Raw genomic sequence first — 253913 nt, forward strand, 5'->3', positions numbered from 1 at the left:
CCCAAAAACCCTTGGTGATTTTTTCGAGTAAGGTGTTGGCAACACTGCGAGAAAATGAGGCTCATGCCTTACGAGAGAAATCCATTAAGGCGAGCCTCACCGAGCCTCATTTTCGGTTGGCCAACCGGGTTGATTACTCTACTATTTATCGAAATTTACCGTAACCTATGTAGTGCAAAATAAGAATTTTCACATTCTTCACTTTATTTATAAAGCTTTTTTTACTTTATTTTCCATAAAGCAATTTCAGTTTGTGTTTCATTTCTGTTGCGCAAGTTATGATCAAATATTTTTGGGCAATTAAGAGAAAATACACTGAGAAGATTACATCAGTTGCACAGTACATATCAATACTTAGTTTATGTATAATTATTACAAGGAAATAATGTGTATAACCAAGCGCGTATTTAAGGTGGGTTCAACGGGTCCACCCCCTTTGGTTCAGTAAAATTACCAGTTACCTGTTCATCCGCTTGTTCATAAAAATTTCTTCGGACTTATTTTATTCTCTTATATTAGAGACGTGGGACGGGATACGCATGGGTAGGAAATTACGTAATTCCACACACCAGAAGGGACTGCAGACCAAATGTCTGCAATTTCCTAATAGTTTCGTAATTTCTGTGTTAAGAAACTGCATTGAGACTGTCAAATCAGTTATTTTCCCCCCATTCGAGTCATCTTAAAGATATTTGGTTTTTAAGAACGCAGGGACACAAGATGAACAGAAAAGTATCAATACTAGCGTGACTTTGTGACTACATACACACAACTTTGTAGGATCCAGCACCCCCTTCTCCCCAACAAGGTTCCGACCAGCAGTGTCCTGGATTTTCACTTACGATATAAAGCAACCCTAATCATACCAAAAGTTTGATCCATCCCCCTCCCCCCACGTGAACTATATACGTCGATGTGTATAACAATATCCCATACTGAAATGGTACGATATATTTTGTACTGCGAAAAAAGCCGCTTCATCTCGTTACCCGAACGCATTAATTCACCACTAAGGATCCTATCGAGACGAGACATGGCAGCCTTGGTCTCGTTCTCGTTGAGACTTGTAAATGTCTGTCTCGTGTTTATTTGTAAATGTCTCATTGACAGTCTCGTCTCGATTTATAAACATCCGTCTCGTTTTGGGAGGGCAATTCTCGTTCTCGTCTCAAGTCTCGAAAAATATAGAATTAACAAAGTATGCAAAGACTTATCATTATAAATAATAACAATAAATAAACTTTCTTAATGTTTTTTTTTACTCCTCGTTTCGACGGTACGAGCCCTCGCAAACTGAATATTATCCTGCTTACATATGCAAACCAAACCGCAGATTCAGAATTACCAGGAATGAACTGGCGTTGTAATTGTTATACACAAAATTCATGATTTATCTGAGGAAGTCGCATGTTCCAGGTTTGACTGTCGACCTGGGCATGACTGTTTCCTTGTAAGTGACATTTCATTGAACTGAAAATTGTTACATGGGAGGATGTTTGCTCGAGACTTTGGGGACAGCTAGGGGGATGCTTCTATTGTGAATGTTAGTGTTGCTTACGAGACGAGACATTTTCAGTCTCGTCTCATAAAAGGAGATGGGACAAGTGAATGTTTTCGAAATGAGAAGGGCAGGTTGGGTGATACTTAGATTGTGCTTGTTGGTGCTGGTGGAAGTGTGTGTGTGGGGGGGGGGGTGTCCTTCTGCACCCCGACTTCGAATACTGCTTGTAGTCATTCATCTTCATTGTAACGATTAGCCAAAAGTGGGAAGAAATTTGATGTTAGAGAAGATACATACTAAATTAACCATGCGTTCTCATCGTTGAGGTTAAGCAAAGTGACAGAAAAGCGACGTAAAAGTAGGCTAAATACAAAAATTTGCAATATATATTAATTGAAGAAAACTGTCATTTACTGCAGGAAATTTGAAAACTCCCTGTACCATTTTATACCGTATCACCTCTTATACTGCAGAAATTGCCGTGTAAATCAGAGTGTTGTAAACGTATTATCTTAAAATTTGCGATGAAAATATTATGACGAAAATAATTGTAATTCCAGAAAAGGCATTCCTATAACATTAAGTTCTTGCCAGTCAGAACCAACCTATGTATTCGCAATGAACAATGCTGTTCACGTGTTCAGCCATTGACTGTTACAAGTTTTGCTTTGTCACCCTAATGGGAAAACCCTCTACTGAGTGGCTGAATTATAGTAAATACTGCTATACTGCTAAGGCATAATTCATCTCCAAGAAATGGAGCACAGATTTTTGCACTGGAAGTTACAAGATACTTGTTTTTCACAGTAACAAGTGACTTTGCTGTTGCTTCCGCGGCTCATGCTAAGTTGACGGGACGAGCAGAAGTCCTGCCTGCACGCATTTCTAAGTGATGACGTCAGTAGACCTCCTGTCTGTGGAGAGGACGTCTTCAAATCCGTGACGTAGGAGGTGAATTTCAGCGGTGTTTGAAGTCGTGTTTCTCGAGAACCAAAACAAATATAGCCGAGATATTTTGCACATCTCATGTTTGTGTCATTATCTGTAAAATGAATGGATTTAAGACGTTTTTCATGTCAAAGTGGAAATGTCCATTGGAGTTTTCTATATAATTTCACGACACTCAGATCCACAACACTTAATCTATCTCAGTAATATTTTAAAATTCTTCAAACAACCAACTTAGAGCTGTTTTCTACTTCAACTTAATGCAATTTTTAATATTCTTTGTACAACAAACCAGCACCTCAAATTGGATTTTTTAAAAAGTGCATACATTCACGTATCCCTCCGATTAGACAGGCTTTGCAGAATATCACAGAAATTGAATGTTTTAGTTAGAAGATTTTTAAAGAAAGGAAAGCCATTTTCAACTGTCGAGACAAAGGTTCAGCCGACTCTTAATCCTAAGCCTTGTTTATAAAGAAAAATTAAACAAAAATTAAACTGTCCTTTAAACATTTCGCTGTGGTACCAGTATCAGGGTTGGCATGTTTAAAACACTTTGTTTTAAACGTTTAAAACACTTTGTTTTAAACGTTTAAAACACACGGCTTTGTTTTTTTTACAAATGTTTTAAACATGTTTTTTTTAGAAGTGTTTAAAACACATTTCGGTACTTGATATGTTATAGTCTGTGATATTTTTTTTGTTTGGCAACCCTGCCTTTTCATTGAATCAGTGTCAATTAATCCGTGCTTTACGGGTTTTGTTTATGGCACAATACGTGAGCACCTTATGTTCTGACGTCAAAGGAGAAGGCTTTTTAATTTTAGGCTAAGTGCCTACGTTGTTAGGCTAGGCAGGCTAGCTGTGTATGCACAAGGTAGCAAAACTGTCGTGCGACAAGATAGACCCGTGCTTTACTGTAGAATTCGAAACTTCTTAGTTCCTTGTTTCATACCGTCCTATAAAGCCCCTATCACACGGAACTGGATTTCTAGTTAGTTGGACTAACTTTCTGGGTAGTAATCATGGCCGCCTGGCTGACTGCTTGACTGGTTTTGAGGAATAGGACATGTTCTAATTGCTACTAACTTCTTCGACTAGATTCTGTGGAACAGCCAATCAGAGCAAAGTTTGGCCATGTGAAGATATTCTGTGAGTTTGTAAAGTAGCCTTTTTTTGTCTGTGGCTTCCGAGTGCATACAACACGAAAGGCATGTGTACAATTGAAAAAGCTAAAATATTCTTCCATACGTGTATAGTAAACGTTGTAAAGTACGTATTTTATCAGCGCCGTTCTTCTATACCTAAAACCATTTAATGCGATGCGATATTCCTCTCGGTTGGATAGTTATCGTATTTTAAAAGTGTGAAGTGATACGTTGTTTACATCTCGCGCGGCCGCCATTATGGAAACGAAAGACTATCGACAAGTACGGTATAACAAGTACCGTGTGAGGCGAAAACTAGCAAATGGGTAGCCAGTCCAGCGTCAACTAGAGCATTCCAAATAGAAATCCAGTTCCGTGTGATAGGGGCTTAAATTTGAGACTGGTGGAAGCTAGTAGCTAATATCTAAATACACAATGCATGATTTTGATCATGACGTGAATTTTTTTCTCTTGCGATACAATTCATTGGTTTGTATAACTGAATGAAGAGCAGATGCTTACTTTTGGTAACATAATTTTGTACTTGGAAACAGTGGCGGCCGGCGGCAACTATGATGGGTAGTGCCAACGTGATCAACAAATCGAAAAAAAAAACCCTCTGCAATGCCACCCCCTCCCCTTGCGGTTTCGCCACTGTCCAAGATGTTTATTCTCGTTTGGTAACGTGGAAAACAACGTGCGTTTAAGTAATAACGCACTAATCCGATTCATCTTCACTCACTAACCTATCTTTAAACACTACAGGACACTTCCCTAAAAATATAACAATTACAAGAGGAATGGAAAAACAAATCCTATCACCTTCTGCTCCTCCATACACACGTATTCTAACTGGATGTCGAAAATATCTTTGTTATGAAAAGAAATTGTCGAAATGCCAAAGGAAACTCGCATCATCATTGGATTTTTCACATTCATATTTTTAAGAAAGTCTGAATGGCCTTCTTGGTGCATCTATCAACAATATTATTAAAAATGTTCATTTAGCTTTGGAAAAGTACTAGGTTCATTTCTCCAAAATTAGGCAGAAATTGCTTCCCTTCCCCAACGGGTCTTACAAATTAGGTCGTATTTAGCGACTTGTCTCTGAAGGTGGCAACTGTGTCAACACTGCGAAAGTCCCCCCGCCTTGCCAGGCCAAGACGGGCCCGGTTTCTTATGGCTAACCCTGCCCCCTGCCACTTTGTTCTCAACTCATGGTGGAAATGTTCCTCGGTGAGACATTTTCAACCCTCTGCACGTGTGTCAACGTGGTTAGGCCAGCTCTTGGGCGGCACGGACTGTTGCCTCGCAAGGGTACGAACGAAACAGCTGGCGATGCAGTGAGGAGGTTTAGGCGGTCGTCACGTCAGCTTGCCCGATTGCAAGATTCGAATCCCCTTGTCTGTAATCTATCAATGTATTCATTTAACAATACTTGGCGAGGTATACGTTTCTTCTGAGGGTAGTGTCATGGCACGGCGGCTCTACCCCTGCCACTGCGTTGGAAAGATAAATTGATCTGGAGAATCTATTATGACACTGCAGGTTGTTTTCTGCTATATAAACTGTTCAGGCGGCAGAAAATATTTCACCCTGATTTTTCCAGGACGAGGATAGTAATTCTATAATATTTAGTTTCTTGAAACTTAGATGAATATGAATCCTAACCTAGTTCAGCAGTGGTGGAAAAAGGGCGGCTATTACCCCCAACTTTTGTCCCTGCAGTAGAGGTGTGCGGGATCTCGAAAAGTCGGGACCGGGATCGGGAAAGAAAATTTCCGTCCCGATCCCGACTTCGGGAAAGACTTCCCGACTTTTCGGGATCCCAAGCAGTAAGAAAATGCTGAATGGTCATTTTAAAAAGTCGTCAACTCTCGATGTTTTCTGCATTGTAAATGTCTGGAACTTTTCGGAAATTGTTAGTATTTGTACTAGAAGTGCAAAAATAAGCACTTAAGATGGAAAGTACGTGTAGAATTCGAGATTTCAAGAGCTTTGGGAAATTTCGAACATATCCCGTCCAGAAAATTTCCCGACTTTGTCGTGAAATTGAGAATTTTCCCCGTCCCGAATGTCGGGATTTAAAGAATTTCCCGTCCCGACCCAAAAAATTCTGTCCTGCATACCCCTACCCTGCAGTATGGTAAACCTTATCTCCAAAGGGAAATAAACTGTCCTTGCTGCCACTGTACTCATAAAAATGAGTATTTTTTTCTTCAACGACTTTAACTATTTTACTGGGAAAAGGTTGACTTTCTTTTGTTTAAAACATGTTTTTTTAACTCATGTTTAAAACTGTGTTTAAAACAAAAAAACATGTTTTAAACAAAAAAAAACAGTTTGCTTTGTTCTTTTTTAAAAAAAACATAAATTTTGCCAACCCTGGCCAGTATTCACTCCACTGCCCCACCTGTTAACGATGCCCGACCACACAACTTATGTATGGCGTGTGGGTGCATGATTTGTAGTTTATCCTTGGTATTACCAGGTATTATCCTCCCCTAAAAAAAACAGAAACACATTGTATTGTTGTTTTTATCTAAAATGTATTTAGAACGATGATTTTTTTAAATGGGGATAATGTGTCGCATGTGAAAGAAGTTTATGCAGTTAGCAACTTGGTAACACTGACTCATGAAGGGGCGGTGTGATATGAAAGTAGATGTCAATTTGTGCGTTACGTTAGAATTGTATTTTTGAAACTAACGTGAGGGTGTGCCCTTTTTATAGTTCTGAGTGCTTGCTAAGTAATATATTTGGTTTAACTTCATGAAATGGATCCTTTTACGCAGGTACCAGTTATAAATATAAAGAGTTAAATTCGTATGATCAGTTATGGTTATTTCAGAATGTAATGAAATTCATTCCCTTTTACAACAATTGCTGATGAAATTGTACTTGGTTATTATAATTTTACGTTGAGGGAATTCGTGGTAGTTATTCATATAGCTATAGTTTAGGATTGCATATGTGAATAAAGCTCTTTGAGAGCACTTTTTTTATTTAAAAAGTGGGTATGACTTGAGATGACCGGACCCCTCTCCGATTTTCTTCATATTTGACATACTCACTAATTGAGGCCTCCTAATCACGAATCTGAAGTTAAAAATTGTCGGTCACGTCTAGAAATTGCGAACCATTGGCGCGTGGTAGTATCAGGAATATATATATTTGGTTGTGAAACAAAAAATTTCACGAAAATCGACAGTTTCCATTCCGAAAACTAACGCCTTATTTTCGCTTATTTTGCAATTTCTAGACGTTTCCGACAAATTTTAACTTCAGATTCGTGATTGGGAGGCCTCAATTAGTGAATATGCCAAATATGAAGAAAATCGGAGAGGGGTCCTGTCATCTCAAGTCGTTCCGTGTTTTTTCCCATCGCTTAATTTTTTTCGCTGGTAAATCGTGTATTTTTGAAGATTAATGTCTGTCCAATGCACGAAAGCTGTTGCCTCCACTACGTGAACCAAATGTTGCATCCGTTTGATGATGTAACCCCCGGTCAGTGTTTCCAACCACACCGTTGTTTTCCAAGAACATGACAATTTTAACTGTTTACCTAACCTTGCCGTGCATGGTTCGTGGGGTTTTCGAACCTGGAAGAACATACAAAATCAGTAACACGAAAGTAGGTATTTTTCGGTGAAGAAGGTTGGAAACACTGCACACCTGCTGATCATAGACAATGCTAGTCAAGATTTGCCCGCCATATTGTGTGTAACTCAACCAAAAATACGAACGAACAATAATTACTCGATATGTGGAAAATTGAAATTATTTTTGTGAAAAAACGAAATCCCACCTTCAAGAATCCTTAGCAATGCAGAATACGTAAGTACCAATGTGAAAAAGAAGAAAATAAAGGAATTTCAGATGTTTCGCGGATACTAAAATTTTAATCACTATTTTTAAAATGCACATGTAATATTAAGTGGAGGGATACATTTGTAACAATCTCCTTTAATATTTTATTTTAATCAAAATCAAAAAAGAACATTGTAAGACAGTTACTGCAAGGAAAAACTTAATTGATTTAATTCTACGTAATATAACTTCGTAATAAGAAATGGAGACGTGCTAAATAAATAGTTCGGTAAAAAATTACAGTAGAGCATCGATTATCCGAACGTCGGTCAACCGAACGACCGCTTAACCGAACTGTGTACTCGCTCGCACCTGTTACTCTCCCACCCTACCGTCCATCATCCCCCTCACTCCCAAACCAAGTTTCCCACAGTAGTCGCCGCACTGAGCCACCGCTGGCGGAACATTGCTTCTAATGGGGCCTTCATAAGGCGCTGCTGACCGGCCAAGCCGCCAGTCGCTGTGTTTCAACAATCAGCACACTTCTGTCGGTTTGGCACTGGCTGTAGAAGTAGCGGCAGTATCAAAGCTGTTCACAGCAACAGCTGCGCCAGCTTAGAGTTGAGGCGTGCCGCTCCACGCAGTTTGAAGGATTGCGTGCCCCCAAGAAGAGCTTCTCACGGTGCAAACATGTACAGTTCGATTATCCGAACAAACCAGTTTTCCGAACACCCATGTCCCCCAATTACTTCGGATAATCGACGCTCTACTGTACTATCCTTCGGACACCTATAACTTCTTCATTTTGTCAATTTTTGACTCGTACTTACCTATGTGCTTTGCGGAACATTCCTTAAGGTGTATTGACGTTCTTTTGATCAAAGTAATTGCAATTTTTCACATTCTTTCTCGTAGTCTTATTTTGACTTGCCTGAGACACAATATGGCGCGTACACCTTCCTACATAATCGCGCGTCGTGCTTGTGTTTTGTGTTCGTTATGCAGTGTTTCAACCTTTGGAACCCAAGAAATACCCGTGAACAACGCTCATCTGATCATTTTTTTTAAAACTTTTTCGCATTGTTTTACGAAGAAAATTGAAATGTTTCGTGGCTCTATCTGTGAATGGTTTTTGGGGCTATCCATCCTGGAATCTGTGGGAAATTTAAACTAAAAAATTATTTTCGTTTGAAATTTTTGGGTCCAAATTTCCCACAGATTCCGGGCTCTGTCCCTGGGTTATTTGACCTACCGCTACTGTGGCTCCGCTCCGGCTCCCTGGCTTTCTCTATAGAATCCCTGTTAAAGGCATGTTAGAAATTGGCCGGAGCCACCTGCCCCCAAATGAGCCCCAAACTTTTAAATTTGAAGAAATCCCTTTTCAGGATAGGGAAAACTTACCTGATTTTCACCACGCATCCACGACACGTCATATTAGGCATATACCCACAGCCCATTCCTTCGAGTAGCTTACATTCACTGCCACATTTTCGACATTTCTTTCCTACCTTCACGATCCCGTGTTCAATTAAATTAAAAAATCCACTGGATCTTCCACACCCGGTACGAATTTCGCCATGCATCCATGACACGTCATGTTTCTAACTTTCGTTGCAAACACAGACAGTTCGAAACACTGGATACCCAATGAACATGAACAAAACACAATCACGACGCGTGATGATGTGAACGTGCCAAAGGCTATTGTCCATCGTAGAATTAATTTACAACAAAACATGAATTTCCCCTATCATACATTCCCACATCACACAAAACACCTTCCCAATGTTAGACAATGCTACAGGAATTATTACGGTAAGTAGTTTCTTCTGTAAAAATGAAGAAATCTGTCTGATCAATAGTAAACAGTACCCTATCCTCATCAATGACACTTTCTTTGGCGCAAGTTCCTTTTGTTTTATTACGATTTCGTCATGCTATGCATGCATTTTTAGCTTGGTTTGATTTCGAGGTACTTATACGGACTACCTCATTTGTCTACATTAAATTACGTTTCCCTCGCAAACATGAGTCATTCAGTTAGGTTAGATTCCATAAGCGGGAATACGATTTGGAGGTAGCCCTTGTAATACTAAAGTACCGATTTCAATTTACTTCTGTTAACACATACTGTGGAGTTTTAGCGATTATTTAAGATTTTCTTCAATATATCGTATCAATCCCTAAGATTATATGTTTATTTTATTAAGTCTCTGAATGCTTCACGTTGACCAGGGCATTCACCAGGGCTATGCAAACCACCTGAGCTTTCAGGAAAACAGGTAGTTCCTTCTGTTTATAGAGTCAGCGGTTTGCATACTGGCAAATAATAACACGATTCGGCATGGAGGAAGAGCTCGATGGCCTAGTGATATAGAGGTGAGACAAGCTGAGAGGGTACTGACTTTTGGATTGGAGTTGAGAAGGGAGAAGTGGTTAGGAGAGCAGTAGGTCAGAAGTGAGACGACGCTCTGGTCGACAAATTGAGAAGCCAACAGAGGACTTCGTATATTCTATTCAGCCTAATTCATCAGATAGACAGGTAATTATCCTAACACCCAGCCATGATTCAGGTTCAACGGTTCACAAAACCCAACGAGTGACCATTGTCTTTTCTGCAGTTTAGTTCCTCAGTTTGATTTTGTACCTTTCGCATTGCCAAGCGTTAACTCGTCAAGCCAATGACAAGTGCTCTCATCAGAGGATGAATGATGAGTAACATACATCACCCATTGATTAATTGGTTAACATTCTAGGTACTCGTAAGATGCCACGAACTTTACGGTTCGTTACGTGGTGGAGGTGCAGGCCAGGTTTGGTTTTCTTAGCATTAAAATTACAGTTCCTAAATGCATTCTACTAAGGTTCAGATTTACTTTCCACTAGTCTGCGATGCTTAGTCACTTGTCAACAGAAAATATATTGTCTATGGGAAGTGCGCATGCTTGCGTAAGGTAATTTTTAAGTTGCAGGGTTCCCACACACCTGGGAAAACCTGGAAATCTCAGGGAATTTGAAAGAGGTAAAATTCTCAGGGAAAATCACCTACTTGATCAATGAGTCACATTGAAGTACATCTGAAAGGCTAGAATATGCTCCAACCTGTTGATTTTCTTCACACAAACTGCTTTGAAGACATAGGCTTGTAACATATGTATATTTTCCATTACAGATTGATTGATAGTATGTCCATTTGTAAATTTCTGTTTCTCAAAAGTGTGAAAATATTTGTTCTATATGTGGTATGTTTGGAATGTTATTTTGTGCACTGCAATACAGTTCGAAATGACGTTAACTTGGACAAATATCTGTACCTATAGTCCTTAATTATATGTGCATGGGGATTCTTCATTTAGTTTGATTTCAGAAAGTGATCTGATATGTAAGTATTTCCCAGTACTGATATAAAATTTACTGATTCCGATAACTGACCCAATGCAAAATTGCAAATGATTCTTCCAAAACATTTATTCACCTTCTCAATTAATGTATGTAACCAAGTGATTCAATATGATTTACTTTAATAATGAACTGCTTGTTTAGACATTTAAATCACAAAAACATGACATACAAATTGTATTTTTTTATTCATAAAAGTAATTCAAAATGGCTAAAATTATCAGTAATATTACTGATACACAGATATGCCCATACCAATAAAGTAACAATTAGTTTGCTTCTGCTGGGTCCCCAGTCATGTAGGCATCAAGGGGAACGATGGAGCTGATGCTACCTCTAAGTCTGCTGATGCAGATGGCGACCTTCTCGTCCACCTTGTTCTAGTTTTCTATCTCGCCGAGTATAAGTCGTCTTAACTCTGTTTCGAATCTGACACAACCGTCTCACACATTGCCATTTGCTGCAAGAGCTGGACCCTCTCCTCTGCCATACCTGTAACGTTGTATTAAGTGTTTGGCACATTCTTCTCGCATGTGCTGATTTTAATTTCCTCACCGCGGTGGCTCAGTCGGTAACGCGTCTGACTACCATGCTCAAGGTCCCGGGTTCGATCCCCGGCCGGTTCAAATCCGTGAACTTTTCTAACGATGGAAGCGGCCCCGGCGCCCACCCAGCGTCGAATAACATGGGTACCTGGGGGGTAAAGGCGGTCAGGGGCGTGATGCTGATCACATCACCCCCACTCACGACCGGATCAAGAAAGTGTGGGGCGTTACCCCCACACCCCCTATACGCCTTCATGGCATGGTGCTATGCACAGGGGAACACTTTACTTTACTTTACAGACAGAGTTTTTAACCTTCCCAACGGTTTATCATCTATCCATGCTGGTAGATGATGACAGTGTTTTTCCAAATGTTTTTATCTTTTTTGAGAAGAGCGGGCCTTTTACACTGTTTCTGAGGAAGTTTGTACACTATCCTTGCCTTTTTAAATTTTGCGTTTGTCCTGTGCAACCCAAACTTGCATTTTTAACCTTCCTCAAAGGTCTCTTTACACCCCATTTTTAGTTTTAAAAATGGAGATTTTTCCCATATACAGTAATCCGGCAGATATCAGACCAGAGGAATGCTGGATTAACGAAAACGCCGGAATTAGTGGAGGTTCATTTAAAGAAACCCATTTTAATAGCAAAACCTATGTTTATTGCACAAAATATGTACGTATATTAAAATTCACGCTGCCCACTTGCTCAATGCTGCACTACTGGAGGGGCCGGATTATAGAGGGACCACTGTACTTAGAAGGTTGCAATATGGCCACAAAAGCCAAAGCACCCAAATATCAATCAGCTAGTCCATCTTATCTCTAATAAGGTGGTGATGTTATGGCTATGAGGGAAAAGGGAAGCTATTGTAAAAAAAATAATAAACAATACTGCACTGTGTATTGACTACTGTGGAAAAAAATGGAAGATTCTGGAAAACTCAGGGAAAATACACTTCAACTTCATGTGGGAACAGTGAGTTGTTTTTCCAACATAAATAACTTTTTTCAAAATCCAAACAGTGCTCATTACTCTAAGGAAGGTTCAAATTTCGTGTGACAATGATCGTCAAAATTCTACGATGTTTAGTGTTCCTGCTAAGAGAATCTGAAATAAATCATAAAACAATCTGAACCGTTACCATACGAGGAAGCATTTTCAAACTTCATGATGTGTCCTTCATTGTGACCATGTAGTATCAGAGATCCTTTATATTCTGAACTGTTTTTAACCTATATATGGCTACATGAGCTTCGATCAGCTGCATTTGTTGTTCCATCAAGTTCTGAAGTATTTTAAGAGCTGAACAATTGCCTTTCCAATCTGGAAATTACACAGTACCCCAGCCTGTTAGTGCACACAGAGGAAGCAATTGTTCATATTTATCTCAAAGTTTTGATACACCACAATTTGTCAATTACTTGGCCATTAAATCTCTTCATTGTAATAATAGCAGCCGGTTTATATTTCCAATAGAAGTAAGGAAGTAACACTTAACACATTTGTATCATCACTAATTAATCTGAACATGAGTTTTTCCCTGCCAAATTTATAGCCTATAATGATTAATTAATCAAGTTTACATCTGCTTCATAGCCAAACTTGCATTCTTCCTCAATCAGAAATACTTATGTTCGTTCGTATTGGCAATAGCGTGTTATTTCTCAATGAAACCTTGGAAGCTAAAATTCCTTCATTAGTCCTTTTGCAAACTTGAGATTGTACGGAACAATCAGATTTCAAACAGAACGTATACACCTTGCTTCCTGCATGCATGGATATGGATAATATTCTGAATCAAGTTCTGAACAGAGCCATCAAATGGTAATTCCACATGTTAAAGCATAGCATTTCCATCCACAAGTTGGATATTTCTTTCTTAGACAATTAGTTTGCTTCTGCTGGGTCCCCAGTCATGTAGGCATCAAGGGGAACGATGGAGCTGATACCAATAGAGTAACTTCTTCTACCTTCATACAGTACATTTCTAATAGCTAATTACCTTCTCTCTATGATCGAATAAACAAATGAATAAAGACAACATGTATAATTAGAACATTCACCCATAAAGGGCCAGTAGCAGATTGATTGATCCCTTTTGTGTAGCTCACTCTGAAAACCCTCAACTGTAGTAACATTGCCCCTAATAATATCTGACTTATTCCACATCAAATCACCCAAAAGATTTCAAATTTTAGTGAAACTTAGTGTAGGCTATTTGTTAATACTACCAAGGTATGAACATATGCAAAATTTTTCTTCTGTAGGTGGTTGTGGTAGCCTGTGGTGGTTAAAAGAAAAAAAAAATGTGTCAGAATCAAATTGACATATTTTGATTTTTTTCTTAAGTCCATAGACATATGAGGTTTGGCTAGAGAAAACCGGATTGATGTTGCTATTGGCAAACAACGAATGCGCGAAGGTTGAGCAATGCATGATTCTATACTACCATACCCTGCCTACAGAATGACTAATTGCCCTGGGTGCAAGCCTCTCAGTTTCGCTGTGGCACTTGGACAAAGCGGAACGTGCGTCTGTGCTCCGTCGGAAAAATGCTGAGTATTAAAATGGAACAGCGTGTCAATATGAAGTTCCTTTACAAACTGGGGAAATCCGCAACAGAAGCGTACGACATGTTAAAATCTGTGTACGGGGATGAGTGTTTATCACGCACACAAGTGTTTGAGTGGTTTAAACGGTTTAAAGAAGGACAGGAAATGATCCAAGACAACCCACGTTCAGGACGACCATGCACGTCGAAAACGGAAACAAACATTCAAAAAGTGAGTGATGTGATTCGAAAAAATCGTCGATTGACCATTAGAGCAGTTGCTGAAATCACAGGAATAGACAAAGAAAGTGTTCTACAAATTTTACACGAGAATTTGAACATGAGTAAAGTGTGTTCAAAACTCGTGCCAAGGAACCTGACATTGGAACAGAAGGAAGCTCGAGTGAACATTTGTACGGACACTTTGAAGAACATTGAAACAGACCCTACATTCTTAGAGAGAGTGATAACCTGTGATGAATCGTGGTTTTTCACGTACGACCCTGCCACAAAGCGCCAATCAGTGCATTGGAAGACCCCGAGTTCGCCACGTCACAAGAAAGCTCGCATGAGCAAGTCCAAATTCAAAGCCATGATGATTGTCTTTTTCGACATTTGAGGCATTGTGTACGTTCATTGGGTACCCGAGGGTCAAATTATAAACCAACATCATTGCATTAATGTGCTGAAAACCCTTCGTGACCGAGTAAGAAGACGACAACCTGATTTGTGGCAACGGAAGTCATGGATTCTGCACTAAAACAATGCTCCTGTCCATACGGCCCTGTCAGTGAAGACATTTTTGGCTAAATATGGCATCCCAGTGTTAGAACATCCGCCGTATTCGCCGGACCTTGCTCCCTGTGACTTCTTTTTATTCCCCAGAGTGAAGTCCACCCTAAAAGGAACCAGATTTGAGACAGTAGAAGCTGTGCAAAGAAAAGCGACAGATGTAATGAACATGATCTCCGAAAATGACTGGCAACACTGCTTCCAGCAATGGAAAATTCGTATGGAGCGGTGTACAGATCGTGCAGGGGAGTACTTTGAAGGAGATAAAGTTCCTGTTGTACAAAATGCCGAATAAAAGATTTCATAGCATCAGTCCGGTTTTTTTCTAGCCAAACCTCGTATGTATGTTCCATAAAAAGGCTTGTCACTAAGATTCCTTTGCACTGTGAGTAAAAAATAAAGTATTGTATTGCATATAATGTATTTTTTGTGTCAATGTCTCATGTTTCTAAATTTGCATTATCATTATAAGGCACTGAAATTACCATGCAATTTTTTTTTTTTTAATTTGAAGCTTAAAATATGTTCTGAAAGGCTATGCAGTAAAAATTGTGGTATTTGCGCCACTACTATTAGTAAATCTTCTTTAAACAAGATTTATGTGCATGCATACAGGGTCATTCCATGCCAAATCATCACCAAGAATAATAATTCTTTAACCCCAGCATTTCAGATTTTCATGAAATTTCTTAGAGGACATGAAGTGACTTACACTAGGGATGGCCAGATCCGGATCCTAAAATTTTTCGGATCCGGATCCGCATGCCATCCCATATGAGCGCTTCTTTGGAAAGTAAGAATGTGTTTATAACATATTGTTACCTGCTAATATATATAAATGAATGGCTTATTGCAGAAAGGGACCTGAGTCACATTTTTGAGGTATCGGAGTTAATGGTACTTTTTCATCTCCACTGTCTCTAGCAGCATACTGCAGGGGGGCGCATTGAGGGTTGCAAAATTAACTATTCATTATGGTGAAAATTTGAGCCAACAACAGCAGATTTCTTTCTTACACTCTCAATATTATACGATTTTTCTTGTTTTCCTCAGAATTGTGCAAAAGTGACTCAGGTCCCTTTCTGCAATAAGCCATTCAAATATATACATACACACAAGGGGGCAAAACCCATCTCAAATGTCAAGATGAAGACAAATTGACCGGGGATCTGACCCCTGTGTGCCACTCCGATTTCCATGAAATTTGGCAGGTGTATGGAGGTGCCCAAAGGAAGAAGTACGTGTTTTTGTGTTTCAGCTAAAAAAAAACATTTTTATGGGGCAACCCACTCCCCCCTCAAATGTCAAGATGAGAAATTGAAGTGGGGATCTGACCCCGAAACCACGTAAATATGGCATAGCAAGAAACAGGGGGCATAGGGCCCCTCTATACACCTGCCAAATTTCATGGAAATCTGAGGGGGACACAGGGGTCAGATCCCCATGTCAATTTGTCCTCATCTTGACATTTGAGGCGGGTTTTGCCCCCTAAAACAGTTTTTTAGCTGAAACAAACAAACATGTAAATCTTCCTTTGGGTCCCTCTATACACCTGTGAGGTTTCATGAAAATCGGAGGGGGACACAGGGGTCAAATGCCCACTTAAATTTGTCCTCATTTTGACATTTGAGGGGGTTTGCCCCCTAAAACAGTTTTTTAGCCGAAACAAAAAAAACATTATTTCTTCCTTTGGGCCCCTCTATACACCTGTCAAATTTCATGGAAATCGGAGGGGGACACTTAGATAACCTCCCTTGTTAGTCTCACACTTTGTAACTGTAGAACAATTGTATAATTTTTGTATAACATTTCTATCTTGTTAAATGTGTTAAAGGTTTCATCCTGGAATGGAATGTCTCACGTTTATGTGTGTTTCCATTTACAATACATTCGAATGAATACATATTCGTTTCAATGGCATATACAAAATCACCTCTGACATTTTATGTTAAACAAGTAAGATTATTTTTGTGCACCAGTGTGTTAGCCGATGCGTAGCAAAGTATTTTAGGAACAACACGTGAAAAGAAATCTTGAAGGACTAACTAATGAAAAAATTATTTGTAATCGAAGATCATAATACCTTTTAAGGTGTAGTAATATTATAGTGGGATTGAGATATGAAACTCTCGGATCCAGATTCGAAATTTTTGGATCCGTTTGGCCATCCCTAACTTACACATGTAAACTTTTAGCCCTCAGTGATACATAGTATTCATTCAGCAGGATTGCCAACATAAAAAATGTAAAATTTGTGCTTACAATGTCAAGTAAAAGAACTCATAACTTTACTTCTAATTGTGATATAAATTTCATCTAGGGAAGCAAAGGGAGCATAGTTTTCATAAAAGATACTTCGCTATGAAAATCTTGTAATTTCAAAGTTACATGATGACCTTCAATATAAAAAAATTGTAGGTTCAGTTTTTGGAGGAAATAATGTATGTTATACAGTTAAATGAAATCTCAGTTTGGTTTGTTTCATTGCGGAATGGCTTTGGAAACAGAATAAAAGAAAAATTTCACAATACATACCACATTCAGTAAAACACCTTTAGCCATGGTGGTCACATTGGTAGGGCATCTGACTACCATGCTGGAGACCTGGGTTCGATTCCCGGGGTAGATGATCTAGGCAGAATTTTTCCATCTTTGTCCTCGCATTTAGCAGCTCTGGGGCTCACCCAGCCCCAAATCAATGAGTACCTGGGGGGGGGGGGGGGGTAAAGGTGGCCGGAGCATGGCGCTGATCACTTCACCTCCAAAATGGGATCGATAACCACCGCAGGCTACTCCCACATCCCCTATATGTGCCTTCATGGCATAGTTCAATATGCACGGGAACTTTATTTTTTTTTAGCTCAGTCAATGAGGGGAAAAAACATCAAATGTCAGGTCTCATTCTGTGAAATCTGAATTTTGATCAGCTGTCAGAATACTACAAGAAGTGCAAAATCCCAAAAGTTCTCGCTTCTCTGCCCAGTGCCCATGCTACATTATGCAAGTGTGAAGGATATGAATTTGAAACCTAGCAAGAGGAAGATAAAGAGAAGTTCAATATAAAATAATTTTCACAATTTTCAAAATAATTTTGGTATCAAGAACAACAATGAAGATGTGTGTTTTTCTTTTACATATTAAAACAATTTAGTATTGTATTATCTTAAATGACTCCTTTGTTTTAGAAATCAAAATGAGTTGTTTGTAAATTGTATTTCTTTTTAAAATATTATTTAAGATAACTTTATAATAATTTGAAAGTTCAGTTTGTTTAAAATTTAAATAAAATCTTTTAGCAAACATTTAATAACCTTACAGTATATAAAATACTATTGTTTGGTTCGATAATTATTAAGACTTTGAACTTGGAGTTATTCTCATAAGATGATCTACAAAATTACATTTTTTTTTTTTTTTTTTGATTCACTATGAATGTTTGCATTATCTGGAGCATTTCTGAGAAAACCAGACATTTATAGGTGCCACTATTACTGAGAAAAGGTTCTGGACAGGTTGGACACCCTTTGAGGATGATGAACACGGGTACCTTTTCCTCACAGTGCCCGATATTGTTACCAAAATTCAAAAGTTCCGTTGTGGATTGTCATCAAACCATTCATAACCTTGCTGAAGATGTGGAAATTAGTCATGCTGAATAAGAAGTGCTAAATTTGTGCTGAGGATCCTGACAGCTGATCAGAAGAAGCAGCATGATGACATCAGCAAGGAGTTTTATCAGGTTTCTTCTAATGATAGAACCGTCTTGCCCAGTATTATCACTGGTGATGGGAGGTGGGTTTATGGTTACATCCCTGAGACAAAACAACAATCCTCCCAGTGGAATAGTAATTATTATTACTTGTTTAAAATTAGTTATTTGGACAATTACTATTCATTTTGTAAAGGCCAAGAGATGGGAAACAGGTGATTAGGAAAGTCAATACAAGGGTATTGTGCATCCCAGCAAGACAAAACGACCAATTTCTCCTACCACTGAGACATTTTGCGTTGGATGCATGAAAATACATGACATTACCCATAACTTTGCCCACAAAGAATTGGCCTTTTCATCATGGGAACACAGTTTCACACTTTCTTGTTTACCAGGAACATTTTGATAAAATATAACATGACTGGTGTCCCCCACCCACCCAACTGCCTGACTTTGTCTCCTGGGACTTTTTCCTGTTCTCCTGACTGAAGATAGAGTTGATAGGCTGTTGATTTGACATGATTAAGATGATCCAAGCAGAAACGTAGGCAGTCGTGGACATCCTTGCAGGACATGACTTAAGATGCATTCAGAAAATGGTAGAATTGCTGAGAGGTGTGTACATGCAGTGAGAGTGATAGTGGCCAATAGGCCCAAGGTGAGTTTTTGAACAGGTGGTAGCACACCAGTCCCAAACCTTTTTGATTTCACATTGTAAAATATTACCTACATTGCTTTGGAGTCCATTTGCATTCATGTTAATCACAGAGACTAAAATGGTTGATCAACCTATCAAAATATTTTGCATGTGATGACTCAATCATCATTTTTTTTAAAATCATTATTTTGACATTTTGCAAGATACCCTTGCTCTGGAACTGTGCTTCTGGTAATTCATTGAGTTTGATTCTGATATTACCTTTGGTCTCACTCAGAAAACTTGTGATTTTTCAATTTGATTCTGAAGTTTTTTTTTTTTTTCAGCGAATGATACAAAGAGCCCAAGCCAGGCGGGAGCAACTGAAAGCCAACCTTGACAACATAGAGGCACCTGAACCCAAAAAGCAGTGCAGTCCTTTGAAGGAAGGAAACTCTTCAAAGAAATCTGAGAGAAGTTTGGAACCTGCTTCGGCTAATACAGGTATGTTTTTTAAATAAAAAACACATTACTCCATATGTATTCATTGTATGTATGTATGTAACCATGTATTAGTTATCAGTTTACATGTTTATAATAAAGAGGCTGAATATCTGTGGCCTAATTGACATAGAATATTCAGTGCCCCATATTTAACCCTCAAGCAATCAAATTTACATCATAAGTAGTGGAACAGTAAGATGGCATATGACAAATTTTTGGTCCAAAAATGTCATCAAATATCCAGACTTTAAATTTTCAGATTCTGGATATTTTTGGCCATGCCTAATTTCAAAGTGTCTGTTGAACATGCAAGGAGATATGGCAATGTCTGAGGATGATGCAAAAGTGGTGATGTGACTGCAGTTGTGTACAACGTGATGTAAGAAGTGGTTGTCTCATCACATAGGGAAATGAACAAATTAATGGAACAGCGGGTGTAGGCTCATTTTTGTGTGCAGCTCGGCAAGTTGGTTAATTTTGCATGAAGTTTGATTTTTTAGTCCCGATTTTTTGGTGTATTTACCTGTGTGTAATAAAATCAGAATAGAAGAGTAATGGATGAACTAAAGAGTTATTGTTTTACGTACATGTTTCCACGTTGCAGAATTGGATAGTTTTTTTTTTTTTTTTTTTTTTTTTTTTCAGATTAATTTCGAAGGCTCACTGCCTTCATTCATTAAGGGTACAGCATCTAAAGCAGAGATTGTTGCACATCACTTCTTTGTTTCCATCATGACTTATTGTTTTAACACTATGTATAGTGACATGCTCACTGTTACTCTTGTGACCATCAGACAATTTTTCACTTATGGGTCCTTTAGGCCATGTCAAGTGGCCTAAATTCAGATATGGTCCCAGCATGACCCTCTTCAATTTTGACGAAACTTCTACAGGTTGTGCATACATATCCCACATGCGGACCTGCAAAGTTTCAGATTCATAAGTAGCTTGGTTGCTATGGCTGCTTCTGTGAAGGTCACTTTTTCAATGCTGCGGCAAATACGAATATCACCATAAATTTGCCCCAAATTTTAGCAAGCTATATCTAGCGAATAAATTATTTTGAGAGGCTGACATTTCTCCATTTTATGGTCCGTAGACATGTTGTAAAGCTGTTTAAATGGTGTCCTGCCTGCTGAAATATTTATTGAGTTGTCCATTCTTAAACCTCCCCCATCAAAAGTTGAATTCATAAATTGAACATATTTTCTGAAGCCAATTAGAAGCTGACACTTCTAATTTGATCCTTGTTAACATCACTGTAGAGAGCACATCCAATTTGTCTAGAAATCTTGTTTCATTTTGGTGCTTAGCAGTCATATTGGATTCAAAATGGCAGAATTCATATTTTTATATCCCTTGTTTCTATGCTATATATCAACCGATTTCAATTTTCTTTTTTTAATTTTGAATACCCTAAATAAGATCTTCAATTGTTCTTACAATTTTTTCGCTAAAGTCAACAATACTGCTACAAATTTGAAAAATAAGAATTATGTAGTAAATTTGTAGTAATATAACCAGTTTATGCTTTATGGGAGAAATTCACCTGTAATGCAATGTTATCTGGTTACATCAGGTAAATAATATTTGTCCGACTTTATGCCAGGGGGAGGCTGTTTATGGTGCAGGTTGCCAAGAAAGTAGCATGATTTCGGATCTCTGCTTTTTTGGTGGTACTGATGCCGAAATCTGACTCTTTCGGGCACAAATGAAAAATGTGGGATTAGGACTTATACTGTATGTCAGAGCTACCCAAACTACGGCCCAAAAGGCCATATCATAATAAGCAACAGTGGGCCTGATATGGCCCTTTGGCAATTTTTTTGTGGCCAGGGCATACAGTATATGTCCTAATGCCGCATTTTAGTTTGTATTGATATATCTCTTGGCTAAGTTAAAGTACTTTTATTTCCGTTTTATTTACATGTAAGTTTGTGTAGTGTATCACCTAGAATTCCAAAGTTATTAGCATTTGAAAATGTTAATACTTCTGTGCCACCCTTTTATTCTAGTGTACCTATGCTTGGAAATGGATCTTACACACATCAAAATTAGTAAATAATTATTGTACTTTCTTTACTTACTTTTCCCACCAAAATTAGTTAATATTATACTAATAGAATATTATCAGATCAAGCATAATGTATTTTCTTATCCATTACAGAGTCGACTCATATAGTAGTAGTTTCAGTTTCTCAAAAGAAAAATAACATTGATGAAAGCGAAAAGGAAAATTTGTGTAAGAGTAACAGTTTAAAATCATCAGATGCCATGCCTTCCTCTGGCAAATCAAAAGTGAGCAAAACCATTCAAAGCAAACTTCAGAAACTTGCTGCTTTGTACACAGATTCAGATGCTGGTTCAAGTTCTGGTATGTATCTAAATTCTACATTAATTTTGTTTAATTTTCATTACTTTTGCACAGCATTGTGAAGGGAAAATGGATTTTGTGATTGTGATAGCTACATTAATATTCTTCTAATCTTATGTAATTTTTCTTGTGTGTAAGCTTATAGACAATACTAGTACCCAAATACATAATAATATCAGTGTATTATCAGGTATGAATTTATATAATATTCTTATAATAGAGATAGATTTATGAAAAATGCAACAGTGATTTAGAAATTGTTTACTGGCTGCTTTCAAAAACTTACTGTCCTGAACCTTAGTTGCTAAGTTTCCAATTATATATTTTGTAGCTGACATAGGATTTCACGATATTATTAGATCTTGAAAAAGGTGTATGTGTAATAGATAGAAATGTTGAGCCACTAAAGCGAGGAAAGTTCTTATTTGTAATATTGTTTGCTCATATGTCAACTTATGAACATTTTAAAATGAAAATCTGGTAGTTCAAATGGAGTACTTGCATACAAGGCTGATCCGATGCCGATATATCGGTATCGGTAGGGGCATGCATATTTTGTTTTTGACAAAACAACGAAATTTGAAAAAAACATTGTAGTTTTAATTTTTCATGTGTTTGAAAGGTGTGTGATGCATTTTGTGACCATGTTTTGTCACGAAATAATGTGAAATGAACTGCAAAAAACGAAATTAACTCTAAAACACGAAATTCAGGGTTTATTCACCGACGCGACACCTTCTGAGGTCTGAATTATCCTGAGAGTTATGTAATTCCCAGAAAAGTTATTAATTCTGCTGTTAATATTGGAGAAGCAAAAATGTTTCTTTACACAGAAATAAACTTATACAGTAGAGCGTCGATTATCCGAAGTAATTGGGGGACATGGGTGTTCGGAAAACTGGTTTGTTCGGATAATCGAACTGCACATGTTTATTTGCCAAAAAGAAGTACTGTACAGTAAATTTATTCATAAAAACAGGCATCTCTTTAAGTATTACAAAGTAACGTACAAAGGCAACTTTAGTAGGAATATATAGTATGTGGTACAGTTTATTAAACAAAAATATGTACATATTACATACGCATTTTGCATGAACAATACATACACCGACAGAAGTGTGCTGATTGTTGAAACACAGCGACTGGCGGCTTGGCCGGTCAGCAGCGCCTTATGAAGGCCCCATTAGAAGCAATGTTCCGCCAGCGGTGGCTCAGTGCGGCGACTACTGTGGGAAACTTGGTTTGGGAGTGAGGGGGATGATGGACGGTAGGGTGGGAGAGTAACAGGTGCGAGCGAGTACACAGTTCGGTTAAGCGGTCGTTCGGTTGACCGACGTTCGGATAATCGACGCTCTACTGTACTCTGATAACTAAATAAATGTGCTATTAGAAGTGAAATGTTAATTCTGTGGAATAAGTGTAGTTTTTAAATCAAATTAGGATTATATTCACAATTTTGAAACCAAAATGTCTTTTTATATACCACTTTTCATCCAATTTTTCACCGCTATAATACAGATATTTTATTTTATTTACCACTTTTGAACCCGAAATTGACTCCGTTTTTGTGCCGAAATTTTGCTGTTTTATTTACCAAAAATATGTGCCTCTAGGTATCGGAAAATATTGGTTAGTTTTGTTTACTGATACCAGCTGATATTTTCCTGTCATTTTAGTATTTTGTGGGGTCTGCAAAAATGCCACAGAACACTTTTGTGGAGTGTAATTAACCTGAAAATTATGCAAAATTCCAAGTTTTCATTTATTTGTCACAAATACGGGTGTTCCAGGGGGCAACTGTGTATGATCTATTTATCTACATTTATTGTACGAATAGAAATAGAAATGGAAATAGTTTGAAGGGACAGTATGATTAGTACACCACATCGAGAGAGTAAGAGAGTAGTACATAGTTCATAGCGAGTGTTCAAATATCACACAATTATTTTCCAGACATTAGATAGCTCTGTGGTTAACTGATAAGGACACTTAGGTACATAGAGTCACGGAAATGGTACACAGTCACGGAAATGTTTGCACATGGTTGTGCGATGTTACATTTCAGTTCATCAAACATAAGTGACTTCTTGGAATACACCTCATTCTTCAGAACACCCCACAGGTAAAAGTCTGGAGGCGTAAGATCGGGAGAGTGAGGGTGGTATTCAGTCACCCCTCATCTTCCAATCCAACAATCAGGGAAATGTTCATTCAGCCAATTGAGTGCTAGGATGTTGTAGTGCGGTGGTGCCTTGTTGTGTTGGAACCACACATCATTAATGTTTTCCCAATTAGCAATACATGGGAGGAAGTCTGTATCAAGCCTCTCCACATAACTTTCTCCTGTTACTGTTCCTTGAAAAAAGTAGGGTTCAACAAGTTTGCAATTTGTTTACTTCCTGTTGCTCAAATGATTTGTCAGCACACTGCAGTACTACAACAAACAACAACTTCAATGAAACATATTGCACAACACTAAAACTCAAGATCCTTATTCCAGTGTGTGCCCTTACTTCTGGGACACCTGGCACATGTGCAGAAAAAAAAATTGCCATTTCATTAGGGTATTTTAGTATTCTGATTTAATTGTTGATAATTTTGAAGGAAAAACTCTGATAAATTGGTTTGAATGGAATTCTCATCCACTAATATTAATCTGTATTTTGAACAAGTTTTGTTACAATTTTCAAGCATCCGTATTGGTATTGGTAGGAATTGTTAAGAGTATCTGTTCAAAGTGGTATCACTTCAACACTACTTGTAATAATATTTATAAATACAGTATTTTGAACAATTTTAAAGTATTCAAATACATATTGGCATTGGTTTACTATCAAAATGTGAGGGTTCTCAATACAAAAACTTATGAGTTTTATGTAAATAATATAGCAAGTAGATATGATATTATTGTCTTAACAGAAACATGGTTACATGATGGGGTCCTAAAAAAAAAAGAAGTAAAGTGCTCCCCTGTGCATAGCACCACGCCATGAAGGCGTATAGGGGGTGTGGGGGCAACGCCCCACACTTTCTTGATCCGGTCGTGAGTGGTAATGTAGAAGAGGCCATAACTTATTTTTATAATGTAATTAATAAGGTATTTGATGATACTGTTCCATATAAGAAAACTAATATGCACAGCAAATATCCACGATGGTTTACCGTAGAAATTATTAATAAATTAAAACTAAAAGAATATCATAGAAAACGAAAGAAAGATAGTGTAAATAGTAGGGATGGGACGATATGAAATTTTGGCCGATACCGATACAGTACCGATATAAAATTTACCGATACCGATAACCGATATTCTACCGATCCGATATAAAATTAGAAATGGTCCTTGAAGGCCCTGAAATTTTCATTGATCTCCGTAATAAATGTGTATTTCGAGCTGATTGCAATGCAAAAGAAGTTGGGCATGGCAATTATCCATAAAAATTACAACAAAATGGCAGAATTTTGCACTAAATTATAAGATATTTATCGATATATCGGATCGGTAAAATAATCGGCAATTTTACCGATAAACCGATATGCCTATATCGGCCGATACCGATAGAGTACCGATTAATCGATCCCATCCCTAGTAAATAGTGAGGTAGAATATAAAAAGCTTAGAAAAATAACTAAAATATTGATAGATAAAGCATACAAAATCTACATCAAAGAAATAGAACAAAATATACAAAAAGATACTAAAGAATTCTGGGAATTTGTGCAAAGTAAAAGGGGCAAGAAAACCAATTATAATCCTACAATGGTCTTTGGAAATAAATTACTTGAAACGAGTCAACATATTGTTAATGGCTTTGCGTCCTATTTTAAATCAGTGTATGTAGATAGTACTGGTGTTTATAATCCATCAGAATATTCTAAAACGGAAGTCAATTAGGACAATAACATCTAAAGAATATTTTGAAGCCATAAAAAAATTGAAACCAAAAAAATCAACTGGGCCGGATGGAATCCCTCCTTACGTATTAAAAGAATGTGCAGAAATATTAGAAAAACCTTCGTGTTCAATATTCAATTTAATAATAAAAAATCAATACTTCCCTAATCTATGGAAATTAACGCAAGTCTGCCCCATTTTAAAAACAGGAGATTCTAGAAATATAGAAAATTATAGACCCATTGCAATTTTATGTGCACCAGCAAAAGTATTTGAACATATTATATATATGCGAATATTGAATCATGTAAAGAGTTTTATAAGTGAAAGTCAACATGGATTTTTTACTGGTAGATCGACAACAATGAATCGAATTAATTTTGTCCAATATGCACACAACATACTGCATGATCGTTCAAGTATGCATGTAATTTACACTGATTTCTCCAAGGCATTTGATAAAATTAATCATGATGTCTTGTTAAAAAAACTTTCAAGCTTTGGGTTGACACATAATTTTTTATCTCTTATTGAGTCGTATTTGAATCATAGGAAACAGTATGTAACATATAAAAATGCTAAATCATATATGTATACTGCATAGCCAGGGGTACCTCAAGGATCCAACTTAGGACCATTGTTTTTCATTTTTTTCATAAATGATTTACCGTTACATGTTAAACATTCATATTGTTTAATGTATGCTGATGATGTAAAGTTATATAAACAAATTAACAGGCCCCAGGATGTTATGAAACTACAAACAGATTTAAACAGCTTATTTGAGTGGAGTGTTAAAAGTAATCTTGGACTCAATATCAAGAAATGCTGTTTTATGATAATATCAAGTACAGAACATACCACACATTATGAGTACTTCATTAATCAGGAAAAACTGAAACAAGTGAAAAGTATTAAAGATCTGGGAGTAGTAATTGATTGTAAACTAGAGTTTCATGAACATATATCTCATATAATAAATAACGCGTATAGATCTTTGAGTTTACTAATAAGAAATTGTCTCAATTTTAGCAGTACTACTTCTATTAAGCTTCTGTATAGTGCCTTAGTTAGAAGCAAACTAGAATATACATCTATTGTTTGGTCGCCACTTTACAAAACCCACATAAAACAAATAGAACAAGTGCAAAAAAAGTTTTTGAGATACCTATATTACAAGAGGTACAACATGTCTGCATACTCAAACAGAGTTTCATATGTCCTTTTACTGAAGGAATTCTCATTTTTGACACTCATCAATAGAAGAGAATTAGGACAACAGATATTTCTTTATAAAATTATAACTGGATTTTTGGATAATAGAGAGTTTCTTCACCAAATATGTTTCAATGCTAGCACATGTAATTTAAGAAAAAGAAATTTATTGCTATATAATATCCCTAAAACTGAAAAGTACAAACAATCACCATTAATTAGAATGAGTAGTATGTATAATAGAATAACATCCACAAATCCAAATATTGACTTTAATCTTAACGTTTTGGAATATAAAAATGCTATAAAAGCCACACTTAACAGATTCTTTCACAAATGGTTGATTATTTATTGTATTTATTAATTATTGTAGAATATGTTCTATATGTATCCCTATATCCACATAAATGTGTGTGTGTGTGTATATATAATCTAAATATATGTATGTAGATAAGCTTAAGGATATGTGCCCATTAATATGTGTATGTATTTATTTCATTGTTGTTTCTATCCTATTATGGTCATATTTATTCTGTACAGATCATGAGAAAGGTGATAATATTGGTTGTGGATATATGAATAATTTATGTGTGTTGTGTATATGTTTGTATGTGTGTATGTATATGTAGATGTGTATGTGTGTGTGTGTGTGTGCGCGCGCACGCGAGCATGTCATTACTCTACGTTATATAAGTGTACTTATGTTATATTTAATAACTATGTAATATGTATGCATGTTATTTAATCTCATTTATATTCATATTCACATTATTTATGTTATATTAATGCCTCTGTAATTGGAGATATCCTTTCTCTGTAGAAGGCAAATAAATAAATAAATAAATTGGTGTCAGTGTGAGAAGTAAGTTTGTCGTAGTTTATTGGCTCACCTCTAGTTGAGATATTGAAATGCCTAAAGTATGGAAGAGAGAGAAGTGAGAGGATAAGCAACATGTTTTGCCCAAGCTCCAGAAAACTGTATGTTCTGTTTTATAAATTTTTACACTTTCCGTAGCAGAGAGCCATCTGCTAGATGATGATTTTGTTCCTGCGAAACATGCCAAACTGGAAGATTTAGAGTTTGGTCCTTCCAAACCACAACCACCCGAGAGGATTGCCAAGTTCAAAGCACTTGCTTCGAGGATAAACCAATGGGAAGATTTTAGCAGCAGCCAAAAGGTAAGTATTACAATTGAAGAGTGGAAATATATAATAGACTAAGTGAAAGAACAAAATGTTGGGAAAACAAAATTTTCTTCAATGTAGGCTTAAAGAGAAACTTACCTTTCTTTGTCAGAAATTTTAAAAAGACAATTTCAGTCCCAGGAAACACCCTAATTTGTTCATAGTTTATGAGGGAAAATACTGAGCATTTCAAAATTCACAACCCAAATTTTGAAAATTCATATCATGAAAACCGTAAGAGATATTTACACTGGGTTTTTTGCATTATAAAGCCTCATTCATTGATGCATTTTTTTTTAGTGATTAACAATATCAGTATATGCCATACAGAAAATTATATTAATTAAAAACTGGCAGAAGACAGCGTTATTTTTTTTTCCAGAATGCCACTTTTCGGTGTGATAAATATACAAGAAATTAATCGAAGGGTCATAATTATACATCTGATGACTAAATGCCATGTCAACCTGCCATTTGCAACCAGTGTTGGTCATGTGCAGCATTGGATGGATTTGTGTATGGCGATTATGTATATGGGTTAAGTGAAAAGTGTCATTTTAGGGGCATACCACCTTAGCTGACAACACTAATGTGTCAAAATTTTGTCAGCAGACACAGCAACATGTGACTAAATATTGGCTATACATTTAAGTTAAAAATCATGTCATAATTTTGCATGCTAGTTTATGTGGGTTACTTTTGAAACACACTGTATAAAAATCTCAATTTCGAAATTAGTTATGTACAGGCGACACTTTGCCTGTTACATATTTTCACTCTTCAATTATTCACAACAAGAAATACCATGACTTACTTCCAAAATGCCATTTGGTTATTACATAGTGAAATCTTGATTTGTACGTTTTTTCAAGGATCCCTGGCTGCAGAACTTGTGCAGGAAATGTACAATCTTGGTTCAACTGTGTATATTTAGAAAGTCATCCTAGTCACTAGACATTTCTTTTCTGATGTATAAAATTAGACCAGTAGAATTTTCTAAAGTATTCTTAATGTAGCATATGTGTAAATTAGTAGTTTCTTGGGAGCTGCATTGTATTAAGGAAGTTGAACTAAGTTTCAGGTTGTGAAGTAATTTTTTGTTTAATCACTGTACCACAAGGTAGTTTTTAACTTTGAGAATTTACATTGAATAATACTATTAAATTGGAATAAATCCTATATATTCATCTGAATATTGAATTTATTCAAGTTTTACAGTATTCAAGTAGTAAATTTTATAAGGATGGGCCAATATTATATTTTAGCTGATAATAAAGTACTGATATAAAATTTACCCATGCTGATAACTGATATTCTACCGATCAGATATAAAGTTCCATATGCTCCTTGAAGAACCTGAATGGTTCATTGACTTCCATGTTAAATGTTGGTTTCCAGATTACTGCAGTGCAAAAGAAGTTGTATATTTAGACATTTACTTTTTCAAAAAGTAGGGCATGGAGATTATTCATAAAAATTACAACAAAATGACAGAATTTTGCACTAAATTATAAGATATATTTGGATCAGCAGAATAATCAGTAATTTTACCAATACACCATATGCCTATATCGGCCGATACTGATAGAGTACTGATTAATCTGTCCCATCCTTAAATTTTATGATGTGAGTATCATGGAGATGCCCATTGGCGCTCTTGGAGAGGAAGGAGACACACATACACGCCAAAGAAATGAATAAGTAAAATTGCTTTTATTTCTCTTAATTCACAGACAGTATCTCCTCCTACAAAAGTGCAAAATATTGGAAGTCCAGTCCGTAGTAACGCCATCAAGAACCAGAACACTACATCACCTTGGAAATCCAATGAAGTTGCTGTAAATAAGGTTGCAGCATCTTCTCAGCCTGTATCAAACAAAACTTTGACAGCATCCCCTCAAAAAACTTTCACAACAAGAAAGGATAAAATTCAATCTGAAAACCCACCTGTTTGCAGAAGTGAAGTCAAACTTGAGCTGAAAGGGGAGACAACAATAGCAGCTGGAAATGTAACCAATTCTCCTTCTAGAAATTTTCCATTAAGAAGCACGAACCAATCAAATAAATCAGTAACACATTCAGCATCATCAGCATCACCTAGAGCGCAAGATGATGCAAAGAATTCATCTCCCAGAAAAGGCAGGATTTCAAATTTGGTACCAACCAACAAAATGAAAGTTTCTCAGTCAAACTCCCAGCCAAAGAACTCACCAAAGAAAATGACAACCTCAAGTATGATTAGAGCCAGAGCATTGGAACTACTTCCTTCAACAGCAGAATTGGATTCTTCGACATGTGAAACTTCACCTTTGCCAGGGCAGGAATCTCCTTCAAAGGGTCGCCTCTATCCTTTGTTGCCTAAAGAGGAAACATCACCTACAAAAGAGCAGATATTTGCTAAGCACCAGGGGAGGAAGATATCTACAGGGACTGAAGACACTGAAAGGTAACCACTGACAATTTCTTCTTTTTTTGCTAGTTTTTGTAAGGAAAAATGTTATCGAAACAATTTCAAATGAATTTTTAAGTGCCTTTGTTTGTTAGCATTACAGATACGATGGAACCCTGAATTTTTACATTTGATTTTTACAGTCCAAATAGAAAAAATGGAATACTTTTCCCAGATTTTACATTTTCTTGCATTTTATGTTTTTTCATCTTGGTTCCCAGAAAAATGTAATCTCGACATACTACTGTATTTCTCTCTTCTGTAGAAAAATCACATCTTGCCATTGTTCAAATCCAATTGGTTCAAAGTATCAGCAGTACTGGGCATGCTCTTAACCCTTAAACGACGAAGCAAGTTTTACCGGGAAACACACGAACGACCAAGGCATTTTCAGCAGGAATTTTAAATTTCCGCATGCTTTTACATAAATTTTTATATCTCTGGAACTAAGAACACTAGAGTTACAAATTATAGCTCGTTTTATTCAGTACACATGGGGCTATAAGCCTATGACATAAAAAACAAATTTTTCGTTATCAGTTAGAAGAAGAAGAAAGAAAAATTGAAATTTTTTTTACCAAATTTGAAAATCACGGGCCCCCCATTCGGCACCACCGTGACGTAAATGTGTAAAATTGTACCTGCACATTGCCTGATATGTTTGGTATTATCGTACAAAAAATCACGTAAATATTCAAGATACTTTGAGAAAAAAAATATTTTCCAATGCAAATCACCAGTTTTTTTCAGTGGGAAATTTGAAATTCGCCACACGTACGTTAATTTTTTTAACTCTGGAAGTAAGAACACGGGAGTTACAAATTATAGCTCATTTTGTTCAGTACGCATGGGGCTACAAACCTATGACATAAAAAACAAATTTTTCTGTTATCGGTTAGAAGAAGAAGAAAGAAAATATTAATTTTTTTTACCAAATTTGAAAATCGGGGGCCCGCCATTCGGCAGCACTAGGACATAAATGTTCAAAATTGTACCTGCACATTGGCTGATATGTTTGGCATTATCGTACAAAAAATCACGCAAATAAGACACTTTCCAAGAAAAAAAATATTTTCCAATGTGAAGCAAAAAAAAATATAAGCTACAAAAAATTAATTTTCATCTTACCTTGACCCCGCCTGGCTGCCGTGTAGGGTCACTTCCAGCCCCCCCCCCCCCCCTCCTAGCGGGAATGGTATTTTCGGAAGCAGAGTGCGCAGAAGTTTACATTGCATTCTGGGCAACATAATAGTTATTTTTCTTATGTTTTTTCTCTGCACACAACCTGCACCTCTGCCTCCCAGAAGCTTCCATGGGCATGTGGAGGTAGTGGAGCAACAACACATTGGGCATTCTCCTCTGTCGTGCTTGTGAAGGTTGATCCCTCTCTCAAATCATCTTCCAGTGACTCCCAACCTTTTAAAAACTTGCATACCTCTCAAACGACCTTGCCAAAGGAGTCCTTTCAAAATGCAATTTTACATCACTTGTTTCAAAATTTGATTGTGGCTGTTTGTTCCATTTTGACAAATATGACAAGAAAAGAAAGAGTGCACATACATCGCTGCTCACTCTGAAAGAGTCCTACACAATGAAATGTTCATAGGAGGTAAAGGAAGGTTCATACTCAGTAGTTCTATCAGCAACAGAGAGATATCACACAGCAACAATTGTGCTGGGATTTTTTTAAGGCACGATTTATAGTTGCAGTTTAGCATTTTAAACAAATTGTCAGAACTGAAAATTTCTTATTTTTAATATGGAAGAGAATTACTGTACAACTACATATTGGCAAGCATCAATGGTTATATTGGTGTATTTTACATCAGTCTGTGACCACATGTAACGGCAAATGTTTATATTTTTTAAAAATGTTTATGATTATAGAGGAATTTTAAGTACCTAATCTATTAATCTAAATGATTTAACATTGTTATCTGAATATTATCTCATAAGTGATTAAATGAGAGGTCTTAAATATATTTTTCTTAAACTTAGTTTGCAGGAGATGGAGTGTGATTTTGGAGATCTCACCACAAACCAGGACGAAATGGAATGTTCTGAAAATTTGCAGGGCACTAATTCTGAAAAGAATAACCCAGTAAGTGATTTTGTTTTTTTAAACTGAAGATTTAAGATGTATGTCTTACGTAGAATTCAGAAGGTCCAAATTTATTATATATAATATAGGAAAACTCCCAAGCAAGATTTTCAATAATCCAAATCCATTAAAAAAAAAATCTTGTGAAATAATGATTCCATCGACGTTACATATTTGGCAATTGCAACAGCTGTTCAAAATATTGTATTCTCTTTTTTGTTTTTATGTTCACCTTACAGCTTTTTGACATAGCTTCAGCTTTGATGTAGTAGTAGCATGCTTTATTTTACTTCGCTTCTTGTGCCACTTTTGGCTAATTTGCGAAGATGGGGATGAATGATGACATGATGAAATAGGTGAATGGACACTAACAAACATCCATGCCCATACATGGAATTCGAACCCAAGACCCCTGGTATTGTAGCGTGATGTGCTAACCACTCTGCCACGGGGGCCAGCTAGTAGCATGTAGAACGAGATTCTTTGCACCCTCTTCAAGTAAATTAATTGAGGACATGACTGCAACAAAACTTTCATAATGAAGCAGACAACTTTCTTCTTTCTTACGCTATCCTTTTGCACGTGTTCATCAAATATAAACAGTTGGGAGAAAAAAAATAGGAACTGGTTGCCAGTCATATGTATCGAGTCAGCAGAGAATCAATCTTACATGCTGTGCCAGAAATAAGTATTATGTATTTTTCATGGTACAACCACTCTGCAAGATGATAAAAACTGAAAGCTTCAACAGTGATATTTATGATGCACTGAAGGAAATTATGAAACTTCAGTATGAATGTGGGAGTGTAAGCTACTGTTTGAAAGGTCTGCACAGATGTTGTCAACAACTAGGACAGAGATTGGTTTGCAAGTGTAAACATTCTCACAAACTGGTAAATAGAACACTATATTAAGTAAAACATTGATGCTGTATATGTATGATGATTTTGCTATATTTGTGAACAAATAGTTCAAAATAATGTAACTTAATTATCAGATTTTTTGTAACACAGTTATCAGAATTTTAAATTAATTTGCACAAATTAGCTTATATTGTATTCCCAATGCTTTGATTTCTCTATCTACATGAAACAGTGTCTAAAAATATATAGTATTAAGTTCGGTTTTGTATGAGGGATATCAGGAAATAAATTTCCCTAGACTGCCATCTGCAGAGAGTTTTATTCTGGAGAAAGAACATGACATGAGCAGAAAGATGCATTTTTTCACATAGTCCTCAGTGAGATTCAAGCACTTTTCATACTGCTTCTCAAGTTTAAAAAAAAAACTGTTCGTAAAACTGTGGGTCCTGTTTGTGGATGAAGTTGCTTACGGCAGCTTCCACTCCTGCTGTTGTGGTGAAATGCTTCCCTCTCAGTGCCTTCCTTAGAACAGGGAAAAAAATAAAAGTGAGACTAGTGGCTGTCGACGACTGCCCGGGTCTTGCAACATCCATCACACTTCCCCTGCCATTTGCTGCATCATTTGCTTTGACATTATGCAAGACTCATACACTTCCACCAGCCGGTTATGAATTTCTGTACCAGAAGTTCCATGTGTCCATTTGTAGCGGACAGCAGCTCACTTCTTCCTTTGTCCACGATTGCAACACACCTCTGTTTTCCATGCTGCCCAGGCACACACTTCTCAACTCTTCCTGTCTTCAACACAACAGTACGCTGGCGCCCTCTGCAAGGAAAAGGTCGTGCATCAGACAACAAAAAAAAAAAAAGGATGATACATGTACAACCACAATATATTACCAACCCAAAGTCTCCACACTTTCTGGAAATACATATATGGGAAACTCTTTTTCAGACTATCCCTCGTATGAGAGTTCCAAAGTATTTTTTTTTTAAGATTCCAGCTATCAGATCTATCCTTGTTACTTGTTATGACTATATCATTGTGGAATCCTTATTTTACATTGTGTTTGAAAACTCAGTTGTAAGAGTGAATAAGCCAATAGTTAACATGTTTTTCTTTGTTCTGTTTCCAGGTAATTCGTCAGCTTTCGGAGTCTGAATCTGCTGTATTTAGTGAAATAGATGATTATTTAAATGAAGCATTAAAAGATGAATCAATGTCAGATGATGGTCCCACGCCACCTAAAAGCAGAAAGGAAGACATTTCTCCTCTTAAGGTACATGTCTCTTCTTGTTTTTGCTTGCTGAATACAAGAGAAAATCAAGTTAAGTGCATGAGTGAGTTTGTCAAAAAATGGTTTTTCAGTTTTTTTAGAGGAAAATAATGTTTATGGAGCACAACTAGAGTATTTATAGAAATATTGCACCAATAAAATTATCAGTTACATTTTTGTAGTGGAAATGTGTAAAATATGATTTTGTGAGAATATTCTGTAGGAAATTTTGATTTTCTTCTTGACAACTGTGTATTTTAATATTTAAAAACATACAAAATCACAACACATAACCTGTTTTGTCATCCTGATTTTCAGATTGCCCTTTATCCTTCAAGGATGGAAGAACTTTCATTCTGTTGTAGCTGGAGGTAATGGTTGACTGTTTGTCTGACATGATTGAAAGATCGTGATTTCATACCTTTTAATCCAGCTACTGTAATCCTGTTTTATCTAGGTCTTAGCCGATACTGGTTTGTTTATGTTTGCCAAAAAATTGTATAGTTAGCATTTTGTAGGTTTGGTGCGTATTACTCACAATTCCAGAATATAAGAAACACATTAAAAAATTAACGTTAAAAACTGTTTACGTATGCGAGTATGTTGTTCCTATTTTCCTTTCTTTAGAACTACGTTTCGGGGACTAACTATCCCCTTCAGGTTCGTATAAAAAACTAGGTACTTAACATGGTACCACGTCGAAATGTACACATGTGGACAAGGGTTGAGCAGGAAAAGCCGAACCTGCAAGTTGTACATAGTGATACATACAGGTTTTTAGTCTTTTTAACGTTCTTAACATTGAAATGGGGTAATTGTGCAATATTTTAGAGAAAGAAGAGTTTTTTTAAATACGTCTAGAGGGGGGGATATAATCTTAAATGTATCCACACCAACCCTTGTCCACAATCCTTTTATTACATTTCGACGTGGTACCATGTTTACTACTTAGTTTTTTATATGAACCTGAAACTTAGTTCTAAAGAAAGGAAAATAGGAACAACATACTCGCATACGTAAGTACGGTTTTTAATGTTAATGTTTTTTAACGTCTTTTTTATATTCTAAAAAATTGTATGCATGCGTTACTGAAGATAGTTTTATTTTCACCATTACAGAAAACTTATGCATCATATACCAACAGTGAAGCTTCATCTGTAACCTCAGAGGGATATTCAAGCACTGACACACCTGTGAGATGCCCAGAAGTTCCATCGTATGGGCCAGATAATGAAATTACTTTAATGCATTCCCTTAGTACCTACCGTAGGCAGCAGAGTCAGGTAGGTAGCTTTGTACTAGAAATTGGTAAATTTGATTAATTTTCCCATTAATATGTAATTGAAAGGGGGTACATTATTTGTGTGCTATCCAAATGTTGCTGATTTAGTTTACAAGAACTGTTATGCCTAGGTATGATGCAATTCACCAAGATTTGACTGCCATTTTTTATTGAATCTTTCAATCTATCAAAGGTGGAAAATTAGTCAGATATTTGGTAACAGTCAAGTTTCCATACCGTTAAGTTTTAATTTGTTGTGAATAAACTATAGTGTAATAATGCTGAGTATTATTGGTAGTTACAGTAGAAATTGCATATTAAATACTCTAGGAAAAGGGACCGTGTTCTGAACTATACTGCCTTCATTTGATTCTGATCTATACTGCCTTCATTTGGTTATTATGCTGCTTCAATGTACGCTGCTTGCTGGCAAAACTGGATATAAGTAACACCTCTACTCAAGTGCAAATTCATCAGGCAGCTGTAATCATACAGTAAGCAGGAAAGCCTAGGAGACTATGACTATTATGCATTTCTGTGTTCTGTTTACTTCGTATGTTGTATGTCATAATTAATCAATGATTTTGATGTGTGTTTTGTTCTTCAACTCTGCCTTTGACTCCTGTACCCATACCCCATTTGGCAGTGGCATTAAGAACTACATTTGAGTAGTTTGACCCCCTATAAACATTTTTGTGTTTCAATAACTTTTAAAACTAAGGTTTAAAATTCTAATTGGAGCTCATATCTCGTGAAAATAAAATGCCAACAACGGGGTATCACCAAAATCGATGTATTCTATGATCCAAGCAAATATTTAATCTCACTCTGTTCAGTAAAGTTTAGATTCATGACACTGAATCCACGTTCACATTCAGCTGTAGATATTGATATATAATTTAATTTGAATTCACATAATATTTGAGTGAGGTGGAAATGTGTTTTGGATTTTCTCTGTAGATGTGAAAATCTTTAACTAGTGACGCACACATATTTGCGCTCACTTTAAAGTTCACCTGACATATATCCATAAAACACACGTTATTAATTATCTAAATGCCATGTGTGTGTGCATTTATTAGGCGCACATGGGAAAAGAAACCTGTCTTCAAAGTGGCTATTCATTTTGTCCACCAAAGATGTATGGTTTTTCCTCTTCTTCCCTAAACTACCATCCTACACAAAGGGGATTTCCCCCTAGGGCATCCTAGTCTAGGGGCTGCACAAAAATGACATGCTGAAAGGGTAGAAGTGACAAAGACCAGAGACTATAAAAATTCCTTATTATTGTAATAGCAAAATAAAACATGATGTGAAGACTTTTTATTTTCATAAAAGAAGGTAGAAGAAAGTAGGTTCTTGCATTTAATAACATCCTATATCATAACCCTATCTTCAGTACTGTATTTTAACCGGAGTGCACGTCTGTACAGCAGACTGCAGAGGAAGCAGCACCAGGTCACGTAACAGTGTTCGAATATAAAAAAAATATTCCTCGAAGAAACTAATATAGAATAGTGGTATGCTTGAAGCAGAAAATGTAATGTAAAACTATTTCCAAATGGTGTAAACATATGTTTAGTGTGAAATTCACATTCAGTAACTGCAAAATAAATGTTCTATACACAAAAACCTGTCTATTTGTCAACCTAAAGCAGAAGGTTTCCCAAAATTATTTGAATAATTTGTTCAGATAAAAAAACAAGAAAACCTTTAAACAAAAGCACCAATAAATCATCGTTCTGGAAGTAGAGATGTTCCAATGTATTGTACGCAAACGGAAAATTGCATTGAGGGTGGGGTAGGGGGAATTTGTAGTAAAACATAATTGCAATAGTTAAACAAGGGTAAACCAAATAAGTGTTAAACATAGTGCATGTATTTGGGCAATACATTTCCCCTTTTCCGTGAAGGTTTAGTGAGCAACAAAAATATACTGTAATATCTTTTTAGGCCTAAAAATAGTATTTTTGTTGCTCAAAAATATTTTTCTTTTATGTGGCAATTTTATTTTAATATCAAGCCACAATCGCATAATTAATTAATATCTTGATTACTATTCGTATCCTTAATTAAAATGAAAGGTGTACTTTCGTGAGCTAACAGATTACTAAGAGATGTACATTTTCATTGCTCAGAAATACTTTTTTAATGTGTGGCAATTTTATCTTGATATCATGCCAGAATCGCCACAATTAATTAAATAGATTGATTAGTAATAAATTGCTAATCTAAAATAAACTGTGTGTTTTCATGTGCTACCGATGTGTCAACATTTGAAATATAATTTAGTAATTTATAATATATGGCGATTTCCACTTGACATACATGCTTCACGGGTATCATTGATATACTGGACTCACGAATTCAACCCTTATTTTAGAGCCAACTTTCGAGCTGGGAGCTGTTTACATTGCAGGAATGCCTTTCCTGAAGGGGACAAACATGTGTTTCTCATCAGTGGTTGACCGACCACCTCTTCTCCCTCCTCCTCCTGCCTTCAGCATGGCCAGCTTAGGGTGGGGAGGGGGAGGTCTGGTGCTGGTAGCTTGCGGGAGAGAGCGAGAAAATTTAGCATTATGCTTATGGGAGATTTATTTTACTTGTTCTCTTGTGAATATCAAACTTCGGATCACACAGAAACATATACAAATGGAAGGACAGGTTGATTCTTTGACTGTCGAGTGGAGAAGTCGAAACTTCCATTTGATTAGCTGTAACTTGAACTTGAAGTTGTTGCATTTTTTTCTCCATAAAGAATGCATGGGATTCTGAAAATTGTCATTAGTCATATTTTTTACAGGTCGTATCTAGCTTAATAATCAACTTTATAAAACACTTTGACTTGCCACATGTGGAGAAATTCATACTCTCTTGCACATCGGGATTTTATTTCAGTAGCATTGCCCATTCCGACGATATTCAAATAAATGCACACACTGTAACTCCTCTCCTTAAGTACAATACTCTTCTTGTAATAAATTATCCTAACCCCAAAGAACATGAAACACCTTGTATAAAGAAAATGATGGATATGTAAGAGGAAAAGGTAATACCAAGTGACTTAAGATACTTTTGTTTAGAAGGATGATTTTAATTAATACTGTAATTAAATTGTATGAAAGTAATCCAGTAGGTACAGAAATGTACATGTGCATTGTATTTCTTGTGTTAAACAAATTATTTGAAGACTTTTGAACTTCTGCAGAATATACCAACTCCACTGAAACCTAAAATTCAGCAGTCACCATCTGAAGGGAATTCAGAGCCGAAGTCATCAGAAGATATAGCAAAGAAGATAAAGGCATATCATCAAGAGGTATGTGATGCAAGATGTTACACAGAGAATTATGTAATGAGAGTTTGAAAGGTACATTGAGTAACAATAGAGTTTTTCTTTTTAATAATGCTTAACATCGATCATTCATTGTATTTAACCCAAGTTAATAGGTAAACAGCTTCTTTATTTAGAAAATCAAGTGCACTTTCATTTCTTTTAATGTTTCATACTTAGCTGTGAAAAGATGAAAACGAAAATTCACATTGAAATATTTTGGAAAATCTGTTGTTTATATCTTTGAGTATGACATGTTCTGATATGTGTAAGAAAAAAATAATCTTAAATAAGCATATTTTAGAAAGTAGTCAGGAAATGAACTATTGAAGTAAATCAGTCTTGTTGATGATGAACACCCACGAATTTGCCCTCAAGCTGATTAATATTAACCCGTTGACTTTATAGTACCTTATGCTAACCACTTGACTCCAGGGTTGACTGAGTCCGTGTTGGCCAAGCACTTTAAAACTTTCGATGTTGCCTCTGAAGTTTCCCTTCATCAATTTAATCTAATCATCGCTCATCCTTATCATGATGAGCCAAAAGTGGCAGAGAAGGGACGTAATAAAAAAATGTTCACTTTATCTTTCCAGGTATTGGTTCAACAAACAATTATCTCTCAAACCAGCAAAGCCATTAACATCTGCTACTCATCAAATGCATGCCATGGATCAACACAAGAAGTGGAAGGAGAAAGATTGTTACTCTTGGCCAGTAAGTATCAGCTTTCTTTTTTCTTTTTTGTTGTCAGTATAATAATTTTTTGATTCTCCTATGCTCCACAGTTTTGTCATTGTAAGGTTCCTTTCTCACCTTTACCTTCATGTAACATTTATTCACTTACTAAATTTATTTATTGGTATGAAATGTCAATTAGTTTGTTTATTTTAGTAACCTATTAACTTTAAAGGACTTCTTTGGATAGTGAAGCCAAGAATTCTTTGAAATTTTGTAGGCTTATGATAGTAATGAACACTATCGAAAGTAAAAATTCCATTCCTCTGTTCTTCATTATTATATGTAAATTGTTTATTTTTTTGAGCTGAGCTAAGCAGATAACACTGTAAACTGTTCATGATTAAATGTTCGACTTTTCTTTTTCAAAATTATTCCCCACACTTATGCTTAAACATCTTTACAAATTTAAATGTTTTATGTAATACTCACCTCGGCACATCATAAGATTTGTTATCCTATATTTTGCTAAGTTCATTTGGCTTCATCAGGGATGATGTTAAGGAATAGGGGTACTTATGTACTGACGACTGCAGTGGTATTCAGTCTTCAGTATGTAAGTACACAACATTTAAGAGCCATGGTGGTCTAGCTGGTATGGCATCTGAATGCCACACAGGAGATGTAGGTTTGATTCCTGGGGTAAGGAATCTGAGATGAGAACTTTTCGTATGTCTCCATGCATAAGGAAGCTCATTCAGTCTCTAATGAAATGGATACTTGGGGGGTAGGGGTGCCCATCCCCCCCAAAGGCCCATGATACATTCCCTCCCAAAAAAAGGTAGAGCATGCCCCCCAGTTTATGCCGAATTAATTACTCAAATTATTTTTGTCAGAAAAAATTTGCGGAAAAAATACCAGAGGTGGAACCACGAATTTTGTCTGGGGGATGGGGCAAGTACCAGGATAAATGTATCAATAATAATAATAATATTAATAATGGCTTTATTATTATTATTACCACTACTACCAGTAGTAGTAGTAACAAGGATGTTATTATCCTCATAAATTACTCAAAGAGGAGGGTAGAAGTCTGTGCTAAAGCATTTGTTTGGAACAAACGATATGAAACATTTTTCAAAACTGTCAATTTCACATTAGCTAATGATGGAAAACAAGCACACAAATTGTATTTTTGAATGGCAGAAAATGAATGATAAATGTATTCCGAAGATACATGTGTAACTTTCACGCACAACATATGTTTTACACATATGCAACATGGAGCGACATAAAATAGAAAATACATATTCAACAAGCTAACACTAAACTGTGTACCTATTGAAAGCTTATTCAATACAAATATACAATACACGGTATTTAAATACATTACATTACAGAAAAGAAGCAGAATGCGAGTGAAGACCGCAAGAAATTTATAGATCCAATTTTTGCAATTGAAAACAATATTGATTTAATAGGGTGCAAATAATTCCACTGGACGCCATGGCATTCTCTTTTTACAACCTTTTTTTAGAACGCCTATGGCACTCTTGCTGCCCCTAGCTAAAGCTCTGAACTTGATGAAAACGAGAAAATCAGACAATGCAAGCGAAGCAAGCAACAAAATTTTACAAAATGTATTTTTATTTGCATAAAATTTGAAATCGAAGGGGTAATTGCTCCTTGTTGCTCCCCTGCAGGTGCCCTTGGCCATCAATGTTTGTTCCCCCTTGCTACCCTAGAGTTGACTTCAGTCGAAGGTTGGTGGGGGGGGGGGGGGGCAATGACCCCCTGTGGTTGTGTCACTGTATGATAGAGATATATTTAAGGGAGAGAGGGACAATTTCCCCTGGGTCCTTCACTCTTCGGCAGCTGTTGCCAGTTTTGCTCTTTTGGAGCACTTGTTTGGCTGTGAAATATGACACCCACCCCTGCCATCCATCACTGTCTTCAACTTACATAGACAACTTCTGTCATAAGTATATGTGACGTAATATTGTTATATTGGCTGCATCGTCCCACCCCCTCTTACATCCCCAGCTACTTTTCTTCATAGCGCCTTGGCTGACGTGAAGAGGACGTAATATTGTTATCTGGGAATACTTTATTTTCGATTTCATACGACCATCGGTGGGTTATTGAGATGGGTGATGCTGTCGGATCTAGACTGTGAAAACTAAGAAAAAATTGCCATCACTTTAAAGCTAACGGTAATAAGTGTCCCCTCACCCACACCCCCACTCATTTGACATCTAAAATTACCACAGGAGGCACTTTATACAATTTCGTAAATCGAGCTCCTTGAAAATTTTTACTCAGTTTACGGTGAAATTTAGCTCTTTTATGTGCATCAGGTTTGGCAACACTGCCAGGATGGCCGTAGGAGGCAAGGAGAAATACATTGGTGTTATGGAAGTATTCTTTTATTTGTTCTCTTGGGAATATGAAACTTTCGATGGCATAGAAAAATATATCAACGGAAAAAGGACAGACTGAAGTAGTAATTGGCAGGCGGAAATGTCGAAACTTCAATTTGATTATCCGTAACTTTAAGTTAAAGTTGATACCCCATGAGGAATACATGGGATTCCGAAAGTTCTTATTCATCATATTTTTCAAACATCGTATCTAGCTTAATAATCAACTTTAAAAAAACACTTTCACTTGCAACATGGCGAGAAATTCATACTCTATTGGACACCAGTTTTTTTTCCCCTCGGTAGTATTGCCCATTCGGACGATATGGAAATAAATGCACAACTGGTGCGAAATTGTCCCTCATCCACCCTTAAGCAATATATGTTTACTTTAGATACTTTAGGCTCACTGCCATTGTTAGTCAACCTTATTCTGCACAGTTTGTCTGCTCGACTAACCTTGTATTAATGTGAATACCATACCCCCCCCCCCCTCCATTCAAACCGATTCAAAAAGCATAAGAGGTGGTGTTTCATTTCAATCCTATCGCCGCAGGTAGGTAGAAAAACTATACATAATAACCAAAACTAAAAATCAATAACAAGCCAATCAAACGATACGATCCCCCCCTTTTTGTGTGAAGATATATAGAATTTGTATAACATTTTGTCCCCCCAAAAATTCCTATGATGCAGGCACATCATGAAACTCCCCTGTGGGCACCCCTGCTTGGGGGATAAAGATGGTCAGAGCATAGTACTGATCACATCACCTCCACAACAGCCAAGATGGGGAGGGTACCTTAATGGCAGTGATGCAACAGGGTGTCTACCAGTCAAGAAATTATGCTTGTGGTCAAGATTTTTTGCTATTTTTTTTTTACAGTATAGTCAATTTACTTTGTTACATACCTGTACTTGGATTTGATAAATCTGAATATTTTTGAAATCTTAAATTGTATTGCGTTGTGGTTAATATTTGTTCACTTTGTTTCTTAAGAATTACATTCTTGTATGTGTGAAGTTTTGTAAAAATATTAAATTAAATAATGTGGCCATTCCTCATCCAGAATGAAGTTTGAAGCATTAATTTTTGCATTCATTAATAAAATTAAAGCAAGTCTAAATCCCTTGTTAAAGTACATCTTCAGTGTTAACCAGCCTCATGGTAGGGGTTTTTCATTGAATAAAAATATATGTTTTCTTAATTTCCAATTACACCTAGGGCGATTATACAAATGTTAAGAAGAAGGGGGGAAAAGGTCAAGAAAAAGGAAAGAAAGATCATGAAAAAGTCAAGAATTTTGGATTTGTTATTTCGGTAGACACCCTGTGCAATGTGCATCATGTACCATGATTTTGTTGCAGGATATATGATTCCAGAACAAATAAAATTTCTTCAGTATTGATATTGCATATCTAATGTAAAAAAAAAAATATTTTGTTTAATGTAAGATTTAGTTCATGCCCCTGGCACTAGCAATGCAGCATGTGCTTGACATATTGTTTGATTTTTTTCACTCCGGGTGTAATCATTTAAGGTATTGAATTCTGAAACTAGAGAAAATGGAGGGGTATGTGAAAATAATGTCATCATTTTTATATCGAGACTAGCATCTTGAAAATTTCTGGATTGTTTATCTTGCAGCACTGAAGCGCAAAGCCTTACTTAGTGAGATTGAGCGATTATCATCCGAAATGACTGCAAAGAATAATGAGTCACCTGAAAACATTCCAGAAAGAGGATCATTGACAGTCAGCGAGCTTACATTGCCTTTGAAGAAAACCTACCTTGAACAAATCCACAAAGGTAAGTTGTAATTTTCGTGTATTCTATTTGGATGTGCAAGATTAGCCACTACTGTACTTCTATCAGTGTTGGCTGACAAGACATGTGTGAATCAGTATTGGTAAAATTACAGATAAGATATTTTTATAAGTAGCCTATACTTGTTATGCATGTAAGATATCCATCAAGTACTGTGGTTTTTAAAACTGAAATACTAAATGTTAACTGCTAATACAAAATACTAATTATTAGCTGTTAGGGCAACCACTAGATAGTAAATCACCCTTTGTTACACTTGTGCATGATATGCCTATTAAATAAGTGACACTGTTGTAGGAAGTTGGTCTATTTCTGTGATGGTGGTTGAAATATAAGGTAATAACAGTGGAATGCCGATTTTATGTTCGTGGATTTTATATTTTCGCATCTTATGCATTCAATCTTGATGGTCCCAACATGACAAAAATGTTATAAAATTTTCCTTGATATTACATTTTCCCGCATTTTAAGTTTTTTCAGTTTGGTCTCCTTAAAAACGTAAAATCGAGGTTTCACTGTAATTTCATTCACAAGTATGATTTTGATATGTTCCTCTTTCATCAGTGAACTGCAAAAGCAAGTAGTTTTGTACATTTTGTAACTTTGCGTATTGATAACTTGCAAAAAATAAGTACAGATGAAAATTGATTATGCCACTGACTTCCTGTGATGTTATTATTCCAATCTTACATATCACATAACCCCCTTCCCATTTAAAATATTGTACTTGAAGCCAAGATGGTGGCCATGGCCATTATGTACGACAAAGTTTCCCACCTGACCAGTGATCAGAGATAGGTGTTTTGGAGGTATACCTTCCTTCGTTACAGAATGTAAGGTGTATGTTTCCAGACTTTTGACTCACCCTGTATATATAAAGTAGGTGGAAGTTTTGACTTGACCCATTGTTATTATTCATCTTTCTCTGTATTGTTTATTCATTTGAAATTTGTATCTTGATCAAGTGAGGTATTTACAAATGAATATTAATGGTTGCTCTTCCACTTTTTTGACTTCGAAATCTATACTATTGTAATTGTGTGTGCCTGAATATCTTTAGGGTAGTAGGCATAACACTATTGCCTTTCCACCTTAGCTACAGACAACAGTATGGGGGGTATAGCTGTGAAAGCCCACCAAGTTGGCAAAGCTTGGTCAATGACCATGTCGTGACTTTTTACCTGCCACCATTCTTTTGCTCAAAACATATGCTAGTGTTTGTAGTGGTTCTAGGAGGTTTTCAGCATGCTGAATGAATTTGAAATTTGAGGCATGCAGGAGGCCTAGACCATTTCTTTCTGTAAGTTTGGTTTCGTGGACCTAATCTCTTTCATCCTTGGAATGAAAGATTTCTTATCTGTTTTACCCACTGTGAGGTCATTAGGACTTTATTGTGACTATTGCATCAGAGCTTGCTTCTGCAGCAACGTTCAAGTAACATAGCACTCATTAGCAACAAGAATACACAAGAGTTAATGCCTAATGGGTGTATTGCTTAAGTCATATAACACATGAATTGAATGAGGATAACTATCCTTGTGAACCTTGTGAAACCAGCTACCTACTTTAGGAAGATGCTATGTGAAATTATCAGTTCGTGTTTTGTTTATGAAAAGTTTCCACATGGCATCAAGCAGGAGACAATATCATCTAAACTATATTGCAGGCATTCTTACTTATTTTAATTGCATTTTAAGAACAGGCACACACACCTTGTGCATGTTAATTCATATCGCTTTCTGTTCAATTTAGAATTTATTTTCTGAAGTAACTCAGTTTGAAGCAACCATACATACACATTGTATGCAAGTGGTAAGTGATTTTCATGGGACAAACCTGCCTTAAACTCTATATGCCTTATGTCAGAAATAAATTTATGCGCTGACTGAAAATTGATTTAGGAATGCCGTAACGAACTTCACAATCTTCACGAGAGGACTTAAGGAATGACCAATTGCCGTAACTTGTTTAATGCATTAAACCTATGCAACTTTTGGAAAGTGTCAAATGCCACATTGCAACTTTGTTTAACATAGGTTGTGGAGTCCAAGTGTTTCATGATGCTCAAATGTAAATACAAACTTATAAATTAATAATACATAATTGTAATAATATGAATCACATTTAGACATACCATTATCTCAAGATAAAAATAAACTTTTTTTGTATCCAATAGGATGATGCACCCCCAAAATGAATTTGCATTTTACTTTCATATTAGTAATTTTTTTTAAGTAGAGACCTTGTGATAGAAGAGCTATATTCTTTCCAGATGAATTTGTTCACCACTTCATATTTGTTGTCACATACCAAGAACAAGTAATTGCAACACCAACGATGTGCACGGCTTACAAGATACATCAGGGAATGATCACATTTCCTGGTCAAATACAACTAAAAAATCTTTGCAGTGATTTCAAGATCAAGCTGGATGTGTACAGTTTTCAGACGAGGAAAACTGGAGGTGCATTTGATACAAAATCGAAAAAGGTATAGTATAGTGGAATTGTGGGTTTTACATTTTCCATGATTGTGAGTTTTTAATTACATGCCCCTGATAAAATTTGCAATAATACCTCTGTATGGTAAAATGAAATGAGCTGGAAGGGCTAGTAAATATCAGAAATGGACAAAAAATAGGTTAAATTCATGAGACAATATATACAAGTTGATAACTTCCATTCTAGAAACTGGAAATATGGTACAAAATGGAGTCTAATGTTTCCAGCTCTTCCCTGACCCTTTCACATACATTAAATATATTATCATGTCATTCCCTCAGGAATCTTACCGGGTTGATGTAGCTCTCTGATCATTCATCCTTGATGGTAGAGCACTCTCTGCTCATGGTGAGCTTGGTGGTAAGGTACAAGAGATAAAATTAAGCACTTTACTGAATGGCAATACACAACTCTTGAGTGTAAACCCCTGCAGATTGGATCAGCATGTTGGAAGGCAATACCTGTCTCTTTATAGCTGCTGAAGATCTGAGAGGAGAGGTTATGCCCGTGACTACAAAGAGTCTTGACTTGCAACTCGCAGGTCACGCTCTCGCCAAAAAATGTCCTCCCCCTCTCTCTGTTATTCTTGTACTCCTCGATTGACTGACTTAGAACTGATCCCTGACCTCTCTCTTCTCAGACATTTATTCCAATTCAATTTACTCAATAAGGCCGAATCAGACCTCTTCCTTGATTGTGATTGCTCTACGCCTGTTTACAATGCTGGTGATCAAGGAAGCCTGACAATGTCTGACAAGACATTCCATAGAGGGTTCTAGCAATTTCCTGAATGGGTAAATGTATGGGGTTGTAGAGTTTGTTGAACGTTATATTTAAGAGATCCTACGGATAGTTACGTTATGATGCCTCGATGGCCAAACATGTTTAATGGTCAACTTGCAATCTCACCACTGAAGGTTTCAGTTTCTAGCCCTGCCTTGGGTTGGATGTACCTTTATCAGTGTCTCTTCATCAATTTCATCTTATTATCATTGATTCTCATTGTCTATGATTAGTCTAAAGTAGAAGAAGAATATACATATGCTCAGATTCCTAACAATTTTAGTTTCAACTGTATAACTTATCATGTAAGCAATGTTCCGAATTTATTAGTCAAGTTTGTTAGTGTATTAACAGATTCATACCTAGAGTACTGGTATTGATGACTTTCTTCAGACTTTGTCATTTGTCAAGTTTATACATTAATAGAATCACCTAATTCAAATTAGCAACATGGTTACAGAGGTTTATATGTAATTTATAAGCAAGTTAGACTGGAATAAACAAATCTGAAAAATGCATATGCAGTGTATAAAGTTGTTTTGAAGGAATTTGAATTGCTAAAAAATAATCTAAAATTGAGATATTTTATTGCATACATTGCATATACATGGTATATCTTTAGATGTCTTCAATAATTACAATGAATAGATACAATATACTAGGGATGGGTCGATATGAAAGTTTGGCTGATACCAATAAAGTACTGATATAAAATTTACCGATACCCATAACCGATATTCTACCGATCCAATATAAAATTAGAAATGATCCTTGAAGAACCTGAAAGGTTCATTGACCTCCTTAATAACTGTGTGTTTCAAGGTGACTGCAGTGAAAGAGAAGTTGCATATTTAGACATTTACTTTTTAGAAAGTAGGGCATGGAGATTATCCATAAGAATTACAACATAATGGCAGAATTTTGCACTAAATTATCAGATATTTATCGATATATCAGATTGGTAAAATAATCGGTAACTTTACCGATACACCGATATGCCTATATCGGCCCATACCGATAGAGTACCGATTAATCGGTCCCATCCCTACAATATACATTAAAAATATAAATAGCTGCATAGATTATGAACATCAGTTTTTATTGCAAGTTAATAATAATTTCTGAATGTTAAATTTTAATACAATTTGTAGTCTAGTGGCCTCTTAAGACATGAATCGATGTATTGCACATACTTCAAATATTCACTGTGGTTTTGTGTGCATTTTCTTTTAATATTTTTGTGTTCTAGGATACTGTCAAGAGACATCTTACACCAAAAAGACTGTTGAAGCATGATTATGGAACCCCCGTCATTGAAAGTCCAGCTGGCCCTTCAGCAGTTCGCTCTCCAGGATTTATGTTAGGTGGTGCCATCATCCTGTCACTATCACAATTACAATTCAAACAGTGGACACTGGAGAGAGTGAGTTTGTTGATTTTTGTTTACTAACATTTGTTAGGATATTATATATACCGATGCTGAAAATTGAAATAATTTAAAAAATATTGATTAGAATTAGTAGGTGGGTATTCCACTCCAGTTATAAGTATCAATTTATTAGAGTTTTGCTTTAAAATGTTCAAAAATTACATCAGAATGTAAATGATACCTGTTGTGTAATCACAAAATATTTTTTTTCACAGAAAATTGGTACAGTCATGTTCAAAAAATCTGTCGCATGGATTTTTTCTAAGTCCAATGTCTTACGAAATTATGTTGGTAGCTCTGAAACAAGGAAGTGTTGTGAAATATACGATCCTCCAATCAGAGTGAAGTTCGATTCGGAGGAGCAGGAGGCGTGACTCACGGTCTTGTCCACAGGAAGTTCAAGCAATGCAGCATTTCCAAGTATGAGATAACGTCCCCATTGGTTAAATATTGTTTCAATAATGCGAATCGGCAGAAAGATTGCACAAAAGTTTACTTTGTCATTTTAATGCCTTTAATCGTTTCAAATTAGTATTAAATTGTCCCAATTATAGTTCATGAGCTTAATATAATGTATTCATGTATGTTTTTGACAATCATAGTCACTCATTAGAACAATTTTCACATTGTTTTCACTACGTGAGATGACATTAAATTTACATTTACGATAAAATAGTGGTTTGGGTGTAATAACAGTTTTCATTAATTAATTTAGAGATGCATTTTTATTTGTTGAGTTATTGATTAGGTTAATTCGTTATTTCTCGCGAAAAGAGGGAACCACAGCTGAAAGAAAATACACAACTTGTATTATTGAGGTCAAGAGTTCGTTTTAACATCACTTTTTGCACACATAATCTAATCACGACTCGGGATACATTTAAATTGGAATCTGAAACATTATGCGACCTGACTGGAACTCGGAAAAGGACACACCGATTACAAGACGTCGATACATTACCACTTGGTCTGGCGAACGCCAATAATAATGAGGGGTTGTGGGAGTGGGGGAGGGGTGACGGAAAGTAGAAAATAAATAGTATTTTTGGGGGTATTTAATGTTCTATTTATACACATACAAAGCTAAGAAAATATTTATTTTGATACATGTGTGTGGGGGGTGGGGAAGGGGGAAAAGAGAGGGGCAGAAAGATATTGGGAGAGATGGGACGAAGAGATGATTGTGGAAAATGTTTTATTTGACGTTCAGTAATAAAAACAATCAAATCAATGATGATTATCTTATAAATACCATATTTAAGGTAAATTTGTTTTAAAAATGGGGGCGGGGAGCTGTTTGTTTTACGTTCAGTGCAGGATAACAAGTGGAGACACATAGTGGTTCGTATCTCACTTTAAACTGTAGGTCCAGGCCCCATTAGCCTATCTGTGTATAACGTGGATTTAGAATTCAGTAGGAAATAACGTCGATCTAGTATTTTGGATTTTAGATGCGTTGAGACCACTAAAATTTCCAATTCTTATAAGAAGAAACCTGTCCTCATATTACCATTTTGAAAGAGATAGAGTTAATTGTATAATCTTTCGTTGTTAGTTTCAAAGAAAACTAATTCAAATAGTAACAACGGGAACGAATAAAGCGTACGAAAAGTTTTTGCCACCGTGCGGATTTGAACCTACGACCATAAGAGTGACAACCCAGTGCGATAGCCACTACCCCACGAGTTCGTTTCTTCTTACGGCATGATTATGAGTTAAGACCAATGCGTTCAATATGCATTAGAAATATAATCCCCACCCGCCTCTTTATAAACAACACACCCAAACGCTCCTTTGTAGCAAATGAAATAAAGGTGGTATGAATGTCACAAAACAATTAAGCAAAATCTACTATATTTACGACGCAATCGTTTTACATGGAGAGGCTACATCTTCGAGAATTGAGGTTGTGGTTTGAGTGTAATTGTAGGATACCCCATATCGATAATTCAAGGCTCTAGTGTGCACTAGATTGGTTCATTTGTAGTGACGTGCTCAGGAATTTGTAAAGAGGTATGTAAATATAAAAATGTGTTAATGCAAATTTTTTAAACAGTGAACTCATAATTTAATATCTCTTTGTCCATCTCATTATCCTACTTAGGAACTAATTAGTATTGCAGGAGTCATGTTGAAAAGAAATCTCACGTGACAATGACGAGAAATTAGATTCACGGAAGGAATAGTTTTCATATTTTAAAACCTCGAAGGGCCATGGGCTATCTCCTGACTGTCAGTCTCCCTTCCACAATCCTACCTAGAGTTATCTTCAACTGGCAACGAGGTGACGTTGGTCAGCACGTCGAACCTTCAGCCGTTATAGAAGATATCTGAAACCAGGTTACACCAGTCACTCGTAGCTCCCCAATTTCCTCACGATGGTAGGTTGCCACCGGTCCTATACAAATAACAGGCCGAGAACCCAGGACGACTCGAATCCATGCCGTCCCGCTGCAGTCGGAATCCAAATCACATAGTCTTAGACCGCACCGTTACAGAGGAGGAGAGTTTTCATATTTTGTTTCTTATAAATGTCGACAATACATTAAATATATTACGTACCAAAAATTAGTGTAAAAAAATAGCCGGTTCTATAAGAGATTCGAACCTTCGATCTTCACTCAACTAGGCCGCTATTTTTAACAATTTCCCATTTTCTCACTCAATAACCTTCGTTGAACGTTTGTCTTAAGAGTCGTTAGCAATCTTGTAAACCTTATTAACCTATCTGCTATTATTATCACAAATGTATTTTACAACCTGGAGTAGATTTTGATGTCTGCAATTTAGACCTTGACTTTCGTTGTAAGTAATTCTCTACCGTCTACTATAATAAATAAATCAAAGTCTACATATCTCATATTTTGTAAATGCGAAATGTCATTGTTAAATGTTAGAAACTATTTCTTATTCCACCGTTAGTTCCAGATTAGCCACAGCATTCTGGAAACCAGCGTGAAACGTGTTTCCTACACTTCCAAGGTCAGGTGAACCCTTATCAGTTGCATTGGATGCCTGTGAACATGTTACTTCATACGTCATGGTACTGTGGTGGATTTCTTCCCCTTCCCCTTTTACCTTGAACGGTAGTAATCCCCGACGGGGCACGACGAATCAATCACAGAAAAGCAGGCTGTCTAGTAAATCGCATGCCATGTATTATTTTGAGCTCCTAGGTTTTGGAAAGTGAAATAAAAAAAAAGTATGTAACATTAATTCATAATGGTTGACGTCTTTGGGTATTATTTCATGACTCTTTTCTACTTACTCCAATGAAACTTTTGTCTACTGTTTTCAGTAGATCAATAGGTGTTTTGAAACATCTATGTTAAGATGTTTTAAATTTGAATTACAATTTGTGTGCCTGAAAACTTAGGGTATTTTACACCCGTCACGCTATACGGGGTCCAGCCCCTTATCATGACAAAAATAAAAGCGTGTCTGAAAACTAAAATATCCTTACCTGAGTTAAAAGCTGATCCTGTAAAGCGACAGACAGTCAGCACAAACAAGGACAACACACACACAGTCCTACAAAGATTATACTAACAGTAGGTCCAGTCACCAGAGCCTCGTTAGTCTGCAAAATGGAGTTCAGGGTGTACTACATGGAAGTGAGGTTGGTTTAAATTTTAAATAGATATAAAAACAAATTGTTAGTGAGGAGGAATAAAAAGTTATATTTACAGCTAACATGCTGAGCTAAACACACTACAAGGGTGTAAGGGACAGGGACTGCTTTTGAAACCTACTTTCAGTTTCAGTTACAGTTCGGCTCGGAATGAAACATTGCGGTTCACTTTCAGTTCTTGAACTGAAACTGGAATGAAACCGGAGTATATATGTCCGAACCAGAACTGGAATGATCTGATGTTTTACGTCCAGTTCGGCACGGAATGAAACCATTCGGTTCAGTTTCAGTTCTCGAACTAAAACTGGAATGGAACCGGAATATATATGTCCGAACCGTAACTGGAATGATCTGAGGTTATAGTTTCAGTTCGGCCCGGAATAAAACCTTTCGGTTCACTTTCAGTTCTTGAACTGAAACTGGAATGAAACCAGAATATATCTATCCGAACCGTAACTGAAATGATCTGGGGTTTTAGTTTCAGTTCGGCCCAGAATGAAACCTTTCGGTTCACTTTCAGTTCTTGAACTGAAACTGGAATGGAACCAGAATATATCTATCCGAACCGTAATTGGAATGATCTGAGGTTATAGTTTCAGTTCGGCCCGGAATAAAACCTTTCGGTTCACTTTCAGTTCTTGAACTGAAACTGGAATGAAACCGGAGTATATATGTCCGAACCGTAACTAGAATGATCTGAGGTTGTACTTCTAGTTCGGCCCGGAATGAAACCCTTCTGTTCATTTTTAGTTCTCGAACTAAAATTCGAACGACACCGGAGTATATCTACCCGAACTGTAATTGGATGGTGTGAACTTTCCCTTCAGTTTGACCTGGAATGAAAGTTTTCAGTTAAGTTTCAGTTCTCGAACTTAAACCGTTTCCAGACCCAAATGTTAAGGATCTGGGTGCGTTTTGCGATGTTTGAGATAGAGAAAAATACTGAATAACTTTACATTTTCTTCATTTAAGAACTGTATCTCACATTGTACTGACAATTGTATTTTTTTTTTGTAATTATCTGTGAAATGAAAACGAAAAGTTTATATGAATCCGCCGCGTCACTTTTACCTCAGTTGATTCAGTTCAAAATGGCATCAAACAATGGGATGAAAATTAACTGTGAAAAAAGTTACGTATCTTCATTACAGTAACCAAACTGTAGTTAATCAAACACATTTCTGAAAGTAGCATATGACATCACAGTACAGTAACCAAATTGTAGTTAAACAAATACATTTATGAAAGTAGCGTATGTCATCACAGTACAGCAACCAAATTGTAGTTAATAAAACAGATACAATTCTATGTGAGCTGTGGCTAGCTTCATAAGTGTGTCCATTTTCGCGCAAAACTACATCAATAAGATTAATACACATTAGATTTTCCTATGGCAGCAAATTTTCCAATTCATGGAAAATGGCATTTATTCTTTTGTATGTAATTACATAATTTTGTTTCTGAATTCCTGAAAATAGAAAATTAAAATAAAATAGTGTATGAACTGTTAATTTATGAAAAACGCAATAAGCATCTATCCTCGATGGATATTTTCACACCTACAAATAACCATGGATTAAAGAAAAAGCACTTAAAAATATGCTTCACAAACTTTGGTTGATTGTAAATGATACGTCATAATTTTGTAGTACGAGTTTCTCCTCCTCGTATGTAACATTTGCACTTTAACAGCTATTATTTAAATTTTGAATAAAAAAGGAAATTAGGTCATACATAAATCTTACAATGTTAATCTTTTAAATGTCTTTCCAAACGAGAATTATGAAAAACGACAGGAAACATGTGAGCATGAAGGACAATGACTATTCACCTTCCTCCTCGACGAACTCGTAAACTCTACTGGAGCTAATAGAGGAACTGAAAGAATTTTCATCTTAGTTTAAGGCTGGCAAGTGCTGATCAGAACGCTTTTGGAATAAAGCATTCGTCCGCAAAACCATGAGATCATCAAGTGTTGGAGAGGAAAGGTTGTACCTCAAATCTGACATTACAAACTTCACACTTGAGAACAACCGCTCCACGCTTACCTGGGTAGCTGGTGCAGGCAAAACCACCGGTGTCGGGAAAAATGCACCCGGAAAAGTGCGCTCTCGCAATAAAAGTGGGAAAAATGCTCCCTCCCAAGAGTAACCACAATGAAAAGTGGGAAAAATGCGCCTTGCACTTGCCTTCCCCAGTTACCCATTGAAAGAAAATGTATTGTGGTTTAAGGCGACAGTGTGTCGATCAAACGTCTTTCGTGACCGCAGAACCAATGACCACCACTCTTGGACAATGCCGATATGAGAATTGTTTCTTGAATTGCGCTGCAGCTGTGGTGAAAAACACGATTCCAATGTGGATTTGATTAATCTCTTGTATGAACAAGGTTATTTATAGTACCTGGGTTTAAACAGTTTGATGGCATGGCAGTCGGGTAGGAGGCCACGTGATTGGTTGGGAACGGGAATGCAATGCGATGTAAGGCACTGTTGGAAAATACATACTTCCTGTTCCCTTCCTACAGGTGGTGACGCAATAGAAACTGGACCGGACGGACGTAGTGACTAGTGAGTCAGATACTGACTATTTGAATCAACAATGTTATTTTTTTATGTTGTAACAATATTACATTTATTTTGTTATAATTGAAATCTGGGCTATAAAATATGAAAAATAACATCAAACACGACCAAGATATACGAATTACAAACATATTGCCACTCAGAAGTAATAACTACGTATCCATATTATTATGTAGCGTATTGGAAGCAATGAGTTCGTGTTTGGTGTCATTTTTCACACTTATTTCATACAATTTTTAGGTATATAAAATATTGAGAATTCAGGGTGTACACAGAAATATTCAATTATGACAAGGGGGACTCTCAGGCAAAAAAAAATGAGAAACACTGCCTTAATGGCATTTTGGATCTTTTCTATTTCCAAATATTCGGATCTGGCAGCCCCCAAAATACCAAATTGTTCACTACGAAGTTTTATTCCGAAACAAAACTTAAACTGAAAGTACACGGAGGGTTATAATGCACCAGAATGTAGCGAAACATTTCAGTTCAGGTTCGGGTGCGAACCAAAAGTGTTCACAATGAAGTTTCATTCCGGAACTGAACTGAAACTGAAAGTACACGGAGGGTTATGGTGCACCAGAATGTAGCGAAACATTTCAGTTCAGGTTCGGTTGCGAAACGAAAGTGTTCACAATGAGGTTTCATTCCGGAACTGAACTGAAACTGAAAGTACACGGAGGGTTATGGTGCACCGGAATATAGCGAAACATTTCAGTTCAGGTTCGGGTGCGAACCAATAGTGTTCACGATGAAGTTTCATTCCGGAACTGAACTGAAACTGAAAGTACACGGAGGGTTATGGTGCACCAGAATGTAGCGAAACATTTCAGTTCAGGTTCGGGTGCGAACCGAAAGTGTTCACAATGAGGTTTCATTCCGGAACTGAACTGAAACTGAAAGTACACGGAGGGTAATGGTGCACCAGAATGTAGCGAAACATTTCAGTTCAGGTTCGAGTGCGAACTATAAGTCGAACTGGAGCATGTTTCAGTTCGAATTCAAATTCGGTTCGCAGTCCCTGGTAAGGGATGACCTTCCACGAAGTATGTACACCCAGTTGTTGCTTCCACGTAGTACACCCTGGACTTCAGTTTGCAGACGAACGAGGTTCTGGCGACTGGCACCATGGCCAGTATAATTATCTGTGTTGTCCTGTGTTTGGTCCTTGTGGGTGCTGAGTGCCTCTTTACAGCCTCAGCTTTTAACCGAATTCAGAATATTTTAATATTTTAGTTACAACACGACGTTACAGTTATGTTATTTTAGTTCTGGTAAGGGGCTGGACCCCGTATAAAGTGACAGGTGCAAAATAGCCTAAGTGCTGTTGCACCCAAGATTTTGAATTCAAATTGAAATTCAAACACACTACATGCAATATTACATGTAATACTGAAGAGAATATTTCAATTGCAGTTCCTCAACTGTAATTACACATTAGGCCTACTGAAAATGTTCAGTAGGAAATGTTTGATTTTGAGTAGATTTCCGAGAGACACAGTAGAGTACTACAATTTATAACAGTAGATTCTGTCTACTGTAAACAGTAGAAATTACGTAGGTTTATAACTACAATGAGAATGAAACAGAGGTAAAAACAATGATAATGAAATGCAGAAGCGACCTGGAGCAAACAGGAACGTAGAATGTCTGGCAGCGAGACGCAAGAGTTGATCAAGCGATTGTAGCATCAAATTTAGCTTAGAGCTCATAATTGATATTTCTACATGAGCTCAACATACAAGTTACATACAATGAGAGAATTGAATTGAGTTTACATCTCACGTGATATGAGTCGAAACTATTGTTGCAATTTGAACTGTGAAGTGAATCAATATTCAATTCGATTAACTAGTGAATGATGATGTGCTGAGATTTTGTAACGAGATGTGCCAAATGGCTGACAGTATAATAACTTATGGACACATTGATTTAATATATTTGAACAATCTTATAACGTACGATTTTGCATGAAATTTTATTACTTGAATCTACATCACTTCATTGCAAAGGCTACAACGCATTTTATGGGTTGTAAAATTCTGTGTTCGATTCACCGTTCGGTTAACTCTGCAATTTTTATTTCATATTAAACCGAAAAATTATTTATTGCATTTTACTTATTACGAAAATTCGTATACTATTTGCTTTGCGAAATGTAGAGAATATATTGTTTTTCATGCTTTTTATAAGAATACAACTATACATGGTGAACAAAAAATAATGTAAAATAAATACTATTCACAAAAGGATGTCAATAGTATTTATTTGTTTTGTTTCTTGATAATTTTCCCTAAAATAAAAATGTATAACTTTCGCTGTACATGACATTTCGTCGAATATGACACATGGATCATTTTTATGCAAATCCTAGTAAAATGATGAGAAATTCAAAAACATATTCTGAAAAATTATTTTAAAAAATAACATTGAAAAATCATTACAAAGGAGTGTTATTTTTTAAAAAATATATATAACATTTTTATTTCTTTCAATTATTAATTAAATACAATACTTAGTTGCTATATATAATAATAAAAGGGGTAATCGAACAGACAAACTTATAATCTTCGGCGTGTAATACTGATAGCCTATCACCGAACCACTTTGCCATCATAAAATAAATTGAAGTTTTTTCCTCGGAAATTACTGGCTAGTGCACGCTGGAACCTTGACATACGAATATCTACCCTACCACTACAAGAAGCCACGTCACAACATCAATTCTCGAAGCTGTAGCCTCTCCATGTAAAACGATTGCGTCGTAAATATAGTAGATTTTGCTTAAATGTTTTGTGACATTCATACCACCTTTATTTCATTTGCTACAAAGGAGCGTTTGGGTGTGTTGTTTATAAAGAGGCAGATGGGGATTATATTTTTAATGCATATTGAACGCATTGGTCTTAACTCATAATCATGCCGTAAGAAGGAACGAACTCGTGGGGTAGTGGTTATCGCACTGGGTTGTCACTCTAATGGTCGTAGGTTCAAATCCGCACGGTGGCAAAAACTTTTCGTAAGCTTTATTCGTTCCCGTTGTTACTATTTGAATTAGTCTTCTTTGAAACTAACAACGAAAGATTATACAATTAACTCTATCTCTTTCAAAATGGTAATATGAGGACAGGTTTCTTCTTATAAGAATTGGAAATTTTAGTGGTCTCAACGCATCTAAAATCCAAAATACTAGATCGACGTTATTTCCTACTGAATTCTAAATCCACGTTATACACTGATAGGCTAATGGGGCCTGGACCTACAGTTTAAAGTGAGATACGAACCACTATGTGTCTCCACTTGTTATCCTGCACTGAACGTAAAACAAACAGCTCCCCGCTCCCATTTTTAAAACAAATTTACCTTAAATATGGTATTTATAAGATAATCATCATTGATTTGATTGTTTTTATTCCTGAACGTCAAATAAACCATTTTCCACAATCACCTCTTCGTCCCATCTCTCCCAATATCTATCTTTCTGTCCCTCTCTTTTCCCCCTTCCCCACCCCCAAACACATGTATCAAAATAAATATTTTCTTAGGTTTGTATGTGTATAAATAGAACATTAAATACCCCCAAAAATACTATTTATTTTCTACTTTCCGTCACCCCTCTCCCACTCCCACAACCCCTCATTATTATTGGCGTTCGCCAGACCAAGTGGTAATGTATCGACGTCTTGTAATCGGTGTGTCCTTTTCCGAGTTCCAGTCAGGTCGCATAATGTTTCAGATTCCAATTTAAATGTATCCCGAGTCGTGATTAGATTATGTGTGCAAAAAGTGATGTTAAAACGAACTCTTGACCTCAATAATACAAGTTGTGTATTTTCTTTCAGCTGTGGTTCCCTCTTTTTGCGAGAAATAACGAATTAACCTAATCAATAACTCAACAAATAAAAATGCATCTCTAAATTAATTAATGAAAACTGTTATTACACCCAAACCACTATTTTATCGTAAACGTAAATGAAATGTCATCTCACGTAGTGAAAACAATGTGAAAATTGTTCTAATGCGTGATTATGATTGTCAAACACATACATGAATACATTATATTAAGCTCATGAACTATAATTGGGACAATTTAATACTAATTTGAAACGATTAAAGGCATTAAAACGACAAAGTAAACAAAAAGACAAAATCTTTCTGCCGATTCGCATTATTGAAACAATATTTAACCAATGGGGACGTTATCTCATACTTGGAAATGCTGCATTGGTTGAACTTCCTGTGGACAAAACCGTGAGTCACGCCTCCTGCTCCTCCGAATCGAACTTCACTCTGATTGGAGGATCGTATATTTCACAACACTTCCTTGTTTCAGAGCTACCAACATAATTTCGTAAGACGTTGGACTTAGAAAAAATCTATGCGACTGATTTTTTGAACATGACTGTACAAAATCAATTAATTTTGCATAACTTCCTGGATAATTATACTCAGAGAAAGTGTTGGAAAGCATTTTTGCAGATCCTGCAAATAATAAAAATTCCGGAAAAATATCAGTCGGTATCAGTAAATAAAATCCAACTGATGTTTCACTAAAACATAGTGCCCTTCTTATTATTATACAAATGTGTAAATACATGAATTGCCTAATTACTTAATCTGGAAAATTTTTGTTCTTGGTCTGGAAGACCTGGAAAAGTCAGGGAATTTGTTTTTAATGAAATTGTGGACATCCTGCTACTGCTATAGGTGTACTTTGTCATGGAACTGATATAACAAACCATGCAATATACGAGGCATGTCAGGAAAGTAAAGATACAATGGATCTTAGGGAAAATATGTAGGGCTTAAGTTGACAACACTGACAGTAACCTTGATCCTTACTCTTTCAGTAGCGTTCATTCGTAGTGCTGCGCAGAGTCTTTTGTGAGTCACACATGCTGGAAATGGCTGTGGTGATAATGAATCCCGCCAGATGTGGAGTGTGGGCTGTGATATCCAGCAGATATTCATCATCAACAAAGGCACGACACCACTTAGTCACATTTCGATGGTTCATAATGTGCCCATAAACTGCTGCAATTTGTCGAACGTTGCTGGTCATTCGCTTTTTTCCTGGAGAAGCCGTATCACAGCCTGCACTTTACATTTGCTTATTGCCGCAGCCATTTCCAGCACGTGAGAATCACAAAAGACTCTGTGCCAGCGGGGTGAAACTCATATGCCCGTACTTGTGGCTTTGCAACGTTAGCGACATCTAACCATTGGTACAAGGAGTTATTGGTCAGGTTGCTTCTCTACTGGCATGCTAGATGGCAGTGAAGGCCTGCTTGCGTTTTGTTCTAGAGCCTCTTTTTATCGCACAACGTACTACCAACTTCGTGTTCTGACATCAGAGGTGGCGTGACTACATTGTTAGTTTAGGTCATATGGATTTGGTTCTCTTAGCATAAATACCCTGCAAATGTATTATTTATACTAAATGAACTAAACCTAACAAATTAATCACTTAGCGTTACAATGAAAGCTTTCCGTGGTGACGTCAGAACGGAAGATTAGTAGCACGTTGTGCAATAAGGGAGACCTTTTGCTTTGTCTACGCTGCTTTTGTCACGATCTTTTGTAGTTTGCTGCCTGCTGGTGATGATTGAACATCGTGCTTAGAACGAAGCGAAAGTTCTAATTCATGTGCTGAGAAATCTTCATATTATTACCTATTCGTGTATTTGTTTTTGTTGTCGTGTTTGTTCTAACGTGATTCTATTCGCTTGTATTTGTCCATGTCCCAATTATTTGTTTCGTGTTTGTCAACTGTACGATTTGTGGAAATAACTCGTTGCCATGTAAGAGATTGTAAACTAGCTGAGCAGCAAAAATTCTTTCAATTCCCAACAGATCCATATATATGCATAAATCATTGATACTCCCTTAAAAAAAATAAACAGATGTCGCTAGTGGACGAAGCCACAGAATTTAACCGAGATGACGAATCTCCCTTGGTTATTGGTCTATGCTCTGTGCAGCACTGCGAATGAATGCTACTGTAAAGAGTAAGGATCAATGTTACTGTCAACATTGTCAACTTAAGCCCTACATATTTTCCCTAAGATATATATCCGTTGTATCTTTACTTTCCTGATACACCTTGTACAAATGTTTTTCCTCCTACTCTATTTGGTGCGATGCAAACAATGTGAAATGTTACCTGCTATGTAACAATCAATGTGTTATTTATAAATATATAGTTAATTATAATAACATGTTCTTTATAGTTGTTTGTGTCACAGCATACATCAATTAAGATCTTTTCTCTTAGCATTTAAGGCAGTTTTCAGATCATGGTGGCAAGTGACAGCCACAAGCAATGCTTGCCACTTGGATATGAATCCTTAGAAATAAATGCAACCTTTTTTACTGGAATGACAGGACAAAACTCACATCGCTTTACAAGTCACTCGGACTGGTCCATTTTCTGAACAGTGTCCATCATATCTCCTTGGTCTGTTGGTTGCATGTCTGCATTGAATTTAAAAAAAAAAAACAAAAAAAAAAACACTGGAATGGTTCATGCCATTCATCACTTGTCTTTTTGGTCTGAAAACTCCCTAAAAGAGTTGCAAATTCAATGCCCTGATGAGATTTCGTTGATTTTTACATTCTAATGGTTTTCATTTCAAGCAGTTTACTATCAGATTCTAGATTTATTGTAATAGAAAAATGTGTCCTTACATTATGGTTCTATACGTTGGTTTTGTTTCTTTACATATTTCAAATTGCCATGAAATACACAATCCTTTAGCATGTAACTTGAAGATTGCATTTATAAAATTATTAGTAGTGTGAAATCACAAAGGCTTTCACAGCTTGACTGAAGTTTTATATCTCCTTAATTTTTTTCAGGTTATGTATTCATCTCCTCTTCAAGGCTATTTGTACATGAAGTTAAAGCCTCACATTGATGTTCACTTAGATGCAAGAGGTTTCCTTACTTTGTTTGAAGATGTTGCTGGATTTGGTGACTGGAAGCGGAGATGGTTTGTGCTGTCTGGACATAAATTGTCATACTGGCAGTACCCAGAAGAGGAAAAAATTAAGGTAACCAGGAAACCATACTACATATTTTCACTGTTCATGGTGTTAAGATAAAATGTAATTTTGCTAGCCTCTAGGGTGGAAAGATCATCACAACTTGCTACAAAGCCAGAGGTTCCAGGCGCGAACCCTGGGTTAGTCATGGATATATTTGTTTGTTTTATCCTCTGTTTCATCAGTTCATCATCATTGTGGTGATAACCTACGATGTAGAAAATCAGTGTAAACTAACCAAAATAGAGATGAAGAAAATTAATTTGCAGTGATTCTTAACATATTTGAAACATGTCCAGTTTAGAAAGTAACCATATGAACTTGTCAATAATCAATGATCTTCTTTGCCTACGAAGCCTTACAAAAATACTCTACACATTACACTTATTGCATAAAGTAAACTTGGAGAACACTTCCTCTATGTTTGAGAAAGTACACTTGTTTACAGGGTTTTATGATTCTCCATGATTTCCTTCAGATACTACTTGCAAATGTTGCCAACCTTAAATAACATTATAACATTTCAGTGCTGACTTGCTTTTGGACCATGAATCTACAGTTTATTTTAGATGGAACTCTCATTTTCCTGTCTAGGCTTCAAATAGTTTTGTTTTTTCATGTTGAGTTTGTTAATTACTTGAGAGCAGTATTTTATAATATACAGTATGTAACATTGTTATTCATACACACAGATTTTTAAAGAAAATGCTTTAATATCTGAATGGAAATACACTCTTTTAAAATTGTTTGTTTACAATTCAATAACTAATATCATTAGGAACATAAAATCTTACCCGAACTCTGTATAACCAATGACAATAATAAATTAAATGAAACTGAAAGAGAAACATGCCATTTTTTGAACAACTTTTCTATTCGTACACTTAATAATATAAAAGAAAACGTATATTCAGAGCAAATTGACTGACAGTTCTAATACTTTGATGCGTATCCTTTGGCTTTAATTACTGCTTGATACCTGTTCTTCATAGAATTAACCAGTTTCCGACATGTTTCAGAGCTTATTTTATTCCACTCGGCTTTCACAACAGTTTTCAACTCTTGTTTGGACTTGACGCCTGCTTTATGGACTCGTCTCTTCAAAATTGCCCATAAAGGCTCAATGGTCTGGACTTTGAGCTGGTGTTTGTAGAAGTTTGGGCACATTCCATATTAGCCAATTCATGTTAACTCGCACCTTATGCTTACTGTCATTGCCTTGTTGGAATCTGTAGATAGGTGGCATGTCCATTTTTTGGGCACTCTGCTTTACATTGTTCTTCAAAATGTCCAAATAGACATATGCATCCATGATACAATCAATAACTGTATGGTACGAACACCTTTTGACGACATACAGCCCAAAATCATTAATGACTTACCACCGTGTTTAACTGTTGGAACTGTGTTAATGTGATCATTGTCTTTATATGATTTTCTCCAGACCCTATTTATCCCATCTGACCCGTATATATTAATCTTGGACTCGTCTGACCATATGACACTTTCCCAAAATTCCTTGTCCTTGTGGATGTGCTCTTTCGCGAATGAAAGTCTATTCCTGCGATTCACCTTATTTACATATGGCCTCTTTCGTGGTATTCTGCCATGATATTCATGCTTCCACAAGGCATGTCGGACAGTTTGATCGGACATCATCTTGCCAGCAACATTTTCTACTAACGGTCGTAACTGAGGAACACTTAGTTCATCATGTTTATTCAGCCGTCTGTGTCTTGGTTTTCTCGGCACATTCTGTGTTGAACCTTCCTCTCTAAATTTGTTTAATATGTATCGAACTGTGGAGTGTGATTTATTGACTGTTTGTCCAATTTTTCTTAACGAATAACCTCCAAGGGCCAAATTTATAATAACATCCTTCAAATCGGAACTAAGTTCCTTCACCTTGCACATTTCGAACACGCTGATAGATATACGATAAGCCTACAACAATACCTATGCCAGCATTCCGCTTGACAGGGAGCGCGCCTGCATATTCAAACTTGTTACGAAGTTGCAAACTGCACGAAATCGCCCGAATAGCGGTGGCACTGAATGCGAGGAAGATTGAAACTCTTGCCTGTACGAATAACAATGTTGCATGAAACAGCGTGTTTTTCTCTTTTCACACAAATTATATGCTCTGTTTATACACTTTGAACATACATTTTTATTGACATTTGTTGGTGAAACCTTCATTAACATTAATTTCCAGGTACATATGAATATGATTATATTTACTAGTAGATATGACATTTTTTCCTCGGAAATTCTATGTGTACGAATAACAATGTTACATACTGTATGAAGTATTAAGAAGCTAAGCAACTTTTTTGTACATTCTAGGTAGTTGCAGACTTGAAAAAATCTTGTAAAACTGAGGGAATATTTGTTTCACTTACATGCATTTTTAAACATTTGTGCAAGTTTTCACCATGGTTGTGGACACTTCTAGTTCTTCAAAAATGATGCATTAGGTGTGAATTATCGTAGTTTTTATCTAGAACAAATTTTTCAGTTTTTCTATTAACATGTTAAATCATACATGTGTATAATAAGACATTAATAAAAACAGATTGTAGGTGCATCTGCAAACAGTTCGTTTCCAGATCTTGTAATTATATCGAAGAAAATAGCATCTGCAGAATGAGTTACACTTTGTTATATTTGGCATGCATATACTTTGTCCTGGCTATTTCCGGAGCAAGGCTGCGCATAGTTGTAGAGGAGGAGGGGGGGATCGAGTGGGCATAGCAAAGCAGTACATGCTGCTGCGAAGGCTGGTAACTGCAGTCGCTTCCCCCCCCCCCCCCCATGCAATGTCGTTCCCTCTCACATGTTCATTGGTGGAGCCGTCTCACGTCACTACTTGCGCAGAGATTTGTTTGCTCCAGAGATAGCTGGGACAGAGTATAGCTCATTTTCCATCAAATAATGTGAAATGTGCACAAAAATATGGAAATATTAACATGAAAATCTCTAAATCATTTGCTTGTGAAGAATTGCAGGGTGGCGACAGACCTGGAAAACCTGGAAAACCGGGAAAAGTCAGGGAATTTGAGGTGTCAAAAAAAGTCAGGGAAATGTCAGGGAATTTCGTCTTCATTGATTTTTTTTATTTTATTTTTTTTATTTAAAGATATCGTTACGGAACTCTGCACGGGAACAGGAAATCTCGTTCGCAAGTTTCGGCCTCAACTTTTAGGGCCCTTTTATGCGCAACACCATAGAACTAACTTTTCTATGGCAACACAACCACGGCGCCAGAAACCAGTGATGGCAGGAGGAGGAGAGAGAGAGAGAGAGAGAAATTTCTCTCGCCCGGGCTTATCGGCGGGAATTTTAAATTCGAACACTCTTTGGAGGAAAATTGTTATAACTCTGGCACTATGGGAGCAATCTACTTCGGATAAGTTTTGTTTTGCAGCTAAAACATCGGAGCATGCAACCGTGCACAATTCAGAACGCCGGACCGAGGAAGGGGGCTTGGGGGCACGACCCCCGAATTACAATGGAAAAAAACGTAAAAATCCGATAGTAAGGCATTTTGTTGGGCAAACTGAAGGAACATGGAAAAAAATATGTTCTATTGATACATACTATTTTTGTCGAATATCGCCACCCGACAAAGTATCTCACTACTACATGCGACAGAAATTGCATGGACTGCAACATCCAACAAAAATCGCATGCATAAGCAAGAAGAGCTTTAGACTGCAAATATGCTGCTGGAATTTTATTACTCTTCTGGCTCACTTCACCTTATTTAATTTAGCAGTGCTTACGAAGCTTTTCTTTCATCATCCTGACGTATTACTGGTTTCGCAAAAGTTAACATACGTTTACAATGACATTGCACTATTTTTCGATATCAAGAAGAATCTAAACAAACGGGATATACAGGGTGTTTCGTAAGTTCGTTTACAACGCTTGGGAGGTGATTGTACGAGTGAAAGTAAGGTGGGAATTTCATGTAACGAAATTCCGGAAACGGCTTTGTTGCCGAGTTATTGACGTTTGAAAACGTGGGAAAATGATTTTCCGAAGTGAATAATGGCAAAACGGGTGGAAAGAAGTCGTCGGTGTTGGGCGGTCCACTAAGAAATTGGGTATGCTCTTGTCAAAAAATCACGCGGCAATGTTGTGCAATGTCGGCACAAGGGATTCCCCAAAGGACGCGAACGAAGATGTTGACGGGAGTGGGGTGGGTGTGCGTTCTGCGTGAGCTGGTATCGACGAAAATTGGCATGTGTCGAATGGCACCAAAAAAACAAAGAAAATTTCCTGAGCGAAGGGCACCATGACGTAAAAACGAAAAAAATGAACTGTCATAGGTTGCATACCCTGAAGGGCAGATGGGTGTCCGTGTGATCTGACGTTAAGTACCACATTTTCCGCTAAGGGCGCCAACAGTGTAGGTTTCCTCATGAACGAGCGCACGTGTCTGTGCCATTCGTGCTTCAGGTCCTGAGCCAGCAGCAGGTTGTTAAACATTCTCTTTTGAATGGAAAGACATGAGGTTCAGGATAGTAGTGTTGGGCAAACATTTGACCTAGCAGTGTTACGTGTTAATTTTTAGCCACAGCCCATCATGTTCTGTGAAGTGTACTAGTGTTAACGGCCATAAACACTTGTAGCCCGGTGTAAGGGATGGCTTGATACACGTCCCACGAGCTGGCGGACATGCATCTGATTTATGGGGAGGCCGGAAGTAATAGCCATGCTGCAAGGCGTCTGTATGGGGCACGTTTTCCAAATAGGGTGTTACCATCGCACACCTTATTTCAAACTGTAGACACTCGACTTCGGGAAACAAGATCAATGTTGCCACCTCGTCGAGAAGTTGGACGCCTGCGAAGTGTGCGAACACGACGGTTTGTGGAAGATGTGCTAACTGCAGTGATAGATCATCCAGGCACCAGTACGCGCGCACTGGGCCACGAACGAAACACCTCCCATGTGAATGTGTGGCGAGTCCTGGCAGAAGAAGGGATGCACCCGTACAAATTGAAGAAAGTGCAAGACCTTTTACCTCGGGACTTTGGCCCACGTGACAACTTTTGCCAATGGTTTGTTCATCAAATTGAAACTATCCCCAATTTTCAGAATACGGTACTGTGGACTGATGAGGCTATCTTCACGAAAACTGGTGTGTTCAATAGTAAAAACAGTCATGTGTGGGAATATGATAATCCACATGCACTGCTAGTGGCTCATCATCAGCACAGATTTGCAGTGAATGTGTGGTGCGGGATACTGCATGACCATTTGATTGGACCGTACATTCTCCCTGTTCGCCTATGTGGACCGACTTATCAAGCATTTCTCAGTGAGGTTTTGCCTGAACTACTAGAGGACGTGCCCTTGGCACTGAGACAAAGACTGTGGTTTCAACATGACGGTGCACCCCCACATTTCGATCGGAATGTGCGCCATTTCCTCAATACCGTATTCCACAACCAGTGCATTGGCAGGGGAGGTCCTGTGCCATGGCCACCTTGATCGCCTGATATTACGCCCCTGGATTTCTTCCTCTGGGGAGAGATGAAACCCCTCGTTTACGAAACACCTGTCATGTCAGCCGAGGGCCTCGTTGCCCGTATCAATGTAGCTGCAGCATCGATAGCAGAAACGCCGGGGTTATTGGATCGCACTAGACAATCCTTGATTCGCCGTTGTCGCCTCTGCTTGGAAGTACATGGTGGACACTTTGAAAACCGTCTGTGATTAGGTTCCGTTCACATCTCAATTAAGCATACTGTGTGCCCTTCAGGGTATGCAACCTATGACAGTTCATTTTTTTCGTTTTTACGTCATGGTGCCCTTCGCTCAGGAAATTTTCTTTGTTTTTTTGGTGCTATTCGACACACGCCAATTTTCGTCGATACCAGCTCACGCACAACCCACCCCACTCCCGTCAACATCTTCGTTCGCGTCCTTTGGGGAATCCCTTGCGCCGACATTGCACAACATTGCCGCGTGATTTTTTGACAAGAGCATACCCAATTTCTTAGTGGACCGCCCAACACCGACGACTTCTTTCCACCCGTTTTGCCATTATTCACTTCGGAAAATCATTTTCCCACGTTTTCAAACGTCAATAACTCGGCAACAAAGCCGTTTCCGGAATTTCGTTACATGAAATTCCCACCTTATTTTCACTCGTACAATCACCTCTTAAGCGTTGTAAACGAACTTACGAAACACCCTGTATATTGAATACTATCACGAAAAAGTGAAACATAAACTTGCATTGGTGAACGTTATAAAAATTGGCAAGTGCATGCTCGCAACCTCAAATTTACTGCAACACTAGTATTGGAATTAAATTAACGCCACTCTCTGTCCTGTCTGTTTAAACTCGTGAGAGATGGTCATTAATCTCTCACTGAGTGAAGTTAATGTCCAATATTATGAAATAAAATACTAATAATAAATACGTAAATATTTTAATATCATATTTACTCGAATCATTCAATCATAAAAGCAAATCACTTTCTTTAAGAATTGACTTTTCTCTGCCAGCCCTGCTAAATTTTCACTTTCCATCTACTGATTTATACAAGGGGTGGTCAGAAAGTAATTTCCGATTAGTAGGGAACCGCAAACACCAAAACCGTGAAATCTGGTAATTGCTGCGAAGTTATGTTTATGAATGTGCAGTAATGTCTGGACACATTTTTCGCCCGTTCGAAATATCGAAATAATGCGAATTTTGCATAAAATGCGAATTGTTGGCGTTTTTAGCGATTTTTTTTAAAGAAATGTCCAAAAACAACGAAAAATTTCATGAAATCCAACATTCTTTTCTCTTCTAGGCCATCTTGTACATAGAACATGCAAGTTTTCCAACATTTTACTCAAGAGTAAACTATAGAGTTATACTTATACGTACATGAAATAATTCCGACAGCCACATTAAATCATGTATTTCCCACGATTTTTTCAACTTCTATGGAAACCATTTGCATCACAGAGCAAAGTGGCAGGGTTCTAACAGGAGATCGAGTACGTATCTACCGTCACACGAGAGCCACATCTTCGTATTTGTCGCACGAGATATGTTTTGAATTACCAAGCTAAGTGCGCACCACCGGCATTTCTCGAGCGAGTAATAATGGAGCTCAGTCGTTAGGGCATCTGACTACTATGCGAGAGACCCGGGATCGATCCCCTGCAGGGGAGAACCGGGATGTTTTCCACCTATTCAAACTGCTGCGGCACCCACCCAGCATCATATGAAGCTGGTACCTTGAGGAAACTTTGAGGGATAAATGTAGCCAGGAGCGTGGTGCTGATCACATCACCCCCACCTTCGGCCGTGATCAAGAAAGTGTGGGACATTAACTCCATACCCCTATACACCTTCATGGAAAAGTGCAGGGGAGCACTTTACTTTTACTTCCTCAAAAATCTGTTCCAGCATATCAAACTGTCACGAAAATACGTAGACCATGTGACCTACAATTTAAAATAATAGTTTAAAAGCACAATGGAGTATTAAGTTTCGGTATATCTGGCAGATAAATGTTGTAAAACAAAAACGCGAATTTTGGGAAACGTAACACTAACAAGTCAAAAAAAAGATAATGCCAATTTTTGGTGCCATAATATATCGGTATCCGTCACGTGAGATTGATTGATTTAAATTTTTTGGGTGCGTCGCCACTTATGGTCATTATGCACCCTTCAGTATATACGGGGAAAATTCCATTATCTAAAATTCTTACCTTAAAATTAAAAAAAGGAGTATGGAAAATAACTTTCCCAAAATAACTTTCAAGATATCAAACTCTCACGAAGAGGCGTAAGCCATGTGACTTACAATTTGAAACAGTAGTTTAAAAACACCATGAAGGTATAATTTCAAATATTTGACAGAAAATGCGCTAAAATGAAAATGTGAATTTTGGGAAAAATAACACAGTATAGTAAAAAATAAAAAAAATAAGAAAATACACCAATTTGAAAAAAAAATTATCAAAGAGTGCCGATTAGGTATAAATAAAACAAGAATATCAGTTGTAATTTATTGCATTAATAACAGTGAGTCCTAACCTAATTTTCGGCATAATCACCACCGTTGTTCTGGCATTTGTCGTAGCATGGCACTAAATTTTGTATGTCCATGGTATATGTGTCTGACAGCAAAGACTGGAACTATCTCTACCGCAGTGTAGCTGTCTAATCCTTGCCCTGCCAGAAACCTCTTCACTTAAGCAAAGAAATGAAAGTCGGTACTTATGTGATATATATACCGTTTGTAACTGTAGACTGTATTCTGACAAGGGTTAGGTGGGAGAACAGCATACGCTGAACCTCGCCCGCTCAATAAAGATATATTATTATTATTATTATTATTATCATCATCTCTCACCTGAAGTGATGCAAAGGACCGTGTGTACTCAGCTGTATGGGATTGTGCACATTCGATTGGCCTTCCGTGAATTGTCTGCACCATCGTCTGACCATACTATCACTCACGACGTTCGGTCTGCACACCTCACACGATTGCTGGTGGCTCTGTGCCAAATTCTGAGCGTGCAATGTAGGCTACATCGCAGTCGGTGGGAGACTGTGTGAGAGCTGCAATCTTTAACATAGAACTGTCCTAAAACGGCTGCAGTTCAACTGTACCAGATTACAGCTACATGCCACTTCTTCCTGCCTGCATTTGTGTGTGTCGCTCTCCGACCACTAGTGCTGTGTATAGGCACCATTGGAGCTTTTTTCAGGATGCCCCTCGTATATGAACTTCAGAAGGTTTTATTATTAGTGTTTTCCTGTTTTAATGTGTGGTTAGCTAAGTCAGGTACCTATACAATGCAATTCTATAAATTCCTTGCGTTAAATTTCTAATCCCTACATACCCTTTTCGTCAGCATTAATGGTATAACTGCATGTTGTCAGTTTCACAGTACTTCACTTGGATATACTGTACTGAAGCAGAAATCCCATTGATAATGTAACGAAATATGACACTTTATTTTGTTCGATTCAATTGTTTCACTTATATGCAAGAGTTAAGTTGTTTGCTTTACAGAGAAAAGAGAAGCTTTATGCATTGAAAAATGAATCTGCACTCATGGTTGTTGCAAGCAGAGGGTTCCAAACCTCAGTGAAAATATCAACATATAATACCGAGAATGTATAAGGAGACTGATAAATTATAATACAAATTGTATTTCTTAATCAATCTCTCTTCACTCTTATCTAATTTAGTCGTAACTTTAAAAATAATCAAGTATTTTATTTTAAACTTACTGCATATGACAAAATTCCGTAATCCTTCTGTAGCTTGTGAATTGTAATAATTTTCCAAATTCACTATTTTGCAGTTTGAATTCAAATCATAGAGAATAGAGAAATTAAGTCAATTTCATAGAAGATAATATTGGTACTTAACAAAACCATACGTGGATCTGTATGAGTTTATTATTTCCATTTGCAAAAACATTGATTTTGTTTAGTTTGTAATTGTCAGGGAAAAATGTAAATTTTGTCCTGGAAAACCTGGAAATGTCAGGGAATTTCATTTCTGCGTGTTTGTAGCCACCCTGAATTGGTTTTTATGTTTGAGGAAAATTCATGTTCTGAACTGGAAATATCAGAAATTATTTCTTTATATTCAATAGTAATTTGTATTTCTTATAATATTTTACTATTGTAAACATATTCAACTATTGGTTAGATAATCTATCCTTTTGTATGTTCTTTTCCAGGACCCATTAGGATTCATTGACCTAAAAATCTGTTGCACAAAGATTGTTGCTCCTGTTTCAAGAGATATCTGTGCACGAGCAAATACTCTCCTGCTTGAGACATCCAGAAAACCCTGTCCAGGGGACTCCGCTTCACTGGTTATGGTCATCAAGCCAACATGCACTATCATCAGGTATGGATTTCCACAAAATATGAGAAAAGGTTCAATGAACATACTCAAGTTATAAACTTGCTGAAAGGTTATGGGAAAAGTATTGCTCTACTAGTGTATCCCAAGATACAAATAAGATCTCTTTCACATGATGCTGCTCACCAGCAGTGCCAACTTGTACAAGCACATCTCTACTTTACTTTTGTCTTTCTAGCTGAATTTCGGAAATTTATTTAATGATAGTTTGCAAAATATCAGCTGCCATGTTTATTTACAGTTTAACTTGATTAGTATTTTGTATATTATTCTATACAAAATGTTTGCCATTTTTGCCTATAAAAATTATTGAATTTTAAATTGAGATAAATTTAAGTGTGTTTACAGTTTACATATATTACATTTGCTTTTGAATGAACTTCACCCCATCAGTACATATATGTTGTTTCCTTTCTATTCCTTTCTTACAGCCTAATAAACACCATTAAATAATTACAAGATTAATGTACTTCCACATAAAGTGATTCTGATATGTACAAAATCCTCATGTAATTCTGTAAATTATTTAAATCCGCTCCACCTTGGGGCAAACTGACATTGTGGTGTGATGCTTAAAAGGTAAGATGGCATGAATGAAGCTTAATATTCTATAGTGTAGGGGCATTCCATAGTGACCCTGAATTGAAATATTTCAAGTTACATGGAATGCTGAATTTTATTTTAATCTTGTTAATGAACAATATAAAGTTGTCGTTTGGATAAAATTTCTAGTACTATACGTAATTAAGTTAGAATGTAGAAGGTATTTTACATGTTTATTTATACTGTGATTTTTATTGTGTCCCACCAGTGACACCAAAACTATTTCTTCTTTAATTGTTACATTTCCCCTTCCAACTCCACTAGAATATTGAAAGGTCAATTACCTTATCTTTATCTGAAACAATTTTCGTTCATTTGATAATTCACAGAAATTAAAATATATTTCTTACGTAAAGAGGCAGTGTTTCTTCTGTCCCACCCATGACACAAAATTGTTCACCTACAACTATAAATCTGAGAAAATGTTTTAAGGGTAGTTATGTTTAATCAACAGTGTTAAGTTTCATATCATTGCTGTAAGAAATGTAGAAGCTGCAAGAAAAACATTGCTTAACTATCAGTAGAATACTTACTTTAATATAAAACATGTAGTCCGCATGTCCCACCTGTGACAATAGAATATGTTTAATATTGTTTAAATGTTATCTGAAAGATAGGCAGTTATTTTCAGTGTAAAACATTTATCTTTCTTTTCCAGGCACTTATTATCAGCTGACACAAGAGAAGAACGAGTTGAGTGGTGCGTAGCACTAAATAAGGCTTTAACCACACTGAGGACATGGGGGACTTGCCCTCAGAGTAGCCAAGACTAACAAGAAGCATGCTTTACTTTCAGATCAGAAATATATATATAACCTAGTCAAAAGAATGTACTGGGTGGCCACTTTTTTAGTTTCATGAAGAGCTGTCCTTTTTGACTTATCACAGTTGTGACAAACTTATTGTGTTGAAATATGGGACAAGAAAATACAAAGAAAATTTTAGTTTTCAGAGGTATGTTACACTTGCAATTGCTTCTATGAGGGAAGATTATGTGTGCATTTTTAATAGTGGACACTTTGCTCATGTTTATGGCTTCTTTCTCTTTAAAAAAATTATGTATTAATATATATTTACTACTAACAAATTACTGTTATTCCAGGATACTATGTTATGCATAATATTAGATAATTCATGATTTTATAACTTCAGAACCTTGAGCTATTATCAATTAAAGTATTTATAAAGCTCATAAATTTAAGTATTAGCTAACAAATGTGGAAAACTTTTCACTATTTTATAGCATTCTTGGAGTGGATATAATCTTTATATTTTTATTTGTATTCAATGTAAATATAAACTTTTATTTTCTTGGTAACCTTTTAAGATAAATTAAACCAAGGAAACCCTCATTACATAGATTCTTCTGAATACACTGTGTCATTTACATTAATTTTTGTGCATATTATTTTGTGGTGCAGAGAATTTTCTAGTAACAATTTTTCACATGGGAGTGTCAATTGCAATAAGGTATGTTGAACTTTTACTAGATATAGTTTCACCAGTTATTTTTGCATAAGCTTATGAAAAATCTTCCTCTTTTATCTCTTGTAAATGGTACTCTTTGTTTTTATTGATATCCATGTAATAATATTTTTCAAATAACTTGGCACATGACATGCCTATTAGATATCTTGTTTTGCATCACTGAATGAAATTTCGTGTAAAATAACATCACTAAAAATTAGCATAATTACTTAGTGCATAATATCGGAAGGAAAAGAAGGGAAACAAGATGTTATTAAGCAAATATATGTATTTTACTATATCTTCTCAGTAAAATTGTAAATATTTTTAGTGAAATAAATGATACTTTATGTTTACTTGTGGATTTTATAATACAATTTAAATGAATCATTTGATTTTCTTGGCTATTGCTGTTTGTGAAAATATAAATGGCAGTCAGCACCAGAACAGGGTACCACAGAATGGTACATTATTTTTATCTTCACTGACAAACTCATACTTGAAAATACATAGTCCTATTCGGTTTGTGGGTAAAATTACAGTTTTTAATATCTGAATATTGTAAGCATTTAAAGATGTTCAGAATATGTATTACTGTTAAGAAAGAAGCACAGGGGACCTTGTTTCCATATCTCTGAATTTTCATTTCAACTTTTTCCACCTTAGTCCACTAAAAAATATAAAATTGAAGATCCAGTGTATTTCACTTTAAGTATATCATATTAATCTCCGGAGTTTTGCTTTGTAGGTTCACATAGGAGACTATGAGAATGCTAATATAGTTGTCATTTAATCATAGATTTCACTTTTACCACACAGCCTTGGTGCAAAATTGATGAAAATTGCATATCTTGCATAAATTTCCAGGTTTTTTTAGGCTATGTGAAATTATCATATGGCATATTGTAGACCCCGCTTGATACCCATTCTGTGAAAAAGTATGTCACTACCGGTGATCAAATTCGAACCACTGGTGATAGTACATTCTAAAGGATGCCTGGTCAGTTGGCTGATTTCAAATTAGAACTTTGTAAGTGGAAATAAAAGACTAGATTGCTTGATACATTTCTTTATTTAACACATTTTCATTATGCAGGAATAACATGAATATTATTTCATAATAGATGTACAGAATAGAAAATATTTATTTATTGGAGTAGATGTATACAGTGTATTACAGTGCCACCTGTAAGACAACCTATTCATTTAATTTGCAGGATTTGTATGATATTGGATTGCAGCCACTCTTTGCTTTGGTTGTAGTTCTTACTAATCATATTTACATATCTGAAAGAAGTAACAATATTTCTTTAGTGTGACTAGCTTCTAGAGGCATAAAGAAAAATTAATTTCCATTTGATTAATAAGAATCAAAGCTAAACAGCATATATGTAAGTATTAGTTGTCCCTTTGTAATCCAGCAGAAGCATTGTGTGTTGTAAAATCTATTTGCATTTTAAATCCCGGTAAGCATTAGATCTTAAGATAGTAAAATTAGAAACATATGTAAGGTACGTAATTATACAATGGAACCTCAGTTTTACATTTTTCAGGGAACCAAGCTGAAAAAACTTAAAAAATCAGGAAAATATAAAAATTGAGGAAATTTTTTGTAACATTTTGTTACGTTGGGACAATCAAGATTGAATGTATAATGCTGGAATATGTAAAATCCAGTAATTTAAAAATCAGGGTTCTGACTACCATGCTAAAAGTCCTGGGTTCAATTCCCGGCCGGTTCAAATCCGGGAACTTTTCTAACGATGGAAGCAGCCCCGGTGCCCACCCAGCGTCGAATAACATGGGTACCTGGGGGAAACCCTGGGGGGTAAAGGCGATCAGGGGCATGATGCTGATCACATCACCCCCACTCACGACCAGGACAAGAAAGTGTGGGGCATTAGCCCCACACCCCCCTATACGCCTTCATGGCATGGTGCTATGCACAGGGGAGCACTTTACTTTTTTACTTTACAATGACAGTAAGCATAAGGCATGAGTTAACATGAATTGGCTAATATGGAATGTGCCCAAACTACTACAAACATCAGCTCAAAGTCCAGACTTAAATCCCATTGAGCATTTATGGGCAATTTTGAAGAGACGAGTCCATAAAGCAGGCGTCAAGTCCAAACAAGAGTTGAAAACTGTTGTGCAAACCGAGTGTAATAAAAAAAGCTCTGAAACATGTCTGAAACTGGTTAATGCTATGAAGAACAGGTGTCAAGCAGTAATTAAAGCCAAAGGATACACATCAAAGTATTAGAACTGTCAGTCAATTTGCTCTGAATATACTTTTTTCTTTTATATTATTAAGTGTACGAACAGAAAAGTTGTACAAAAAATGGCAAAAAATTTACACCTAGCAACCACATCAATTCTTGCAAGTTTACTGATGAGTCTCATTTCTCCTTTGTTTCAAACAGGAAGCGAGGAAGATGCTCACTTCTGTTGGATTATATTCTTTCTTTCCCTCACTATTCACCCAACCTTGACCTTCACAACGTCAGATAAGTACGATTCGATTTTTATTCAATCACTTGGCTTGTATTATGAAAAACAAAGTTTGATGCTCCATACCCATCGTAATGTATACACCACACTTAATGTGCATATAGACGTTAAGGGGAGGGGATACAGATTCTCCCTTGCTGCATTTTCCTGAACATTCGGAAAGGCACGTGAGGGGAGGCTGGCCGCTACACTCCCCCAGTTCTCCGGGAAGAAAATTAATGAGCTGAGTCTCCTGCCACGTGCATGTCAGCAGTAAGAATAAGCGTCAAATTTGCTCCTGCCACGTAATTTGTCTGCTAAGAGGATGTTGCAAATCTTAAGAACAAATGAAGACGAGAAAAATGCAAGTGTATGACTAGTGGGAATGAATGTACAGGTAATTTAGAACCTTTTCTTTAGAAAGCATTTAGCGATATTATTTAATACTAACAGAACCTAACCTAACTACAAGACCATGTAGGTTTATTATTAGAAGAATGCTAAGGGACCTAATCTTAAAATATTTTTGTGTAAGTAATCGCTAAAACTTAACAGTATGTGTTACAGACGTAATTGCATACATAGCATGATGAAATCACGATAAAACAAAGACAGAGTCTGCTGCCATGCACATGTCTCTTTTGGGAAAAAGAACGTGGCAGCAGACACTACCAAATTAATGACTTCGGAAGAGTGAACATGTGGGCAGACCGACCAGCGAAATTTTTTTTCCAGTCAACTTGTGAATGCGGTTTATTTCTTGCTCTCTGATTGGCTGTTGGAAAGTTACAGTGCTGTGATTGTGAGAATGTCTTATTGCCTATTTTTTAGTGCAAATTTGCTGCTTTCTAATCTAATCTAACCTAACGTACAGCGCAAACAAGATATTCTCACAATCACAGTACCGTAACTTTCGAACAGCCAATCAGAGAGCAAGAAATGAAATCTCATTCACAAGTTGACTGGATGCACGACCGGCCAGCCTCTCTTTTCTTCCAAACCAGTCGGCTTCCTTGCAAAGAGAGTTTTACAAGTTGTCACGTTTGAAGGAAGTGTGAATAAGTCTAGTACTAATGGGTCCCAGGTTTTATACCCGGTGAAAGCGAATGCTGTTTCGGATCGTGTAGGTCCGCTGTCATCTGTGGCGGAGTGGTTATTACATCACACTATGACAGCAGGGGTCACATGTTCGAATCCTGGCCTGACCATGGGTGCTTGCCAAGGTGCCGACTTGTCCAAATTATTGGGGGGGCTCTGATCACTGAAATAAATTAATGAATGACTCACTCTCTCCCTTTTTTAAGTTTTGGCCTCAGTGTTCGGAATCTCATAAAAGCCCATGAATTCCTCAAAAATATCAAAATTTGTATTCACAGTTCGAATGCAGAATATTAATTGTCCATGGATGGATATGTCAAGTTTCGTCAACCATAATAGCAAAATATTCCCGACTTTTAATATCTGCTACCACGGAACGCAAAACAGATCTCCCTAATATATCATTGATCTCATTTTGAATGTCATGTGAGAGTCATTTGTAGCCCAAACGTCCCATCCACTACCCTAGTTCATGCACAGCATCTTTTGAAACTTTTTTTAGTAAAAATTTTAACAATACTCATAATTACATGCTTAGTATATAGTAATATGTCGTATGTTTTGCTGTCTTTGGTCATAGCCCCCCCCCCCCCAAAGTTGATGGTTTAGCGGTCTCGGCCCCCCAAAATTGATGGTTTAGCGGTCTCGGCCCCCCAAAATTGATGGTCTAGAACATTTCAAATGTGTATTTAAAGTTAAGTTCATGTGACATAATTCAGAGTAAACTTTACAAGAGAGGCAAAATAATACATTAGATCCTCTTAAGCAAAATTATTTGGGAGTCTCTGCCCCCGCATCGTTAATATTGCCCAAGCCCCATGGAGTCTGCGCCAATGGGTGCTTGTGATTGTCCATTCATGAATTTCATCATATCATCATCACTCATCCCAATCTTCGCGATTAGCAAGAAAGTGGAAGAAAAGCGAAGTAAAATAAATAAATCAATAAAATAAACCAAATCAATCAATTAAACTGTAGTTCCAGCCCCGATTAGCCTATCTGTACAGTCACGGACACTGCTGGGTTGTATTGATTCCATTGAAAGTCAATGCATTCACTACAACCCAGAACTGTCCGTGACTCTACATAAAGAGAATTTTGAAAACAAAAGTGCACATAGTACTGTGTTTATGGTATAGGCTATATTTCAAACACCATAACCCACATTACAGTTTACCAAAATGTCCAACGGGGTGACATTCTCGAACAGTAAGTCTCGGTCTAGTCTCGATTTTACAAAGTTTATCTCGTTCTCGGTCCTGTCTCTATTTTCAAGAGCTGGTTCCCGTGGCGGAGTGGTTGTACATAGCGCTACGACGCCAGGGGTTCCGGGATCAAATCCCGGCCTGTGCATGGATGTTTGCGAGTGTCCATTCATCAGTTTCATCTCTCATCCCCGTCTTCGCAAATTAGCCAAAAATGGCACAAAAGCTAAGAAAAATATCATCAATAACAATCAGTGGCGCCAGTTAGGGATGGGAGGGGGAAGTTGCCCCGAATTTTTGCAACTTTTGGCCTGCACTGTGCTAAACCTGATCTAACAAGGAAAAGTAAACTATCCTTGCCCCCTAGTTTTGGGACCCAATCGCCGCCACTGGTTTTGTTTATTCCTGTGGCATTTTCGATAATTGTCTACAGCTCCGTGTGAGTTGTTTATTTCTTTTTAGCATTCTTGATAAAAAAAAAAAGGAAGTTTCATTTTCTGCCTACTTATTCTTCTTCTATTCTCAAAATCGGACTGCAACAAAATTTAGTTGCTTTCAGTAGATCATCGGATTGTGCCCGGGAAATTATTCAACGCAAGTTGTGTCGAGCTGGGTTGTATTTTTCCGTAGTTGTTGTTTATGCACACTTCTATGTTAGGGAAGCAGTCTGATAATTACATGAAACTGTCTACATGATTTCGCATTTTTTTTTGGTATGTGTTATTTTATTTGCAAACAGCAGAACTTCATGTTGTATTCCGATTTTTTCCCCCCAATTTACACAAATTGAACACTCAGCAGTGGTCTCTGATACCTGCCACCGTGAAAAAGTACAGAAATACAAAGAAAGACAACAAAATATTAGATGTTTATGGAAAGGATATAAGATTAATCCAGTCTCTATTTAAATAATGGGCTCAAACTTGAACTTTGCACCAACGCCAAAGTATTTTCAATTCAATTTTATGATTTTTTATAACAATAGCAACAACAATAAAGGTAAAATATAAGTTCCCAGTGGCTCCCCAACTTTTTTTCCTACTTTTGCACCAGTTTTGGAACCCAATGCCACTGTAAGTCCATGCAAAGATATGAAATCTTACTCTACCCCCTCCTCCTCCCCCCCCCCCCCCCCGGAGAAAAAATCCTGCGCGTGCCCTTGTATGCATGTTTGATGGTTTCTATATTTTCAACAAGGCACCCCCTAAATTTCACTCTGCACCCCTAGATGATTAATTCTTGCGCCGCCCCTGGGAGACAACTTTCACTTGTCTTCTTTCAAGACAGGATTTTGATGACCTTAAAATTGCCAAAAAATGTTCTTTAAAAAATGCTTTTATGACCTAATACATGCAAGAAAATGCCCTATAAGGGGGTGGTCTTCCACGCAGTACACCCAATTGTCAACCTCACTTCCACATAGTACACCCTGGACTGCATTTTACATACAAGTGAGGCTCTGTCGACTGGCCCTATGGCCAGCATAATTTTGTGTGTTGTCCTGTTTTTGTCCGTATGTGTGCTGAGTGCCCATTTACAGCCTCAGCTTTTAACGGAAGTCAGAATATTTGAAGATTTTAGTTATGCAACGTTAGAGTTGTTATTTGTAATGGTAAGGATCTGGATCCCGTATAATGTGACGGGTGTAAAATAGCATAAGTGCTGACACACCCAAAATTTTAAAATCAAAATTCAAATTCAAAATGCCCTATGAGCTTAGTAAAATGACCTAAAAATTCTGAAAGATTTGTGAAACAAATTTATAAACTACCAAGAGAAATTCAAATTACAAATTAACGTTACAGTGTCTATCACATGTTCATTGCGTATATTAGTGGAGGATGCCATTTTCCTTCAGCACCTTCTGGAAGGCAGAGTTGTAAAATTCCTTGCCTCGATCGGTCTTTTCAACGCTGCAGTCTCTCTCTCTAACCGGCCTGTCTCGATGCACTGGATAGGTCGTTTCCCCGCTCTCCACTTCCCCTGCCAGCTTCTAGAGCGCACGCCGTAAGACCTGAAAAGAGCTATAGTGCTCAGGTGGTAATTTTAATCGCGAATACTGTACTTCCTCCGTGAAGAGCACTCGTTTGCTTTGTTAGGCAAATTTAGCTTATGACTAACACAGTAAAGCATTTCTTGCGAAGCAAACAGCACTAAAAGCATTTCTTGCGAAGCAAACAAAAGTAAAATAATTTCTTACGAATAGTAAAAGCTTTTTTCTTGTTAATAACGCAAGAAAAGAGCCGAATGCTGAAAAGTGCTCCTCGGGCCTCGCTAGAAAAAAATCTTTTTTCTCACTTTTTGTGACAAGGAAAACCACCATGAAGGTATTGTGAACCCCTTACCCTAACAGGCAAACAGCCATGAAGGCTCGTGATCCCCTTACTCTAAAAGGAAAACGACCATGAAGGTTTGTGAAACTCTTACTCTAAAAGGAAAACGGCCATGAAGGTTTGTGATCCCCTTACTCTAAAAGGAAAATGACCATGAAGGTTCGTGATCCCCTTACTCTAAAAGGAAAACGACCATGAAGGTTTGTGAAACTCTTACTCTAACAGGAAGGTATTGCGGGAGCCGGCAGGGTATGAAATTTATGGGCTCACAAAAGGCTTCGAGGCACACACACACACACGCACAAAAACAGCTCATAAAAGGCTTCGGCTCACCTGCCTCATTTGGGTGAGCCAGGGGCCTCTGCGTTATACTACTAAACACCCCTTAAAATGATCTCCGATTACCATTTTTGTCTTTTTAAAATGAAGGTTTAAATCGATGATTGCAAAATATATTATAGTTTATTCCGGCCGTATGTAGAAAGCAGCTATGTGATACAGACCTTTACAATTCCTGACCCCTCGGGAGAAAACCCTGTGTACACTAGCGGTTCTAAGTGAGTGCATGGGTGTGTGTGTAAAGGAGGGGGGGGGGGTATTTGTACATGCAAGAAACATCATCTACCTGTAGCACGCATCTGTGAAAAGTCACGAGCTGCCGCTGGAGTGAGAGGGCACTTGCCCCCCACATACACTTTTTCCAACTTTTTGCCTCCACACTATAGTCTTTTAATGCTATGTTGTGTCTACAAGAGGAAATAAACTTCCTTGCTTCCTCTCCACCCAAGTTTTGGCACCTAATCGCTGCTACTGCTTAATAGTATTGCATTTTTTTTTAGTTTGATGCTTTACTTAGGAGTATATTGATTTTCTATTTCCTGTTGCTGTGTAATGACGAGAGGAAGCGGCGTTTGAAACAGGAAGGCATCTTTCACAACTGCTCAGGGTGGCAAAATGACTAGCGCCAGCTCTGGAGTGGTGCTAACCTGCAAGCAACCATGTAACTTTTTGTGAAAATGGAGATATATGTGGGAAAACAGCCTGAAGGGCCTTTCCCTTTTTATTAGACAATACTCTAACAGTGTCTTCCAAAGAATTGTTCAGCCAAAACAGTGGCCAAAATGTGACTGTCGACAACTGGTTCTCTTCTATTGGAATTATGAATGAATTTGCATGGGACAAAAATCCAACAATGGTCGCAGCACTGAAGGACAAAAAATAGGGAGATTCTGCCAGAACTAATCAACACTAGATCCAGACCTAAAATAGCAGCCTTTTCGCTTTTAGTGAGCATTGTATGTTAGTTTCATACATGCATTAGTAACTCTATTAAGACTTGAATTTATTGTGTTATCCTTATATTTATACATAACAACAGAAAGTTTATATTGATTTTCAGTACACATGATTTTCCTGCCATTTATGAAACAACTGAAGACCTTATGAAACCAGAATTAAAATGTATATTATTCATAAACAAATGTGCATATATTGCATAAACTTCTTGATCTGAGTTAAATTTAGAAATCAAAATCATTACAAGACAAAAATAAGAACCACGCTCACCAGCAAGTAACGGCATGACAGATCTGACCGTGAGTAGTGCCGGCTGGCAACAACATGAAGAGATATCACTTATTTACCATTTATTTTCTGCCAGAATATAGAGACAAAAAAGGGAACGAAAATAATTGATTTCACCACTTGAATTTTATTTATTGACTGTGTTCATTGATGTGGAAAATAAGTGTAAAAATATGATTATAGCTAATTACTATTATAAACTGGTCAACATATAAAGTAGAAGGAGGAAGAACTTTTCTAGAAATTAGCATATCAATGAAATATAATCAATTCATATTAACAATAATTCCCTCAAATGTGAGACATCATCAGGAATTTTTGTTTCTGGACAATTGCTCAGAATATTTGCTCTTTGAGATCCTTTAAATCCTATTCTAGTTTGGTTTGATCAATCTGTACTTACCCCATTCAACTTCTTTTTCTTGCAAAGCCACAAATTGGTTGCATAATCACAGCAATTATCGTCTGGAATGAGAAAGTGGAAAAATATTATATCAGAGGATTTTCTTTAAAAAAAATCCATTTACCAGTGTTGAAAAGTTAAAATTTGTAGACAAAAGTGTGAAGATTAACAAAATTTACTTACCTTTTTGAGTGGTATTGAAGCAATCCTGAGTGATTTCGATCATCTTAGGGCGTAATTCTTGATTTCCCACTTCCTTTTCTAGCATCTTCTCGTACAGATCTTTTTCTGGACAATCATCATCATTCAGCTATTAAAAGAACAATGACAATGTAAATATATACATTCCAATACAGTAACATGTTTGTAGCAGATGTTTAAAAAGTGGTTAATTCTTGGATGTATTTTACCATATTTCCTGACACATTTTGCTCTAAGGTATCTCTCAATGTGGAAGAATCAAGCAATTTACTTGTTTAGCTAATTCAGGGAGAACTCTTTTAAACTAATTGTTTCATGATCTGAAGTCCTAATATTCTTGGAAAATGTGTGGAAGAAATAAAATGTATTTCTTGAAAATAATTATCTTGAGTTGGAAAAATATGCAATTTTTGATGTGCCACAAAATAAGATTGCATTCAGAACAAGTTAATAAATATTTACATTTTAGTGCTTCTAATTTTGATTTGATGATGGATAATAAAACTTCACATGCATGCATAGGATAGGAAGTAGAATTGAGTTTATATACCTAGGTATTAGCAACTGTTCTCTCTTTTCGTACTACTTATAAGACTTACAAGTGGTACCACATAATTATCTTAAGGTAAGGAGATAAATTTAAAATTCAAGGAGTTTCATAATCACTGAGATTAAGATTGAATCTACTGTATTTTGATATACAGGGTGACACCATACAACATCAACAACCTTTCACAATGTGTAGCGAACATCAAGCTGAACACCTTTCCTTAATGTTTTGCCCATTGAGGCCTTGTTTCGACACTACAAACCATCAAAGAGTGGCATTTTCGATCCTCTCTGAGCTGTAGCACTATGAAACAGCAGCCATTGTGAAACCATATTTGACTACAAAGATATCATATTTCTCTCTATTAATCTTTAACCCGGCAGGATGTGCACTGAGTAAAAATACCCACCAGCAAAATTGCTTGTTAAGGATCAACTGGACCTTTGGCAACCTTAAGGGCGATTTTTTCCCAATTTTTCCTCTTCATTCGAAAAACCTCTGTGATATTCCAAAATATGAAAAATTACATATGCTTAGAATTCCTTCTAGAGCATTGACGTGAATTTTCGTTATCACTGTTATCTAGATATTACAAATATTTTAATAGACTTACATAGTCACGAAACTTTTGATAATAACTAGATAACAGCAAAAGCAAACTACACAAAAATGTCCAATCGAGCCTTAAGGTCAAATGTTAATTGTTTTAAAGGATGTAAATACGTAATAAATAATACCTTGATTGATTAACATAATTTTATCAAGTTTGAACATTGTTATGTCAATATTCAAAGATAAAGTTGAGAGAAGATGAGAGGAAAGAAGGCTGTAAGGTGAGTGGTTCTCTATGCCATAACATAAGGATGCATGCTGTGCAGTGGCAGCTGGTGGTCTGGGTCTATGGGTGTGCACCTTGGCCTCGCGTCCAGAAGAAGTGTTGTTATTCCCACTCAATTATTCCTGCCCGTTTCTGCTAATCGCATTTGCAATCCAAGTTATGATGCACTTTTCCCTGATAATGAGATGGTAGAAGATTAACATTTCATGAAAATTAAAAAAAAAAAATAAGGTTTATTACAGAATCCAAATACCCTAGTGATTTTTTAAATCTATCACGAGAGATGGTGGGTTGTTTGGTCTCTTTCGTGACCTGTAGAAAATTCAGCATTTGACGACCTGACAACACTAACAATGCTATACCGATTAACTGCTATGGTTTGTAAGGGATAATAATATGGCCAGTATTTTGTGGAATTGCCATGTTCTAATAATGTATATTATCTTTCTTCAATGTAAGTATGTCCCATCAGATGCCGCATAAACATTTCATTGTACACTTAAATTAATTACCATTTTTAATGTACTTATTCACTTTAGACATTGTAATGAGGATCCTCGAAACCCTAATCAAATGTAACTAGTTCTTGCCAGCACCTTGACAAAAATTATCTCAAATCAGAGATATAATAGTACAAGTTACAGATTCTCGTATGCACTGAATAAAGAATTGGATTGACTGTTCTGTGACAAAAATACAAGATTAAACTTTGATTATTTGAAATTTTCGTTGAACTTCCAAATACAAGTTTGAGTGTCTAAATGCACCAATTCCTACGACATTGTGAATATTTTTAATTCAAACCACTGACATTTTATAAAACTATTTTTCCAGCACCTGCATCAACATATTCCACTCATTGCATCTGGCTTTGCATGGCTGAATACGCTCGTCACTACATGCCACACCCTCTCCCCTTCCTTTCCCACCCACCCCTCATTCGGATTTCAATGCTTTGTTGCTCAGAACCGTGTGAAGTGAGAGAGATCAAAATTTTCTTGCTGAGAAAAAATCCCTTAATTTGCAATTATGCATGGGTTGTTCTCGACTCCGTCACACGACAAGGAGTGGAAAGATTGCAACACTACATGACGAAGAGGGAACAGCGCATGTCCGTAGCTACTATGTCACAATTCTTTGTGCTAAGCGAGTACAAAAGCCCTTGATCAAAGCCATAAGAGCCTTTCTGCTTCCTCTACCCACCGTCGAACACAGTGCCACTTTGGTGTGCAGCTGTGTGCACTTCCGAATTGTGTTCATGTCCATTCAAAGCGAGTTACTCAGATAGAAAAGCTGACGTAAGGAAGTAAATGGAAGACAATGCACATTTTTTTGGGTATGCATGTGCGAGTTCGCGAATAGGCAACAGCCGCTACTGATGCTGGCTAAAAAATATCCAGAAGAAAAATTACTTCATAAGTCCGAATTTTGATTGTTTTAAACCATTAAATAGTAATGTCTTTACTTTATTCATTAATCTAATTTATTAATTTTGAACATTTGAATTAAATCGCACAATTAATAAATATGAGGAAAAAAAACATATTGAATTCACTAACTGAAACTTGTGAGCACGCGTTGAGTGAAATTTACCCAGGCAGTGCTTCTACGGCCCTGTGAGTGGAACTAATGAACTAACAAACAGCTGACTCAAGGTCCCGACTTCGGAAGCGTTCACTTGAAAGGAGCTGATACTCATCGGAAGTGATTAAAAATATATTTACAAATCGACTGGGTATTTTTTACTCATATGCAGGTCTTTATGGATTAAAACTAAAATTAAGAATGTTCATTTGTAACTATTGATATAAGTACTATATCAATGATATACATTATTAGTAGGGAGACAAATTTAGTAAATAAAAACTGAGGAGAGCGGTAAATAAAATGTTAGTTCAGCGGTGGAAAAGAAAATTGGCACACACCTTTTCATTATGAGAGGAAACATCATACAAAAGAGCTATAAATTGATAAACTACTTCATTTTTATATACTGTACACATACACAAGTACTTACCTGTCCAACCAAAAACAAAACATCAACACAAAATCACTTCATTTCTAAATTCCATATCTCAAGTGATTTATTCATTGTATGTATTTAAAGAATATCCTTGCTGTCCAACAAATAAAAATAATCACTACTGCACATACACAAACACATGTTGAAAATCACATGATGATAAACAAAATTCATTCATGACTGAACACAAATGACACCATTGTTTCCCTTGATGTGCTGGAACAGACTAATCTTATCGCTGCTACAGCTAGCAAGTTCAATGAAACTGGAAGTTGAGTAGACATTCGGGGGAAGAAAGGAATTCTGCTTGACAGGGAACGAAGTTTTCGAACTGAGATTATGTGCAAGGGAAATCCAAATTTGCAGCGTCTTCCTGATGTGATCGAAGATAAAACGTTCTTCAGCTGCAAGTGGTAGGAAACTTTAGGCAAACGTATCGTTGCAAATCGACAGTTTGTGCGCACAACCTCAATTGCCGGTTTTTGCATGGTTTCTACTTAATTTGATGATATTTCACGGTTATTTTGCGAAAAAGCGTTCATTTCGTGGAAAAGCACACATTTCGCATTACTTCGCGAATAAAACTCATGCATATTTCATCATTGGGGGTGTAGTTACGTGCAGAATGTTCAAAATTGCATCTTTTTTTTTCACATTTCGCGCATCGCGAAAATTCAATGTCCCTAATTATTAGTTATGATGCAATTTTTTATTAGATCAATTAGATTCAGAAACTGATATAGCGAAAAACTTACCGCATTAAGTGCTTTCATGACACATTGTACCAAACACTGAAAAGAATATAAAGAGAGTGGCATAAATTTATATGTCAAAATTTTGATCATAACAAAAATTGTGCAAATTCACTTCCAGTGTTCTCTTAAGCTAAGTCAATGATATTCAACCTTTTACTTTGCACTTATATATTTTTGTATTTGTCTAATTTCTAGGATTTCAGTAAGATTAGCCTTTCTTAATATCAAAATAGAACTAAATGTAAACATTATTGTAAAGTTTCTTAGCCTCTTCTCTACCATGCACTTTACCAACATACATGCTCTCTCTAGTGCCTAGGCTTCAGATTTTGAAATTTTAGTGATGTGTATACAATAATATATATACATTTTATTTGTGTAATTTGGAACCTCACATTATCCTTATATACAATATTCCAATCCATTTCAACTACGAGTCTAAACTAACATTTCCAATAAATGCAGGCATTTACAACAGAAACTACCCACCTATCAGTAAATTAATTCTGCCATATCTATCCATCTGCAGATTATGTTGCAGGTTTCCTTTGGGGCAAGGGGGTGTATCCCTTCCACATATATGCAAAAGGAAAGGGTTCCCAGACAGAGCAATAATTTGCTAACTCACATTTGAACTATCCAAGTCATGTTCCCAATAGCTCATCTGGGCCAGACGTAAATATTTCCAAATAGACTACTAGACATTATTTATTATGATGTATGTATTAGGCAAACCTGTCTGGGAGACTCCTGAGAACTTTGGTCGCACACTCTCTGAACTATCCACTTTCATTCTTAATTACGGCACCTGGGATGTTTACACATATTTCTCAAACATAGGCGTGCATCCCCATTATAATAATTAATGTAAATTACTATGACTAAAATTAAATTATACATGTGAAATATATACTTTTAGGTTGACATTCATTTTCTAAGAGGGAGGTGTGGCCATCCTTGTCCCCTCCCTCCAGGCATCCATTCCCCTATATTATTAAATCTTATTATATTTCCACCTAGAAATTTAGTGCAGAGGAATCTTATCACTGTTATTAAACAAACAATATTATACTCTTAAGTGGCTGCGGTGGCTCAGTCGGTAACGCGTCTGACTACCATGCTAAAGGTCCCGGGTTCGATTCCCGGCCGGTTCAAATCCGGGAACTTTTCTAACGATGGAAGCGGCCCCGGCGCCCATCCAGCGTCGAATAACATGGGTACCTGGGGGAAAACCTGGGGGGTAAAGGCGGTCAGGGGCGTGATGCTGATCACATCACCCCCATTCACGACCGGATCAAGAAAGTGTGGGGCGTTACCCCCACACCCCCTATACGCCTTCATGGCGTGGTGCTATGCACAGGGGAACACTTTACCTCTTTTTACCTTTTATATTATACTCTTAAAGAAAATGAAGTATTTTGAAGCTGATGAAATATCAAAGCAACTAGGGGGGTGGGAAGGGATGCAGTGGCGCGACCACAGGGGGGGCATGGAGGCATTGCACCAAAACAATTCTAAGGGGGGGCAAGGCAAGCAAACATTGAAGTAAAAAAAAGCAAGACTAGCAGAATCTAAGAGTAGCAGGACAAAGTGATACTGAAGATGGCATTGATTTTCACGTCTTGCATTATTTCTTCCAGACAGCCAATAGCACCTGCTGGGGGGGGCAGAGAGGGGTAATTTCCCCCTTGATTTAAAATTTTATTGGGAGTTGGCCCCCTGGGCTTGGAACGATCGAAATAAAAAAACAAATGTTAAAGTGAATGTGGCCACGGTGGCTCAATCGGTAACGCGTCTGACCACTATGCTAGAGGTCCTGGGTTCGATCCCCGGCCGGTTCAAATCCGGGATCTTTTCTAACGATGGAAGCGGCCCCGGCGCCCACCCAGCGTCGAATAACATGGGTACCTGGGGGAGGCGGTCAGGGGCGTGATGCTGATCACATCACCCCCACTCACGACCGGATCAAGAAAGTGTGGGGCGTTAACCCCACACCCCCTATACGCCTTCATGGCGTGGTGCTAAGCGCAGGGGAACACTTTACCTTAATCTTTTTTTTTTTAAAGAGAATGGCATGATGTCCAGTGAATCTTTTTGCACCCTATTAAATCAATATTGTTTTCAGTTTGCAAAAATTTGGATTTAAAAATGTTCTTGCTTGCTTTACTCGCAATTTGGTTGTTTTCTGTAATGCATTATAAATGACCAGAGACAGAAGTAAGAACAACTAAGTACTTCAGTTGTCTTAAATCCAAGGAGAGTGCACATTTCAGAGACCATTTGTAATCAGTTTTGCTGTTGGTTTGTTATGGGATGGATGAATTGATTATGTAATGTATTTAAATAATAAATAGGATATTGTATATATTTCCACCCATCCATGCAATAAAACTAAAACAGTGAGATAAAATGAGGTTTTTCTTTTCCAATTGAACTTTCATGAAGGCTTTTGCCCCCCACCCCCCAAACCCTAATCAGAGGGTCTGCAGACGCCTATGTTCTATGTTAGGCTTACTTTGAAACCAACGGCTACCAAACGGAGGCAAGCAAAAATCAAGTAAAAGAAATGCATATACATACATGCACAAATACATAAAATACACTATCAACCAAAACATAATTGAGTACCTCGTGAAAGTGGGTTATTTGACTTTTGAGGTTGTCATGTGACCTGAACCATGTATCGGGATGTTTGAGTGAGTAAGAGAACCAGTTTTGAAAGACATGGCACTTAGTGCAGAGCTGTCTGACTTTGTTAAAATAATCGTGGAATGCCACCTCGGTGGGTTGTCATGCAGGGCAACAGTTACTAAGATACACAGTGGCATTGGTCATGCACAAGTGAAAGGTAGGAATGGTGAACATTTTGGGTGACCAAAGACTCTGACCAACAGAGATCGTCAAACTCTGAAACGTGAAATTGTCAAAAAAAGGAAAGAGCTCACGTCGTCCATCAGACAGGAGTTTCCGGTAGCAACAGTGGTATCCTTTCCATCGGAACATTGTTAACAGAGGCCCACCACCTCGGATATTCAGGCAGCAGCTGCAAATAAGCCCCATATCACAAAGACCAATATAGCTCGAAGGTTCAAGTGCTGTTTGGACGATAGCAATGGACACTTAAGCAGTGAATATCGGTTCTGTAGAGTGAGGGGTCAAGGTTCACACTCTTTTGGTCCAGCGAACAGGTATGGGTGTGGCAGCTACCAATTTTTCGCCTTCTACCAGAGTGCATTCTGCCTAGAGTTGGAAGAGGTCGAAAAAAACAACTGGCTTTTTTAGTAAAAAACCTGAGTTTTTTTCTGCAGTTTTTTGGTTGGACTTTTTTCGGCTTCTTTCACAAAAGTGTCTCAAATCAATGAGAATGTAGGAGTTGCCAGTATTTTTCCTGTTCCATTGTTTTCATTTATCTCCCTACTGTAAAATAGACACTCATTTCTAAATATAAAATACAATTTACAATATGAAATTCGTAGCTAGACATATTTTCAAGGAAGCTGGCTTTTTTGAATGGGCGGTTCTTTCCGAATGTTATCTTCATATTTTGGTAGGCTTATGTAGTATAAACAGATTCACATAACTAGAGTAGTTTTGTATGTGTGTTTAATATACTGCTGGACAAAAAAAACCAGACACTTGCATTTTTTGTGATAACGCAATGGGTCGATAAAAGCTCTGGTACAAGGGCTAACTAAATGTTGCAGAAACTGAATTAAGTACGAATGCATAAACAAAGTCCGAGCCTATGAATGGTGCATATGGTACTACATGATCTGCCGAACATTCTGTAATATACCTGCGAGCTGTTATTGCAATTCAGATGTCAAATATTAAAGTGTCCGGTTTTCATTGTCCAGCAGTATAGAACCTAATAGTTTGATATGATTTTCAATGTTTGAATTTTGTTATACGAACATGTACATGAAGCAGAAAAAGAAAATTCTGCTCTACCTTTTGAAAATCTAGTATCAAATCTCTTTACATAAAATTTTGTGTTCAGTAAAATATACAGGGTAGGCACAAAGTCGCTTTCCCCAAAACAAGTATTTCTTCATTTATTGGGGAAAGCGACTTTGTGCCTACCCTGTATATTTGTATTCTGGCTTTCCAGTACATCATGTATAATTTGGTTAAATGGCTGCTAAACCTGGTCATGGAGTAACTAGTGATGTATTTTGGCTACTTGTTGCAGTTGATCTCAACATTTGTGACCCCACAGCCCATTAAATTTATTTCTTACATGTCGATGCCCTGATCCCAACAATTTCACTCATAAATACATTTCTGATCTTTAAAGTTTATATGGAAATTAATATACAACCTTAATTAATACTAATATATCAACTATGGTATAATCATAGTTCAATATGTATAGACTTGCTGTCAAATATAAAATTAGATTTTAAAAAATAGTCGTCAACCCCTGTGTGCAACAGATCGTTTGCGACGCAGCGGTTGAAAAGTTGAAAAACACTGGAACTAAAACTGAAGTAGAAGCAAATAAGATGGCGCAAATGGCAAAAAATAATATATTAAAAATATGTGGACTGGACTCACAGTTTCAAATGAGATCTGAAGCACTCTGCCTCCACAGAGGATTCAACCTCAGACCTCTTCTTATTACAAGGCAACAGCATTACTTTATTCCACTCCAAGGGGTCATTCATGATTATAAAAGAAACCTTCTATCAAAAAGCCAGCCTTTTCCCATCAACAGTACTTGCAATTTGTTCTCTTGTGACTTACAGGCTAAATTAGATCTTATTCTCTGATGAAGTAGCTAACAATCTTGTTAAGTATAGAGAACATTCAGAATGAAGCAACACATGGCAGTGGTGGGTGTCACATTGAAGTGACAAGGGCCCCTTCAGTCTAAGCAAACATCCACCTTGCATGCACAAACAAGACCGAGGCTACATGATGCATGCCAATGAAGGAGCATTTAGACTGAAGTTACAGATGACAAGCAATGCAGTCTCTTTCAGTATAAAGCAAAACGTTCACCGTGCATGCAATAACAACAGACCGAAATGGCACGATGTATGCAATTGAGAAAACAGTGTAGTCCGAACAACATGCAAGTGACATGTTTAGCTTGTCGTGCTTCAGTTCAAAAGCTTGAATGGATTACTGAAGGTCTGCTTCCAAGTGACACATGTCACTTGTTGCTTCGGTCTGAAAATTCCCAGAAAAAGCGGTACAGGCCAAGTGACAAGCGACACTTGCAGCTTATGTTGCTTTGGTTCGAATGGTTACATTTACTTCTAAGGGTTGCTTTCCAAGAGCCACGTGTCGCTTCCGTCTCAAAGCTCCGTTAATATATACACAAATTCACATAATACGTATGCTTCTGCATACAGTATGTAACATTCTTATTTGTACACACGGATTTTCGAAGTAAATGCTTTAATATCTGAAAGGAAATATACTCTTTTTAAATTGTTTCTTTACAATTCAATAACTAATATCATTAGGAACATAAAATCTTACCCAAATTCTGTATAACCAATGACAATAATAAATGAAATGAAACTGAAAGAGAAACATGCCATTTTTTGTACAACTTTTCTATTTGTACACTTAATAATATAAAAGAAAAAGTATATTGAGAGCAAATTGACTGACAGTTCTAATACTTTGATGTGTATCCTTTGGCTTTAATTACTGCTTGACACCTGTTCTTCATAGAATTAACCAGTTTCCGACATGTTTCAGAGCTCATTTTATTCCACTCGGCTTGCACAACAGTTTTGAACTTTTGTTTGGACTTGACGTCTGCTTTATGGACTCGCCTTTTCAAAATTGCCAGTAAACGCTCAATGGGATTTAAGTCTGGACTTTGAGCTGATGTTTGTAGTAGTTTGGGCACATTCCATATTAGCCAATTCATGTTAACTCGCGCCTTATGCTTACTGTCATTGTCTTGTTGGAATCTGTAGATAGGCAGCTTGTCAATTTTTTGGGCACTCTGCTTTACATTGTTCTTCAATATGTCCAAATAGACATATGCATACATGATACCATCAATAAATTGGATGGTACCAACACCTTTGGACGACATACAGCCCCAAATCATTAATGACCCACCACCGTGTTTAACTGTTGGAACTGTGTTAATGTGATCATTGTCTTTATTTGATTTTCTACAGACCCTAATTATCCCATCTGACCCGTATATATTAATCTTGGACTCGTCTGACCATATGACACTATCCCAAAATTCCTGGTCCTTGTGGATGTGCTCTTTTGCGAATGAAAGTCTATTCCTGCGATTCACCTTATTTACATACGGCCTCTTTCGTGGTATTCTGCCATGATATTCATGCTTCCACAAGGCACGTCGGACAGTTTGATCGGACATCATTTTGCCAGCAACATTTTCTACTAACGGTCGTAACTGAGGAACACTTTTCTCGCACTCTTTTTAAAATAAAGAGTTCATCACGTTAATTCAACCGTCTCTCTTTTGGTTTTGTCGGCACATTCTGTGTTGAACCTTCCTCTCTAAATTTGTTTACTATGTATTGAAGTGTGGAGTGTGATTTATAGACTGTTTGTCCATTTTTTCTTAACGAATAACCTCTAAGAGCCAAATTTATAATAACATCCTTCAGATCGGAACTAAGTTCCTTCACCTTGCCCATTTGGAACACGCTGATATATAGACGATAGGCCTACAACAATACCTACGCCAGCATTCCGCTTGCGCTTGCATGTTCAAACTTGTTACGAAGTTGCAAACTGCACGAAATCGCCCGAATAGCGGTGGTGCTGTATGCAAGGAAGATTGAAACTCCTGCCTGTACGAATAACAATGTTGCATGAAAAAGCGTGTTTTTCTCTTTTCACACAAATTATATGCTCTGTTTATACACTTTGAACATATATTTTTATTGACATTTGTTGGTGAAACCTTCATTAACATTAATTTCCAGGTACATATGAAAATTATTATATTTACTAGTAGATATGACATTTTTTCCTCGGAAATTCTGTGTATGAATAACAATGTTACATACTGTATGTGTTGTGAATAGTAAAGATTTTTAATTGTACCAAAGCATCGAATATTTCGATATTAATATTTGTTTCATATTTTATGACAAACATTTATATTGAGACACAAACATGTAAAAGCTTGTTTTAAGTCCATTTCATGGTCGGATGTGCTCATCAGGACTACATGTTTAGTCTTAACTCTAGCTTGCCTGTGCCATACAAGAAACTTACATACCAGGGGTCAGATAGGTCCACACTTTTTTTTTATCACTAAAATTCAAGAAAACATTTTATTATTGAATCACTGCTTCCTTTCCTGATTATATATGTGCAGTTATTTATTAATTATAATACAAAATTACTATCATTAATAAAAAAATAATAACCAGTTATTGTATGAGTGTCTCACATATATTTTATCATTCACTAAAACTCACAAAACCCATAATGTATTTTATTAATACTTTTTAGTTTGCAGAAGTGTGGTTGTTTATTAAATATATTAATTGCAATAATTACCATCATTACCAACCACATGTACACTGTCACTGGCATGAGTGTCTCGAATGAGACACATTCAAAAGTGGCACCTGATATGCGCACCAAGTGCATTTTGCCTAATTACATTACATTCATTTTTATGAACAAAAGTAATAAAGAAATATTGGGAAGACCCTAGGAAACAATGTAATTTTATTTTCAAACAGTTGAAAAATCTAGAAAATAGAGGTGGTGGGCCTGAAACCCCCCTTCCCCCCTCGGTAAGCTACCTGAACCATTATGCAATATGTCTCTTTTGGGATTAGCCAATATCTGTCTCTTGGCTGCTACATCATGTCAATTTATTTTAGCTAGTTGTAAAACATGTCACTACAAACCTGTAAACTCATAACAGTAACTTCAAGTGAAATAGGTTAGCTGTAATCGGTAAAAAGCCAAAAAAATCCGTTTTTTTCCTAAAAAAGCCAGCTTTTTATCGGAAAAAACCCGTCCATTCAAAAAAGCCGGCTATTTTGCAACTCTAGCCCACAAGCAAATTGTTGGTGCTGACAATATGGCATGGGCGTGTGTCATATACTATGGTGTGGGGTTACTGGTGTTGTTCATGGCATCATTGAGACTCAGTCAAACTGTACATTTCTATACAAAAAGGTTCTCCCAACGTTGCGGCATCTTTACGGAATGGAACCCTGTTACTACCAGGATGTCAATGCTGGTGCTATGTTGCTGCTGCTGCTACTGTGGGATAGTATTGAGACAACAATGAACAATGCTTGCATTGGCTTGCCCGGAGCCCCACCTCAATCCAATCAAACACTTTTGGGACAAGTTGAACCATCAGGTGAGGTCTCAGGAGGTATGGCCAATTTCCCTTGTTCACCTGCCTGAGGTTTTGCAAGAGGAATGGCAAAACATTCCAGAGAACGTCCTCCACAAACTAGTAGAGAGCATTGCTCAGAGGGTGGCTGCTGTTATAGCAGCAAGAGGTGGGGTAACCAATTACTTTTTGGTAGATAGTGAATATTATAGTACGTATTATATTATTTAGAACATAACTGTGTGTCAAAATCCACACAGCAACATCGAGATAAAGACATAAAAATTGCTCATGTCAACAGATTATTTTTTAAAATGTATTAATCAAAGTAATTTACACAGTGAAAGGCAAGAAAATCCTCTGATAGTACTCCAGTCCACCTGCTTAATCACTACTCCACAAGTAATTGGCAACTGTAACACATATTACATTATCTATGCTAATGTACTCATTGTTCCATTTTTTTACTAATATACAAAGGCAGTCCAACAGTGATCTATTATATTTTATGTAAATTTAGGTTGAATTAAATTTATTGGTGTTCTGCTTTTCATCACTATGCTATGGAACCAAAAATTATTTGTTTCCCATTTGGCACTTTCCACATAAATTCGACCTGCTTATTATGAATCTTTACTTGATCGTCTCAAAAATTTCAAAATTCATTCAAAGTCCTCAAAGGTTTGAAAGGACTCTATGCTTTCATGTGCTTGTGGATGTTAATTAGTGGATTTGTATCTAAGTTAGCAAATAAAGCAAGTTAGTTTGCTCTTTTCTAACACAAATATATAGCAACATGAAATATATTTTTTGTATATAATGCAACATTAATTTATTTGAGATGTTCAAAAAAATCTTGTTTTAAAGTTTATTGTTGCATCAGTTTCTTTCATTAGGCATATTCATTACTGATACATTACAGGAATTTGAGTTCTTTTGAAAAAAAAGGTAAATAAGCAATGAGTTAGAAACGTTCTTTCTTGTAGAAAGTAGAGTTTCTAAACATCCTACTGATCTCCATTAGAAAATTCTACAATGCTTACTACTTACTCTGCCTTTATTGTTATCACTTTCACTGCACTTGTTGATAATAGTTTCCACATCACTTTCTGATTGGAAGTCGCAAACATCATTCTGTAATTAGAACAAACAAATACTAAATATTAAAAAGAAACTGAATGAAGTTTCAGTGTCAAAAAGATTGATTGATTGATTTTGTTTATTTTACTTCGCATTTTGTGCCTCTTGGCTAATTTGTGAAGATGGGGATGAGTGATGAAATTGATGAATGGACATGCACAAACAACCAAGCCCGAGTGGGATTCGAACCCGGGACCAGTGTCAAAAAGAGTATATATACATATTAAATTAAGATATCACTTGTACTTTTTTCACATTTTTTAAAACTTTTTGTTATAATTATATGATTTCATGCTTACTATCCTTGTATATATCTTTTGTGCCACACCATGGTCATGCAGTCTGAGGCGTCATGCTTTGGGCTCCGGCTACAGGAGGCACGCTGGTTAGAGTCTCCTGGGAGAAGCTAACCACTTTTCTCCTGAGATTTCAGCCTGTGTATGGGACCGGTGGCCACCCACCATCGTGAGGAAATTTAGGAGCTATGAATGAGTAGCATAACCCAGTCATGGAAACCTACAACATCGACTGAATGTTCATTGTGCTGACCACATGTTACCTCCTAACTGGTTGGATAATCTCCCACCTCGACAGGTGGGAGTGAGGCTGTTGCTCCATGGATTACAGGCAATACATTCCTGGCAGAGGCTTTCAACTCCTTTCAAACTTTATGCACAAATGACCTGGTCAATTTAAAAAACCGTGCAATCTCAACATCGCTGTGCTTTGCGTAAATTGCAACTATCACAGTGTGCCTTTTCATCTCTTGTGTTAGCTGATAGTCTGTCATTCTTGCGCAGAAAAGATAAAAATACAGCCATTAGTTTGCACAAAAATGCAGGAGCACAATCACATGTCCTGATTATACCTTAGGCACCCTGTATCTTGTGAAGGAAGCATTATTCTTGTCAGTGTCATGCTGGCAGCTGGCTAAGTTAGAGGAGAAATTGACTGAGAAATTTTAAGTGTGGAAAAAGTCATGAGAGATTGATTGATTGATTGGTTTGCTGTCCACTTTGTGCACAGTAAGGCTAATCGGGACTGGACCTACAGTTTAAAGTGGAATCCGAACCACTATGTGCCTCCACCGGGTATCAAACCCGGGACTCCTTGATTACAAGGCGACGACGCTACCACAGCGCCATCGGGCAGGTTTTCATATGAGAGAGAGTCGACCTCCTTGGAGAAGTGGTTAGCACAGTGAGCTATGACACCAGGGTCCCAGGTTCGAATCCCGGCATGAGCATCGATGTTCATTAATTTCATCATATCATCACTCATCCTCATTAGCCAAAAGTGTCAGAAAAATGAAAAAATAATCCAAATCAATCAATCATATATGCGAGAGAGAGAGAGAGATTTTGATTGATTGATTGATTTAGTTTATTTTACTTCACGTTTTGTGACTCTTGGCTAATTAGCAAAGATGGGAATGAATGATGAAATTGATGAATGGACATTCACAAATAACCAAGCCCTAGCGGCGGAAGCTTCCCTTCCCCCATCATTTTTCATTCACTCATATCATTTCATTCCAATTTCTATTTCAGGACTTTTCAGGACAGACAATCACAAATACCCATGCCTTACCCGGGACTCGAATCCGGAAGCCCTGGCGTTGTAGTGCGCTCTGCTAACCACTTCGCCATGGAGGTCGACTCCACTCGGTCCCGGCGAGCGAGAGATAGAGAGAGATGGAGGAGAGACTAATAGGTTTTATTTGAGTTTAGAAGCATTATCTAAATTAGAAAAAAAGATCAATTTATGAAGATACCACATGAGGCGCTAAAGTTAAAGCATGATGCTGATCATGCCACTTCCAATGTAACTGATAACTGAGATCATGAATTTGTAAGGAATTGTACCTCATCATTTCATACGTGTCTTTCCATGGCACATGGAATGCATATGAGACATTTGCATGACATATCCCCATTTTCCGAATTGCTGGGCACGCTATTGAAGGAGAAGTCCTGCAGCATCTTCTGATACAAGACTGGAAAAAGTTTTTTTTTTTTCATAATAATAATATAACAGTCCGAAATAAGTTCCTTACCCAAGTTCAAAATTAAGGACTTAAAGTGGTAAACGTTGTACGTGCCAAAGGCGAATGTGTTGGGAAATCGCATCGTTCCGTACATCAGCCCGTAAGAACGTGCACACTAGTGACTTCTTTACACGCTCTTTGAACTACTTAGAGGGCTACCAGCCACATTTCACGTTTACCACATTATAAAGCATGGCACATTTCACAGTTTAACGTGGAAAACGGTGTTTGAATTCTTGTGGCACTTACAGCGTTTACCAATTTTAGTCTTCAATTCACTATCGCACTTGATAACAGATAAGATAAAAGAACTTACAAATAGTTTGCAGTCAAAATATCCACAGAAAATTACCTTTTAGGCATGGATGTAGCCAGGAATTTTTGTACTGTGTGTGTGTGTGTGTGTGTCAGGGAGGGGAGTGGGTGAGGTAGGTAGTGGTTAGAAAATTAATGAACTACAAGTAGCAATAGTACAATGAAAGCTGATAATTACTATAAAGTAATACAGTAATAGTAAATCATTATCATATCCTTGGCAAGATTTCTCACGGATACATCAGATAATAAAATATAGGGTAAATTTAAAAACCTGAATACACTGAAATACAGAGTTATTCTCGCATTTAGTTATAATTTTTACTACCTCAATAAAAGTAAAGCTTTGAAGTTTTGGGGCAATAATCTAGTCATGAAGTTTATGTTGTGCATGCCTCAACATAAAACTCTCACATTTGGAATTTCAAGACCCACACAGAACAAATCTTGAGATTAAGTTAAGGTTCTAACCAGGTTTCTGTTCATACACTTTTCAAACTAATTTTTTCTTCAGATATTTTTAGGGAATTGAAATTTATTTTATAAATTTTCATAACATAATTGCTATTGTTCTAGAATCAAATGAATGCTGTCAGTTTTCACTTTTCCAAGGCGGTACGGGTAAACTCTGTGATTTATCCAGATACATCTTGGAGGTAAATACATTTTTAGGGGGTATAATCAGTGTCAGACCATAACTGGAAATTTTTTTGAAAAACTTTAGGGGTGTGTTGAGAAAACCCTGTAGTTTTCACCCTTACACTTACAACATTCACTTTGACATAAGCACTTCTGATTACACAAAATGTTCAAACTACTCTATCTCTTGCCACAAATTTTTACTTGCAACATAATGCAAGAGGTGAGTGACACAATTGAAACATACTAAACTTTTAAAACCAGGGTAATCATTCTGAGATACCCTGTATATATTGGCTTTTAGGACATTTCAGAAGAGTCCTGCTTATATACAATACTGACAGTGACAACTGATTTGCCACACAAACACACTGTATTGAGAACTGTGGAAACGGCCCTGCTAGCAGCAAGCAGTAATTTCTCCACATCTTCAGGAAATTTTGCACAAAGGCCCAATTTATAGTCATTTTGGCTCTAAATATACCCTTGCATCCCTCTTAACATGAACTTACACATCAAATCAAATCAATGAAAAATTCTGGATAAACCTCTGGGAGGAAGTATTTAGGTTTCAAATTTTGAATCTTCCAGTGTTGTCCGAGTGAAGAAACAACATACCTAGGTACTTACGTTTTTCACATTATACATCAATTGAAATATTAGGCGCATCCAGAAAGTAAGTTTCCCTGGGGTCGTGCACAAAAAGTAACATTATTTCATTCAATGATTTATTGCCACAGATACAGCACTTGTCCAGTTACTTGTCAACATAATTTCCGCCGGAATTCAGGCACTTGTCATATCGTGGGACCAACTTCTGTATACCTGCGTCGTAGAAGTCCACCGCCTGGGCACCGAACCACTGTGTGACAGCCGTCTGAACCTCTTCGTCGCTGTGAAAATGTTGACCGGACAGGAACTTTTTCAGGTGCAAGAACAGGTGGTAATCACTGGGACCGAGATCCGGGCTGTACGATGGATGTTCGAACACCTCCCAACCGAAACTGTCCAGAAGGGCTGCAGTGCGCCTAGAAAAATGCGACCTCGCATTGTCGTGCAGCAAGATCACCCCGGCACTGAGCATATCACGTCTCTTATTCTGAATGGCTCGTCGCAATGTCCCCAGTGTTTCACAGTAACGGTTAGCGTTCACAGTCTCACCTATGGGCAGAAACTGTATGAGCAGAATGCCTTGCCTGTCCCAGAACACCGTGCACATGCGTTATCTTTTGCGTTCGGGCGTCAGGCACACAATTTCCGGAACAAGAGGCGTTTGGTAACAATGTCGTGCAACAACGACCAAGAAATCTGCGGGAAATGGCTGCCGAGTTCCGTGATCGTGACGCGACGATCCTCCAATATGCGCTGCTGCACCTGCTCCACAAGCTCGTCCATAACGGCCCGATGGCCGCCCACCGCGCTCGTCGTCATGCACATTTTACCGCCCTTCAGTAAATGTCTTGCACCAACGACGCACCATCTGCTTGCTCATGACGTCTGGCGCATACACCTGGCACAGCTGCCGATGAATTTCGATCGGCTGTATGTTTTGTACGTTCAAGAACTTGATCACCGAACGAATCTCGCACGCGGCGGGAGATGGAATAAGAGCCACCATGTTTCATCGCTGCCCCGACGCTACTGAGGACTTTCGGGAGGCGTCTTCTAGGACATTCACTATACCGCGTTTGTTAGAACCTGTCTCGTTTCCCGCGCTAGGGATCGCTCGACAGTTTCGGTGCCAATGAGAAACGAGGAAAAAATCGTCTGCTGGACAGCGAGGAGCGAATGGAAGCCAGAAGAGAGGCGCTTACGTAGACGCTGTTGCCACGTTGAGTATTTTAATTGGCTGCCTGGCTTTGACTTTCCCCAGCACCGAAAAAAGCCAGCCATCAGCTAGCGCGGGAACCGGGACAGGTTGTAACAAACGCGGTATAGCCAGGGTACAGCGCCTTGAATAACGTAGTGTGGAAAACGACCCAAGAAACTGGTTCCCCGAGACGATGACAAGTAGATGGCAGTGCGATCGACCCAGGTGCTAATTTTGTTATGAAAGTAATGCGGCTTAGTTAGTTTTTGGAATATATTGTGTAGATTTGTTTCTCTAGAAAGGCGGTATGTGAATTGATGGAAACAGTTATATTTGTGGAGTGATTTGCAGTCACGAAATGGCATTAATTTGGAAAGAAAAGTAAAATAAAATTAATAAATAAATAGCATGCGTAACACAAGAAGAAACATCGCAATGTGATTCCGGACGTCAGGTCTTGGACTGTGTATTAGAGTTTATTTTTCTATGTTATTAGAATATAAATAGTATCCTTAGAGATATTTCATACCGAGGCGACAAACCACAAATGTCGCTTGAAAGCGAGCAGTCGGAAATCAATGCAACCTTTCGAACCGTAGGGACAAAAGCTCTGACTGCACCGTTTCCTCAAGGAGATTTTACACCAAAGCGACACGCGACAAACGATACGAGGATTTCACACCAAAGCGACACGGGTCATTCGGTGCAAGGCAATTTTCATACCGAAGTGACACATGTTGCTTGGAAACGAGCCAATCAAGAGCAACATTTCACATCGTAGCGGCATGACGGGAAGCACAGGCCAGCGTTCGGTTGGTGAAATCCTCAAGCGATAAGTGTCGCGTGCCGCTTGTCACTTTGGTGCGCAATCTCACTAAAGCAAGACACTCATTGCATCGCGTATGCGCGAACAACAAACCACGGCAACATGTTGCAAGCTATTGAGGAAATGGTCCAGTTTGAGCGACGCAGAAGCGACAAAGCGACACGTGTGGCTTATCGTGTCGCCTATCTGTTGTTCGCAAGCAACGGTTGCCAATAGACTGAAGGCACCATGTCGCTTGTCACTTAGTTGGGAACTCCCCCTGTAGCGCGTCGCTTCGGTCACAGCACCCTTCCTTTAAGGAGCTTTCCGACCGAAGTAACAAGTAGCACGCGAATACGCCATATGAACGTGTCGTTTGCTGTTTGGACCCTCATGTGCTATGAATGCTATTTTACAGTCTGGAAGTGTGTGTCACTATTCTGTTTCCAGCTTTAAAACGAAGTAGGTGTGGCCAATAAGTTACCGAAATTTGTATTAATGCGCGCGGTGCCCAGTTTCTATTCGCCAGCACTTGCCCCTCCCTCCCAGCGCACGTGTTAGCTTCAGTGTCAGTATTTTCCACAACGTTTCGAGACTAGAGTGACTTTTAAAAATGTGCAAATATTAGTTTTAAAATGAACACTGTTGTAAATACGAGAGATGAAGAAAATATAATAAAATAGAGGTAAAAACTTACCAACGATGTCAGTTCTGGTCAGTGGTAATATACCATGTAAGAAGAATTCACACAGCTGTCCGTTGTAGCGAAGTGGTTATCACTGTGCGCTACGACGCCAGGAGTCCCGAGTTTGAATCTTGGCCTGGGCATGGATGTTCTTTGTGAGTGTTATTTCATCAATTTCACCATATCATCACTCATCCTCGCGATTAACCAAGTGTGGCAGAAATGCGAAGTAAAATAAACCAAATGAATCATGCAATAATTTAACCAGCGTAGACAAACTCATATCCATGAAACAAAAACATCCACTTTCCTGCTAACGGCAGCAAGTCCAAAATCGGCTAAAATGTGCCATCCGCGTTTTTGTTCGGCTGAATTTCCTTGCGGACCGCATAAATGATGTTTTTAAGACACCTGTTCAGAAGTCAACGATTCAACACAATACTCTGGATTCACCGCAATTTTGGTATCGCCACTTGTTCAAGGTTTCAAATGTAGATGTTTTGTAACACTTGCTGTTGAAGCCACATTAACATTCAATGATACTTACAACCTATAAACACTACGCAAAATCTCGAGAACCACCACACGGCATCGGAGAGGAGGGCAGGTTTTGCAGGGTCGAGGGGAGGAAAGCTATAAATAGCCGTGTGCTTGAGGGTTTCGGAAGATTCTTGACCACGAGAAGTAGTGTCTCCAACTATGTTATTTTTTCCCTTACGAATTAGATACAAGAAATGTGAAGATCTTATTACGTACACCCGTGTTGGAAGATTAATAAAACTTTGTAGTTGCGAAATTGGCTATATAGCAATTAGATACGATAACATCTTTGGAATATTACCGAATTGTAACGATGTTTCTATAAAGGTCGGGTAGCAACACTGAATGGCACAGTTTGCCCATCTGTAAGGCCAAAAGCTTGTGTCCCCGCCCTCTACAAATTCCTTCTTGGAAGCAGTTGCCAGTGTATGCATCTGGCATTTTTCTTTGACAAGCTGGGGGAATTCAGGTTCCTGAAATTTGAGCATGTTTTATGTGGGAAGTAAAGGAAAGGAAGCGTAGGTGGATCATTTAATAAATGCTAAAGTAACATTCCGTACGATTTTAAGCATCACTGGTTATATTTGCACCAAGCACTTTGGCTTTTCTCAAAGGTTTCCCTACAAATTTTCAGTGTGTTGATTTTACCATTCTAGATAAAACGCATGAAGTTGAAAGTAGTGTGTGCGTGTTTGTGGTATATACATCAACACGTGTGTAATCTAGAGATTCCCATGTCAGTCACTGTCAGTCTAAATCATGTTTTCTGATTCTGTCTAGTCCGGTGTTTCAAGATTATAGACTTTACTTAATATTGCGAATTTGCAACACTGCACAACACAGAGTGACGGACAAGTAGCGGGAATTTCGTTAATTTGAATGAGTAAATGTCGCCGTAGGTGCTTTACTAAAGAATGGTTATGAATTCATGAGCAAGGATAAAGCTAGTAAATGCTTTGAACAGCATACAATGCTGTATTACTCTAGTTTCAAGACTGCATTGAATGGACTATCTATCAGGGTGCAAAAGGTCTGCGGAGGGACTACTGCCAGAATCCACCAATAGGGCTGCACTGGCTTTCTCTGGAACACGTGCTTTTGTTTACATCCACTTCGTAGTGGAAAAAAATGGACTTTAGTGTGACAGTGTGAACATCCCGTGTCGATTGTCCCATTGGTTTGAAAGTTGCCTTACACTCATGTCGATGGCACTAAGAAAGTTTTGTGGGGTTCCCCTTGTCGTTTCATGCAATCATCATTATCATCATCGCCGTGATTAGTTTAAAGCGGAAGAAAAGAGACAGTAAATATCAAAAATACAAATGCTTCAGTGTGTATATCTTTAAAAGAAATGATGATAATAATAATGAACCTAATTCATACACAAAAATTTAGTTGCCAAGAACATTCCACCCGTAATTTTTCTCCCGTATTATTAACGAAAGTATGACGATAACAGGACGTGGTCGACTGTCTAGAATGTTCGTTAATATCTTCGCGACCACTGTACCAAATATCATAGCAATTATCACATTCATAGAAATGCTTCATGTAAAAGAATCAGACGTTGCAGCGAAAACTCCATTTACTTCCATTATAAGCAGTCGAACAACAAGCACCGGGTTCAACACCAGCGCCTCTAGCGGATCATTTTCGAGTGGATCCAGCCTGAGAGCGCAGAAGCATGCCGTTTTCCACACTACGTTATTCAAGGCGCTGTAGCCAGGGCATGTGCCTCTCACGCATGCGCAAAACCGGTTTCAATACGCATGGCCTGCCACCTGTGGGCGAATGGAAAACTTACTTTCTGGATGCGCCTAATATTAATAGTTTTCATGCTCAAAGTGGAAATTCCTAAGCCCAGAATGTTTGCTCGAACCTTGGGAATAGACCGGAAAGGGGTGCATGGAATACTATCCCACCTTCAATATTAATACTAAATAAAATGAGCCAACCTCCATGGCAGAGTGGTTATCACAGTACGCTACGATTCTGGAGGATACCGGGCTCGAATTCCAGCCTGGGCATGGGTGTTATTTGTGACTGTCCATTAATTTCATTATGTCATCACTCCCCTCCATCTTCGCGATTATCCAAAATCGGCAGAAAAGTGAAGTGAAATAAACAAAACCAATCAATTAACTATGTAAATTGACCGGTACTTACAATTTCAAAAGAAAACGTTTAACCTTAAATCGATTACTATGTAACTGTGTGCCAACAACCTAATACCAAACTAATTAGAAACAGGATGATTCTAATCCAATACAATCTATAGAGGCGATTGGGTGCCAAACCTAGTGGGGGGGGGGGCTAAGGGCACTTTACTTTCTCTTTGTTGACGAGACTTAGCATTGAGCCCATAGTGTCGTGGCAAAAATGACTAACAGTTGGGAGTTAACTGCCCCTCACGTCTCTCTAATAGTCGCCACTGAATACAATCATTATTTAACTCTCTCGTAGGTTTTCTTTTCACTTTTTCCATTCTAAAGATGCAAATGACTGTTGTAGAAGAGCATATTATACCAAACTCAATTTAAAGCTTTGTGTTTAGAAAGAAGTTGTTTACAAAGTTTGATCGGGTAGTTTAAAGCCCCTATCACACGGAACTGGATTTCTAGTTGGAATGCCCTAGTTAGCGATGAACTGACTTTCTGGGTAGTAATCATGGCCGCCTGGCTTACTGCTTGACTGGTTTTGAGGAATAGGACATGTTCTAATTGCTACTAACTTCTTCGACTAGATTCTGTGGAACAGCCAATCAGAGCAAAGTTTGGCCAGGTGAAGATATTCTGTGAGTTTGTAAAGTAGCCTTTTTTTGTCTGTGGCTTCCGAGTGCATACAACACGAAAGGCATGTTTACAATTGAAAAAGCTAAAATATTCTTCCATACGTGTATAGTAAACGTTGTAAAGTACGTATTTTTTCAGCGCCGTTCTTCTCTACCTAAAACCATTTAATACGAAGCGATATTCCTCTCGGTTGGATAGTTATCGTATTTTAAAAGTGTGAAGTGATACGTTGTTTACATCTCGCGCGGCCGCCATTATGGGAACGAAAGACTATCGACAAGTACGGTATAACAAGTACCGTGTGAGGCGAAAACTAGCAAATGGGTAGCCAGTCCAGCGTCAACTAGAGCATTCCAACTAGATATCCAGTTCCGTGTGATAGGGGCTTAACACGTTTCTCTTATGCAGTTGATACCATTCTAGCTGGAACCAGCGGGGGTGATTGGATTCCAAAAACTGGAGGGAGCAAGGTGCCAAAACTTGGGGGGCGGGGGGGGGGGGAAGGACAGTTTACTTTCCCTTGATAGATAAAGTTTAGCATAATGCAGGAGCAAAAGTTGCCAGAAGTGGGTAGCAAGTGCCCCTAATCGCCGCCACTGGCTGGAACAGTAAAAGTAGAAATTTTTAGGTGGGGATGTTTGTTTGAGCCTTGGGGCTAGCTGCGGGATACCTTGCATAATTCTTCCAATCTGGAGGATGCCACTTCAAGCACTATGCTGAAACAAAGGTGGCTAAAAGCGTTTCTAAAAATTTTATTCTAGCGCGATAGTAGAAGTTAATGCTTAGAAAACTTAGAATTATTTTTGTAACATTCGTCCAGCGTCGCGGAAAAGGTTCATTTCAATTCTACGCAATATTTGTAACAATATTTTCGGTTACGGTATATCAACCTCCTTCCTTATTCTACACAATGTTTCGACATTTTTGCTAAAAAAATATTTTTCTCACTTAGCGGTGTACTGTTTTGGTGCTTACTGTTAGATTAGGTATTTAGGTTCTAAGTGTCTCCCTAAAATTCATCTGTGTTTCTCATTATTAGCTGAAAATTTTCCCTAAAATCAGCGCCTGAAGTGGAAAATGTTAACTGGGCGGATGTTCTTGTCGTTCAAAATGGTAACATGAGACAGCTGGGGGGAATGCCTTGCGAATATTCTGCTAGCTGGAGATACCAGCTCCCCTTACCCCCCCCCCCCCACTTCGAGGAAGGCAAGGTAAAGTTCCCCGTGCATATAGCACCGTGCCATGAAGGCATATTTAGGGGATGTGGGGATAGGGCCCCCTACATTCTCCATCTCGGCCATTTTGGAGGTGATGTGGTCAGCACCACGCTCTGTCCGCCTTTGCGGAGCCGGGAAAACTCCGACCTTAGATCACTCACCCCCTGGAATCGAACCCGGGTCTCCTGCGTGGCAGTCAGTCCAATCGACTATAGCCTGCCAAGTTAAGTCCCGATATGCGCAGATCGCTGCGGAGCACTTCCTATTACGTCATCCTCCCCACCACTCTTCTACTCACTGGTCTGGCGTTAAGAATACCAGCGGTGCGAACTCAGCAAAATTAAGCTGAAACACATATGACAAACGATTTTCACTGTTTAGCGTGACGATGCATGCAGGCTCCTATTATATCAGTGGTTCATTTTATTTAATCCGACCTTTGAAAATGCGTGCGGTGCGCCGTGCGTTAAGGTTTATAACGAAGAGAAACTACAGGGCGAATGACTTCATTTTCTGAATGCGACATCGAGCATTGGCCTTTTTTTTTTTAACCGAGTGGGGTGGTGGTTCGTTTGTTTATCGTACAACAATCACTACGAGAAGGCAATCTGATAACACGCTTTCCTGTGTTATTTTATAAAGCATTGAAACTTTGAAAGAGATGGACTTATGGACGAGCGTGTAGATGAACTGATAATTAGACTTGGTGAAGCCGATTCAGACACGGACACAGATTCATCGGTAGACACAGACTCGGATGAGTGGAAGAGTGAAACTGAAGAAGGAGAACTGGATAACATTTACAAGGTGAGCTCAGTTCTATCGTTTATATATTTGTCATTTTTCTATCGTTTTATTTCATACATTTCTTATGCTGGTAAGAAATATCCCTAATATAACTTAATTCATTTAAGGTTTAAAGAGAAAATATCAAAATGTATTTAGAATTTAGCGTAATCAATAGGTACCGTAGGTTAGGGGATACTAATTCATGCCTTTCACATTCAAATTTCGTTGAAAATTCTCAGACAATTCCTCTCCCTCCGGGTTGCAACACTGCGAACGAACGTCGCCGCAGACAATGGAGTGAGGAAATGTGATGTGAGGTGCGCAAACAATGGATTGCAGCGTCTTGTTTTTAAACTTGTCAAGTTATAGACCACAGAGGCTTCTCACTACGAGTACTACCTAAAATGCAATTTCTTTTCCTTGGTCAGAACATGTAGGCAAGTTTAAAACCCGTTTCACGTCATTTATGAGAGAAATGCACGAGTTTTATAGTATGAAAAACTGTTCATTTCAGTGGCAGCTCGTGGTCTGACTTTATGGGTGTGCACCAGGCGCGTGTGGCCATATAGCGCACAGGATCAGTGAACCCCCAGTAATATACGATTTACCTTTTCACATTATTTCGCTAACATTTTTACACAATAAGTCATGTATTTGTGTCCGTAACACGGCGAACTCTTTTGCTGAGAATGAGAAACCGCGAGTCGGCCGCCCTGGTGCAGACCTTCAGTTGAACCTCCACAGGACAGCTCGTCCCATTGTGAAAGCTTCGTGCGGTAGCAGAAGCTCGAGGAGGGAATAGGGCAAAATACAATATGGAAGAGGATATTGCGGAACTCGAATCTCCAAGTAACGGTCATGCGCAGTTCGTTCTCTCGCAGAAGCCGCGGCACAAGGCTCCGTTCTCGCTGCTTCTTCCTCCCTTTCAGTGTAGGGTGACCGGACACACACATTCAAAAAAGAGGACAGAGCATGGCGAAAAAGGAGGACAACGCCATAAAAAAACAGGACACCGCAAAAAAATGGCAAAACATTTGCCATTACTCATAACTTCATCAATATAAAAAATCTTAATAACATTTTGCTCGCAGATACTTTACAAGTTATCTCTTTCAATAACTTCCTCTTACCTCTAAGCAAAGAAAGAATCTTCTAATCTATTACGAGGGGCACTATTTATATTTTGAGCCTTGGCAACAGTGATTGAAGTTAGGCGCGATTTGACGTTTGCACGGAATCGTCTGGCATTATTGACCATAACGTACTTCAAATGTTTTGTCAATAGCTTCATTTGTGTTGTTTATGTTGCCTTGGAGATTGCGCGACAACAATAAAATGGAATTAACTCGTGAACATTTTCGTGCGATGATTTTTTACGATTTTCGACGTGGATTATCAAGACAAGAGTGCATCGATCAACTTACTTCCACATTTGGCGATGAAGCCCCATCCTTTGCCATTGTGAAACGCTGGTATAACGAATTTAATCGTGGCCGCCATTCGCTCACCGACGAGATTCGCGAAGGTCGTCCAAAATCAGTTGTTGTTGAAGAAAACATTGATGCTGTGCAAAACCTAATGCTGCAAGATCGTCATGTGGCATACTGTGAGATTGAGGCAACGATAGGCATATATAAAATATTACATGATCATTTAGCTGTGAGAAAGGTATGTTCTCGTTGGATCCCACACAATTTGACAAAAACTGAAAAAGACGCTCGCGTCAATTGGTGCTAACAAATGCTCAATAAATACAATCGTGGTGCTTCAAAAGACGTATATAAGATTGTAACAGGTGACGAATCATGGATATATGCATATGAGCCGGAACGTAAACAGCAGTCGACTGTATGGGTGTTTCAAGATGAACCCATCCAACAAAAGTTGTTCGCGCTCGAAGCACATCGAAACAAATGGTCGCCTGTTTTTTCTGGAAAACTGGTCATGTGGCAACTGTGCCTTTAGAGGAACGTAGAACGGTCAACTCTGAATGGTAAACAACAATTTGTTTGCCAGAGGTCTTCGGTCAAATACGGAAAACAAACAAACGCCGTCGGATCATTCTTCATCAAGACAATGCCAGCTGTCACACATCTCGTCTAACAACCGACTTTATGAACAGTCAAAAAATCGAATTGATCGGTCACCCGCCGTACAGTCCTGATTTGGCACCCAATGACTTCTTCTTGTTCCCGAATGTCAAGAATAAATTGCGTGGACAACGATTTTCGTCGGCGGAAGACGCCGTTGATGCGTTCAAAAACCATATTATGGAGGTGTCTCAAGAAGATTGGGAAAACTGCTTTGACAAATGGTTCGAACGAATGCAAAAGTGTATTGCCCATAAAGGAGAATACTTCGAAAAACAATAAAACAGTTTTCAATGTCAAATTCCTGTTTTTTCATTGTTAGGCTCAAAATATAAATAGTGACCCTCGTATTTAACAAATCACAAAGAATATCTAGAATTTAGGAGCACAGAATTTTACTCCTTTTCTAATTCTTGGATATTAGAATGTAATATACCCACAAGTGAATGGAAATGTAACAAGTAAGATTCGCTCTAACTTATTTCGAAAAACCGTATTAAAATTTTGGGTAGTTTAGATTGGATAGAGAAATATGATTTTAATGCCACGAACATTTCTAGCTCTCTTTCAACAGCAGGGGAAAGTGACAGCCACCGTACACTTTATCTCATATTCGTTTCTTCCATCCTTTAAAAGCTGGATATTTTCTGGCAAGATCATTGTTGAATTTACACTTTCACTTCGTTACTTCATGAAAGAAAATATTACTTAATAATCAAAATTCTCCCTACGCGTTTCTGTATCGCCTATGCATAACTCGAAAAGGAACTGGCCGACCTCCGTGGCGGAGTGGTTAGCACACCGCGCCACAACGCCAACGGTCCCGGATTCGAATCCCGGCCTGGGCATGGGTGTTCTTTGTGAGTGCCCCTTCATCAAAATCATCATATCATCGTTCATCCTTATCTTCGCGATTAGCTAAAAGTGGCAGAAAAGCGAAGTAAAATAAACCGAATCAATCAATCGAAAAGGAACTGCACAGAATGCGTGCGTTCCAGCCCTTTCAGAGGGCGAAGCAACGAGTTACAATAATACTAATGACTAGGGTGCGGAATTTTGCCTATTTGCCTTTTATATTCCTTTGTAGTAAAACATAGGCTTTAATGTCTAAAGTTCGTTTCATGGTGTTTCTAGTCCGAAAACTCATTTTAATAGTGCTTATAAATTCCTATTTTGCTCTATCGTGACAAAAACTTGCTCTTCTGCAATGTTTGCATACTTCAGCTTTTTTTACGTTCATTTGGCTTTCCCTACATTAAAGGATGGAAGGCTTTGTTGATGTTGTACTGACTGAAATCTGGTATTCGACAGATTTGAGGGACTCAATTGGAACATTGTTTAAAATATTATTTTTCTTACAATGGTGCAAATTGTTTTTTCATCAATTGAGGGTTCTTTGAGAGAGGGAGCTATGCCACAAATCTTTTTTTTTTTTTTTTTTTTTTTTGCCATTTTCAATCTTCTCCTACCATCTGTCATCTATCATGTGAACTACAACCATGTGGCATAGCTCCCGCTTGTTCTGAAGCAGATATTCTGAGTTTTTGAATACGTCCTCATCAGCATTTTGAGTGAGAGAAGGAGCTATGCCACTTACTGATGGTGTCTGCAATAGGAGTGGCAGAGGTTGTGTTGCAGTAACCGGTGCTAGATTTAATATCAGCCCTGAAGTTAAAAGATCTCATGGCAATAATGCCTTATATTCCTTCCTCCAGTTCTTCATGGTGTTTACCAAAAACTAAAATCCACAGAAACAATGGACAGTGAAGATCCTCCAGAAGACATATGAAGTTGTCTTTATGTAGATCATATGTAACCCTGTGAACATGATTTACACTCAGGCAAAAGTATTTAAGCCTTGTTCAAAGTATTTGATGAGCTACATTGATTTTTCCACATGGGTATACTACAACAATATACCATACATGTTCATAACAAATGGTATTTATATTGAAATTCATATTTTTCCTTTTGAATAATTTACCTAACAATATGTTCAGAAAAAAAAAATTACCCTTTGTTATACAAATTATGACTCAACGCAATGCTTTAGAAAACTCAATTTATTTCAATTTGTTGTCAAAGTGGCATAGCTCCCTCTCTCACTAGACCCCTCAATTGTTTAAATTCGCACAGTCGTTAGCACAAGCTCTTTTTGTGAGAATTTACTTTCATTGACGATTCCCCGCAAATGTGAATTTAGATCATAGTTTGTCAATCGTTAGCCCACTTTTATAATGAACTGAAGTGCTAATACAGTATAATTGTGCATTGTAAATAGAAAATTGAAATAAGTTCACATTCATTGTCTGTTTTAATGTCTTTTTTTAAATTTCAGGGTGCCTATTTTCGTACCTTTTCTAAATTTATAGTGTCTTTAAGTGCCTATTTTCATCATTTTGGTGCCTATAGCAGAGTTTTTTAGTGCCTATAAATCCGCACCCTACTAATGTGTCAGTTAGGAAAGTGATCGTGTTCAGCTCACAGCTGCTATTTGAGCATTGCTCGAACACTTAACGCACCCCAAGTGATATGCCTTAAATGATGATCGCTATGTGTTATCTATGCAGCACATTTGCTATGGTCGATGCTATGCTCTTTCCAGAAAAGGAGGACATTTACAGAATTCTAAAAAATCCGCTCGGACGCCGGACAGACACCTAAAAAGGAGGACATGTCCGGATAAAAGAGGACGTCTGGTCACCCTATTCCAGTGTTGCCCTGTGGGGTTCAAGTTTGAAGCGCACACATTACATATTCAATCTTCTATTTTTATCATTTTTGCGCCGAAGTTCTTGGAATAAATGCAAGATCGTGGCAGAGAAGGATGAGTAGAAACGAATAAAAGCTGGGATTAGATGCGATGAATTAAAATAAAAGAGATACATTACCGAAATTGCTCGTGCGTGCATTCAGAGGTTTTTCCTTAAAGTTCGCGAAAGAGAAAGAATGGCGCGAAGACGTGACTCGGTGTCAAACTGCCAATGTCTCAAGTTTGTTAGTTTTTGAAGTGCTTGGAAACTTGTTGGAAAGTATTAAATGATGCTGCGTATGAAGCGAGGGATGGACTTTACCTAGGTTACGCTTACGTCATTTGATGCAGTGTAGACGTTGCTATCCGTGCAGGTAAGAATGACCGCTGGAAATGCACATAATTATCGTAAACAAACTTCCTTGCTCGCTGAAAGAAAAAGTGTGCTGGTCGACCAGCCCCAAATTTAAACAAAGCTGTCGCGTATCAATGAAAGGGTCTCAGGTTCGATTTGTAGTATGCACCACATGCTATTAGTTGCCATTTACCTTTAATAAATGTAGGACCAGTTCTGATTAGTCGACATGGACGTCCGGAAGGGGAAAAGGGGGCCACCTCCCCGGAAAATGAATATCAACCAAAAAATATATATTACAAGCATATAATTTAATTTGAGTCACAGTAATTTATGGTAATTATTATAAAAGCGTTGCAGTAACTTCAGACTAAAGGAGTGTTTTTTGCCCCTCCTGGAAAAAAATATCTTCCTTGTCCCTACCTGATTTTCCAATAAAACCCCACATTTTTTATAAAGGCACAATTTATTGTAGTTTCAGCCCTAAATTTATTCACACCCCTACTATGAAACCTTATTCTCCCAGATGAAAAAAATCTGGACAAACCATTTAAGCCCTCCCCCCCATCCTTTTGTTTAGCGAAGAAAGTCTATTTTCGGAAACTGAATATGTGTCACATGACTTCAGTGAATCCCCAGGTAAATAATGCACGAACCGCGCCTGGTGTGCACTCCAAACTCGTGTCCAAAAGAAGTGTTATTTAACCCCTCTCAAATACTTGCACCCGTTTTTGCGGACATTGTGATGCTAAATGTATTGCCAACTCAAGTTATGACCAACTTTTACTGAAAATGAGGCTATGGGAGAGTTTTCATGAAAAATATCAAAAATATTAATATATATAAATTGGAAATACTTCGGTGAATTTTCCGTCGATCACGAGAAGAGCGATGTTATTGGGTATAGATAATTCAAAATTCGATAAACTGACAAAATCACTATAAACATAGAAATACCGATCTGTAGGTATTAAATAAACACTACCTACAACAAACGTGTTCTTGAACAGTATTAAAGTATTTTTAAAATAAGGCTATTATTTTTCGTCATTAAAACCGTAAATGTATAACATGGTTATGATTTATATTGGAGGAAGGTGGAAAGTAGGGACTCCAAATTTCCATCAGCCCTGAACATGAAGTTTAGAAAACAAACAGTAAACTTTTAATAAATTTAAATGGCCAAGAAATAAAAGTTTCTCCCTTTCCACGAGAGAAGGTGGTACATACACTGCAAAGTTTGCAGCGTTAAAATGCGAAAAGGCAGAGAACTGATGGTATATCGAGACGATACTTGTCTTTCTCTAGCTTCGTCTTTTTCTGTCCTTTCACACAGAAAATATAAATTAGTAAAGTGCACCGGAAAGTTAAGCTGTCCTCTGCACCTTCTCCGGTGTATTGTTATGGACCCTGTTAAAACCCTTCGTTCGTTTCCCCCCTGGCTGGACCTTCCGGTTTACACCAGTCCCCGTTGTTTCCAGTACAAATTAACCGGCATACGAAGTAGGAAATGAGCACTTGTTTTATCAGTTGTGCGACGATAGTCCTAAAGGTATTTGTTAAAGTTTTACCATGAAGGACTGGACGTGATGATTCCTTTGAATGATCAAATGCAGTGCAGATTATTGAAGAAACAACGTGTCTTTGTGGGCGTCAGTTGTATATGCATTATGCAGACATACACCACGAGGATATTTCCAATTTACACTTGATTTAAGGAGACGTGGATGCGATATTTATCTGCATATACTTCTTGCAACTAAAACTGAATCCACCTTCATTTAACTAGTGCAAAAATATTTTTCCAATTTTTTTCAAAACGAAAGATAAGTTTAAAAAAATTAGTCACATTTTTAGTACGTGACCGAGGGGGGGGGGGCAAAAAGACTATCTTACCCCCTTCGATGGTGAGTGGGGGGCAAGGCGTCCCCCGCCGGTTCCGACGTCCCTGCACGTGACAATTCATTTGTAAATTTCACATTGATTGGGGTGCAGTGCCGGATCTACAAATCTTGGGATCCCCGCAAGATAATAGCAAAGGCCCCCAATACCTACCTACATTTACCCCCCCCCACACACATACACACACACACACACACGCACCCCACACACACACACGCACCCCACACACACACACACGAATCAATACATACATACGCCGGATCCTGTGGCCGAGTGGTTAGCACATCGCGCTGCGACGCCAAGGGTCCCAGGTTCGAATCCCGCTCGGGCTTGGTTGTTTGTGAATGTCCATTCATCAATTTCATTACTTCATCACTCATCCCTATCTTCGCAAATTAGCCAAGAGGCACAAAATGCGAAGTAAAATAAATTAAATCAATCAATCAATCAAATCATACATACATACATAATGTAGGCTATATGTGTGTGTAATTCTTGATGTCATGTTGACAAAGTCGCATATAAGGGACTAGAAAGGTGATTCAAAAGTCCCTTAACATCTCCTATAAAAAAGTAAAGGAGTTAGGCTGGGTACAAATGGTCATGATCAAAACAGAGGCGGAACCACATTGGTGTGTTCCAAACGGACGTCCGCCATAGTAAATTCAACTTAAAATTTTTAATGGGAAAGGAGCAGAGGCGTGGCGTGCATGTAGCCGCTGTTATCGCAGGTAACACCAAAATATAAAGAATTGAAGAACCCGTCTTAAAATATTATTACGTACATAAACTGGTAATATTGTCCCAAAGTAAACATTGCAGACTGACATTTTTTCTGACACCGGCAAAAGCGAAGAGGAGGACTGATCCGGTACCCTCCACAGGCAACATGAGGAAAGGGCCCTGAGCCCACCCAAGGAAGACTTTCCGTCGCAGCAAAGACTGTTTCGGCGGGAGGAGGAGGCGGGTTAATGGCATGACTCTTTAGCCGCCGCAGTTGCCGGTGATACTTACCGGAAACATACCAGTGTTGCCATATCCAATTGACAGAAAAGAGCTAAGTCGCCTAATCGGGTCTATCTTATTCTGAAGGTGTCCAGTCACACTGGGGAACGATGGCGCAGTGGTAGCGTCGCCGCCTTATAATCAAGGGATTCCGGGTTCGATACCCGGTGGAGGCACAAGTGGTTCGGATCCAACTTTAAACTGTCCCGATTGGCGTTACTGTTCATGAAGTGGACTTAAATCGCCAAATCAAAATTTAAAAAAATCAAATCACACTGTGGCAAAAGCAAACTACCAAGTGATATTTTGTATTTACACTAAATATCAGCTATTATGAAAGTCCTCTTTGTCCTTCTTCGACATCATGGGCGAGAAGGAGAGGAGAGGGATGGGTATGGTCAAGGGGTGAGCTGTCCTTCTAAAAATGTCAACCTAAAATTCTATATTTCACACATATAATATTATTTCGGTTACAGGAATTTGTGATAATTGTTGATAATACTGATTGAGATTGACATACGTTGTCGCAGGAATGCAATAATTTCGGATTGAAGCAATGTTTCTGAGGTGGTAGAACTGTTTTTGTGTGAAAACAATACTTACAAGCATAATTTCCCGATTGTTATCTTAGCACGCTCTGAAGTGTCAGGTGTCGCAGGTTCGAATCCTCAGCAAGAAATGGTTATTTCAGTGGTCGTTGTTATTATTTTACTTACGTAATTATAAAAAATAATAATTACATACACAAAGAAATAATAATTTTATTTCAATAATTCACCATTCATCCTCATCGTCACGATTATCCAATAAAGCGAAAGCCTTAAAGGTAGCAAAGGACGTAAAATATACGAAATAGTAGTGGTGTCAGAAATGAGATTTCAGTGGATTTAGCGAAACATGGGAGTGGGAGTAGTTAGGAAACAGATGAAGACTACATCTACTCTACATACATCTTATTTGAAACGAAAAGTTTCGCGATTTGGGCAAATCTGGTTTCAAAAGAACTAAGATGGCAACATTAGTAGAACTGGACTTCTTGCAGGTTCCGAAGGAAATATTGGGGAAGGGCCGATGCTGAGAGGGGAGGGGGCAAGGAGGGTGCTTCACGTGTTACAAAAGTAAACAACGGTTTGTGGGAGGGACTGTGCAGTGGGAGTTTTGTGACTGGTGTCTTTCGTCTTTATGTTGTTTTCGGGCATTGTCAATTAATTAATGAAGCTTGCTCCTAGTTCCGAGGCGGCGGGTTCATCCTATCTGGACAGTATGTGTAATCGTGCGATATAAGATATTTTGAAGCAATCTTTCGGTTCGTTATTTTGCAGAAAAAATCGAAATTGTGGCGAAAGGGAGGCCAAAGCCTATTTTGAACGATTTAAAAACCAAGTCGTCTGCTGGATATGACCGACATTTCAATGTTTCGTGGTATAACGACTATCCGTGGTTATGTGGATGTGTGCAGTTGTCGAAACTCTTTTGTTGGCCATGTACTCTATTTTCGGGTGAAAAAAAAAAACGTCTCGAATTCAGATGTGGATAACATGGACCATGACCATGACGCACCCAAAAATTCAAATTCAAATGAAAAACTTCTCTTTATGACAGCATCATAGAAGTTTTTTGATTTGATTTGATTGATTTTGCTTCGCTTGTGCCGCTTTTGGCTAATTTGCGAAGATGGGGATGAGTGATGATATGATTAAATTGATGAATAGACATCACAAACGCCCATGCCCAAGCTAGGTTTCGAACCTGGGATCCCAGCATCATATAACTATTTTCAAAGTCGGATTGATCTGCTTTATAAGTAGCCTTCAATATTTCTGTAAGTATCAAATTACGTATTATTGTGTCAACAACCAATGTTTGCGATTTCACTTTAGTCCTTATGTCAACATTTTTTTTCCTGATTAATAACTTTACCAAAATCTAGTATTGAATTTCATACGTACCAGATTAATATTATATGAACTACTTGGAAGACATTGGGGGGGGGGGGCATGAGGTGAGGAGGCGCCCAAGTCTTCCTTAAATGTCCTACTGATAACCGGTAACACTTTTAAAAATCCACGCCACGCCACTGGAAAGGAGTGATGTGATATATACATATATATATATATATATATATATATATATATATATATATATATATATATATATATATATATATATATATATATGTATATATATATATATGTCACTTTCTTCTCTCACCTCGAGAATGATACATTTGTTACTACCATGCAGTCAGGTCGGTATTTTTCCGGCTTTGTCCCCGCATAAGGCGGCTTTAGGCCCCACCCAGCCTCAAATTAAATGGTATCCGGTGGGGGTAAAGGCGGCCGCAGCGTGGTGCTCATCACATCACCTCCAATATGGCCGACATCGAAAATATGTGGATCTCTACCCCCACTTACCCTAAATGTGCCTTCATGGCACGGTGCCATGCACAGGGAACTTTATCTTTATCTTTACCTGTATTTTGAGCTTCAAAACGATAATTTAACAAAAGGAGGTTTAGATTTTTATGCTCCTAATTCCTTCATCAATATATTGTATTTGTTTCTGTATCCCTGAGTACCCAAGATTATTACATACGCATGTATGAACCCTCTACTATGTCAATGGCTGAGGGCCCCCCAGAAGCTTACTTGTCTCCGCAACTGTGGGGCTTTGCGCCTTGTAGATACGGCATTGACTTTACCTTTACCTGTATATATTGTATCAGTTTCTGTGCCCCTGAATAACTACGTTTATTTTTTACATACGCATGTACGAACTCTCTACTATGTCAATGGCTGAGGGCCCCCTAAATGCGGACTTGTCTCCGCCCCTCCCCCCCTGTACTGCGGGGTTTTGCGGCTTGTAGATACGGCACTGCACACCACCTTGATGCACTTCCTACATTGCTGGAGAATGATCGGCGTTGGAACACCCACCTTATTCTCCTGACATGAGTCCCTGCGACTTTGATTTGTTTCCCAAGATGAAGGAACCTCTGGGGGGGGGGGGCTCTTTCCAGACGTCCTGAGCATCATTTCGGCCTCAGGGCGGTCTCTGCTCATACACGCACGAACGGGAGGTATCAATGGCATCCAACGACTGCCAGATATTTGGAAACATGTTCACGCAGCAGCAGGAGATTACATTGAAGGATTGTAAATGATTCCAGGTATGTACGTATCTTCTTTAATGCCTCTACCATACATGTTGCCGCTACATGAAAGATGGCTCTCGTATATCTAAATGTAAATAATTTTTTTGGGAGGGAAATATGTTTAATCTTAGAATTTTCATATTTATTAACAAATTTATGGAAACGTTGTTTTTAATAACATGCGTTAACCAAATCTAGAACTTCAGTTTACTTCAGTTCTTGGTCCAAATCTTCATAATTATGCTTGTCAATATGTAATTCAAGCATTAAAACATAGACACGTGATATTTAGCATGTTTCATATGACAACACAAAAATTGCAGAATATTTTTTTTATTGTGTATACGTACAAGAAATTTAAATTAGTCTCTCATAAATTTAAATTTGAAGCAGGTGATGTTTATATTTCCAATGCTCTTTATATAGTTATTACTTGAACCTATAAAATTTGCACATCACTGCAATGAAAGCTTTCTAAGTGTCAGTTCATGAAACACAATAGACATAAGTGTCCACTACGAGAGACATAAGTGGCGTCGACAGAATGATGATAATCTGTTCAGGCATCCTCTTCGCTCCTTATAGAAGTGCATTTCCTTTTCAATGATCTCAAAACTCCACTTCACCTCTTGCATTAAGCTCTTCTTCGTTTTGTTAACTGACCTGCAATGAAAGTTCATAAACTGCACCGTAAGATCGTGATCGAGGCGTCTGTTTTGGACGAAATAACGTCCAACCCGCTTCTCTGAAGCAATGTGTTGATCCGTAAGCTTCCTGCATAAATTTGCTTCCAAATCCTCGATCTCTTTGGTGAATCTCGACCGTGTAGTGTTATAGAGCAGTTTTTTCTTCAGTGCGGACGTCTCGGAGTCCATGAACTTTTTCAATTCTTCCTCAGCGCGTTTCCATTCGTCGTTGTAGTGCATTGTGAAAGACTTCTCTTCGTTTCCTCCAGGTTCCTCGATATCTTTCCTTCTGCTTGTCTTCCGAGCTTCGTGCTGAAAAGCAACCCTGTCTCCTACCTTTGCTGCGAAAGTTACGACCTCAGCTGCCGGGGGGTTCCCTCCTCTCGTGGTGGATTTGCCACGGAGCCCCGTCAGCAGATTCTGATTCCTCTCGGCCCTGGTCGGAGTGGTCTTCGGACTGTCGGCGGAGCTCAAGGAAATCCCAAAGAACTGGCTTTTCTTCTTCTTCTTCTTTCTTTTCTTCTCCTCGTAGAAACAGGCCTCTTTGCATAATCGTCTGAGGTTGCTTTCTAGCTCGTTCAGGAGGTTCTCCTTCAATCGTCGCACCATATTGCGTTGAAAGTTTCCGAACTTCAAAATGTTGTCTGATGTTTTGTTTTCATTTGAGAGCAGGAAGTGTTGAAGCTCTTCCTCCTGTTTATATTGAAGCTCGATGCATCTCCATGCTAATGCGGCTTCCAATCTGCCAACTTCCTGCTGAAAAACCGAGAACTCGTCGTCCTTCAAAGTTTTCTCTTCCATGCGCTTCAGGGCGGAGAATCTTTTATTTTCTATGGCCGAGTTAACTGTTACCATCGTATACTTCCACTCGACAAGAACGTAGTCTCTGATGAACTTTTCCCCTGGTCGAAAGTGCGATTCCTCCTCTGCGAGCTGTGAGGGCGCTGTTTCCTCAACTTCTAGCTTGATTTCTTCAAAGTGATCTAGTTCAGTTTCGACATCTTTGTCAGATCCCCTCTTCGTTTCGCTACCGAAAGTCAAAACTCCAGTATAACCCTTGTCGCCTTCTTTCGAATCGCGGGCTGTGACTTTAGGTTCCGAAATCTTTCCCTTGGCCAAGTCTTGGCCTATCGCCAGCGATGCCTCCGATGTTACCGTTGCTGGTTCGGCAACGGTGCTGCTGTCTCCTCCGGGTGATTCATTTACATGGTGTCTCATTGCAGCGTCTCCAGAATCTTGAGGTTCTGAAGGCAAAAACGCTTCAGCTGCCAGAGCGCCTTCATGATCGGTGGACGTTTCCAAACGATCTTCTGGCAGTTGACGCGTCGTGGCCTTAGTCATTCTCTCATGTTTTCTTTCCTTCCGAGCCACCTGTATCCCGTGGGACAAAAGACTGCAATCCTCGTCGCTTCTTTCGCGGACGTACCTGGAAGACCTTCCTCCTTTCGCTGTTTGGGCTTCTGTGGGTGGTTGCACATCAGCCGACAGAGCGCCTCCATGATCCGTGGGAGATTCCGCACGGTCTTCTGCCGGTTGATGTATCACGACCTCTGCCATCATGTCATGTTTTCTTTTTTCATTTCGAGGAAACGGTACGCCATGGGACATGAAACTACAGTATATGTCTTCTCTATCGTCGCTACCTTGAATGTAGACACCTTGGAACGTTTGCTCAACACGTCTCCTCCTTGGTATTTCGCTTGATTCCTCTGTTGGTATCAATTCTATCGAACAACGACGTGTCCTAATGGCTCCTTTCGATTTTTCGTCTTTTTCAGGTGACATTGCATCGGCTAACGGAGCGCCTCCATGTTCCGTCGGTGGTTCCGTACGGTCTTCCGTCAGCTGATGCGTCACGGCCTCGGCCATCTTTTGAAGTTCTCTTGAACTATGAGGAAACTGTAAGCCGTGGAACAAGAGTCCGCAGTAACTGTCATCGCTTTCGTGGACGTCTCTCGAAGAATACAGTGATCTTAGGTTGTGACATGTCGTCACTGAACTTTCGGCAATCGGCTCTATTTTGTTGAAACCGTGCAGCAATGCATCGAAAGCTAACACCTGTAGCGTGTCGTCTGCCTGTCTATAACTTTTTCTTGTACTGGCTGAAAAGAAAACTCTTGTTTGGCTGTCGGCGTGATTCAAAGCGACGCATCTTAATACTGGCAAAGATTGGTAAGACACAAGTCGAAAGAGGAATGGAGAACTGTACACAGAGTCTTTGAATGACCAGAGACTGAAGAATGGTTTAGTTTGTATCCGACACACACAATATGAATAGTCATCGTCACGTAAAAATTTTGCTAAGCACATTTCTGCCTTGTGTATTTTTTTCATTGCCTTAAAGCAAAGTCTTGAAAGAAATGTGCTTGCAGATTCACGACAGATAATTTCCAGCCTCGTCTTGACCGAGCGGATATCAATGATGAGTTGCGACACAAGATCCTTGGCGTTTTCCATTGCTTTTGGCTCTTTTTCTCTTCTCTTTTTTTTTATACGTCTATCGCGAAAACTTGTGTACGCAGCTCTAATTGCCAGGCAACGTTTTTCCTTTTATATTCAGTGCCAACAATGCGCTTGATCGTTTCTTTAATTTTGCTAATCCGATAACTTATTGTGTTGCTTTCACTGAATGTATAACCTCGCCTACCCGTTTACTTGCTGCCGAATTCAACCTCTTTTGCTGCTTTGTTAGTGAATAAAGGCCGAACCACACGGAACTGTATTAACAGTTAGTTGGCGCTGAACTGACCGGAAGTGATGACTGCCTGACTGGTTTTGAGGAACAAGTCATGTTCTAATTGCAACTGGCTTTTCTCGACTGGATTCTGTGGAACAGCCAATCAGAGCGAAGTTTGGCCTAGTGAAGATAATCTGTGAGTTGGCCGACGGAAAGGTTTTTGTATGTGTTTTCCGAGTGTTGGCTTGTTTCCTTCGCTTCAGTTCGTTAGGTAGTTAATTTATGCAAAGCGATGAGATTTATACGTGGCAAAAATCCTTATTATAACAAGTGCATTGAATGTACGATATATTTAGTTGAAAAAAAATATTTTTGATGAATGAATGCCTCGAATCTCGTGTATGAATATGCATACCCGAATTCCTTAAAAAGCTTTTTCAGTACGCATTCATTACCATATTTTCTTTCGAGCCAATTTTTAGTCCACACTTTTCTATTTTAATTTTCAGTATTTCTCCTACAACATTCTTCAAATTGCTCGTCCATCTTTTTAGATCGACTGCTCTGCGCAATGTCTGTGGGAACAACAGTATATCGAAAAGTACGGTAACAAGTATCGTGTGAGGGGAAAACTAGCAGATGGGTAGCCAGTCCGTCCAGGGTATTACTACAGGATGTCCAGTTCCGTTTGATTAAGGATTTAGTTGACGCTGGACTGGCTACCCATCTGATCTGCTAGTTATCGCCTCACACGATACCTGTTACCGTACTTGTCGGAATACTTTGAAGGAGACAGGTCCAAATAGCGGGTGAATATTACCATTTTCTTAATTTTGTAAAAGCCCTGTTTCTTTTTGAGCAGCCCTTGTATCTTGGGTCGCTTCGTCCATTAATGCTGTTCGAGCGAGTGTTGTGAGACCTGTAGTATGTTGTGTGTTTTTTTTAAAAAAAAACTGAGTCGAAACTCGAAATAGTTTCCGATCGACTCACAAGATATCCAAATTCGATGGATTAGTAAAACATTTAACAAAGTGGTTATTTATAATGTAGTTGGCTGCACTACAAGCACAAATACTGAAAGTACTATCATTATGTATTCAAAACCGAAACCATTAGGTTCTTAGAGCAAAATAAGAACTTGCCAATGGCGTGCATACAATGAAAGCTACCGAAGTATTGCTTCGGAATGCAATGACGTAACAATATACGGGATGGGCCAAGATAAACCGAACCCAACCAAGTAATGAACATATGAACTGCAAGGCTATTTTATTGTATATTTTTATACAATTAGATCACAGAGAGAAGTCTATTCACATGCATTTCTCCTTATCTACAGATACTGCTGGAAATGTTGACCATCATGGTCCCGGCATACGGTGGCCCGATGGATTTCAATTCAATTCAATTCAATTTTCCTTTATTAAAGGGCGAGGTTCAGCCTGCGGCACGTTCAGTGCGACTTGCTGTAACTCGTTCCGTCAAATGTCGGCGATGTTCTCTTTCAGTGCGTCAATAGTTCGTGGATTGTTGTGGTACACCTTGCCCTTCAGGTTGCCCCACAAATAAAAATCGCAACTGGATAGATCAGGTGAGCGTGGAGGCCATAGATCTTTTGAGACTGTTCTGTCAGATGTGAAAACAGAATGCACTGCTTCCAAGGAGGCGTGTGCTGTTGCGCCGTCCTGCTGGAAATACGCGAAACGTCGTTCGTGTGGCGTCAATTGATGTGCGAAGAGCTCAAAGATGTCGGCAATGTAACGCGCTGAGTTCACTGTGTCCTCGAAGAAAATTGGTCCAATGATTCTCGTTGCCGACACAGCGCACCACACTCCAATCTTTGCATCATGCAGTGGTAGCTCGAATACTTGTCGACAGACCAATACCGCGTATTTTGCGAATTAACGTAGCCACTGAGGTGAAACCATGCCTCGTCCGTCATGAAGTAGAGGTTTGGATCGAGAAAGCCACTTTCATGGCTACTCCAGGCTTTCCTGGAGTAGCCATGTGCAGTACTGTACACGTCTAGCATGGTCTGCAGGCTTTAACTGTTGCAAAGACATGATCTTGTATGGTTTCAGCTTAAGGTCCTTCAGGATACGCCGGCATGTTGTTTGCGACACTCCCGCCTGCTGTGACAGCCGCCTCGTGGACTTAGTGGGGCTCTGCAACATCCGCTAGCGAATATCTTCCTTCTTTGCCTCGGTCCTTTTCAAACGCGGATATTCATGCTTCTTATCAACCACGGATCCTGTTGCCTCAAACGTCTTTATGATTTGGCGGGTTGTGTCCTGTTGAATTCGGCACGGAATTTTTCTTGTACTCCTTTCACTGGTCTGCCCTGCGAGTAATATTCCTTTACGATGAATATTCTGTCCTCCTTCGTCAGCTTCATTTTTGTGTCTACACTGGTGATTAGCTATACTTCGATTGTTGCCTTCACACGTGTAGGTTTACCTCTCCCCGCATCCTTCCCTCTCTCCGTTCACGATCAAGGCCAGGTCAATGTCAATGTGCGTCGTTCACAGCACACTACGCTGAAAACGAAATATTATTAAAATGTATTATTGCGTGTTGCTACATCGAATATCTTCTCCCATGTCAGGTTCGGTTTATCTTCGCCCACCCAGTATTATGTCATTATAATCACACGATTATTCAATAATATCTAGATAAAACTGTTCCATTTCTTCGCTACACATAGAACAAAATATCAGCCCCTGCAGGCCTGCACTGAGGTTGACCGGAAGCGATCTTCCTCTCGCATCAGTTCAGCAGTGGCAGACAGTTGCGCGCGCACCTCAAGGTCACGGGCTGTTTGCGTGTATTTCTGCTACAAACGAAGCTAGCATCGGACAGGGAGTTAGTAAAGTCAATAGCCGAGCACAGACTGTCTGTTAACCATCTACGATCGTCTGTAGCTATAGCTGCTTTGGGAGAAAATAGAATAGAAACTGCGCTTGATGACCAGCTTAAAAATTAAATATCTCTACGCAATCAAAAGGTAAGGCTGAACAGGGACATCCTTAAAAGGCTTGTCAATGCAGTGTGTTTTCTGGGAAAACAAGAGTTGGCCTTTCGAGGACATGATGAAACAGCAAATTCTATTAATCAAAGCAATTACGTGGAATTGTTGAAGTATACTGCAGAGTATGATCCTCTTTTAGGTCTAATTATTTCAATATCCATTCTTTTAATTTAAACTATTACCAGCTGTGATTTTTATCAAGGCAAGCTTGCTCCTTGATTTACTATTGTTTACTTAAAAATTATATATTCAGTGCTTCGGCTATGCAAATGGTCACCGCACGCCACTGGAACTTATCATCACTAGAACTCTTGAAACATTGAAAGCAATAATTGATTCACCGTGTATAATGACTGTAGTTCTGAAGTTACAAGAATGATTTTTACATTTACATGACATTTTAGCATTTTCTTTCAATCTTTGGTACAAAAGACTTAGGTTTATTTCCAGGTATATTCGTATTAAATGCAGATACGTGACCTTCAGATGAATATCGTATTTTTTTCTCACTTATGTGAAAAAGTGAACTTTAATGTAAGCGAAAGCAGGGCACTAGTTAAAATTTCTCACATGCACAAAGAAAGTCCAAAACATATTGTTACCTCATTCAACAACCTTGCGTATCAAATCGAAATTTTACCAATATCAACAGTTGAATGTGAAATCGTGTTCAGTAATATGAATCTAACCTGAACTGATCAGAGAAATCATCTAGAAGTTGCAACACTTTCAAACTTTCTTTTTCTTTCAATAAATGGACCTCCAATCCATTGCTTCCGTGCTGAAAAATCTGCAAGAAAATGGATCAAGTCTAAGCATTACAGAAGCCTTGGCAAAGCAACTGGAGATACGTCATATACAGGAATATCCCATTCATCTAGTCTATTCAGCTGATTTTTTTTCTTGTACTCTGATAAAATTATGTCATTTTCAATAAATTTACGCAAGCATAAAATGGGGAAAATATAAATTCTGCTTGTAGTGATGGATTCATACAATTTCTTTCGTGACAATTGTGGAAGTATTTAATTTGGGAAAATTCCATTTGAAAAATTCGGAAGAGCAGATGTAAGCAGATTTATACCTTATCTTTCAATCGACTAATTCTTAGAAAAGTGTAACTCCCCCCCCCCGACACACACACACACACAAAGCAGGGACGGCGACAGGGGTGGGCACGCGTGGGCAAGCGCCCACCCAAAAATTCCTGTGCCCACGCGATTGCCCACCCAATCAAATCCACTGTAAGTACATATACTTAGAGATATGTGAATGTTGAAATAAATAAGTGTTCATTACATATATATTTTTCTAATGAATATTATCTATATATAAATGTTCACATATCGTCATTCCTTAAAAAGCTGATTTAACTTTGTCATTAGAAAGTAAAATGAATCACTAGAGATCTTGAAACAAGAAAAAACTGTCACCAATTGAATACTTCTATGATTAGAAGCAGCTAGTGGGCTTAGGAGGCGCAAAATTTTGCAGGGTATGGTCAAAATGAGATCAGGATTTAGAGTGAGCTTGAGGGCTGAACCTCCAGGCCTTCACTGGCGAAAGAACTGCTTTTAAAAGTACCCCATAATGAAAAAATTAGGTACTTCGGATTTGATGAAAAATGTAGAAATACGTATAACTAACCACCTCATGTAGCTTGGCGAAAAGTTATAACTGAAACTGTGGAGGGAATTGGGGATGAGGTCTTGGTATTGTAAGCTGTGGGTCTTCACATATATAAATCCCGGCCTGCGTATGATTAAAATAATCTCTAAATAAACAAATAAAAATCTCAGCGTTGCTTCCTCCAGCAGCACAATAAATTATTTCCACTTTTTAATTAGGTCTACATTGAAATTCCAGAAGTGTTTCTTTCTTCATTTCATTACAATTTTTATATTTATACATATTTTACATACCTGTCATTTTTAGATATCTACATGGTATATAAAATAACAACTTTGTATTAGTTCTAATAAATACTAATAAGAAGCAATAACAATAACCACTACAATACCGAGGTATATTAATTTTGATGTAACAGTTATGTGGGTTTGGAAAAAGCAACAGAATTATTGAATTGATAATGGGTTGCTAATTCTATTTAGAAATCCTAGTTCCACACATACATTTTGCCTATTAGTTACGTAATCATGCGATTTTTCTTGTGATTAAAAGCAGAAGGGGTTGGAAGGAAAGCTTTGTTTTGAGGGAGTCAGAGAACTAATCAATCTCGATGAGAATGGTTTAAACTTTAGAAGCATCAGAGGTTTAGCCGAAAAGGTCAACAGAATCTGTACATGCAGATGAAGTAAAGAAGGAAAGGTATGTCACGAAGTATTCATAAGAAAATTTTGTTTATTTGTTTTCAAGTCAAATTTTGTGCTCAGATAGGCTAATCGGGACTAAACCTACAGTTTAAAGTGGAGTCCGAACCAGTGTGCATTGTTCTTCCACCAGGGGAGGGGGCAGTAGAATCCACAGAACCTATTCATTATAAGGCGACAACGTTATGCCATTGGAGAAAAAAGTATACAGAAAGAACTCGCAGGAAACGTATTATATTATCACCATAGAAGATGCGTGTATTCCCAGAGACAAATATTTGAGACTTTCGGAAAACAACGTCATTGTTCACGGAATTAGCTGCCTTGATCCAACAATGAAACATTGTGAATTTGAAACTACCACCTCAACTTTCGAAGTGGTATGAACTAATGAAACTCTACTTTTGGAAGAATACGTTGTTGCTGATTCGACTGATTTGTTCTACCTAGGTATGTGGTCACTTTTCTGCTAATTTTGGCTAATGGCGACAATGAGGTTCAATGGTGATGGGATGGAAGTGACGAAAGGGAAACAAATGCACGCAGATATTGAAAATACAATCCCCCACAAATTATTATTGTGACTGTTGTTCCTGGCGCCAGAGACTCATTCGCCTGCAAGATTAATGTTTCCAGAGTATTCTGCGCAAGACAGAAGTTGACATTTGAGCGCTTTCGAAAAGTTACCGGTATAGTGATCAATTTCAATGAATTCCTTGTGTCCAAAATCACATTCTACAAAATGTAAACTATTTGTTACCTCAGTGCATGTGTTTATCTAACCATACGTGTATAACTTCTCCCGCATGAGTAACGAAGACTTACTTCAGAAAACGAATAACAACTTAGCTAACAGATTTTTCAATGTTACTTGATTATTACTTTTGGGAGATATTTTGTCAAAATAGCCTTTCATAAGCCTGAGGATACTTTATGCAGAATGAACAAAGAACTGTTTTTTCCATGTGTGTGTGTTTATAGTCCCAATATGACATTAATTTTAATCCAAATATCCAGTGGCGGCGATTAGGAGGAGAGTTTCCCCACCCCCGCCACATTATGCCAATTATTGCACCCGTACTGTGGCCTTTTAATGCTAAGACTTTTCTACCAAAAAATAAAAAAAGTAAAGTGTCCTTGCCTCCAAGTTTTGGCACCCAATAGCCGTTACTGCAAACATTCACATTTATTTCACTATATTGACATGAAGGAAAGAATGTGAGTAAACTGTATGGCTGCGCGCACACAAACACTTACCTTGAAATAATTTTGTCCATCGGAGACAAAGAAGTGGAACAAGATGCGAGAATAGATTAGAAAAGAAAGATAAACATTTGAAGAATGGAACGAGAGAAAGTGAAATGGAGAAAGAGGTAACAAGCTGAGAAAGAAAGATATAAGAAGGTAAGGAAATCGAGAGTGTAAGAGAGAAGGAGATACATATGCATGTATGTCGTACATATATGTGTCTCACATGCATATATATGCCTTACATTTATACCTGCCCACCCTAATCTATCAATATACTGCTTCTGTCCACCCAGTCGAAAATTTCTGGCGCCGCCCCTGACACAAAGGAGCATTAGCCTCCAGCGCGATTTCCTGAAACTAAATTTCATCTGATTCCATTGTTTCACACTCATTATATAAACATTTAATTTAATTTGAAAGATTACCAAGAGCAAATATCAATACGAGTACAATAGGTTTCCAGTGATTTAAATTCTTTCATGAAGGAAAATAATGTTTGTAAACAATACAAACTTTTTATGTTGAGTTATTAGAAAATAGGTTTCTTCAACAGCAGCACCTTGTATCTGTCAAATTCTTTCAGGGGGGCCTCCCCGATGGCGTCGTTGCCTTGTAATCAAGGGGTCCCGGGTTCGATACCTGGTGAAGGCACAAAGTGGTTCGAACTGATCGGATCCCACTTTAAACTGTAGGTCAAGTTGCCTTACTGTGCATAAAGTGGACTTAAAACACCAAATCAATCAATCAATCAATCTTTCAGGGGGTACAAGGGGTACAACTTGGATCTGCCGTTTAGGGGGTACTGTCGTATCACCAAAATTCAGGGGGGTATAATGTATCCCTGTACGCCCCTTTCTGCGCTACTGTGCATACACACTAGAATTAATCTCCTTTACGAGAACTTAAACTGAAAGTTTAGGTAAGTACAAATTTCCCATTTCTAAGGTAAAAGCTGACGTTACAAGCAACCCCGTACCCAGGATTTTTTTGAAGTAGGTGCCAGATCTGTGTTTATAAAGGTATAGTGGAGGGAGATATATGTACACACACACACACACACACACACACACACACCCACCCACACACACACACACACACACACACACACACATATATATATATATATATATATATATAGCTATATATACGTATATATATAATGTATGTATGTAATTCTTGATCTCATGTTGACAAAGTAACATGTAAGGGCCTAGAGGTTGATTCACACCCTATAAAAAGTAAAGGCATTAGACTGGGTACAATTGGTCATGATAGAAACAGGTTAGGTTTAAGGGGAACCACATTGGTGTGTTCCAAGCGGACGTCCGCCATATTGGTGGCCACCATATCGAATTCAACTCAATTTTTTTAAAATGGGAAGGTGGTGATGTGATATAAATATGATACTGTTTTCTCATTTGTTACAATCATGCAGTCGTAACTGTTTCCTGATTAAAGATAGGTTGAAGAAACCTTCACCACTGCATTTCTCGTGAAATTATAGCCTGATTTGATTGTATTTTGACTGCCACGCGGGAAACGCGGGGTGGGTGATCTAAGGTCGGGATTTTTCCGACTTTGTCCCCGCATAAAACGGCTCTAGGGCCCACCCAGCCTCAAATCAAATCGTACCGGGAGGGGGGAAGACGACCGCAGCGTGGTACTGATCACATCACCTCCAAGATGGCAGATATCGAAATTATATATGGTTCACATACCCTCAATGTGCCTTCAAGACACGGTGCTTTATGCACGGGGAACTTTACCTTTACATGTATATATTGTATTTATTTCTGAACCCCTGAGTACCTACGTTTTTTTTTTTACATACGCATATACGAACCCTCTACTATGTCAATGGCCGAGGGCCCCCTAAAGGCTTACTTGTTTCCGGGGCCCCCTGCACTGCGGGGTTTTGCGACTTGTAGATCCGGCACTGTTGGGGTGGCATTTTCTTGCCAAGAGCGGAGGTGGTCTTCAACCCTGGCCACTTGTTTGACAGTTCCAGGAATAGTTCAAAGCTTGAGGCCACATCAGTGTTCGCCTATTAGAGCTTCCAGTTGTCTGACAGAAAATGTTGCAATTGAATGGCGAAGTGGGAAAAAGTAAGTAAATTGCCAATAATTTCTTGTTTCCCCCCAAATATCATTCCCCCCCAGAAATAAAATTTATCAAGCAGAGAGGGGGACACAAGTATCCAGAGGGGGAATTCCTCCCATCCCCTCTACAAATACCACACTGGGACTGACTACCCAAAAAAGTGTATGTAACCCTTCCCTTTCAAAATTGCTGGGCACGCCACTGCCTCTACGTGAATTTGAAGGGGTAGAAAGTGCCTTGCTCCCCCTTCCCCCCACAAAGTCGGCGCCTATGATGTGAAGGCTAAGTTAAAAAATATTTAGCATGTGAAACCTTCAAAAATATGAAGCCTGGGTCATAATATTTGCCTGCTTTCTTTCTTAAAAAGCATTTCACACAAAACTTTACTAAATGTAACACTTCTCCCCACCCCCTGGAATCCTTGGTTCCAATATTATTTCACTATCAGAAGGTAATATCCTAGAAAAAGTTGAAAGATATTAGCTCATGCTGGCATATTAATAACTGCAAATTTGAAGTAATTGCAAATTAATTGTATTTTTATTGTATTATTTTATTTATTGTATTTTACTTATTCTTTCACAGTCAGTAAATAAAACTACTTTTTAAAAGGTAACTTTCCTGAGGTTAATACAGGAGTAAACTCGTGACAATCAATAGTAGCTACTTAAAAATATCTTAACCTTAAAATGTCCTGCTAATTATGTTTATAATTACTCTAATAATATTTGACACACATTATAAATTTGTTAAAACTTACAGCAGCACTGAAGCACACTAGTATGGTAGCAAAAACAAGCGTTGAAAATTTCATGGTAGGTTGATTGAAGGGCCGATGCTCAAGTGGAAATGAAAGAGAGAATGTTTTCTTATAATAAACCTTGACGACATGAGAAAGAGAATTTGGTTACGCGACAGCAATTAACGATAGAGGTTAATTGGAGAAGGAAATGTGGTTAATAACTTCAAGTGGGGTTTGTGGCGTGTGAAGGTCAAAGATAATGTTGCATTTTATTTCCGGTAATTTTCCGTCATTACATTAGGGGGGGGGGGGGAATTAAAGATCTTGAAAAATTTCCAACGATTTCATTGTTGGCAATAGTGGCGACGTTAACAAAAGTGGGGAAGTTACGCAATTATTACATTGTTTCAGGTATGACATAATCTTCAATATAATTCGATGTACTTAAAAATATCCAAAATTCTAGAATAAAGTTGATTTTCACGTATAATAAACTTAATATATTTAAATATGAAAATATGAAGGCAATATTATTCAAAGTAAATCCATACACTTACCATCCTATGAAGAATAACGTTGTTTTCCTTTGTTACTGTTGAAAGGTACATAAAAGTTGTTAACATTTACTCATTCGTTTTACTCAATTTCGTTACTCACTACCTAAAAAAAAGAACCGAGTTAAAATTGCAGTTATTCATTAAAAAAGTAATTAGTTACAATTATCGGCACTCTGATCTAAGAATTTTTATTTGTAGCTGCATTACTACAAGGGCGTAGCCAAGGGTTTTCTTTCGGGTGGGACCCAACCTTCAATTATGTGTGGAGAAGAATTTTTATGGAAAAATAATATTGAAATAACAACCTACAATGTACCTGTCACTACGGATATCAATTGTGATTATTACATTCATACATTACTACTTTTGCCACAATGCACAGTGGGCCAGAATTCTGAAAACAGGGACAAAAATCTGAATTTGTGAATATTTCTAAAAACAGAATATAATAGCTACATAAAAAACATAAAATGATTGAAATTCTGTAAGGATTCACATAATGACAGTGAAAAATATTAAAGTAACGTCTTGTGTACAAAGAATACCCCGTGCTCATGTACAGAGGAAAACTACAGTTTTCAACATCACATAAACTCAGTTAAATCCTGTGCATGTTGACAAGAATACACTAATAAATGATTCCTCGTGGTCCAGTCGGTATATCGTCTGACTGCCAAGCGGGGACTCGGGTTCGATTCTCGGCGTGGGTGATCTACGGTCAGAATTGTTTCCGGCCTTGTTCCTGCATAAAAACGGATCTCTGGTTTACACACAACATGTAATAAATGGGTACCTGAAGGCACACCGGAAGGGGAAGGGGGCAGCGTGGTTGTCATCGCATAACCTCCACAAATGAGTGAGATCATCATTAATATGTGCAGTCTCAACATTCCCCTATAGTCTTTCATGGCACGGTGCAGGGTGCACGGTGAATTTCACCTGCCTTACACCATGATATATATATATATATAAAAATTGCACTGTGTTCAGATACTGACTGAGATAAACCTTAATCTTCACATTCACTGTTAGTGGTGGATAGATTTTCATTCGTCAAGCAGAAAGCTGGGATTCATCTGACACTCGATGATGTCGAGCAAGTAAGTTATGTCTTCTAAGAGAGTACATAATTTTTTAGGAGGCAAAAGCCGAAGACTTGTTATTAGTAGATCAGACGAGATAAGCAGATGATGCACAAGATCATCGTTGATATAAATTCTGAAGCTCTCGCGGGAAAGTCACTCTCTTAATGTTCTGGAGATTCTTGCTTCTTGAGTCTCATCCCAGAACTGCCGAATGGAAGAACAGCTTCTGCTCTTGCATCTGGACCGTGAAAGAAGATCTTGTGTACGCCATCGGGCATATAATACCAGACGCATTCTACTACTAGAAGTTTCGCAGTTTCCAACGCATATTCACAAAAACTGTGGACGTTAGTACCGTGACTTGACGATTGTGTTTACAAAATAGTTGGATCGTTTGATTAACACCTCGTTGATGCCGGTGATTTCGACTGTCTTTCTTGGGATTCTGAATGATCCTTTCCATTGTTAGAGGAGCCACTACCATCTTGTTTAGGCTTGTCAATGGCAATGTCCATGAAGCGTTTGAATTTCTCCTGGTCGTTTGGTTTTCGGACATTCGTTTTTGCTTTACCGATATCTTCTCAACAAGTCTCCTCCCTCTTGAATTCGATTCGATACGACATGTGAAAGAAGAACTCAAGAATCAAATCATGTGCACGTAGGACTGACAGTCAGAACTGAGCATTTGTCTCTCTATGAGTGATCTTGTCAAATTGTTTTAATTTCTGTCGGCCAAGCGCCACAAATGCATCACACCTGAGCAGATGATGTACCGCTCACTTTGTTGCAAACTAGGGATGTGCCGAATCCGATTACAGATGTATGAAAATCGGCCGAAATTGACACATCGGCATCGGAATCGGCAAAAGTCCGATATTTAAACCGGTACAGATTATACTAGAGTTTTACCTTCTAATAAGTTTTATATTCTAGTTTTGTAAGTTTATTGAAAATTTGGTTATGATTCGTCATTATTGTAGAGTTTTTGTAATAAAATTATTGCAAACTCGTTCAGAGGATCAACCTAACTATAAATCGGAAATAAAACAGTACATTGCTGAACCAGGATCTGCTGTTGTATTGGATATTCAAACCTGAAGCAAGTCCTGAGAAAATACTTGGGCATACCTGCTGCATCAGTATTCAGTGATTGAGTGTTCAGTGTTGCTGAACAGATTTGAGATAAGAGAAGTAGGTTACTTCCTGAAGTGCTTCCAAATCTCGTGTTTCTGAAGTTGAATCTGGCAGAACAGGAATTCATTTTGCATTTCAAAGAACTGCCTGAGTACTAATGTTTAATCTCTTGAGAATCCATGTTCTTCTTAAGGGTTCACATAACATTTTGTAGATGCAAATGTACATTCGCATCTCTTGAGAATATATATGTATATACATATGATATGCAATAGAAATGTACATAGCAAATTTATTTTTTTCATGCTGAAAATAACATCCCATTTCTGTTTAATAATCTTATGTATCGGAATCGGTTAAATATCGGCATCGGTAAATTTTCAGCTTCGTCACATCCCTATTGCAAACTAATATGTGAAAAACTGTCAGATCTTCCAGAATGCCAGTTGAGAAGTATGTAGGACTGAGATGCTGTATCTGGCCTCCAATGTATCCTGATTGTGCTCGGTTTACGTTAAATACTGCGTTCTAATGCAATTCTGTTTCAACGCAGACTTCTTTGTCATTGTAAAGTCGTGTGACTGCCATTCATTTTACATTTCGTAAGTGCGAATAGACACGAGTTGGCAGCCAATTTTCTCTTGGTTGAATTTGCAAGACCCATTGAATCATTCGGCATAAACATCTTCATCCCATCTCGTCCCACAAATTTTGAAAGTCAAAGGGAAGAAACATACGTCATTGCAACTCAGCTGAAAACGGCAGTGTATGAATCTGCTTTTATAAAAATGCCCACAATTCAGTAAATAAATTCTTACTTCACCCACAGAAAGTACATACCTTGGCGATGTGTAGAATATGTGCCACAGAAGCCCATACACAGGGTTTTATCCAGGATTTTTCCCTGAGGGGGTGTTGAAAACTTTTGGAGGGGGTGTAAGTTTGGGGATGTTAAGTGCATATTTTGGACAGTTTTTAAAATGTTCGTTCTAATTCAATTTGGTCATAGATGTTTCCCCCTCCTTCATTCCCTTCACGTAACATTTCAGAAAAAAAAAGATTTCAAATGTTGGAAAAGATGGATAATAGATTTTTGTGATAATGTTAACATTTCAGCCTAACGTTTCAAGTATTGCTTTCCAATAATATTCAGCACTTGATTTAGTCAATCGTTAGACAAAACACAAGATATGGCATTGGAAAACACAAAATTTGAGCCTATTATTACCAGGAATCATTTCATGCAATTGTTAAGCTAGTTATAAAGAAATTGGGAACACTTGCGCAATATTGTTTTACTGCATTTGTATGGGTCTTGTCGTAGGTGTAACTCAGAAAAAACCTTGGAGGGGGGGTTGCCCAATTGACCGATGAAATATCGGTGAAATTGCATTGCATGGGTGCGTGCGCTCTTGCCTGTCTGAAGCAGTAGTAATAAGTATAGCTCGGCCACAAGGAAAAAAACCTTCCGTCAAAAGCGTTCGCGCATCTTCCCTGCCATTATCGGTGCTCGGGGCAGTATTGCCAGGTCAGACTTGAAAAAATCGGGAGATTGTTCTTTGGGAAACCAGAAGATCTGTTACAAAATCCGATGATCTAATAGTAGCGGATGAACGACGTTCTCGGGGGCGGGGGCGGCATAGGCGGGCGCACTGGGGGGCAAGAGGACGTCCACAGATTTTTCCAGCGAGGGAGGAAACAATGTATTTTTATCAGGAGGGTAAACGAAGCATATTACCCCTTAATAATGTTGCCCTCTCAGAAAACGCCACTTGAGTTTGAAATTATCACGTTCCGACATCCCTATTGTAATAATGGATGTAAATTTCTCTGACTGAAATCAACTCGTACATCTGAAATAATTGGTACTTTTATGTCAACATTCATTTTCCAGAAGGAAGGGGGGTTGCGACCATCCTTGCACTATATATATATTGATGAAGGAATTGGGAGCATAAAAGTCGAAACATTAATTTGCCTCAAACATCGCTCAGAAGCTCGCAAGTTGAACGCTCATTCACCCCACATTCCACCGGATGCAGAGCCGAGCAACAAGAATTTTCCACTCGGCTCTGCACAGTCAGCAAGGCAACGGCCCTCGCCAGCGGTGAGTGCACCTCCACTGTAAATCTCCATCTGCATCCAGGGATACCCCAGGTGCACAGTGGAGGTGCAAAGTCCACCAACCTATGACTCAAATCCAATGTATAAAACCGCTGGAGACAGTAAATCGACCTCTCACTTCGCTCCAATATCACCACCAAACTGATCGACGAGAAGAGGACGACGGCCTGCTGAGAGATCGCGACACTACGAGGCGGCAACAAGCGAGAAGTCCATAAGCAGTCCGGATTAAACCAACCGAAGAATCTGCAAGAATAAAACAAGTCGCCGAATTGCCTGCCGTCTCTTATCGTCATCTTCGATCTCTCCAGCGGACACCTGTCACCGTCGCCGACGCCAGAAGCCGAGGGCCAGACCAACAGCAAGGGGTGAGTAGCGTTCAACAACACAGGCTCCCAACAATCCTTCATCAGCCTCCTTAAGGGTAGAGGTGGTTAGCCAAGTCAAACTTAAGACCTATTCTATTTATCTGAGCTACGTCCCGGCGTGACTCGATTCCGTACCTTACCCGACGTCACGCTACATGGTGGAGATAGCCGGCTCCACTCCGTGGGATTGCAGAAAATTTTTTTTTTTTACGTCACTCAAAGCCCCATAATTTAAAATCCCCGCCGCACACAGCAGCAACCCTAGAAATTCCTCTTTTTCGATAATACACTTCGTATTATAAACTCCCCACTCGTAAATTTTCTCTTCCCCTCACTATCTTTCATTTCTTGTGAATAAGTGCATAAAAATTTCCCTCTCCCTAAATTCGCATGAACGAATCCCAAATTATTCTTCACGAAGAGCTAGACCGTTCTCTTGACCAGATTCTCTCCTTAGCCTCCGCTATTAATTCCCCCGCTCCTTCCCCCCGAATAACCAGATCCAAGGCGCAACATCCCGATTATCCCCAGTTTCTAGGTGGTCTAGAAACACCCAAACGAAAAAAGAAACACCCAGAACACCAAACCAGTACACCTAAAACTAACACCCCTACCACCATCAATCCTACCCCTACCACCATCAATCCATCCCCGTCAAGAATGTCAGTAAATATACCCCATGGTTTATACCCCGCCCCCTTCACAGGAAAAAACCCTCAAGAAGTTGAGCAGTTTTTTGAAAAGTTCGATAGCATTGCGGGCGCTTTGGCGTGGGAGGAAAATAAAAAACGCGAAATGTTGCCATTGTTCCTCGCAGACATAGCGCTCACATTTTTGAACGATCTCAAGAAGCAGCCAAACTTCAACACCCTCACCTTTCCGCAAATCAAGAAAGAATTAATTTCATTATTTAAAGGCAGTCACTTAGTCAGCATGCCTATCCAAATTTTATTAGAGACAAAGCAGGAAATTAACCAACCCATTCATGATTACGTAATTCGTAAGAAAAATCTCGTCCTTCAATTCTTCCCGCAAGCGACGAACCCTCAAATCCTTTCCTATGTTGTGTCGGGACTTCGATCTAAACACATCGCTGCGATAGGAGACAAAGAGTTCACCGACACAAGTTCTCTTATTGCACATCTGCAGAATCAAGAACGGCAAGACATGCTGATTCAAGCTAGACGCAATGAGGAACAAAGTGAAGCGATGAAACTGATAGATGCCGCTAAGTACATGCACTCCATTTACGCAACAGCCTCCCCTCAGTTTCCCAGCTGTACCCAACCACAGGTCAGCAACACGCATCCTTTCCCCACACCTCAGCCTGCTTCGTCATTTGTGACGTATTCCCCCCCTACCCCCCTCCCGCAGATCTCTCAAGCTCCTTACAACTTTCTTCCGCAGCAATCTTATCAAGCAACACCAGCTCTCCCGACCAACTCATGGCAGGTACAAACCACGCCCACAGCCCCTCCTTCCCTCCCCTCCAGTCAAGCTCCAAACACGCAGTCCGCTAGTTCTACCAGCGCTGCCGTTTCACAGTCTTGTAACGCAATTCTGCCATCTGGCGGTTCAACAGCGAATCAACTAGATACAGTCACAAATCAATTGCAAACCTTGACATTAGAAAATAAAGTTGAAGCGTTGTGTCACATTGTCCAGAACCTGGCGGATCAAATACAATCAAATAACAGTAATCAATTTCAGACCCGGCCTACTTTTTACGGCCAGGGGAATGGCAATCGCAGAGGTTCTACTCGCGGCATGAGACGTAATTTCAGATCTCGAGGTGGAAATAATAATCCAGTCGGGGGGCGACAAAATTCACAGTTTTCGCAATGCCAGATTTGTTTCCGTTCAAATCACTCTACCAGGGACTGTTTTTATAATCCAAACAATGAAAACAAGGGCGATTTAAACTGAAAAACCGTGTGAATCGATGGGACGGATCCACACGCAAGACAAAATTTGACACAGTTCCTATCCTTGAAAAAAACAACCTATTCTTTATTCAAGCTCATGTAAATAATAACCCCCTAGAAATTATGATTGACAACGCAAGCCAGATTAGTATTTGTCCTCAGCATTTAATTCCACCCAATGCAAAGAAAATTCAAATGCACAGCATTATTAAAGGAGTCACTGGCAACAGACTTCATATCTCAGAAATTGTAATACTCCCCCTTGACATAGGAAGATATAGGTACTCCCACCCTTTTAGAGTTGTGCAATCCAAAGAATTACCTCCTCTCCTTGGCAATGACTTCTTGAAGACACAAAATTGTGACATTTCACTTAGTACTAACCTGTTAACTCTTAGACGCTTAGGCCATATTCCGAACTATACCCTTCCCACAAAATCACACACCTACACCATCCCTGATGTAATTTTTTCTAAACTACACCCTACTAGCAACCAACACAGTTTAGTAACAATCCCAGAAAATGTAACCCTAAAACCTAGAACCCGAACATATGTTCCAGTTTCCATCACTCCCCCCCCCTCCCCCACAATATCCTACTCACACCCTCTCAGGAAACACTCCTTATATACAATATCCTCATACCCCATGCTCTCCTTAACACTTCTTCCCCCCTGTTACTAATTCATAACCCCTTAGAGAAACCAGTCACTCTCAAATCCAACACCCCACTTGGCCAAGCAACCCCCTGTGACATAATAGTAGACATGACAGACGCATCCAACACTGATATGACTACCACCACATACGCATGCACGGAAGACAATACAGACAACACAAGACTGAAGGAAAGTCAGCAAAAATTTGACCCATCTTGCATCAGTATTAACCCTGACTTATCAGAGGCAGACAAACAAAAAATCATACAGTTAGTATTTGATTATGCTGATGTTTTAGCCTGGAAAGGCGATAAACTCACCACAACCCCAATTTATGAGTACGACATTGACATTGGCGACAATCAACCTCCCTATATGAGACAATACCCCATCCCTTTGAATCTTAGAGAGCAAATGAAAATTGAGCTTAACAAGCTCTTACAAGATGGCATCATTCGCAGGTCAGAAGGTAGTCCATTCCGACACCCAGTTCTCTTAGTGCGCAAGCGAGACAATTCGTTCCGCGTGGTGTCTGACCTTCGGAAGCTGAATAAAATTATTCAGCCCTCTTCTCTCCCCACACCTAACATTGATAACATTTTAGCAGACATGGCAGGCAAGAAATATTACATAACCCTTGACCTTAAATCGGCATTTTTTCAGGTAAAATTAACAGAAAGGTCGAAGAAAATGACCTCATTTGCAATTAGTAATTGTGGAAATTACGAGTATGAAGTATTGCCAATGGGATTGAAGACAAGTAGTCAGGTCATGAACAATGTAATGTCTATGGCTCTATCTGGCATAGATAGTTCCGAGATATCTGCATATACGGATGACATAATTTGCTACACAAACTCAGTTGACGCAATGCTACAAGTTTTACATAAAGTCTTTGCTAAATTACGTGCAGCCAATTTGAAACTAGGGCCAAATAAATGTAAATTTTGCTTTGAAGAAATTCCAGTCGTAGGCCATCTTGTGTCGCAAAAGGGATTTAAAATTTCTGATCACATCCTGCGTGCAATCAAAAAATTCCCTCCACCTAAATCTAAGAAGAACTTGAAATCTTTCCTAGGCATATGCAATTTCATCAGACGCTATGTACAAGGGTTTGCGGAACCCGCAGAATCTTTGTTCAAATTACTCAAAAAGAAAGTAAACTTTCATTGGGATGAAGAGCATCAGAAAAGCATTGAGGCATTAAAAGACAAAATTATTTCCGCACCCATTCTTAGACCTTATGACCCAAAGCAAACTTCATGCGTATACATCGATGCATCCTACCAGGGTATGGGTGGTTGTCTTATGCAGAAGGATACTGATGGAATACTGCATCCGATAGCCTTCTGCAGCAGACACCTTACAGACACTGAGAAAAAAGCAGACGTCTTTTCTCTTGAAATTGCAGCTGCCTTTTATGTCCTAAAATCATTCAAATTCTTCTTAATCAACACACCCTTTATAGTTTTCACAGATAACCATGCATTGTCTTACCTTAGAACAACAAAACAGTTGTCCGGGGTCCTTGCTCGAAGATCACTCTTCTTCCAAGAGTTCGACTTCCAAATCCACCATATCCCATCATCACAGAATGGTATTGCTGATGCATTATCGAGGAATCCTGTAGACCCAGCCCCTTCCTTGCCCAACAACACAGCACAAGACACTTCCCTTGACACAGACGAGGAGGACATACTAAATCAAGTCTTCGTGTTACAATCCGATGACTTTGACATAGGTACGGCACAAAGAGAGGACCCATACTTACAAGCATTAATCAAAATTCATGAAAACCACCCAGATGCTGATCACAAATTAGAGAAAACAGCCTACTCATTTGTTCTTGACAATGGAATCCTTTATAGGAACACTAAATTTTTACCAGGCTATAGAAGACAGTTATGTATTCCCCAAAAACTAAGAAAAGAAGTGTTTCAATTAATTCACTATAACAAAATGATGGCCGCACACCAAGGTGCTGCTAAAACATACTCCCATCTCTCTTTACGCTACTATTGGCCTAATCTAAAGAAATATGTGTACGCTGCAGTACGCAAATGCACTGAATGTCAAGTAGCAAAAAGGGCTCACGGAGCCGTACAACATACACTGCAAACGAGCCCACCCGCTAGTCATCCCTTTAGCCAAATACATATTGACGTGTGTGGACCACTGACTTCAACCTCTGACACAGGACACAAATATTTTCTATCCGTTGTTGACAATTGTACCAGATTTGCCATAACTACAACCCTCCCCAACCATGATGCCAACTCAATAGCTAATGCTCTTGTCTCCCATGTTTCTCTCATTTTTGGTCTTCCAGAGACGATTATGCTTGACAGGAGCTCCCCGAACTGTAGCAAATTAATACAGGAATTATCCAAAATTACTGGTGTCACATTAAAATTTGTTGATACTGCTGCCCACTTCAGAAATGGTGTAGTCGAATCATCTTTTCACTACTTGAAATCCATCATGAAAACTTATGTGGTACAAAAACAAGGTAAATGGCATGAACGTTTGGTTAGCGCGACCCATGCCCACAATGTAAGTACACATCTTGGCATGAACAACTCCCCCTATTTTTTGCTATTTGGACAACACCCTAGGTTAATTGCAGATGCTGTTCTCCCTACTAATCCCAACACCACTATCCACTCTAATGAACAGAGAATAGAACAACTCCAAGCCGCTCGAGAACTAGCACACAAACATTTAGCAAAGCGATTTGAGCAGCAAAAACAATGTGCCGACAAAAAGACACAACAAACGACCTACTCCCCTGGACAATTAGTGTATATTTTGGACACTACCCCTCATCCCCACGTACCCAAGGCATTTTCCTCCTCCTACAAATTTCAAGGGAAAATAATTTCACAAAACGACGCCAATTCTTATTTGGTGGAATACACCGATGGTCGTGGCAAACTGAAAACCGATGCTATCACGATTCACCGTTTGAAACCAAGGCACCTTGACTCGGACGAGTCTGTCACTTAAATATTCAATTTTTCTATTTTTTTCACCGTTGCACAGTCCATTCACACCTTATAAATATTCTTTTCGCACCCACATGTCAATATAATACTTGTATTTTCGCAATTATTGTTTTCGCAACGCGATTTTTTCACCAAGCCGCACAACAACGAGCACATGTAAAAACGGAAGTTCCGCCATTTTGATTCACATAGTACTCTCTTCTTCCTGTTCCCTCCTTCTCAATACTGTACACATAAAAGAGTAGGGAATTAACTTTCAAAGCAAGTTCGAAGACTGAAATAAACTTTTAATATTCCACAAAGTAATAACAATAAAGAAGTAGAAAGTAAAAACGGCCAATCAGGAACGTAGTCTCTCAACTGACTACTGGTTGAGTACGTGAATTTTCCACTCGCTAGTTACAACGCGATTTTTTCTGTCTGCAGCAAGCAGATTGTAAAAAAAAAAAAAAACTCGCACAAGTATCTGCGCATGCGCGACCTACCCGTAGACGAATCTCGCACAGCTGACGATGTAGCAATCGCCTCGGCTCGAGCAAATACATCTCGGAGCGCAAAACGAAAACAAATGGTAATAAAATACAAACAAATAAAAAAATGCAGAAGTTTATATTATAAACTATTCAGTCTCGAGAATCTCTTGCATTACAGCTTGTTATTCCTTCTCTTTACAAATTTATCAATAATGCTCTTTAACCTTTTTATTTGAGTAGCTAACTCGCAAAACATTTTTTTCATCACAAATCTCATGCTTAATACATGCTATTTTTTTATGCAAACTCACTTTTAAAAATTGTATCTTTGTCCCTTTCAGGGTTCACTACCGACAATGGCAGTAATGTTACTACTTTCCCTTTTTTCCCTCATTTTTTCGGTCACCAAGGCGACTGAACATGTGAAAATCATCTCGGGAATTTATCTGAAAGAACTACCGGGAACCATCCCTTATCATTATACCATCCCCATCTACTATAATGTGAAATTACAAATGCCTAAACCCCAACACTTCCCATCAACACTACATAATGCCATGTGCAACAAAGGTGAAGAAGATTCCAACAAATGTAAACTTGAGGGTCCAACTCCAAAATTTTCATTCACACCTTTTTTCACACCTTTCCCTCTTCACACGACCCACTCCCAACACTTCCGTAGTTAGACAAAAGCGTGCACTACTTGGCTTTATAAGTAGTATTGCTAACTATTGCTGTGATTTTGCCACTACTAAGCAACTAGAACCCCTATTCCAAAATGCTCATGAAGTAAAACAAACGATATCTAACATTAAATTACAACTGCAGACATCATGATGCAGACATCAAGCAGCAGACATCATGATGCAGACATCATGCAGCCAGCCAGCCAGGAGCCTTCCTATTGCAGCAGACATCATGCAGCCGGCCAGCCAGCAGATATCTTATTGCAGCACACCATGCAGACATCCGCAGCCAGTCAGACACCATGCCGCCATCCTGCAGCAAGCACATAAACATGTAGCCAGCAGACCACAGGCAGCCTGCAGCTCAGCATACCACCAGTGGTCAGCATTCCAGCTGAACATGCAGCCAGACCCGTGCAGTACAGCTATACCGACAGCTCCAACTTTTTTTTTCCACATTATTATATACAGGGTTTTTATTTTTCTTTACTCAATGTACTTTCAATTATTCTTTCAAAATATACTCTCCATAACCATCTCTACTCTGCTTTGTAACCACTCACAGTGGATACATCTTGGCCAGGGGAATGATGAAGGAATTGGGAGCATAAAAGTCGAAACATTAATTTGCCTCAAACGTCGCTCAGAAGCTCGCAAGTTGAACGCTCATTCACCCCACATTCCACCGGATGCAGAGCCGAGCAACAAGAATTTTCCACTCGGCTCTGCACAGTCAGCAAGGCAACGGCCCTCGCCAGCGGTGAGTGCACCTCCACTGTAAATTTCCATCTGCATCCAGGGATACCCCAGGTGCACAGTGGAGGTGCAAAGTCCACCAACCTATGACTCAAATCCAATGTATAAAACCGCTGGAGACAGTAAATCGACCTCTCACTTCGCTCCAATATCACCACCAAACTGATCGACGAGAAGAGGACGACGGCCTGCTGAGAGATCGCGACACTACGAGGCGGCAACAAGCGAGAAGTCCATAAGCAGTCCGGATTAAACCAACCGAAGAATCTGCAAGAATAAAACAAGTCGCCGAATTGCCTGCCGTCTCTTATCGTCATCTTCGATCTCTCCAGCGGACACCTGTCACCGTCGCCGACGCCAGAAGCCGAGGGCCAGACCAACAGCAAGGGGTGAGTAGCGTTCAACAACACAGGCTCCCAACAATCCTTCATCAGCCTCCTTAAGGGTAGAGGTGGTTAGCAAAGTCAAACTTAAGACCTATTGTATTTATCTGAGCTACGTCCCGGCGTGACTCGATCCCGTACCTTACCCGACGTCACGCTACAATATATATACACACATACATCACACACACACACACATACCTGTATAAAATAATTTGCCAACGCTACGAAGTCAGTGTTTCTACTTAGTAAAGCAAGGACGTTTCACTGTGTTCGTGTCACTTCATCCATTTCATCAGTTTTTCATCATCCATATTGTCCTACTTACCAGTAGACACACAAAAGCGACGTAAAATAACTCAAATAGAAATAGATTTTATAAAAATAGTAATGTAGTAATAGTAATAAAATAATAATAATGTCCGAGCACAATTAAGTATCGTTTGACATAATTTCACAGTTCAAACAGCACTTTTCATGGCTGAGTGGAGTTCCACTCTACCTCTCCCCTCCATGTTCAAGTAAGTTGAGCAGGAATCGTGTTTTTGAGCAGGCCGTTGGAGGTGCCATAGCAATAGTTTATTATGGAATTCTCCCGATAAATCAATAGGTCTGGCAACACTGATGTTGGCCGCGCTCAAGGCTCCTTCCTACTGTGCTTTCCCCACCTGCCAGCGTGATGAGGTTCTGCGCAGATTTCTTTCCTTGTGATTCCACTATACAGACATAATATAACTCTTACATAAATGATGAAACTGCGAGCGAAGCGAACAAGAAAATTTTTAGAACTATTTCTTTGCAAACTGATAATGCATATTATTTATTAAATATAGCGACAATACTTTCATTTCACACTTTCACAGTATCCCACCATGTAAAATCTTGCTTTGCTCGTTCGGCATCCTATTTACCTCAGCACATGATCCCTGACCCCTCCTGTTCTAGCTTCAGTTAGAAAATATGCATATATAATAATATATTTTTAATAGTTCTGTGTTGGGAGTGAGTTCCAAATTCTGCTGGCGTTTTCAAATCTCTGTTTAAACAATGATTCACAAACTGAAATGAAGTAATGAAACTCTCTATATATTTAGAGCATGGCCATGAAGACTTAAAATAAACACATGGAATGTTAGCTGCAAAGAAAAGGCAAGGAATTTTCACTTCTAATTTGAGGTAATGCTTTATTTTCAATTATTTATAAATTGAATAGAATTTATTTCACTTTCCAACACAAAGAGCACAATGAAACAAGTGAAATTTTTATCTCCACGTTTTTGTTTATTTCCTTATACTTCCCTTGCTTCATCTGAAAAGTTGGAAAAAATTAAATATGTAATTATGTCAGGGAACAGACTAGATAAAAAGAGGAAGACAAATTTTACCAAATCTATATCTTTGCAAATTGACAATAACTTTAATTTAATAGGGTGCCAGTAATTGCAGAGGGCACTACGACGTTTATGCTTTTCTATTTTTATTTTTTTTGCTTGTTCGGCAGCCCATTTGTAGTTTGCGCCCAGGCAAGCACCCCACGTGGACCCTCCTCCTTTTACAACTCTCTTTCTAATATATAATTTCTTTTACAAAGGTAAGAACTCTTAGAGCCACAAAAATGGTTACATACATCAACTATAGACGTGAATGAATCACTCAGGTTCTTCATGAAATTCTTGCCGTTTTATATCGAATACTCGGTCAGTAAATTTCATATTGGTACTTATGAATATCCGTTGAAAGAAATTGTATTGTACGTACAATGAGATAGGAACTCGCTTCACTAGGCCAAAACTATGTCTCCTTTTAAGCGAGAACCAAATAATACTGCCCGTGAGGAATTTCATGTCGAAATTAATGTTTTTCACTATTTCTGATACCCTAAACAGTGTTGCTGGTAAGAACCTATGTAGAAAAGGATCCGGACCCTGCTACCAAGTCCAACATTAAATAATCAAGACATTTGTTTGTTGTTGTGTAATATGAAGTTATTTATTTCCGCAGAACTTACAAGGATTAGAGTATGATTATAAATGTTAGCGTTGACAGTGTCTGTGAAGATTTATGAGTACTACTACTAATAATAACAAGCATGAAAATAATGATCAAGGACTTTACTTTTCAACATCTGCACCTAACAACCTTTTTCGTATTCAATTTTAATTAAATATTTTATTAAAATAAAAAATCATCCATTTGAAATTTTTCACATTAATTTCTTTGGTAGGACAACTACCTTTGTACAAATTTTAGTGTTCTTAATTGTACATAAACTAGAAAATGAATACGTGCTGTTATATCTATATTATTATGTCATCTTTATACATGTCTATGTATTAATTGATTCATTTGGTTTATCTTACTTTGCTTTTCTACAACTTTTGACTAATCGCGAAGATGAGTGATGATATGATAAAATTGATGAAGTCACACTCCTAAAGAACACCCTTGCCCAAACCGGAATTAAAGCCCGGAACCCTTGGCTTCGTAGCGCGCTGTGCTAACCACTCCGCCACATAGGTCAGCACTTGTCCATGTAATAACAATAATAATTTGACTTGCCTATTTTAATATGAATATTATTAATGATAGGTCAGGAGCGTATATTCCAGGCTATCTGCGAAGCCTGAAGCCTAGAAAGTAAAATACTGAAGAAAAATCGATTAGCTACTGTGAATTAACCTGATTTAAAAAAGAAGATAATGACCATTCTGAAGCTGGCAACCTGAATTCTTAGGAGTTGGCAGCCTGAATTCTTAGGAGTTGGCAACCTAAATTCTTAGGAGTTGGCAACCTGAATTCTTAGGAGTTGGCAACCTGAATTTTTATGAGTTGGCAACCTGAATTTCTTATGAGTTGGCAACCTGAATTTTTATAAGTTGGCAACCTGAATTTTTATAAGTTGGCAACCTGAATTTTTATAAGTTGGCAACCTGAATTTTTATAAGTTGGCAACCTGAATGTTTAAAAGTTGACAACCTGAATGTTTATAAGTTGGCAACCTGAATGTTTTTAAGTTGGCAACCTGAATTTTTATAAGTTTGCAACTTCACTACCGTTGGGATGGCAACGTGGGTTCCTTGAAGACGTCAAGAATGAGTCTAGACTTATCTCCTCGGACCAGGTGTCATAGTGAATTAGTCCAGGTCTTGGACTCAGCATACGCCACTGTGATAGGTATATTAGTCTTATCATCATATTTACTATAAACTTTATTATTATTATTATTATAACATGTAAAACACTTGATATATGTGTCTAGGTACAGGTAGCCAAACTGTGATGTGATTACTTTTATGCAGTACTTTTCTTCTAGTAGTACGCAATGGTACGCCGTACTGGCACCTATTTATACTTGATCAATTCACATCATCATGCCGCTATTTTGAGAAGTTTTTGTAATGAACACAATAGGAAACCAACTTGAAGGGAACCGGAACTCGTCCACACATGCCAGAGTAGCTCGACGCCAATATGTTGCTTCAAATGGGCACCAGAGGGATCTGAGTACCGTAAATTCAATTGTGCCCACTTGTATTTATACTTGGATATGCTAACAGTTGGGCTGAAAAGTTCGTAGGCTAACATAGCAAAAAATATTTTTTTGACAAAATTCGATTTTATTATTCAATATAGTTGAATTCGAGGGCAATACAACGATTATAGCTGTCATACAATTTTTCGATGCCATTTTTATAGTACGATTTCTCTTTAGCTTCAAAATAGGCCTCAGTTTCGGCGATTACCTCTTCATCAGTGCTAATTTTTTTCCAGCGAGCATTCTTTTTAGGTCTGCAAACTGGAAAAAGTCACTGGGGGCCAGATCTGGAGAATATGGTGGATGGGGAAGCAATTTTATTACGGTTGAATATCGCTAAACATTGCTCCGAATCATCAAAACGTTGTTGCATTTGATCGATTGTGAGCACGCGCGGTACCCATTTTGCACACAGCTTTCGCATGTTCAAATATTCATGCGCAATATGTCCAACACGTTCCTTTGATATTTTTAAAGTCTCAGCTATCTCGATCAACTTCACTTTACGATCATTTAAAATTATTTTGTGGACTTTTTTGATGTTTTCGTCGGTAACAGCCTCTTTGGGGCGTCCACTGCGTGCATCGTCTTCGATGCTCATTTCGCCTCGTTTAAATTTAGCAAACCACTTCTCAACGGTTGATTTTCCTGGTGCAGAGTCCGAATAATGTTTATCAAGCCAAGCCTTGGCTTCAACAGTATTTTTTTTCGCCAAAAAGCAATGCTTTATTAACACACGAAATTCTTTTTTATCCATTTTTTCACAATAACAAAAGCTGCTTCACTCACAATGCTATATCTCACGAACTAATTATCCGGCAGCTGTGAAATTTATACACGTATCTTTTGAAGGTTAGTACTAAGTAAAAATCACATGGATTTAATTCTAGTAACGCCATCTATGAGTCAGCCTACGAACTTTTCAGCCCAACTGTTAAAGGACTGGACGGACCTACAGTTTCAAACGACCTGATTCTACCGGATTAAACCATGGGACCTCTTGGTTACATGGATACTTCTAAATAAAACATTAAAATACTGACTAAGGCAGTGTCAACAACAACAACCTCAGTTGGATTGTAAAAGCTGTAGTGGTAACATCGCTCTCACGTTACTTGCCAAGCGTACGTTTGTTTTGGTCAGTTGTTTTTATTATCTTCTTTGTACAGTGTTTGGGTGTTTTGTGTACTAATTTTCTGTGCTTTCTATACTTTTGTACAATTTTTATCCAGTAACGGCTCTGATCAACTCTTTCCCTCGGCGATTTTACAGTACGTTTGGCAACATGCTGTATATCCAACGCTCATTTGTTTCGTCCGACAGCACCATTCGGTGCCTTGTGACACGAAAATGTCCGATGTCAGTCGAAGAGAATTCAGCTGATCGCTGATTCGTTGTTTCCCAGCCGCCAGCTAGAAATGCGAACAGTATACTCTATCAGGGAGACTGCCTTCGTCTTCAAACATAACTGCCTCGTAATCAAGGGGTTGCGGGCAGGGTTATTAATGGTCCAGGAATTGTCCGGGAGAGAAAATCAGCAAGCGTAAATGGGTTCTGGACCATAAAGAACCCTTTTCTCTCCATGCGGTCCAGGAATCGAAATATGTAGTGAAATAGAAAAAGGGTTCAAAAAGTGCTACCTCCATTTTGGTGCAACGTGCATGAATCTTAATCTTAAACCTCAGCTAAAAAATCTACAGGGTAGGGTTCTTTGTAGACAACGAAACCAAACAGGATGCCTTCCAATGGAGACGTTTAAACGAATATATTATATAAACAAGGATACATGCAAATAGAATATTTACATGATGAGCTACTATTCTCTATAATTCTCATCTACAGTCAAGTTTTTTCTCAATATGTTTTTTTTATTATTTCTTCTCTTCAATTTGTATATTCTCCTATCTAGACTTTCTTCTTAATGGACAGTCTGGATCTGGACTTCCTTCTTAATGGACAGATCTGGATCTGGACTTCCTTCTTAATGGACAGGTCTGGACTTCCTTCTGGATTTCCTACGTGAGCTTCGTTCTTAATGGACAGATCTGGATTTGGACTTCCTTCTTAATGGACATATCTGGATTTGGACTTCCTTCTTAATGGACAGATCTGGATCTGGACTTCCTCCTATTTCAACTTTTGACGATTTATGAATTCATATATCCTTTTTCCCTTAAGCTTTTGGAAATATACTAATCTTCTCCCTTGCGGCTGCGATTGGAACGTGCCAACACTAACTGGGTACAACAGAGTGTATACTTGGTGCCAAACGACTGACACGCACATCCAAGTAGGTGCTACGGTTGAAACGTACAACCAAAAGTGCTGTGGGGCGTCGACTGGAACGCGCCGTCAAAATAAACAAAATGTCCTCTATGGGAATGGTAAATCAATCAGACAGATGCAATATCTGTTCAGAGACAATCTTGTATCAGTGCTTTGACTTCTTTAATTGTCATATTAACTTACATATGATCACTGATTTGATTTATCGAATATATATATTAATTTATTTCTTTTATATTTATTCTTTGTCTTCTTATAATATATTCTATTGATTTTCATCTTTCCAATTTGCTTTGTTCTTATTTATAAAGTTATTCACATATATTATGCCAATTCTTAATCTTGCACACCTGGTGCTGCCATCTCTATTCCTCTTTGGCAAACTATTTACATTACTTGGTCCTATTGGGTACGTAACAAAAGGTTTCGTTTGCATCCGTTCTAAATTGATTCCCTGCGGATAGTGGTACCGTAATATTGTAAAGAGATGATATTATGGCCCACGTTGTATAGAAAAATTCAATTCTGGTCCGGTACGTACGTTGGCCAAATCTGTGGGGCAGATATCAAGAATCTCTTGACTCAAGCATATGCGCTATGTCCATATTATATTTTATATATTTTTTATTTAATTTAATTATTCGTTTGCTTCCTACAGAGAGAATCTCCAATTACAGGAAAGCTTACATAATTCAAATAATAAACATATAAGAGTGCAGATTACATATACACACACACACACACACACAAACGCATTTATACACACAAGATAATATGTGAAGTACTACAGGAAAGAAACATATATACATCCAACCATATACATAAATATTCATTGTTCAGAACATAGCCTTTACATAGTATTGAACGTAAAAAATAATAACAACAACAATAATAATAATAATAATAATAGCATAGAAGGTAAAATAATTTCAGAACAATGGAAAAATGCACAGTAGAATGGATTCACATATGTATATCTAGTCTCTTTCAAAAATTGGTTTTAGTGTTTTTAGATACAAGGAAAGTGGCAGACTAAAATCCAGATTTTCATGCTTTGTAGAAATATTATTATATGCAGAACAAAGTCTGAATATAGGTGATGATTTGTATTTTTCTGTCCTCGGGATATCACAGAGTAAAAGGTGTCGCATCCGAAGATTAGATTTTCTAGTATTAAATTTAAACTGATGAAGAGAGTTTCTATTATCCAGAATTCCATTTACTGTTTTGTAAAGAAATATTTGTTGTGCTAATTCTCTCCTACTACTGAGGCTTACATAACAAAACACTTTCAATAAATACTTATAAGATAATTTCATCTCGTAAGCAGATACTTGATTCTTCTTGTAGTATAAGTACCGTAGAAATCTTTTTTGAATTTGCTCTATTCTATTTTTATAAGATATAAACCCAGGAGACCATACAACCGACGCATATTCGAGTTTATCATACTGTTATACAAGAGCATAATAACATTTAAATTATTTAGGCTCTTTGAGCTTCTTATGAGAAATCCTAGTCGTCTATATGCATCCTGAACAATATTCGAAATATGTTCCTGAAAGGATAAATTACAATCAACAACAACACCAAGATCTTTGACAGAGTACACTTTTTTCAGCTTTTCATTACTAATTCTGTATGAATACTCATATGGGTGTTTACTCATCGAAAATACCATAAAGCTACATTTTTTAATATTAAACCTTAGATCGTTATCCATACTCCAACCATATGAACCGCTGTCCAAAGTGTCACCACTGGTAATCGAACCCGGGTCCCCTTGACTACCTTGCCAGTACACAATCAATAACGCCCACTTTCATAAATACCTATTATTATTATTTTTTAACGCACATGCGATGATACATTCTGGTGTATCGCCGGCCCCCGTGGCAGAGTGATTGTCACATCGCTACGACGCGAGGGGTCCGCGATTCGAATCTGGTCTGATGTTTGTGAATGTCCATTCATCAATTTGATCATATCATCACTCATCCCCATCTTCGCAGATTAGCCAAAAGTGGCACAAAAAGCGAAGTAAAATCATTCAATCAATATTCTCGAGTATCGAATAAATTCTTAGGAGCATCCAGAGAATTTTCATTATAAAGTTGCACATAACATTTACTAAAACTATGTCGAATTTTTTGGTTTTTCTGAACAATAATATTTTTTTTCTGCCGAAGCAATTACAAATACTAAATCAATGCGAAGTGGAATATTTGCGTGTACGTTAATATCTACTATAAAAATGTTACAAAATTTTGTATGCATTTAAATATCATTTTGCTAGCTAAAATTGTAAGAATTTATTCTGTCATAGCATCATTCAACCTCATCGTCTTTATTAACCTGAGAGGATGCATTTGGTGTCAATATACATCTTCCAGGCGCACAACAATGTCGAAGCAATAATTTGGTATTGTTGATTCATACAACAGCTGTATCTATGTAACTACAATGAAATGCCATCACTGACTGCATGGAGCTGTGAGTATCTCAAAAGGTTATTTATACGTATATCCTTTTTTTTAAAAAAATATTAAGTTATTTATAATGATGACTGGACAGTTTAGGTGCACAGTCTTCTTGGTTACTTGTCAAAGCTAACCGACAAGCTTCTCACGAAAACAAAGAGACACATATATAACATCTATGGGTGCGCAGGGGTCCAGAGTTCACTATGAAGGGTGTCTGGCTTATTTCGTCGAAAAAAAACACTTATTTATCCTTACACAGAGTGACTCAGCTTGTAATTATTCTACAGTGTTTGCATGACTGATTTTGCAACTTTTATAATTTTAAAGTTCAGCTTTAAGTCCTACACATACACACATTAGAAGTATAATGATAATACTTATCTAACATATTATAGTAAGGGTTGCCGGCGGCTCTACTCAAAATTGGCAAATTAAATATTTATCGAATGAGAATTTGCATGCTGTACATGCAATAAATGTTAATTATTTAAAAAAAAGCAGTAGGTATAATGGAAAACTATCCTCAATTCGAAACTAATGTATATGAGTGACTCACTATAGTAAACAGCAAGGAAACTAAGCGTCACTGTTTTGAAGTTGATTATTACACTTTGGACATGAGTATCGCCACCTAATATGTAGGAGAAGATCGCGTGATTAAAATATTCAGAAATCTTGCCTTCAAATATAACCATTTTTTTGTTATTGTTACTGTTAGGATGAAAATTGGTTGCGAAGGGAGTGATGACCTGTAGAGGAAGCACTCACACGGAAAATAGAGGCGCCACAGCCCTGTTTATGTCGTTCAATTTAAGAACTGGACACTTTATGCAATCGGGACAACCGTAAGAGCGACGCAAAGTACTATAATATAGCTGAATCCGGTTTTGAAAGAACTTTCTCACCGTTTTGTCCTTTCTGAGGTAGCAGGATATTGACTCAATTGACACAAGGACACTCTCTCATAGATTATTTCAATTTAGCTTATACTGCTGAGCTGTTGCATTATTAATTCATTTACGGGGCAGTAGATGGCGTGGCGAGCATTTCCAACAGCAACTAAGACGAGATTCTCCTTTAATGCTGCTCCATGATTCGCTGCTGGCTCTTAAGGAGTAGATAATGGACGCTGGTTGATTCTAGCTTTATTACACTCTGTCCCAACTATCTCTGGAACAGCTCCACCAATGAACACGCGAGAGGGGCCTGTATGCGTGGAAGAGGGGAAGTGACTACTGTTACCAGCCTTCCCAGCAGCGTGTACTGCTTTACTCTGACCATTCGATTTCCCGCACTTCTCTGACTCTATGCGCGACCTTGCTCCAGAGGTAGCTGAGACAGGGTATACGATTCAAAGATAATTTTACCGGACTTTCTTTCAATGCTTGCCTCTTAAGATCAAGACCAAATTAAATATATGATAAGTTTTATGGAATTTATCCTTGGGAACCAGGCAGATTCTCATACGTAATCTTATTAAAGAAAACCATTCAATATACAACTTGTAGTTTACTTTTGAAAATATATATCTAGAAGAGAAACGACGCACGTAAAGGCAGGAGGGCAAGTGGAGTAAATAACTTCTCGAAGGTAAAATTATAAAAGGCTAGGAACAATTCGAAAATTAACTCGAGGATTTATTTCTTCGGAATGATCGTTATTCGATTAGTAGTAAATTTGCCAATTTTAGGCAAGGGCCGCCGTCAGTCCATTCCTTCCCAAAGAGTTTAGTTTTGTGTGGCGAAAGGAGTCCCACGCCACATAGCTACATGACATGAGTGATTTTCTGTGCAACTTATTAGGATAATAAACCTTTTCCTGCTCCCACAAAAATAGGCAATAATTAGGCTGGATAGTTCAATGAACTAACCGATCTCTGACTACGCACTGGTAATGATCAGGCTGGAAAGTTCATACGAACTAACCGATCGCTCAAAGAAATTCAGTCATTATAATTAAGAATTATCAAGAAACTGTTTGCAGGTGTTACATAATAATTTGTTAACAAACCTAAAGAACTCCCAAAATTACACGCTTTAGTGAATATGTTTTTAATAATATATATGCTGCCTATCGCCTACTTTGTTTAATATATATTTAGAAGATATAGTGAAAAATTGTTTCCAGGGAACAGGAGGTGTCAAATTGGGAGGAAGAAGAATAAACTGCATAAGATTTGCTGATGACATGGCATTATTCGCTGAGGATGAAATAACCATAAATAGTATGTTAGAAGAGTTAAACAGCAGCTGTGAGCAGTATGGGATGAAGATTAATGTAAAGAAGACAAAGGCAATGGTTATAGGACGGAAACCAAGGAATATTAATGTCAGAGCAAACAGTGAAAGAATCCAGCAAGTGGATAGCTTCAAGTACCTCGGATGCACTATAAGCAGTGACATGAGCTGCATACAAGAAGTGAGAATCGCAATAGCAAAAGAAGCTTTCAATAGAAGGAAAAATGTTTTTTGTGGACCCATGGACATAGGTCTAACGAAGAGATTAGTGAAATGTTTTGTGTGGAGTGTAGCACTATATGGTGCAGAAACCTGGACGTTGAGAAGAAATGAAGAGAAACGACTCGAAGCTTTTGAAATGTGGACATGGCGAAAAATGGAGCGTGTAAAATGGACGGACAAGGTGAGAAACGAAGTCCTACTAAAAAGAGTTGGTGAAAAAAGATCTATACTGGAGACCATCAAGAAGAGGAAAAGAAACTGGTTAGGACACTGTCTAAGAAGGAACTGCCTGCTAAGGGATGCCTTGGAGGGAATGGTTGAAGGAGGAAAAGTCCGTGGAAGAAAGAGATATCAGCTTATGGATGATATTAAATTAACTGGGTCGTATGCTATTACGAAGCGTAAGGCGGAGAATAGGGAAAGCTGGAGATTGCAGTGAAAAACCTGCCAATTAGGCAGAAAACAATGAATGAATGAATGAATATATATATATATGAATTAAAAAGGGTACATAGTTAACTTATTGTGTACAAAAAATTAAATAACTTTATTTGTTAGTAATATATATTTTGTGTAAGTGCTAGCATCTATTGAGAATCCATTAAATTCCATTGTCCGAATCTGTATGGTGGGTTCATTAGTGTCGGTAATATGATTATTACATAAGAACAAATGACATTAAGTTAAGTTAAGTTAAACTTTATTTTTTTGCATCAATAGCAAAAGGACATTACAGAAATGAGCATTCGTCACCATTACTTTTAGATATTGTTACATTTCCTAAGAAATGTTCCGTTACCTCTCTTACGCTGCTGCTGCCACCAAAAAGGTAAAGGTACAGGGTGTTCCACAATTATCTTTACAAGTTTAAGAGGCAATCAAGCAGAAACGGAACAGAGCAAAAATGATATATGTTTTGTTCATGTTGGGCTACAAGTTCTAATGTTTTTTAGTTGTTTTTTTGTAATGCTAGCATCCTACTTCCAGCCATATTCTCCACGGCATGTCCCTGTAATCCTGTACTTCTGCTCATCAAACTTTGTGCCGTACGCAATAGTTGTAACCCCCCTTAGAAACAAGAGTAGCGGATTAAGGTCCGTTGAAGTTGGAGGCCAAGGAATTGAATCATCCCATCCAATCCATCTGTCAGGAAAGGGTACATCAAGACACTCACGAACACAAAGTAACTAGTACAGGGGGTACACCTTCACATGTAGAAGAAACAGAAAATTTTGCTCTCTTTATTCGTTTAGATTTTATGGAGGGTCAACGTTGTAAATCTAAATTTGGAACACCCCGTATTTTGTGATTCCTCATTTTCTATATTTTCCCCTGATTCTCTGTGACGGCGAGGGTGGATGGTATACACATTTTTGAAACATGAAACACACATGCCTTTCTGGGATTCAAACTCATGCCCTTCAAATAAGGACATAGTTGGTTCTCCGGCGCAAGGTCGTACGGTGTAAGTGGCCTTGCGTCCCTCTCCAACTGTAAACAAAAGAGGCCCCCACAGATGGTAGAGACGTTGACGGCGTTGCGGGGCTTTCCACCAACATCTACCTACACCACCTTTGGTAGTGCTCCTATTTGCAGATCATATAGCGCCCCCAAGTGAGGATGAAGAACTGTCTCTGAGCACAAGAAACGAAATGGTAGAAGTCCTCCCCAGAGGTTATGAAATGGAAATACCTTTTCTTTTGAGGGTGTAAGGTTACGACGTTTTGAAATGTCGACCTCTCGTCCAAAAGCATTCTGGAGGCTAACGAGGCTTCGGCGGCTGGACCGGTAGCCAGTACAATCCTCGAGAAGTTTGTGTCCTGTACTTGTGATTTTTTCTTTCATCACCATTCATTCTCATCTTTGCTATTAGGCAAAAAGCAAAGTTTAATAAACAAATCTTAAACAGTGGCGCAACCACAGGGGGCATTGGCCCTCCCCTACCTTGGACGGAAACCAATTGTAGGGGGGCAAGGGGGGCAAACATTGAAGTAAAGAAAAGCAAGGCTAGCAGAATCTAAGAATAGCAGGACAAAATGATACTCAAGCTGGAATTAGTTTTCATGTATTTCTTGCATCTTTTCCCAGACGGCCAAGAGCAGCTGCAGGCGGGCGAGGGGAAATCCCCCCACGATTTCAAATTTTATGCAAATAGAATAAGTCTCGTAAATTTTCTTGCTCGCTGCACTCGCAATGCCTGCTTTTCTTACAGTCTCATCAAGTTCAGAACTGTAGCTAGGGGGCAGCAGAAGTCAGACCTGGGCACCGAACGATCTAAATCAAAAAATTGTAAAAGAGAGTGCCATGGCGCCCCGTGAATTTATTTGCGCCCTATTAAATCAATATTGTTTTCAATTTGCAAAAATTGATTCTAAGAATTTTCTTGCTCGCTTCGCTCGCAATTTCATTATTTTCTGTAATGTGCTGTAAATTACCAGAAAGAGAAGTAAGACCAAATATATACTCAGACTGTTGCTGCTAAACAGTTTTGTTTTAAATGTATGAACAATAGTTTTGAGGAGAAGGTGCACACACATGTGAGAGACAGTGACGACTCGTGGCTTTTTTGAAGTGTAGGAAGAAGTTATGGTAAACTGAGGAAGGTTTGAAAAATGCGTTCAATTACAGTCGTACAAATCGCTCGTACTATCCATTGCATTTAGAATGTTACCTGCAGCCCCACGCACAAGGTAGGGCAAGGGGCCCCTGCCCCCTTGAACTATGCATTTTTTTAATGTGAACCTATAAAAGAAAAACGAAAATACATGACAATATTTCAGATTATGCAAGAATTTCGATTTTGTCCCCTCTCCCTGTCGTGTGGATTGAGGATAATAAAAAGTGCTGCTTAAACTCTGAAATTATGCTAAATGCTTCTAAATTGTGCTAGGATTTATTATTAATTACTTTTTTTTCGGATAAATACAGTTTTCAGTTCAATTATGAATATATTTTTCGAGTCTTGAACTTACGTTACTTATTATTCACTACACAAAATTGTGTAGAATGGCTCAACAAACGAGATGCCTCACAATGACAATTTACCTATACCTGTACCCCCCTGAAACATGGACAGTCGAAGAAGGAGACCGTGATGAACCTGAACTGGACGTTTCACCGGAGCCAGCGGCCTCTACGTCAAAAGATCCGGACTATGCACCAGTACATTCTGGCAGTGACATACATTTAATACAGCAGGAAGACTTAAATGATTTAGCACGGGACTTAAATTTGTCCAAAGAAGCATCCGAACTTCTAGGTTCTATACTTCAGCAATGGCAATTACTTGCCCCTGGTACAAAAATGTCTAAGTTTCGTCACAGGCACCAGCCCTTTGCACAATATTTTGCTGTGGAGGGAAATATGTGTTTCTGTACAGACATTACTGGTTTGATGAACAAAATAGGTGTTCTATACAATCCTGATGAGTGGTGATTTTTTATCGATTCCTCAAAATTTAGTTTGAAAGCAGTATTGCTTCATAATGGTAATACATTGTCATCAGCTCCGGTGTTCCATTCTGTCGGTTTGAAAGAAACTCATGAAAATATGTCTGTAATTGTGCATGTTATAAAATACGAGGATCATGGTTGGAAGATATGTGGGTACCTGAAAGTGATTGGTTTACTGCTTGGATTACAGAATGGTTTCACGAAACATTGTGACTTTTTGTGTTTGTGCGAAAGACAAACATTATGTGGTGCAACAGTGGGGGAAGCGGGAGAAATTTGTTCCAGGAGTATGTAACATAAAAGCTGAACCATTGGTTCCGCCTCATAAAATTCTTCTTCCTCCCTTGCACATCAAACTTGGGTTGATGAAGAACTTTGTGAAGGAACTCAACAAAGACGGCGACGCATTTACGTATCTGCAAAATAAATTTCCTGCAAAACTGAAGGAAGGAATTTTCATCGGCCCTCAAATCAGGAAGGTCATTTTGGACGAAACGTTCGAAAATATTTTACAAGGAGTTGAGTTAGCAGCTTGGCAGTCTTTTAAAAGTGTTGTACGTACCTACATATAGTGTCACAGCTTTTCTACTCACCACTTTCGGTTTCTTTCTGTCTGTTTTCATTTTCTCTATCTTCTGTCTGCAGCCAATTTTGCAGTAAAGTTTCAGACATTGTTACACTAAGCAGAACGACAACACTCGAACTGAGACGCTACACTGAGATTCTGACCTAAGGCCTAAGGCATTTGACTGTTCTCTTCTCTACCACTCCAAAATCATCCATCTCGCCCAAGTTACAAAAAATAGTGTTGCTAACCATAGTAACACAATACACTACAGGAAGTCAAACCTGTATCTTTGAATATATTTTCTTACTTTTATCGTACATTTTTCACATGAAAGAATCTAAAGGAAAATGCAACGAAATGTAAATTTCATTGACTCAGGGGTTGAATTTACAAATCTATAACGTATTTAAGTAATATTTATTTAGGTATTCAAATGCTGTACTGTCAACACTGTGTGCGGCATGTCTCCCTGGAAGGAGGGCGAGAGGTCAGTTTGACATTTTCCAGATGGTAGTGTCCCTTCCCTAGAGCTGACCGAAGCCTTGTCAAGGGAGCTGGTGTTTCCAGGAAATCACCATGCTGAACATTCCATCCTCCTTCTTTGACACTTTGGTTTTAGTTGATAGAAAAGCCCATTGGACTACGCTTCTTGTAGAGCTACAAATGGTTCCTTTATGTTGAAGTATTGTTATTCTATTGTTGATATAAAAATCCATACTTGCACCCGGGGGGGGGGGAGGGGGTGTTCGTCAAAATTTGTGAGGGTGTTGGGGGGTGTTAGGGGTGTGTGGATAAATCACTATTTGCAATTTTATACATAGGGGACACCGGAGACAATTTTCCTTTGTCATATTCTCCTGGATCTTGTTTCTATTTAGACATGTTTATACTAGATGCATTTGAAAGCTTTATACTCGACCTTCATTTAAAAAAGAAATCAGCACAGTTTTTAAATCGTTTCTTGTGAAAATACCTTTTTGGCGGGTAATGCGCACTGTCACAAATTGTCCCACAGCGGGGCTAGATGTTATACACGCGGGGCACGTTGTTACATTATCTGTTAAGTATAAGGTAAAAAGATGTTGGTAGTAAATTAGGATACAGAAATGAAAAAACTACAACATGAAGCACAGGACTTCATTCAAAAGGCAATATTGTTTTCAATAATTACAATAACAGAAATGATACAAGACATGCCCGGCAAATAGAAAGTTGCACAAAACTGAGCTAACATAAATGTTATGTTGTAAAGAGATATAGAAAATAAACTACCGTAATAGGCTACAATGTGAAACACGGCAAAATGTTTTAGTCATCAGAGTGATTGTCATGTTCATACATAATATGCGTTAAATTTTGCACAAGAAAATATTGTCCACACTTCTTACATACTACTCGTATATCCACTCTTGTGTCTCTTTATTAGACCACGGCTTAGAACATTTAATGCACCACCACAGTTCTTCTTCGTTGGAATTAGATTCTTCTCGTGGAAGTTTTCTCTGCCTGTTCTTGATCTTTTCTGCCTGTATTGTCTTCTGTGCTGCACGCAGTTCCTTTTAATAGACTTCCATTTGCTTCAATTTTCGGTTTCTTTCCTCTGCCTCGAGTCTCTTCTTTACCGGCGTTGATGTCAGAATCTGACTCTTTCGTGCCTGCCTGCTCCTGCTTTCAGATATGACCGTAGTTCGGACGGACTGACGTACTTTCGCGAGGTTGAAGGTTGTTCCTGAAAATCTAAAGCGACTGCGGACGCAGAAGTGATGCACATCGGGCGTACAAAGGACATTTTGTGCATCGAGCGCACACTAAGATATCTCTTTTGCGTGCGCTTCAAATACCTTGCACTCCATACACGTGCGCTTGACGCCAGTGGTGGCTCGTGGTGAACCAAAGTGGAGGGGCGATAGCTCACAAATTTGCTTTATTGATTTGCTTTATTTTACTTCGCCTTTTGTGCCATATATGGCTAATTTGCGAAGATGGGGATGAGTGATATGATGAAATTGATGAATGGACACTCACAAACATCCATGCCCAGGCCGGGATTCGAACATGCGACCTCTGGCATCGTAGCGCGATGTGCTAACCACTCCGCCACAGGGGCCGACACAAATTTGCTCTACTAGAATGTGAGTTTAAATGATGAATTTCGTATAACAGCCAACGTGAAAAAATATTGATACATTCGTGTTTACCGAATATCATGTCTTACACGTTTGCACATATGATAATAAATTAATAATTATTTAACAGTAATGCGAAGAAGATGGAAGAAGAAATAGAATTCTAACAGATTTAGTCGTTTAACAGAGGGGAAAATTCAGAAGAAGAGATATTAATTTTTACACAACTTGATAAGCACAATGACGAATTTTTACGTGCATTGATCGTGAAAATTCCTAGTAAAAAAGTTACATAGAAAAAGTTTCCTGTCCAACATGACTAATTGATATGTGAAATAGGACACCAAAATAAATATCTCACTGGAAAGGTGATATCTGCGTTACCAGATATAAAACTTCAAACTTACCAGAAATCTTCAGACATGCTTGTAACTGAAATTCATCCTTCTGTCCTAGGCGAAATTTGCGAGTGAACTCACGACCTCCCTTCTTTGACACTTGTTCTAGATTCAAATTCGGCCTAGGTTTTTTATGTTTATTTTTTTTTTCATCCAGACTTCCAGACTTCTGGTAGATAAACTTCGCACCAACAATTTCTCCACACTGTTCATCGCGACAAATCAAGGAATATAGACAACTGCACAACTACAGCACACAAGTACCGAAAGAGCTTCACTTTTCCATGGAAAACGAAGCAACAACAAGTGTCAATACTATCGTCTTCCCATCCGGTCGTTTTATTGCTTCGGGGTTGCCAGACAATTTTGCTAAAATTTTAAGACATTTGTATTTCATAGGTTCCTGTAGCGGCTCTTGGTGAGTTTAGATGACGAGTTTCTAATTTATTTAACATCCGCCTTGAAAAGAAATTGGACAACTTTGTCACATTATCAGGATTTTATTCAAACGTGCTAATCAAAACATGTAATTAAATCTACGTGATGTACTCCACATCATTGTAATCCAAATGTACTTTCCACTAAACTCAGAAAAAATACAACGCATATATACGATAATTTTGCGTGTAACAAGAATCTATAGCAGACTTCCGTGGCTAGCATACCGCATTACAAAGCCAGGGCTCCTGGGTTCGAATCCCGGCATGGGTATGTGTGTTCTTTGCGAGTGTCCCTCCATCAATTTCATTATATCATCACTCATCCTCATCGTCGTGATTACCAAAAAGTAGCAGAAAGCGACGGTAAATAACAAAAATCAAGGAAGAGTCTGTACATTTTCACTTACCGATATTTTCTTTCCTCATTGGAAATTGAGTTATTTATTGCTCTACTCTTATGTCATAAGTGAATAAGATTATGGAATACAGAATGATTTTTTTCAACGGTTCGTAATTTTCTTTCTTATGTTAACTTCATTGCTTCTGGCAACTCTTTATTGTTTACCGTTCTCCGGAGAGAGGGCCAGTTTCGCCTAGGGGGTGGGTTTCGGACGACAAACCCTCCGTCCTCCCAGCCACAGATCCCGCGCGTGCTATTCCTCCAGTTCCCTCGCCTCTTACTCCTCGCGACCGCGCCTGAGAATGCTCTACGTCTCGTAAAGTGGGAGGACGGCGCCCCGCCACATTTCTCTCCAAGTTGCGTATTCCACCGCACGGTGGTGTGCAAACTTCGCAATTGTCGTGGAAGACTCAATACAGAACCGACTAACCAACGATCTATAAGCAACGGAATATTTTCAATTCAGACAATGTAAAAGCTAATATATAAATGTTAAAGTAATGTTTGTTCACTTGTGAATACACACGGCAGTGCGGCGTCCGTATCGTCCTTATGAGCGGCCGCCCCTGCTTGACGTACGTAATCGCAGAAGTAGTCGTGCTGGAACGTGCGCCCAACATGTGGCACAATCAGTGTCGGATCTACAAATCTCAACCCCCCCCCCCAAAATATTACCAAAGGCCCCTCTACATACCTTCCTTTACACACACACATACAGGCCCCCCCAACACACACATAGAGGTGTCAATTTAAAATGAATTTGGGGGGCAAGGATGGCATAAACAATACTCAAATATACTGCATATAGGCTAATATTTGTTCCTTTACGAGAAATTTTGGGGCAGAAAGTGCCATGCCCCCTCCCCGAAGTCGGAGTATGTGTATAATGTATGTGTGTAATTCTTGATCTCAGGTTTACAAATTCACATATAACGGCCTAAAGGGTGATTCAAAAGTCCTGTAACACACCCTATAAAAAGCAAAGGAGTTAGGCTGGGTACAATTGGTCATGATAGAAACAGGTTATGCTTAGAGGGAACCACATTGGTATGTTCCAAGCGGACGTCCGCCATATTGAATTCAACACAAAATTTTTGCATGGGAAGGGAGTGATGTGATATATATGTGTGTGTGTGTGGGGGGGGGGTGTTCAATGCTGTGTGTGTGTGTGTGTGTGTGTGTGTGTATGACCACTGGTGTAGGCGGGAATTTTTTTTCGGGAGGGGCTGGAATTGTGAAAATAGATAGTACAAATCTGCTTTCTAGTAAGCACAATAAGATATTTCGAATATTAAAGAGTTTTCTACTTTCAAAAATACCATTCATTCGGGGGTCATTGAACTTACTACTGTTTTTTTTTTACCCCGAGGTCTTCACTGTTCTCATTTGATGTTCTCAAAATTGCCCCATCAGCCTCCACTCTCCGTACGCCAGTGTATACAAAGTTTCACAATTTCTTTTCAAGTCGGCTGTTAAATAAATTAGAAACTAGTCATTTAAACTCACCAAGAGCTGCTACAGGAACCTTAAATATATGACATTGTTTTCTCACACCTGGAAAATGATACATTTGTTGCAATCATGCAGTCATAACTTTTTCCTGATTAGAGACAGATTGAAGAAACCCTCACCACTGAATTTCTCGTGAAATTCTAGCCTGATTTGATTCTAGTCGGACTGCCACGAGGGAAACCCGGGGAGGTTAATCTAAGGTCGGAATTTTTCTAGCTTTGTCCCTCCATAAAGCGGCTCTAGGGCCACCCAGCATCAAATCAAATGGTACTCGGGGGGTAAAGGCTACCGAAGCGTGGTGCTGATCACCACCTCCAAGATGGCCGACATCGTAAACATGTGGGGCCCTACCTCCAGAGTCCACATACCCAAAATTGTATCTTCATGGCACGGTGCTATGTGAACTTCAACTTTACTTGCATATATTGTATTCGTTTCTGTACCCATAGTACGTACGTTTATTTTTTACATACGCATATACGACCCTCTACTATGTCAATGGCTGAGGGCCCCTTAAAGGCTTACTTCTCTCCGTCCCCCCCCCCCCCCGCACTTCGGGGTTTTGCGGCTTGTAGATCCGACACTGGGCAAGACAGATGTCCAGGCAGTGCAAATCTCCGCTAACTTTCTCAAGCACGTCGTGTGTGACTTTTCCTATGGCGGTGCTCCTGTGCAGTTCCGGCTGTGTCCGTGGAAGTGCAGGAACGTAAACATTGGCTTTGATGAAACCCCACAGGAAGAAATTGCGCGCTGCGAAGTCCGATGTCATTTTGCCATTTTCACTCCAAAATCCGTACTGTTTTTAAGCGTTACTGCTTTTGTTTCTGTGAAAATTGTATTGCAGACCAGTACAATTTTGAAAAATTTCGGGAGGGATCCGGCCTGTCATGCCCATGCCTGGCTAAACTCTGGGAAGGTAGGGGGAACTTAAGGCGACCAGGGGCGTGGTGCTGATCACATCATACCCACCTTCGCCCGTGATCAAGAAAGTGTGGGGCCCTAACTCCACACCCCCTATATGTCTTCATGGTGTGGTGCAAAGCACAAGGGAGCACTTTACTTTTACTTTGAGTTATCAATATATCAATCCTGTCCTGTTCAAAATTTCCTCAACAATTTTTTTTTTTACTTAATAACCCTGTTATAGAAACCAGTGAGTAAGTAAACGCCGGAAAAAAGTATCGTGTGCTTACAAGACGTAACAAACGTTTGTTGTGTTTTATAATTGCTTGATTCTCTTTCCTAGGTAACCAAGTTGAATGTCAACGTCATATTTTCCTGTTGCTAATTATCTTCATCTTAAAACTGAATACTATTTTTCTATTCTTGCTACCGTGACACAAATTGCAGTCATGGAATCTTGTGCTTAATTATATTTGGGAAAGCGAGCGTGTATACATAAGAAAATATGTGTTTCCTGAATTTTCCGTTGCGAAACCCCTGTTATTTTTACAAAAGATTCGAACACCACATCCGTTTTTCAGTGATAGACATCTGGGAAAAAAATTAAATAATTCCGGTTGGAAATTCCAAGATCGTGCTTCGGCTGTTTCAAAACTATGTAATCCGCTTGTTTTATCATTTACCTATCCTAGATGGGTGTCGAGGGGGTCGAACCGGTCTGTAATTTGACATTATTTATTTCAAGAAGAAAGCTTGTTATTTTTATTGTTAATAACAGAAATACAGCTCAGTTAGTTAGTATTTGAGCAGAATAACCAAAGTTAAACCTGCGTTAGATCGAAAAATTAGTGTAAAATTAGTGTTGCCCACGAGACGAGACGAGACGAGACGAGACTTTGGTCTGTCTCGTCCCGTCTCGTGAAAATGCTGTCTCGTCTCGTGTCTCGTCTCGAAAATATTCGTTTGTCCCGTCTCGTGTCCCGTCTCGAAGGGTTCTGTCCCGTCTCGTCTCGTCCCGTTTCGTTTTGTCTCGTCTCGTCTCGTAAAAGTGATCCGGGATATCATGCCAACAAAAGTCAAAAGTAGCAGAAACACAAAATATTTTTCCGGAAAGTGGGATAAAGCTCCAAATATTTTATCCATTGCGTGGTTAGAATAAATAAGGTTCGTTAATCATGAGGACATTAATATTAAAAATGCAGTTTCTTGGTTACTGATTGCTAGGTATCTTATGAAATCTACCTTGTGTTTTTTCTCGCTTCCATACAACTGTCTATCCTTTTGAAATGTTTTCCCCTAGACTATCTTTCTATCTGAATGTTGAACTTTCGTGCACTATGAAAATTTTCCTATTTTCTTTAAATTCTAAATTATTATTATTATTACATGAAATGTTACAAAGACGGTACAAGAATAGTAATATAACAGGTACTAATATTAGCTAATATCTAGCTTACGTGTAGTTAAGTACGCCAAAATTTGCATAAAAACAGCTGTGCTGGCAAGGAAATTAATGACAAAAAAGGTGATTAATTGAATATTTGCTGAATGACAAAAAAGGATGTTAAATCCAGTTGACGAAAAAAAAAAGTTCCTAATTAATATTTCTGTACATAAATCTTTATTGATATGCAAAGCCGTATGGTCGCAATAGAATCCTTGTTCGGCAGGAATAAGTAACCCTCGATTATGCTAAACAAATATATTTTTTGTTAAGGAAGAGCAAGACCCCAGGCGGATGCAAGAAGCCGTTCCTGCAAAAGTGTCTGTTTCACGAAGCGAAGAAACGTGACAAAACCACCACGTATGGAAGGCAAACCTGCATTTATTTTCTATCGCACATTTACAGATCCGTGTCTCCTGAAGTTGTCACGGGCTGCTAATTTAATAATAACTAATTAACTCAATTAACTCAACTGAACTGAGCTTAGCAACGCAACAACGAAGAATCTCTCGCCTCACCTGCTGGGCGAATTAAACATTACATGAAATATAATACGGTCAGGATAAGTGCCTAACAGTCGGAGTTACCAAGAATAAACCTAGGAGGATTTGATTTTAAATACCTGAAATGACGTTACATAATACAACGGTGTTGCTGAATATACACATATATTAAAGCACAGATAAATACACATTACATCTTGCCCTCTTTCACTCGATCTCACATTCATTCTCTCATTCTATGGCATATTGCGACAATATGACAAATACAAAGGTTAGATTATTTACTACTTTGACCATACTCTTGATATGTCTTGGCTACATTGCCTTTTACAATTTATCGTTTAGGATTTTAAGCATAAAGTGAATAATTGTTCCTTGTGCGAACCCCTTCTATCTTTTCTGAAGGTATAAATATATTCAATGAACTATTGTTTGCTGTTAACATAAACTCTCATCTTTAAAAAACAAATATTAAATGCCTTTGATTACTCCGCCGGAAAACAGATGTCTAGGGTTGCCATAGCACTGATTTAAGTTAAGCAATGATTTGATTTACGCAGATTCGCGGTAGATAGTCGTCATCTTTCTCACACACGCACATGGTTGGATCTTACCTTCGCTGCATTCTCTCTGACCTGGGTTGGGTGAAAGTGGTCCTACAGTTCTGGAAGGCCTCCACGCTCCATTGTTGCACCTCGCGGTTATCCTGGTTGACGAAAGTGGATCAGTCGGCGGCTCCATCTGGCCTCATCGGATCCTGGCTTCACTCGTTCACTGTCGACTCTATACGACAACTTGCGCAATAATAGGTCAGTTCTTCGCGGTCACTCGTAAGTACAGATACGTGACTTGGGCGATGAGACGAACATACGCGATGAGCCATTCGCGGTTTCACATGGATATCAAATGTTATTAACTTTCACTACTTTGGACGTTGTTTCGGACGATTGACACAGGTGGACGTGTGTCTGGCGTTATTCTCACATAACCACACGTATGTGCACGGATGCGTTGACGGCAAGGGGAGGACGACCCCCTGATTCTACTTTGCTCTACTCCATGGCTCTGAAACACTCACTCGAGGAAAACAAATCCAGACCTCGAGTCTGCTTGCAACTCGCAGCTCGGTCGCGCGTAGCTCACACTCCGGTGGCGATTCTAGGCAAAACTGTCAAACTGTCTCTCGCTATTCCTTTTATTCCAGATTTGAACGTAGTGACGCTGTACCCTCTATGATCAGGTGCTTGTTTATTGTTTCTGGTGCTTTGACCGTTGTCCTCCTATCCTGGCCAATGCTCACTCAGGTCCTTAACCCCTGGCAGCAGCCCCTCGCGCAGAGATTAGGCTAACTCTTCCTCTTTTGTATTCAGTCACGAAAAGCAGGAACAACTCGGTAGGGTAGCGTCTCCCTTTCAATTCGGCGATGAATCTTTAATAAATCATAACTCCCGTATTTCTGTTCTGATTAGGCTCAAATCTTGGAATCAGTACTTTGATGATGTGTTCTTCCGCTGGTTGAAATCTCATCCAATTCGGTCCATTGGTTTAGAAGTTGCATTTTTCTTGATATTCCCATAAGAATGCATGTAAATCCGAATTCGGGCGAAAAACGGTGATTGAGCAAGCTAGTGCTGGCTAAGACAGTTCGCTAGACACCTGTATTCGCGACGGATATTAATATTACCAATTGCAATTAATTCCTACTAACGGGCAATTAGATTAATTACTTGTCACTCAATATTTGACCGTTATAACATTCCCCTCCTTTTAATTATGAATTTTTTTCAGAACGAACTTGCGAGTGACAGGAAAAAATTCATACCACATATTAATGATATTTGTTATTGATCGCACACATAGGCGTCTGAATAGGGACTCGAACCCTGGACTGTATAACTTTTAACTCAACATTACAATGAATTTATACTTTCTGCAATTGTGATATAATCATGAGAATATAAGCGAATATAATAAAGTATACAAGAATACAATATAAAGTACATTTTAACATGGAAATCTCAACGTATCTTACCACATACATACTAACTTTGGATACACCCTGTAGTTTTATACATAATAATGTGAATACTGAATAATAAGCTAAATAAGATATAAGTAAATATTAGGGTTGCAATTTGTTCCCTCTCACACATATGTTTGCATACTTCTTGCATTAATTATAAGAAAGGTCTACAGTTTTGCCTTTTAATGTATAAAAAAAATAATCTCTAATTTTCCTATTGTTTACTTTACAATCGGGGTGGCTCTAGTGCAATATTTTCTTCAGTGTCTCCTTTGACATAAGCCGGACTGACAAAGGAGTCTTCTAGTCACCCGTCGGGCCTTGAATATCGGTTATCTGCTCCAGAGATCGCTGTTCTTGCCTCAGTCTACTTCGTCTAGGTTGGTAATCCGGGGAGAGTGAGTCCAAGTTACGGCTAGTAGACGGTCTATTCCAATCGAGTAAATTAACACCAGTCTGTGGGGACACGACTGTTCTAACCGCATTCACAGCACGATTCCTCTCAACTTGACTCGGGTTGTTTTGACCCCTGCAGTGTTGCCATCTCGTGTTTTCTCCATCCCTATCATCTTTGAAGTGTGGTTGTAGTGGGCGGTGATTGCTGTACTGGCCTCGCTGGGGATAAGGGGCGGTTAGCCTTACTTTCACTCCGTAGTCCTGCAATGTGCTTTTCCACTCGTTGCTCAAAAACTGTGGTCCCCGGTCATAGAGCTTCCGTTTCTCTGGGTTGGAGAGAACTTCATATGCCTGTTCAAACTCTTCAAAGATATCTAATGGTGGATTCTGCTGCTCGAGCCAGATCCTTGCATTCCCTTTGGGTAATTTTCGCATTAGCCTCAAGCAGTCTGGGCTATCGACATCGTACAACAAACAATCTCTCTTGAAGTCCCCTACGAAGATTGACGGTAAAATCTCGTCGTGATCGGGGCTGTACGTATGGAAATGATCTAGGCTGACCTTTGAGAAGATTCCGCGAGTACTCAACTCCGGGTTGGAAACACTGCGTGTCTCCTGCTGGGCGAAAGCGTTCAAGCTCGGCGGACTCCCGCTCCGGCCGATGACGTCATGCGCTGCTTGGCGATCCAAGGAAGTTGGTGCTGATTGACAGGTCAGCTGGTTGGTCACGTCTGCTGCGACGAGCAAAGGGGTTGGGTTCACATCCCTGGACGTCGTCTCCATTGTGACTACACTGTTGTTCATCTCTTGTTGCCCCTTTTCGCAATCCTTCTCCGACTGAAGTACTTTCTCCTTCATTCGGTCATTTTCGGATAGCAGTACTTGGAAACGGCGGTCCCATTTTTCTTCCCACTCTTCTCTTCTTCTTTCTTCCATTTCTTCCTTCCTTTCTTCCTGCTCTCTCCTTTCGGCAGCCTCTATCTTCCGCCTTTCTTCTTCTTCTCTCTTCCTCTTCTGATCTCTTTCTTCCTCTCTGGCTTGGAGATAGCTGATTAGCTGAGAGAACATGGCCTGCACGTCCATCTTCTCTGGAACTGGCAACCCCGTTACCGACTGATCTTTCCCTAGATCCTTATCAATGTTGCCGGCTGGCGAAACGCCTGCGTCTGTGGAATGCTCAACCTCTGGGCGGTCCATCGTATTGTCGGCTAATCGCTGGCGGCGTCGAGTGCTCCTTTGCATGCCTCTCTCCCTTTTTCTTCTTCTTCTTCTTCTTCTTCTTCTCGTGGCTTGCTATCGCCGAAGGAAAAAGATATCAAAATTCTTTTCCTGGTTTCTGGTTTCAGATCCCGGGGATCGCACCCCTCACCTGCTTCCGTGTCATAACGCGTGTCCTTTTGTCCTGTATCGTCCGAAGTTAATAACGCCCATTGTTAATAAAATAATAAGATCCTCTAATAATTCTGCTAGAGATAAATGCTATAGTCGTAACAAAGTATTTTCACTATTACACCATAAAAACACACAAAATGGTTCTAGCTACACATCGATTGCATATTCAGTTAATTAAAATCACCGTACAAATTACACATTAATACTTTAAATGAACACGTCTTTATAGATTCTTATCAGGATTTTCAGTTACAGGTTGCAATTATTTAACTTTCAACAAAAAAAATCTTAGTTCCCCCTTAGCGTTAAATTCTGGTACCCTGTCGTAGACATTCGTAGGCTGAAAACTCTCTTTAACAACAAGTATTAAATCCCCTTGGTTAATAGACATAACTGATTGTTAACCATTACAATCAAACTTAATAAAAATTCACATTGAGTAGATAAGCAACTAATTAGAATACTCGTGACCTCCAGGTTCCTTACTAGCCTGCCTGTAACATCGTTCTACGAGCCTAATTCCTATTTGCTTCCTATTTGCCTACTCTTCTAATTGCCTATTCGTCGATTATTCGGGCCTACCTTTTACGCCCCTACTTGTCTATTCACATACTCGTCGATTATTCGGCGTACTTTTTACTTGCCTACTTTTTTATTTGCCTACTCGTCGAATGTTCGGGCAACTTTTTATATGCCTACCTATTTATTTGCCTACTCGTCGACTGTTCGGGCGCCATATTTTGTCACGGGCTGCTAATTTAATAATAACTAATTAACTCAATTAACTCAACTGAACTGAGCTTAGCAACGCAACAACGAAGAATCTCTCGCCTCACCTGCTGGGCGAATTAAACATTACATGAAATATAATACGGTCAGGATAAGTGCCTAACAGTCGGAGTTACCAAGAATAAACCTAGGAGGATTTGATTTTAAATACCTGAAATGACGTTACATAATACAACGGTGTTGCTGAATATACACATATATTAAAGCACAGATAAATACACATTACATCTTGCCCTCTTTCACTCGATCTCACATTCATTCTCTCATTCTATGGCATATTGCGACAATATGACAAATACAAAGGTTAGATTATTTACTACTTTGACCATACTCTTGATATGTCTTGGCTACATTGCCTTTTACAATTTATCGTTTAGGATTTTAAGCATAAAGTGAATAATTGTTCCTTGTGCGAACCCCTTCTATCTTTTCTGAAGGTATAAATATATTCAATGAACTATTGTTTGCTGTTAACATAAACTCTCATCTTTAAAAAACAAATATTAAATGCCTTTGATTACTCCGCCGGAAAACAGATGTCTAGGGTTGCCATAGCACTGATTTAAGTTAAGCAATGATTTGATTTACGCAGATTCGCGGTAGATAGTCGTCATCTTTCTCACACACGCACATGGTTGGATCTTACCTTCGCTGCATTCTCTCTGACCTGGGTTGGGTGAAAGTGGTCCTACAGTTCTGGAAGGCCTCCACGCTCCATTGTTGCACCTCGCGGTTATCCTGGTTGACGAAAGTGGATCAGTCGGCGGCTCCATCTGGCCTCATCGGATCCTGGCTTCACTCGTTCACTGTCGACTCTATACGACAACTTGCGCAATAATAGGTCAGTTCTTCGCGGTCACTCGTAAGTACAGATACGTGACTTGGGCGATGAGACGAACATACGCGATGAGCCATTCGCGGTTTCACATGGATATCAAATGTTATTAACTTTCACTACTTTGGACGTTGTTTCGGACGATTGACACAGGTGGACGTGTGTCTGGCGTTATTCTCACATAACCACACGTATGTGCACGGATGCGTTGACGGCAAGGGGAGGACGACCCCCTGATTCTACTTTGCTCTACTCCATGGCTCTGAAACACTCACTCGAGGAAAACAAATCCAGACCTCGAGTCTGCTTGCAACTCGCAGCTCGGTCGCGCGTAGCTCACACTCCGGTGGCGATTCTAGGCAAAACTGTCAAACTGTCTCTCGCTATTCCTTTTATTCCAGATTTGAACGTAGTGACGCTGTACCCTCTATGATCAGGTGCTTGTTTATTGTTTCTGGTGCTTTGACCGTTGTCCTCCTATCCTGGCCAATGCTCACTCAGGTCCTTAACCCCTGGCAGCAGCCCCTCGCGCAGAGATTAGGCTAACTCTTCCTCTTTTGTATTCAGTCACGAAAAGCAGGAACAACTCGGTAGGGTAGCGTCTCCCTTTCAATTCGGCGATGAATCTTTAATAAATCATAACTCCCGTATTTCTGTTCTGATTAGGCTCAAATCTTGGAATCAGTACTTTGATGATGTGTTCTTCCGCTGGTTGAAATCTCATCCAATTCGGTCCATTGGTTTAGAAGTTGCATTTTTCTTGATATTCCCATAAGAATGCATGTAAATCCGAATTCGGGCGAAAAACGGTGATTGAGCAAGCTAGTGCTGGCTAAGACAGTTCGCTAGACACCTGTATTCGCGACGGATATTAATATTACCAATTGCAATTAATTCCTACTAACGGGCAATTAGATTAATTACTTGTCACTCAATATTTGACCGTTATAAAGTTATAAAAATCCAAACTTCAATGACTTTTAGACATGCTATAGTTGAAAAAAATATGTTTAGATGCACCAAAAGTGCATAATTGTCAGATTATGCATATAACGTGTTATTGGAATCAACCTATTTGTGTAAATTGGATGCCTCCCCGATGGCGAGGTCTTGTAATTAAGGGTCCTCGCGTTCGATACCCAATGGAGGCACAAAGTGGACCGGATCGCACTTTAAACTGAAGGTCGAACTGAATTCTCGTTTTATCTGAACTTTTAAAAAACGTGCAAAATACAACCACCCTTTCTCATGTATGTGTGAAATAATCCCACTCTGTCTCAGAAAACCTCTTCCTACGATCAAATCTCGGAAACAACTCTCAAGTCTCAACAATTATAAATTTATGCTTGAATTTCCTATAATTTATACAAACAGTAGCACATATCATGTCCTTTGGTGCAACACTGTCAACAGCTAATGTTACTTTACTCGTCCTAATGAATTTACTTCCAACCAGTGACGGGGCGCCAGGGAAATGTGAACGGGGGGGGCGGAAGGGGGCAACAAAATATTGTTGGGGGGCAGTCACAACGCCCGAAAACACTACATATATAACATATATAATAATAGTTATAATAATAATTATTATTATTATATGCATGTATGATGTTTTGTGTTTGTCCCTTTTTTAGAGTGGACGTTTACTGCCTAAATTTTCTTGATTACGAGTTTATTCCATATGATTCTATTTAATAAAGGCATTAATTCTTTTTTATTCGTAAGTTGCGTTACCTCGAGTGGCCTATTTCAGTATTGGAAGACATTCATAATTTTATAGTTCATCGTCTTTCATGAGATGAAACTACTGATATAAATATTCAAGTTATAAGATAATAATATAAATGACGAAAAAATGTGCTTCGAAGAGTTTAATTTTCTTGAAAATGAACGTGACGTTGGAAGAAATTAATCTTCTTAAGTATTAGAAACAATGAAAGTCACTTATTAATGTGCAATTCTCCTGTAGGAGAATTCTGCTCTATGTGCTTTGGAGAACACATTGTCCACTTTGGTACGTCCAGGACTTGACATTTCTTCTCAATATCAAGGACAGCCATATGAGGCAGTTCCCTTTCAAACATATTAAGGACGAAAAGGTTCTTTCACATTCACACGCTGCATTGGAAACTGGAATTGTTACAGAGAACACAACTAGAGTGTGAACCTTGTGAAATGCCAATTTATATTTTCCTAGGATTTCAAAGAAATCCATTAAGTGGAGTGTTTCAGTGCCATCTTCGTGACGCAGAAGAGTTTTGGGCAAAATTTGTGTTTCACATTTCAGGGAAATGTTATCACAGGATAAAAAATCTGAAAAAGAAATATTCTGACCCTGGCATTACTTACTCTTCCTCTACCACTCCAACGTATGTCTGTGCTACACAATTGCAGGCACCTATGGAGTTCCTGGGAAGAAGTTCTTCGACTTTGATATGTACGAGAAAGAGCGAACCTGCCCGCGATGTGTTTTGAATCGAATTTTAAGTGTAATTTGCATTTTAAGGTTCAAGTTCAATACATTTCCGAATAATATCCCCTCATTTTGAAATTAACTTCAAGAGTATCGAAGAAATTCCCTTTCTTAAGGTTTGCCTCAGGCTCATCATCTCGAAATTCAAGTCCCTGAATAGTAAGAAACCGCGATGAATCCACAAAAAAACTGACATGTAGTGTCGGTTTTTCTCCGATCACCTTTGGTCCCGGGTTCGATACCCAGTGGAGACACTTTAAACTGTAGGTCCAGTACCGATTAGCCATACTGTGCATAAAGTGACTTAAAACACCAAATCAACCAACCCGCCAAATCTTGAATCAACTTTGAATGTATTTTACTAATTAGCTTTGTCACTAACGACCCACGATTAGAATAATCTGGCCGTACTACAGATGATGTGTTGTGGTCCTCAAAATATCCGTGATGTTTTAAAACCATCCACATTCAACGCTTTCTCCCAGTTCTTAAAACTGTTTAAAACTTAGGTTAATCGCGACGATTACAGGAAGTAAATTAATGAGAAATCACCTATGCCCAGGTCAGAGCTGGAATCTTGAAAGAAAGTCGCACACACACATTCGAATATATACTAAAACAAATTTAGTCAGGTTGGTATTATAAGCAGGAAAGTGATATCATGCAGAATACACCACTTTGAAAAGGTGAAAATCGTCATACTCTTATTATATATACTCTCTTATTATTCGATATTAATTATCTTCAGTTGGGGGCACCGGGGGGGGGGGAAGTATCTGACTTGGGGCGCTCCCTGCCCCCTCCCCTTTGGCGTCGTCACTGCTTCCAACCCTCTATTCTGTTTCCAGCTTTAAAACGAAGTAGGTGTGGCCAATAAGTTACCGAAATTTGTATTAATGCGCGCGGTGCCCACTTTCTATTCGCCAGCACTTGCCCCTCCCTCCCAGCGCACGTGTTAGCTTCAGTGTCGGTATTTTCCACAACGTTTCGAAACTAGAGTGACTTTTAAAAATGTGCAAATATTAGTTTTTTAAAATGAACACTGTTGTAAATACGAGAGATGAAGAAAATATAATAAAATAGAGGTAAACACTTACCAACGATGTCAGTTCTCGTCAATGGTAATATACCATGTAAGAAGAATTCACACAGCTGTCCGTTGTAGCGGAGTGGTTATCACTGTGCACTACGACGCCAGGAGTCCCGAGTTTGAATCTTGGCCTGGGCATGGATGTTCTTTGTGAGTGTTATTTCAGCAATTTCACCATATCATCACTCATCCTCATCCTCACGATTAGCCAAGTGTGGCAGAAATGCGAAGTAAAATAAACCAAATGAATCATGCAATAATTTAACCAGCGTAGACAAACTCATATCCATGAAATAAAACATCCACTTTCCTGCTGACGGCAGCAAGTCCAAAATTGGCTAAAATGTGCCATCCGCGTTTTTGTTCGGCTGAATTTCCTTGCGGACGGCATAAATGCTGGTTTCTAAGACACTTGTTCAGAAGTTAACGATTCAACACAATACTCTGGATTCCCCGCAATTTTGGTATCGCCACTTGTTCCAAGGTTTCAAATGTAGATGTTTTGTAACACTTGCTGTTGAAGCCACATCAACATTCAATGATACTTACAACATATAAACACTACGCAAAATCTCGAGAACCACCACACTGCAACGGAGAGGAGGGCAGGTTTTGCAGGGTCGAGGGGAGGAAAGCTATAAATAGCCCTGTGCTCGAGGGTAACAGTGTTTCGGAAGATTCTTGACCACCAGAAGTAGTGTATCCAACTATGTTAGTTTTTCCCTTATGAATTAGATACAAGAAATGTGAATGTCTTATTACGTACACGCGTGTTGGAACATTAATAAAACTTTGTAGTTGCGAAGTTGGCTATATAGCAATTAGATACGATAACAGCTTTGGAATATTACCGAATTGTAACGATGTTTCTATAAAGGTCGGGTAGCAACACTGAATGGCCCATCTGTAACGCCAAAAGCTTGTGTCCCCGCCCTCTACAAATTCCTTCTTGGAAGCAGTTGCCAGTGTATGCATCTGGTATTTTTTCTTTGACTAGCTGGGGAATTCAGGTTCCTGAAATCTGAGCATGTTTTATGTGGGAAGTAAAGGAAAGGAAGCGTAGGTGGATCATTTCATAAATGCTAAAGTAACATTCCGTACGATTTTAAGTATCACTGGTTGTATTTGCACCAAGCACTTTGGCTTGCTTAAAGGTTTCCCTACAATCTTTTGCAGTGTGTTGATTTTACCATTCTAGATAAAACGCATGAAGTTGAAAGCAGTGTTTGCTTGTTTGTGGTATATACATCAACACGTGTGTAATCTAGAGATTCCCATGTCAGTCACTGTCAGTCTAAATCATGTTTTCTGATTCTGTCTAGTCCAATGTTTCAAGATTATAGACTTTACTTAATATTGCGAATTTGCAACACTGCACAACACAGATTGACGGACAAGTAGCGGGAATTTCGTTAATTTGAATGAGTGAATGTCACCGTAGGTGCTTTACTAAAGAATGGCTATGAATTCATAAACAAGGATAAGGCTAGTAAATGCTTTGAACAGCATACAATGCTGTATTACTCTAGTTTCAAGAGGGCATTGAATGGACTATCTATCAGGGTGCAAAAGGTCTGCGGAGGGACTATTGCCAGAATCCACCAATAGGGCTGCACTGGCTTTCTCTAGAACACGTGCTTTTGTTTACATCCACTTCGTAGTGGAAAAAAATGGACTTTAATAACTTCACTGCTGATAGCCTCAGCTTCGAAATGGAAGCTTGCGTGTCGGCGAATAATACAAAGGACTTGTTTATCTCACAAGGGGTTCACTGTCCTTCTTTCATTCAAAGTCTGCCGTTTTCCATTTCTCTCAGCTTTTCCTAGCAGCTGAAAAGAATCCTAAGTGTCCCTCGTATTATTGTTCCTGCAAAACTTCCTGTCCACAAGCAAAGGAAATTACAGAATTTTTATTGCCCCTCCCCTGCGTCAACGTTCATTCCTAGGTCTGGATTTATGGCACTTACCCACTACTGCAGGTCAACCTCGCCCCTGAAGCAACGGTGTCCATTGTTCAAAGCGAAACCTCTGTCAGTGGTGAGCGGCGAAAAATAGTCTCGGAATACACCCTGGCCGTAACCAGGCAGAGGGTGCGCTGAGCTCCCCCCCCCCCTTTCCTGGCATTGCTGTCAGCTTCCATCTGAAGTTTGATAAAAAACTACTTTGTGAAATTTGTTTGTTAACGAGTGAAAATGGAGACAGTAGATACTACATGTATTTTGATCAAAAACTTGGCTAAATTCACAGAATAAAAAGAACAGATACAACATTCGTTCATCTGATTTACAGAAAGGCTAATTTTGACTGGACCCACAGTTTAAAGTGGGATCCAAATCACTATGTGCCTTCACCGGGTATCATACCCGGGACCCCTTGATTACAAGGCGACGACGCTATCACTGTACCATCGGGGAGTCCCCTCATAGAACAAAGTTTCCTCCTACGACGATTATACAGAACTTAGTTACCTTCCTTCACTTGAAATCTATTCTATTGTATTTCAGCCTCAGTATTTCGATATTACAATCCAAGGAATAGTATTCTCCTTAAATAAAAATAAAAGCATTGGAAATAATATTTAAACGGACGTAAAATAATCGAATCCAACCACCTGTGGAATGCCTGAGGGAAACAACAAGAATTTTCTCAACAAAGACATTTCCGAAATTTCCATAACATTCTAATAATTTCGCAACCCGTGCAAATAATCATGTGTTAAAATCTTGTCATGGTTCCCTGTAAACACTAAAATCTTCAAATTAGTTCTTTCCAAATTTCCCTCCTCTTTAGCTCTCAGCTGCTCGGAGTGGGATAATGCAAGATTATTTGTCCCTAATTATATCCTTCTCTTAGTCTTGCCAATATCTTGGACTCCCTAATAACTTTCCCAACAACTCCTCATCAATTTGTACTGGCATGTTTGCTACAATACTCGAAGGTAGAATTCTGTGTACGGTGTTAAGTGGATACCGTGACAGAGAAACGAAAATCGGAAGCGGAGGTAAAGCAAGGATGTGTTCTGTCACCCCTGCTCTTCACTCTCTATATATATTATATAGTGGCGTATATAGAGAGTGAACAAGCAGACACCCACAAGGTGGGGACGACAAGGGTACCGGTGCTCCTGTTCGCAGATGATATGGTTCTGATCTCAGAGACAAATGCCGGCCTACAAAGGGTTCTGGACGGGTTGGAAAAATACGTACACAGAGAATCAAAACTGCAAGTAAATCTCACAAAAACAAAAATTATGGTGTTCAAAAACGGATATGTATATGGAAAAGACGAAAGATGGACTTTCAGAGGGCAAGAATTAGAAAGGGTAAAAATAATAACATACTTGGGACTAGTTCTCTTTATGGCAGGGACGATATACATTTTGTGGAAAACTGTATCGTACATTATTAATAGGGTCAATAGCGTACGGGAGGGAGATATGGGGAGCAAAGGGGGGCCATGTACTAAACAGAATCCAATGCACATTTTACAAGAGGGCTTTGCATATCAGCATGGGCACTGCAAACTGTGGCGTACTACGGGAACTTGGACTGGTCAGGGAACATACGTGGGATATGTTGAGAAGAGTTAAATACTGGGCGACATAATATCGAGAAGGGAGAACTCGGTAAAATGGCAAGCGCTGATGCAACGGGTACAAGGGGAGGAAATGGGAACATGGGCGAAAGAGATCAGAGGCAAACTATACGAAATTGGACTGGGATGGATATGGGAGGGGTGACACGTCGACCAGGGGACATTGCAATTAGTGAAACAAAGATTAGAGGATATAGATAGGCAGGAAATAATAGCGGAATGTGAAACTAAGAGATCGCTCGAACTCCAAAGAAGGGAAGTTCCGGGAATGGGGACAAGTAGCGTACATCAAGAAGGTGAGCATGGTGGCAAGAAAGTGGTTGACATGGATGAGGCTGGGGGATGGAGACACAAGACAGTAAAAAACGAAGAAGGGAGATATAAATGCGTATTACGCAATGGTAATGATAGGCCAGAACATTTATTCTTATGTCAGGACACGCGCGTTCTGCAGGAGGAGAAGCTACACAACATAAGCTTGGAGAGAGTGTTCGAATCAATTGTAGTGCAAAGGAGCATAGAACTATTGGAAAAAGTGGGGGTGTATTTACAAACATTTAGGGGGAAAAGAAGTGCTCTAAAGAGACAGGAAAAGGAAGAGGAATAAGTGTTAATTTACCAGAACTGCTATGTTAACATCTATACGGAATGTAACGGATAGTGTAGTCTGTAGGGAATCATAGTTATGTAATAAGAATAGATGTAGTGCGCACAGCCTATGGCTCGCACACGAGAGGAGCAATAAATACTTATACAATGTTTTTCCTACTTCCTAAAAACATTCACTTCTGTACACCCTTTGATGTAAAAATTAAATAATAATAATAATAATAATAATAAATCCTATCCGTCGGTCCGTTTATCTTTCCAACTTATAGAGCTCAGACTATGTTTACAAGATAAATCTCGGACTCAGATACTCCACGATGTTCTGGCCCCTCCTTCCACCTTCTCTACCTGCCCTTTCACTTGATGTTATTCACAATTGTTTTAGTATCTGGAGTGCCATCGTAACATAATAAAATTATTAATCTGGAATATTTTTTTAAAAAAATGGGTAGTATTGCTGTTTCGAAAGAATATTGAAAATAAGTTTAGGTATTCAATTCATTCATTACTCTCTCTAGAATAGTTTTCTTTTGACTTAATACACGCTTATTAACGTTTCTAATTTAAATACTTTATTCCAAGCAAACAAGTATTTGCAACTGATTAAATATTTTGCTTCTATTTTTTCGAGACGAGACGAGACTTTTCAAAAGCCGTCCCGTCCCGTCCCGTGTCTCGTCTCGAAAACGAGACGAGACAGGCATTCCGTCTCGTCCCGTCTCGAATTTCAAAAGCTTTGTCCCGTCCCGTGAGCAACACTATGTAAAATGCAGGAACCCGGTTATTTTTTCATGTTATTCCAAAGAATAAATGTTTCCACAGTTTTCAAAATTTTAAAAAAATAGTTTTTTATGTGAGAGGTCAAACAACATAACTATGCAATCTGTATACAATAAACAGTTCGTCACGAGAAAACGTTGATCTTCTCAGTGCGATATCTGGTAATGCTTCCGGCGCTTTCATCTTCTGCAGCTTCCAAGGGGAGGGATAAACCATTTCGCACCAGCATTCTATTATAACATCACGCACAGCTCCATAAGGTAAGTTACATTGAAGCAATGTTCATTCTGCATCCCTCATCTCGCCGCTGGTGTGCAAGACTCGTTGAATAGAGATGACTTCTGCCATTGGCTGATGTTTGGATACAACCTACTGATACTATTCCTTTCGATGGTATAATTCTTGTTGCCCATTGGCATCAACTCATGCTTTCTGTATTTCCCACTTCATCTTGATCATAGCTCACTCACAGTCCTTTCCCCTTTGCAAGCAGAGAGCCAAAATATTCTAGTCAGGAAGTATGCACAATAAATTTTGCTCTCTCCCCCCCTTTTCTATGTTTTTTTTATTTATTTTTTTAGGCAAGGAGGTAGGAGTGTTTTTACTTTAACGACTGTTGCTTACTTAGCAGAAATACCTGCTCAGACATTGTGCGTACCAGCTGACTCCCTGTCTTCTGATCTTCTGGTACGAATGCTACAGCTCGGGTTTCATGCTGCTCTTGATAGGTGGTCAGCACCATGGTGTCAGCACCACAGATCGTTTTACTCGCTTCTTTATCCATCTCGAATGAACCGGACTTCCACCCTGTGATTGGTTTCCGATGTCTTCTTGGAGATATTCGATTTTCGAGATTGCACTTGCATCCAGAAATATCTTCAATTCCTTCAATCCTTCAAAACATAAATCTTTCAGTTCTGACTCCATGCGTTTATTCTCTAGTTTTCCTTCTAACGTCCTATTCGATTTTCTTTATACTTTCTTAAATGTTTTCCATGGCTTTCTTTATGTCATATGCTTTGAACGAACACATCCAGAGCAATTGTATCTTCAACTCTGGACACTACCTATTCATCTACAGGACGCAAGCCCTTGTCACGCAAGCCTTGGTGGCTCCTGATGAAGAGATAATTTCAAAACCTGCGCAGTGGGATGGATGTCTACATTTGCAGTTAACAATGGCGTCTGATTTTTGATAGCCAACAATCGTGATTCATGCGGTTGATTGTCGAGCTGGTTTCTCTGTTGCCTGGTTTGATGAAGCCTGACGAAATCGATTCGTTCTTCTCCGAACTTCCGAAAGAGTCTGGGCTTGAATCAACTTGAACAAGAGCGACCAGTTCCTCAATGTTGCCCCATACAACAGCAGCAAGTTCCTGTTTAATGTCCTCACGGGGAGGTTTTATCTGCGAACGACGGCTCCTCCTCGTGAAATGAGGATGCATGGCTATCGACATCTACAGAAACTAATGGTAGATGAACTCCCACATCCGGTAATTGTGATACAAGCGACTGATCGACGACTAGGTGTCTCTGGTGCCTGTATGGTTACTGTGGAGCGACAGGGACATATTGCTATAGATGATTCGTCGTCTTGTGAATCATCTGTGGTATCGAAATATTCGAAAACATCAGGGATAACGAAAATATCAGGTCCCTCGGTGTTTTCCCAATTAAAAGCAACAAGTTGTTTCAATATCCACGTACAGTATTCATACACTGACTTTATCTGTGGATCTTCGTTGACCTGAACTTGAAGCGCCACCTCCTCAGGATGCTCAGAGGCAACTGCACCGTAGTTTCAGAACCACTTCACCTGTTCGTGTTCCTGTGTTCCATGTGCACGTGCACAGGTTGTGGGTGAAACATTACTTCCTGTGCGTACGGTTCTTGTTCTGGTACTGGTAATGCCTCCTGAGCGACAGTTCCTTGCTGTAAGATACGAGGATTACCCTTTTCAATGCGGAAGGCAAAAGCTTGGTAGGAAACGACGGGCATTTCTTCATCCTCGAACTCCATGATGATGGCTCCCAATTCTGCGGACAATGGTGATATCAAGAGAATTTACGTGCAGTTCGGCCAACTGAAGAAGGTGCATTGCCATTTCATATACTTCGCAGCAGAGCTTCGCAGTTCCCTACTTCACAATATGGACAATCAGAAGTCCCAAAGCTTTAGCAAACCTGCTAAAGTTGCTAATAATTAGAGCCATACATCTTTATCTTAGTGTTGCTAGATTATTATTCTTAATTACTTTACTTTCTGAATAAACTATAAACAGAATTGAGAAGAATCATTTAATTAAGATTATAAACTTAGCAACTTAAATCACTTGTCTTTTTCAAGATCCCTATGTCAGTTCAAATAGGATGATTAATATTACTAGTTCTACTACGAAACGAATTACAATGACAATGATTTATAAACACACCCACAAGAAAATCTAAATTCAATGTTAATCTTTATACATTTTTTGCTAGCAACTGTTCTGCTTAACGCAATTTTTTCAAGTATGAGTTTCATTTGATTTTATAAGTTCACGTTGTTTTTCTTGCCACTTGAGGCTAATCGAGACCAGGGTGCGAAATCCTGGGGGGACAGGGGGGATTTTCCCCCACCAACAATCTTGGCTTCAAAAATCCCCCCACCAAAAGTTTCCGGGGGCAGAGTGTTTTTTTTATAAAAGCAAAAGGCGACCAATTATTTTTTACTTCAAATATACTTTACTAAGGATAGTATTGAAAACACACACGAAGTAATGTTTGTGAGTGTTGCATACTTTCTCTTTCTCTCATTCAAGAGACCATTTACAGATCTTACACCAATAACAAATGTTGTATCGATATAATATATTCATAATAAAGATAAAATATCAATGCAAGACAAAAATGACTATGAAATCTAATCGATTTATACTAATAGAAAGCAAAAACTAAACAAAACTTAAAACATAATAAAAATATTTCAACTATTTTGTCATTTATTGACATCTCAGTTAGTAAAGGAATTAGTTTGCTACTTTTTAAATATCTGATATATATAAAAGTATATACTTAATAATAATACCTATAATAGTACAAATAATGTATTTTAAATATGAATTTACTTGTATATTTATTATTATAAATATGTATAAATATGTATTATATGTATATATTTATTATTATAAATATGTATTATATGTATAAGTGTATATATATGTGTGTATGTGTAGATTAAGATCTTCCTTCCACCCACCAATCTTCAATGATTTCGCACCCTGATCGAGACGATGAAGATGAAGGGGCAAACACACATACTATTCATGCACATAACACAAAATACCGCACACGATTATTCTGTCTGTGGATCCAGGCACCAGAGCCTCGTTAACTTGCAAGGATGCAGTAGAAGAGAGATTGACGATGGAGTGCCCTTCCGAAACGTATATCACAGTATGTTATTTCTCTTTTTAATTTTTGTAACCTGCATATTTTCATATCTTAATATACAAGGTGAGATAAAAATTGCTTTCGCAAAAAAAAATCGTTTCCAATTTTCATACTTGTTAACGTATAAACGGCTGTCTTAACTTGAACAAACAAGTTCCCATGGCAACCACGGGAACTCCACCGTGCAATAAACGATAAGGAAACTGTTGATCTTCGTTAAAGTTTTGAGAAAACTCGCTTTTATGTCACCCTGTATATAAAAAAAATCGTCCTCACTCCAACGCAAACTCCTGACTCCAGAAAGCTGAAAGTTTAGGGGTATCTTCCTTTTACGACGTAAGCTCAAACTACGAAGGGATTTTCCTTCAGAAATTAAACCCTCAGAAAGGGACTTTACAATGTAATTGTAAAAGTAACTTACAGCTACTTTTAGTAACTTTCCGAACACTACTGAGGAGGAGCAAATACCCCCCCCCCCCGTCAATTCACAACTGTAACACCTCTACTCTGTCTGAAGCTAAGAGAAGGAACAAAGAAATGTTGCGATATAAAGGAAGTGCACAATCAGGGGCGCCGACTTTTCAAAATTAATGGGGGGCTCTGATCACTGAAATAAATTAATGAATGACTCACTCTCTCCCCTTTTTTAAGTTTTGGCCTCAGTGTTCAGAACTTCATAGAAGCCCATGAATTCCTCAAAAATATCAAAATTTTTATTCACAGTTCGAATGGATATATCACAAGTTCCGTCAACCATAATAGCAAAATATTCCCGACTTTTAATATCTGCTACCACGGAGCGCAAAACAGATATCCCTAATATATCAATGATCTCGTTCTGAATGTCATGTGAGAGCCATTTGTAGCCCGAACGTCCCATCCACTACCCTAGTTCATGCACATAGTCTTTTGAAACTCTTTTAGTAAAAAATTTAACAATACTCATAATTACATACTTAGTATATAGTAATAAGTCATGTGTTTTTCTGTTTCTGGTCATAGCCCTCCGAAAGTTGATGGTTTAGTGGTCTGAGCCCCCCAAAGTTGATGGTGTAGAACATTTCAAATATGTATTTATAAAGTTCAGTTCATGTGGCACAATTCAGAGTAAACTTTACAAGAGAAGGAAAATAATACATTAAGCAAAATTATTTGGGGGCTCTGCCCCCACGTCGTTAACATTGGGGGGGGGGGGCTCGAGCCCCCCCCAAGCCCCATGGAGTCGGCGCCTATCACAATGAAATGTAATTTTTCGTATTTCTGAAGATAATACTGGAAGCAGGTTGATTCACTTACCCCCTTTATATTTTTCGTCTATCATCTTTCTAGATTTTCGCCTTACGTTCTGTCTCAGAATCTATTTTCCCCTACCAACTTTCTTTTATGTTGTTTCTTGTGCTACCTTTCTATCTCCCTGACTCACCGTTACCTCTTTCCCTCTTCCCTTCTTCTTCTCTCAAATTTATTTTATTTACCATTTCCATCTTTGTTCTTCACCCTCAAGTTTCTTTCACTTACCTTTCGCTTTCTCCCATTCTTTCTCTCTCAAGTTTCTTCTATTTAAGTCTCTCTTTCTCAAGTTTCTTTTATTTACTTTTCTTTATCTCTCTCTCTCCCCCCTCCCTCTTACCTCTCTCTCCTTTTAACTTTCATAAGTTTGTTTTATTTACTTTTCTCTCAGGGGAGTACCCAGAAATGAAATTGGGGGCAGTAGGTTTATTTGATTTCTACTATCATTCGACCAACCATACAATAGTCATTGTTAACTGAGCAAAGGCACTTTTCAAAAATCATTCTCAATTGATCATAGACCTACTACATTCCATGTGCAGCAAAACCATATTTCGATACTTAAAGTAGAGCAATGGATTGTGTCCTGAAGTTTCTGAGGTTATTACTTAATAAGTTTCACAGAAGGAGACAAATTTTTCTTCGTTTCTGATCCATAATATTTAGAAGCTCGTCTAAATGCTTATGTCATTGCGGACTGACAAAATGGCTATACTGATGTATCATTTCAAAGTCTACTGCACAAGAAGGTTTTAATTCTCTTCATTGTTGACAATGGTCCTTTCATGTTTGCTGTTGACACTGGCAATGTAGTACTTACTTTTTAAGATATGATAAATGTTTGTTGTTCACATATTCTCGAAACAAATAGATGCTGACTTTAGGGATACAGGGTAAAGAACAGCAGAGTAGTGTATATTTGTGGACTATAAAACAAGCTCATAAGGAACACCCATGCCCAGACTATGACCGGAGAGCTTCAGTGGCGAGTTCGAAAATCGACCACTTAACCCCAGGCCACTTGAGCAACTCGCTTACACTAATGAAGGACAACTGCCCCTCGCTCCTTTTACAGAGTTCCAGTATCGCTGCTCGCTCTGCAGTTATCGCGTGCATACAAGAGAGCTCTTCCACACTTACAGCAGGTTGGCCAGTACATCACAATTATTGTATTTGTATTTTTGTTACTTTACGCTGCGTTTCTTCCACTTTTGACATTTGGCGACAATGAGGACGAGATATGAGTGGATGATGTTGATGAAGGGATCTCGTAAAGAGCACCTATGGCCAGGTCGGGACTCGAACTCGAGAACATCGAAAGTCTGCCACCTAACCCTAGACCACCGAGCAGGTGACATCACAGTTATGATAATAGTTGGAGGGGTTTTAGACACAGTTTTCATACATGAAAAAGAACGTTTGAAACATGGCACCCGGTGAAGGTAAAGGGTAAAGTTCCACGTGCCATGAAGGTACATTTCCATACATTCTCGATCTCGGCTATTTTGGAGGTGATGTGGTTATCACCACTCTCCGGCCGCCTTCCCCCCCCCCCAGGGTTGCCCCCTTGTACTAATTGATTTGAGGCTGGGTGAGTCCCAGATCACCCACCCCGGGAATCAACCTGGCTCTCCCGTGTGGTAGTCAGACGCCATACCGAATAGACCACCGCGGATCATAGAACATGGCACCAACATCTAAAATAATAGTAATGCCCTTAGCACACCAATGCTTACTTTTGTTGCACAGATCTATTTGCATTTCTCTATAAAGTCAAAACAAATTAAAACTACTATTTCCACACATGAAAAGTAATCCATAGGTGTTCTACATCTCGCCACAGAGGGGAAAAGCAGTGTTTTTGTCCCCTTTCTTTGTGGAAATATGGGGTGTGTTGGAAGAAGGGTTGATAATTGTCTGGCGGAGTAGAGTTAAAGTACAGCTAAATAAATTTTAATTAACTTGTTTTTCCATAATAATTTCTTTAACCCTTTATTTATATGAACTAATTAGTTGCCTAGACATGATGCTTTGAAAATTTTTAGCGCTAGTAATGTCGCGTCTTCCAATTTCCCCTATTATTTACAGTGGCGAATTATCACGACTGTCTTTCGGGATTGGTGAACTTTTTTGTTATTTTAGCTGCCAATGCTCATTTAAAATTTACTGTTAGTGTTAGACGTCAAGGGAAACACGGTTGCTTAACTTTAGGTAACTATCAAGAGAGGAAGGAAGCGATCATGTTTTATTTTTATGTTAATTGAAAATTCTTTCTAAATTCTTAAGCGTCAAGGGGTCACCGCTGTCTGAATCGGCAAATCCACACATGTTCGTTCAAGAACAAATGTATTTTCAATATTTTTGTAAATTTTACTTTACGTTATATCCCCGGCCGAACTGGAAATATTCTCCTTGGTGGATTCTGATTTAAACTCTGAATATCAACTTTATGTATTTAATTTTGGAGAGCGAATGTGCTGACTCAGATTCCTTTTTTTTGGATATGTCAAAATCTTGGTATAATATTCCGATTTTCTTTAGTCACTAGCATGCAAAGGATTGCCGCAAAGGAGAAGAAAACGGTTGTACAACATATGTCAGTGACTTATATTTCTCTATTTGTTTTCACATGTCCAACGTTAACCTCTCAACCCCACTGCGCGCACACTGCTGTAGGTTCGGTGGCAAGGGTACTCTTACCTCTGAGACTTTGGTGGCACACCCTTCCCTTACTTGCAAGAGTTAGGTATTCAATTCCATTCTTGCAAAAAATATTCCCCTCCCTAGATTTACAACAAGCAGAAAACAGAAACAATCGTTTACCAAATATCTCTTCATAAAGATCATTGAATGACAGGTGGATATTGTCATTAATTATTTACATGATCTTCTAATTTTTAAGTATACCTGAAAGCAATGAAACATATTTCTGGTTAGAGCGATTCGGTGATTATTGGACTGGACCTAAGAAATACCAGCAAATATAATCTTTACATGTATTTTCCGTAATCAACATTACTGCGGCGACGTGTGAGAAGTCAGTTACATTTTACAAAAAGGAGAAACATTACTTATTTTTTTAAAAAAAATACCAAGTCTGACTTTATTATTTTGGTACCAGGGCAAACCAACATATATACAACAATTAGAATCAACCAATTCAGCATAAATGCAAGTACAAAATTTGTAATGCTCAGATGTTTATTACTATATCTATGGCAAGAAAGCTTTATAACACAAAATCACCAGATTGTGCTTCTATAGAGCTACGTAGAATTGCTCCAACTAGCAGATTTCTTTCACAAAGCCTTGAACTACCGTTGCATGTGAGCTACCCCTTTCATTGGTCAATGCCTTTTGTGAAGAAGTGTGGGCTGATTGGTTTTCTGAACCTAGAAAATAAGAAAAAAATGCATTATATATTCAATTAAAATGGAGACGAGAGAGAGAGATAGAGAGAGAGAGAGAGAGAGAGAAGACCAAATTTCAGATATTTGACCATCTCTATTTAATACTATATTACGTACATTTAGTTTCACATTTTTATGGTTCCAAATGCCAAGAACTCTTCACACAGATGATGATATTTGCACAATAATAGTTTCAATTACAGCAATTATGGTAGATGTCACTTCACTGTATGTAAACATATCTGCCATTTTATACAATGACTGGCTTTTGAGTAGGCAATGGGAAGTAACTACTGTCTCCACAAAATTATGAGTAAATACAAAAAATAATCTACTAAAAATTACTGTAATTTGTGGAAGTAGCAACTCGTAAAAATGCTTTCTCTCTATCCATCCCCCCTTTCGACAATAAAAAGTACTACAATGTTATGATTTTACTCCTAAATTGAATCAGTGGGTTGCGCCATTCTTGCGTCACCGAAACCCTGCAGGTAAAATACACGCTTCTAGTGAAAAATAATCAAGATTACTGTAAACATGGGCGTAACTTGGGGTCTAATTTTGAAGCGGGGGGGCGGGGGGAGGGGGCAGACTCGAAAAGTTTTCCATCTCATAAAAATAGTATCCAGGATTATTTGCTAAATATTTTTGTGATATTTACGGAATCACAAATATATATTCTTTATTACTGTACTTTGTTCCTACTTCTTAGAGCCGCATTATGAAAGAACCTTGTCGGGAAACTTATAACGTGAGATTAAAGAATTTTACATATATAGGATATCTCCGTTGAATTCATGGGGTTATCTAAAATTTTAAAAACCATAGACAACTTTCGTGGACCCTAAATCTTTAGAAACCATACGTTTAGATTGTGACGTGTATTTCAACGGGGATATGGCTAAAATTCTAATACTACAGAATTTAAACGTTGCTATTACAGTGTAATATAATCAGCCAATCCCTTTCTTTAATGGAACTTACCACTTACCAAATAATCAAGAAAGAGGCAAAATTAACGAGACTGTGTACTGATGATATTGAAGTCATCTTTATTACCGTAATACTTTTTTTCTTCTCTGTATAAGTTATAGCGTAGGGATCGCCAAAACGTCAATCAGGAGCTATCGGGGATGTTTTCCTGGCTCGTGGGTGGTTAACTTGAGTTTGTGTTTTAAGTCCACTTTATGCACAGTAAGGCTGATCGGGAATGGACCTACAGTTTAAAGTGGTATCCGAACCACTATGTACCTCCACCGGGTATCGTACTCAGGACCCCTTGATTACAAGGCGACGAAGCTACCACTTCGCCATCGGGGAGGTACCTGGTGAATGGTTGGCGCCGCACTGTAGGTGCTGGCAGAGATCTTCAGGAATCTTTTGAAGCATCTTGCCAATTGCAGCGTCACGAAAGGCTGTGAACAGCCAGGTCAGTATTTCAAGAAGCAATTATAGTAACAATCCTCCAATACAACAGAATCGTGCTGTCTCATGCAACTAAACCTTGACAGTGACGTACACATTCGTGCTAATAAAAATTAACGTATTTTCAGGATGTTCATAAGCGCAGCTGAAAATATTCGCCTATCATGTGTCAAATATCGGAAGAGATAAATTTTGGTGTACTTATTTGACCTACCAATAATATCTCAGGGCAACATAAATTAACTCGATCGATTTGTCAGCATAAAGTAATTTGGCGCTATATTGAAAAGAAGCAAATATGTAGGTTTACATCTTCCAAACAGATGTTAACGTAACATAATTTTTAGTATTGGCCCGTCCGTCTCTCTACTAAAAAGAGTAATGTCATTAGATCTTAGAGTTTTTAAGAATCAATCAAGTTTCAATCCACCCTTGGTAATTTGCCATTTTTTTTCACAATTGGAAAGTATACTCTGTCGCAGGAGTCTGTGGAGTCAGCAAATGAAAACAAGTCATCTGCGGAAATAGTGACTCGAGAGGGCTCGAGCAATGAACGCGTGAAAGGAAAGAGATTGCGTGGAAGGCCAACGCGGCTGATTTGCTTCGCCCACTCGCTTTCTCCCCTTATCTACGTTATGCGCGGCGTAACTCCACAGACTCCTGGGACAGAATGTAGCTCCTGGTGAGCTTGGCTTAGCGATCTATGCTATAGCGTAATAAAGCCATATACCTGTACGTTAGCGCAGTCGTCAACAGTAATTTCATCTTCCGCTTTCATCTCACAACTTCTACTCTTTCTTGCAGATCTGGAATGAAAAATAGACAGGTTAACGCCTGAGAAATAATCATGTTGATATTTGTAATTTTTATGAAAAGCCGTTATTTATGGTCCTATTGTTTCATTATCTTTTGTATTCATAGCCTACCAGTGATTCAATATTGAATTGCTATGGTAAATAATAAATATTAAAGTGCATTCATTGCATTGTCTTGCTATAATTTGTGACTTTCCGCAAGGAGGTTCTGGAATGCTATTACTTCCATTATCTTTGAGCAAAAATTTACTAATTTCACACTTACCTCCGGCAAACGCTTCTTCTTGCATTCCCAAAGTTTATCGGCATGTTGACAACATGATATTTCATCTGAAAAATATAGCAATATTTCACATTTTGCCTGTAGATATAATGAAAAAGTAATAAATAATTAGCTCATGTGCAAAATGACGAGATAAAAACTGTTTTGAAATAAACAGATGGATAATAGTGTACTAGGTTACATTTGATACTCCAATGGGAAATCCCCACGTTTTAAGTATTATTCCAAATATTATCCTAAGATTATACTAAACTTTCTCTCTATGTTAGACATATTATAGATATTCTATTTAATCGCATAATAGAAAAGAAACAAACTTAAATTGCAATATCATTTGAAATAATAACAATAGTCGTTATTTTGCTGGCTTCGCTTGTTGGTAATAAATTAAATTATATAAATATGCATTTAAACAGTGTTTGTTGAGTGGAGAATAAGATTTATAAAACCCACAATTTGAGTATTTAACGTAATTTGTTACACAAGTTAGAAAAATCAACCTGGGCAAATAAAATAACATGCTGAATCCATGTGACCCATGCAATTATTGTTTCACGAAACATTACAGACCCCTAGCTAGAAATTCCTAAGCCCAGGGCGAGAATATAATAAGGTTTCCCCTTCGAAGAACTCGCCCCTCTGCTTGGGGTAAATATAATTATTTTTGTAATGCATAGCAATAAAGTTAGAATTGCGAATTTGTTATTATTATTATTTGTTTTGTTTTATTTGGTAACGTGCAAGGTGTTACTATATGAAGTACACTTAGTACAACTATTACAGCATACAGGGGATCAATAATACAAAAATATTGCTAATAGAAGTACATCATCCAAATGATGCACCTGCTTTCAATTAAGCAGTATACCAACACTAAGCGTTATGTGTTCAAGAAGTGATGTCATTAATGAATATCGAGAACATTGTGCATGTCTTGTAATCAGTTATAGTAGTATAAAACTTCACATTTACCTCAGTTAAACGACAAACAGGCGTTTAGGTACACTGAGAGCGAACCGAGTAAGAAAATTTTTACATCCATTTCTTTGAAGGCTTTCAAGAATATTAACTTAATGGGGTGTCAATACTTTCTTAGGATCCCCCGATATTTACTCTCTTCCAGCTTCTGTTTTCGCACGTTTGGAGCCGAAAACGTGTGGATACCATACGGCTAAATATAGTCCCCAAAATATGATATTCGAACTCTCCCTCCACTACAGAAATCTCTTGACAATTTAAGATTTTACACTTGATCAAGAGCTTAATATCTCCTCCCTTTTATTTAATATTCAGTCCTCCCACCAAAATGTCCATGCTAATTTTATAGATTTTTGTTTATATTGAAGAGTGGATATTGCCTCCTGCCAAATATATAATTCTCAGTCCCGACACCAGAATTTCCGCAACAGCCTAAGACATTAGTAATACCACAGATAAGTGGTAATATACAAGAATTGGATACCCCCTCAATTTAATGCTAACTAAAATACCCGCCATAATCTAAGTCTTAACACTGATATTCAAGAGTAAGATATTGCTCCCCCCCCCCAAACGTTTAATTCTCATTCCCTTTGGAAGTCTACAAATTGCTATTTATATAGCAGCAATGGTTAATTAATAACGTAATTCAACCTGTGTCCACTGCTATTTTGTTCACGTCAAATTTCCATTATAAAAATCCTCCTTCCAAATTTGGGTAAACGCAACGTGCGTCCACAAACCTACCTGTGGGCACCCACCCCTGCCCCTAAATGCTTTCTTTTCTTCATCTAATGGATAAAATGTAGTGCATTTAAGGTGTAAAGTTTTTATATATATTTTAGAAAAAAATATAAATGTTGAATTTTATATTATTTGAAAATAAATAAAAATCCTCCCAAAAATCAGAACGGCGCATTTTGCGCCATAATTTCCCCTGTGGGCACCCCTGGTATAAGTTATTTAGCATACCTGTTTTGGGAATTTCCTCGAAGCAATCGTGTGTGAGCTGAATCAGCTGAGGCCTCAGATCCTCGTTTCCAATCTCTCTCTCCAGCATCTTCTCATAGAGGTCAGCATCTGGGCATTCTTCAGTATTCAACTGAATGAGCATATGATATATATTATTTAATTAATATCTTATTTAATTATATAATTATAACACACAAATGAAAATCAAATAATTGTGATTAGAAGGTCAACACAAATATTTCCAGAGAAATTGCCCATTTAATGACATTACTCGACTTCGGGTACAGTTGAGTTCGTTTCCTAGATAAATATGAGACTTTCATTGGGGAAAGGACGAATTTACACGTCACACACTATATGCGCAGAATTTTTACGTACTTTATAACACAAAATCTGTGCTTCTAATCTTCTATTGTCTCTTTACACGTTAACTTTTAGAATGATTAGCAGTGCATTTTGAGGGATTGTAACTTTAAAATTCCGTTTAATATACAGATTTTTAAACTATAAATGCTATGCAGAGTAGAGCCATAAGGATGGTTAAAATGTTAATTACTGACTTAAAATGTAATGCCATATGTAAAAAACACACACATTGTTCCTAAAAACTTTCTCTGTATTGTCATTAGCTGACTCTACTTACATTACTCTTTTTAATCATTTATCAATTTTTTTTATCCGACTTTGATTCAGTTATTTATGGTCATGTGCATAGAGTATAGAATTTCAGATTCTGATTCTACCTAGGTGTATATATATTTTGGAAAATTTTAAAAGAATTTTCACAATTTTATAAAAATAATTAGTAAGTTCTAGAGCTAGAAGAAAATACTCACCCCACCAAGTTCCTTCATGATACAATGTGATATGCACTGAAACGAAAGGAGAAATTTTGTTAAAGTTGCACACATGACTATTATTTGAGACAATAATAACTAAATCAATTGATTCAAGATTATAATTTCCAAGTACAGGTTGATTAATATTTATAATTAATATACACACATACACACACACACACGTATATATATTCATTCATTCATTGTTTTCTGCCTAATTGGCAGGTTTTTCACTGCAATCTCCAGCTTTCCCTGTTCTCTGCCTTACGCTTCGTAATAGCATACGACCCAGTTAATTTAATATCATCCATAAGCTGATATCTCTTTCTTCCACGGACTTTTCTTCCTTCAACCATTCCCTCCAAGGCATCTCTTAGCAGGCAGTTTCTTCTTAGACAGTGTCCTAACCAGTTTCTTTTCCTCTTCTTGATGGTCTCCAGTATAGATCTTTTTTCACCAACTCTTTTCAGTACGGCTTCGTTTCTTACCTTGTCTGTCCATTTTACACGCTCCATTTTTCGCCATGTCCACATTTCAAAAGCTTCGAGTCGTTTCTCTTCATTTCTTCTCAACGTCCAGGTTTCTGCACCATATAGTGCTACACTCCACACAAAACATTTCACTAATCCCTTCCTTAGACCTATGTCCATGGGTCCACAAAAAACATTTTTTCTTCTATTGAAAGCTTCTTTTGCTATTGCGATTCTCATTTTCACTTCTTGGTTGCAGCTCATGTCACTGCTTATAGTGCATCCGAGGTACTTGAAGCTATCCACTTGCTGGATTCTTTCACTGTTTGTTCTCACATTAATATTCCTTGGTTTCCGTCCTATAACCATTGCCTTTGTCTTCTTTACATTAATCTTCATTCCATACTGCTCACATCTGCTGTTTAACTCTTCTAACATACTATTTATGATTATTTCATCCTCAGCGAATAATGCCATGTCATCAGCAAATCTTATGCAGTTTATTCTTCTTCCTCCCAATTTGACACCTCCTGTGCCCTGGAAACAAGTTTTCACTATATCTTCTAAATAGATATTAAACAAAGTAGGCGATAGGCAGCATCCTTGTCGTACTCCTCTTCCAATTTCACAGCCTTCTGTCATTTCGTCTCCTGTTCTCACTTTAACTCGTTGATTCATGTATAAGTTGCTTAGAAGTCTTCTCTCTTTCCAATCTACGCCAATTTTCTTCAGAATTTCTAAAAGTTTAACCCAATTCACTCTATCAAAGGCTTTCTCCAGGTCTACAAATACTACAAACACCTCCTTTCCTTTCTCTAAATATCTTTCCCCAATGGTCCTCAGTAAACCAATTGCATCCCTTGTACCTCTTCCTTTCCTGAAACCAAACTGTTCTTCCTCTAACTCGCCACTGACCTTCGAGTATAGGCGTCTGTTCAGAATTCTTAGAAGAATTTTTGCCGAGTGAGATATCAAGCTGATTGTCCTGTACTCAGAACATTTTCTGGCATTGCTTTTCTTCTGCAGAGGTACCAAAACAGTCTCCGTGAAATCTTGTGGCCAATCCCCTTTCTCATAGATTTCATTGCATAAGTGCAGTATTTCTCTTTTTCCATCTCCCAGGCATTTGATAAGTTCAACAGGAATTTCATCAGTGCCCGTTGCTTTCCCATTCCTCATTTCTTTGAGTGCTTGCTCAAATTCTTCATTCAGGATATAGTATCCTTTCTCATCATCAGGCACGTCGTCTTCATTTTCTACATTCAGACTGTCTGGGCGATTCTCTTTCTGGTAGAGCTCTTCAACGTACTTTCCCCACACATTCGATATTCCTTTTTTGTCTGTGATTTCACATCCTTCCTCGTCTTCTATCATCCACATTGTTTTCCATTTCTTCTTTTGGAAGCCCAAGCAGTTTACTTCACGATACATCAAGTCATACCTTCCTCTTTTTTCCAGTTCTTCAATTTCTTCACATTTTTGTTTCATCCATTGTTCTTTTGCCCTGTCAGTTTCTCTTCTTAGCTGGTTATTCAGTATCTTGTAATTATGTCTTCCCTCTTCTGTATTTACATTCTTCCATTTTCTCCGTTCCTCCATTTTTTCCAGCATACTTTCAGTAATCCATGGTTTCTTTGCACTTTTCCTTTCCCTGTAGCCTATTGTTTCATCCACTGCCTTCTGTAAGCAGCTTTTTATTCCATCCCACATCTCATCCTTATTGTTACAACTAGCTTTAAACTTATTGTAGTTTCCTTGGAAATGTTCTGCAAATTTTTGTCTTTCGTCTTCTTCCCTTAGCTTCTCTAAGTGGGGTTTCTTGCTCACCTGGTTTTGGGTTATCTTCTTCAATGTAAGATTGATTTCTCCTATTAGCAAGATGTGGTCTGAATTAATGTCAGCTCCTGGCAATGTCTTCGCATTTTTCAAACAATTTCGAAATCTTTCTTGTACCAGTATGTAATCTATCTGGTATCTTTTACAATCTCTTGGACATATCCAGGTGTACCTCCTTCTCTTATGTTGCTGGAACAGTGTGTTTCCAACAATTAGGGAGTTTCTTTTACAGAAATTTACCAGGCTTTCCCCTCTCTCATTTCTCTCGCCTAATCCATATCTTCCTACTGTACTTCCATCCTGCCTTTCTCCTACTACAGCATTCCAATCACCCATTACGATAATGCACGATCCCTTTCTCTCTTTTTCAATCAATTCCTCTATCTTCTCATAGTTTTCCTCCACTTCTTCTTCTGACAACCCACTATGTGGCATATACACTTGAATTAACACTAAGTCTTTCTTTTATTTCTAATTCTATCACTTATATGGTAACAAGAAGAACATAAAGTCTGTGCGGTTTTCTCTAGTGATTTGTCACAATATTTGAAACAGTTCAAAAACAACAAAAAAGAGAGAATATTATATAGTTGTTGTATACAATTACATAATTAGGTGTGGTACTTGGCGATACGTCTCAAAATTATATAGTCGTACCACAGCTAAACGTAGTTTACACACTAATATTGTTAAAATTTGAATTTTAAAATAAACAGTTTTAGTTAAACAATGCGAAATAGAGAGAGCACACTCTTATTCTTTTTCCGGACCACATTCTCAATGGACAATTTTCCTCTTTCTGCCGCTCGCAAATGCACATAGCGGATTGCACATACTTTTATTTAAGAAATCCTTACATTGTTCGAAATTTTCAATTCTGAATTACTAATATGTCCATGAGTTTTTTTTTATTTATTTACAAATCTCGCTAGCTACCAGCTTAAGCTGCTAAGTCTCCATACCAATGCGTCGAAGTAAGATGAGATGCAGGGAATGGCCCTGAAAGCAGCCCCCCCCCCAACTGTCTTATTGTAATCATGTTAAACATAGGAGCACCCCCCCCCCTCCCCAGCTACTCCCAGGCTCGACCAAACATCTCCCTCAGTCAACAATTTCCACTTGAAGCACTTGTTTCTACTATAAGTTAAACAATATTTAATACAACTTAAATAATATACATACCAGTACATACACTGTTAAGTAATGCTAATAGAACTTACCTCTCCATTAGTTTTGCAGACACCTATCACCTTCTTTGTTTCATCTGATATTTGAAAATTGCAACCATGGGGCTAGAACGAGATAATGAAAAAATAATGTTATGGAAAAACATAATTTGTAAAAATAAATATTTTTGAAACACTAATATTATGAATGAAGAACCATTCTATTCAACATTGTATGGAAAAATTTTGTATTAAAAGGATGTTAGGCGAATAACTAACACCAGGAATTTTTCTATAGTCTAGCAGTAATCAAGAAGATCTCATGTTCAATTTCCGGTGGTGAAATTTACCAATTTGGTTCTTATCCCAGGTCGAGTTCTAATTGGTCTCCATGAAATAAGGGGATTGTCACAAACTACCTTTGAAGTTGTTAGGCTGAAGAAGGGTAACTGAATTAATCTTAATTACGAATTTTCGGAATATTAATTAGATATTGACAATAACTTACTTCTGGCCATAGCCGTGCGCAGACCCTCTGATTAGGGGGGGCAAAAGCCTTGAATGTTCAGTCGGGAAAGAAAAACCTCATTTTAACTCAATGTTTTACTTTTATTGCATTGGTGTGTATATGCGTGTGCGTGTGTGCGTGTGTGTATATATATAACATAAGAAAAGTTTTTGATCCAAATGTTTGCAAATTGAAAACAGTATTGATTTAATATGACGCAAAAAAATTCACGGAACGCCATGGCATTCTCTTTTACAATTTTGCTCATTCAGATTGTTCGGCGTCCAGGGACAACTCCCGTCGCCCCCTAGCTACGGCTATGGACTTGACAAGACTTTAAGAAAAGGAGATACCGCGAGTGAAGCGAGCAAGAAAATTTTACGAAATGTACTTTTGTTTGTATAAAATTATGCCCCCCTGCAGGTGCTCCTGGCCGTCTGGAAGAAATGATGCAAGAAAGACGTGAAAACTAATTCCATTTTGAGTATTCTTTTGTCCTGCTACTGTTAATTTCTGCGATAATCTTCCTTTCTCTTACCTCAATGTTTGCCCCCTAGAATTGATTTCCGTCCAAAGGCAATGCCCCTATGTCCCTTTCTTGGTTGGGCCACTTCACCCCCTTCCCCCGTATTTGCTTTGAACTTTCATCGGCTTGAAATACTTCATTTTCTCCAATAATACGTAACGTTAATACAATGTAGGGGAATGGAACGTCCTTCGAAAACTAATATCAACCTAAAAGTATATATTTCACACTTATAATTTAATTTCAGTCATAATAATTTACATTAATCATTATGTAATGGGGAACGCAAGTATGCGATAATTTCAGATTCAAGTGGTGTTTTTAAGGGGGCAGCACTACTATCTGGGTAATATGCCCCATGGGAAAATATCTTGCTTGTCCCTACATGGAAAAAATCTACGAACGTCCGTCATTAAGGGGGCAATTGCCCCCCTTTCCCTCCCGTGCGCACGCCTATGCTTCTGGCCTGTGTGGTGGAGTTAGCGCAACGCCAGGGGTTGTAGGTTTGAATCCCAAGTTTAAAGCGTAGATGTGATGTCATTCAATCTCATCGTCGTATGAAGTGTTGCATTTGAATATTTTTTCGTGGTGGAGGGGGGAATTCTAGTATCTTCTTATGAAATATAGGGATATTAAATTAATTATGTGTATAACACACCTACAACAGTCAGAAATTTACGACCAGAGAGTGGATGCAGTAACCAGAGCTGAGGATTTCCCCCTTCACTCTTCCTTCGAATGCCACCCCTCGTGGTGTACAGTTGGATGCAATAGTAATGTTCTATAAATTGTCCTTGACTATTTTCTTTAATTTTTCTCTTGCATCCTTCATGTCAGCACCTTGTTTGGAGCTTTGTTTCAATTCTTGAAACTCTCACTGGGTTAATCAACATGCATGAACATGGTGATGGGCAATTTTCTTGGTAATACTTATGCATCCCATTGTACGTCCTATGCATATTTGTTTTTAATGCCACTTTGGCTAAGCGCGATGAATGATGATTACATTAAATTGAAGAAAAGACGCTCAGGCCAGGACTCGAACCTGTATGCAGGGATCGACCGCTTAACGTACTCTGCCACTGAAACTGCCTCGTCGTTGTGATTAATGTAAAGAGGTAAAGTTGCGTCTTAAAGAACCAAATAGATAAAAACCATAAGTTACAAACTCTCGGCCATCCTCTAACCGCCGGCTCCCGTGGCGGAGTGGTTAGCACATCGCGCCACGACGCCAGGGGTCCAGGGTTCCGATCCCAGCTCGGACATGGATGTTTGTGAGTGTCCATTCCTCAATTTTCATCATATCATCACTCATCCCCATCTTTGCAAATTAGCCAAAAGTGGCACAAAAAGCGAAGTAAAATAAAGCAAATCAAATCAAAATCAAGCCATCCTCTAACTCTAAAGCCTGTTCCATTCAATTGTCAGAAATCTTGCTCAAATTAAGAATGGTTGGCAAAGAACTTGTTTTCTTTGCATAAAATACGCGTTATCACATACATTTATTAATTTAATGATACGTACAAACAGTGACGATACCTGATGCGTGCAATATATGTCATAAAATTAAGGACATTTTCATGTCTGCATTGACAAAAGAGTCGGAACAAGAAAGGAAAAGATTGTATCAGGACGTCTGGCAGCCTCACCTAAGAGATAACATTATTGCGGAAATAGTAACAACGTAACAGTCACCACTACTCGAAAAAGAAACGTATTTCTATCGGCGTTAAAAGTAGTAAAATCTTCCAAAGGCTTGAATTAGTTGCATCAGGGTACTTTAGAGAAATAAACAACTCAACCAGGCTTTGAAAGCTCATGTGTTACTCAGTTCGAGTTACTTCTTTTGAAACCTAATTTGTTACTCTATGATAGATTATAGATTATCTACAATTTGTAGATCGTTTCGTGTGGCATTCATGAACTTCAACTGGGCTGTTCTTTTTCGCTGATGATCATCTAAAATTAACACAAATGTTCATTAAATTATAATAAACATTAAATGTTTAAATATGAAAATATAAGGTACGGAAATTCAAAGTTACCTAAAACATTCTCGTAACGCATGGATAGTATGTGAATATTATTATTTTTTTTTAGCAAATAATATGTTTTTCATTACTGTTGAAACGTACCGAAAGTAACTGTAATAAAACTATAAACTCCTAACATCCCTCTGAGAACCAGGGTCTGCCAAGCATCTTTTCATTGGGCGACAAACCCCAAGGAGTCTCATTGCCGCTCTTTCCTGGCTTTCGAGAAGGGCGGAATCGAACCCGGGACCACTCGCACCAAAGGCGAGGGTGTTTTGCTACGTGGTATCCCCAGTAATAGTAATAATTAATTTAATTAACCGTTACCTGAAAAAATTGAGTAAACTTACTAATTTTAAAAAAGTAACTAGTTGAAAAAGTAACTGTTACTTCCAAACACTGAACTCACCCCAGCCGAAACGGTGTAAAAAACGACTGCGAAAAGTAGAAGACAGGCACCCCTCATGATGGTTGCAAGGAAAGACTTTTGAATGTGACAGGAAAGAGTCCATGCACCCTATCCTTTTATACTGGAACTGAGGGTCGTCGCAAAAGAGACGGTGTGACGTAGCAAATTGCCGCAATTTGCAATCAACGTACTTGGCAAACGTTACATCTTTGTAATGGCCCTCAGCGCTTCCTCTTCCATCCAACATACACTCCTCTTGTTATTCAACACTGTTACGAAACAATTAAATCTCGAGTCTCCTGCGTTTGGACACTTCGTTGGTAACCTTCGCGTGAAACGAATATTTGAAATTGCATTACGCGTGTCTGACCCCAGCGTTTTTGTTTGTGGTGTCTCGGAAAGCTATTTACTTCAAGGTCGACTCCGGGAATACCACACTTTGCCAGTTCTCAATGATAGTGTCTGAGATTTCATATTAATAACTGCTGATATATCAAAGGTCTATTTCGTTAGGTTATAAAATATTATTTTCTCGGAAACATGCCGTAAATATCTCGTTGTTTCGAAATGCCTTGTTTTTTTTTTCTTCTCTGGAGAACTGATGACATGTTTCTCTTCGCTTTCAGAGGGTTATATTTAAACACACACACACTAACACTCACACATTCAGTGCTTGAAGGGAGGGATGCTATCCCCCAGTTATGAAAATTTGCGTAAGCATCCTTCCACTCGCTTCAATGTATCCACGTTGATTCATACAAGCATCCCCTCACCCATTTCCAAACTCGGCCAAACAACCCTCGGCTAGGAATTTCCATTTCGATCACTCCACACACTGTTGAAGTTACTCCTGCAAATACCAAGCCATGAGGCTACTATACTCCCCTTCGGAAATAAACTTTCAAATTCCACGAACATTGAAAATTTTAACAGAAGATGAAGTGTTTGGCTTATAGTGTCCGAAAAGTCACGCAACCCGGTGTTTATGACCGTATAACGGAGTAGCGAAACGGAATGAGAAGAAACGCTTTCTGCCAAGAGAATGCCCTGTATATTGGGAAAATTTAGAGAGACAAACATATGTAAGAACATGCATGTTTTAATAACAAATAAGCAAAGTGTTGCCAAAGGCGGAAAAAAAATTTGCAAATCGTGTGTATTGATGCACAGAACTCACTGAGGTAAATTATTGCAACATTTCACAATACCAACTACCAATTTGGATGGCCTTTTATTGAATTTGACAGAAAAAGAACTTTGACGAGGTTTCCCAAAGAAACAAGAACAAGCTCAAGGTTTCAAATTATTTTAAAAGACTACAAATGTAGAGAAGCTTATTTAATTTTCTCAGGCACATTTGAATGAAGTAATTAAAATTAGAATTAATTTAGTACTACGTATCAGTAACGATTCTTATAACGATAAATACGAGAATCTCAGTGCAGGAATGAAAACAGCCTGACTAAATTAGAACGTCATCACATCTTCCCTGTGAAACAACCACTACGTATTTCGCAAAGTAAGTAAGCGGAAATTCGTTAGGAGACAGGATTTATTCAGAAGTTTTAATCTGGGTGGATGTAAGTTCGCTTTTAAGGGTAAATATAACGCCAAAATGACTACAAATTGGGCCTTTGTAAGAAAAACATTGGAGAGTGTTGTAAAAAAATATTCGTCGGAGGTGTGGTTAAATCACTGCTGGTTAATAGTTGATGAGTTCGGAGATGGAGGTAGCCTATGTATTTTCTTAGTAGCTTTCACTTTTTCGTTGATTTTTAATAATGTTCATGTTATAGTTTTGTGTTATAGCTCTGTCTATACGGGGATAGGCTCTATCGTATAATGCGATCTGGGCGCTTGCTTGCATTTATTTAATTTTTGTTTGAATTTTATTATTATTATTAATAATATCACTTTATTCACCTTCCAGTAGTTAAGCGTCGTTGCCTTGAAATCGAAGGGTCGCGGGTTCGATACCCGGAGGAGGCACATAGTTGATCAGATCCCACTTTAAACTGCAGGTTCGGTTCCGATTAGCCTGTCTGTGCATAAAGTGGACTTCAAATAAAAGCTTTAACAAATCCAGTAGTTTAGAGCAAGCGAAATGATAAGCTCGTTAAGTCGCTGTGATGAAACCAAAGAGTAGTGGCACTAACAAAGGGGCACGCACATTTTATCGAAAAATACCTGCTTCAAATTTTGGAGAATTATCAATAGCCTGTCCTACGAATTATGCCCCTACCGACCGATATTCTCTACTGGTATGAGGATTGTAGGAAGAATTAGATTCTTCTTAAATACGGAAATATAGCCTATATTTCCGCAAGGGTAGAAAGCGTTTATATTTTCTTGTCGTTGCAAATGTTCCACTTGTCAATAGAGATTCAAATATAAAAGAGCAGTGACGTTACCACAAGGTTAGTCAGGGTAGGGGCTAACGCTCCCTGACCTGATCGACCAGTCTCCCCTTTTCCTGTAGAGAACAAGGAAAATGAGACAAATTAACACTCTTTTAGCCCAAATTATATATTTTTGGATCGTATTTAAGGGCATATCAATTGCGAGAAAATATTCTCGCCCTCCATCTCTTCATTCATTTCTTTTCCGGCGTCATTGTGTATGAGATAGGGAAAACTATCAGTTTCAAGTAAGACGTTATTGTATCGGAAAAGAGAATTAAACAAAATTTAAAAAAATGTATTGTGTATGAACCAATCAGTGGCAAGGCAAGTGGAAGTCAATAACTAAAAAAAACAACAACTGGTATTTCTAAGAGAGGGGCATTTTTGTTGTTGCCTGTAAATTCATTTAGATACTGGAATGTCAGTGATTGTAAGAAAGTGTGTGTCTGTGTGTGTGGGGGGGGGGAGGTGGGGATAAGAGCGCGACATTTTTACCTGGTCTAGGGGCGGTGACACCTTAAATCCGGCCCTCGGTCTAAGAAGGGGTTATAACATCCAAGTCGTAGCTGCCGTACAGAGTCAACTCATTCACTAGTCGTTTATTGAACATAATATTGATTCAGTTTTGTTTACACTTTATAAACTTGGTTGGAACAGTTCTCATCTTCACATTGATGAATAGAAGACCGATTGAGTTGAGAGTAAAAAATGGGAAATTTAACGCGATTGAATAATATTGATTTATTTCAGTCTTTGAAAAGATTTTTTAAAAAAGTAACTGCTTTATGGTTCATTTGCTAAGAACGTAATTGTTATTTTTTTTAAAAAAATACTTACTTTTACAGTTACTTTATTCTGGATAAGATATAACTCGCACGTCTTTCAGCAGGTAGACAATTTTTTTTTTTTAAAAAAAAAAAGAAGCTATACTTGGAAAAATTACGTCATAACAAGCATTCGCAACCAATGTATAGGCATGAATATTAATATGTATTTTAACCTTTTTATGGCAAAACATAAATTTGTAAATTTATGTTGAGTCAACAAGCTTGTACAGGGCGTTTGTTGGGGATTATATCCATACAAGCATCTCCCCTCTTAACCCCAAGCTAGGAATGTCCACTTGAAGCACTGAGTGGCAGTACCTGAGATTAGAATCTGCGAACTCTGGTGTACTAATCGGATTTTTGATTTGACTGAGCTACGAGATTAAGTGATTTTAGCACAAAATGATCCATTGGCCGCAATGGACATTTCCACTACTTTTTTTAAATATCATTTTTAAAATCTACACCATCGACAAATAACCCCTGCAATTTTCCACGTTCATGTGCGTTCGTTTTTAGGTAAAAAAATCGAGTTTTTAATTTGCGAGCCGAGCGTTGCGCGGAAAACACACCTGCGCCATGTTGTGACGTCGTCGTTCGGCTCGTTCTGTCGTCTGCACTGCACTTCGCGTTGGCTGCAGTTGGTGTTAGGACGTGTCTGTGTTTGCTATGTGATAATGGATTGGAAAAGATACGTAGCTACTAGAACAGGAAAAGGTCGTTACCACTAAGCAAGCACTAAGTCAGTGCTTTACTACAGTTTACTCTGCTGAGTTAACATTACAAATAAGATTTTTTGTTGCCTTGTGCCGAAACAAGTTTCCATCGTGTGAGTTACAACTGCAGAGCAGCCCAAATGTTATAGCTGGTCAGTGTTGTGGATATCACAGTGGAAAATAAAGATTTCACCATTATGCACAAATACGAGTACCAGATGCTCCAATATGATATTTCTCAATGTACCCACGAAAAAAAACAGGCGACTTGTTTGTGTGCTATTTACATGGCGAGGCCACATGAATGATAAGTAGAGCCCGGAAGTTCAGGCATTTATTTTCGTTAAAATAGGCAGGCAAAAAGGCATTTATAATGTGGTTAATAGGCACTAAAAATGAAAAAAAAGGCAAAATAAACCGAAAAAAGGCACATTTAGAAGTCACTTACTTTTATCTATAATTTCTGGCAAAATGTTAAAATCTAAAATGGGAAGAGCATTTCAATTTTCTCCGTCTTGATTGCACATAACTACAAGGTGCTTTTTAAGTTCTAAACATTCATTGATAGTCGTCTGTCAGAGAGAATGTTATTCATAATTGAAAATGATCTTTCCACTTCGACAGAAGTTATCGGAGCATACATATAACAAGCTAATGTAGCTGGACTCATTTTGGTAACAGCATTTTCACCTTTTAGAATATCACAAATTGTTTTCAATTGTTTCAAGTCCTCCTTTGCACTCACTACCCGTTAGCACTTTTCCGCAACAGCTCACCCCTTTTCTCCTGGCACTTCCATCATCTGCTGCATAGATTCCTCGAAGATTTTCATGGATGCTATAATTGTAATTGTCTTTGGCAATGCACCATAATGTGCAAAAGTAAACTTGAATAGCAAAGGAGTTTTTTCACTTCACGAATTGAAGCCGCTTCATTTTCTGGAAGAGCATCGATCACCTCACTGATTTTTTGAAGGTTTTTAGCATAATATATAGCTGCTGATATCCAGGTTCCCTATCTCGTCAAGACTGGTTGCTCAGGTAAACTAAGCTCAATCGCAACTTCCTGAAATTTTCGGGTTCGAGAGGGAGATTTCAGAAATATTTTCTTTGTGTTCGAAATCAACCTGTCCACTTCAGCAGTCAATCATGCACAAGAAATGTTAACCGAAAGGCAATATCATGACTCAGCATGAAATACTTTTTTCTCACACTTTTCTCCTTCAGCAATGTTGAAACATGCGTGAGTTCAATATTACTTAAATAAGGCGAAAATTATTCACATAATAAACGGAAGAAAAATAAATGCCAACAACGTTTTTTGGGAGAAAAATAATATATATACACATTTTTTTTAAAAAAAATGTCAAATTTCATTGAAAAAGGCAAAAAAAGGCATTATAATTAAAAATAGGCAGTGGGGTCCCAAATAGGCAAAATGAAAAGGTTTCCAAAACATTCGAAACAACATAAGAAACGTATATCCGGAAAATTTTTATCAATATATGCAGTAGATAAAAAGAGGCATTTTGCCAAACTTCCGGGCTCTAATGATAAGCTACAAGAACAATGAAATTGGTCTGTGAAAGCTATGTAAAAGTGCAAGTTACTAAAAATACTGTTCTATTTGATTACAGTACATTAGCATGGGCGTAGCCAGAAATTTTTGTGCGGGGGAGGGGGTTCAGGCTCTGATAAAACTTAAAATATTAAAAATAATAATAATGGTTATGGTTGTAATTACACAACAATAACTATTATAAACAAATAAAATAAAAGTTTTTATTTCTATAATAATTTTATTACATCCTTCCTTGGGCAGGCTGTTCTATTCGTTCCACCAGTTGAGCGAATATGCAGCGCAACTATTTATTTATTTATTTACATTTCAAATACAGTTAGTGTACTGAAATGCGAAGTATTATATTTTGTTATTTACATTCACACGCCTTGTTCAAGAAAAAATTAAGTTCGGAGTAAATTTTAGTCATATAGTGCGACCAAGGATTATCTATATATAATATAGTATATATATAATCCTTGGTGCGACCTCTCACATAAAAAATCTAATTTTTGGAATTTTGAAAACTTGAACCATTTATTCCTTGGATTAAATAATAAAAATATGGATCCTGCATTTTACACTCAACTTTTCGATCTCGCGCATATTTTTACTCTGATTATTCTGTTGAAATCATGGGCGTCGAAAGGAGGGGAGTAGGAGCCCCCCCCCCCGCCTGTTTTGGAAATTGGCATAGTTCATTTCAAGTAGAAAAAAGAAGAAAGTTTGTTATTTTTATTGTTAATAGGAGAAATAAAGATCACTTAGTTACTTGAACAGAATATAGCGACAGTAGAAAGTGTGTTACGTAGTTCAAAAATAAAATAAAGTATAGGAACCAAGTTGTACCTCCATGTTCTACCATTTAATCCAAGAAATAAATAGTTCCACAGATTTCAATATTCCAAAAAATATGGTTTTATGGGAGACGTCACAACATAAACCTTATGAGTAAAATTTTCCCCTACCTTTTACAGCCCTTTCGCGAACGATGTATGCAAAAGTTAATAACAAATACAATAACTGTGAATTTTAATACACTGACAAGGGAGGTTATCTAAGTGTCTCCCTCCGATTTCCATGAAACTTGGCAGGTGTATAGAGGGGCCCAAAGGAAGAAATACGTGTTTTTTGTTTCGGCTAAAAAACTGTTTTAGGGGGCAAAACCTCCCCTCAAATGTCAAGATGAGGACAAATTGAAGTGGGGATCTGACCCCTATGTCCCCCTGCGATTTCCATGAAACGTGGCAGATGTATAGAGGGGCCCAAAGGAAGAAATACGTGTTTTTTGTTTCGGCTAAAAAACTGTTTTAGGGGGCAAAGCACCCCTCAAATGTGAAGATGAGGACAGATTGAAAAGGGGTTTTGCCCCCTAAAACCGTTTTTCAGCCGAAACAAAAAAATACATATTTCTTCCTTTGGGCCCCTCTATACACCTTCCAAGTTTCATGGAAATCGGAGGGGGACACAGGGGTCAGATCCTAACTTCAATTTGTCCTCATCTTGACATTAGAGGGGAGGTTTTGCCCCCTAAAACAGTTTTTTAGCCGAAACAAAAAAACACGTATTTCTTCCTTTGGGTCCCTCTATACACCTGTCAAGTTTCATGAAAATCGGAGGGAGACACTTAGATAACCTCCCTTGTGAGTGAAATGTGAACAAAAAATGTATGAAATAACTTTGTACTAGATATTCACTTATCTGTTTATTTTTATTAGTATATAATATTTATGATTGTAAAATAACAATTTTATTATTATCAATTATTATTATTATTATTATTATTTCTACAATTCAAGTATTATCATTTCCCAATCTCCAGCAAAAAATTCTGGCAACGCCCATGGTTGGAATAATATCTAACTTAAATTTATTTCTGTTATTATTATTTACAATAAAAGTAATATACTTTCTGTTTTTTGTAACTTGAAATGAACGATGCCAACTTCTAGGAGCTGGTCAACGGATCGGTTCGAACCCCCGCCCTTTCCTACGCTCATTTGCATTACATACATTTATTTTCAGCTACGCAAGAAAATAGAAAAAACGCTGGTTTATGCCGTCGTGCAAAAAGATGCTGACATTTTTCTTCAGGTAAACTTATTGCACTGCAGTAATACCAGCACTACTAATAATAACTGAAAATTAGGAATGATTGCTACTGAGAAAAATCTTTCAACAGAATAATATTCAACGATCTTGAATAAGCTGTCGATGAAAGTAAACACCATATCAAATAATTTCCCTTGCAAAACTTAACTCGCTGCTTTCGCTCCTCTTATCTCTGCTCCATCCAATATCAGTTGTGCAAAATATGGAACTACCGTGAATGCATCTGCACATGTTAGATTGCCGGAATTGGCTTTCGTACATCTGTCGCATGTCATAATCGAAACGTTAATTTTGAAAATCACAGAGAATCCTCGTCAATATTCAGCGTTACAAACTCGAGGAGCAACGAACGCCTTCGTGCATGGATTTCTGGAGCGCTAAGCAGACGACCAAGTTCACTGCCGAACGAGAACGTCATAACAGGAATATCATCAGAGGCCGTTCGGTTTTCGTGACGTACAGCATCAATTTGGCACAACTTGTAAGGCCAATTTATCGCAAACTATTTCGAATTAACACAAACTATTTTGCACAACGTTAATATAAAATGAATGGCATGCAATCATACAGTTAAAATCATATTTTAGGTTAGAGTGGAAATGTTCATTCCTAAGATCCAATTTGAAGGCGACACCAGTTTTCGTCAACCGTGCCATTGTCGGCGGCGCTTCCTCGAATCCCTCCCACTCGCTTCAGCATCATACTATTTCGTAACATCCGGTGCGATCTTTCCACTCTGGAGGAAGGAGTAATTTGTTGACGTCGCTTTATTTTAAATTACGTAATATGAAATTCCTTTCTCTCGCGTATCACTTTATATCTACATTGTCTTGCACTTGACCATGGTAACACAAAGAAAGAATTCGTTGTTGTTGATTTGGTTTAAATTGCTTTTTTACAGTTTTGGATAATCGTGAGGATGAAGATGAATGGCGACAGATGAGATGCATGAAGGGGTAGTGACGTGCAGTAACCTCGGCACTTGGAGTAGCAACTTAATATGGGTAATCTTTAAAACATCGCGCACCCTTCTCTCCCCCTCCGACTACACCCAAATGCATAGATTTCAGTGTTGTTTCAATGCAGACGAAATAATTCAGCTATTTCTGGGAAGTGATAATTTAGCACGAAACCTGAATTTTATTTCTGAATCCACGTCTGCAAATACCTGAATCCTCTATGAAGTTTCACTTCAAAAATTAAACACGATTGCATCTACCATAAGTTCTCATTGTGGAAATGAAAAAGATAGAACAGATATGATACAAACTGGAAAGGTGTGTAATGGTGGTCATAAATCCCTCATTGGACTAAATTTTCTTAAAAAATAAGTAATTATAATTATTTTGCTCATTTTCCTATCATACCAATGTTGACATTCAAAATTCTTTTCCAGCAACCTGACCTCCGTTTAAAACTTTCACACACAGACAGAGACACAAGCAATGAATTTTAAGAAAGCGCTCTTTGAAAAAAATAAGCAAATTTACCCCTTGTACAGTTTTTTACTCGAACATTATTCCATTATTTCACTACAAACGACATATTTTTGCCTTTTAATGGAAGCACAAGTAAGCGTATAATACGTTTATCTGTGATGAAAGTGATCCTTGTTATTGAAATACACATCCAGTGTCCGTTTATAGACGACAGATAATTAAGAAAACTGCCAGCGGCTTGTTAATTAAAACGTGCCGTGTGTTTGGATGTTATAGATATGATTGTTTGATTTGGTTTTTTTCTCTTCGCTTTTCTGCCACTTTTGGCAAAATCGCGAAGATGATCATGAGTGATGGCATGATGTAATATTGATGAATGAACACTCACAAAGAACACCCATGTTCAGATCCATGTACGTACACTAGTACGGTCGTTACACGTATACTTCTACATTTACGTTTCACACACATATGAGTGTGTGTTTGTGTGTGTGTGTGTGGGTGGGGGGTTGAAATTAATTAACTTCTAAAAATATAAATCCGTGGTAGAATACTGATGATAACGATAATATACGTAGTTCGCATAAAAGAAGCATATTACAATAGAGAAGGCATTAAAAAATAATGATTGCATTTAAAAGTAAACTTCACAGTATGTTATTGTAATTTATTCTTTGGTTGGCATTGATTTTGTGAATTATCAATTTACACATTGTTAATATTTTAATAATACTGCTGCTGATCATACTAAAAATGAAAATTTTGAAAAAAATTACATATTAAAAAGCGAAATAAATTGAATCTCTTTTCTCGTTCTTTCCATGACAGGCATCTTGATTACACATTCTCCCCTTGTCAACAGCAATATTCCAGATCATGTGAAAGTGAAACCAGTATTTTCGTTAGAGTAATGGCTAAATTACATAAACAAATACGTGTTCTACTAAAAGAAAGTAGAAGGTAATGAGTAAGATTAACCGTCTGCCCATCCTCCCATTCCATTCGCTGTCTCAGTGTCAGCAACAAAGTGTAAAAACGAATTACGCCGATTTAATATTTGTAATTAAATTTATGGGATAAGACATTGTGAATAAACTTCTGACACACACCTGTTCACCACTATTATGTTCATTGGTTGTTTACAATGATCTCCGCCGCTATATACTGCACACCCATTCTTGTATGGCTTTGGATCATACATGTTTGCTGGGAGAATATTGATTTGCTTCAGGCGAGAAACTGCTAGGCTCCTGTAATGATATCTTTTGGTACAGGTAGATGTTGGTGGAAAGCCCCACAACGCCGTCAACGTCTCTACCATCTGTGAGGGCCTCTTTTTTTTTCAGTTGGAAGAGGGGCACAAGGCCATTTGTACCTTGCGCCGGAGAACCAACTGCAATCGACTCACACATGTCGACTGCATCATTGTATGGGAAGATCAACGCTTTCTTTTCATGCCGATGAATCTTTTCATACAACATTAATTAATATTTCGTTTTGAGCCTGCAAATACTAAAATATAAAAATACATTAGAGTTACCTCGCAGGCCCAAAAGGAAGAATTGTGCGTTAACTTACATTACATACAAACATTTGCCTGAAGTGATATAGGAAAGATGCAGGGTGGTCGAAACGAAAAATAAGGATACAAGTGCTAGCAGTTATTCCACAAATGCGTGTAAGGGGTGAACTTCTGGTAAGGTATCCAAATGCCAACCTCACTTCCACGTAGTACACCCCGGTAATTGATTCTTACAGGTAAACGAGGCTCTGGCGTCTGGGCTTACGACCAGTATAATACTCTGTGGGGCTGTAAATGTGTTGTCTTACGCTGAGTGCCTCTTTACAGCCTCAGCTTTTAACCCAGGTAAGAATATTTTAGTCCTCAGACACGTGTTTATTTTAGCTTTGGCAATGGGCTGGGCCCCGTATAAAGTGACGGGTGAAAAATAGCCTAAGCGCTGACGCATCCACAATTTTCAATTCAATCAATTTTTACATAAGAATGGAAATTGTACGAAACGTTTAGACTTTATGTTGTACTAATAATATCAAATGCATATTCGGAATTCGAAACCTGAAAGTGGAAGAAACTAATTGTAATGAAACTGCGACAAGTTCATCAGTGTTACCCCAGCATAACAACGGTGGATGCTGAGTAAAATGTAGAACCTTCCCGATTGGGGAGAATTCCAGAGCTGATGGACGAATACCAGTTCGGAGAACCTTGGCGTACTATCACACCGCGGGGCACGTGGAGCCTCACCGTGGTGGAACTTCCGACGAGGCCTCCGAGCCAAGCTGGAAGGGTAGAGTGGTCGAGTCCCCATCTCGCCTGAATGGAGGTGCGCGCCTCATCCTTCCCGTTTGCACTGGCAAGAGTCCCATAGCTCCTGGATAGACGGCGACTGAAGGGGGGTGGAAGCTATATGCCGTGAAAGTTTTTGGTCAAGTTTGGCCACTTTTACAGGCATATGCTTGGGGGAACGGTCCTACAGTTTTACTTGCATCCGAGACAAGGGAACCCCCCCCCCACACACACACACAAACACTCACTCGTACGTATCGAATTCGGGAAAATCCTGTCCGTAACTAAATGGTAATGTTAAGTACGGTGATATGCTGTAAGGCTAAGAAATGTCTTTTTTTCCAAATAACTTCAGGCAAACTCTGTGTGCAAAATTTTGTATATTCTACTACTGCGTCGGTTTTCTGTCTGCACAAGTTCCTGTCAACAATAAAAATTGTGGAAAAAATATTAACTATTATTTAACCTGGAATATTCTATTGATGCAATGTATTATCCTGTCTAGAAATCAGAAAACAATGATGCGTTGCCTTGGCGTCATCCAGTCAGAAGATTCACGAGAGGTCTTGGCTCCCTCAATGGCTATTGGCTAGACGGTTTGCCTGCTTTGGAGATATCTTATGTTTAACATTAATACTTCGTATGTAGCCTATATATCCTACATGACGAGCGTCAACAGTTAAAGTTATATACATAATAAAACATAATTTATCCTATAATTTTGACTGAACTTCGATAGAAAAAGGATAGTTCTGTCTTTTACTGGCCGACAACTATCCAATCACATCAGATATTGCACCTAATTCTGCATAGAGTGTTGATATTGGTGTCAACTCGAGAAAATAAATCAAAAATTCATAACGCTAGAAAAATATGTTAAAGGCAGGATTAAGGAATTCTAAAGTTATTTCACTCTTAAAAACAATTTTTAGTGCAAGTAAATCTAAATTATGACGAGTGTCATCATCAATGCCAACCTTCATCAAGAATTAAAACGAACTCTTGTGTACACTTCGCAACATCTTATTTGACCGCCCTGAAAAATTTCAAAGTCCGGAATTCGTAAATTTGGCAGCATAGCGCTTCAGAGCCAACTAAGAGTAGCCAACTTTGCAACATTTCTTCTTCCTGAATGAAAACGCTCGTGATTTTTTTTTTCATTCTTTCACATTCCATAAAGTAAAGATACCCTAAAGCAGTAATAAAATATATGAGTAGACAAAAAACGTTAAGTAGAAATACGAATGTTGAAAATATTTCAAGATTCTTCGTTCTGAATTTGAAAACAGGGAAATTTATGTGCATTGTGAAACACTGAACAGGTTCTCATCCACCTGGAAAGAATTGCGGTCACATTTGAATGCAAGAAGGCAAATTTATGATGATTTTATGCGAAATGTTTAGTAAAGATACCTTGCACAACACCAAACGATTCTGCAAAGTGTATCTTTTCCTTGGTTCTTGGCGAAAAATGGTTCGAAATTCCGGCACAATGTTGCTTCAACTGAGATTAACGTGTTTTACTGAGCTTTCTGTTAGCAATCTCCTGGAGTAGTTGGTTAGATGACAGCAGTTTATTTTTTTTACTGTTTTTGTCAAGATCGAAACATCGTAGGTTCAAATCCCACCCTTTCCTTATTATTTTTTCCTTTTTATTTACCGAGTACGAAGTGTTCTAATAACGTAATATAATATTATATGATATTACTGTAAATATTTATGCGATGCATACTCAGTGGCGGCGATTGGGTTTCAAAACTGATGGGGCAAGGTGGGGGGAAGGGGGAGGGCAAGGACAGTTTCTTTCCCTTGGTAGATAATGTTTAGCATAGTGCTGGGTCATCTGCCACTTCACACTCCATAATCGTCGCCTCTGTGCATGCCTCAAGTAATGCTTCTACTAATGTTTTTAATCTTTCAGTGATTGACAGGATTTTAGGAAATACTTTTCCTTTCATTCAGCTGTTATAAGTTAACACATATTAAGAACTTACATGTCAACTTTCTGCATTCGGAAATGCTGGACATAAATCGCATAAATATCAACGGAAATATCCAAGAAACGTAGATAAGCATTCTCGTCCAAAGCCGTTTACTTCCCGAAAAAGATTTCGCAAAGAAGTAGGTTTGAACCCATGACCTTCCATTCCATAAGCAAACGATCCCCCTACACCACATGGTTCACGTTATTTTATGCACTCGGTTCGGATTCCACTTTAAACTGTAGGTCCAGTCCGGATTAGCCTTACTGTGCATAAAATTGACTTAAAACATCAAATCAACCAATTCATCTCCTTTCAGAGTGGGCCTTCTATGATACTGTAGTCGGCCAGCATCCGAAAATACAGTTCTGCTTCGCGTATACCAGAGTGTAATTGCATTTAATATTGAGACTAATTTTACTTTAAAACTACAGATTAAAGCGAAAATAGGGTCCAGGAAAAGAACCTCAAAGTAGATCTTCACACAAAGTATTTTAATCCATTGCCAAACATTTCAGTTAAGAATAATATTATGATTTTCCATTGACCGTATTTTCGATTCATGGTGAATTTGCTAAAAGGACCATATCAAGACATCTAAATATGTAAGTTTTACTAGTAAATGCATTTAAAATGCACGAAACAACAGGGGAGGAGAAAAATAAACCTCAAAAATAAGTAAAAATGCAACAAAAACTGTTAAAATACTGACAAATAAACTAAAAGCCAAAAAAGGCCGAAAATGCAAAAAAAAGCAAAATAGAAAGTGTTTTCTGGCTCTAACTGAAGGGAAACGGACATGATATCAGGTTTAGCATTGTTTTTAAGGGTCAGAAAAAAAGTTGATTTTTCATCAACTTCCGGACCCTAATTATTAATTATGACCATTGAAAAAGTTGGAGGTAGCTTACTTAAAATTTTCTTGCTGAGGGATCGTATCGTCCCATATCTCCACTTCATAATACAGAAAAACATCAAGTTCATATTTCGACAATGACTTGGAGTTTTCTACCACGAAAATATGTTTTTCATAGTTTGAAGTTCGTTAGTATTATCTTTCAAGATTTCCATTGTTTTAATTTCACACATATTTTATATTTCATACGTTCCTCTCTCTTTTCATACAGTCTTAGGAAAAAAGCTGAAGTTTCTTGTCAAACGGAGTCTGGTTTAAATGACTCCTTTTCGCTCTCCTGTTCCTACTTTAAACAAACAACAAAAATGATATCTTGTTCAAAACACGGAATTTTTACACAATTTACAAAATATGACAAAACGCCAATAGACATGTTCATCATTTTTCCCTTTCAGCGTTTCTCGATTTTATCTGAATTCGTTTCCTCATGAAAATTGCCATGAGGATATTATAGATATGACATTATGTGTGCATTGGTTTCTTCAAACTGGTAGCAAATTTGAACATGAGCTACCTGGAGAAGAGATAGCGTGCTTGATTCTTACGAGAGAGGTCGTAGGAGCGATTCTCCACCTAGGCAGGATTTTTTTCAGGATTATATCGTTGGGTGTAAAGTTTATCCACCGTGCTAAGAAGTTAATATTGGTCTCTGTATTTCACGAGAGGAAAGGAAATAGTAAGAGAAAGTTATTTCGATGATAGGAGGAAGTCACATGACACGTGGAATGCGCAGAATCAAGTTACGTAGAGCTAAGTCTGTGATGGTGGTATCGAATATTGCAAAGTTAGTGGGAAAGTTTGTTATATCTGTTACTCGTACTTTCTGTTCAAAGAAGACAAACATTTTAGATACAAAGCAGTGAGGAATTAACGATCATTATGAGGTTTTGAATTTTTTGTCTGTCACTCACTATATAAATACTTATTAGTAGTTTCTTATCGAATCGGCCTTCGTCGCAATAACAATTTATTTATGTTAATAAGCGATTTATATAATAACCACTGCGCGACAGCCCTATGAGAGCCTTGGCTTACCTACCGACTGCTGGTCTCCCTCCCACACTGTTCCTCCGTCACCTGTTGTAGCGTGGAGATCTTAGACCAATATTGGGGTGAAGGGTGGTCAGCCCGACGAACCCCCAGCCGTTGTAGGTCTTCTCGACCGGATTACCGCTCACTCGTTCGGAGCTTCCCAATTTCCTCACGATGGTGGGTTGCCACCGGCCCTGTACGTAGGCCGAATAAATTCCGACCAGAGCCGGATTCGAACCTACGCCGTCCCGCAGCGAACGATCTTAAGACGAGTGAACGCCTTAACCCGATCGGCTATGGAGGAGGACTCATTTTTTAAATATTCTAATATCAACGGTATCTGTTCAGCAAACAAAAAAAAAAAAAAAAGGAAGAGGAGAGGGTTGGATTTGAACCCGCGACCTATCAAGCTTGATGAAAATTAAGGATAGCAGCGACTGACCAACTGCTCTACGTTAACTTAATGACGTTATACCCTTAAAAACATGTTGACGTTTATGAAGACTCCCACCTTCCTGTGTTTCAAGCACATTTTCTCGACAAGTCGTGTAAAATATATGTTTTTGAGAACTGTTCAATATTATGCAAGGTATTGTAAATAAAATGTCGCATAAACTCCTCACAAATTTGCTTCTTTCTGCACAAACTTGATGGCAATTTCCTCCAGGTGGAGAAAAACTCTATTCAGTGTTTCAAACCCCCCAAATTTCAAGTCGAGCAAGCAGAATCGTAAATATCATACAAGGTTCTTTTTCCAATTTATTATATCTGTTTGATTGTGTATTATAATAGCGGTTTATAGTTTCTAAGTTCATGGAAAGTGTTAAATTGAAAACCTATCACCGCAGCGTTTATCGTCTAGTGGAAGGACCTACTCAAAGTTGGCTACTCTCACCTGGATCTGAAGTGCAATGTTGCTAAGTTTACGATTTCGGGACTTTGAATTCTTTCGGGGCGGTCAAATAAGATGTTGCGAAGTGTACTACCCTGCAAATGCCAACCTTGCGTTTTTATCTGTGTCGTTCTTGGAGGCCAGCCATTTTCCTGGAAATAAAACTATATTAAGTATGGTTACCTTAAATAAAAGTAGATTAGATCTCCTCTGTTTTGTGGACTCGCTAGTTTAGGATGTCGTTTCATGACAACCGTAATGAACTTCAAGAATGCACAATTACTATTGAATGCTTGTACAGTGTCTCTCAAAAGTTTTAGGACAACGACATTTTAAACTAGGCAACCCAATTTACACAAGCCGTTGGTGGGTTGCGTGCAGTGTTAGGCTCAATTTCAGGGTTGCCACATGCACAATAGATATTTATAAAATACGCGAAAGAAATATAAACAAGTATTATTGTATAAAATTATTAAAAATATCACTATTATATCGCAAATGACAAAATTCTTTCTGAAAGAAAAAAATAGGTTTTCTAGTATTTCATCGCTGATGAGTCTACAGTAAGGAAAAGAGGTGAGAGGAAACGAAAGGTTACAAAGGAGAGGAGAAAGAGAAAGCGAAAGTAGAAGAGGAAAAGTAGAGGAGAGAAGAAAGATAGGATAGACGAGGAGAGGAGATGTAGTGAGGAGAATGGAAAAAGATTCGAGGAGAGATGAGGAAAAAAAGAACAAAGAAGAGAAAAGAGGAGGAAAACGAGAGGAGAGGAGAGGAGGAGAAGAGCAGAGGGAAGTGGAGAGTAGATTAAAGGAGAGAAAAAGAGAAGATCGAAAAAAGAGAGTGCAGTGGAGTCGGAAATCTAAGACAGGAAAGGAGATAAGAGGAGTGGAGAAGAGTGGGATGGAGATAAGATGCGAGAAAAGTAGGGAAGGCGATATGAGATAAAAGCAGAACAGAAAGAGGGGAGAGAAGAAGGAGAAGGAACTGGAGAGAAGAGGTAGTTGCAGAAAATATCGTCTGAGCGTCAAGAATGGATGCATTGGTCAAATTATCGACATGAAACATTCAATAACATTTTGAAATGTATTGGAGAATATATTAGATCGGTGGGAAATGCCTTTTGGCTTAGTTCAGAGCAAATTAAAATCTTCCATGTAAGATCTTTGAATTTACCTGCGATTACACCACTAAAAAAATGAACGTAATTTTTAATATTTGTAAGAATTATTCAATTTTTCTCCACTTCTCGGTTCGTTGAAATTGAAATTTTGTAATTCAATATTTCCCCTCCCCCATCGTTAATTCCAAACTGAATCATTCCGTTTCACACGGCGTGGACAATGAACACAATGGGATATGTCTAAAACTTACGAAAATTTTCTGCCACGGGAAGGGTTTGAACCTACGACCATCAGATCGACAATCCTGAACGGTAGCCACTACCCTACAAGCTTTCGCTCCTTAAGCCAGGTTGAAGGAGCTGACCAATGTGAAATGTAGATGTAACTCTGCATGTAACGTGCAAACAAGTATTGTTTGTAACAAAGAAAACGAAAGTAGTACGACTCGGCGAAAACATTTAATGGAGAATTGCACATTTTGAGAACTTTTCATTCGATATTTGCGGAGGGATCCTTGCATTGAACTCAAGTGGGAAAAGAGGTAAAATTAGTATGTCCTGAATTGCCACGCATATAAATAGTTATTTCGTTAACATTTGTCAATGTCTTTGAAGCAGTACACAATTATCGTTAGAGTGTCATAATTCACGATCTTATATATAAAAATATCCCGCTGAACGTGTGTCAATTCATTTATTTGTTTATTTTTTTTCTTATAAATTCCATATGCAGAACAATGTAGCCACTATATACTGCTAATACATATAATGTTACCATGCTCTTGTTTAATGGAAGAGTTTATTTTTTTTTGTAAGGAACATCTAGTATGGAGGATCGAACATGGGACCGCAATGCTTTCAAGAGCTCTAACCAATACACTACGGCCTTTGTTTTCTTGGAGCTACAGTTCCTAATTATTCTGTCGCCTCAATATTGTAAACGTTATCTGCAAAAAAAGTTAAATACTCAGATATAGCTCTGTACTTCTAGAATTAATTTATACACATGCATTTAAAATTTAACTCTGAATTTCTTTCTTCGTATTAGTATATCTAAGCTTGTGAATATATTTTATTTGTAATTTTATAACGGTTTCATGAACATCTACGAAATAGTTCCTTATAACTTGGAATATGGTGAATAGATAAGAAATGTCTTGAAATTAATTTTCGACCACTAGATTTTGGCAAGATTTCCAATCATTCATTGCTTAAACAAACGTTTTAAAACTATGTGGTATTTTCATTCTGGGATAAGTTTCTTTACTTGCTACATGTATGCGAACTACACTCTGTCCCACTTATCTCTGGAGCAGGTGAACGAAAACAAGTATCTGAGCAGCGATGAACACGTGAGAAAAATGGGATTGCGTGGAGGGAGGAAAGCCACTGCAGTTACCAGCCTTCCCAGCAGCGTGCACTGATTCGCTCTGTCCACTCGATCCCCTCTCCCCTCTCTTCACTTCTCTTCCGCTATGCGCGGCTTTGCTCCAGAGATGCTGGGACAGGGTACAGTTAATTGTTTCTCAAAAGGTATCATCTATCTCTGTATGCCACACATTTAATTCTTACTCACATGGAAAAAAAATGTCAATTTGTATTCAGAGGTAGTTTCACAGTTACACACTATGAGAAGTTTGGTGTAAGTAGGCATTTTGTTTATAATTTTGAAATTGAGGTCGTCTAAGGTTGAAATCCTCATATTTAGGGCTTGATCTCGTCACCTAAGAGGTTGAAGATCGTCCTCTACGTTGTGCGCGACTTTCTTTATTTTTCTATTCATAATTCATCCTCATCGTCGCGATTAGCCAAAGGTAAAATAAAAAAAGTCCTCCTCCGTGACCGTGCGGTCTAAGGTGCTGTGCTTTGGACTCCGACTGCAGGACGGCATGGATTCGAGTCCGCCTATGCTCACTCTCTAGGTTCTCAGCCTGTGTATGGGACCGGTGGCAACCCACCATCGTGAGGATGGGGAGCTACGAGTGAGTAGCGTAACCCGGTCTCGGAAATCTCCTATGGGGCATGTTCCTGGGTAAACAAAAAATAATCGATCAGACAATTCGATTATCGAAGGCGATAAAATAACCTCCGGTTGACCAAGTTGCCAATATAAATAAATGGAATACAGATTGTCTTCGAGCTTACATTGTTAAAAAGCAGCGGATACACGTATTACTATCCCAATAATTATTCAATACGGTTTTTTGTTTGTCAGGAATTATCACTTAAACTATTGCATGTTGAGCTGGTGCCTACCTAGCCGCCTCTGATGAAATCTACCATTGTTCAGATTCTCTTTAAAATTCGACTCTGGTCACTTGTGACGTGCTGGGTGCAGACACTGTGCATCGAAGCACGGTGTTTTGCGATAAGAAGCGGCCTTGAATAGCGTGAGTGAGTCACTTTGATCGCGAGCAAGCTAGACTACCAAGCTTGTCTGCCTTTGAAAACCAAGTCATTTTTTTCACGGTTTCCGAACGCGATTGCTACTGTAGAAGTATATATTCTCTCAAAAGAGCAAGAAAGGAAATTCGACCAATGTTCTCCCGTCGTCTAAAACCAAATATTATCTATTAAACGAAAAGTTCACGATTGTCAATAAACGGTTTAACCTATCTGAGCATAAAGTGAATGTAAATACTAAATTTAATAGAAAGGTTCTCCAAAATTTCTCTTCCACTGTCTACGTAAGGTCAGTACCCAGGGGAGGGGCCATGTGGGCCATGCTCCTCCCTCGAACCCTAAAATATTTAAATGTGAACCTATAAATAAATAAATACGAAAATAACATCGTCGATTTTTGAAATGTGTAAAAATTTCAATTTTGCTCTTGCATAAATGAATCTGTTTCTTGCGCAAAAGTCTTCAAGCTGCAATATTGGGTGGTTTTAGTTTCATAATCATTGATGCAAGGCTACCAGACGTCCGATTCACCGATTTAGTCAGGACAGTGCGTTACTTTCAATCCCTGTCCCGACTTTCTCGAACTGCAATCGTGATGCGAAAATGTCTCTTTATTATTGTTTTTTTTTTGTTAACTCACAATTAGACATGTTCTTTATTGTATGAATAATTCTAAGTACGCAACATAGAATTATCATGACTTTTTAATGGCGCTCGCACTATTTGAACTATTTTGTAATATCTGTCTGTCTGTCTGTCTCTCTCTCTCTCTCTGGTCTACGTCAATGACAGAAATGCAAGCAATATTCTTATTTATTTTTAACCCAATTAAAAGAAAGTGTAAGCATTTAAAAGAAATAAGAAAGATCATCACTGTTGCTCTTCCTTAGAAATTGTTGTTCTTCGAGGAAGAACAATTAGAAGGATTTAGTCCAGCACCTTAACACAGTGTCCCACGAGTCTCTCTTGACTAATACTGTCAAATGTGACATGATTTTATGAATAAAATGTTCCGCCTGTTTACGTATAACGTTGCACAGATTTGGTAGTTCGCACACGGTGTAATTATTTCGTGTTACCTTACGCAACAGCAAATACATTTCATAAGACTGTTCTGGACACAAGATTTGCATCAGTAAACAAGCATTTTGTCTGTTACAGTATCACAGGAAAAGAACATCGTCCTGTAGGGGAGACCGGGGCTAGTTGACACACGGGTAAGTTGACACGCTGCCGATAAAATCCATATTCTGCAGTTGGTAGTCCTGATGGCTTTGTCGTGGAAGAGCGCGACGGAAACACAGTTGCTGGTGTAGTTTGGAGGGGATCGCAACCAATCAGTGCTTGTGAGAAGAAAAAAAACTGTTTTTCGAGTGGGTAAGTAAATTTTGACATCATCAGATTTTATGTTTTTTCTGTATAGTTTATTTGAAGTTATGAAGATGACGGGTATTGGATTTCAAGCAACCAAATTTCGTTGATAAAATGTATGAATATAGAATCTTTCTTAGTAATGGTTGTTGTGAAGGAAAGTTCTTTGTTCAAAATGGCGCAATGGGGTAAGTTGACACAAAGCGCTTGGGGCTGGTTGACACTATTTGTCAACTTGCCCCATGTGCAAAATAATGATCCATAGATATTCGTCGATAATACTTTTCCGCAATAAATATATTATGTTTTATTGCTAGTGCTAGATGTATTGGCTATATGTAGATAATTTTTTGCCAAGTATTCCACAATTCGATATTGTGAAATATAATAAAGAGAAAACTAAATTTTACAATAATATTTTCCAGTTTAAATTTCGGTTTCAGAATAAATTCTGAATTTGTCATTGTCTGAATAATCATTTTTGAAATTAGGATTTTTTAAATTTCTATCTTCGTAATTCCGTATTTTCATGACAATAAACTCTCATTTGATCAAGTACATGTGTTACATATCTGCTTCTCTTTCTTTACAGAAAATGGTACGCAATTATCGTAGGAAGACTGAACGAGCAAAAACTTCAGCAGATGTTATGCTGCATGCAGCAAGTGCTGTTCGGATCGATGGCAGATCTATTCGGGGGGCAGCCAAAGACTTCGGGATACCATTTAAAACATTGGCTAGATACGTGAAGACGCTGAAGGACAAAAATGATGTAACGATAATATAACTTTAAGAGTGGGTTATGTGAAGAGTAGAATGGTGTTTTCAGAGCAACAGGAGGAAGAACTGGTAAATTATTTAAAGAAAGCTTCGGACATTTATTTTGGACTGACCTCTAAAGAAGTTCGGAAAGTTGCCTTTCAGTATGCTAAAGCATTGGATATTAGAATGCCTTTAAATTGGAGTGAAACTGAACTGGCCGGAGCAGATTGGTTTTCGAATTTTTTAAACGTCACAAAGAGCTTTCGATCAGGACACCATAATCAACGAGTTTAGCAAGAGCATCTGGCTTTAACAGAGTAAATGTTGATGAATTTTTCAGAAATCTGAGAACAGTTTATGATCGTTTATAGTTACGGCCAAGTGAAGTCTGGAATATCGATGAAACTGGTATTTCGACCGTTCAAAAACCTGACAAAGTAGTTGCTAGGAAAGGCTTAAAGCAAATAGGGAAGATTACATCTGCTGAGAGGGGATAGTTGGTTACCTTAGCAATGGCTGTTTCTGCTACCGGAAATAAAATACCACCCTATTTTGTTTTCCCGGGAGTTCATTTCAAGAATCATTTTGCAAGTAAGGGTCCAATTGGTAGTGTTGGAGGAGCCAACTCATCAGGATGGATGAACGAAGTTAACTTTGTGGATTTTATGAAACACTTTGTGAAAGAAGTAAAGTGTACCAAATAAACTCCTATTCTGCTACTTCTTGATAATCATGATTCCCATCTTTCAATAGACGCCCTAAACTACTGCAAAGAAAATGGAGTAACGTTATTATCATTTCCTCCACATTGTTTTCATAAACTTCAGCCCCTAGACAGATCCGTATTTGGTCCTTTGAAAAAGTTTATTAACTCAGCCACAGACGCTTGGATGGCAAACAACCCAGGACGTACAGTTACCAAATACGATGTTCCTACTCTAGTTCAAACAGCGTTACCTTTAGCAGCAACTGAAATCAATATCCAATCAGGATTTGTAGCAACGGGAATAATGCCATTTATTCCACACATCTTTCAAGATGAGGATTTCATGCCAGGATATGTCACGGACAGACCTAATGTTCAATCTGAAAGTGTAAAAGAGACAAAAGTCGACAAACTTCCCAGCACAGAAGGAGACTCTGTTCAGGATTCGGGAAATATGGACATACAGGCAACACCCGGAACATCACAAACTGTTAGCAGTGTTCAAAAACTCACTATTAGTCCTGCAAATCATTCAAAATCCCCTGAAGATGTACGACCATTACCAAAGGCAGGACCAAGAAAAGAATGCCACAACAGGAATGTAAAAAAACGTCGTTCTTCTATATTGACAGACACACCTGTGAAGGCAAAATTAGAAGAACAGAAGAAGAAAACATCAAAACCAAAGCGACTCTTCAGTGATAAGAGAAAGTCAGCAAAGAAGCATAAACAGTCAAATAGTTTAGATATATCTTCTGATGAAGATGATGTCTTCTGCTTGGTTTGCACAGATCTTTATTCTAATAGTAGGCCAAAAGAGTCATGGATTCAGTGTTCCCGTTGCAAGTATTGGGCTCATATAGCATGCACCGCAGGAGGAAATTTCTATGTATGCCACAACTGTGATTCCATGGATGATTTATCTGACTGAAACATAATGATAAAAGACTGATCACTGCTTAGGTAGCAGAGTGGAGTGTACATCATTTTAGTATAATCACTAAATTATGACTGGCCAATTTGTGTTAATCCCATTACTAAGAATTAATGTGTATTTCAATCTAGCATTAGCAATTCTATAGTTTGAAAAACAATTGTATATTGATTGTATCATTTAAAACAGAACAATGTATATGCTTCAAATACAAAAGAGGTAGACAAAACAGTTTTTTGATGTTTCCTTTCAATGTGTCAACCTACCCCACATAGTGTGTCAACCAGCCCCGTGTATGGGGCACATTGACACACTTCACATGCCTCCATTTTTGTGCTCATAGCTCCGAACGTATTGGACGAAAAATATATCTGATTCTTCTCTTTAGTAGAGGACACTATGGCAGTCCTTGCAATAGTTTACTTTCTTACTCTGGATAAATACTTAGGTAGCTGTAGGCAAAAAACAAAAAAGTGTGTCAACTAGCCCCGGTCTCCCCTAATGTTCAAGCCTCTAGATATTTTCCATTAGTAATGTCTAATCACAATAATAAGTCCTCCTACGTGGCCGAGCGGGTTAAGGCGTTCACTCGTCTTGAGATCGATCGCTGCGGGACGGCGTAGGTTCCAATTCGGCTCTGGTCGGAATTTATTCGGCCTACGTATAGGGCCGGTGGCAACCCACCATCGTGAGGAATTTGGGGAGCTCCGAATGAGTGAGCGGTAACCCGGTCGAAAAGACCTACAACGGCTGGGGGTTCGTCGGGCTGACCACCCGTCACTCCAATACTGGTCTAAGATCTCCACGCTATAACAGGTGACGGAGGAACAGTGTGGGAGGGAGACCAGCAGTCGGTAGGTAAGCCAAGGCTCTCAAGGGCTGTCGCGCTGTGGGTTATTATTATTTATTTAATCATAATAATAAGTTAGAAGAAATAACTCGCATTTTCACAAATACCAATATTCTCGTTTTTAATCACTTCGAAAATTATTTCGCGAAGTTATCGGTTATACTACAAGAAAGCAAATCAAAATTAAAGTAAAAGTTCAACTACACGTATACCAAACGACATTTACAATATTGGAGGGACAGAATGCTTAAAAAAAAATTGTTGTTTCATTCGAAGGTAAAGGCGTGGTGTAGTCCTTCTTCTACCTTGTTTAAGGAGCGAAAGCTTGTAGGGTAGTGGCTACCGTTCAGGATTGTCAATCTAATGGTCGTAGGTTCAAAACCTTCCCGTGGCAGAAAATTTTCGTAAGTTTTAGACATATCCCATTGTGTTCATTGTCCACGCCGTGTGAAACGGAATGATTCAGTTTGGAATTAACGATGGGGGAGGGGAAATATTGAATTACAAAATCTCAATTTCAACGAACCGAGAAGTGGAGAAAAATTGAATAATTCTTACAAATATTAAAAATTACGTTCATTTTTTAGTGGTGTAATCGCAGGTAAATTCAAAGATCTTACATGGAAGATTTTAATTTGCTCTGAACTAAGCCAAAAGGCATTTCCCACCGATCTAATATATTCTCCAATACATTTCAAAATGTTATTGAATGTTTCATGTCGATAATTTGACCAATGCATCCATTCTTGACGCTCAGACGATATTTTCTGCAACTACCTCTTCTCTCCAGTTCCTTCTCCTTCTTCTCTCCCCTCTTTCTGTTCTGCTTTTATCTCATATCGCCTTCCCTACTTTTCTCGCATCTTATCTCCATCCCACTCTTCTCCACTCCTCTTATCTCCTTTCTTGTCTTAGATTTCCGACTCCACTGCACTCTCTTTTTTCGATCTTCTCTTTTTCTCTCCTTTACTCTACTCTCCACTTCCCTCTGCTCTTCTCCTCCTCTCCTCTCCTCTCGTTTTCCTCCTCTTTTCTCTTCTTTGTTCTTTTTTCCTCATCTCTCCTCGAATCTTTTTCCATTCTCCTCACTACATCTCCTCTCCTCGTCTGTCCTATCTTTCTACTCTCCTCTACTTTTCCTCTTCTACTTTCGCTTTCTCTTTCTCCTCTCCTTTGTAACCTTTCGTTTCCTCTCACCTCTTTTTCTTACTGTAGACTCATCAGCGATGAAATACTAGAAAACCTATTTTTTTCTTTCAGAAAGAATTTTGTCATTTGCGATATAATAGTGATATTTTTAATAATTTTATACAATAATACTTGTTTATATTTCTTTCGCGTATTTCATAAATATCTATTGTGCATGTGGCAACCCTGAAATTGAGCCTAACACTGCACGCAACCCACCAACGGCTTGTGTAAATTGGGTTGCCTAGTTTAAAATGTCGTTGTCCTAAAACTTTTGAGAGACACTGTACATTGTCGTGCTCCAAACATGAACATTCTAAGATATGCTGTGATTTCGACATTTGCTCTAAAAACTGATCAAAATGTGAAATCAATGCTCGGTAGGTATAATTGATTATTTCATACGCACACACACACACAAGCCAGGGACAACCGATTCTTCGGGACTAGAAACTCACTTGAATTTGTATTCTATGTGTGTATCAAAGAATGCCGCGTATCGTATTTTCAATCATATCAATATGTAGACCTACGTATATACGTATGTAACTTGTTAACAGTCAAACTGTTTTTTTTTTTTGCCAGTTAGGGAAGTTAACATACAAAATCACACATATACAAATATAAGTTTCTTTAAAGATTGGTATTATATCTTATGTACCATTAGGCAGTGGTCGGAAAAAGCGCGGTACTTGTAGCGACGCTACTGTATCGAGCTACAAAATTTGTAGCTGTAGCTGTAGCGGCTCTACATTTTGAAAATTGTAGCTACAGCTACATTTCTTTCTTAGCATTTTGAAGTAAATTTTGAATGTGACAACAGCATTAAAAAAATCTACAATAATGCTTACTTTTGCAGGAGGTTCACAGAAACCAAGTCTCTTACATAGAAATACGGATAATCTAGATTATGAATATCTTGATATCGCAGATTATAGATATCCGCTTAGAACACTCGGATTTACTCGTCAGTTTCCTGTACAGTACGTTATTCTCGAGCTATTAAAACTTAAGTAACTGAAGTAACACTGCTTTCAAAATTATCGAATGACGGGGATTATGAAAATAAGTAACAATTTATTTTCCAGTAAGTATCATACTAGGGGCTTCTTTTGCAGCAGTATCTGAATAATTCTAATATCCAGAGAAATAACTGACACAATGCATGTATTCCGACTAACAGGTACGTTTTGTTGAGCGCATTGCTATCTTGGATTGAAACATGCTTCATTTGCGCTACCCCCAGAACAAATCCTGTGGTTATCCATGGTGTAAGAGACAGCAAAATGTTATTAATTGCTGTGTAAAATACATCTTCCAGTGCAAAAAGGAGTGATCCATTTTCCACTACAATGAGAAAGCAATTGTGTTAGCAATCAATGGCTCAGTAGACATACACTTTCTGGAATTACAATTATTTTATCACAATATTTGTTCACAAATTTTAAAATTACAGAACGCTTAGAACACTCGGGTTTACACGTCAGTTTCCTCAATATATTTTATGATGTCGGTACAAAGTACGTACAGTCTTGGACACAGCTGGCTTGTAACGAACCTATTGAAGAAGCAGTGAAGCAAGCCATCAATGTCTGACCACCAAGCGCCTTGTGACTAGACAACCCAAACAGCATTGCTATTTTGCGGCTTGTATACCAGTCACGGGTATACATCTCTGTAAATTGAGTAGTGATGCCAAAGAGAAATACGAGATGAAGATTGCCGATCGTAATGTCTCGTGTTCTCGACATGGAATAATACTCGGTCCACGTTACGTTCCATTATTTAATGTTGTTTGGGAATGAACATGACGGACTAGGTTTATATTTTCAATCCTTGCATTACAGTAAATTCCATATTTTACAATTATATTAATGCTTTGAACGAAAATAATGCCCAGAAAAACATCGAACACACGTTCACACCATTCTTCTCACACACATGCACGTGAAAACAAACACACAAAGCTAAGTTTTAACTTCCAAGTGAATGTCCAAATAACAGTAAATGGAGAAGCACGATGTGCGAAACATGGGATTTTTCACAGAAAGAATGCGTCTATTTGTGACATACGTGGTTTCTATTAATAGACAATGAAACAATTATGAGAGAAATTAACATGCATTTTCGTCTTCAGGTGCTGAGGAAGGAAACAGACTGACTGGAAAAAAGAAAGCATGGTGCTATCGATAGGCTGTTGGTTAGCGTACAGAGCTTTCATCAGTGAGGTCTAGGTTCGATCCCCACCAAGGACATTTATTTTTATTCTTTTCTATTAGTGAAGAAGTATGTAATATTGTTTTCTAGGCATTTTGACGAAAGGATACGCATCAAATTTGTTCGTTTAATCTGTATTTTCATTCTTCTAATAAGTTCTCTATCGCAATGGGATATAGAGATTCTCTATCTAGGCGATGGATATATTCTCAATGGTTACGTAGCTGCGATTCTCCAGTCCCTTACACCCACTTGTCTTATTTATTTACTTCATTTCATATCTAACGAAAACACACAGATATAGTTAGAACAAGAAACACACCTCGCGTCGAAGGTTCCAGACTCGAGTTCTGGATTTTTTTTTGCGAGGGTGATTATTCTTGTGTGTTTGTTTATCATCTTTGTCAAAAAAATATTCCTCATTATTGACGTGATTAACCTAGGGAGAGACCAAAGCGACTGAAATAACAAAAGTACAGAAAATGCAAGACACACATCTGCCTAGGCATGTTATACCTTGGGAATTAGCAATCTGAAAATTAACTTGCGTTTCAGTCGACTACTTGCGAAAGAGTTTCGTGTTTTCTAGTTTGGAGTGTTGGTTATCGTGTCGGACCAGCATGCAGGCAACCCGAGTTCGAGTCCAGCGAAAAGCAAGTTTTTTTTTTGTCTAATTTTATCCAAACTTATTTATAAAACTGAGGTTTCTGCAAAACCTTTTGAATTGCATGCCACTTCGTATGTTGGTAATCTGAAAGCATCAAAGATGAAAATTTGATGTTTCGAAGCGACGATGTATTTGTGCTTGTGTTGAAAAAACGCAGTTATTTATTAACGAAAACATGCAGCCACGTGTTCATTGAGAACGCTTCCTAGTTGTCAGTGCTAATATGGCAGTAATTACAGTCTGTCAACACACACCAACTTTCACGTTTCCCGTAAAATTATTACCTTTCCACGTTTCAAAATTATGAGTGCTGTCTAAAGCAATACTTTGATACTTGCGTTTGCATGTTCGAATCTAAAAGTAATACGAAACTTTTTTCCCAACAAATGACATTCAAACCATTAATAACTGTTTGAAATGTGATACTGATATCATATATAGAAAGAATAAAAATGGAGAATTTCGCTTAATACAACTTATAAATAGGGAGCGGTAGTTGATGAAATGTCATCTTTTTTCTGACATCTCGGACACGATGCCCATTAAATATACACAATATTACACTTCATCTAGAACCCAAAAAAGGTAATTTTAAAGAGCATTTTTTTTCATTTGTTGCCATTTGTCAGGTTTTAGGTCATTTTCCCGGATTTTCGGCATTTACCCGTCATTTTTTGCAATATTGTATATTGTTTCATCATATTATGTCACTTCTTTAATTTTGGTAATATTCTTGAATCTTTTCACCAAGGTATATATATCTCGCAGGATTGCAATTTACGAGCAAAAGAAATGCTGAACTGGTGACAGTCTTTGTTGTGTCGGGGGAAACCACCAGGTGCCCGCCTGGGGCAAACTCAGATTTAAGATCAGAAAAGGAGAGGCTTGAAATACCATAGCTAGACCCCGTTTGCACTGAAAATCCTTGTTGCATATTTTAATTGAATGTGCATGTGTTATCATTTGGTGCCCTTTTTTTTAAAGCAAGATTGCATTTTGTTTAATTTCATTTCCATTTCAATTTTTAAACTGAAACTAACAAATTTGATGGTCATTTCTTGCATTTTACGTCATTTCTTCCCCATTTTTTAGGATATTCTATAGGTCATATACCTATATTTTTTAGGTCATCAACTTCCGCTCCCTACTTATAAATATATTAAATTATGTGGATACCTGATGTGAAACGTACGATGCACGATCAGAGAGCCTGAATGTTGCATTGAAAACTGCAGAGAACAATGACTGACTTATGAACAGTGAAAGGTTTTTCCATGCTCCAATGGGATTTTATTTATAACTATAAATAAACAAGGGAGAAGGTCACAGGTTGGTATGAACTAAATTGTAATCTAAAAGTTTTAATTGAAGAAACAAAACACGTTCGCGGTTAAAAATAGGGCATTCAATTTCAGACACATTACACTAACTGAAAGACTGTTTTCAAAATTAATAATATTTGGATAACCGGCAAATCCAAACTTGATGTTAACCACGTAATGCACTTGATAATCAAAGAAACATAATTTTTCTTGTGCATGCCCATTATTTTGTGTCTTGATTGTTGAAACGAACAGTAGTATGTTTTAGAGTGTGTTTAGAATCTCTTGTGTACTGCATGTAAACACTGAAGTCATTTTAGTATCCTAATCAAATAACAATTATTCAGTGTAATCCTTTAAAAGGAAAGCCTTTGTTTCTTTGCAGCTGTTCATGACAGAAATTCAATTGCAAGACAAGTTACCAAATTAGCAATAGTTCTCTTACATATTTGTGGTATGTGCTTCTCTGCCTTATACCGGATGATGAAGGAAGCAGATATAAAAGATAGACAATTACTGTTCTTGGGTAGCTCGTCCTGCTTTTGTCAGAAAACCTGATAAGCATACTGAACCAAGCCATCACACGAGATACGACTTCAATAATATAATCCCGTTTCTGTGGCCAAATACCTCCAAAAAAAAGGCAATAAAATTGTCAGTGTGAGGAGACGGAGAAATAATTTCCTTTTATCTTACATTATACTCTGTCTGTATGCCTAGTGTGGTTTGTCTGTCCCAAAGCTGAAGACAAACCTCTGTCTGTTGTAACGCGTGGCATGTTTTCTTCCAGTTCACAAATCACGTAAAATACCTTCGTTCACTTCAGTGTGCTGGTTCTGCAGGCTCAAGGTCATGTCGACTGATAACGAGATAGACCACGTGACTCCGGGGCCAACTGTCAGCACCGAAGACAAGCTTCAGTAACTTTTGCGAGGTTCCTTCTAGTCCTTGACAGAGCGCATGCTCCGTAATTATGTGCAGAAAACCCATGTTTTCTGTGTATAAAATTTACGTATGTTTGGATTGTGTGCTCAAATGTTGCAGTAAACATAACTCCGTGACACACAACAACAATTACAAGCGCTTCAAAGATTAGAAACTTAGCAAGCGTTACTCATAAGACGATTAGATTGTCCGACTGACGGAAGACCAGGTGGTGGGTTGGTAGCGTGTAAGTTTGACACGCAGGAGATACTGGGTTCGATTCCCCTTTGATTGCCTGCAATTTCTTTCTTAACTCGAGCGACTATATATTTGAATTTATTTATTGCGAACATTCTTATTTTATTTGCTGTGCGAATTGTTGAATTTTGTTTTCGAAACGATTACGATAATTTCTTGTGAATAGTATTATATGTATTTCTGGATCATTTTCTCGAAATAAATGTATACTTTTCGCCAGGCATAACATTTTGTTGAGTATGTTTGTAAAATGATGAGATATGTGGAAAAAACTATCGCAAAAAATAATTTTCACAAATAAAATTTAAAACAGTAAAGTAAAGATTTCAACCCAAAAATAAAGTAAAAATGTATTTAACTTTTACTCAAATAAATTATTAAATAAAATGCAATAATTAGTTGCTCGAGTTATATAAAAAAACATAGGGCAATAGAACGGGAATCGAACTCAAAGCCTTCTGTACGTGAAACTTATCCGCTACCACGGGGCCACTTGACCACTTGAAAATCATGTAATAGCTTCGCCTCATCAAGGCACTTGGAACTCATCGAAACCTTCAAGCGCTTTTCCTCGATTTCTCCTTCTTTTTAAGTCCACTTTATGCACAGTAAGAAAACTGGATCTATAGTTTAAAGTGGGATTTTAACCACTTGGAACCACTAAACCGCGTATCAAACTTTTCCTCTGGAATTGTTGGCTAGCGTGCGATATTACCAATACTCGGTTCGGGCATGGATGTGGGTGTTTGTCCCAATGAGAATACAGATAATATAGAGGAAATTGACATGTGTCACAACTGAGAAAAAGGTGAAGAACGAGGATACTATTAATTTTGAAAATACTCTTTCAGTTAGTGTAATGTGTCTGAAATTGAATGCCCTATTTTTAACCGCGAACGTGTTTTGTTTCTTCAATTAAAACTTTTAGATTACAATTTAGTTCATCATACCCACCTGTGTCCTTCTCCCTTGTTTATTTATAGTTATAAATAAAATCCCATTGGAGCATGGAAAAACCTTTCACTGTTCATAAGTCAGTCATTGTTCTCTGCAGTTTTCAATGCAACATTCAGGCTCTCTGATCGTGCATCGTACGTTTCACATCAGGTATCCACATAATTTAATATATTTATAAGTAGGGAGCGGAAGTTGATGACCTAAAAAATATAGGTATATGACCTATAGAATATCCTAAAAAATGGGGAAGAAATGACGTAAAATGCAAGAAATGACCATCAAATTTGTTAGTTTCAGTTTAAAAATTGAAATGGAAATGAAATTAAACAAAATGCAATCTTGCTTTAAAAAAAAGGGCACCAAATGATAACACATGCACATTCAATTAAAATATGCAACAAGGATTTTCAGTGCAAACGGGGTCTAGCTATGGTATTTCAAGCCTCTCCTTTTCTGATCTTAAATCTGAGTTTGCCCCAGGCGGGCACCTGGTGGTTTCCCCCGACACAACAAAGACTGTCACCAGTTCAGCATTTCTTTTGCTCGTAAATTGCAATCCTGCGAGATATATATACCTTGGTGAAAAGATTCAAGAATATTACCAAAATTAAAGAAGTGACAAAATATGATGAAACAATATACCGAATATTGCAAAAAATGACGGGTAAATGCCGAAAATCCGGGAAAATGACCTAAAACCTGACAAATGGCAACAAATGAAAAAAAATGCACTTTAAAATTACCTTTTTTGGGTTCTAGATGAAGTGTAATATTGTGTATATTTAATGGGCATCGTGTCCGAGATGTCAGAAGAAAGATGACATTTCATCAACTTCCGCTCCCTATTTATAAGTTGTATTAAGCGAAATTCTCCATTTTTATTCTTTCCATATATGATATCAGTATCACATTTCAAACAGTTATTAATGGTTTGAGTGTCATTTGTTGGGAAGAAAGTTTCGTATTACTTTAGATTCGAACATGCAAACGCAAGTATCAAAATATTGCTTTAGACAGCACTCATGATTTTGAAACGTGGAAAGGTAATAATTTTACGGGAAACGTGAATGTTGGTGTGTGTTGACAGACTGTAATTACTGCCATATTAGCACTGACAACTAGGAAGCGTTCTCAATGAACACGTGGCTGCATGTTTTCGTTAATAAATAACTGCGTTTTTTCAACACAAGCACAAATACATCGTCGCTTCGAAACATCAAATTTTCATCTTTGATGCTTTCAGATTACCAACATACGAAGTGGCATGCAATTCAAAAGGTTTTGCAGAAACCTCAGTTTTATAAATAAGTTTGGATAAAATTAGACAAAAAAAAAACTTGCTTTTCGCTGGACTCGAACTCGGGTTGCCTGCATGCTGGTCCGACACGATAACCAACACTCCAAACTAGAAAACACGAAACTCTTTCGCAAGTAGTCGACTGAAACGCAAGTTAATTTTCAGATTGCTAATTCCCAAGGTATAACATGCCTAGGCAGATGTGTGTCTTGCATTTTCTGTACTTTTGTTATTTCAGTCGCTTTGGTCTCTCCCTAGGTTAATCACGTCAATAATGAGGAATATTTTTTTGACAAAGATGATAAACAAACACACAAGAATAATCACCCTCGCAAAAAAAAATCCAGAACTCGAGTCTGGAACCTTCGACGCGAGGTGTGTTTCTTGTTCTAACTATATCTGTGTGTTTTCGTTAGATATGAAATGAAGTAAATAAATAAGACAAGTGGGTGTAAGGGACTGGAGAATCGCAGCTACGTAACCATTGAGAATATATCCATCGCCTAGATAGAGAATCTCTATATCCCATTGCGATAGAGAACTTATTAGAAGAATGAAAATACAGATTAAACGAACAAATTTGATGCGTATCCTTTCGTCAAAATGCCTAGAAAACAATATTACATACTTCTTCACTAATAGAAAAGAATAAAAATAAATGTCCTTGGTGGGGATCGAACCTAGACCTCACTGATGAAAGCTCTGTACGCTAACCAACAGCCTATCGATAGCACCATGCTTTCTTTTTTCCAGTCAGTCTGTTTCCTTCCTCAGCACCTGAAGACGAAAATGCATGTTAATTTCTCTCATAATTGTTTCATTGTCTATTAATAGAAACCACGTATGTCACAAATAGACGCATTCTTTCTGTGAAAAATCCCATGTTTCGCACATCGTGCTTCTCCATTTACTGTTATTTGGACATTCACTTGGAAGTTAAAACTTAGCTTTGTGTGTTTGTTTTCACGTGCATGTGTGTGAGAAGAATGGTGTGAACGTGTGTTCGATGTTTTTCTGGGCATTATTTTCGTTCAAAGCATTAATATAATTGTAAAATATGGAATTTACTGTAATGCAAGGATTGAAAATATAAACCTAGTCCGTCATGTTCATTCCCAAACAACATTAAATAATGGAACGTAACGTGGACCGAGTATTATTCCATGTCGAGAACACGAGACATTACGATCGGCAATCTTCATCTCGTATTTCTCTTTGGCATCACTACTCAATTTACAGAGATGTATACCCGTGACTGGTATACAAGCCGCAAAATAGCAATGCTGTTTGGGTTGTCTAGTCACAAGGCGCTTGGTGGTCAGACATTGATGGCTTGCTTCACTGCTTCTTCAATAGGTTCGTTACAAGCCAGCTGTGTCCAAGACTGTACAAGCAGGGGCGGCGCTACAGGGGGGCTAGGGCGGCTGAAGCCCTCCAAAGCTGGTCCCAGCCCCCCCCCCCCCCTGTAGCCCCTTAGATTTTTGTAGGATGGTATATGCATTTCGACCAAAAACTTAGAAAGTAGAAATTTACGTTTTCCATTCTAAAACTTCCATCGAGGCAAGTATACTATGATCAACTGCATTTTCTAGTTCGGTTAGATCGGAAAGCAATTTTATTACGATGTGTTCTAAAATGAAGAGGAGGGGGGAACTGCTGGAGCAGTGGTCACTGATATTGATGCTAAGTAATCGGCCAGCATGAGTCACCAATCTCTACAAAATCTACTGCCTGTCTGTTAGGTGAACGCATTCAGTGACTGTGAGATTGTTCTTTGATTGTTGGCATTACAGCTAAATGTGTACAATTATTAACCTTCAAAAATCGTATCACTATACTTAGGTCTAACAGGTGTGACAAATTAATTAGTATAAGTAAGACGACGTTCAAAATCTAAAGAAGCATAATGTTTTTGTTTTTTTCTGTTTGTTTATTCCTCAATTGATTACCGATAATGACATGTTGTTATCTTATTCATTTCATTATTACTCTGTACATCTATCCTTATCGTTGCAAATATTCGAGAGGGAGAAATACGATGTTAAAGAATCAAAGAGTACACAAATTCTAATTCTTAAATGCTAAGAATTGGAAAGATTAAAATTGGGCTCCGAGCACCGATAGTCTAGCAATAAAACTGCTGCTTTCATATCAAGAGGTCGCGGGTTCTATCTCCGGTGGAGGTAATATTCCATTAAGCGGTTCGGATACCGGTAGAAGCTGTAGCTCTCGTGCCGATTAGCCTCTGTGTATATAGTGGTCCTTAATACAAAATTGTTTATTTGATAGCTACTTTACTAAGTTAATGTCGCTTTTCTGAAGCACCAAAAGCTACAATCTTTCTTGGCTGCTTGCGGCAGATCAAGTGTTACCTTTTTAATCGAAGTAGTAAGGAGATGTTGAGTGCTCTATCTACTCTGTCCTTTGAGATGGAGCTTGCAAAATATTTGCATTTTAAACAAGGTTGTAGCTGCTCATAAAAAAATTAAAAAAACATGTATCTTTTCATAAAATCTTGCTATGGTCCATTCTCTCATTATAGCAAAAAAAAGTACTCACACTCTTTACGTAGACATAGTGTTACGTGTAGTATTTATAGTATATCCAGCGAGTTGATGATGAGTGTAGTTTATGGTATATTTTGTACTGTTCATGATAATAGTAAGTGTGTGACATTATTCAACTGAATGATGGAAAAGAAAACAATATTATTATTGCTTTTTGTTTGACATAAAAAAATTGTGTCTAGAAGTACTCTTGTATATGATGGGAAAATATGCAACATCTCTGTGATTTATCTTTGGATTGGACTGTAAAATATGTCACTGGTAATATTATACCGCAGTAATCTTATTAAGTAAATACCTTTTACTCGACATTAGTTAGCCCCCCGAGAATTTGTAGCCCCCCCCCCCCCACACACACACTTATTTCGGGCTGGCGCCGTCACTGCGTACAAGTTATTGACTTTCCTGCAGAAAAGACAATTTTCTTTAGTTAATATACAGTTTCTAAATTTATGTATTTTCTCTACTTTTACGTGGCTTTTCTGTAACTTTTGCTAATCATGACAATAAGAATGAAAGGTTTACGAGTTAGAATTTCCTTTATCTAGAGTCACTTTCTCCCACTTTTGGCTAATTGTGAGAGTTAGGAAGAATGATGAATGATGATGAGCAGTACGCGTCTTTCCTAGTTTTTGTTTTGAGTCCATTTTATACACATATAGGGTAATTGACACTGGATCCGAACCACTATGTGCCTCCGCCGGGTATCGAACCTGGGGCCCTTCGGCTACAAGGTGAGAAAATTTCCACTGTGTCTTCATCGAAGCATTCCCAATAGGAAAACTTATGTAGAGAATCACTCCACCTGTTTCTCGTTTATACCATAGAAGCATACACCCACCTATCCCCAAATTTCAAGCAAACATCACCCCCTGTAAATGTTCCACTCCCTGTCCTTCATACCCCGGCACGGGGCCATACGTCACCATAGGTAGGGGAAACCGGTCGTGTTATTTACTTACGGTCCAGGTTTTTTTAGTTCGGTACTGAGACGGTTATTTATTGTCGTACTAGTGGAGGCGGAGATAAAATACCTTGAAATGTTTCACATTTCGCTTTACCTTAGTTATGTCGACTCGAACAATAATAATACACTAATGACATTATACCAGATACCTGAAAAACATCAAATGATAACACGGACTAACGGTAAAAAATATGAATATATTTTATCAACGAAAATATTGGAATTAACAAACGTTTTACAGCTCCCCCTGAATCATTCTCTCATTCTCTCTCTCATTCTCACTTCTGGGGTATGTCACATGGTAATATACATACATACAAATCATGGATCTAATCAACGTACTATTTCCTCTTTGATTAAACATTTACGTGAATTTAGGTCATTAGTCTGCCCGCTCCTGTGCTCATTTAAATCAAATATGCGCTAGCCCTCGGAAAGCAATTATCTGAAACAATAGGTCGGCGTAGTTAAAACCTTTCGTTCGAATGAACATACGCATCAAAATCGTAAGCACGACATTTACCAAGTTTCTCGGACGGGGGTAATACACACAAGCCTCTCTCGTACATTGAGAACCATTACACCATTACATAGTGATGTAAAACTTAATCGGCTCCAGCTGCCGGAATACACAAATCAATCGTCGGCGCGAGCAAAAATTACAACAAAAACACTATGCAACAAACGATACTACACCCGCACGACCTTGCAATATAACATACACTTTCAACAAATTAAAAGACTAATCAGTCAACCTTTTACTAATTGACGCGACGGGGCTGTTGTTTACAAAAAAATGGAGCACACTTTGATAACTTACACGGAAAATTAACGTAATAGAAAGGAGCTTCTAACTGTAAATGCAGACAATCAAATTATTACATATGAACATGAAATGACCTTTTATATAACATTACTCAAAAATATCAAACACAGAAGATAGGTTCGGGGTTCCTGAGTCATTTTGCAAATCAATGAGACTTCGGCTTTTACGGTACGGCGTTGATACAAACAATACATGCGTACATGGACATGAACCATCTGAAGAATACTCTACCCAGACTCTGCTACGTCGTGGGATCGTTCATCTTTCCTGGATGCGGTGACTTGCACAAGGTTCCTTTGCGGCGAAAATGTTCCTTTGAGGTCGAACGCGACGAAGGGTAGTTGCGACGATATCGGGCACTTTCACTATCATAGGACGTCGCGTATCCCCTCTTCTCACAAGCGTCGGCTGTACGTTCTAACGCGTCGATCCGGAATATCTCTTGTGTATTGGGCCCGGCATCAGTCAAACATCGTCCTGGAATCATCTCTCTCTCGCTCTCTCATTGGGCTTCTGTCGGGCGCTGGTCTGGAATCATCCTTCTCTCTCACTCTCTGGTACCGGGCTTCTGTTGGACGTCGAACTGGAATCGTCTTCTTGGCGTCGGGCAATGGCTGGCTTCGCGGCATTGTGCGCCGGTGTGTCGGCTGGCTTCACCGGATGGTGGTGGTGCATCGTTTCGGGCGTCGGGAAAGGGCGACGGCCCCCTTTCTCTATCGTGTTAGCCGGCCATCGTTATGGTAGTGCTCGTTTGGGAAAACAAACCACCGCGAAATGCTTCACAGAATAAAGCACACACTGGTAAACTCCCTATCGGTAACTTGCTCACGGTACGCAAAAAAGAACAAAGTCCACGGAAACAAAACAATAAGTGCGCGGGAGTCAAGCGTGGAGATGCTCTCTCTACAAAAATCCTGACAAACTGTGTGTTGAACTCGAAGCCCTGCAGATTTATATCAGATTCAAAATTCTCCGTTGAAAAGACGTTACGATGGCTTGGCTTCAGTTTCTGACGAGATGGAAATGACCCCGGCTCATTGTCTCGAAACGCGGTCACGGGGCGTGTTTCCGGTTCTCGCTAGCTTGGGCTCTAGCTGGGAATCCTGGTCATCCGTGAAGCTCCGATGAAAAGCAGTTTGCTCTCACGCGGCGAATCCTCTGTTGGTCCTGACGAAAATAAGTCCATCTTTCCTCCCTGACGAGCCGCTTCGGTTGCAAATATGTCATGTACTTTGCCGTGTTGACGGTTCGTGCTGTCACTCAGAAAACACGTCTCCCAACTCCCGATGTCTTGCTCGGATATAAATTTTACCACATATGCATTGGAAATATATGCAGATTACATAAACCAAACTTCGCACTTTACATTTAACCATAATATGATTAAATAAAAAAAAAAGGTAAAGTGCTCCCCTGTGCTTAGCACCACGCCATGAAGGCGTATAGGGGGTGTGGGGGTAACCAAATGATTAATATATAAATGTCATTTTGACATGTCACTGTATACCGTGACACCCCTTCCAAACTAACATTCTGCTTAAGGGCTAAGAAGATACAATTGATAAATATCACATTTTATCTTATTCACCTTTTGTACTGTACAACACGTTATAGTTAATTGTAGATTAGGCACACACAGGAGTTGTACTGCTTAGAAATTTTCAGCGAAAACCAGGCAACGTCGAAGTCTACTGTGTTTCAAAGGCAACAGATCCCGTTGCGGTAGAACTGCCATAGACGATTCCACGCAGATAAAACAACGATAGCCAAAGATCAGGTGAGGCCAGGTCGGCTCGGTAGCTCAGTGTCGACCTCCGTGGCGGAGTGGTTAGCAGAGCGCGCTACAACGCCAGGGGTTCCAGGTTCGAGTCCCGGGTAGGGCATGGGTATTTGTGTTTGTCCAGATGATAAGAAACTGAGAAACTGTAACAATTGAAAAGTGAGAAAAAGTGTGAATGGTGGGGGATACCTCCGTGTAGGGGGTATTTCCTTTTAAAAAAAACAAAAAAAAGTGGTTAGAGCAATGGCACGGTATGCCAGAGACCCGGGTTTGAGTTTTGGTCGAGCCTGCATTTTTCGCTGAAAATTTCTAGGTTATAGTTAATTTCGATACATATGAAAAATTGTAATTAATTTTTCAAAAAGTAGTCATTGACAGAAATGATTTTGATATGACTTAGTGAGAGCACGCACACGTGTAACACCTTGTTTCGTTAATCTCCCACGTGGGCAACAGGAATATTTAATAAGAAAAATTATAATTTCAAAGCATAGTTTACCCTCCAATTACTGCTCCTTCTTCCATCATTTCATTATTTAAATCTGCACAGATGGTAAAACTGCCCCACACGTTGTCTTTCCGTAGGCATAGTAAAATGGACTCTCGAAGAGCAGACAAGAGAACAGCCACAGACCAGTGGTGTATCTCAGGGCCGGTGGAAGGGGAGGGGGGGGGGGCGAAACGTGCCACTGCCCAGAGCGGCAAATTTTCAGGCCGGCAAAATTTGAAGAGAAGCAGAAAAAATAAGCGTATTGAAAACTTGAAAGTTATAATATTATATTATATAACTTGGAAGTTAATATATGCCAACCCACCGTTTTGAAGGAACATATCAGCAGTCTCACTTTAAAACCACTGACTGCCACGTTCGATAGCCGGTGGAGGCACATAGTGGTTCGGATCCCACTTTAAACTGTAGGTCTAGTCCCGATTAGCCTTACTGTGCATAAAGTGGACTTAAAACATTCAATCAATCAATCACTGAGTGCCACAAGATGGGAATGCAGATGCGGTGCCTTAACTCAGTTGAGATATCAAGTGGGGGAGGTTTATGATGCGCTCCTTCAAATAATTGGCGACAAAAAAAACTGTCCAAATGGTGGCACATGAGGCTCAGTGTATTGCAAACCAGTTGTGTGGCTTTACATTCCTTTGCTCATTAGTTATATGGTATGACTTCTTACTCCACGTAATGTAATGAGCAAATGTCTTCCAAACATTAATCTACGATTTGTTAGATGATTTCTTGCAAACTTATCAGCGCTTTGAAAAAAGCAGGAGTGGTGAAAAATTTCAAAGTTTCTTGGACGAAATTTGGCAGCCTGGCAGGGCCTCCTTCCCTCCACTCGTGGAGGTGTCGGAGGGCGGCGATCTGTGAATCCCGTTGATGAGAGAAAATTGGCATCGATTTAGACGTAGATGATCCAAAGATAAGCAACACTGCAGCGGCGGCTCAAGGGGTAGAGCCGCCGTGCCATGGCACTACCCTCAGAAGAAATTCATACGTCGCCAAGTAAAGTTAAATGAATACATTGATAGTTTACAGACAAGGAGATTCGAATCTTGCAATCGGTCAAGCTGACGTGACGACCGCCCCAACCTCCTCACTGCATCGCCAGCTGTTTCGTTCGTACCCTCGCGAGGCAACAGTCCGTGCCGCTGAAGAGCTGGCCTAATCATGGACCTAACCAAGTTGACACACGTGCAGAGGCTTGAGGAAGTCTTAGCGTGGAACATTTCCACCATGAGCCGAGAACAAAGTGGCAGGGGGCGGGGTTAGCCCATAAGAAACCGTGCCAGTCTTAGCCTGGCCTGGCGAGGGAACTTTCGCAGTGTTGACACGACACAGTTGCCACCTTCAGAAAAAAGTCGCTAAATACGACTGGTTTGTAAGACGCGTTGGGGAAGTAATTTCTGCCTACTTTTGGAGAAACGAACCTAATATTTTTCCAAAGTTAAATGAACATTTTTGATAATAGACAGATGCACCAAGAGGGCCATCCAGTCTTTTTAAAAAATATCCTATGATGATGCGAGTTTCCTTTGGCATTTCGACAATTTCTTTTCATAACAAAGATATTTTCGACATCCAGTTAGAATACGTGTGGATGGGGGAGGAGAAAGTGATAGGATTTGTTTTTCCTTTCCTCTTGTATAGTGTTGCCCACGGGACGAGACGGGACAGGCTTTTAAAAATTCGAGACGAGACGAGATTGACCATGTGTCATAAGACAAACGAATATTTTCGAGACGAGACAGCATTTCCACGAGACTCCACGAGACGAGACAGGCCAAAGTCTCGTCTCGTGGGCAACACTACTCTTGTAATTGTTATATTTTTAGGGAAGTTTCCTGTAGTGTATAAAGATAGGGTAGTGAGTGAAGATGAATTGGATTAGTACGTTATTACTTAAACACATGTTGTTTTCCACGTTACCAAACGAGGACAAACATCTTGGTTAGTGGCGCAACCTCAAGGAGGAGGCCGGGGGGGGGGGGGGAGGGCATTGCGGAGTTTTTTTTTCTATTTACTTGATCACGTTGGCACTACCGATCATAGTTGCCGCCGGTCGCCACTGCAACACTGTACAGGGCCGAAATCGAAAGAAGAAGCAGTTTCAGTATGATGAAACTGTTGAAGATCCACAAGAACGGTACAAAATTTATTACCAGGTCCTAGACTATTATTTTAGCTCTATGAGAAAGATTTGAGCAGCTTAAACATAATAGTGAATTTTTCAATTTATTTTATGATATTAACACTACTCTTGTAATTGTTATATTTTTAGGGAAGTTTCCTGTAGTGTATAAAGATAGGGTAGTGAGTGAAGATGAATTGGATTAGTACGTTATTACTTAAACACATGTTGTTTTCCACGTTACCAAACGAGGACAAACATCTTGGTTAGTGGCGCAACCTCAAGGAGGAGGCCGGGGGGGGGGGGAGGGCATTGCGGAGTTTTTTTTTTTTCTATTTACTTGATCACGTTGGCACTACCCATCATAGTTGCCGCCGGTCGCCACTGCAACACTGTACAGGGCCGAAATCGAAAGAAGAAGCAGTTTCAGTATGATGAAACTGTTGAAGATCCACAAGAACGGTACAAAATTTATTACCAGGTCCTAGACTATTATTTTAGCTCTATGAGAAAGATTTGAGCAGCTTAAACATAATAGTGAATTTTTCAATTTATTTTATGATATTAGTAAGCATAAATAAATGCCATCTGATCTTTTGTCTGAAAAGTGTAGAAAACTTGCCGGAATGTTAACACATGAAGGCTACTGAATTAAAAGATAAACTAAAAGTGCTAATAAAACAATTACACCAAAGGACACCTTAAATTGCCAAAGGATCATGATTTTGCACCTAATGTGTGTGCAGAACTTCGAAATTATTATTGGCGAACAAAGTTTGTTTTTTGGAAATTAAGGTTAATAAAAATACTATCTTCGGTCAATCATGTCTGAAACATGCTTGTTTCCATTTTATGCAAGATAGCATTATACGAAAATGAATATTACATGCAAAGGTAAAGGTAAAGTTCCCTGTACATTTAGCTCCATGTCATGAAGGCACATTTAGGGGATGTGGGGGTAGAAAGCGGGGATCCACGGGGTGGGCGATAGGGGCGTTCGCCCCTCCCAACTGCCATGCTTTGGATATATTATTATGCTTAATAATTCAAGACTCATTAGTTCTGTATTTTTATCACCACGTTTAACAGGCTCAAGAAGTCCACTGTATGCTCAAGATAGGTTAATCGGAACTGGACCTACAGTTTTTTGTTTGAGTTGCTGTTTTAACTCCACTTTATGCACAGTAAGGCTAATCGGGACTGGACCTACAGTTTAAAGTGGGATCTAAACCACTTGTGCCTCCACCGGATATCGAACCCGGAGCCCCTTGATTACAAGCCAATGACGGGACCTACAGTTTAAATTTATATCAGAACGAGTCTACAAGATATGTTAAAAGGGAGCTGAGATCACTGCAGAGAATGCATTTTTATTTCTTTGTTTAATCTTCTAATATCTGACCTTCAGTTTAGAGTGACAATGGGAGGAATTATGATAACAACAGAGGCGTAGCAATGCGTGGGCGAAGTGGGCGGGCGCCCAGGGCCTCACGTCCCATGAGCTTATTATTATCTTTTTTAAATGTAATAAATAGAAGTGAGAAAGATGGGTGGAAAGGGCTAATATGGCCGATAAAACTACAGCATTTTAACCGGTTATAAATTCTAGTGAAACATTACACTTTGATTGAATACGTCAACTATTTAGTATTTTTAATAAACCGGGTGGTAGCCATCTGATTTTAGAATATCCAGGAAGCCAAACAACAGCAATGAAACGTTCTCGTATAAAGGTTGGTAAGCATAAACACAATTTTTTATTTTTCATAACTTAGCGGTTCGTGAAAATGGAGGATTATACACAGCAGATTTGGTAAAATTTCTTTCTAAATATGACCAATAACCACAAGAACATTTCAGACGTACACAATAAAATGAGATTCACAATAATTATCCACGTTCTGAAATTCAAAATGAAGTGATGCAGGTAATGAGCAACGAAGTCAAAATGGCTATATTAAAAAAAGTAAAATTAGCTAAGTCCAGAGATTTACTAACTTCACGTTCAGTTTCAATATTTACTTTCTTTAAGTTCGAAACTTCTTTTACATTCTAGATTATTTTGTAAGTGAACGTGATCTAACACACAACAGCACAACAATGTTTTTAACATGCAACACTTATTAATCATTGTTGAAGCTCGTTTCAGTAGCTATGAAACTACATCCAAAAACTGACGACCCAACACGCATAAGAATTGTATTGTACTTTTACTTAAAGTAAAGGTTCTTCATACTGGATTTCCATTCAAAAGTAGAGAGATGCTGGCAACTGCAGGATAGTAGCCTACGTAAGTTTTTTTCTTATATTTTATTATTTTTCAGTCGTTTTTCTGTAATTTCTGGCTAATAGCGACGATGCGGATGAGTGATGATGTGATTGAATTAAAGAAAGGATACTTCCAAGGACCCCCATGCTCAGATCGAGATTAGAACCCGGGAACTTCGGTGGCAAAATCGAAAGTCGGCCACTTAATGCACTCTGTCACCGAATCGGCGTGTTTGTTATTAATGCTACATTGATTTGGCTTCTTTTACTTCACTTTCCTGCCACTTTTGGCTACTCGCGAAGATGAAGGGACAGTCACTAATACCCATTCCCAGGCCATCATTCGAACCCGGGACCCTTATTAATGCTATATATGTTCAAAGGTGTTTGTCTAGAAAATAGATAAACCCTGTGGCCATAGAGTGCTAAAGCCTGACAACCAGATTTCAGTTAGATGTCGCCTATAGTCAACTCATAGACTCCCATCACCGCTGCTGTATACAGCTTGATAGATTAGATTGCAGAATGAATGCTAGTTATTCTCTTTATCTGCTATTCTATCTATTAGTTATATCCTGTGTGTTATATTTTGTGCTAACAAAATATAACACACAGGATGTTCCTGAAGTAGCTTGGATTCTTGCTGTAACACGATTATGCCTTGTTTCCATATTAAACACACTTTGCTAACGAAGGCAGTTTTTTAAAAAAAATTAAAAGTATTTTACCACGTTACGTTTCCACCCTACATCTCATGGATTCCTGTTATTTGGATGGCAAGTAAAACTGTAGGACCTCTCCCGATAAGGTTTTTCCCTACCTTTTGGTAGGAGACGTCGTGGAAGTTCCACCTAGGACAACGGGCCTGCCTCTGCGTTGGTGGCCCTATACTATGGTGTGATAGTACATGACGTTTTCCGAGCTGTACGAGTTCGTCAGCTCTGGAATATTCCTGGGTCGGGAAGGTCCTACTGTGGCTCAGCATCCACTGTTGTTTTGCTGGGGTGAACTTGGGCAGCTTACCACGGTACAATTACAATAATAGCAGTAATCCCTGAGATCTTCCATGTTACTTCAGGAAAATGTAGCTATGTAATGATATTTGATAGCCAGCGCGCGCATGTGTGTGTATGTATGCAAATAGTAGGTATGTAATGTAAGACCACTAACGGTTTTTCCTTTTGGGTCTGCGAAGTAGTAATTCCTTAAGCTTGTGTAGGTTAGGTTGGGTGATAGGTATTTCAAGTGATTTGTGCAATTTTTATTACCTTAGATTCAAACATCAGTATTGCAGACTCAAAAGGAAGAATGGTGTATTATAAGAGATCGCTATGGAAATGAAAACGAGATCTTGTCATACACGATGCAATCGACATTTATATCGAGTGTATTTGCATGCGATATATCAAGTCGATTGCAGTTGGTTCTCCGGCGCAAGGCTGTAAGGTACAAATGGCTTTGCGTCCCTCTTCCAACTGAAAAAAAGAGGCCCTCGCAGATGGTAGAGACGTTGACGGCGTTGTGAGGCTTTGAACTGACATCTACCTGTACCAACCAAGCCGCATCTTTTCAGGATCTTAAGAGACATAGATTGCCCAGGAACCTTCGACAGAATTATGGAAGCTATTGCACCGAGAGGAAAGCATATCAGTTGTCCTAAATTCACGGCCTCAAAATCAACAACACAAGGATGTTCACAGAGACGAATTCTAGGTCCAGAATTGTGGAATGTAAACTTGGAACCATCTCTAGAATAATTAGGAAATATTTCGGGATTAAAAGCACAAATAGACTATGCAGATGACGTAATAATTGTAATATAAGGTAATTCAAGAACAGAGTTGGAAAGGTGTGATAAACTCTCTCGAGGACTTGTGTGATACGGCGAAATTGACGATTGCCACCCACTTTATAATCCTAAAGGGCAAGCTGAATGCTAATAAACACTCACAGATGAAACTCAGGGAAAAAATTTAGAAGAGTAAATAAAGGCAGCTAAATATCTAGGTGTGAAATTACGAGAAATGCAACGATGACATGGATTATGTAACTTCAAAAGCTGAGTCTGTAATAAATAAATTGGTAGCAATAGGTTCAAATAGCTACATTCAAACTCCCTATGTCGCTTATAAACCCATACATATTCATAATCTACAACGCGATTGTTTCTTTCAACGGACCAATCTGAGTAGACTACCTAAAACATACTAAAATAACCATCTCTGGAACCCTTAAAAAAGCTAATCCGTAGAGCATAGCTGTCTGCTGCTAAAAGAACCATATATTGTTAATATGAAACAGTGCAATTGTATGTTCGGTTCGGTACCTGACTCTCAAATTCGCCCACCCCAACAGTAATTTCTGGATTCAACACTGGGGGGTAGGGCCACACACATTCTCGATCTCGACCATATTGGAGGTGATGTGATCAGCACCACTCTCCAGCCGCCTTTACTTCTCAGGATGCCCCCAGGTAACCATTAATTTGAGGCTGGGTGAACCCCAGAGCCGCTTTATGCCGGAACAACACAGGAAAGAATTCAGTCCTTAGATCATCCATATTTTAAAAATGCAATCATATATCACAGACCTATAACGGTAAACATATGAAGTCAATCTTTAATTTATTTCCTAATACTTGTTACATTTAAGATACGTTTAAGAGAGAGAGAGAGAGAGAGAGTTTTCATAAAATACAATCTTCTATATATATAAAAATGGATGTATGTGGGTGTGTGGGTGTGTATATTTGTTTGTTCCGGCATAACTATCGAACGCCTGGAGCAATTTCAACCAAACTTGGTACACGTATCACTTGCAATCTGGAAATAATATTTTGGGCACCCATAGGGGTGGAGTGGGAAGGGGTGACATGTAAAAATAATCTAGAACCACCGATATTAAATTCCGCACAAACAGACATTCGTGACTCTATACAATCCGCACAACGATAGTGTTAACGGGTTGTCTAACATTCAGGCTGTGTTGCGAATGGAATCCATAGTTTTCGTGTCATTCTCAATGTGGTTCAACTCCAAGTTCATCACCTATCGGCATGGGTAGTGAGAGGGGGTAAAAAATCAAATGCCACAAATGACCTAGATTAGTGTCGAATCCATAGTTTTGGGAGTGGCTAAGCTAATTGGTGACATTCACGATTACATTTAAGATTAGTTGCATTTTACACTGTAGTTAGAATTCATTATTTTCCTGTCTAATACAAGATTGGGATAAATAAATACCCGGGCAACGCCTGGTAATCAGCTAGTAATAATATAAAATTAGTGTCGCATTTTTTAAAGTTTAACTGTGGTCGAGCGAGATATCCATTTGTACTTAATAGTACTGAAATAGCGTAACAAGTCTCAGCATTTATTTTATAGTTTAGTTTGATATTTTACTTAGGATTATATTGATTTTCAATTTCCGTTGCTGCGTAATGACCAGGGGGGGGGGGGTTCGAAAGGTGCCCTCAGCCATTGGCATAGTAGAGGCTGTAGTAGAGGGTTCGTACATGCGCATGTAATAAATAAACTTAGTTACTCAGGGGTACAGAAACGAATACAATATATTGATGAAGGAATTGGGAGCATAAAAATCGAAACCTCCATTTGTCAAATTATCAAATTATGAGCTCTGAAGCTCAATATACAGGTAAAGGTAAAGTTCCCTGTACATGGCACCCTGCCATGAAGGCACATTTAGGGTAAGTGGGGGCAGAGCTCCACATATTTTTGATGTCGGCCATCTTGGAGGTGATGTGATCAGCACCATGCTGTGGCTGCCTTTACCCCCCCCCCCCCCTGCGTACCACTTAATTTGAGGCTGGGTGGGCCCTAAAGCCACCTTATGCTGGGACAAAGCCAGAAAATAACAGACCTTAGATCACCCACCCCAGATTTCCCACGTGACAGTCAGACTAGAATCAAATCAGGCTAGAATTTCACGAGAAATGTAATGGTGAAGGTTTCTTCATCCTATCTTTAATCAGGAAAACGTTATGACTGCATGGTTGTAACAAATGTATCATTTTCCAGGTGTGAAAAAAGTGCCATTTATAGGCACATCACTCCCTTCCCATTTAAAAATTTTGAGTTGAATAACAATATGGTGGACGTCCGCTTGGAAATGTAGTTCCCCCTCTGTTTTGATCACGACCATTTGTACATTTCTTTCATACAATCATACATTATGTACGTATTTATTCGTGTGTGTGTGTGTATATACCAGGTGAGTTTTTTAGCTTGACACAATGAAATATCTCGAAAAGTACGCATCTGATCAAAAAAAAGTACATCCGGCAATGCTCAGTACAACCTCTGTTGTTTACGTTTCTTCCATTTTGGCCCTGCCTTATGGTAAACCTCTTCAATATCCTCTCTGTAAGACACATGATTCTGGTTTACATCCTCTACTTCTAAATGAGTTTGAATTGGTGTTTTAAGTCCACTTTATGCACAGTAAGGCTAATTGGGACTGGACCTACAGTTTAAAGTGGGATCCGAACCACTTGTGCCTCCACCGGGTATCGAACCTGGGACCCCTTGATTACAAGGCAAAGACGCTACCACTACGCCATGGCGAAGGCCCCAAATGAGTTTGAACTTCATCATTCTATTTTTCCCACAAGGGTGTTCTGCAAACAGACCCTTACTTTTTGAATTTTCCTTGTTTCTGGAAAGGCATCAACGAATGCTTGTATTCATGTAAACTGTCCTCTAAACCTCGCTCTCTTAAACATCAACAATTCTTTCGCTATGTCATCCATTTGGAAGGAAAGAGGGTGGGATGTATAGAAAATAAATACATTAGGAAATGTGGGAACGCACTGTGTGACATGAGCCTAGCTCATCACTGACCTTGTCTGAAAGCTATCGGACGTCACTTCTAGCTGGCAGGCAGGATTCCATAGCTGCTAATAACTGTTGCATTTGATCGGACACTTCATTCTCTCTCTGGTTCCTTTTGAATCTCTCCTGGTGCATTGAACAGAATTAGGAATATAATTAAGCAACTCAGTTCCTTGATTGTTTTATCGAAACATGTCCACCGGATACTAGCATGTAAAGTTTAATGTTGTAAGAACACATTTGATTTATTATATATGAATATCTGTCGAAACTCATGTGTAACCGTTTATGATTGACAAAAGTTATACACATAATACAAAATAAGTACTGTAGTGTAACACACGAAAGTACTATGGTTGAGGACGAATACTGCACCATGCCAAGAGACATACAGGGGATGGACAGATATATGGAAACACCATGACATCGGAACGGGTGGCATCGACGCAATTTTTCCATTTGAAATTGGACACGGTGCTACATTCTTTTGTTTTTGCACCGTGAGATAGGACCCTGCCAGACTGGTAGGAGTCGACAGTTGCACTGTAGATAGCATGCAGTGCAGTTGATACTGAATCATTTCCGAGCTGACAGTGTTTCAAAGAGGGAAAATTGTTGGTGCCCTCCTTGCAGGGCTTCTGTTACCAAAGTAGCCATGTTATTTGGCGTATCGAGAGGGACTCTATCCAAGATCATGATGACATAATAAATAGTGTGTCCAGAAAGACATCATCAGATAAACAACCTACGTGGATGAAAATGTACACCGAGTGACAGAGATAGAAGGACACTGAGAAGAATTGTGACAATGTTTTGCATGAAGAATGGTGCAAGATCCCATTATCCACCATCCAGGACTTGTATTTGTCCATTCCTCGGAGACTGCAGGCTGTTTTGGTAGCTAAAGGTGGTCCTGCACCTTATTAGCTACAGCATTTCGGCATTTCTTCGCAGGTGTTTCCATATTTTTGTCCATCCCCTGTATATAGGGGGGATGTGTTGCCCTCAGGTACCCATTTAGTTGAACCTGGGTGAACCCCAGAGCTGCTTTAAGCAGGGACAAGGCCAGAAAAATTTCGATCTTAGATCACCCACTCTGGGAATCAAACCTGGGTCTCCAGCATGGAAGTCAGATACCCTCCCAACTAGACAACCGTGGCTCCAACGAGGACATAATATGCAACTGTAAAATTTGGTAGAGCTAAGAATGTTACTAGTTCACTTCTGAACTTAAAACACTGTATACAAATTTACTTGGATGCAATGCAAGAAAGCACTCGTGCAAGAAGATCAAGCAGTGCAAATGATCACGTTCAATGATGTTCTGGTTATATTGACTTCCACGTGTCCACCAGCACCATCATTGAACATGATCATTTCGGAGGTGCTGGGATCCTTGTCTGGAATGGCATTTTGATAAGCTCTCGTACGCCTCACCACGTTTTGCTAGGGGTTCTGTCACTGGCCAGATATCCCAGAATGTGAATATCCAACAACACGTCCATCGTCCATCTATTCAGAGGTGCAATACCACTTGCATTCCTGTTTATGGAAGCTATTCTTGTTAATTCCACTGAGTTGACTACGTTATCTAAATAAGAGTGGATCTTACTGTTTTCAGATGTTGTTCAGGATGATTGATTGATTGATTTGGTTTACGAGGTTTATTTTTTAATTAGTTGCAATTTTGTGCTCATGTTGGCAACACAGTATTTTTGGCATTTTGCGCATGTGCGTTAGTTACTGACATGCCTTGCACGTAAACAGA

The 253913-nt window shown here is 38.4% G+C and overlaps 3 protein-coding genes across 3 annotated transcripts; 1 reads left to right on the top strand and 2 right to left on the bottom strand.

Annotated features, from left to right (window-relative positions):
* Positions 1 to 6252: 6252 nt before the first annotated feature.
* LOC145978696 (uncharacterized) lies at positions 6253 to 74759 on the top strand. Its single transcript, XM_083111495.1, has 16 exons — positions 6253 to 6392; positions 19393 to 19549; positions 21717 to 21923; positions 28049 to 28212; positions 29952 to 30664; positions 32666 to 32768; positions 34768 to 34911; positions 36027 to 36191; positions 39399 to 39509; positions 40121 to 40241; positions 44271 to 44432; positions 46723 to 46940; positions 48984 to 49157; positions 62238 to 62432; positions 72146 to 72318; positions 73595 to 74759. Exons 1-16 carry the CDS (start codon positions 6375 to 6377, stop codon positions 73707 to 73709), a joined length of 2940 nt encoding a protein of 979 aa, XP_082967621.1. The 5' UTR covers positions 6253 to 6374; the 3' UTR covers positions 73710 to 74759.
* Positions 74760 to 75456: 697 nt separating this feature from the next.
* LOC145991497 (uncharacterized) lies at positions 75457 to 133180 on the bottom strand. The gene is made up of 6 exons (XM_083127518.1): positions 133073 to 133180; positions 97254 to 97337; positions 87887 to 87922; positions 83703 to 83829; positions 83520 to 83581; positions 75457 to 75690 (listed from the first exon to the last, which is right to left on the bottom strand). The coding sequence occupies exons 1-6, from the start codon at positions 133124 to 133126 to the stop codon at positions 75673 to 75675; spliced, it is 381 nt and encodes a 126-aa protein (XP_082983644.1). The 5' UTR covers positions 133127 to 133180; the 3' UTR covers positions 75457 to 75672.
* A 57406-nt stretch (positions 133181 to 190586) lies between these two features.
* Positions 190587 to 203223, bottom strand: LOC145991506 (uncharacterized). The gene is made up of 7 exons (XM_083127529.1): positions 203087 to 203223; positions 199665 to 199736; positions 196136 to 196171; positions 195300 to 195429; positions 193332 to 193396; positions 192982 to 193057; positions 190587 to 190808 (listed from the first exon to the last, which is right to left on the bottom strand). Exons 1-6 carry the CDS (start codon positions 203141 to 203143, stop codon positions 193040 to 193042), a joined length of 378 nt encoding a protein of 125 aa, XP_082983655.1. The 5' UTR covers positions 203144 to 203223; the 3' UTR covers positions 190587 to 190808; positions 192982 to 193039.
* Between the last annotated feature and the right edge of the window lie 50690 nt (positions 203224 to 253913).

The sequence above is a fragment of the Lepisma saccharinum genome, chromosome 1 (assembly GCF_977018435.1).
Source record: "Lepisma saccharinum chromosome 1, izLepSacc3.1, whole genome shotgun sequence".
Taxonomy (NCBI): Eukaryota; Metazoa; Arthropoda; class Insecta; order Zygentoma; family Lepismatidae; genus Lepisma; species Lepisma saccharinum.

What these genes read in the sequence shown, in the direction of transcription:
- LOC145978696 (XM_083111495.1), top strand. An exon ending in AAGACATTTCTCCTCTTAAG is followed by an intron (nt 34,912 to 36,026) that starts GTACATGTCTCT and finishes TCACCATTACAG; the next exon opens with AAAACTTATGCATCATATAC. An exon ending in ACCGTAGGCAGCAGAGTCAG is followed by an intron (nt 36,192 to 39,398) that starts GTAGGTAGCTTT and finishes GAACTTCTGCAG; the next exon opens with AATATACCAACTCCACTGAA.
- LOC145991497 (XM_083127518.1), bottom strand. Translation starts at nt 133,126, where the DNA reads ATGAAATTTTCAACGCTTGTTTTTGCTACCATACTAGTGTGCTTCAGT. An exon ending in TAGTGTGCTTCAGTGCTGCT is followed by an intron (nt 97,338 to 133,072) that starts GTAAGTTTTAAC and finishes TTCTAATTACAG; the next exon opens with AATGATGTTTGCGACTTCCA. An exon ending in CTTCAATACCACTCAAAAAG is followed by an intron (nt 83,582 to 83,702) that starts GTAAGTAAATTT and finishes TTCTCATTCCAG; the next exon opens with ACGATAATTGCTGTGATTAT.
- LOC145991506 (XM_083127529.1), bottom strand. Translation starts at nt 203,143, where the DNA reads ATGAGGGGTGCCTGTCTTCTACTTTTCGCAGTCGTTTTTTACACCGTT. An exon ending in TTTACACCGTTTCGGCTGGG is followed by an intron (nt 199,737 to 203,086) that starts GTGAGTTCAGTG and finishes ATCTCGTTCTAG; the next exon opens with CCCCATGGTTGCAATTTTCA. An exon ending in TCATGAAGGAACTTGGTGGG is followed by an intron (nt 195,430 to 196,135) that starts GTGAGTATTTTC and finishes ATGCTCATTCAG; the next exon opens with TTGAATACTGAAGAATGCCC.